Below are 243,223 nucleotides of genomic sequence, written 5' to 3'. Positions count from 1 at the left end.
TACTCCATCAAGGAGGAAAATACTACTGCTAGGCATCCTATAAATATAATGTATATTCAAATTATATATGGAAATATGTCCCAAACATCACTCTTATTTTGTCTCACAATAGGTTCCATTTTACTGGACTGGGCCCCACCTGGGAGATACCCCTAAGTTCGGGAACCCTTGCTTTAAAAACAAAATGTCCCTGAATGTTAAGTATCCTGAGTGGATTAAACAATGCAATTTATTGTGTCAGCCAAACAACTAATGCTGGTAATAACTTTTTACACAACTATAGATGATGTTGTATGGTGTGTTTTGATTAAATGGAAATGTAAATGGCTTGATGTTAAGTAATAAGTAATGTTACAGGAATTTATTATTTGATAAGTGTTTTAATAATTCATACAGTAAGGTTACAGAAAACAGACTGCATTATGAAGAACACAACTCTTGTTGGACTGTGATCTGATGAAATCTCTAGGTTGCTTTCTTCGTCCTGCACAGCTTGTAGATTTCTTACAGCAATGCTTAGACACCCCCTTCATTTCTCTATTCTCCTTGTTACATAACATTTGGTTCACCCTAGAGGAAATAAAATTAAATAGCCTTATAAAGATTTATGGAACAGGAATCATACTGTATTATCCATTATAAACTGCATCTGTACATAAGTATAAGTTTTGGTACTAGGTGCATGGTCAATAACAGCAGCCATTCTGTAGAGAGATAGTGCTGTACATCTGTAATTATAAGGGCCAATGTTTGATGTTAATTTACACTCAGATTGCAAAGTATTTGCAAGTGACAGTTTTAATTGTCACTTAACAGCCACAGGTTTTGTAAATTAGGTTGAATAAAATTCACTGTGGCTTTGGTTAGGCTGATACATCTCATAGCAAAGAAATTTGCTTTTATCAGCAGAATGTCATAGTCTAACTGCCTATTGTAAATCCTGTGGAGAAGGGAGTTTACCCCACTTTTTGAGATTGGAGCATGTGCAGATCGGTTATGGGAAGAGGGGGAGGTCTGGTGCCTAGAGCAACACTGGATTCAAATACATCCCCACACACCGTATGTCAACCATGGGTGTCAACAGCCATGTTTCAATGCTAAGACTCCAATAAATAAGCTGATTAGGCTCTGTATTAAGGCTGAATCAGTGAGTTATAATATGTAATTCCTGTACTTACATTTTATATCGGTTGGCTGTTATGACAACCCAATTTTTTAGCTTGTGAAAGCTGCTCCTGTAAGAAAATATATTTGGCTATTAATGTGGAGATACACTGTTGAGATAATTTAAAAATCTATGGATATATGGCATAAAATGAATCAACCACTCCTAATAAAACAAGGTAAGTATGTCAGGAAATTTCAGTCTTAAGGATCTAGTCATTCAGAGCTTCCCTACACTTCTCTCTGCCTGTGGCGGAGAGAAGAGGATCTGCTCTAATACATATCACCCTGTAGCTGTATTGGCAATTACAGCTTCAATTTACATGCAGCTACACAAAGTGGAGATTGGCCCAAAAATGTGAAAGCAGGCATTTTTGGGCCAGTCTCTGCTTCTGCTCTGCTTGATGTAGCTGCACACCTACTGAAGCTGTGTCAATACAGCTACAGGTGTGTGTGACCAGGGCCTTAACATTTTGGTTTTGAAGACAAGGGAGCTGAGAAATTAAGTATGAGGAGGTATTGTATACTCAAATTGTTCTGCAGCATGTTAGCTCCTAAGTGAGAAAAAGCTTTTCTATTAGAGCTTCTATATTTAGAAGCTCTAAATATAGGAATTTTAGTAGGTATTCATTATTAAGTTTCTGAGGTTTTGTGGTTATCTAAAATCAGCAATGGAAAGTTCTAGGATTTTTTTTCAATATTTATTTTGAGTGGTTGTTAGGGTTTGAATGTCTCATTTATATTTAAATGAATATGTAGCATTCATCACTGTCTCCAGGCCTTTGGTCCAGGGTGGCACACCTGGGGATCATATCTACTTTAATAAGCACAGAACTTTTCTTGCCTACCTGCCTTACTCTATTTTACTTCATGTGCTTGAGGGTTATTATTAGGGATGTAGCGAACTGTTCGCCGGCGAACTAATTCGCGCGAACATCGGGTGTTCGCGAACGCGGAAGTTCGCGAACTTTCGGCGTATGTTCGCCATTTGGGTTCGCCTTAGCTGGCGCGAAATTTTGACCTCTCACCCCAAACCAGCAGATACATGGCAGCCAATCAGGCAGCTCTCCCTCCTGGGCCACCCCCCCCCCTTGGACCACTCCCTTCCATATATAAACCGAAGCCCAGCAGCCATTTTACATTCTGCCTGTGTGTGCTTGAAGTGTAGGGAGAGAGCTGTGATTGATTTGAGGGATAGTTTAAGTAGGTTTTCTGGCTAGTAATCTACTTTCTACTGCTCTGTATTTATGTGGGGAGAGGACTGAGGAGCTGTGTATTTATTTTGAGGCAGAGTTTAAGTAGTTTTTCTGGCTAGTAATCTACTTTCTACTGCTCTGTATTTGTGTGGGGAGAGGACTGAGGAGCTGTGTATTTATTTTGAGGCAGAGTTTAAGTAGTTTTTCTGGCTAGTAATCTACTTTCTACTGCTCTGTATATTTTGTCTAAATAACAATTTGTCTAAATAACAATAATAATTCCGTGTCCAGAAACACAACCTGAGTGACGGTTTTCCACCAGCAATAATATATTCCGTATCCACTACTGTATACGTTGCCCTTGCAGGCCTTGTTGTCCGGTGTCCTGCAACCAAGTGCCACCTAGCTGTGTGAGCTTTTTCACAATCTGTCTAAATTACAATAATAATTCCGTGTCCAGAAACACAACCTGAGTGACGGTTTTCCACCAGCAATAATATATTCCGTATCCACTACTGTATACGTTGCCCTTGCAGGCCTTGTTGCCCGGTGTCTGCAACCAAGTGCCACCTAGCTGTGTGAGCTTTTTCACAATCTGTCTAAATAACAATAATAATTCCGTGTCCAGAAACACAACCTGAGTGACGGTTTTCCACCAGCAATAATATATTCCGTATCCACTACTGTATACGTTGCCCTTGCAGGCCTTGTTGCCCGGTGTCTGCAACCAAGTGCCACCTAGCTGTGTGAGCTTTTTCACAATCTGTCTAAATTACAATAATAATTCCGTGTCCAGAAACACAACCTGAGTGACGGTTTTCCACCAGCAATAAATATTCCGTATCCACTACTGTATACGTTGCCCTTGCAGGCCTTGTTGCCCGGTGTCTGCAACCAAGTGCCACCTAGCTGTGTGAGCTTTTTCACAATCTGTCTAAATAACAATAATAATTCCGTGTCCAGAAACACAACCTGAGTGACGGTTTTCCACCAGCAATAATATATTCCGTATCCACTACTGTATACGTTGCCCTTGCAGGCCTTGTTGCCCGGTGTCTGCAACCAAGTGCCACCTAGCTGTGTGAGCTTTTTCACAATCTGTCTAAATTACAATAATAATTCCGTGTCCAGAAACACAACCTGAGTGACGGTTTTCCACCAGCAATAATATATTCCGTATCCACTACTGTATACGTTGCCCTTGCAGGCCTTGTTGCCCGGTGTCTGCAACCAAGTGCCACCTAGCTGTGTGAGCTTTTTCACAATCTGTCTAAATTACAATAATAATTCCGTGTCCAGAAACATCACCCAAGTTGTTGTTGTTTTGTAAAAATAAAAAAAATGCCAGGCAAAGGCAGGCCGCCACGCAGAGGCACTAGGGACCGTGCTGCTATGATATCCTGTGGCCCTAGGAAATTGCCCAGTTTTCCGAAGGCACTTACCCTGAACTCCCAAAATGCTGAAGAGGTAGTTGACTGGCTTACACAGCACACCCCATCCTCTACTGTTTCTAACTTTGCCACAACATCCTCATCCTCCTCTGCTATGGGCACCCCACGTACCACTTCCTCCGCCACCGCCGCCCCTTCTTCACTGGAGTCAGAGGAGTTATTTACTCATGAGTTTGTTGAACTGAGTGATGCGCAACCATTATTGCCAGAAGAAGATGAAGGAGATGCGGACGTTACACCAGATATCATAATTCAGGCAGGCAACACAACAGAGATGGACATAAGGTGTGATGAGGTCCCCGCTGCTGCTGTCTTCTGTGAGCTGTCAGAAGAAATTGATGCATCTGAGGAGAATGATGATGAGGAGAGTGATATTTTGTGGGTGCCCACAAGAAGAGAGCAAGAGGAGGATAGTTCAGATGGAGAGACGGAGAGTCAGAGAGGCAGGAGGAGAATAAGACTTAGAAGAAGCAGGGACAGCTCCCAGGGAACAGTAGGGCAACAACATGAATCGGCACCTGTGGTCAGCCAGCCAACGCACCCGCCAACTTCTACTGTTACTGCTAGAAAGCCCACATCAAAAAGGCTCAGCAGTGTGGCATTTTTTTTAATGTGTGTGCCTCTGACAAAGCGCTGTAATTTGCAATGAGTGCAGTCAGAAACTGAGTCTTGGAAGCCCAACACCCACTTAGGTACAACTGCTATGCGAAGGCACATGAACGCCAAACACAAAGCACTATGGGAGCAACACCTCAAAGGCAGCAGCCAAACGCTAAGCCACCCTCCTTCTGCTCCAGCATCTTACTGCTCTACCTCTGCTGTCCTTGACCCGTCTCAACCACCCTCCACTCCGCCTTCCAGTTCCTGCTCATCTGCCCCCAGCCAAGTTTCTGTGAGGGCCATGTTTGAGCGTAAGAAACCAATGCCTCCGAGTCATCCCCTTGCCCGGCGTCTGACAGCTGGATTGTCTGCACAACAGTGGAGTTGGTGTCACCGCCACGGGTTGCATGCGGGTCTGCCACCACCTCTACTCCTCCTTTGCTCTCTAAGTCGTCTTCTAAGTCGTCTTCTAAGTCGTCTTCTAACTTGGCTTCTTCCTCGGCTTCTTCCTCCTCTGCTGCTGTGTCCTCCTCCACACCTGTGCACCCCCAGCTCCACATAGGCTATTCGACGTGCCAGGTACGCCGTTGTCATGCTGACTTGGGCATGACGTGCCTGGAAAGTAGAAACCATACCGGATCTGTACTCCTGTCATCTCTGCACTCACAGGCCGATCGGTGGCTGACCCCACACCAACTGAAAATTGGAAAAGTGGTGTGTGACAACGGAAGCAATCTGTTGGCAGCACTGAGACTGGGCAATTTAACACATGTGCCCTGCATGGCACATGTTTTAAATTTGATAGTCCAACGGTTTGTCTCGAAGTACCCAGGATTGCAGGACATTCTCAGGCAGTCCAGGAAGGTGTCTGGCCATTTCAGACGTTCCTACACAGCCATGGCACGCCTTGCTGACATTCAGCGGCGGCACAACTTGCCAGTCAGGCGTTTAATTTGCGACAGCCAGACTCGCTGGAATTCCACACTAATGATGTTTGAACGTCTGCTGCAACAACAAAGAGCCATCAATGAATACCTATTTGAACTGGGTGGTAGGACTGGATCTGCAGAGCTGGGGATTTTTTTCCCCCGTTACTGGGTGCTTATGCGCGACGCCTGCAGGCTGATGCGCCCTTTTGACGAGGTCACAAATATGGTTAGTCGCACTGAAGGCACCATCAGCGACCTAATACCCTTTGCTTTTTTCTTGAGCGTGCCGTGCGACGAGTGACAGATGACGCTGTAGACCAGCGTGACCAAGAGCCTGATTTCTGGGCGGAATCACCAGAACGTTCCCAGGCACCTGCTGCAACGCAGGGAGAGGTGTCAGAAGCGGAGTCAGAGGAGGAAGGTGGCTTTGTGGAGGCAGAAGACCAACAGGAGCAGGCTTCCCAGGGGGCTTGTGGTCACCTTTTGTGGAAGCCCTGGTCTTGTACGTGGCTGGGGGGAGGAGACGGTGGTGGATGAGGACGAAGTCCTTGATAACGAGGAAGGGGAGATGGATACCTCTGCATCCAACCTTGTGAGAATGGGGTCTTTCATACTGTCATGCCTGTTGAAGGACCCCCGTATCAAGAGGCTTAAGGAGAAGGACCTGTACTGGGTGGCAACGCTACTAGACCCTCATTACAAGCATAAAGTGGCAGAAATGTTACCAACGTACCACAAGTCCGAAAGGATGCTGCATTTCCAAACCAGCCTGCAAAACATGTTGTACAATTCTTTTAAGGGTGATGTCACTCCACATTCCAGGGGCAGAGGTGCCGGTAATCCTCCCACGAGCACACCTGCAAGGACAATGCACTTTGGCCACTCTGTAACGTCAGACATGCAAAGTTTTTTCAGTCCAAGGCAGCGCCAGGACCCTTCTGGATCCACCCTCAGAGAACGCCTCGACCGGCAGGTAGCGGACTACCTGGCATTAACTGCAGATATTGACACTCTGAGGAGCGATGAACCCCTGGACTACTGGGTGCGCAGGCTTGATCTGTGGCCAGAGCTGTCACAATTTGCCATAAATCTGTTGTCTTGCCCTGCCTCAAGTGTCCTCTCAGAAAGGACCTTTAGTGCAGCAGGAGGGATTGTAACTGAGAAGAGAACTCGCCTAGGTCACAAAAGTGTTGATTACCTGACCTTTATTAAAATGAATGAGGCATGGATCTCGGAGGGTTACTGCACGCCGGAAGACTTGTTCTGACTGCCCATGCAGCTGTCCTTCTCTGCACGCCGCTTGACACCACACACAGCTGTCCTTTAGTGTCCTCCTCCACCACCGTACAAACTAGGGTGCAAATCCTACTGGCTTAATTGTAAGCCAAACTTTTTGGACAGGTAAATCCTGAATTTTTCTCTCTTCTACTCTTCTGTGCTTGTCACCCTATCTGAGTTCTTTGAAAGGGTTTGGCTGGGGCATGGTTATTATACCATCTAGCTTTGATGTTTTTAATGTCTTCTGTGCTTGTCACCCTATCTGAGTTCTTTGAAAGGGTTTGGCTGGGGCATGGTTATTATACCATCTAGCTTTGATGTTTTTAATGTCTTCTGTGCTTGTTGTCACCCTATCTGAGTTCTTTGAAAGGGTTTGGCTGGGGCATGGTTATTATACCATCTAGCTTTGATGTTTTTAATGTCTTCTGTGCTTGTCACCCTATCTGAGTTCTTTGAAAGGGTTTGGCTGGGGCATGGTTATTATACCATCTAGCTTTGATGTTTTTAATGTCTTCTGTGCTTGTTGTCACCCTATCTTAGTTCTTTGAAAGGGTTTGCCTGGGGCATGGTTATGATACCATATATCTAAGATATTTTTTCTGTCTTCTGTGCTTGGTACGCTATCTTCGATTTTTTAAAGGTTCTGCCTCAGGATTGGTTATGATACCATCTATGTAACATATTTTTTCTGTCCTCTGTGCTTCAGTGGCTGCAACAAAAAAAACATAATTTTTTAGGAATGTACACATTCCTGATTTTTCAGGGTTCTGCAACGGCGGCAAAATCGTATCTTTTATGGTCACCACAGGTGATCGAAAAGGTAGGACAAACCTGGGCCCACACTGCAGAATCAGTGTTTTTTGGTTCACGTCACTGTACATTGAATTACCTCTGCCTGACCATGCACGTGCGCACAAGCATGGTGACTGCTAAACACACCACTACAGAAATATTCCCACCGACGGGACGAACGTCCTAGAGGTGACAAGCAACTAGTAAAAACTAATATTCGCACACTTGACAGTATCATTAAAGCTTTTTGCGTTTTTTTTCGTTGCAGTAAACGCGGCGTTTTGTCTTTGCGTGTGAACCGGCCGTAACCTTTACACGACTTGATTGGAATGTAGATGCCGGACTTTTTAAAGCAGTTTATTACATAAGTTTAGGAATGTAGTGTGTTTTCTCCCCTTAACAGCACAAAACGCAACGCTGTGTCAACAACGTATTTTTCAGAGAAATTTTTGCCCTTGATGCCCCTCCTGCATGCCACTGTCCAGGTCGTGGCACCCTTTAAACAACTTTAAAATCAGTTTTCTGGCCAGAGATTGCTTTTCTAGGTTTTAAAGTTCGCCTTCCCATTGAAGTCTATGGGGTTCGCAAAGTTCGCGAACGTTCGCACTTTTCGGCGAACATTCGCGAACGGGTTCGCGAACATTTTTTTTTAGGTTCGCTACATCCCTAGTTATTATATCACAAATTTGTTGGATCAGCGATGAAATTTTGCCCAGGGCCCTGGTACTGTAAAGTGGCCCTGCTTTATGGTGTTTTTCTTCCTGTCTGCTTCCTGTGCCAGATAATTGGATTATCTTGGTGACTGTAAGACCTAAATCATTAGCTTTTGTTTGAGGGTGTATTCTGATACTATATATATCTCCTATTCCTAACCCATGACCCGTTGACACATGCTGCCTGCTCTGACCATTGGCCTGTCTCACAGACATTTTCTTATCTGCTACCTGCCCTGGCTTCTTGGCTTCCAAACCTATACCTGCTCCATGTTTGTGCTCTCTGTGGTCCCCCTGGCCCCTCCATGGCTGTGGGGTCTGCTTCCTATATAGTTATATCACAGCTAGGAGCTATACATGGTTGCCAAGCAGTTCACTCAAACCATCCTAGACCTAAAAGTGAATGTCTTACAAGAAAGCTGGCCTCACAGTTTCAGAAACAGAGTGTGATACCCTCATCCTCATAAACCTTAATATATGTATATGTATTGTATGTGATAATTATGTAATTATGTAAAATTCATTTATAATGCTAATAAGATCTCTTTTGTTCCACAGAGTTTATACTGTCCTATTAAATTTACAAATTATTTTCCTTGCAGCTCTGGATTTCTAGGTTTCATTCCAGCCACAGCACAACTTTTGAAGCCAGTCAGCTGAGACCCGGGAAAAAACTGGATCTTGTTACATTCAGGGTCGGACTGGGGGGTGCAGGGCCCACCGGGGCTCCCGCCCCAGGGGCCCTGCAGGTGCCCCAGCCGCATCCCCTAACCCCCCCAGGGGCCCCCCTAACCCCCCTACAGGGCCCCCACCTGACGTCCTCCCCGAACGCGTATAAATTGAACGCGTCAGGGAGGAACAGTCAGTAGGGGGAGCGCCGGCAAAGATTGGACTGGGCCGCTGGGGCCCACCGGGATTTTTCCCGGTGTCCCGGCGGCCCAGTCCGACCCTGGTTACATTGTTTTAAGTGTCAGACCCAGAGAACAGAAAAGGATAAACACACACTGCTTTGACTTGCAATTACATTTTAATAACTTTAAAACCATTGAAAATGAAGAACGAATGTGTATTGAAAAATGTCTTTGAATTACAGGTATCGGACCCCATATCTGGACTCCTCCATTTTAATGAAATAATTCACATTTTTAAAAATGGTGTCATTTTTCTCTGTAATAATAAACAGTGCCTTGTCCTTGATCCCAACTAAGATATAATTAATCCTTATTGGAACCAAAACAATCCTATTGAATTAAATTACTGTTTAAATAATTTTTTTCTACATTAGTTGCACTATTTGAATCCATAATCGCTAAAATCTACAAGGGGTGGTTTCGCATGTTTGTGTGGTTTTTCTTGGACAGAAATAGCCCAGTTCATTTTTCTCTTTGTTTTATTACCTATAAATCTAAACATAATTTGAGAATTGTACCTTAAGTTGTCTAATTTCTTCTTTAACCTCAGAAAGATGTATCTCCTCTGTTTGCTCTAAAATAGCATTTACCTGTAAAATAAAAGAAATACATCTTTAAAAATGGGAAAAATTAAGGAACTACAGATACCTGTCATGAATACAATGCTGACTGTGTTAGTCAACATTGTAAGTGGTGGAAGGCATGGGATGTACCTCCTCCCTTGCCCCTTCCCATTTCCTAACTTGCACAGCCTGCAACAAGGCCATGTCCTTATCACTTACAAGTGGTAAGGACAGGGTTGGCCTGCACCCCCCCAATACAGTCCAGTCAGGAATTAAGGTAGTACAGACTCTCCTCTAAAGACATCATGTGGACTCTGTGAATCTGCACTGGGATGCATTCTACTATTATTCAAAAACATGGGCAGATGTCACTGGTGATATAGTCCAGACAAACCAGCAGAACTAAAGAAATTTTGTATATATATTTCTTGTGATAGGATGTTAGACCAGGAGCAAAAGAACCCCCTAATTTTTTTAATAGCCTTAACCACATTTCTAGTATATTTATAATTATAGGCACAATAATTATCCAGTGTAGCATTTAATGTCCAAATAGCATATTATAGATTCTAAAAGTGTGTCAGAAAATTGCCCGTCTTATGTAGGGCTTGTTTTTTTGACAAATGGCTTATATATTCAGTAAGTAGGTTTATGGCACCTGTGTACATAAACTCTCTCTGTATTCTTCAAATGAATTGCATACTTGAGAAACTCTTTGATTCTGAAAATAGAAAAAAAACGTTAAATCAAGGAAAGATCGGTACAGTATAAAATAAAACAACAAAAACAGCAACATGAAGTCACAAAAACTTCTTGGTATTGGAACAAAATGAAATGCAACCAAATTTGAGTCTAAAGGTGCTCATATATTGACAAACTCTTCATGGAGTAAACAACCCATTGGTTAGTAGTAACCTATTGGTCAGTTGTATGGTCCCAAAACAATTGTACTATATAATTTCTGAGTTCAGTTAGATATTGATCAGGCTGGAATAACAGGTAAATATCTGCTCCTTTGTTGGACTCTTTTCAAATATAAAAACAAATGTCATCTACAGGGTTTTCTACAATGAAGCCTTAATTCTGCTATATTAATCATACAAATATTCTCTTAGTTAGGATGATGACTGTATGCAGAATGTTTAAAAGCCAGATATGTTGACTAAAAAAAAAATGTGCCTGACTGAACTAATATTCTTTATTTTCGCTGTAATACTGCAGTTCATGACCATGCAGCAGTCACATATGGTGTCTTTAGGGGATACAATTGGTGAGAGGGAGGAAGTATGTCTACTGAATTCCAGGAGGGGAATGAAATATGCCAGGTTTTATGATACTGTTACTTTTTGTATGCAATGCTGTGATGCTCTAGTAATGAAAATGTGAATGTATTTAAAGGAACAGTAACACCAAAAAATGAAAGTGCTTTAAAGTAATAAAAATATAATGCACTGTTGCCCTGCGCTGGTAAAACCGGTGTGTTTGCTACAGTAACACTACTATAATTTATATAATAAGCTGCTGTGTAGCCACGGGGGCAGCCATTCAAGCTGGAAAAAAGGAGAAAAGGCACAGGTTACATAGCAGATAACAGATAAGCTCTGTAGAATACAATAGTGTTTTATCTGTTATCTGCTATGTGCCTGTGCCTTTTCTCCTTTGAATGGCTGCCTCCATGGCTACACAGCAGCTTATTTATATAAATTATAGTAGACTTTCTGAAGTAAACACACAACTTTTACCAGTGCAGGGCAGCAGCACATTATATTTTAGTTACTTTTATACACTTTCATTTTTTGGTGTTACTGTTCCTTTAAGGAAAATCACTCAGGATCTATACAGTCATGTATCACAGTTTACCACTTTTTTTGGGAGACAGCTGAAAGAAATAAGAAATGAGGATTTGCTGCAGACCTCCCTACCATGAAAGTGTTGCATTTAACAAGCCTTTCTTTGGTGCCTTGTGAAGATTCTAGGCCCCTAAGGATTCTCAATATCTGGACTGCAACTTCAAGGGGCAGATCGTGTCCCTCCTCGCACCTGCTTAATTCGTTCCAAAAGTAAGCCTCAAATTGGATGTAAGATGGAGAGAGTGATCTTTAAACAGAAATGATTAGTTAAATGCATAGAAGTAAAGCATAATATTAATGTATTCATAGCATATTCATAGCATATTAGTAATACACTCCACTCTACAAGAGTGTATAGCAGTTATAAGTACACTCTCTCTCTCTCTGTGTGTTGCCCAAAATTTGATTAATATTTTTTCTCCCATTATGCACCCACCCTTTGAAACAGTCTCCAGTGATAAATCAGATTGTCTCCAACTAACGTCAGGATTCAAATTCAATACCTAAATGAAGGGAAAATTATACATAGAACTGAGAATTAATTATACCACCAAAACTTGAATTTACAGTGGCAACAAATGTTCTTTGCAGATTTAACCAAATAAGGCCTGTAATTGTGCTAGACCAACGCAGCACACAGTTGTCACTAACTTTCTTGGTAAAATTACCTAGTCAACAAGTCAACACTTGTATTAGTCCTCTAATCCAGGGCCGGATTTGTCTTCTGGGCGCCCCTAGGCCGCCCCCGTTGATCACCCCCCCAACACGCATGCGCGAACAAGCGAACAAACGCTCGCCCCGCCCCCCCGTGTGAGCGCGCATATGCATACATTTAAAGCCCCATGCGGAGCAGTGGGGAGAAGTTCCCACTGCTCTGTATTGAAAAAAACTTTACAAATTCCGTTGCGGCGGGGCGGCATGCCACCCCTACATTTCTGCCGCCCTAGGCCCGGGCCTTTGTGGCCTCTCCACAAATCCGGGCCTGCTCTAATCTATACATAAAATATATCAATCTGTTATATGTTACTCCTCTTCTAAAGTCTAAAATGTTTTGCTTACTTGCAGTCTTTTTCAGACTCTTCTTCGTCCTCATCCTCACTGGTATTTGCTCCAATATAGAAACAAACTAAGATAGGAAAACAGAAAATTCAATAGCGAATATACCCAATAAAACATTATTACCAACGATATCCAGCTTTGTGCTTGAGATGAACCCCCATGCATAAAAGCAGGGTGAATCTGGCATCATTGCTGTAAACATATACAGGCTTGTGTTGTATTTAACAAGCCTCGGTGTCTGGACTGCAACATCAAGGGGCAGGTTGGAGTGAAAATGGGTGAATAGAGCAGGGAAATGGGTGGAGCAGACCTGTGGTTATAAGGGGGTGATTGGCAGCAGAGAAGATGAAGGGAGGGATTCACAAGGTATTACAAATTTACATTGCTGGCAAATTTGTAATACCAGCCCCAGCCACAGTGGGTGATTTAGAGGCTATGCCAGTCAAATACTGGCTAGGCGGCAACCCTATGTGTCAAACAACATTGCTTTTTAGAGACACATTATAAGTGTAGCAGAATGTGAAAGAAAAGAAGCGTAAGTCTGGAAATCTGTAAGGTACAAAGGGTTAAGGAGGTTCCTACAGTATCAGGTGCCTAAGGGGCATGTTTACTAAGATTGGGAGTTTCACCATCACTGTTGACGGCATGATAATTAACTGTTAATTCAGCACACTGCATGGGGTTTACTTTGACCGGTCCTTCTACTTCTCTAACCATATTAATAACATTGCCAAAAACCTAGTGCTTATTCCTCTGCAATATTGCTCCCCTTTCTTTCACAAGGTACAGCTAAACACTAATCCATGCCCTTATCCCTTCCTGCTTAGATTACTCTCCCACCTCTCTCCTCTGCAATCAATCCTAAACTCTACTGCTAGGATCCTCCTGCTCTCTCCTAAGAGGGAACCTGTTCATCCCCAAGTAATCTTTCTACCCACTGCTCTCTCTGTCATCCTAAACCTTTCTATCTTGCTGCTCCTTACCTCTGGAACTCGATCCGGGCAAACCCGGGCTAGTAGGGTGGTTCCTTTTCCCAGTGTGGGCCTCCGCTAAGTGGGAGATGAATAGGTGGAGCTGAGGGTGTTGTTGAACTACAACTTGAATAGAGTGTTGTGGTGCAGTTGTAATAATGGACACCAGAAAGGTTCTTGCTGATGAACTAATAACTTGTTTATTGTCCCAGACATTGATGGAATAGTGCAAACAGGGTATTATACTCACAGACACAGCAGATTGATAGAATACAATGATAGAGTGCCTTTTAGCAGAAAGGAAGGCGTGAACCAGTCTCTCCCACCTCTTGGTAGAGTCTGGGCCAGGATATACAACCAGTGCCCACAGGAGATAGTCCGGGTGGTAGATACTCTGTACGGTTGATAACCTCTAATGAGTCCTACAGGTGAGTGGATCAGGGGTTATACTTGCCTGTCCTACTTCTACTCTGTGGCCCTGCACTGAGGCAACATTGCCGAATAGAAGAACTACTCCTGGGATCCTAATCACTCCTTTGGTGGGGCTAATGGCTGCCCTTGCTAAATAAGCTAACTGTGCTCACCTCTCCTAGAGGGTGCTATGACAAAACTTACTGTGCTGACTTATGCTCATTCACGGGGCCCTGTCCCCGACTTTAGATGGCAGATGACTCTTATTACTGGGGCCTTGTGCCTCCAGGCTCAGTGGTCTGATACCTGAGACAGAGGCAGCCAAAGAAGGAGACATTCCTCCTTGCAAGACACTATATAGTCTTCAAGGGGAGTGGTCAACCAGGGCTAAACCTATGGGGAATAGCTTCTCAACTGTAACCTGAGTATAGAGGGCTCTGCCCAATAACAGTACAGATAATGAAAGATAGGGATATGAAACCATAGGGCACTTAACCCTATGGGTCCCTACACTTATATATTGTATTTATTATAATGTGACTTGTCCTCCCTCTTTCTAAATGTTTAACTATAAAGGTGGGCTTGGATGATATATTCATTGAGGTGCTAGATCAATATAACAGACAAGCAGAGGTGCATTTAAATCACTGTGAGAAACAGCTCAGAATCAACACAATAATATTCTGAAGTCAAAGCAGGCAGTGGGAGTAGCAAAGGGTTGTGGAGGAGGAGTGAGGGGGGCATATAGTTTATCAGATAAGGAGCTTCCGTTACAAGGAACATTAGCTAACTCTCCGTTTGCTAATGTAAACATCAGAGGGAGAGGTAGTAATCTCCGCTGCATGCTGGCTAATGCGCGTAGCTTGTCGGGTAAATTAGGGGAGCTGCAGGCTATTGCATGTTTTGAAAATTATGATTTAATTGGTATCACTGAGACCTGGTGGGATGAAAAATGCGACTGGCCCGTGAATTTAAGGGCTCTGGCACATGAGGAGATTTGTCGCCTGCGTTTTTTCCCCCTGGCGCTTTGGCGACAAGTCGCCACGACAATACCCACGAAGAGATTTCATGCGAGTTGAGCTCCAGGCGATCTGCTACCCATGGTACACTCAACAGTTACCCCTCCCACATGTTTACTCAAGTCGCTCAGAAAAGGGTCTGTGTGCGATTTGAAACAGCAGTCAATTTGAAGTAGCCTTGTATGTTTTGACGCTGGCGATTTCCATTGATTTAGCATTGGCGTCTTGACGCTTGTCTTGTCGCCAAATCGCTCTTTTAAAAATCACCGGCGACAAATCTCCTCGTGTGCCAGAGCCCTAAATGGTTATACACTTTTTAGGAGGGACAGAGAGATTAAAAAGGGTGGAGGGGTTTGTCTTTATGTAAAGTCAGATTTAAAGCCATGTAATAAAGATATTACCAATGAAAACGTCGAATCTCTTTGGTAGAGATGTAGCGAACCTCACAAAAAAAGTTCGCGAACCCATTCGCGAACTTCCGCCAAAAAGTGCAAACTTTTGCGAACTTTGCGAACCCCATAGACTTCAATGGGAAGGCGAACTTTAAAACCTAGAAAAGCCATTTCTGGCCAGAAAGCTGATTTTAAAGTTGTTTAAAGGGTGCCACGACCTGGACAGTGGCATGCAGGAGGGGGATCAATGGCAAAAATTTATCTGAAAAATACGTTGTTGACAATTACGTTGAAAAATTATGTTGTAATCAGAAAATAAAAGCAGTCCTTTCAAGGACTATTGGGTTACAGCAGATGAGATGAGCAGGACAGCTGTCCCCAGCAGCTACTTACAGAGCAGTAGAAAGTAGATTACTAGTCAGAAAAGCTACCTAAACTGTCCCTCAAATCCCTGCACAGCTCTCTCCCTATGCTAACTCATCAAGCACACACAGGCAGAATGTAAAATGGCTGCTGGGCTTCGGTTTATATATGGAAAGGAGTGGTCCGGGGGGGGGGGTGGTCCAGGAGGTAGAGCTGCCTGATTGGCTGCCATGTATCTGCTGGCTCTGGGGTGAGAGGTCAAAATTTTGCTCCAGCTAAGGCGAACCCAAAATTGCGAACATCGCTAAAAGTTTGCGAACTTGCGAACACCCGACTTTAATTACTTTAATTATCCGGACATTGACTGGAGTAATGGGGTGGCTAAGTCAGAAAAAGCTAGTAAGTTTGTAAATATGCTAAATGACAACTTTTTATTTCAGGCGGTTCAAGAACCTACTAGGAATGACTCTATTTCGGACCTGGTGATATCTAATAATAATGAACTCATCTCTAACATTTATGTGGGTGAGCATTTGGGGAACAGTGATCACAACATGGTCTCCTTTGAGATAATGCTGCAGAGACAGCGCTATAAGGGAGTCACTAAAACACTCAATTTTAGATGTGCAGACTTTGCCAGTATAAGGGGATCTCTGCAATGTGTCAATTGGCTTTTCATGGGGTTAGACACAGAAGGAAAATGGAACATCTTTAAAACATTGCTTTGCAGGTATACACAACAGTATATCCCCCTTGTAAGCAAGGAGAGGCATCGCAAAGCAAAACCTTTATGGCTGAATAAAAGTGTTAGTGTCGAGGTTGGTAAGAAAAGACGTACTTTTAGGGACAGCTGGGACAGCAGAAAATTTCATCAGGTACAAGGAAGTAAATAAAGCATGCAAAAAAGCTATCAAGCAAGCTAAAATAGAGATGGAAAGGGATATTGCAGCTAGGAGTAAAAAGAATCCAAAATTATTTTTTAATTATGTGAATAGTTGGTAAGTTGGTTGATGAGAACAGGGAAAAAGCAGAAATTTTGAACTCTTATTTTTCATCTGTCTATACATCTGAGGAGCCAGCTAATGAAGGCTTCCCTTTTAATATGCCCAGTTCTAGTAATTTAGCTACTGACGCATGGGTCACTCGGGAGGGAATTCAAAAGAGACTTGAACATGTAAAGGTAAACAAAGGTCCAGGGCCGGATGGGATTCATCCCAGGGTATTAAATGAGCTGAGCACTGTGATTGCCAAGCCTCTTCACATAATTTTTCAGGATTCGTTGAGGTCTGGCATGGTTCCGAGAGACTGGCGGATTGCTAATGTGGTGCCGTTATTTAAAAAGGGATCCCGTTCTCAGCCTGAAAACTATAGGCCTGTTAGTCTGACATCAGTAGTAGGAAAACTTTTGGAAGGGGTAATAAGGGATAGGGTACTTGAATACATTGCAGTTCACAATAGTATAGGTTTGTGCCAGCATGGTTTTATGCATCACAGATCTTGCCAGACTAATTTAGTCGCCTTTTATGAGGAGGTGAGTAGGAACCTCGATGCTGGAATGGCAGTTGATGTCATCTACTTGGACTTTTCTAAAGCGTTTGATACAGTATCTCACAGAAGGTTAATGATAAAATTGAGGAATATTGGCCTAGAACATAATATTTGTAATTGGATAAAGAACTGGCTGGAGGATAGATTACAAAGAGTGGTGGTAAGTGGAACATTTTCTAATTGGACCAGTGTGGTTAGTGGAGTACCGCAGGGGTCAGTCCTTGGTCCTTTGCTTTTTAACTTGTTTATTAATGACCTGGAGGTGGGCATAGACAGTACTGTTTCTATTTTTGCTGATGACACCAAATTGTGCAAAACTATAAGTTCCATGCAGGATGCTGCCGCTTTGCAGAGCGATTTGAAAAAATCTAGGCAGCAAACTGGAAAATGAGGTTCAATGTTGATAAATGCAAAGTTATGCACTTTGGTAGAAATAATATAAACGCAAACTATCTACTGAATGGTAGTGTGTTGGGGGTATCCTTAATGGAGAAGGATCTAGGGGTTTTTGTAGATCACAAGTTGACTAATTCCAGGCAGTGTCATTCTGTGGCTACTAAAGCAAATAAAGTGCTGTCTTGTATAAAAAAGGGCATTGACTCAAGGGATGAGAACATAATTTTGCCCCTTTATAGGTCCCTGGTAAGGCCTCACCTTGAGTATGCAGTGCAGTTTTGGGCTCCAGTCCTTAAGAAGGATATTAATGAGCTGGAGAGAGTGCAGAGATCTGCAACTAAACTGGTTAAGGGGATGGAAGATTTAAACTATGAGGTGAGACTGTCGAGGTTGGGGTTGTTTTCTCTGGAAAAGAGGCGCTTGCGAGGGGACATGATTACTCTGTACAAGTACATTAGAGGGGATTATAGGCAGATGGGGGATGTTCTTTTTTCCCATAAAAACAATCAACGCACCAGAGGTCACCCCTTTAGATTAGAGGAACGGAGCTTCCATTTGAAGCAGCGTAGGTGGTTTTTCACGGGGAGGGCAGTGAGGTTGTGGAATGCCCTTCCTAGTGATGTGGTATTGGCAGATTCTGTTAATGCCTTTAAGAGGGGCCTGGATGAGTTCTTGATCAATCAGAATATCCAAGGCTATTGTGATACTAATATCTACAGTTAGTATTAGTGGTTGTATACAGTGGAGGAAATAATTATTTGACCCCTCACTGATTTTGTAAGTTTGTCCAATGACAAAGAAATGAAAAGTCTCAGAACAGTATCATTTCAATGGTAGGTTTATTTTAACAGTGGCAGATAGCACATCAAAAGGAAAATCGAAAAAATAACTTTAAATAAAAGATAGCAACTGATTTGCATTTCATTGAGTGAAATAAGTTTTTGAACCCTCTAACAAAAAAAGACTTAATACTTAGTGGAAAAACCCTTGTTTGCAAGCACAGAGGTCAAACGTTTCTTGTAATTGATGACCAAGTTTGCGCACATTTTAGGAGGAATGTTGGTCCACTCCTCTTTGCAGATCATCTCTAAATCCCTAAGGTTTCGAGGCTGTCTCTGTGCAACTCTGAGCTTGAGCTCCCTCCATAGGTTTTCTATTGGATTAAGGTCCGGAGACTGACTAGGCCACTCCATGACCTTAATGTGCTTCATCTTGAGCCACTCCTTTGTTGCCTTTGCTGTATGTTTTGGGTCATTGTCGTGCTGGAACACCCATCCACGACCCATTTTCAGTTTCCTGGCAGAGGGAAGGAGGTTGTCGTTCAGGATTTCACGATACATGGCTCCGTCCATTTTCCCGTTAATGCGAATAAGTTGTCCTGTGCGCTTAGCAGAAAAACACCCCCAAAGCAAAATGTTTCCACCCCCATGCTTGACGGTGGGGACGGTGTTTTGGGGGTCATAGGCAGCATTTTTCTTCCTCCAAACACAGCGAGTTGAGTTAATGCCAAAGAGCTCTATTTTGGTCTCATCAGACCACAGCACCTTCTCCCAGTCACTCACAGAATCATTCAGGTGTTCATTGGCAAACTTCAGACGGGCCTGCACATGTGCCTTCTTGAGCAGGGGGACCTTGCGAGCCCTGCAGGATTTTAATCCATTGCGGTGTAATGAGTTTCCAATGGTTTTCTTGGTGACTGTGGTCCCTGCTAATTTGAGGTCATTAACTAACTCCTCCCGTGTAGTTCTAGGATGCTTTTTCACCTTTCTCAGAATCATTGACACCCCACGAGGTGAGATCTTGCGTGGAGCCCCAGAGCGAGGTCGATTGATGGTCATTTTGTGCTCCTTCCATTTTCGAACAATCGCACCAACAGTTGTCACCTTCTCTCCCAGCTTCTTGCTAATGGTTTTGTAGCCCATTCCAGCCTTGTGCAGGTCTACAATTTTGTCTCTGACATCCTTGGACAGCTCTTTGGTCTTTCCCATGTTGGAGAGTTTGGAGTCTGCTTGATTGATTGATTCTGTGGACAGGTGTCTTTTATACAGGTGACTAGTTAAGACAGGTGTCCTTAATGAGGTTGACTAATTGAGTAGAAGTGTCTAACCACTCTGTGGGAGCCAGAACTCTTAATGGTTGGTAGGGGTTCAAAAACTTATTTCACTCAATGAAATGCAAATCAGTTGCTATCTTTTATTTAAAGTTATTTTTTCGATTTTCCTTTTGATGTGCTATCTGCCACTGTTAAAATAAACCTACAATGATACTGTTCTGAGACTTTTCATTTCTTTGTCATTGGATAAACTTACAAAATCAGTGAGGGGTCAAATAATTATTTCCTCCACTGTATATAGTTTATGTATGTGAGTGTATAGATTGGTAGGTGTGGGTTGTGTGTGCTGGGTTTACTTGGATGGGTTGAACTTGATGGACTTGATGGGTCTTTTTTCAACCCTATTTAACTATGTAACTATGTTAAACATGGCACAGGACACAGACAGTTAAACTCAATGGCTGCCCACTGTCCATGCATGTATCACCACACTAAGGACCATACTCAAAATCACATCTATTTGTAAATAGGTGTACCTCATTTACAACATAAGAGGGCTCTTTTAGTATACAGGTGTTGCAATTTTAACTCACAATGCAAGACAGTGAGAAAATGTTGAGAAGGTAGCACTATAACTCCATTTACTTGTGGTGTATACTCAGCACTTTTTCAATGAATGTTAACAGATAGCAGTACTAATTAAGTAACCATATGGGCAAGGGTCTTTTAAAGTTTGCAGTAGTGTAGGGGAATATTCTCTCTATTCCCCTACAGAATAATCCTACCCAGTAGGTCCAGGTTGGCCTTGCCTGCAGGATAGATCTGTCATATCTCTCCTTGGAGGTAAGAGGCAGATAGGTTAGTTTGCAAGAGCAGTTGCCATGGCAAATATCACAAGGCAGGGAATCATAAATTAGTCCCAGGAACCTAAGGAGCAGCCAGTGGATAAACGATGTGTCATGTACACATCAGAGACACTGAGGTAATTTTTATCCCCAACTCTCACAATTTCTGCAGTGATCTTACTGGCATGTCTGGGTTTTTTTAAAGGTTTTGTTTTTTTATGGATTTTTTTTTGTTCATGGTATTTGAGGGGGTGTTCTTAAAATTGCAGCAACACTATGCTTTCTGGTTTTCAAATGTTGAGAGGTATGTGGCATGACTACAGGCAACTATACAGTGAGGTTGAACTACAAGTCTTACTGTAATGGGAAATGCTGCATGCCGCCCCTAAAATCATGCCACAAATGTCTGAACTTTTATTTAAGCACCTGTTATAAGGACAGACCTACTAACAAACATCATATCCAAACTAGGTGAGAAAAGTTATGTAATGAAAGAAACCTTGAGAAATATGGTACAGCTGTAAAACTCAACTTTACATGTATACTTTATTACCTTTACTTGTACTGCCTGAATCATCTGTCGACATATTGAACTGCCGTAAAGAAAAGAAATAGGATGCTTTTATTATGAAACTCATAATATTTAACATTAAAGTGAAAACATCTTGTTATAGCAGAGCTGGACCTGCTTGACATGGCCCCCTCCCAGCCTGGTACCTCACTGTATCCCCAGACCATCAGAATTGTTCCCTGTCCCCCTGATGGTGCCCTATATGACTTTGACATGGTATCCCAGACATTTGCAGAACTTTGCAGATTAAGCTATATATGGGAAGTTAGTTTACTCCTGAACACACATCTGAGAAACAACTCTTTCAAATACAAATACTGGTATGGGATCTATTTTTACCACCAATATGGAATCATGCAGCTTATGTATTATTATATGGAAAAGAAAACTATTAATGCTTAAAAATAATTCAGTAATTCAGAGTTTTCTGAATGACTGGTTTCTGTATAGACATAAAATATATGTGACACACAACCAGGGGCAGAACTAAAATGGTGGAGCCTAAAGCTATTAGCATCTACAGCAGAGTTGCAGTTTAGCAACACCTAGAGGCTTGTAAGGTGCCAACAGGCTGGAAATTATTTGTGTCAGTATTAAAAATATGTAACAATTAACATTTTATATAAAAGCTATTTATCTAGGGTCATTTAAGATGAAAAATATTTCATATTCAAGGTTGTTGAAAGACACAGCCATTCTATTTTATAAGCTAACAAACTATTTTGTTCAAACAAAACATTAAAAAAAACATATTTTGGTTTGGAGCTCTATTCACAAAGCAAAAAAAATATATAAAAATATAAACATTCAAGAGCAGTCCATGGCACAGCTGGGGGCACAGGAGGTATAGGAGACTCTGGGGGGGCAGTAACTTCTTAAGTTTTACAATAAGGTGCTAAAATAATTTTGCTGTGATGGCCAGTAACTTTGATGGTACAGGTATGGGATCACCTGTTATCCAGCAAGCTCCAAATTACAGGAAGGCCCTCTCCTATGGTCTCCATTTTAATCAAATAATTCCCTTTTTCACTGTAATAATAAAACAGTATCTTGTACTTGATCCCAACCAAGATATAACTTATCCATTATTGGAGACAAAACAATCCTATTGGGTTTATTTAATGTTTAAAGGATTTTTCAATAGACTTAAGGTATGGAGATCCAAATTACACAAATAGCTCCTGAGCATTTTGGATAACAGGTCCCATATCTGTACTGCTATTTGGCAACCTTTATCCATAATGGAATACTTTCTGTACAAGCGCTTTTTAATTGTAGAACCACTAGCCAGATATGGCCCTCTCAGAGATTGTTATGGCCCAAGTACTGATCAATGTTCGCTGAATTTCTTGCATGATACCAGTTTAATATACTATAGTCCTAAAATATCTGACATTTGAGACTTCAGGTAACCCCCCCATCACCACCCTTACAGCTCTGCAAAAACAGCTTATTCCCTGTCTATTAGCATACATACATACATACATTTTGTATTTTAACATACATACAATATTTCAAAGCAAATTAATAAATTATCATTACCTTTTTTGATGTGCAGGCAGGAGAAGGTATCAGGAATGCAACAGAGATGGGTTTAAGAAATCAGGTAGGAGAAAAAGCAGTGCTGAGTTGTGATGGCATATTGTACTTTTTCCTATCAGTTCTTGGCCAGTCAGAAGCTCCCAACCAAGAGCTGCTGTCCTGCTACCCAATAAGATCGCTCCTTATTTTCCATGTGAACTTTGCATTTAAAACTATGTCTCATTTTAATACTTTTGAGAAGGAACAGACAATTTTGTTAGACTTTGGCCTTACTTGGTCTGGTCAATAAACAGAGTGGCAGTTAGCAACTACGCCCTTATTTGTCTTTCTCTTTCAGAAGTGATTTACACAGGTCATTTTCTTCTCAGACATTGTTTAAAGGTAAACCTCTCTAAAAATAAAAGGAAACATACATTATATGTTTAAATTTGTGATTTATTTGTTTACATGTTTTAGGAAAAAAGGCTTTAAAGGAGACATATTGGATAAATGGGGGGCAACGCTAATTTTGTAGGCAATTATGAATAATATCCGGTGCTGGTTTCCCTTTGGGCTAAACATTAACCCTATCTGTAACAATGGCCCCTTTATTGGAGCTCCCTATAGATCCTCTCAGGTCCCTGTCTGGGTTTCACATGAGGGGTGGGCGTGTCCTAACGGTCCCTGCCAGAAGCACAGTAGGAGGGGGAGAGCCAATCACAGCCCTGCACTCACACAAGCACAGACAGGCTTCAGTTCCCTATCAGGTCAGCCTAGCTGCTGATTGGTTCCTATCCTACAGTGCAGGGTACGGAGGGCCGCCGGCTCCCCAGCTCATCCAGAGAATTCAGCCAGCAGGAAGTGGCACAGATGGGCGGGGCTAGTGGGGTTTTGTGCGAATTTCTCAATAAATCAGTCTGATACACAACTTTTTAAGCACAATCCTTCTATATCTAGAGGAGTATAATTCATTGGTACATTCATAATTTTTATAGGATATGTCTCCTTTAAAGGAGTTCTATTTGTATTATTGAGTTTTATATATTCACCAACTATCCACTTTGGAATTTTAGCAGCTATATGGTTGAGATGGTCCAAATTATCTTAGCAACCAGGAAGTGGAAGGAGACACTATGAAAAGAAGTGAGCCTGAATAGACGGATAAGTTAGAAAAGTAACAAAAACACAATGAAACTGCAGCCTCAAGAGTAACAATTTTTGGCTGCTGGGGGTCAAAGCTGGACACCGTACGCAACCTACCTGGCTCTCTCCCCTACTCACCCCCTCCCCGGGGGTGAATTTTGTCCTTTTACTGATCTAAACGTGGAGCTGCTACTCCATCCATCTTATCCTACATCTTTCTTTTCTATTGGAATACTGGATTGCATCTCTAGAATGTAGGCTCTTGTGAGCAGGATCCTCTCTACCACTGGAACTAGGGTTTCATTTTATTACTTGTATTTTACCCAGCAGTAACTTAAGAACATCACCGTGCTGAGCTGTCACTGTAGCTCCTGTTAAAATTTACACAAAATCATATATTTCAGTCAAAGTTACTAGAATGAAAATCACTGAAGGCTAGTAATTAGGATTAAAAACTGTCAAAGTTAGTGCAAGTGAATTGTAAGAGCCTTACATAAATCTACTAACTAGGCTAGATTTTAAGTTTGCTAGACTTTTGTGATTAGAGCATATTTTCTCACACCATATACATAATACACTGTTTTAGGTAGAGCTTAGCTGTATAGACATGCCCTTTAGTATCAGCAAACTGCACGTGAGTATAAGGTAGTGTGTTAAGGGTGATTGTAACTGTGCAAGTGGATAAGGTTTCTAAATACAGAAGTTTGTTTATACAAAGAGATGCATGTGAGTGCTCAACTGAACATGACTTCTGTGTATTAGTGCAGAGGTAAGCTTTTGCAGAAATAATGGCTAATTTATGAGCACGAGAGCACTGTGCACAGTAAGTAAAAAATAGAATTTCGGTCACATTGCCATATTTTTACCTGCAATGCAGAGCTTTTTTCAACAGTTGGTGGTGGTGATGCTCTTGACACTAACGGGGCAAATACTCTAAAATGTGAGCAGTTGTGCATGCACTTCAGCACAAACAACAATCAATTGCACTAAAAATCTTTAGTGTTCGGTTGCTGTATTTGATGAGTCAATTTGATGCCTGTGACTGATTCTTTAGGAACAAGTTATCTGCATAATTGATGCAGGCCCCTTATGGGAACTCTTGAACTACCACCTTCTGCCTTTGGGTTGGGGGTAGGGCCATGGTTCCCCTGCATCAGTAGGTATGCTAGTTGCATGAGGAGGCAGGATGGAAACATCAGTGCCAAGCACAACTATGCAGAAGAGTAAGAAGTGACATTAGGTGCAAGTAGCTTTATAGAATGGTGTCAGTTCAAGTGATGATTGCGGCAAACTTTGCCTAGTTAGGTTTATTTATGTTTATCTATATTCAGTGTAGCATCCAGAGCCGAAACTAGGGGTAGACAGAAGAGACACGTGCCTAGGGTGCAAAAGCTGAGCCAGGCACAAACCTTTTCTGTCCCAACTCTAAGTTCCGGCTCTTCTGTCCTGTCTGTAACTTCCGCTACTTCCCTGGCCCCAATCCTCACTCGTTAAGTAGCATCAGTAGGGAGGATAGCGCAGCACTGTTAGAGAGGAGAAGCAGGAGGTAAGATGACAAACTAGTAACATTATCTGCACAGAACACTGTATTCATCTGCCTTTATGTGTTACGATATGGAATCTTTATATTGTATTTTTTTCTATGAGAAATGCATTCTCTAAGGACATATTGTCAGTGGGGGTGCTAATGTTAATTAGGTAAATTTTTTTCTATGGTCTGGTGAAGCTATACCCAAACAGGAGCACCGTCCTGCCACAAGCATATTAACGGCAGAGATGCCAGTATAATTACTGCAGAAAATGAATAATAAGCATATTTACCTAAAAATGCCAGTATAATTACTAAATAATAGGCATATTAACTCTAGACATGCCTGTATAATTAGTACAGAAAATGAATAATGGGCATATTAACCCCAGACGTGCCTGTATAATTACTATAGAAAATGAATAATGAGCATATTAACCCCAGACATGCCAGTATAATTACTACAGAAAATACCATGACGCACTCCAATCAGGGCCGGACTGGACTGGCGGGACACTGGGAAACCCCTGATGGCCTAGCCCAGTCCCTCCCACTCTGGATGTCCAGAACTCTGTGTGTAGTCTGGCAGTCCAGAACCATGTGTACGGGGGAGATGGGGCGGTATGAGGCGTGGGGGGGGGGTGTAGCTGGTGCTTGCGACTAGGGTGGGGGCCTCAGGCGGCAGCTCTGGTGGGCCCTGACAACCCAGTCTGACACTGACTCCATTAACCCCAGAGAAGCCACTAAGATTAATGAAGAAATAGATAGATTTAAAGCATTACCTTACATAAACTTGCACAAGCAGAATACTAATACCAAAGCTTTCTTTTTTCCTAGTTCTACCACATTGCATGTCTCTTTGTCTGCATGCTTTTGCCAGGCTTAAATTCCATTAAAAATTTCAAGATGGCTGTGCATTCCACAGTGGAATGACATATTGGAGTTTTTTTTCTTGAGGAGCAGGGAGGAGAGTGCTGGCCAGGAAGAAACCAAGATGATCGGGTAACGTGGGACATTTAATCTACAACCCAGGATAGTGGAACAGTTAGGAAATATGTGACTGTGCTGCCATCTGCAATGTTCCCTGAATTTTTATTTTTTTTAACTTTTTAACAGACTGCAGGAGCCCCAAGCACAGCTGGTTAGTGCATGGACCCTAAGGGATGGGGGCAATGGTAAATGAGGTCTAATGTTTCTTTATCCAGTTCCACCCCATCATTTGCAGACTTATTGTATGACTAGGGTAATAGGGTGTGAGACATTTTTGTGAATTCCACCTTAGTGTCACTGCATGCCGTGTGCCGCAGGGTTAATTTTATTTGAGTTTAGCTTCAATCAGACCAGTCACATTTTTGTTGACTTCTTTGAAAGTTCCACAATATTGTTCCACTGTTATTCCACACAGAACAATTTCACCCACAGAGTATTTTGCTTAACTTTCCAAAAATGATTTCCTGCTACTTCACAGAAGAATCCTTCCCTCACTCTCTCTTTTCTGTATGCAAGCTTCTGTGGTCATAAGTTCATAAGTGGTAATAAGTTCATTTTTTTTCTTTGTTTATTTCTGTGTTCCGCACTATGCCCGCAACTTTGTGGCCACAAATCAGGTAACACAGTGTCTAAACCCAATCCAAACCCTGAAAATCACATGACCTTAGGCCAAACAGTTGAAGGGGTTGTTCACCTTTACCACCTTAGTATGTTATAGAATACCCTATTTCTAGCAACTTTGCAATTGGTCTTCATTATGTATTTGGTATAGATTTTGAATTATTTGCCTTTCTGTTCTGCCTCTTAACAGCTTTCAAATGGGACTCACTGACCCCGGCAGCCAAAAACCATTGCTCTGTGAGGCTACAATTCTACTGTTATTGTTACTTTTTATTACTTATCTTTCTATGCAGGCCCTCTACTACTCATATTCTTATTTCTTGTTCAAACAACTGCTTGGTTACTAGGGTAAGTAAGACCCTAGCAAACAGATAGCTGCTGACATTCCAAACTGGAGAGCTGCTGAACAAAAAGCTATATAAGTGAAAAACCATAAAAAAAAAAAATGAAAACCAATTAATAAATTGTCTCAGAATATCAATGCCTACATTATAATAAAAGTTAATTTAAAGGAGAACTACTCGTTTAAGGAATTTCCTCCCTTCTTCTCCCTTCTGTACACACAAGTTGCATATGCAAAGTCAGATTCAGTTCAGGATTTGGCCAAGATTCGTAAAAAATGGACTTGGTGCTTCCCTAATTCTGTTAAATATTTTGCTTTACTAAACAAGGAGTTCCAAATGAACGGTAAGTATTGCCCAGATTTACCAACTGTTAGGCACTGCTGTCAGTGGAAGTGCTGTTTTTATCTGCCTAACTAATTCTAAATAATTTCTTAGCAAATTGTTCACCATAAATGTTATTTATTTATTTTTTAATTGTGACATATCTTAAAAAGCTGACCAATTCAAAATAAATTGTGAATGAACCTATTAAATATAATACATGAATAAAATGCAAAAAACTGAGAGAATGAGACAGCACATTCAGCACTAATGAGCTCATAAAGGCTCCTGGTTTGTGTGAGATTCAACAAGAGAATGTAAAACTTCAGCTATCTGCTCATTTATATGCAAAGTGAATGGCAAAACAGGTTGTGTCACAAAAAATGCAAAACTGCAGCCTTACACTCACTTCTTGCCAGTACAATATTCCATTCAGCCACTACACTACTCCATTCCTACTCATACACTTGTCTTGCATATCCATTCTATAAGGAATAACTGGTACTTAGCTAAATGAATCATCTGAAAAGCTGAAACATTTTAACAACACAAAGGATTCACAGCCAAGAAAGACTCGTAAGAGACCATACTCCTACCATGCAAGGGGATTGCCATCTTGGGTGCTGCAACTTCATTTCAGTATGGATTCATCAGTTGATTCTTAATAATGTTTCAGAGCTGAAGATCCTAGTTAGCATTTCTGGTCCTCTGGTAAGTCACTGGCAAATTGTATTGTATTAATGCACTGCAAGTGATATCTTTATTTTAATTTAATATACACACATGTATTATAGGATTATGTGTTCCGTACTGCAATTTAGTCTATTACTAGTGACAATATTCTTATATAAAGGTCATGAAACTTCATAGTGGTTTCTATTATCATTTTAAACATTAGTATATAGTATCATTGTTATTATGTAATAGAGCTGATAGGCACCGCTATGGGTGTGCTAAGAGGGCAGGGCTATTAGCAGGACTTTCAGGCTTTGCAATGACCACTTATTGAAATCAGAGCCCATAACAGTGTCTGTCAGTGCTGATAGCACTTTAGATCATTAGTAGATTCTGTCAACAGAACATTCTCTTTATAAAGACTGGTTAACTGTAAAATGCTTATTAAATACATTATATATAAATGTCAGGAGTTGTCCCATGGTAATAGTATTTTTTGGCCATGGATGTTTATTTTAAAAGACAAAATAACTGCATTATTGTTAACAATAGTCATGTGGTAACCAATTTTATTCACTGGGGAAAAAGGTTTCTCTCTAGCCTTTATATTGTTCTATGCGTTTCCCTAAATGAGATTTTGGTTTCCACCTGGACTTCTAAAAGTTTTTCTGTCTGCTTTTCTTGTTGATTCTTTTCTTTTCTCATGTTGTTTTTGGTAAGTACAGAAAGCAGTCACATGGTACATAAATGAAATCCTATTATCAATTGTCATTCATGACTATAGGGCTCATACCAGTTGCTTTGATTTTCTGGTTACTCCTGTTTCCATACTGGAGTCACACAACAAGAATTTTTCCCACAAGGGCTTAAACATTGATCACTATGAAGTTTAGGATGTCACATTTATTTCCTTTAACAGAATGAATTTCTCAACTGAAGTCAATAATATTAGCAATACTAATTAAAAGCAGACACTGTGGGGCACATTTACTAACCCATGAACGGGCCGAATGCGTCCGATTGCGTTTTTTTCGTAATGATCGGTAATTTTGCGATTTTTTTCGGCGTCTTTACGATTTTTGCGTAAAAACGCAAGTTTTTCGGCGTCTTTACGATTTTTGCGTAAAAACGCGAGTTTTTCGGCGTCTTTACGATTTTTGCGTAAAAACGCGAGTTTTTCGTAGCCATTACGAAAGTTGCGCAAAGTCGCAATTTTTTCGTAGCGTTAAAACTTGCACGAAACGTCGCGCCTTTTAAGTTTTAACACTACGAAAAAGGCGCGACTTTGCGCGCAAGTGTTAACGCTACGAAAAAATCGCGACTTTGCGCAACTTTCGGAATGGCTCCGAAAAACTCGCGTTTTTACGCAAAAAACGTAAAGACGCCGAAAAACTCGCGTTTTTACGCAAAAATCGTAAAGACGCCAAAAAAATCGCAAAAAATACGCAAAAAGTCGCAAAATGTTCGTTTCCAATCGGAATTTTTCCAATTCGGATTCGAAATCGTGTCTTAGTAAATCAGCCCCTGTATGTTGGGTTATGATGTTCATTCTAAAATTGAAGCTGGGTCCATTCAGTTTAAATTGTGCTCAGTTTGAACTGCATTGTTTGAAACAGTATTTGTCAAACTATGAGACTGTCCTCACCTGAAATTTGTTGAGACCTGAATTGGCTCCATGGACCTCATGGTCACTAAGCCTAATATAAAATATTAGTCTCTCTTTGTGCTGCACTGTAATAGAACATATCCCAAGAATTTTACTACATTATTGGGTCCTGAAAATGTATTTTCTATTTCTCAATTTCTTAATGTGGCTTCTGTAACTGAGACTGAAATAAAGTGGTTCATGCTTACCTAAATAACCTAACCATTTTTGTTATAAGTTTGGTGCCATGAAATAAATGAACTAGTTTACTATGGTTTTATCCTTTGAAGGAGAACTAAAGCCTGACTATAAAACTAAAAAAGTTGGGCAGAAATGTTGAACATCTTCTGTACCAGCCCAAAGCAACCCCAGCCTTTTAGCAGGGAAGATCTGTGCCTCCAAAAATGCCCCAGTAGCTCCCCATCTACTTTTCTGCTACTTCACTGCACATGCTCTGTGCTGCTATCAGTTACTAAGATCTGTGCCCCCAAAGATGCCCCCAGTAGCTCCCCATCTTCTTTTCTGCTTATTCCCTGCACATGGTCTGTGCTGCTGTCAGTTACTATGTTTAGGGATCGACTCACCATATATTGCATATATAGAATATTAACTTTTATGACAGGCAAGCCTAATGTTCTACTTGATGATTTGTGATGACCCATAAGCTTAGCTTCCCAACAGCTACTCAGAGCCCACTAAGCATGTGAGTGTCACTGAAAGTTAATAGAGAGTATTGAAAGAACCTGATTACTAGTTCCTACTTCCATGAACAGGGTTAGAGCATTTTGTACAACACCAATATCTATTTTACTACCACAACCTAAACAGTGATGGTTAACAATTTATGTTAGTGCTATTCTGCAGTCCCTCTGTTTTTAAAGTTTCTATGTTAATGAAATACCCTAAAAATTGATTTTCACCCACTGCAATGGTAGATGTTGAGCAAATCCCATCTACAGAAGAACAGTGGTGTAGCTAGCTATTGCATATCCCTTGGTACATGTGTATGTGTGCAAGTTGCACTTTGTATAGCAAAGTGTGCAGTTCAGTGCAAAAAGTGCATATATACTCAACTTTGGCACATTGGTTCAGGTGGGTAGAAGGTCTGTTGGGGTGACTCTGGACTTCCTATTTTTTAGCATACACGTTGCTTAAGTTTCCCAAAGTCACCCGAAGTTGCCTCACAAGGAAAAAAAACATGTTTTTTTTGTCTCACAATATGACGCGTCTGAGCCTATGTTGCACAACTGTGCCCAATTTGATGTGGGCGTGTGTTTTTGTTGCCGCGCAGCTCTTTTTTTTGCAAACACTTTGAGGTCAACGTTTATTAGCGAGATATGTCTTTAGCTGTCACAGTTAGAATGGATACCATTTGCATATGCTGCGTGGGGGGTGATGTGAGTATATTAATTTTTATGTTAAAATAAGTAGGTTGGATGCAGGAGTAACATGGTTCTAGCTTTAACACAAATATATTACATACATATTATCCCTGATCATTTGTCCAGTGAGCATCTATGGAAGCATGTCCAAATGCCATTGAGATGCAACATCTGTGACGGCTAAGTATCATGACTTGTGCTTCTATCTTTGACATGTGATGTGCACACTTGAAATAATGATGGTTCTGGAGGCCATATTAATATAAGGTGTGGCTCTGCGTTATGATGAAATTTCCATGCCTATTTGTATTTGTACTTGGATAGAAAACTGTCTGAAGAAAAGATTACAAAGAGTGGTGGAAATTGGAACATTTTCTAATTGGACCAGTGTGGTTAGTGGAGTACCGCAGGGGTCAGTCCTTGGTCCTTTGCTTTTTAACTCGTTTATTAATGATATGGAGGAGGGCATAGAAAGTACTGTTTCTATATTTGCTGATGACACAAAATTGTGCAAAACTATAAGTTCCATGCAGGATGCTGCCACTTTTTGGATTGGAAAACTGGGCAGCAAAATGGAAAATGAGGTTCAATGTTGAAGTTATGCACTTTAGTAGAAATAATATAAATGCAAGTTATACACTAAATGGTAGTGTGTTGAGGGATCCTTAAAGGTGACCATACACAGGCCAATTGTAGCAGAATTAGTTGTTTGTTAAAAAACGCAAAAATTGCCAGAGACAATACAGATCTTTTGACATGCAAGAGGATTACCATTCTGGCGTTGGCAATTATGGACAATGTTCAAGAGTTTAAAATACTATTATTATTTCTGAACCTACGGTAAGTGAATAACAGTATTTCATTAAATGATGTTTGAAGGCTAATTCCATGCAGCATTTTAATTTCTAGCAAATGGTCCTTATAAGTTTATGTCATATTTTACCTACTATAAGCTGGTTTTTAAATGGTATTACATACAAATGAACTAAGCCTAAAATAGGTACTGGTGGGAATAGATTCAGGAGGACATTAAATTGAAAGATATGTAGTAGTATTCAAATATATTTAAGTACTTATTGCATTTTTTGGGGCATTTTCATATTCAAGAGATCATTTACTAAAGTAGGACAAAATGCAATTTTTTCGACAAACAATGCCATATTTCATGCGCATACATTTGCTCAGATTAGTGAATGGCATGCATTTGGATGTAAGTAGTGCCTGTGATGTAAGGGGTTGTAAGAGCCCTCCTTATACAATCAGTGGGCTCGAGGGCTCATTGTGCATAGCAAATAATGGATAAGATATTTGTTTTTTAAGTACTTAAGTGGTTCACTACACCTAGGAGAAGAACGGCTCTATACAAACAGGGCATCTTATGATAAGAAAGAAATTAATATGAAATACATGAAGTTATAAAATAATTTCAAATGTATTGCCCATAAATTAGATATGGCACTGTTGCTGAGGCCTGAAGACAGGATTGGAAATTATGTGGTGAACCTTTCATTAATAAGTTAGGTTAAGTAGGGGACAGGTTCTTAAAGAAGATATAAAACCATAGGTGGAGGGTAATTTTTTTGTTTTGGAATGCTAACAAACATGAAAACAACAAACTAACTTGCTCATTTTAAGTAATGGAATATGCCATATTTCTCGGCCTAATAGTTCATGTGTTTTTGTCTGAAGGTGGAAGATTTGATCCAATTTGAAAAAATTTTGTTATAAATATTGCTGAAATGTATTTTGCTGTTTAAGCAACATGTAACAAGTGTCACAGATCTTTCAGAAACTATAATATTTAACAATTACTTTTTATTTCCTAGGTTCTAACATATCTTTTAGATGTGGCACCTATACTAATAACAACTGTTTTCTGTGGACACCTGGGAAAGTCAGAGCTCGATGCATTTGCACTTGGCAATTCTGTAAGTACAACTGAATGCACATTTTTCAATATTCAAATGAATATTGCCTGCTTGCCTCTGTATAAGAAATGCACTGCCCTTGGGAACTTGGTTAGTGAGCACCACCGTCTCTTTTTATTTCCCAGTTTGCTTCCATACGTGGTGGGTTTATGTGCAGTACATTAGAGGGGGAATAGTACAGTATACTGAAGTTGAAGTGAAATTATCATTGGAATTGAACTGGTTTTAAAATAAGGAAATAATTTGCAAAAGCCTTTAAACCATTTTATGATTGTTACATTTTGAACTGAACACCACACAGAACACCACACAGTGAATTTAAAGTTAATAATGTTAAATTCAGAAGATGGAGTTAAACTGGCTTGCTCCAACTTTTTGGTGTGAAAACTGTTACAACATTTTGGAGGGGAGTGGAGTTAAAAATTTGGAGTTCAGAAGATTGTTACTTTGGTGTAAACAATCACTTTTGTGACTTCCCCCAAGCACTTGTTAGAATTGTTATGCTGCAGTTTTTAATAAAGTTCCCCAGCACCAGGCAGATAGTTAGCATGTTTTGATTAGTAGAGGGGCCCTATTGATTTAACCCCTAAATGGAATAATTTTTTCTTACTGTTCAGACTGATTGTCTTAAGTTTTTGTGTCTGTATAAAAACTCTGTTTTTTGTTCTTTTTTTAGATTGTAATATTGGCTGGTCAGTCCATAGGACTGGGTATATGCTCCGCTTGTGACACTTTCTTCTCCCAGGTAAGAAATGAAAAATGGATTATCCTTTTTTAATTGCTATGATGAAAGCTTAAGATAGGAGTCATAGTCATTCAGATCTCTGTTATACAAACCATGAGGCTGTTCAAACTGTGGGAGTATCTGAAAGTAGCATATTATTGTTAACAACCACATTATGGCTTTTATACACTGATGTTTTTACTGTACTGTTTTTTTCCGGCCTTTCACAAGTGAGATGTAATAAGCAGCGTTCCATCTGCATTTCGCAGGGGTCTGTCAATTCATGTATTTCTGTGCAATGGAACAAAAAAAGATCGCCTAAGTGTCCATACACAGGCAGATTTAAGCACCAATTCGACCTATTCAAACTGAGCCAGCAGCTTATCTGCCCATGTATGGGGCCCACCGATGGGCATGCCCAACTGATATATTTTCATCTGCAGTAACCTCTAAATAAAGGATTCGCCAGAAATGTTAGGGCCAATTATATTTGATATTTATTTTATACATTTTTTACCTTAACTTTTTTTGGGGAAAACTTTTTTCTAAGGGCCCTAGAACACACATAATTTACAGAATGGATCGATCTAAGGGTTTGCTCTTCTGTCCACCACAAGAATATACTTGCATGGGGGTTGGGGCCTATTGTTAATAATAACAAAACATTACTTATATTTTCTAGCTGATAGCATAGAATTAAAGAAATGTAAAAGTACTACCACAGATTTGTTAGGGGTTGATGTTGGGGCTCACCAGTTAAATCTTTGACCTGGATGCACTGTGATGCGATCCTGGCTGGCCGTTCTAGATCAGCTATTATATTTACAATACTAATTAATAAAAGTTTATGGTTTAATTTAAACAAATGGTTTTATAGGTCAGGTTTCATGGACCACGAATAGGAATACAGCTATAACTAAAATAAAATATGCCAAATAAAATTTGATTTATTTTACATTGTTTGCCTACAGTGTCACTCTAGATCGAAGCAACTAACTATTTAACAACAATGCCATCTAGTGTGACTTGGGAATAATGCAACACGAGTTAAGCCCGTATTTCATTGTATAATTGCAGTTACATTCTTTTTTTTTTCCTGTATGTTTGTATGGCTAGATGTGCATTAAAAAAACCCAAATCATTCATCTTTGTTATAGGAAAAATAATATCCATTCACTAAAAATCAATCAATTTTTTGAAAGCAGCAACTTTGACTTTCAATGCGTAATTGTACTCCTGCATATAACCAGGGTAATCAAAGTGAAAGTATTCCGTACAACCCATGCATTTTTAGTCATACTTTAGTTACACCCACTTTTAACTTTTTTCTTGCCACAGTCCTGGAGGGTTTAGTTGCACTTTTTTTTTACCCGTGCCATTGGCAGAATACGGAGGCATGAAGTACTCGGCAGAGGCTTGGTAGCTACAGGAACTCAGGGTGTGTTTTCCAGAAGGACACAATTTCACATTTACATAATGTTTTGCTAATAAAAACTGTATCTCTCTGCCCCTTTATAAGCTGCTCATTCTGACTATGATTTTGAACTAATATATATTTAGATGTTTCTTAGAATATATTTACAGACATAACTAAACTGTTATCATCAAAATGGTTAAAGCTCAGTTAGGGCTGTTGCCTTGTAATCTGTACATTTTAATAATGAACGTTTTCTTTTTATTTTCCCTTGGTTTTTCAAGGGTATTTGATAAATCTATTTTTAGATGAGAAAGAGAAGCAACATGGCTGAATTTGCTGTTGTCCAGCAATAGCTAAGTAAAGTGTAGTTGACCAGCAGTGTTTTTACATGTTGTGGGTAGTGCTTTTGCCCAGTTATTGTTAAACTCATCTTTGTTTTTACCTTTATCTCATTTCCTGTTTCTATTATGTCTTTATCCACTCTGTGCCCTTTCCTCATTTCCTCTCCTTCCTACACTTTTATCCATGAGCACCATGTCTACTTATGTCAGTTATATCATGCTCCAGGGATATTGAATATTGATTAGAGATTGTCCTGCAGAAATAGGGGTAGCTGGGAGGCCTGGTCTGAGTTTTAGGACATTTGACTGATCAGCCCACAGACATTAGGTTGGATGTAGTGCACTTTGTAGGGCAGATCTCAGGAGAGCAATGGGGTCAGAACAAAGGAGGATTGCAACTTTACCAGAAATTACATTGCCAGCAGATTTGTAATGCAGGCCCTAGCCTGAGCTGGTGATTTACCCAGGGCTGTATTTTGGATCTGTGTTACTCTAGGCACTTGACCTGCTGTGCCTGTGCTAAAAACTCAGAGAAGAGGTAAACACCCCAGTTCCACCACCAGATTGCCATCTGGGCATTAGACGAGGAATTTTTTTAGCATCTTCTTTTTCAATATATAGGCACTCAAGGGCTGCTCTCTCTAAATCTGCTTCCCTAGGCATGGGCCCTTTAAGTGTCATTACCAGCTAGTTTGAGGCAAGTCTAGTTTTTATGAGTTACTGCAACTGGACAAACAATGCCTTGTGTTACATATGGGGGTTAAAGTCATATGAATTTAAAGCTATGGAGCTATGGAAGGTGGCAATTTCATAGATGGGGTGATTTGCTCATTTATAAATATGAAAATTATGGTTTGGATTTGGTTTGGTATTTGGTCAAAACTTTTGTGGAGGGTTTGGTAATTGGCCAAATCCAAACATAATGAATTAGTAGTATCTGTAATGTTTTGGCAATTAATTGGATAGTCAAATGCACTGAAACAATGGATTGTCAAATATCAATGACTAGTGATGAAGCAATAGCTTTTCACTTGGACTCCAGTGGAAGAACAATTAAACACTAATATTAAATGTTGTGTTTTCTTCTAAGATTTATGGAGGGAAAAACCTGAAACTGATCGGTGTGGTCTTACAAAGAGGGATCCTTATCCTGTCTCTTTCCTGCTTTCCCTGTTGGGCATTCTTTGTCAACACGAAAAACATTTTATTACTTCTTGGGCAAGATCCATCAGTGGCAAGGTACAGAGATAAATATTTCTGTTTCTAATGGTCATTAAGGTGTGGGTGAAAGGAGGTCTCCCATCCAGTTAGGGTTGCCTTGGTAAGGATTCTGTAGACCATGGTGGGACAGGTGGCACAGAAATTCCTCTTAGGCCTCTTTAGTTCCAATAAGTGGAGGGGGTGTGTGGAGCCAGAAACCTAAGGTTTCGGAGAGTTTTACCCCAAAATGTAATGAACAAACTTTGCTAAGGTGCAGAAACCAATACCAGGATGTTTGCTTTAACCAGTAAATGCTACATGCTGATTGCTTGCTATAGATGATTAGATCTGTAGCAAACACTGTAGCGCCTTTTATTTCATAAATCCACTGCAGTCTTACTACAGAACGGTTCCTTTTCTCAGGGTACTCCACACCCCCTATCACAGGGCTTTGCCCAGTGGTACCAGACTTGTTAGGTGCTATTGGGTCCCTCCAAACAACCTCTTGGGCATCAGCTTGAAGAATACCAGGGTTCTTACTACACCCTAAACTACACACTTTGGCCCTAACTTGTGGGGTACCCGCCAAGGTACTAAACTCTACTTCCTCCTTGATGGGGCACATGCTGCCAATAATAACTATTCTTACCTATCTCACATCTCCTAGGATGAGCTCTCACAGAAACGAACCCTATTCTGGCTACCCTAACGCTACTCACTAGACTACTGGTGACTTCCTTCTTGCTTGCTTGCTGCTCCAGCATCCTAGGGCCCCTGTCTTGCTGCTGCAGATGTTTCAGATTGGCCATAAACAGCCACACCCTGTTATACCTGCCCTTCTAGCCACCCCCTTCTAGAATTTCCCTTCTCTCTCTCCCTTTAGTGACTAGTCACTAAAACTGCAACTAAAACTACTTAACCTAACTTAACATTACCCAATACTACCACCTAGTGGGCAAACACTGCAATTATTCAAAATAACTTTAGTTACCCCCTTACACAGTTGCTGTAAAACACAGTCCTTTACTACCCTATAGTTGCATTATGTGCCATTGCCGCATTATCCAGTCTGCTCTGAGGAATCATGCACAAGTGAGCCTACTGATACTAAGGAATCCTGGAGCTACCACCTCCCTGAACATAGGAGTAATTCCTGGGTTCCCTCAGCAGGTTGCATTGGTTGCATCAGTAGCAATGGAAGTGACTCAATACTCACTCTGAAAATGTTAGCTACAAAACAATTGCATTGGTTCTGATTTCATTGGTCTTGATTGTTTAATAATATGCACTAAATTTACAATAATCTTGTGTTTTGGACAGGTTGGCTGAATTATATGTCTTGACTTGTATCCCAGCTCTTGTAGTAAGTAGAACTGATTATATACTGCATAACTATAAACATTTATTTCCCTATTGCAGCTGCAACTTAATATAAATATATTTTTTTTGGTTTCTGCAGGGAATTAATTTTTTTAATCTCGAAATTCGGTACCTGCAAAACCAGGTAAAGTACAGCTATATAATATGTGTTTCTTTGAAGTTAACTATTAATATACAAAGGCTCATTCCTGAAGTAAATCTTTTTAAGGCCTATAACACATGAAAGCTTGGCCCATGTGGTGCTCAGGCCCGGATTTTGGGAGAGGCCCCCAAGGCCCGGGCCTAGGGCAGCAAGATGTTAGGGGCGGCAAACAAGCGCCCCTAACATCACCTGGGCACTGAGCCTGTTCTTTATTTGTGCTGGGCGGCAGGCAGCACCGCATAAAATAATTAAATAATATCTTGCCCGGCCGCCCCAACTCCCTCAGAACTGCTGTGCGCATCTACTTTCTGGTCGGTGACGTCATCACGCCATGCGAGCGTCGTTACGTCACTGTGGGCGAGGCTCCGCAGTACTTGTGTTTAGGAGTAGTGCACAGCACGCACAGAAAGGAGAGGCTGCACCACCACAAATAGCGCGAGTTCATGTGAATCTGGCGGGCTGCCTGGCTGCAACGGGTAAGCGCAGGTTGGACTTAGTTACAGTTGTGTACTTTTTTCCTCAATTCGGTTGGTAGGATAAATTCATTATAAAAATAATAATAATGCTACTGAGCTGTCTGCTAATGTAATGATGTGAACCAAACAGATTTTAAACAAAAGCTTAAACAAATTAAAAAGAAAAAAAAAAGTGAGGGGGGTTTATTTTATATTATTTAACTGTACTGTACAGTCACATATGGACCTGGTCTTTTGTCTGCTGATATAAAGCTGTTGCTGAACTTGAACAACATAAACAATCCTATGCCAGTAAATGTTAAATCTTCTAGACATATGTGGACAGTGGATGTAATGTTCTAAACAGCTATCTGTTAGTAAATCTGTGGGACCCTGGGTGCTGATTGTGAGGGTGCAAGTCTGTAAGCTGGCTCTGTAAACCCACCCACCAGTGAATTTTAGTTTTCCTTCTCCTTTAAGGACATTCAGTACACTAAAGGAGAGTTGTGAATGTGGAGATATGTGGAGAAAATATACATATACACAATAACATAATACTTTACGTTGAAAAAAAGGCATCCATCCATCACGTTCAACCATAATGCCTATATATAACCTGCCTAACTGTTGATCCAGAGGAAGGCAAAAAAACCCATCTGAAGCCTCTCTAACTTGCCCCATAGGGGAAAAAAATTCCTTCCTCACCCCAAGATGGCAATCGGACCAGTCCCTGGATCAACTTGTACTTAGAGCTATCTCCCATAACCCTGTATTCCCTCACTTGTACTGAGAGCTATCTCCCATAACCCTGTATTCCCTCACTTGTACTGAGAGCTATCTCCCATACCCCTGTATTCCCCCACTTGTACTGAGAGCTATCCCCCATAACCCTGTATTCCCTCACTTGTACTGAGAGCTATCTCCCATACCCCTGTATTCCCCCACTTGTACTGAGAGCTATCTCCCATACCCCTGTATTCCCTCACTTGTACTGAGAGCTATCCCCCATACCCCTGTATTCCCCCACTTGTACTGAGAGCTATCCCCCATAACCCTGTATTCCCTCACTTGTACTGAGAGCTATCTCCCATACCCCTGTATTCCCTCACTTGTACTGAGAGCTATCTCCCATACCCCTGTATTCCCTCACTTGTACTGAGAGCTATCTCCCATACCCCTGTATTCCCTCACTTGTACTGAGAGCTATCTCCCATACCCCTGTATTCCCTCACTTGTACTGAGAGCTATCTCCCCTACCCCTGTATTCCCTCACTTGTACTGAGAGCTATCTCCCATACCCCTGTATTCCCTCACTTGTACTGAGAGCTATCTCCCATAATCCTGTATTCCCTCACTTGTACTGAGAGCTATCTCCCATAACCCTGTATTCCCTCACTTGTACTGAGAGCTATCTCCCCTACCCCTGTATTCCCTCACTTGACTAAGAGCTATCTCCCATAACCCTGTATTCCCTCACTTGTACTGAGAGCTATCTCCTATAACCCTGTATTCCCTCACTTGTACTGAGAGCTTATCTCCCATACCCCTGTATTCCCTCACTTGTACTGAGAGCTATATCCCATAACCCTGTATTCCCTCACTTGTACTGAGAGCTATCTCCCATAACCCTGTATTCCCTCACTTGTACTGAGAGCCTATCTCCCATAACCCCTGTATTCCCTCACTTGTACTGAGAGCTATTCCCATACCCCTGTATTCCCTCACTTGTACTAGAGCTATCTCCCCTACCCCTGTATTCCCTCACTTGTACTGAGAGCTATCTCCCAAAACCCTGTATTCCCTCACTTGTACTGAGAGCTATCTCCCTTACCCTGTATTCCTCACTTGTACTGAGAGCTATCTCCCATACCCCTGTATTCCCTCACTTGTACTGAGAGCTATCTCCCATACCCCTGTATTCCCTCACTTGTACTGAGAGCTATCTCCCATAACCCTGTATTCCCTCACTTGTACTGAGAGCTATCTCCCATACCCCTGTATTCCCTCACTTGTACTCAGAGCTATCTCCCATAACCCTGTATTCCCTCACTTGTACTGAGAGCTATCTCCCCTACCCCTGTATTCCCTCACTTGTACTGAGAGCTATCTCCCATACCCCTGTATTCCCTCACTAGTACTGAGAGCTATCTCCCATAACCCTGTATTCCCTCACTTGTACTGAGAGCTATCTCCTATAACCCTGTATTCCCTCACTTGTACTGAGAGCTATCTCCCATACCCCTGTATTCCCTCACTTGTACTGAGAGCTATATCCCATAACCCTGTATTCCCTCACTTGTACTGAGAGCTATCTCCCATAACCCTGTATTCCCTCACTTGTACTGAGAGCTATCTCCCATAACCCTGTATTCCCTCACTTGTACTGAGAGCTATCTCCATACCCCTGTATTCCCTCACTTGTACTAAGAGCTATCTCCCTACCCCTGTATTCCCTCACTTGTACTGAGAGCTATCTCCCATAACCCTGTATTCCCTCACTTGTACTGAGAGCTATCTCCCATACCCCTGTATTCCCTCACTTGTACTGAGAGCTATCTCCCATACCCCTGTATTCCCTCACTTGTACTGAGAGCTATCTCCCATACCCCTGTATTCCCTCACTTGTACTGAGAGCTATCTCCCATAACCCTGTATTCCCTCACTTGTACTGAGAGCTATCTCCCATACCCCTGTATTCCCTCACTTGTACTGAGAGCTATCTCCTATAACCCTGTATTCCCTCACTTGTACTGAGAGCTATCTCCTATAACCCTGTATTCCCTCACTTGTACTGAGAGCTATCTCCCATAACCCTGTATTCCCTCACTTGTACTGAGAGCTATCTCCCATACCCCTGTATTCCCTCACTTGTACTGAGAGCTATCTCCTATACCCTGTATTCCCTCACTGTACTGAGAGCTATCTCCTATAACCTGTATTCCCTCACTTGTACTGAGAGGCTATCTCCCATACCCCTGTATTCCCTCACTTGTACTGGAGAGCTATATCCCCATAACCCTGTATTCCCTCACTTGTACTGAGAGCTATCTCCCATAACCCTGTATTCCCTCACTTGTACTGAGAGCTATCTCCCATAACCCTGTATTCCCTCACTTGTACTGAGAGCTATCTCCCATACCCCTGTATTCCCTCACTTGTACTAAGAGCTATCTCTCATAACCCTGTATTCCCTCACTTGTACTGAGAGCTATCTCCCAAACCCTGTATTCCCTCACTTGTACTGAGAGCTATCTCCCATACCCTGTATTCCCTCACTTGTACTGAGAGCTATCTCCCCTACCCCTGTATTCCCTCACTTGTACTGAGAGCTATCTCCCATAACCCTGTATTCCCTCACTTGTACTGAGAGCTATCTCCCATAACCCTGTATTCCCTCACTTGTACTGAGAGCTATCTCCCATAACCCTGTATTCCCTCACTTGTACTGAGAGCTATCTCCCATACCCCTGTATTCCCTCACTTGTACTGAGAGCTATCCCCCCTACCCCTGTATTCCCTCACTTGTACTGAGAGCTATCCCCCCTACCCCTGTATTCCCTCACTTGTACTGAGAGCTATCTCCCATAACCCTGTATTCCCTCACTTGTACTGAGAGCTATCTCCCATAACCCTGTATTCCCTCACTTGTACTGAGAGCTATCTCCCCTACCCCTGTATTCCCTCACTTGTACTGAGAGCTATCTCCCCTACCCCTGTATTCCCTCACTTGTACTGAGAGCTATCTCCCATAACCCTGTATTCCCTCACTTGTACTGAGAGCTATCTCCCATACCCCTGTATTCCCTCACTTGTACTGAGAGCTATCTCCCATACCCCTGTATTCCCTCACTTGTACTGAGAGCTATCTCCCATACCCCTGTATTCCTCACTTGTACTGAGAGCTATCTCCCATAACCCTGTATTCCCTCACTTGTACTGAGAGCTATCTCCCATAACCCTGTATTCCCTCACTTGTACTGAGAGCTATCTCCCATAACCCTGTATTCCCTCACTTGTACTGAGAGCTATCTCCCCTACCCCTGTATTCCCTCACTTGTACTGAGAGCTATCTCCCATAACCCTGTATTCCCTCACTTGTACTGAGAGCTATCCCCCCTACCCCTGTATTCCCTCACTTGTACTGAGAGCTATCTCCCCTACCCCTGTATTCCCTCACTTGTACTGAGAGCTATCTCCCATAACCCTGTATTGCCTCACTTGCTAAATACCCACCCAACCATTTTTTATCAGCCAGCACAACTGATTCAGGGGGGGATCCCACAACTTCCCAGCTCTCCCTGTAACTCCCCTTCCTTGTACCTATCTAATGTATCAGCCAGTACCACTGATTGAGGGGGGGGGGATCCCACAACTTCCCAGCCCCCCCTGTAACTCCCCTTCCTTGTACCTATCTAATGTATCAGCCAGCACCACCGATTAAGGGGGGGGATCCCAGTACCACTGATTCGGGGGGGGGGGGGGCACAGCAGCTGGGCCTAGGGGAGTATGAAAGGTAAATCCGGCCCTGGTGGTGCTCTGAGCAAGAACAGAGGTGATCAAACACAACTTGATATTTTTGAAATGCAAACATAATTTAAAGGAGAAGGAAAGGTAAAAACTAAGTAAGGTTTATCAGAAAGGTCTATGTAAATACAACCATAAGCACTTACAGTAATGCTGCACTGAGTCCTCTATCAAAAGAAACACATGATTTCTTGTCTCTTATTTTGTAAACATGATGTTCCAGTGTCTGACTTCCTCTCTCAGAAACATACTTAATTCCCGTGGCCAGAGTCTGCGCAGTTCTCTCCTCTTTCCTGTTCCCCCTCCCACCAGAATGCTAAAAACTCCCTCCCCCCTCCTTTAGGAATGTGTGATCTCAGCTATAACGGCTAGAGCTGCAGGCAGAAAGCCACTTAAAATGCCAGCTGCTATCTTAAGCAAACAGAGAAAGCTTCTAAAGCTGTTTACTCAGGTATGTTAATGCTTTCTGCAGAATAAATATATTGTTCTAGGTGGCACTAATGTGGCAAATCTGTTGGCAGTAAAATGACAAAATTACTTTCCTTCTCCTTTTAAGCAACTTTGCAATAATCATCAGTTAATTTGTAATTTGTAATGTATTAACATGGTTTGGAACAATTACCTTATCCTAGCCATGTGTTCTCCTGCTGATCTGGCTCCCTACTTTGAGACTCAAAACAAAATGTAACAGTAGTCAACTGTCCTCAGCATGCCTGATGTCAATAAGGAAAGGAACATCACAGTGCAATGCATGATCTGTAAGCTGTGAAGAAGTTGTTACAATTTGTAACATCAATGTTTTAGTCCCTCCTCCACTGCCATGATTTCAAATGATGCATTTCAGCATATTAAATCGGTATTTATTCATACCATTTCAGGGAATTACAGTGATATTAGGTATATTAGGGGTTTCTGTGTTTCGGTTCAGAAGCTGGAGTTCCCCTTTAATTTTTTGTCATCATTTGGCACTAAGAAGCATGAGATGCCAAAGCAAGCATTACAGAGCAGTGCCAGTGTCACAGGATAAGCATTTCCCATGCTTTTCTACAGGAGTTGACAGATGAATGAGGGTCTTCTAACTGCTCTGAAAACACTGTGGTTGTCAAAACATCAGTGTGGCATGAGACTAAAGGAACCCAGCTGAAATTAACAGATACCGTACCTAGGTTTTTCTTTATGATTCCATAGCTTCAGGGTGAATGCTCTATAGCCTGCTAACTAGGAGTGGCACAGTGTCTCAGTTTTTAAAAATACAGGGCGTTGAGAGATTATTTCCCTCTAACAGGGGAGGTGACATAACATCCAGACTTCTTCATAGGGAAGCATATTGGATATTTCATTTAGATACTCGGCAGCCAAAAGGTTTGAATTTAAAATTTGATGTAATGTGCTGTGTCTGACCAATAGGTGGCGCTGTTTGGCTCACTTTGGCTACATTCCCTGAAGTTTTAATGGATAATGTCAATTGTATAAATTTTGCAACATTGTATTTATTTATTATATTTGTATACATTTTGTTTAAAAAGTAGCAATAGATGCATTCCAGTATGAAATTGTTGTATCTCACTTTATATTTGTAAAACCAATGTTTTTAGGAGATCATGAAAACATCTATAAGGGGTTAATAATTAGCATATGCATTAATTGGAATGTTGATGTCATTTCCCCTTTTGTATTTTAAATAGCTGTTTGTGTTCATTTGAAATTTGTGCCTATGACTACGTATCTTTTGTATACAAAACGCGTCAGGACCTTTTTGTTTTAAGATCTCTACAATAAAGACAAGTTTTAGTGGACCAAGGAGTGCGTGCCATTTCTCTTCAAACAGTGTCTCAGTAAACCTCACAGTCTCTAGAGTATTTTGTCCTGAAATATCACCAGTGCAAAACTTACCTGAAATGTTTCCCAGAATGGTACATGAAGCTTCTGCTGCATAGTTAGAACACACAATACTAACTAGTACTAACTAGAACATCTACTGTTCAAAGATATTAGAAGAGGGTTTCGTGGAAAACTGCAGTGATCAAAACCCATGGAATCACCAGTTTCCACTTTCTAATCCAGTAAATAAGAAAAGTGCTGCGTAAAAGAAACATAAAACATGGCGTTTTCTTTTTACAGTGTCCCACAGGTAACACATTTCCTTTAAAGGGGACCTGTCACCCTAAGAAATAATTTGAAATTATTTTCTATTGTGTTTGTTAAGCAAAATAAACTTCACTTACACTATAGTGATATAAATCATGTTTCCTTCAGTCCTGGAATTACACAATCTCATCAAATAGGCAGGTGCCATTTTGTGGACACAGTTATTAAGGCAAGCTTTGTATCACCCCAAAATCTTGTGTATGTGCCAGTATGGGGGGACCTGGTGCCCATGCCCATGCACTGGCTACACAATTAGATGGTGAGGAGGGAGGGGGAAAGTGTGAGCTGAATTGAAAGTTAAAGTACTTGTCTGCCCCGCCTCTATGCCTAAGGCATAGAGGCGGGGCAGGCAATATATGATTGACAGCTGGGATTTTTAAATGCCTTTATAATGGGTTTGGATGTGTTCATATAAAAATGAATTTGGGCTTTTTGTTTAATTTGAAAAGGACTTTTATTATACAGCTTTTTATGTCTGGGTGACAGGTCCACTTTAATAAAAGAGCAGTTTTGTTTTCTTTTGCCCTTACTCTGCACAGATATAAAAATGTTTCCATGAGGTTTGCCTCTCCTCAACCCAAATCATGAAATATCTTCTCTCTATTGATTTCCTTACAGGGGATTATTTGGCCACAAGTTGTTGTGAGTTTTTTGGCATGTATAATTAATGGTATATTGAATTACGTCTTGCTGTTTGTACTGAAAATTGGAGTCATGTGAGTACACTGAGTTAAACTATTACACTACCAAAACTCTTTGCCATCTCTTGGCACGGTTGAACTGCATTGCTTGTTAGTAGTTGTAAGAAAGTAAAATACCCTGGAACTGGCTGAGTTTAGCGAAAGAAAAGGCATATTACTCAGATTTCATCTCAGAATGATAGTTATATGTTTATATGTTATATGTTTATAGGTTACATGTTTAACTTTAGAAATATATGTAACTCCACGGGGAGCAATGTTTGCAACCACTTCAAAGCTATGCAACTTAAAGGAACAGTAACACCAAAAAATGAAAGAGCTTTAAAGTAATAAAAATATAATGCACTGTTGCCCTGCACTGGTAAAACTGGTGTGTTTGCTACAGTAACACTACTATAATTTATATAATAAGCTGCTGTGTAGCCACGGGGGCAGCCATTCAAGCTGGAAAAAAGGAGAAAAGGCACAGGTTACATAGCAGATAACAGATAAGTTCTGTAGAATACAATAGTGTTTTATCTGTTATCTGCTATGTGCCTGTGCCTTTTCTCCTTTGAATGGCTGCCTCCATGGCTACATAGCAGCTTATTTATATAAATTATAGTAGACTTTCTGAAGTAAACATACAACTTTTACTAGTGCAGGGCAGGGGTCTCATGGATAAAATGATTATTAAAATAATAGCAAGAAAAAGTTCAGCATAATAGGAGCAGCACTATATGCTATTACATACATAAATGATGAAATATGCAGAAGCTGAGGGATGTTTGTAGGGTTGTGGGGAGTAGGTATGCAGTATATCTAACAAATGCTAAAGTTTAAAGTAATATTATTACATGGAACAATTATGCATTTTGAACATATTAAATATGGTTTTCCATGTGGTCTAGAACAAGGGAAATCCAACCACTGATAGTTCCCTAAAGTAGATGATCAAAAACATCATTACAGATGAAAGAGAATTCACCAATGAGAATGCTGCTTACCAGCCGTAGGTTAGTTGTCTTGCTGTTACTTTTCATTTGAGGCTTGTGTAATTTTGGCATCATGATTAATTTCACTGTAATCATCATCAGAACTTGTCATCAATGATCCACTCAAAAGATAGATACAAGTGGAGCTAAATTTAAAAAATATTATATTGTTCTGTGGTGGAAATAAAGGGCTAATGGGCATTGTCACTGGCTGGGGCTCACTAAATTATCTTCTAGTACAGGGACATGTGATAAAAACTCACCTTAACTAATCTGTATAATAGTACCCGAGCCAAAACTCTTAGACCTCCAGGTTGCAGTGTAGTTCTTGAGTCTCACACAGGAAGGAATGTACCTAGTAAGTGAAATCTCAGCATTTTTCATCATCTAAATGGGAATGTTAGATGGTACGTGAAAATTCTAAGAAACATATACGATTTATAGCAGTTTGAATGTCGTTTTCTTACAATTCATATTGTCTTGTTAATTGTATTTTTAGTTATTTTCAGCAACACGTTATCTTATAAGTCTGGATTGTTTGTAAAACCACAGTTTCATTAATGCCTTGGATAAGTTGTAGAGAAAATGTCAGATCACAGGGAAGAGTAATAGAACATAAATAGAATATTCTGTTTTTTTAATTTCAACTTCATTGATATTTAGAGATGCAATGAAATGTTGCCTTTTTCACTGGATTCATCCGTATCAAATCAGAACCTTTAAAATCACGTGACTTTAGGTCACAAGATTAAGGAAATGTCATTTTTTTTGTCCACAGTCTACATGCACATTTTTTTCACCCCTTTTTGCCCTAATTGAAATTAGGATTCCCGTTCAATAAAGAATTCAGCCAAATCTCCCAAAAAATGGATCTGAACCATCTCTATTGATATTATACTGCATGTTTTTATTTTATGTTTAGAGAACACCACAACTAGTTTCTTATTGGATCCACTCACTTTACCAAGTTTTTAAAAAAACATTTTTATTGAAATGTATTGGTACACAATCAAACTATAATGTGTTTTTTAATATTGAAATCGACAGTTTTATGAAGTGTGCAGGGTTGAACCAAGTTTATTTTAGGAATAGAATACATTTTACAGAGAAATGTACTTAAGCGTTGGTCCTATTCATTTTGATGTTTGACAATCAATGCAAGCATTTAAGGACTAAGGGTGAAAAAAAATGGGGTAATTAGGGTAATAGTCCGCTCATGCCATTATTATAGCCATTGCCGCAACAGGGTTTTTAAAAATCACGGCAACTAATCACCCGTTTGTCTTTGTTCTTTAGCTAAACTCAGCCTATAAAGCACAGCACATTTAAGATAGGTAGCAGGACTAGAAGGTAACCCTTACATCAGTTATGCCCCTGGGAGAAAAGCTTAGTCTGAAGGCCATTAAGGGTGAGCTTTGGGGTGAATATGTATTTGCATTCCTAGATATTCTTGGAAGTATGGCTGAATTCATATTTTTCTATATCTGGACCCATTTTGTGAGCTAAGGGAGGACCCTGACCATAGGTTGGATTTTACATCATAACCTCAATATAACTCAATATAATTCAGTAAAAGAATGGCTATGAGCAGATCTCAGCATCTTATACAAGGTACTCACTTACTGGCTATACTCTTATTGGGTAAATGGGTGGTCAGAGCAGTGTGTCCTACAGAACTAATCAGGGTGACAGATACTAGTGATTAGAGAATTATTTTGAAATGCTGCATACTACCTGGAAGAAAGATAAGCTGCCTTAACATATTCCTTTTTTTTTTTTTTTTTTTTTTTAAAGTGGTGCTGCGATTGCCGTGACAGTTTCTATCGTATCTAAAGTGATCATTTTGTTTTTTTATATATGGATCAGAAAAATTCATGTGGATACATGGCCAGGTATACCTTTTTATAATGTTTTGTTAGCTTCACTGTTGGAGTGACATTCTGCATTATGTATTTTCTCCTTTTCTGGTAATGATCAGGCTTTTGAGCAAGAACAGACAAAACAAAGTAAAGATGGCCATACACGTGTAGATTTAAGATACCAATTTGGCTCCTTCAGCCCGATTTACAGATTATCTACCCCTGTATGAGGCCCTCTAGTGGGCATACCCAAGTAAATTCTGGCAGAATCCAGGCAGATGTCAATCAGACAGATTTGATTTTCCCGTTGGATCAAGGAACGCATCTGCACATTGATTGCCTGCATAGCGGCACTTATGATCTGATCATTGTCCCGATGGGCCAAATGCTTGGATAAGCCATATCAGTGATGTATATGTTTGAGTATATGGCCAGCTCAAGAGTTATCATGATAGTGTCCTGTTGGCCAAGGAGGACTTTGTTTACCTTATATTTAGCAATAACAGAGATAGAAATGATACATCTGTGTTACCCCACCAAAAGCATATCTTTCACCCAGATCACAGCAGCTTCATATCCTGAATGACAGCTAATAACCCAAAAGGAGTTTTCTGATGGATTTTAAGGCAAATGCCACACAGGGGCTGATTTTAGCCTGCAGAAAGGCACAGGCAGAGAATAAGCCCCAATGTTTGCATTAGCTCTCTCAGGTGCAGGCAAAAGAAGAAAGCTTTGTTGGAAGTGTTGGGGCTGATTCTCGGCCTGCACATTTCCACAGGCTGAGATCTGCCCCGTGTGTAATATGGACTTCAACCTTGGACCCTTAAGGTGGCCATACACGAGCAGATCCGCTCGCTTGGCGATGTCGCCAAGCGAGCGGATCTTCCCCCGATATCCCCACCTACGGGGATTGCATTGCACCTTAACTCCCTAAATAACTCAATTACAAAAATTTGTATTACTATTTTGCATTCAATATGTATTCTTGCTCTTAGGCTGGACAAAAGAATGCCTAAAAGACTGGGGCAGTTTCTTTGCCCTTGCACTCCCTACCATGATTATGTTAAGTCTGAAGTGGTGGACCTTTGAAATTGCAATCATTTTATCAGGTAATTAAAAGAAACATGTTGGCAATTAACAATTTTAGTAATGACATACGACTTGTGTTATATTACATTTTCTCTCACTTTAGGCCTCATTAACTTAGTAGAACTTGGAGGACAATCAATTATGCACCAAATCATGAACCTTCTCAACAAGGTACAATCAGTACATTATTTATCAGTATAATGTGAGTACATTAGGAAACACAAAATGCCTAATGGCTTATAGAGTAATTGCTTATAGGGTGATTGCTTTCAGATTCTGTACCCTCTAATCTCTTATTGTAAACACTTTTAATTTGTATACAAGATTAATTATACTGTGCCTTTGGAAGAAATAATCAGTCTGAGAACAGGCATGGCTCATAAAGAATATGCATTCTGGAAAACAGTAACATATTTTGTATATAGGGAGTAATTATTTTCTTTTTAAGGAACAAAAGTCACGTTTAAATGATAGGGACCCTGCACATGCCTCCTCCATACCTGCATCAACCCTTTCTCCTATACCTGTGCACCAAATACAGAATTGAGCAGTGGGTTGGCAGCCAACATGTGCAGGTCCGGATTTATTGGCAGGCCACAAAGTCCCGGTCCTAGGGTGGCAAAAAATAAATTTGGGACTGGGCAGGAGATTGACAAATATTTGAATCTCCCACCCAGTCCAGCAATCGGTGGGGAGAGGAGAGGTGTGTGCGAACGGGTGGGAGTATGGGGGGGGGGGGCAAAGTTATGAGGGGCCAAGGGGCGTCCTATCTTAAGATCCGGCCCTGAATATGTGAGGCACTTACATCCTTTGGGAGGTTCTATGATGGCGTCAGTCTCCCAGCAGGAGTGATTTCCCATTCACATAGAATACTAGTACATCTTTTCTGATGTTGGGCCACCAGAACCAACTGATTGATAATACTCACTGGTTGATATTGGTGATAGTCATTGCTCATAGTTATTAACATTTTGAAAAAGGTAATAATTGTATATTGTTGCAGATCTCTTGTGCTTACCATTGTTATTTATTTCTGTTTTGCATACATGCTGGATATACCAAATTGTATTAATTACAATTTCTAATATATTTCAGATTTCACTGGCACTAAGCCTGGCTTCCTGTATTAGAGTGGGTACATATTTGGGAGCTGGAGAAACAGAGCAAGCCAAAAGATCTGCTAGGCTTAGCTTTGTCATATCAGGTATGCATTACGCAATAGGGGAGCTGTACTTAGCTTAGTAGTGAAGGGTCCTACTGCCCTCTACATAGTGCAAAGATTTGTCACAGTACATTTGCTTTACATCAAGTGTCACCAGTTTTTACATATGAGTTTATGTTATACCAGAGATTACAAGAATAATTTGTTTTAGCTTGCTACAAAAATAATTATCTCATTGTTACAGGAGAGATAAATAATACTCTTTCTTTCATACCAGCTTTTTTATTTATTATCAGTGACCTCCTTTGCCTGGGAGGAAAAAGTCAGCAAAATAATTTCTTTAAAACAATCGATTATAGATTTCTACATAGCAGAGACAAATTTATCTTTAACAAAAAACAGCCGGACCAGAGTCCAGGGCTACTTGCTAACCTGAAACTGCATGGGCCCCCCACATTTCTCTGTATCAATCTAATTAAATGGCTAGCAGCCAGATAACTGAAATTAACATGGACTACTGTCATTAAATTTGTCGTTGTGTGCCTAATACAAGACCACTTTGATGATGGGATTGCAAATTAGAACTGGATAGTTTGGACATGTAACAGTTTTCTAAAAAGCAAATTAACAATGAGCACATAACCCACAGCCTGGCCCCTAAGTACACATTTCCTTTTATTATTCTTCTTGCAGTCAACTGGAATAAGTGTAAAGTTGTAATCATGAGTTACTGCACAGAGATAGGTTTACCCAGTATTAAAATATGAGCCACAATATGTCTGTAGTTACAAAACTCCAGAAGTAATGCCCTGTTCTTGCAGGGGTACACAGAGCCTAACAACAGGAAGAAAAGAATGTAGTTAATGAATGAGAAGTAAATTCTGTAAGGTTGACATGATTGACTTATTGTCACCACTATGTATCCATTGCATAGTTTACTAAATTAACCCTTTTATATGCAAAATATTCTTTTTCAGCCTTTCCAGTTTTTTTAGGCGTCGGCTTGCTTATTGGTTTAAGGCGGGAAATTGCTAGTATTTTCACCAATGACAGGTATATGATTCTCTTTTTATACAGAGGTTTATTTTAATTCCATATACAGGTATTATCTGGAAAACCCATTATCCAGAAAGTTCCAAATTACGGAAAGGTCATCTACCATAGACTCCATTTTAATCAAATAATTCACATTTTTAAAAATGATTTCCTTTTTTTCTCTAATAATAAAACAGTACCTTGTACTTGATACCAACTAAGATATAATTAATGCTTATTGGAGCCAAAACAATCCTATTGAGTTTAATTACTGATTAAATAATGTTTTTAGCAGACTTTAGGTAAGAGATCCAAATTACGGAAAGACCCCTTGTCCAGAAAACCCCAAGTCCCGAGCATTCTGGATAATGGGTCCCATACATGTATTTGATTTTACACATAAGCATAAAATTGACACAGGTTTGGAACTCTGACATACAGCACACATAGAAGAGCAGTAATTTAATTGAAAAAAAGATTTGGAATTGAATGTGTTTTATTCATGGTGGCTCTGACAGTATTATTCTCTGAAATACTTATGTTCCTATTTGCCGTAAGTCTAGGGACACATGGGCTACAAAATTATTTGTGTATATAAAGATGAAGCAGGTTTGATTCTGATTTGAAACACATATTGTACACAATCTCTATGTATGTCATTACTGAGTCAAACACACACACGTCATTTTTTGTAGAATACCCTAAAAAAAAGCAATGAAACCCTCCTTTAATAGCCCTTGTGCCCATAACCCATAAAATGATTTTATTGTTGGCAAAAGATGAAACAGTTAAGAGGCTGTTTACTTGCATATCTAGCTATATGGAATCTAAGCATTGCAGGCTATAACATGTAGCAATATTTCCATTCATCATCATATTGTCCTTAACTCTTTAATATCTCTTATCTCTTTTAAGGGATATTATTTTAAAAATTAAAAAATAGTTTACCTGCACTACATCATTTACATCATTTTGTAAATAATTTTACATCATTTTGTAAATATGTGTCCCCTCACACACCCCTAGTTTGCCTGTCATAAAGGGGTCATTTATAAACACTGGGCAAATTTTCAACTGAGCAGTAACCCATGGCAACCAATCAGATGATTGCTTTCAGTGTTCAACCTGCAGCTTGCTAAAAAAGCACTTATTGGTTGCAAAATTGTCCAGTGTTTATTAATGAGCCCATACATTAATTCAGTACTATTTATGCTTTTGTAAAAAAATACATTTAATGAGAAATAGTTTGTGATATTACTTTATAAGTGATCTCACTTTGTATTGTGTGAAATTTTAAATTATTCCCCTTGTGAGCCCTTACTGCCATATGTTTTTTTCCTCTTCAGCTCTATACTCTTCCTGGTCTCTGACATAATGCCACTGTGTGCTGTTTTCCAAATTGTAGGCTCTGCTTGTGTAAGTAAAGTTGTGTGCCTTGTAATAAATAGCAGGAAACATATAAAAGTATGGACATTATGAAACTAAAGTATCCACAAATGTCAGTGAAAATAATGGCAAATACAATGATTTGAATAAACTGTTGGATGGCTCTTTAGACAAGCTGGGAATGCTATAGATAAAGAGAAGAATAAGTGCAAAAACACTACGCTAAGGTCACAAGCCTAAAATCAGTCTCTTAAAGTGGACCTGTCACCCAGACATAAAAAGCTCTATAATAAAAGTCCTTTTCAAATGTAAAACATGTAACCCAAAGTCATTTTTTTTATTAACACATCTATACCCATTATATAAGCATTTAAATGTCCCAGCTGTCAGTCATATATTGCCTGACCCACCTCTATGCCTTAGGCACTTTCACTTTCAATTCAGAACTTCTTAGATGTCACTGCATTTCTCACATTCCCCCTCCCTCCTCACCATCTAATTTTGTAACCAGTGCATGGATATGTGTATCAGGTCCCCCCATACTGGCACAGAAACAAGATTTTGGTAGGATGCACAGCTTGCCTTAATAACAGTGTCCAAAAATGGAGCCTGTTTTCTGCAATGGTGAATTCCAGTGCTGAAGGAAATAAGTATCAAAAAATTTATATAGTGTAATTAAAGTTTATTTTGCTTGACAAACACAATAGAAAACAATTTATAATTATTTTTTAGGGTGACAGGTCCCCTTTAAGGTGTTTGCATTATGTTGTCTGGCTCCATCATTTAGCAGTCATGATGCAGGGATAATATACTGGCAAATGCGGGGTTATTTGGTTGGGCAGCAATTCATATACAACAGATTCTGAGCAACCACAGTAAACATTAGTTAGAAATGTTTCTGTTTTTCCCATAGTAGTTTTAGGATACAAAATTACTTCTTTATATTAGTGCTGACTCATTGATATTTCATCAACCAGAATCTTTTCTATGGGATTCTCAGAGGGATTGGAATGCAGAAAGTGGGAGCTTTTGTTACTGTTGGTGGCTATCTCCTCATAGTATTCCCAATGGCTGTTCCACTCATGTTTCCAGCAAAGCTTGGAGTTAAAGGTATGAACCTGGTTAAAATGCCTAATCATTTGCTACAAACTTACAAGAGAACGTGATCTGTATTATTAGAGGTTGTGGAAATTGCTTTTCTCAAATTGTTATTGAATTCCCAACACACATATCTAGCCCATTTAGATGTGTTATCAATATTTATCAAATGATTTTGAAGATTAAATAAAGAAGATAACAAAATAAACATTGTCTTGAGTCTGCTGAGAGATTCCATGGCTCAAATTATTGTGGGGGGGGGGGGGGGGGGTTCTAAGACACTACATTTCTAAAGACTGTGGACAACGATAATAACAATTTTGATTGGCTATTCTGATCGCATTGATCAAAATTCCAGCAAACACTGAATAGACAGAAATTTTTATGGAATCCACCTGCCATTGCTGTTGCTGTGCTTTCATTTTGCTACTTAAAATACATTCAAAATGACCTTGGCATCATTCTGTAATTCTGAAGCCTTATATGCAATTTATGTGGCAAAAAGCATAGAAATGTCACTAAATATCCTTTCTAAATTTGCTCACACGAATTCTTGAAGTAAAATTCATAGGCAATGGAATTGATTAACTATTACTCTAATATTAGGGGTCATTCTTCAGTATGGTCTATACTCTATTTTCCATTAAAATTCCCACATTTATACACAGCAAAATGCACTTCTGAGTTTGTAGTTATAATAATGAAGTGTCAATGGGCAGCAACAGATCCACTTTCAGCTGCGTTGAATACCAGTACCAGTCAGCGTAGATGCATATTATATGAATCTTTTATCTAGTCTTGAAGCATGTAAATGTTCTCTAGTCCTTCTACTGTATAATTACTCTGAGAGGCAGATTTACTAAAATGAATATTTTGAATAGACTAATTTCCACGAATTTGATGCCATATAATTGATTAAAAGTGGCTCTTCTGTGTATTTAGAATATATATTATTTCTTTTAAAATCAGCTGTTCCTCAATTTTTACATAGGATTTTGGACTGGAATAAATGCTGGACTTGCTGTCATGGACATTGTTTTTGTTATTTATTTATGGAAAGCAAACTGGAAGCTGATAACAGAAAAGGTAGCTTTTCTTTCTATAGTCAGTTGCATTTTCTAAAGACTAAAGGTGGCCATACACGGGTGGATTGTAGCTGCCAATATCGGTCCCATACCTCCCAACATTTTGAAAATGAAAAGAGGGACAAAAACAAATGATGCGCACAGCAGCATTTTTTTGATCACGCCCATTTTTGCGACCTCACCCCCTAAATACCACTCCCATTTGACTAAATTTGGCAGGTTATTTAAAGTTTTCTGGGGGTTTTGGGGTCCTGTTTTATGTGTAATTACAGTTTTGCTAGAAAGGTGACATTTTAGCTGCGAGTCTGAGTTCCCCCAAGAGACCTGTTTAGCCTATTCCAGTCATATAATTCGATTATTAGCCTAAATTCCACCAATATCGCCCACCCTTAGGTGAGGATTTTGGGAGAAGATCCGCTCGCTTGGCGACCTCACCAGGCGAGCGGATCTTTACGTGTATGGCCACCTTAAGATTATAATACTTTGACTATGTTTTCTTACTTTTTTTATGGTTGTCTAATATAATTGTGTCTGTTCAAAACCTATGATGTTTTTAACCCTAAAAATAACTAAAAACAACTGTAAATGTGAATGATATAAGAAATATGGTAGATCAGCCCCAAAGATACCTGGTATATTTAGATAAGCACAGGAAAATATTTTGCTTGTACAGTTCCAGTAATACCTTCCACCAAGCCATCCCTGTTGAAGGTTTAACTGGGCAAAGAGACTGCTACCTAGGTTAATAAGTAAGAGTTCAGGATTTTCTGCAGTGGTGTAATGTTAAGGAGCTGGGCCCTCACAAAAAGGGGGACAGGAACAGCTTGCACCCTCAACTGCGCACTGGTGGAACCATACAGTAAACCCCGCATCTTGGACCCCCTCCATTACAGTTGAGGTGTCTGCTGTATGGTAGTTACACCACTGGTGGTCAGAATCTTTGGACATTACCCCAATAATTACCCCACATTACCCCAGTATTTAGATAAAGATTAACATTTTTTTACACAGCTATAAATAGGGGGGTGGTCAGTGCAGTCACTGTGTTAACCATTTAGCAGATCACACTCTGTCTTCACATAACGTCCCTAAATACTTACAGATGAAGGTGCAACACTTGAAAATAGATTTCAGTTTCCATGAGCATAACAGTTTTATGAGTATTCTTAGTATAGTATAGAGCATGACCCTTGTACAATAGTACCTTTTGTCTATTTTGTTGTGATGTACAACTAAATATCCTTTTTGTTTAAGGCTCTGGAACGAGCAGGACTGAAAGAGTTAAAAGAGAAAGGCCCTACTGCTCTAGAGGCAAATGGCATTGCTTCCTCTGGTATGTTTAGCATTTTGAACCACTACGTTTTAGGAGGGAAGATGTACACTAAGGGGCACATTTACTAATCCGCGAACGCTCCAAATGCGTTTTTTTCGTAATGATCAGTATTTTTGCGACTTTTTCGTCACCGGCGAAACTTTTTCATATCTTGCACATATTTTTTGCAACTTTTTTGCTGCGCCAAGTACGAAAGTTTCTGATTCATTCAAGCTTCGGTATCGGTATCCTTGGGCCAGGTTGAAGCTGCAGAGTGCCGGAAAGGTTTTCCCGCTGTTTAGGATCGGTCAATACGAAAAAGTCGCGGCGGTGACGAAAAAGTCACGAAAAATACGAACTGTCGCGACGGCGACTAAAAAGTCGCAATATTTTCTTTTCCAATATGAATTGTTCCCATTCGGGATTCGAATTTGTGTTTTGGTAAATCTGCCCCTAAGTAATTTGATATGATATAATTTTTCATAATAAAAATGTACATAATGAAAATAACATTGCAGAAACCCCAAAAATGAATTATCGATGGTGGTGGTGTTGGCTGGATGAAGTACCAAAGATAAAACAAATTCTCAGGAGCGAATGCCCTTTTTTAGAGTTCTGGTTGAATATATGAGCCTTACTACATAAAGGATAAGGACATGAACTCACTGAGGTTGCCAATTTGTCAAGCACCCACCAAGTACTTATTTTCCGCTCCCAGGTAGTCCTTGCACTGATTTGTGCTGGGTGCATGCCTAGTACACTGCTATACTGCATTTCCATACAGCCCAAGCCTATGCAATAGTTATCTGGGAGAGAAAAAAAATTCCAGCACAGCACTCCCTAATGAAATAACCTGGCCTAGTACATTATTTACAGAAAGGGTGCACTGGAAGAGTATCCAACACATTGGCACCCCTAGTGAGTGAAATTTGCCTTGTTCTTTAAGGCTTAAGCCACACGGGGCTGGTTTATGGCCTGTGTGTGTAAACAGAGGCCAAAAAGCAGCCTCTATGCTCTGATTAGCTTTCATGTGACTGGGTGCCTGGGTGCAGGCACATGAAGCAAATTTACTTGTGCATTTCGGCACTGAACTCTGCTCCGTGCGTCTGTGCCATGCTGATAAAGTGGCTCTGGATGCAGGTACATGGAAAGGCTGTTTGGACTTTAGAGCATAGGGGCTGATTCTTGGTTTGCTTATAACCGCAGGGTGAGAATCAGCCCTGTGTGGCCATACCCTAAGGGCTCTAAACAGGGACATATCACCTGTCACTAGACAACATTTTACCCCCAGTTTTTTAGTTATAGATGGGGTCTGGGTTATTATTGGGGTCAGGGATTATGAATTTATTGCTGACTGTGGGTAAAAAGTTTTTTGGGCAGAACACATGTAGGCCCTGTATAAAACATAATATACCAACAACATTTTCAATCATGAAATAGTTTAACTGTCATAAATGTGCCACTTTTATTAAAGAGATACTGTTATGACAAACTTACTGTTAATTTTTACACAAGCTTTAACAGTGTTCTGTTACTTTTTGTCACATTAGGGTTCAGATTCCATATACTTTTATAGTCTATAAGTCTCCATATCTGTATACATTTATTTTACCTCCACTAAGCTTCCTGTCTCTTATACTAACATACAAGTCGATATGCAAAGTGCAAAATCATTTCTGTTTTTCCTTTCAGATCACTTTGAACTGAATAATTATGATACAATGAACTCTGCCTTCATAGGGGAACAGCATCTAGAAGGACTTTTTAAACATGAAGAAAAGCAGTCAATGAAAAAGCTGATGATACGGCGAACGTTTGAAGCACTTGCTATTGTTTCTGTTTTAGGAATTGGACTAATTATTCGATTTACTATAAACAACTAGTTTCCCCTCCCCAAAAAATGCAAGAATATTTAGCTAATTTAAGAAATATTAAGTCATTTACACAAAATGACTGACAGAACCAAACAGATGATGAACTGCCTTGTATGCATTATTTTATATGATGTTCTGATATAGATGGAAGTGCAAGTCACTTTGGTCATTTTTAATTCACAGAGGAAAGGGACAAATATGAACCTCTAAAAAAATGGCATTTTGTAGCAATTTCAACCTAGGGTAAAATCATTTTTTGTTATTTATATTTGTAATTGTCTTTTTATTGAATTCGGAAATGGCCCACCTGTTGCATTTAACATTCTGCTTTGCATTGTTGTACATTTCCAATACAGTATATTCCAGTTGCCATTTCTAACAGTCTCCATGATTTTTCAAAAACAGTTAAGCAAATGTTACACTGAACTTAGCCCAATGAACATTAAACAGCAGCACCAAAAAAAATTTGGAACCAGTAATCATCCACTTACAAATACAGGTATAGGACCCATTATCCAGAATGCTCGGGACCAAGGGTATTCCGGATAAGGGGTCTTTCCGTAATTTGGATCTCAACACATTAAGTCTACTAAAAAATCAATAAAACATTAATTAAACCCAATAGGATTGTTTTGCATCCAATAAGGATTATTTATATCTTAGTTGGGATCAATTCCAAGGTACCGTTTTATTTCTACATAGAAAAAGGAAATCAGTTTTACAATTCTGAATTATTTGATTATAATGGAGTCTATGGGAGACGGGCTTTCCGTAATTCAGAGCTTTCTGGATAACGGGTTTCCGGATAAGGGGTCCGATACCTGTACTATACAGTGCCCAAAAGATGACGTGCTACAAGTGAATCATCTTTTGGACACTCCATGCTTTTATTGCTGTTCACTGTCAGGGTTCCTCTTATGTAAATGGAGACCCTTGCATATTGGGAAAAAATAATTTCCAGATTTGTGTAATATCATTACATCATTTGGGGATCTTGAACATAAAGGACAAGGGAAGGCTTAATTACTTGGGGTGCCAATTTGTTAGGAACCCCCCAGTATGGTTGCCACCTTTTCTGTAAAAAAATACCAGCCTTTCTATATTTTTATCTTTCTTCCCTGCCATCAAGCAGTGTATTTCTCTTCACTGACAATTGAACTGGCTTGGGTATTATTGTAGTAAGCATTGTACCACCATTTTGTTTTACTAGAATAGTACTAGAATAGGGCTTAGTAATTCTAGTAAAGCCCTTGTTACAGGTGTGAGCTGTGCACAAGTGCAGCAGAATGACATTAAAAAAGATAAACTTCCTCTACTGTACACAGCCTATGGAAGCAGCAAGCATACCAGGGACAGGAAACAAAATGGCGGTACAGTCCTTACTACAAAAATACCCAAGCCAGTTCAATTGTCAGTGAAGAGAAATACCAGCCCCTGATCTGGGGTTTGTGATTCAGCCTTTTCCAAAAGTTTCAGAGTGACTGGTATCCTTGTGTAAAAAGCACAGTTTAAGCCAAGCCCTGTGTTCCCCTCCACCAAAAGGTGTGCAAGAACAGCAAAATCACAAGAATATGGCTTTGAGACAGGATTTACTCCATGACATGTTTGGAGCATGTAAGGCTCTTTGTCAGTTGTTATTCTTGTACTGCTGCACCTTTCCATGTAAAATTGTTCAGAGTGCTATTCCGAACACCTCTGCAATTAAAAAATAACAAACAATATATTGAAAACCTGAAAGAATAATTAATGTATTGCAAAAATGTGCAGAAGAGCAATCTGACATTAATTTGTGTCTGTGACTTACCAATATAAAGGACTATGTACTAATAAATGTGGCATTATTCAGAATGAATGCAACATAAATATCTTTTGCTCACTATTATTATCTGCATATACATCCCGTGTTACTCAGAACTTCAGCTTTGCAAATTTTTTTTGCACTTTGCATTTGGCCTTGTAAATAAGCCCTTGTGTCTTTTATGTAATTTACATCAAATATAACAAAGCAACATTTCTTAATTTAGTACAAAGCCAGAAGAATGCTGAGAAACAAGTAAAAGGGGATATGCTTCCATCTGATTCCTAGCTTATGCATTTTGAACTTCAAGTCATTGTTTTGAGTAAAGGCATGGTTTCAACCTGTTGTACCTGTCAGGTTTACTTATGAATTTCAGTTAAAATCTTTTCAGTGCAAGACTTAAATCATCCCTTTTTTGTTTTCTAAAAGGTAATTTTAAGGACCCAGTTTGTTGTGCAAATTAATTTCCATGGTTTGTACTTTATCATGTTCCTTGTTTGAGTGTTTCAGTTCAGTGAATATCTTTTTATCGTAAACACAACATACTCTGTTGAACTGTTGCATTTTTTAATTTGGACGTGTTCTTCCAAGTTATCAACGTTAAAAATATGAGCAAATACTCTATTGCCAATGGAATGCTGAGAAATGTGTTTCAATGGTGTATGTGTACCCTTGATTTCTAGCTGGTTTCTGCAAATTTGTGTTGGTCATGTATAGGGCTCTTAAACTGGAGTGGTGTGTGTGTCATGATTCTTCAGAATTAAAGAAGACAAAGTACACCTTCTGGCCTTGATATTTCCCACTGACCAACTTGTGAGACATCCTGAAACCTCAGCCCTCAAAATCAATATTTTCTTCAGACCAAGTACTATGGGTAGGTATGGCTAACAATACAAGGTTAAATCAACAGGTAGAAGTCCACCATGCTAAACTCTTGCACAATCAAAAATGTTTTAATATTATGTAATATAAAATGGAAATAGAGAATTCTGATTATTGAACATAAATACTCTGCCACACTTTTGCCTGACATTGCTAATACAATATGTTTTGCAGTTTCTAGTATAGCCTCATAGCAACACTCTTTTCAAATATAGGACCAGTAAATATGATCACTAGACTATACTCCCTACTTCTCTCTACCATCCAGTCTCCCTTCCTCACAGCTCATACTGCTTGGTGTCAGGACTTACCGGAGCTTGACGATGAGGACTGGGAGGAAGTAACAGACAGGGCTTACAACTATCTAATTTCCACAAGAGAAAAAAAATCCAATTCAAAATCAGGCTTCATCTGACTCCCTTACAGTTACACTGCATGGGAATCCGAGATTCGTCTCATTGCTCCAAGTGTAGCACCCTCGAGGCCAACTATTTCCATCTAATATGGCTATGCCCCCAAGTATACCATTTCTGGGACCAGGTCCTAGACTATGTTCAGAATACAACATCCCTACCTAAAATACTTACGCCCAAGGTATAATTATTTGGTATTGTGGATGATATTGTTTTTGACATTGCAACACATATCCTTTTCCGAACCTTACTGTTCTACACCAGGAAGTGTATCCTCTTCCAATGGATGTCACATCCTCCCCTGACACATAACAGGTGGCTCAACCTGCTCAGAGCTCTCCCACTGATACAGCTAACCTACACAGCAAGGGGATGCCCCCAAAAATATGACAAGGTATGGGTTAGAGCTATAGACCAATATTAATATGACCCCTCCACTGTTCCCTCCACTGGGAACCCCAAACTCCCCCTATCTTTTCTAGCAGGCGGTTGAATACCAATTTGGGTAGGGAGTCTCCAACTAATTAATATTGGTGAACTTGATGTATCTTAGACACATGAATGAAACACATTTGTAGGACCAATGCTGTACTGTTAAATGTTGATTTTTATGTTATAAATGCAAAATACCAGTAAAAGAATGGCAACACATAATTTCCTAATAAGCAGCACCATGTCAAGCCATAAGGGTCAACCAAAAGTTGGCTTACAATCAATTAGGGAATAATGTATAAATCTATTTTGCAAACTGGATAAACATTAATACTTTTTATTATATAACGCCAACATATTTAACAGCAGTTTACAGAGATTATTTACATCATTCTCTGCCCCAGTGGAGTTTATAGTCAATGTCTCTATTACTTTCATATGCACTATGGTAAGTGACATAATTTAATGGCAAATTCTCTACAGTTTACTGTCATTGGCCCCCAAGATAAAAGCCAGTTAGGAATCCCATGTCAGAATGTTACCCTGAAATCTGGTGTGGCTAATGGGTAGCACAATTAGATATGTACCTGTCTATTGGAGAAGCACATGTACAGTTCTGCTAAGGGTGCACAATGCAATGCATATTAATGCACGGGGCGGGGGGGATAGGGAGCGTGAAAAACTTGTTTGAATAAAAAAATTCAAATTTGCAAGTTTACAAACTTGAAACATTCTAAATTTTGAATTGAAAATATGGCTTGACTTTGCCCTAGGACAGCTCCCATTGACTTACATAAACTTGCAAGCGTTTTAAATTTTGGGAGTTTTAGCACACAAAAATTCGAATCATGAACAAAAAATGTTAACGTTGATAAATCACCCCTATATTGCCACATAGGATAGCATTTATCATTTACAAAGACAAATGTATGTACTGCACTAACATAGGTATACAGAGCCATATCTATACATTCCAGGATTAGTGAGCCAAGTTATGGTAGTCTTTTTGTGATACACATGGTATAAACTGACAGACTGAGGCATGGCCATGTAGGTATATAGGACTTCAATACTTCATGCAGCAAACCTTGCCCATATACAGACATAAACTTTCATGGATACTTCAGAAGTCAGCCTGATTTGTCCCCACCACTAGTCCTACTTACCAAATGCCCCCCCGATCTGACAACTGATGCCACAAATCTCTCCCTTTTAGCATGACGTTACACCTTTACATCACATCACCACCCTGTAGTTGACCTACCCTGGCCAGGATTAAATGTGGAAAAATGCAGCAACTCTAGTTGCTACTGAGCAGGAAGTCCAATGGAGATATCCTATTTGACATGGGAGGCAGGTATTTGGCCCAGGCACTATGATTATTACTATGGGTATTACCTAGTTCCCTGGGAACAGAAAGGGATCCCATTGTTCTTGTGTTCTTCCTCTTTTGGATGTGCTGGAGGGCCAAAGACAGGAGGGGGATGAATGATCCATTAATAAGTGTTAAAATATATTGCCTGTAATAACATACTCAAGAAGTGCAAGTCCCCTATTTTCACACTAACCACCATGCTGACCATGAGTCAGAACGTTGGTAAGATAAATAGGTTTATCATAATCCTCATCTAAACTCCAAGCAGGGTTGCCACCCGGCATGTAAATCACCAGCCAGGGCAGGGAAATGTACTTGCCGATAACTTTGTTATGCTGTATAAATCCCAAACTTCTTTGATCTTCTCTGCTGCTAGCTTACCCCTTATAACCACAGGCCCACCTCTGCTCTACTTATTTTCTAACCCAACTCACCCCTTTTCTGCCCTGTCTGCCCATTTTCCTGCCCCTTAAAATCATCATTCTGTGAGGTCAACTCCCACCCCCTTCACCAGAATGCCAGTATTAAAGGGCAGAAAAGGTGGTAACCCTAACTCCAGGCCTTTAAGATAATAAAAGGAACTGGTATTAAAAGTAAAATGTAGATCCAGGCACTGGTAGGATTGCTGGAATGATTTCCCCATTTGAAACAAATGTTCCCCTTCCTGTGTACATAGTCTCATCTACTAGGTAACAGTGTCCTTAAATCAGTGATAAGCCCCCAAGCCCACTTATGTAAGCTTACCTCTTTACAGAATAAGGAACTTTTGCAGCACATGGTATGACATGGCAGTAAAGATTTAAATAACAGTCATGGGTGCACTGACCATGGGATTTGCTACAGTAAAAGAGACAAATTGTGAATTAATGAGTGTGTGTGACTGTAACGTGCATGTGTACCTGATTTGCTGTGAGGAGGTGTGTGTGTGTATTAGTGTAAATATCCCAATGAGGAACTTTAGTTCCTTACACCTCCCAGTCTCAGCTGAGGAGAAAGAGTCCCATGACGGCTTATATGAGCCGGTGCCTGGCCAGATAGGGAACTATTGCAGCAAGTGATTGGGTGAGCCATTTGTTGCAATAGGTGTGCGAATGGACAGTAACAAAGGTTGAAGCCTTGGCGTGGCGTATAAAAACCTAATGGTGGAATATATAATAGAAATCCAGCCTGCACTTTGTGCCATACAAATGGATTCTATGATATATCTTTTTCCACAAGCTGTGTGTTACTTAAAACTGGTGTATCTCTGTAACACAGCCACTGTGTGTCTTCAGGACTGTGTCAGTCCTACAAGCAGTGTTTAATTGCCTCCAGCAGAATATTTTAATTAACTATATGTGTCCCACACAAATATATGTTATTGCCTTTACAAATATGGTTGTCTGGCAAAAGCCACATATGGATGAATTCCCTTTCCTTATCCTACTCACAAGCACTTAAAGGAAAACTATAAAAGCCTAACCAAAGAAGTAGGCTAGAAATGTTGAACATTATGTTTTGGGTTTCTGTACCAGCCCAAGGCACTCACAGCCCTTTAGATGGGAAGATCTGTGCCCCCCAAAGATGCCCCAGTAGCCCCCCATCTTCTTTTCTGCTGATTCCCTGCACATACTCTGCGCTGCTGTCAGTTACTGAGCTTAGGGACTCACTCACAATATACTGTATATATAGGATATAAATGTCACAATATAAAGCTGATTAGTAACTAATACATACTAGTACGTAGCAGCTCAGAAACCAGTACAATTGGCCAGAATTTAATAACCAGCCTATAGCATCAGCTTATATGACAGGCAAACCTCATTTTCTGCTATATTATTTGTGACAACCCCTAAGCTTAGCCTCTCAACACGTTCCCAGAGCCCACTGAGTGTGTGAGTGTCACAGACACCTTCCAGGATGGTGACCCTCCATGACAAGTTTTAAGTCCTGGATCATTATGGCTATTGAGAATCTGAAACTTTAGGCTGGTGCAGTAAGTTCAGTAAATAAAAGATTTTTAGCGATAATAATTTTTAGGGTTTAGTTCTCCTTTAATATGTGTTCTGTCTGCAAAGTCAAAGGTGCTGTTCATGGTTGTTAAGTGATATCAGATTTATTAGCTGGCTGGGAGGGTGTGGTAAGTGATGTACTATGGCTAATTCACATAAGACTGAGTCATATCTTCGTGAATTTTCTTGTCTGGTTTCCTTGCATATCCTGCCAACCCAAATCATTATAGAAACACATGGTAACAAATTAAGCTTACCTCTCACTGTGCAATGAAATGCATTACCATCATCAAGCCACTGTAGATGGCATTCTCTCCCTTAGGATTTGCAAGGGCCTCTTGGTTGCACAATGTGCTATTTGCATACAAGTGAATCAAAATACATTTTTTCTGTTTGTCTAAGGAGAGGTCTCTCATGGTTGAATTAGTAACAGACAAATAGAGCAGAACCTCTCATATATTAGCCAAGGATTCATTCTTATTTGTTAAATGAAAGAAATAAAAGCCATGGAAGATAATAAAGGTAAAGTGAAGTAAGTGGTTGGCTTTTTATTGAACTTCCATATATCTTAAGGGGAGAGATAGGGAGATTCTCTGTAGGCAGAGGAAGGAAGAGAGAGACTGTATTACAATGTAAATGTTGTTCTACAACTGAGTAATGTGTAAAAATGTTGGTATTTTGATTAACATCAAATTGATATGATAAATCAAACAATCCAGCCTGGAAGCGTTTTACAGCAGATAATCCTGCATCCAGGGCCTGTTTACTGTACCAGTAGGATCAGGGCAAACATCTCATTGATGGGTCCTAAGCACCCCATGAAATTCTCCACTCATTTTCATTAGTTTATAGAAGAAAATCCTTTAGGAACATTTGTTCAATAAAAACGTTAAGTAAAAGCAGCAAAGACATGTATTTGGATGTGTTATAGAGCTCTCCCATTTCTGGGGGTTCTTAACCAAACATTAAAGCAGATAAAATACAATATAATAAGTCTGATGGTGGGCCTTGAACAAATGCTCCTATTGCCCATGTATTAAAATGACCCTACCTAAAAATGAAAAGCAAAACAATTAAGGCATGCACACTCAGATGATGTTTAGCAGTTTCCTCAGATGTTGGAAATATCAGATTTCAGGGATGCACCTAAACCATAAGAATTCAGGAGATTGTGAAGTGGCAAACCTCAGGTTTATTTTTTCTGTTAGTGATGTCCTACAGAAAGGGATCCCAAGCCTGCCCAACACTTTCTTGAGCAATGAGCATACCTGTCTAAATTTGATTTTAAAAGGATTATCTTTTCATACTGAAAATCGAATGTAGAAAAATCAACAGACATATTCTCGGGTCATTTATTTATTTATATATAGACGACAGCTTGGTCATCATATACATCATACACATTAGTGTATGATCTTTATGTAGTTTACTGTAGCATCACACAACACACAGGTGTACTGTATTTCATCTGGAGCTTATTCACATTTTTCATATTTTTGGAGTGTGGGAGGAAACCAGAGTACTGGGTACCTTCTGTTTACCTTCTGGTTCTGCCCCCTTGCTGCCCTCTATTAAAATCGTTTAGCAAAAAGATTTTCCCAGGGCTCTTAGGTTGTAAGGTTGGCCTTACAATAGCCAAATTCACCCACAAGGCTTGTATTTGTCACGAGAGCCAGATTAAAAATGGCGCAGATAGAGTTACATATTTATGCCCTTAGTTAATATAGGCTCCTCAGATCTGAGGCCCAAACTGAAGTGCTAAAACTGTGCCTAGATTGGAACAAAGCACCTGCTTTCACTAATCCATTGGAGGGGCTTCTTAACTAGGGGTTAGTGAGGTGCTCCACTCTACTCTACATTTCTTCATTTTAATGTCACAGTTTCACACACCCAACATGTTGTTAGAAACTTATTGGGCAAATACTTTAGCAAACACCAGAGAAGTATATTTAAATAACACGTACTATATCAGCAAACAATAGAAAGAACAGGTTTTTGCAAAGTGTCATGTTTAAAAACAAGCTTCCAGAAAAATTAGCCTTACCTCCACGTTTCATGGGTGATACTGCCTACCATTTGTATGACTATTAAAACTGCAGTGTACAAAAGAACAATATTAATGTATAGTTGTCTGTAGGTGATCTGGAAACTCTGGCAAATGCCAGAGAGGCTGCTGTAAACTGCCATAGAACCAGTGCTTTATATTGGGTCTGTTGGGGGAATTTTTTGCTGGAAATGCCAGGACCACTTTTGAATTGCAGTTTAGATACTGCAGCAGTATAAGGCTGAAACCACAACATTTATCAAAAAAGAATGTAGCTAAAAATGCTGTATTTTATATACTGAGTTTACTTACCATCCCAAAAGTTCACCGGCCCTATAACATTATTTATCAGTGCGTTCAAATTTGTCCACAGCAGGTCCCCATCTTTTCACCTTTAGATGGCTGATGGCACTGCACATGCTCAGTGTGCCTCCAAGAAATCAGTTCACATTGCACTGTAACATCAAATAGCTGCCTCAGTTTTAAATACTGTTACATTTAACTTTCACTTGTATTAAATAACAATATGACTAAAAACCATCTTGGTATATGTCTATAGTGCTCTCAACAAAAAGTACACGTGGCAACAAAATATCAATGACTTATTCATAGCCATATATTACACATAGTATTACCTCACAGAAGAAAATTAAAATGAGTTATATGTCTTCTAGTGATCACCTTGTGTATGTGAATTGTGCCAGGTAGGGGATGGGAAGGTTTTAAGTACTCTTGGGGGCAATTGGGTAGTCTTCATACCATGGTCCTGATTCACATACACATGTAGAAGACATGTAACTAAGTTTGATTTTCATCTATCTGTGAGGTTATACCATATGTAATACAGGTCCTTTTCAAAAAATTAGCATATTGTGATAAAGTTCATTATTTTCTGTAATGTATTGATAAACATTAGACTTTCATATATTTTAGATTCATTACACACAACTGAAGTAGTCCAAGCCTTTTCTTGTTTTAATATTGATGATTGTGGCATACAGCTCATGAAAACCCAAAATTCCTATCTCAAAAAATTAGCATATCATGAAAAGGTTCTCTAAACAAGCTATTAACCTAATCATCTGAATCAACTAATTAACTCTAAAAACCTTAAAAAGATTCCTGAGGCTTTTAGAAACTCCCAGCCTGGTTCATTACTCAAAACCGCAATCATGGGTAAGACTGCCAACCTGACTGCTGTCCAGAAGGCCATCATTGACACCCTCAAGCAAGAGGGTAAGACACAGAAAGAAATTTCTGAACGAATAGGCTGTTCCCAGAGTGCTGTATCAAGGCACCTCAGTGGGAAGTCTGTGGGAAGGAAAAAGTGTGGCAGAAAACACTGCACAACGAGAAGAGGTGACTGGGCCCTGAGGAAGATTGTGGAGAAGGACCGATTCCTGACCTTGGGGGACCTGCGGAAGCAGTGGACTGAGTCTGGAGTAGAAACATCCAGAGCCACCGTGTACAGGCGCGTGCAGGAAATGGGCTACAGGTGCCGCATTCCCCAGGTCAAGCCACTTTTGAACCAGAAACAGCGGCAGAAGCGCCTGACCTGGGCTACAGAGAAGCAGCACTGGACTGTTGCTCAGTGGTCCAAAGTATGTCATTCGGAAATCAAGGTGCCAGAGTCTGGAGGAAGACTGGGGAGAGGGAAATGCCAAAATGCCTGAAGTCCAGTGTCAAGTACCCACAGTCAGTGATGGTCTGGGGTGCCATGTCAGCTGCTGGTGTTGGTCCACTGTGTTTTATCAAGGGCAGGGTCAATGCAGCTAGCTATCAGGAGATTTTGGAGCACTTCATGCTTCCATCTGCTGAAAAGCTTTATGGAGATGAAGATTTCATTTTTCAGCACAACCTGGCACCTGCTCACAGTGCCAAAACCACTGGTAAATGGTTTACTGACCATGGTATTACTGTGCTCAATTGGCCTGCCAACTCCTGACCTGAACCCCATAGAGAATCTGTGGGATATTGTGAAGAGAAAGTTGAGAGACACAAGACCCAACACTCTGGATGAGCTTAAGGCCGCTATTGAAGCATCCTGGGCCTCCATAACACCTGAGCAGTGCCACAGGCTGATTGCCTCCATGCCACGCCACATTGAAGCAGTCATTTCTGCAAAAGGATTCCCGACCAAGTATTGAGTGCATAACTGAACATAATTATTTGAAGGTTGACTTTTTTTGTATTAAAAACACTTTTCTTTTATTGGTCGGATGAAATATGCTAATTTTTTGAGATATGAATTTTGGGTTTTCATGAGCTGTATGCCACAATCATCAATATTAAAACAAGAAAAGGCTTGAACTACTTCAGTTGTGTGTAATGAATCTAAAATATATGAAAGTCTAATGTTTATCAGTACATTACAGAAAATAATGAACTTTATCACAATATGCTAATTTTTTGAAAAGGACCTGTATATGGCTATGATGGCTATGAATTATACTTTGATATTGTTGCCATGTGAATGTGAATTGCACCAACTAACTAAAATCCACCATATCACTGCAGGCTATGAGGAAAGGGATAAGAAGGTCTATCTGGTTAAAGACTACCCATTTGCACCACAATGTTCTTATAACCCTCCCATCCCCTACCTGGCACAATTCACATACAAATGGTAATCAATAGAAGGCCTATAACTCATTTTGATTTTCTTCTATCTGTGGGGACTATACCATGTGTAATATATGGCTATAAATAATACATTGATATTTTTTGCCATATTGGTGATATCAATATAGACATACGAATCTGTTCCATTTCACCTCGCTGAAAAATTTGCGAAACTGCAGAAAAATTTTTGGTCATCTGCTTTGATGGAAGGGCAGTTGGACTTTGATTGAAAAGTTTAGATCTACTTTAATCTTCTTTATTTCTCCATGGGTAATAGTTTGAGTGCTCAACTTGCACAGATTTGTAGATAGAGTTATATAGCCTTCTGATCCAGTTACCTTAATAATGTTTATAGATAATGAAAGTATAAATAGAGAACATTTCCCTTGCGGTCAGATACAAACATTTCTGTGGGCAGAGTGTGAAGAGAAACCTGACTCTTAAGATTGAAAAACCAGTTTGGTCACAGAAGTTCCTGGTGTTTCATTTATTCTCCTTTTACATAAGCTACTCATTCTAGAAATGGGCTCTCCCTTAACTAACGTGATATCCAGTCTTCTGATCAGACATTTGCCCAATAGGTTTTAAATGCACAAAGTGAACAAAAAGTGGTGTAGTGAAGAGAATAGCCACAATGCCATGGAACTGCATCCCTGGTGGCTGTGGAATGATGTTGGGGACGATGAGAAAGCTCTTCCAGGATAATGTTTCAGAGCTGAAAATGCTGCTATGGTTTTCTGGACCTCTGGTAAGTAATTGATGCATGTATGCTCATGCAAGACAAGACATGTTTTGACTTTATTTACTTTTAAAATAATTTTTGTCGGTTTTTGATGGATATCTGAACTTCTAAGTCATAGAAATATATTTTTGTGTATATATTTTTATTGTATTGTGGTACTTTGCATGCAGTGCTATATATTTTTACAAGGCAGCAATAGTGCATAGACAGGGACTGCAATAAATATACAATAATTCTAGATTAAGATTAAGTGGCAAATAATAGGAGACACAAGATGAAGAAGGATCCTGCCCAGTAATCTAACAATCTAAGAAGGTAAGTAACAGACACAAATAGGAGAGTAAGCAAAAGGAGATGCTATTCACAGTTGCCGATTCTCTGGCCTACAACTGCCAAGATCAGAGCAGATTCCATGTGAGGTAGGATCTGAGTTTAGTCTGAAGAGAGTGAGGGAGAATTTCTTATGGAGAAACTAAGGGATAGAATTCTAGAGGTGAATATCAATATGTTTCAAAAAGGAAAAGTCAAAGTTACCCCAAAGCAGCATGCTGAGTCAACAGGGTTAAAAGGAGAATTCCATCAGTAGTAAATGAAATGTACACCATTAGAGGGTTCGATTTGTGTTTTATTTTAAACTGTTTGTGTGTTATACATCCAAAAGGCCAAAGGCCTTAACTATGTGTTACAGTTCTGTCTGGTACTTTGTTTTTGCATGGTAACAATGGTCAAGCTGTAAAAAAAAAACAGACCAGTTTCAATTTACAAATCATGTTCAGTGTTTGTACTCATAGTAACAGAAAGCATTTGTACCAATTCATAACGCAATGCTCGTCTCGATTAGTACATCAATGCAGCTGATATTTAATATCTTATAGAAAAGTATTGGATTATTAGTTCTGATTAACTGCTATATTTAAAATGTGCCAATTCATAAAAACACTTCCCCTAAATGTCAGAAAAAAAAATTCTGAAAGACAGTCAGGGTCAGTGAAAATCCTACCTGGTCTGCGCAACTCCATATAACTCCATAAGTTTTTTATTGCAACTAAACAGTAGTTTGTTCTCCATTCTAATATTTAGTAAGTGTAATATCTTAAGTCTAATTTACACAATATGCTCCACAGTAGTGATGAGTGAATATTTGCGTCAGGCATGGATTTGCATTGAATTTCCACATTTCGCCATAGGCGAATTGTTTTGCAAAACTTCTGTTAAAATTTGGCACGGAAAAATTTTCCACGCATCAAAAAAGGGCGTGGGTGCGTCAAATTGGGTGCGGGTGCATCAAAATTTGGGCACGGTTGCATCAAAAAAGACGCGGCGACCAAATAAAGACGAGGGTGACCAAAAAAAGCCACGGGCGACAAAAAAGACGCGGGCAACAAAAAAATCATGCAACAAATGCATTTCGCAATTTTTTTGACCTTTTGCGAATTTTATGGTGAAGCGAAACAGGACAGATTTGCTCATCACTACTCCACAGGTAAGATAGCTGATTGAGGTTCAGATATGTAGATATTTCCTTATTCATTGGAATCGTGAAGTTATGTATTTTTGTTTGTATTACCAGTTTGAGGAAATGTTACATTTTATTACAAACAAGGCAACATGATGTGATGTATAGGTCGAACAGGCACTGAACTGTTACTGACTTTTCCAAAAAAAGAGGTATGAGGAACAAGAACTGTGGAATGGAGGACATAAAATAAAAGAACTGATAAATTCTCAGCCCCAGATTTTGCATTTTATCAGATGAGAGTAACATGAGTCTAACAACTGACTGCTTTCTATATCACACACAGAAATATACCAGATTTGGTGAGACTAAGGGGAGAATTTTCAAAAATGTAGTTAAGATGAATTTGGAGTTCAGTTGGAATAAACTGTTTTTTATTCCTGAAAATCTCAAATTTTACAGTAGTCAAAAGTCCATTTTTTATACTCCACTTGATTCTAAAATGTTTTTTCCACAAAGTTTCTCCATGTGCAATACCATGTGTTGGCTGGAATGGTCCCCATTGGGCTCCAGAGCAACTGAGACCTTTCCTTTCTAGTGTAAAATTGCTTTTCCCCATTTGTCAATCTGAAAGGATCACTACCAGCTGGAAATTTTAAGGCTGATGGTAAAGTCTGAGAAAGGAAGAATTATGATCTGGGGTTTCTGAGGGAGCACACAGCCCATCACTAAATGATGGATCAAGGGAAAGGATGTAAAAGGGCAATGATTACTGATATATATATTCCAGTTTGGCAAGATTCTTTAATAGGTCACTTAACATAATAAAGAGTTGCCACCAACAGTTATATACTATAACTGTGGGTTAAGTATTCATTCTGGGGGTATAGTTTTCCTTTAAGGCAAAAGAGTGCAATAACAATCTTAACAATTTTGTGCTTTACTTTGTGGCAAAAGCTGAAAAAAGTTGAATAGCTGTTTTTCAACACCAACCACATTTGCTACTGCACAAACTTGGATAAAGGAACGGGCATCATTCATTAAGTACTTGCAGACAAAGCTGCTCCTCAAACCTGGTCACATGCAAGTGCCACCATTGGTGGTAATTTCAAGGTTCCTTCTGTGAGCTAAGCCAATAGGCGCAGCAGACTTTTGATGACATTTTGACTTTCAAGAAATTAAGCAATTCAGAGTTCAAAAATGGCTGTGAATTGGAGGACAGTTTTGAATACTTATCTTCCAGCTGAAATATGCTAGTAAAGAAAATGTCCTGTGTCATCTGCTTTACAGTGATTTATGGGATTTGCAGTGTGGAAGATATACAGGCCCAATATTTATGGCTCAACTTTTGTTCTCTCTAAAGTGTAGTTTGTTTGAAATATGTTTACTTGTGTCTCTTACTTTTCTCATCATCATCATCATCATCATCATCATCATCATCATCATCATCATCATTTATTTATATAGTGCTAGCCAATTACGCAGTGCTTTACAATAAATGTAAACAAACAGGGGTATACAGAGTAACAATAGGATCAGAGGGCCTTGCTTGCAAGAGCTTACAATCTACAGGGGTTGAGGGTACATTGAAACAAAAGGAATGGGGATACTGATTGATAATTTATGATACATATATAAATGTCTGATCAGTTTAGATACATTGAATATGCTTCCCTATACAGATAGGTCTTTAGGGAGCATTTCAAAGTTTTTTTCCTAAAAATAAATGTTATTCGAAAATGCTAATTTAATATAAATAATTTTATTTTAGATCATCACCAATTTTCTGGACTATGCACCAATTATTGTAACTACTGTTTTCTGTGGACACATTGGAAAGATGGAACTAGATGCAATAATGCTTGCTAATGCTGTAAGTAAAAGAAATACGATATGTAAAGTTTAACCACACAAAAAAAATATAAGTGCTGTGCAAGTAGTTTGCTGAGGTGGCAACTCTTATTCAAAACTTGATACAATCAATGACAAACAATCAATGAAAGACAATGACAGATAGACAATGACAGACAAACAATGACAGACAATGATAATGACAGAAAGACAATGACAGACAATGAAAGACTGACAATGAGAGGCAATAACAATGACAGACAATGACAGACAATGAAAGACAGACAATGAGAGAAAATGAAAGACAATGACAATGACAGACAGAAAATAACAGACAATAAGAGAGAATGAAAGACAATGACAGACAATGAAAATGGCAGCCAATGACAATGACAAACAATGACAGACAATGAAAAACAATGAATGACAAACAATGACAGACAGGCAATGACAGACAATAACAGACAATGAAAGACAATGATAATGACAGACAATAAAAGACTACGACAGACAAAGAATAACAATGACAGACAATGAAAGACAAGACAATGACAGTGACAGACTATGACAGACAGAGAATGACAATGACAGACAATGACAAACAGACAATAACAGACAATGACAGAAAACGACAGACAATAACATACAATGAAAGACAATAACAGATAATGACAATGACAGACTATGACAGACAATGACAATAACAGACAATGACAATGAAAGACAGATATTGACAGACAACAACAATGACAGACAATGGAAAACAATGACAGACAAACAATGACAGGAAATCAATGTATGACAATGACAGACAGACAGTGACAATGACAGACATAGACAGACAACAACAATGAAAGACAGTGACAGACAATAGAAGACAATAAATGTCTTTCAAAAAAAAAAATGACAGTCAATGAAAGACAATGATAGACAGAGAATGACAATGACAAACAGACAATAACAGACAAAGGTAATGACAGACAATGACAGGACAGGTAATGAAAGACAATGACAGACAATGGAAGGCAATGACAGACAATGACAATGTCAATGAAAGACAATGACAAACAGACAATGAAACAAAATGACAGACATTGACAGGTAATGAAAGACTATGACAGACAAAGAATGACCATGAAAGACAATGACAAACAATGACAGACAGAAAATAACAGACAATGACAGACAATGAAAATGGCAGCCAATGACAATGACAAACAATGACAGACAATGAAAAACAATGAATGACAAACAATGATAGACAATAACAGACAATGAAAGACAATGATAATGACAGACAATAAAAGACTATGACAGACAAAGAATAACAATGACAGACAATGAAAGACAAGACAATGACAGTGACAGACTATGACAGACAGAGAATGACAATGACAGACAATGACAAACAGACAATAACAGAAAACGACAGACAATAACAGACAATGAAAGACAATGACAGACCATAAAAGGCAATAAAACACAATGACATAAATGACAGACAATGTAAGACAATAAAAGACAATGACATACAGACAATGACAATCACAGACAATGAAAGACAGTGACAGACAATGACAAAAACAATGACAGACAGACAATGACAATGACAGAAATTGACAGACAGACAATGAAAGACAATGACAGACATACAATGAGACATACAATCAATGACAGACAATCAATAAAGCACAATGACAGGCAGACAATGACAGACACAAAATGACAATGACAGACGATGATAATGACAGAAAGACAATGACAGACAGACAATGAACGACAATGACACAATGAAAGACTGACAATGAGAGGCAATGACAGCCAATGAAAGACAGACAGACAATGACAGAAAATCAATGAAAGACAATGACAAACAGAAAATGACAAACAGACAATGACAGACAATAAAAGACAATGACAAACAATGACAATGAATGACAATGGCAGACAATGACAGACAAAGAATGACAGGAAATCAATGTATGACAATAAAATACATTGACAGACAACAACAATGACAAACAATGACAGACAATTGAAGACAATGACAGACAGTCAATGAAAGACAATGACAGAAAGAGAATGGCAAACAGACAATGACAGACAGACAATAACAGACAAAGATAATGACAGACAATGACAGGACAATTACAAACAATACCAATGACAGACAAACAATGACAGACAATGGAAGACAATGACAGACAATCAATAAAAGACAATGACAGACAGAGAATGATAATGACAAACAGACAATGAAAGACAATGACAATAACAGACAATAAAAGACAATGACAATGACAGACTATGACAATGAGAGACAATGACAGACTATTACAGACAGAGAATAAAAATGACAATGACAGACAATGACAGCAGACAATGATAGACAGACAATGACAGCAGACAATGATAGACAGACAATGACAGCAGACAATGATAGACAGACAATGACAGCAGACAATGATAGACAGACAATGACAGCAGACAATGATAGACAGACAATGATAATGACAGAAAGACAATGACAGACAATGAAAGACTGACAATGAGAGGCTTATTGCCAGACAATGACAGACAATGACAATGACAGACAATGAAAGACAATAACATACAATGAAAGACAATGAGAGACAATGACAGACAGACAATGACAGACAATAAATGAAAGACAATGACAGACAGAAAATGACAAACAATGACAGACAATGAAAGACAATGACAGACAATAACAGATAATGACAACGAAAGACAAGACAATGACAATAACATACAATGAAAATGAAAGACAGATATTGACAGACAACAACAATGACAGACAATGGAAGACAATGACAAACAAGCAATGACAGGAAATCAATGTATGACAATGACAGACAGACAGTGACAAACAATGACAGACATAGACAACAACGACAAACAATGAAAGACAATGACAGTCAATGAAAGACAATGACAGGCAGAGAATAACAATGGCAAACAGACAATGACAGACAAAGATAATGTCAGACAATGACAATTAAAGACAATGATAGACATTAGCAGACAACAACAATGACAGACAATGGAAGACAATGACAGACAATGAATGAAAGACAATGACAGACAGAGAATGACAATGACAAACAGACAATGAAAGAAAATGACAGACAATGACAGGCAAAGACAGACAATGACAATGTCAGACAATGACAATAACAGACAGACAATGACAGATAATGACAGACAGACATTGCCAATGACAATGAGACAGACAATGACAGACAATCAATGAAAGACAATGACAATGACAGACAATGACAGTTAATGATATATAATGAGAATGACAAACAATGACAATGACAGACAATGAAAGACAATAACATACAATGAAAGACAATGAGAGACAATGACAGACAGACAATGACAGACAATAAATGAAAGACAATGACAGAAAGAAAATGACAGAAAGAAAATGACAAACAATGACAGACAATGAACGACAATGACAGACAATAACAGATAATGACAACGAAAGACAAGACAATGACAATAACAGACAATGACAATGAAAGACAGATATTGACAGACAACAACAATGACAGACAATGGAAGACAATGACAGACAAGCAATGACAGGAAATCAATGTATGACAATGACAGACAGACAGTGACAAACAATGACAGACATAGACAACAATGACAAACAATGAAAGACAATGACAGTCAATGAAAGACAATGACAGGAAGAGAATAACAATGGCAAACAGACAATGACAGACAAAGATAATGTCAGACAATGACAATTAAAGACAATGATAGACATTAGCAGACAACAACAATGACAGACAATGGAAGACAATGACAGACAATGAATGAAAGACAATGACAGACAGAGAATGACAATGACAAACAGACAATGAAAGAAAATGACAGGCAAAGACAGACAATGACAATGTCAGACAATGACAATAACAGACAGACAATGACAGATAATGACAGACAGACATTGCCAATGACAATGAGACAGACAATGACAGACAATCAATGAAAGACAATGACAATGACAGACAATGACAGTCAATGACAGACAATAACAGACAATATCAATGACAGAAAAAGAAAAACAATGACAGACAATGGCAGAAAATGACACACAGACAATAAAAGACAAAGATAGACAATAACAATGAAAGACAATGAAAAAAATAATAATGACAGACAATGAAAGAAAATGACAGACATTGACAATGAGAGACAATGATAGTAAGACAATGAAAGACAATGGCAGACAATGACAATAACAGACAGAAAATGACAGACAGACAATAACTGACAATGACAATGACAAAGACAGACATTGACAGACAAACAATGACAGAGACAGAAAATCAATGAAAGACGATGATAGACAATGATAGGCAATGACAGACAATGAAAGACAACGACAGTGGCAGAGAATGACAGTGATAGACTATGACAGACAATGAGAGAAATGAAAGACAATAAAAGACAATGACAAACAATGACAGACAGTTAATGAGAGACAATGAAAGACAATGACAGACAGACAATGACAGACAATAACAGATAATGAAAGACAATGACAGACAGGCAAAGACAGCCAATAACAGACAATGACAGACAATAGACTATGACAGACAGAGAATAACAATGAAAGACAATGACAGACAATGACAGGCAATGACAATGACAGACTATGACAGAAAGAGAATAACAATGTCAGTGAGACAATGAAATACAATGAAAGACAATGACAGACAGTGACATTAAATGACAGTCAATGACAGACAATAACAATGACAGAAAAAGAAAAACAATGACAGAAAATGACAGACAGACAATAAAAGACAATGATAGACAGTAACAGACAGTCACAGGCAGATAATAACAGGCAATGAAAGACAATGACAGACAATAAAAGGCTATGAAACACAATGATAGAAATGACAGACAATGAAAGACAATGAAAGACAATGACAGACAATGAAAGACAATTTCAAAGACAAACAATTACAGACAGACAATGACAATGACAGACAGACAATGCCAGACAATGAAAGACAATGACAATGAAAGACAATGAAAAAAATAATAATGACAGACAATGAAAGACAATGACAAACAATGACAGACAAACAATGAGACACACAGTATAATGGCTCATCCAATCTTGGTGTGGATGTACTTTCAGGATTCCACTAGTGGGTTGCATCAAAAGCCTCTCCTGACAAGCAAATTGCACATTAATGCTTTGTGCATTGGCACCCGAAAAGATACAACATCCCTGCTCTGCTTAAGCTAACTGCAACTTGTGCCTCATTCAAGGAAACACATGCTGGATGTGGCTCAACGCACAGCTGCAGTGACACTGGAATTCTGTGAAAAACATGTAGATTCGAAAGTTCACTTGCATTCACTACATTTGCTGCATTCATAAATTAGCTTTATATTCTGTTAGAGCCATTTTATCCTCCTAATAACAGAGGGGTAAATTGGCTTTTTTCTTTTTGGTATCCCATAAATTATATATAGAAACCTTGGGTAGATTGTTGGTCTGTTCAAAGCATCTGCCACAAAGTACTCAAAAACGTGTTTTTCTCCGATTTTTTAAAAAGGAAAAGAAAAATTGTTAAGTAATATGATTGGGATCTACAGTTGTTTCCATGAGCAGGTGCTCATTTTTAAATCTCTGGCTTGGAGGCAAGTTTTGGTTGAATAAAAACCAAGTGTACTGCCAAACAGAGCCCACTGTATTTCATGTTTGTGCTCCCTATATATGTTTACATTTGAATGTGGCTCATGGAAAAACAACATTGGGGATCCCTGCATTAAGCAGAGTATTCCTACTTCCCTATGTGTGAATACAGTGTAATATACAGTGAATGACACAATCATCTCCAGATAACAACAAAATGACTGAGAAGCATTTTCATTATCAAATTCTCTTGCATTTGTAATTTAGTCATCAATCCTAGAGATCTGGGGGTACAGTGTGACAGTTTTATGAAAGGTTACAATCCCCTTTAAGGCTCATTCCCTAGGCCAAAAGCAAAATAATATTTCCCTGACATTGGTATGTTTTAACTGTATTTGCACTTTGTCAGTTTGCAGCAGTCACTGGGATGTCTGTAGGACTGGGCTTGTGTGGTGCATGTGATACCCTTCTCTCACAGGTAGGAACAAAATGTAACATATAGACAATTTTCAGCCTGAGCTATATCCTACATACCTCTTAGTTAAACAGTTTTTTGTCAAGTGAGCAAATCTTTTTTTATGTTCTTTAGTATGAGTAAAACATTTACTGCTTATTGTCTTGTGTAATGCCAACAAACTTTTTAAACGTAATGGCTGATTATACAACATATTTGTTAGTTGGATTTGATTAAAATCATGATGCTTATCTGTGTAACCCATGAGAGGGTTGGGGCCATAAAGTGCTCTGAAGCACCACATTCATTGCACACTCCTCTTTGCACAACCCTGAGAAAGGGAGCTGGTTTCATTTTGTTGATTTAAGATTATATAGTATAACAAAGATTACATTGAGATTATATAATGTTACTAAAACCTCAAACACTGCTACCAGTTTTTTGGCAGAACACAGTATTTGATTTAATAGGTTATTTGATATGAGGAGTGAAGGACAGGACAGAATTAAGAATAACCCACAAGGCACCAGGCCTGAGGAGATGGGGTGATAATTGATTTGTTATTTGTGATAGAACTCTTGGGGTGATATGGGTGCTGAATGGGAGAAAGAGAACAATTTCGAGATATTTAATTTAAGGCTGTGTTGAGACAACCAGGTAGAGATAGAAGGCAAGAAAAGACCCAAGTTAAGAGCTCTGGTTTGAGATCAGAACAGGAGAGATAGATTTGAATATCATCAGCATAGATGTGATATTGAAAGCAATATGAATTGATAAGTTTGCCAAGAGAAAAAGTATAGAAAGGAAATGATAAGGTGCACATGACAGAGCCTTGTGGAACCCTGATAGGGATAAAAGGGAAAAGATGAGACTCCATTGTTAAAGACACCGAAAAAGTGATTTGAGAAGTAGAATAAATACCAGGAAAGGGCAGAGCCACAAAGGCCAAGAGAATGGAGGGACAGGAGTAGAGAGTAATCAACAGGGTTAAAAGCAGCTGAAAGATCTAGGAGTATTAATAGTGAGAAGTGGTTTATGGCTTTAGCTGATAACAGATCATTAGTTAGCGAGGTTTAATTGGATTCTGTGGAGTGTTGTGGCCTAAAGTCATTGAAGGGGGTTTGTAGGAATAGAGCTTTTGCCCTGAGTGGATCACCTTACATATCAGTCCTTTACATTTCTGAAAGTACCCAGCTCAAACAGGTCTTGGTGTGTACTACCAATGTTGGGACAAAAGTTTTTACCTAATTTGATTTCAGCTGGCCATACATGAGCAGTTCTTTTTTTACATTTGAATGCTGATGGGTGAAAATTGTGAAGTGGACCATCTGATTATATGACTTGTTGTCGGGGGCCTGGTCAAAATTTGACCCATGGTTAGCATGGCTGGATAGTTCAAAATTGTGTAACATACCTAGAAATCTATGTAGTGTATTAAGCAAAGACAGCAGCTTGACAAGGGCAGGCAGGTATAAAGGGTTTAAACTTAAGGCAAACTCCACTGACCACCAATGAGTAAAAAAACTTAAGGCAAATTTCACTGACAGGCAATGAATTGACTGACTTATTAGCACATTACTTATATATGAACTACTTATTACAGAGTAATATCAACTGTTTATATTGAGGTCTATTTACTGAATCATATGAGCTATTACCTACATGATAATTTAGTTCAACTTCAAGCAAATGATGCCCTATGCCAACTGGGCAGTAGTATGGAATAAATTTATTAGCACTTTTGCTTACTATTTGTATATACATAGATCCCATTAGGCAAATAAATATGCATGTTTTTTTCTTTTAAGATATATGGAGGGAAAAACCTGAAACTGATTGGAATTGTTTTACAGCGTGCCATCGTCATTCTGTCTCTAGCTTGCTTCCCATGCTGGGCATTATATATCAACACAAAAAACATTTTTGTGTTACTTGGACAAAATCCAGAAGTGGCAAGGTACAGTATGGGGGGATTTACTAAAATATATTTTTTTCATATTTTTATTTGTTTGAAACCACTGATAAATGAATTTCCACCAATCAAAAGATCTTAACTGACGTGTCACACAATAAGTGTGACATAATATTGTCATACAAGAGCCAGTGTAATAAAACTACAGGTTCTCAACAGGTTTTAGAATACATATTTTCAGATTTGGACTTGTTGCAGTTTTGTCGCTTAATAACATTTTGTAAATAAAACTGCTCTTTTTTTTTTGCAACTTTTTCTGATTTTTGTGCCAAAAAAGCTGAACCCAAAAAAGTTGTGGTTTAGTAAATGCCCCCCAAGTATGATGATAATTCTTAATTAAATACAGTACCCTGTATATTATATTTCCAGTTCCTTCATTTTTAAAAAAAATGTTTAAGTTGTTTGAGTTGTCTGGGAGGAACAGGAGCAATATCTTGCTTGCATATTCATGCTGGTTTGTACATATGTTTGGTATGCTGATTTGTACTATATGGAGCCTGCAATGGGGGTTTAATGGATGGTTGATTAATGGTAGTTGAATGTAAAATGGTTTATGAATATATTAACCATTATATTGCTGGTAGGTTGGCTGAATTATGCATGTTGGTGAATATTCCAGCTTTACCTGTAAGTATCCCAAGCTGTTTCTCATGTATCCTTTAACATTTCAAAGTACTTTTAGGAGGCTCCAGGCTTCTACATATTTTGCCAACCTAAAAAAGTAAAGTTTTCCTATTTTAAACCATTTGAAGACTATGCCACTGCCAAAGGCCCAAATAGCACTAAAGTAAGAATAGTTTGAACAACCATTGTAGAATCAGAACTGTATCTGCTTTATATAGTTACATAACTACATAGGGTTGAAAAAAGACCCATCAAGAGTCCCAAAAGAGTCCATCAAGTTCAACCCTTCCAAGTAAACCCAGCAGACACAAACCTATACTGACCTATCTATACACTCACATACATAAACCATATATACCAACATCAGTACTAACTGTAGATATTAGTATCACAATAGCCTTGGATATTCTGCTTGTTCAAGAACTCATCCAGGTTCCTCTTAAAGGCATTAACAGAATCTGCCATCACTCGGAAGGGCATTCCACAACCTCACTGCCCTCACTGTGAAAAACCACCTACGCAGCTTCAAATGAAAGTTCCGTTCCTCTAATCTAAAGGGGGGGACTCTGGTGCTCTGATGGTTTTTATGGGAAAAAAACACCCCCTATCTGTCTATAATCCCCTCTAATGTACTTGTACAGAGTAATCATGTCCCCTCGCAAGCACCTTTTTTCCAGAGAAAACAACCCCAACCTTTACCATTTAGTTGCTAGTTGCACATCTCTGCACTCTCTCCAGCTCACCAGCTCATTAATATCCTTTTACGAACTAGACCCCAAAACTGCACTGCATACTCAAGGTGAGGCCTTACCAAAGACCTGGTACCTGGGTTTTCATCCCTTGAGTCCATGCCATTTTTTATACAAGACAGCACTTTATTTGCTTTAGTAGCCATTGAATGACCCTGCCTGGAATTAGACAACTTTTTATCTACAAAAACCTCCGGATCCTTCTCAATTAAGGATCCCCCCAACACACTACAATTTAGTATATAACTCAAGTTTATATTATTTCTACCAAAGTGCAAACTTTACATTTCCAATTTTGTCAAATCGCTCTGCAAAGCGGCAGCATCCTGCATGGAACTTATAGTTTTGCACAATTTAGTGTCTATTCCCACCAGTACCTATTTTAGGCTTAGTTCATTTGTATGTAATACCATTTAAAAACCAGCTTATAGTAGGTAAAATATGACATAAACTTATAAGGACCATTTGCTAGAAATTAAAATGCTGCATGGAATTAGCCTTCAAACATCATTTAATGAAATACTGTTATTCACTTACCGTAGGTTCAGAAATAATAATAGTATTTTAAACTCTTGAACATTGTCCATAATTGCCAACGCCAGAATGGTAATCCTCTTGCATGTCAAAAGATCTGTATTGTCTCTGGCAATTTTTGCGTTTTTTAACAAACAACTAATTCTGCTACAATTGGCCTGTGTATGGTCACCTTTAAGGATCCCTCAACACACTACCATTTAGTGTATAACTTGCATTTATATTATTTCTACTAAAGTGCATAACTTCAACATTGAACCTCATTTTCCATTTTGCTGCCCAGTTTTCCAATCCAAAAAGTGGCAGCATCCTGCATGGAACTTATAGTTTTGCACAATTTAGTGTCATCAGCAAAAATAGAAACAGTACTCTCTATGCCCACCTCCAGGTCATTAATAAACACGTTAAAAACCAAAGGACCAAGGACTGACCCCTGCGGTACTCCACTAACCACACTGGCCCAATTAGAAAATGTTCCATTTACCACCTGACCAAATGCTGGACATCAAACTTGAAAATTCTAAAAGCTACTGATCTAGAGGGATATTATGTTTTTTTTAATAACATGTAACAGTAATATTTTGGTTTTGATCACAGGCATTTTGCTTTTTCCAACTTGGACTTCGATACTTACAAAATCAGGTACAGTATATTAATATCATATAACTTTTCTAAGGTTTTAGTTATAGAGAATAAAACAGTATTAACAGCAGAGTAAAATTGTTGCATTGCTGGTGCACCTAGCCCTTGGATTCTTTTATCTTTTAGTTTAGAACTGCAATACAAAGGAGAAATATCTCAAACCCACATGCTGACATAGTGGAACATGGATGGAAAAAAGATTGGGATTAAGGAACTGTCAGTCCCTTGGGATATTTGGGGCAAATTTACTAAAACTCTGACATTACTAATTCTTTTAATTTTAAATTCAAATAAACTCATTTCCACGAATGTTTGGCATTTATTTAAAAATCTGAAATTAAAAAGCATGTGCTGAAAAAGTCACCAAAAAGTTGCGAAAATTCTGAATTTTCCAGCTTGTCGCATTGAAACTGTGGCTTCTTTGAATTTCCACACAAAAAAACAGTGTAAAAAATCCAAAACCTCAAAAGTTTTGAAGCAAATGACATGATCTCTGCAAGTTTTAGCTGCCAAATTGTTTGATCCGGATTTTTAGCCATTTTGACATATAGTAAATGTCAAAAAAGGCACAACTTTTTTTGGCAACTTCCATTTTGGGAAAAAAAATGGTTATTAATGGTTATTAAAAATGGTTATATGTCACCCTAAGAAATAACTCCAAATTATTTTCTATATTGTTAGTTGAGCAAAATAAACTTTACTTACTCTATATAAATAATATAAATCTTGTTTCCTTCCGTCTTGGAATTGCTCAATCAAAGCAAGCAGGCAGGCACCATTTTGTGGACACTGTTATGAAGGCAAGCTGTGTATCATGCCAAAATCTTGTTTATGTGCCAGAATGGGGGGACCAGATGCCCATACTCTTGCACTGGCTACACAATTAGATGAGGAGGAGGGAGGGGGAAAGATATGCAGTGACATCTAGGTGGTGCTGAACGGAAAGCTAAAGTTATTGCCTAAGGCATAGAGACGGGGCAAGCAATATATGATTGACAGCTGTGATTTTTAAATGCCTTTATAATGGGTTTGGATGTGTTAATATAAAAATGAATTTGGGTTTCATGTTTAATTTGAAAAGGACTTTTATTATACAGATTTTCATGCCTGGGTGACAGGTCCACTTTAAATGGCCCCATAGACATAAATGGAAAAAAAGGCACCAGCAGCAAAAGTTATCTGGGTCCAAAGATATACACCCATATGTCAGTTCCAGCTGGTATAATTTGTATCTTGCACTAAATGAGCACTACATTCTTAAACAGCTATCATTATTATGCATTTTATATTCCTTAGTAGCAAGATTACATAAGAATAATAACCCTGTCTTGTACTCCTTGCTGGGTATCATGCTATACCGTGAGTCTCCAAACTTTTTTTCCAGTGAGCCATATTCAAATGTAAAAAGAGTTAGGGAGAAAGACAACCATGAAAAAGGGTAATTGGTAGCCCCTAGATAGACTGGCAGCATACCTGAGCTTTGTTTGGCAGTACATTTTATGTAAAATTTGCCTCCAAGTCAGGAATAAAAAATAATAAGCACCTGCTTTGATGCCGGTGCAGTTTTCTGCTAACAGGAGCACCAGTCCAGGGGAATCAGGTAAGTGATTACATTTGGCACCCCCCAATAATTGCTCCTTTCCTTCTCCTTTAAAACAACATTCATGCACAATCCCCTGCTATGCCTACTGGAAGTTAAAGTAGGATAAGGAAAAATATCAGAGAGCGGTATTTTATTAACATTTGAGACAAACATCACTGGTGATGTTTCCCATAGAAAACAATCAGCAATTGGATTTGAACGGTCACCTAGAAAAAAAAAGCAAAGATCTGATTGTGATGTTTGTCTCCAATGTTAGTAAATACACCTTTTAGTATTCTGAATGTTGGCAAGAAGAGGCTGTAGAATGCAGTACTGCAAGTGTTCCTAAATAAGCCTTATGTCTGCACATACAACGCCACCAACATGCAGCCATTGTTTATTTCCTTTTTTTCTTTTTTTGTTCTAGGGAATTATTTGGCCGCAGAATTTCATTAGTTTTGTTGCACTTATTGTTAACACAATCGTCAATTACATAATGCTGTTTGTACTAAAAACAGGGGTGATGTAAGTATATACTTTTAATGGCCTGTCTTCTTTTTTGTAGTTTCACTTAAAAAACATTCAATCCTCTTACTGTATACATAGTGTGGGACACTTCGTCTTTAAGTCTGAAGATGGCCATACATGGCCAAATTAACAGCTTATAAAGACTGGGCGGCAGGAACACAAGTAAAGTTTATTACTGGAGCATTCCTTCTCCAAAAGTGAAAGCATAGCTCAAAATAACCTTAAAGATAAACTGTAAATATTTCAACCGAGTACCTTTCTAACACATTTGCATAACCATCCTCCCACCCACAGTTTAATCTATTAACTCTTCAGTATTCACAGTCCAAGTCCCAAGTTATAACATTAGAAGTCCTGTTTTAAATAATGGGTTGGTCCATGACCAAGGCTTTCCTTAAGTCCGCTGCTGCCTAGTCCTAGACCCTGTCAATGGACAGAAGTCACACAAGGGACCCAGTGGCCTTTTCCCAGCAGGTTCCTGCCTGCTGCAAGTTGCAGTTTGTTTCATTCCTGAATAGCAATAAGTACGGTACCTTGCAGTGTCTTGTTCCCCTGAGCACACAGCACCTGTTAATTCAGTGTCTTAGGAAATGCACAGACAAGGTACTGTATAGATAGATTGAACTGAATGATATTTCATGTAAACTTAATTTGTTATCAAGGATTTGCTCCTTTCTCTACCACAAACATGTAAGTGCATAGTAGTCTTGAGTGGCAATAGTTCAGAGTAATAAAATAATAAGAAAAAGAGTAGTAAACATAATACTGATTTATTCACACGTGCCAGTTGATAACTGCATGATCTCAAAGATTTAGGTTATACTATGCAAACCAGAATGGGGTGAGAATATATGTATATTTGTGTGTGTGATAGAATACCTAGAATAACCAAAGTACAGTATCACTGAACAAAGCAATAATCCACATTACTTCCTTACTTTCAGTGGGGCTGCTGTAGCCCTAACAATTGGGTCACTTTTTGAATGTACAGTGTTGTATCTCTATATCTGGCTCAAAAAGATTCATGTGGAAACATGGCCAGGTAAGGTGTATTTAGAACTCCAAACTAATCATAATGCAACTGTTTTTGTAAGACTCATGGGGAAAAAAATATAAAAAGCCAGAAAACATTCACAGAACAGTATATGAATCCTGCCATGATTATAGGGTGGCACATCTGGGTCTGCTCCTGAGGGGGTAGTATGCCTAGTTAGGCAGAATTTCGGTTGGCAAAACTAGAAATTTGGCTTTTTGCCACCCCTGGAAAAGTGCTGGCCAAGTCAGCACCATATTTTACCAGGTCAAGGTTAAAACTTCCAAATGGCTGCCCCTTTATTGCCTGCCAATAGGAATTACATGTACAAATAACTTTAAAGTCATTAAAAAAGTTTTATCCAATGTATTCCGCCACTATGTTTGTGCCGCCCTAGGCCTGGATCTTTGTGGCCTCGCCACAAATCCGGGTTCCTTAGAATACAATCCTTAGTATTCAAAAAATTGTTTTTGGGTGGACATTTCCTTTAAAATTCATTTATATGTTTGTCTTGTACATTACTACTTTCAGGGTTCTTCCTGTTCATATGATCATATAGATAGTTTACTGTCCTTTTTTATGTAAGTAAAAATTTCTGTATTTTGATATATAGGCTGGTCTACTGAATGTCTGAAGGAATGGAGAGTTTTTTTGGCCCTCGGAATACCCAATATGCTGATGACAGGCATAGAATCATGGGCATATGAGATATCAATCATATTAACAGGTTACTTAGACAAATCCTAATAATCTTCATTAAATATGACTGTATCATTAATTACTGTGTAACTCTACTGCCTGTAAATGGCAGCATTATTTTATCATTATTATTATTATTATTACCGTATTATTATTATACATTATTATTATTACCTTTGTTTCTTGTAAAAAGGCCTATATATTCTCAAAAAAGTTAACTATTAATAAAATCCCAATATGAGTGCAGCTAAGTTCCACTTGTCTTATTGCTTAGTAAAAGTATAATTGATATTGTATAGCCTTTTTTCTTTTTAAATAAAATCACATTTTTCAAAATTTGCTACAATTCAGGAAACCCTTGTTACTTTGACAACAGTATACTGTACCTCTGAGACCCACTACCTGAAGACAGCTTAGATTGCACTGCAGTGTTTTAACAACAAAAGAGGTGACCAGCTTAAGTGTTTCAGATTCAATATAGCTGTATGCTTTGCTGGTGGTACTAGCCAGTGATACGCTTCTAGAAGCATGCGAATGGGGAACCCCGTAAAATGTATTACCTGATGCCAAGATTAATACAAAAGTATCATTTTAGACAGACTACCGTTACACTAGAATGTAATCTTTAATCTACAGATGTGTAGGTTTAATATATATATCTATATCTATATCAGAGAAACATTATCTACTTACATCTACTAACATCATGTGTTTTTGTTTTGTTTAGGCCTCATTAGCTTGGCGGAGCTGGGAGCCCAGACAATCCTGTATCAGCTGATTACCTTTATCCACAAGGTTACTGTATCTGAAAAAGTGCTACATTTATTTCTTTGCTTTTTCTGGCATTTATTTCAATGTATTTCTATTTATCATTTCTCCATAACAGATTCCTTTTGCCCTAAGCATGGCTGTTAGCATTAGAGTTGGTACTTTCCTGGGTGCCGGCGAGATTAAGCAAGCCATAAAATCTGCAAAACTGAGCTTTATTTTAACAGGTAGGAAAGCAAGGAGAGATTACATATGAATTAGCATGATTATGATTATAGCCAAGCGTGTAACAGGGAGAATGGCAACAATGCAAATCAAATGAAAATGCAAAAGAAATTGTTGATTACTAATGCATATTTACATTATTATCTAGGGCAGTGGTGCCTAACTGGTGGTCCATAGGCTGAATATTGCATTCCAACACATTAACATAGGCCCCAGAATTCCTTAGCTTTACACTGACTTCTTTGAAGAATAATATGTTTTAATTACGGTATCTCACTTTCTGATTTTTCAACTACATGGAAAAAGCTGGACAGCACATACCTATTGTATATTGTCTCCTTACTGCGTTTTGAACAGTTATTGGATTTTACCCAAGATTTCTCTGACTGTTTGCGGGTATGAAGCGTGTGCTTTAATTTATACAAATGGTAGATATAGGTTTTTGGTTACCCAAAGGGTTTTTGACTACCTTAGTTACCCCAACCCCTTTACTCCTCTATACTCCTCAAAGCCCCCTCTAACCCTTAATTCCCCCTCTACACACATGTACACACACTGATACAAGATAATATAAATCAATTTCTTATTATTCTTCATCAACTAAACAGTAGGGTATAGGTTGTTCTTTAAACAGATGGGTCAGGCTTAATTCAAGCATCTTGTGAAAACATTCATCCCACTTAATTAGTGGGCTGTGTATATTGATATAAAATATTCTTTCTCACCATAAGACAAACTTTTTGTACATTTGTATCTTACAGCAATACCTACATTAGTCAATCTCTTTATACTGATTGGACTAAGGAGACCTATTGCAAGCATTTTCACTAATGACAAGTAAGTTCTTTATTCTGTATCAACTTAGTGATTGAAACACAGACGTACATGTATCCACTATGGTTTAAAGAAGCATTGCGATATATTTGAAAACTGCTTTTTCATTCATGCCAAAATCCAACAGGGTTACTTTAATGTCATTTTTTTGACAAATGTTGTACTGGATGCTGTGCTGGAAAATATGCACTGAAACCGACAGAGAAGTTCCTAAAAAAATTTGAACCTGGGATAGGGTTACAAAAGTTGCACTACATCTAGTAACACTGAGCAACTAATCAGATATTTGCTTTCTTTACCAACTGATTGGTTGCTATGGTCTGCTATACTTTGCAGTCATTGTCAGTTGATCACTTGACCCCTTTGTCCTATTCTTGTGGCACCTCTCTGTTGTCCATTTTCCCCTGCTACTCCTATTATTGGTCTATGGCTATCATCCTGTCTAATTTCCACTGCTCTCCAAGGCACAGTTACCATAACACACAGTGCTGTGCCTTTTTTAATTCCAACATATTTGTTTCTTTTTATTTTTGTATATTGCATATTTGAATATTTAACAGGTGCAGTGGTTAGCTTTGATACCTTGCAGCAATGGGGCCCTGGAGTCCAACCACTCATGTTAGTGTGGTTTATTTTCTTTTTCCTAGTGGAATACTGTCACTGGTTATTGATGTAATGCCAGTTTGTGCCCTGTTTCATATCTTGGATTCACCAGCAGTAAGTATACAAACTATTTATAAAAATAGTGCACTAAAATAGTGCATACTTATCAATAGGGGAAAGTTATGATTTGTCCATGATTTGGTAAATATGCTTCTAAAAATCCCATTGGAATAAATAGAAGGTGGGTTTTTGTGGTGAGCTCTAATCTCACATTTTGATAATTCTGCCCCTTTAAATACAAGTTAGGCTCTTGTTCACTATGAATTTATAACAGGGATATTCAACTTCCAGAGCTTTAGCTGTTATTTTCCTACAGACACTAATCTGATCTCATCCTGCAAGCAATTTTACTGGGAAGGGTAACTTAAAGAGTACCTGTCACCCAAATTAAAAACTGTATAATGAAAGCCTGTTTCCAATTAAACATAAACCCAAATAGTTTTTTTAAATTCTTCCCCGTTATAAACATATTTGAGTATCTCAGCTGTCAGTTATACATTATATTGTCTGTTTGCCTCTATGCTACTTGCATAGCAATCACTTCCCATACTGCACCTTGCTTCCTCTCCTTACATCCCTTCTTCCCCTTCATGGTCTGCATTCTTGTGATTTCAGGCACTCCTTTCTGGTGAATACATGAGGTTTAGGAATAATGCAAAGCTCTCTTTGACAGGATGAGGGTGGGCCCAGGGCAAAATTGAATTGGGCCCCCACTGCCCCAAGAAATTTATGTTAGAATAACCCTTTAAGCGTATGAAGTTGTAGATTGTAAGCTCTCTTGGGCAGGGGTCTCTTCACCTCTTGTATCGGTTATTGATTGCTTTATATGTGTAGCCCACTTTTGGCTTACTTCTGGCGCTAACAGGAATCCTGAGCCCCTGCTTACTATGGGGGTAACAGGGAGTCTTCACTCTTATTGGTGTGCCTCCACCCAGGGGGATGCTGTGGGACTATAACTCCCACCCTGCGAACTTGCTATTACACTGTAACAGGGCCTCCACACAACTCCCGGTACCTTGCCCCTCCCTTGGGGTAGTTTCTTACCGGCCAGTAGGTGATCCCTGGTGCAGGAAAGAGTCAGACACATAGGATGTGATGAACCAGATGAGTGTCTTTATTTGGGCAGAACCTCTCCAGGAGTGGCATACATTAGTCAGGGCACATACTCCTTAGCTTCACCTTAAGAGTACCTCACTCCTGTTGGGTAACCTACGGTTCTCCTGCCAAGTGATCCCCGGTACTCTCGCTGAGAGACCCTCTCTTAGGGCTCTCCCCGGTACACCCGCCAGGCTGACCCACCTCAAGGACTCACTTAGCGGCGGCTTGATCCACCTACCTAGACACTTTGGGCGCTGCTCTCCAGCAGATGTATTGCTGGGGGGGTCTTAACCCCACCCATTCTAACTCAATGACCTACATATCTCTCCTGGCAGTCCCAGGACTAAGACCTCACAGCACATGGCTGCATCCCTTTATATAACCTTACACACCACCCTGTGGCTGTAACCTGAACTGCAGGGATACTCCCTGTTAACTACTGACATCCAAGACCATACCAAGTGTCCCATTAATCAGTACCACCCTGGGGCCTGTACTAGGGGTGTCCATCCTACGGCGCCCATTTTTGTCAAACCCCTACATATGTTACTCTGTATGTCCAATGTATGAAACCCACTTATTGTACAGTGCTGCGGAATATGTTGGCGCGTTATAAATAAATGATAATAATAATAATAATAATAAAAACTAGAAAGGGAAGTTTGAGAACAAACTTCATGTTGGGTTGAAAAACGTGAAGGCACTGAATGAAATCTGATCTGTTGTTGGCTCTGCCCACTTTTTCTTAACTTGGAGCACAGTTATATAGTAAAAACCACTGTGCAAAATTTGGGGACCCTGGTTTTAATAGTGTCTGAATGGCAGCAATTTAGATTTCCCCACTGAAAGTCAACAAGTGACATCTGATTGGCGGTTGGTGGCTCCGCCCATGTTTTTTATCCTGGAACTGCAGTTACCCAGTGACTAACTCTACAAAGTTTAGGGACCCTAGGATTAATAGTTAAAGAACGGCAGCAGTTTAAAGTTAAACCAATAAAAGTCAAATGGTAAATTGTGATTGGTGGTTGGTGGGTGTGCCCACTTTTGACAAACAGTGGGCACCCTGGCAAAAATAGTGTGAGAATGGCAGCATTTTAAATTTAAACCAATAAAATTCAATGGATGAAATCTGATTGGCTGTTAGTGGCCCAACCCACTTTTCCTATTTTTTAACTGGACTCCCCCAGTGACCAACTTTGCAAAGTTTGGTGACTCAGGCATAAAAATTGTGAGAGCATTTTACACTTTAGCATTGAAAGTAAATAGGTGAAATGTGATTGGCTGTTGGTGGCTCCGCCTACTTTTTCAAAACTAAAACCGCAGTTACCTGGTGCCTTACTGCAAAGTTTTGGGAACCTGGTGTTATTACTGTGAGAATGGCAGCAGGTTGGAGCAGGCCAAGTCAATAGGTAAAACCTGATTGGCTGTTCACTGCCCCGCCCACTTTTGGGCATCCAAGAGTCATCATATTTTTATTCAGGCTGACCCCATGACTATGTGATTCAAGTTTGGGGAGTGTAGCCTCAAAGCTGTAAGATTGGCAGCAGTTTCAATTTCCCATAAAAGTCAATGGATGAAATATGATTGGCTGTTGTTGGCCCCTCCCACTTTGGGGTCATCCAACAAATGTCGCTGTTTCATTCAGAGTGACCCCACTATTATGTTATTGAAGTTTGGGGGGTGTAGCTACAAAGCTGTAAGTGTGGCAGCAGTTTGAAAATCTTCCCTGTCAAAGTCAATGGGAAAATTGGGGTGTTCGGAGCGGCGCCACAAAAAGATGGGGGTCCGGATCGCTTAGAATAGCACAAGCAACCTGCTCCGCTATAGGGCGAAGAAGTGTGGGGAGTTTGGGTGTTGTACCCCTAAAACTGTAGGAGGAGTAGCGTTTAGAAAACGGGGGCGCTAAGAATAAGAAGCAGCGGAAGAATAAGCTAAAGTCGAAGAACAGTATGTTGGGGTTTTCAACCCAACATAATGAAGTTAAATATAGTAAGGTAGGCAGTGAAGACATTGCCTGCGCTTACTGAAGGAAATATTTGTCTAATTTGTAAAGTGAAAGTTTGACTGACATGACAGAAGAGGATTTGGAATTTTTTCACAGGGCAGACTGTTATAGGGCACTCATTTTGAATTGAAGATATGGTGGATGTGGCAAGCTAACTACAAGTGCCATGAGAATTATTTGCAGATGCAGGCTATGTATAGCATATTATGCAAAGTTACTCTCTGCAAGACCCTTATGGGCAATGGACGTAACATTTTGCAATTATTTTAGTGAAAATGTCAGGGTGTAAGTGCATGTCACAGATTTTCAGGCAAATGTAAGACTCCAAAGCAGATTTCAGAATCCGTACTGGGGCTTCACAATATCAACCTGACTAAACTAACTGTATTCAGTGATCAGGAACAGTTTATACATCAATTATTTGTCAACATTTCCCCTTTTTTATAGATTGTTTTTATTGGACTTGCTAGAGGAGTTGGGAAGCCAGAGATTGGAGCTGCCATTTTTGCATTAACTTACTGCCTAATAACATTTCCCATTGCTGCACCTCTCATGTTTACTGCAAAACTTGGACTGAAAGGTATTCTTTTAAGTCTGTCAACAAAAAAACATTCAATTTACTTTTTTTAAGGGTATTTACCAGGCAAAGTTTTTCCTTTGGGTGATTGTATACAATTACAGTTTTTTATGCCAGAAATCACTTGCCTCCTGAATTTTTTGCCCTGACATTAATGGTCTGAAATGGTGTAAAATAACGGTGTAAAATAATGGTGTAAATGGCAAATGGGCAGCATTAAAGAAAACAAACGCCTTTAAAATATATTTTTATTTTACATCATTTTTCTAGCATACATCATTTTGATAAAAAGGACTCTAAAACTCTAATGGGCTGATTTACTAATCAACGAATCCGAATAGGAAAAATTCAGATTGGAAACGAACATTTTGCGACTTTTTCGTATTTTTTGCGTTTTTTTCGTCGCCGTTACGTTTTTTCATAGCTGTTACGACTTGCGCGAATTGTCGCGACTTTTTCGTAACCGTTACGATTTGCTCGTATATTGTCGCAACTTTTTCGTATTGAGCGCTCGTAAACGGTGGGCAAACCTTTCCGACTTTGCATGATTTTGGAAGCCTCCCATAGGACTCAATGGCACTCTGCAGCTCCAACCTGGCCCAAGAAAAGTCACGATACTGAAGCTTGAATGAATCCGAAACTTTCGTACTCGGCTACGAAAAAGTCGCGATAATTTGCGCAAGTCGTAACGCTGCGAAAAAGTTGCGACAATTTACGAAAAAGTCGTACCGGCTACGAAAAAGTCGCAACAATTTACGAAAAAATCACAAAATACCGATCATTATGAAAAAAACGCATTCGGACGCTATTTGAACGTTCGTGGATTAGTAAATGTGCCCCTAAATGTATCTATTATATAAGAAAAAAACATACCATTTTATTTCTTTCCTACAACTTCTATTTGGTGTAAACAAATCAAACAGCATTACACACAGTATTTAACCCTAAGGAATACAATGAAAACTATACAGCATTATTCAATGAAATGTGGATTTTTCATGTAAGATTTTATTTAATTTAATTTACTTGTTCTAAAATATAAATGTATTCTTGGTCCCAATAAATTTCCCATTTCCCCAAAATGTTCCAGTCTCTGTCACTGAGCCATAAATCACTATTTAATGAAAGAATTGCAATGCCAATGTGACTTTGTGTTTTCCTTATTTTGGCAGGATTCTGGATTGGAATAATTGCTGGATTTGCTGTAATAAATATGTATTTTATTATCTATTTCTGGAGAGCAAATTGGCAACATATAGCTGAAAAGGTATCTGATTAGTTATTGTAAGATCCATGTCATTCTATGAAATGAGTCTTTACAAAAGAGCAGGGTACAATATGATTCCTATTAAAAATAGGTATGCATAACATATATATTTTGTACAGAAAATACCATTATAAAGTAAATAATTTTAGGTCCTGTTGTGTTTTCATATGTGGATTTTTTTTTACATTAGACCAAACTTGGCATCTTACCTAATGAGGAACTGCCAATAAGACAAAAAAATTGACTAAAACTTGTGGATCAGTTCTTTAGATATCTGCAGTTTCGTCATGCCTTTATGACACAATTGCATCCTTGCAAATAGTCTTGCAAATATCACCAGTATTCGAGGAGGTTGTCTGGGACCCCCAGAAACCTAAACTGGTTTTCAGGCTGTATAAATCTCTGTTCATTTATTCGCCTCCACCACTTGATCGGCCCTTCAGTAAATGGCAAACTGCTATTTCTTGACTCCCAGATGAGCACTGGGAGAAGTGTATGGACAATATGCTAAATTTTCTCCAGGGAGAGGTTGATTCAATTTAAGGCCACTCACTATTTCTGGATATTACTCCCATCCTGCACACCTGGACTGGCCATGTCTTCCAAATAAGCACACTTAGATGTTCACTTTCTCCACAATATGGGACTGCCTCCTGTCAGCAACAGCACCCACTGTTTCCCGATGGCTACAAGTGCTCAACAAACATCTCCATACCTCTGAACTGTCCCACTTTACGAGGGACAGTCCCTCTTTCGACAGCTCAACCCCCAGTCCCGGATTCTAACTAAAAAGTCCTTCTTTTCCCTTTGATCTTCTGCTTCACCTGCACTTAGATACATTATTTCTCAAATCTAATTAAAAAATAGCTTTTGGCAGAGAGCCCAGAAATCTTATCGAGCTGCACCTGCACTTAGAAACACTTTTTCTCAGACTTAATTAAATATGTAGCTTTTGGCAGAGAGCCCAGAAAGTTAACAAGCCACACCTGCACTTAGATACAATGATAACTAATAAGCTAAACAGATCTCTTGGGGGAACTGAGATTTGCAGCTTAAAGGGCAATTTCAACTTTTTTAAAAAAAACTGTAATAACACATAAAACAAGACCCCAAAACCCCCAGAAATGTGTTCAAACTCTAAATAACCTGCCAAATTTAGTCAAATGGGAGTGGTATTTAGGGGGTGTGGTCGCAAAAATGGGCATGGTCAAAAAATTTCACCATGCTGCGTACGCCATTTATTTTTGCCCCTCTTTCTATTTTCAAAATGTTGGGAGGTATGCATCTCCCACTCATTAACCTTATGAAAGCAATGCTTACCTCACTAAATCTGACATAATATGATTTCCCTGTCTAGACTGTAATCTATAAGTTCCTGTATAACCAGGGTCAGACTGGCTCAGCAGAACAACAAGAAAAAACCTGGTGGGCCCCAGTAACCTAGGCCTGCTTCCTGTGGCACTGTGGACACTTCCCTACCCCCTATTACAGGAAGTAGGGGGCCACTGAAGTCATAGCCTCAGTAGACCCTGGACACCCAAGTACCTGTGTATAAATGTCTAGGAATTGTAAGCGTGAAATTACTATCTAGATTTACTGTACTTGATTTCAAGCTACTTCATAACTACATTTAAAATTTAGTAGATGTTTGTTTCACAAATAGTTATATAAACTAACTTTATTTAAAAAAAAATATATATATATATATGTGTGTGTGTGTGTTACTGCTTTTTATTACCGTTAGGCACAGGAACTTATAGGCTTTGAGAAGAACATAAAAAGAGAAGGTGCCATATTTGATGAAGATATGATCAGCACCCCAGGTAAGTGCTTCTATAAAAGGCAGATAACTCTACTCCCAGGTTAATGTTCTCATAAACATGTGCAGGTTTGTTACCAGTATGTTGTGATTCAGTGAAAGTAAAATCAAAAGTTTGAAAATCACAAACTGAATGCAAAAGGTATGTTGAGTATCCTGCAATTTGGACTATTGGCCTATGCAAATCACACTGAGGACACTGTCCCTTCACTGAGCTGATACCATTATTTATCTGTTAAAGAGGACTAAAGCTTAACTAAAGAAATAGACCCCCCACCCCATCTTCTTTTCTGCTGATTCCCTGCACATGCTCTGTGCTGCTTTCAGTTACTGAGCTTAGGGACTGACTCACAATATACTGTATATTAAAATGTAATATTCAGCCCTGTAGCATCAGCTTATATGGCATTTGAACCTCATTTTTTCTGCTTCATGATTTGTGATGACCCCTAAGCTTAGCTTCCCAACAGCCCATTGAGCATGTGAGTATCACTGACACTCAACAAAATCCAAGATGGGAGCTCCTGTGCACAACTGTAAAGACCTGGATCATTACTACTATAGAAAGGCTGAAACTTTAGGCTGGTGCAGTATGTTCAATATATACAATATGGCACACACCACATGAACAAGCAGAACCTAAAAACCTGCCTTTACGTGGGATAACATAAAAATCTCTGCAAAAGCTGGCAGCTTTTTTATTACAAATATTCCTTAAAAGAGAATGCAAGTCAAAATGTAAAAAGCATACTTCCCAATATTCCTCCTATTGTTTAGTAAAAACGCCACACTTTTGGCTCACCTAATCAAATATTTACTCAGTCACACTTACTTCACATTTTCTAGAACAGGCAGCCATCTCTAAAAAGGTATTCTCCCTTCCTTTCCCTCCTTGCTTCATACTGCACATGTGTTTCATTCCCTCCCCCCCCTCCCCTCTGTCAGATCCGCTTCTGATTGGCTGGTGGGCATGTGTAGCTCAGAACAGGAGACAGGATCAAGTTACACACATGCTCAGGGAATAGGAAGGCTGCCGCTGGCACCTACAGGAAGGACAGAGAGATTTCAGTGATGTCACTGTAGTCTTCACACTGCTGTAGGCTGCCAGCACCATATCTCAGAGAAGCAAGCAGGGATCTGGGAATTTAGATATGCAGTAAGTACTTAAAAAGAATGCCTTTAGACTTAAGGTCCCCATACACTATAAGATCCGCTCGCTTGGCGATGTCGCCAAGCGAGCGGATCTTCACCCGATATCCCCACCTACGGGTGGGCAATATCGGGTAGCAAGTGGCTTTAAAAAAAAATAATCTGAGGGCCAAACGATCGGATTACATTTGCGGCCATGGGGCAGTCGGTTCGGGGACCGCATCAACGAGCCGATGCGGTCCCCGATCCGACTGGATTTTCTAGCCTGGCCGATCGGTACAAGGGACCGATATCGGCAGCTTCTATCGGCCCGTGTATGGGGGCTTTTACTCTTAATTTATATTAACCTTTCATTGTCCTTTAAGAATATCTACCTATGTAAAGAAGCAGCTTTTGTCTTCATTTAAATATGAAGATCGAGTTGCATACTTGTCTTGGTTTAATATAATCAGAATATTGGGCCCGATTCACTAAAGTCCGAAATAAGGAGTGCTATTTATAGCATGCATTAAAAATCTTATCACTTCTTATTTTTCGCTCGATTCACTAAAAGGACACTTGTCATAATTAAGAAGCGATGTTCTTGGCGTTATTTATCTTGCGACGACATATTTTCAAGCAATATATTACGCAGCGCACAACATATTACGCAGCACGTTGTTTGATAATATGTCGTCGCAAGATAAATAATGCCAAGAACATCGCTTCTTAATTATGACAAGTGTCCTTTTAGTGAATCGAGCGAAAAATAAGAAGTGATAAGATTTTTAATGCATGCTATAAATAGCACTCCTTATTTCGGACTTTAGTGAATCGGGCCCATTGTGTGTTGGGGTACTCAAATACTGGTTTACCCTGCTTTTTGAGAGTGTTTGGGAGAGGTGTGTTTTATACAATCACAATACAATACTACCTTGTATATGACTTTGTGCTTCCCAGGCTTCAGTTTAATATGGTACTACACATGTAATTCTTCTTTTGGTCACTGCAGATAATTTGGAATTGAAGAATTATGCTGCCCTGGACTCAGTAAGCAGTGAGAGTGTACAACACGAAGACCAGCTGACTGAGCATTCGACAGAGCAAGACAAACACTTGCAGAAGAAGCTCATTATTCGAAAGGCACTTGAATCGCTGGCTGTTGTGTCTCTTTTGTTCATTGGACTCATTATTCGTCTCACTGTTAATTCCCAGTAGTAACATCCCTTGAAAAAAGGCTTCACACAATGATATGTTTCGTTTGGACTGCAACATTCAGTCAAATGCCATTTGTTGTTAATGTTTAAACTGGTCAGTGTTAAATTATATCAATGTATATAAAACTACATAGTTTCTCCTTTAATAGGTTATCATGTGGAATTACTGGGATTTTTTATAGGGTACATATGTTTTAGGAAAGTAATTAACTACCAGCTTTGCCTGAAAAAGCAATGATATGCAGCCTCAAAGATGAGACAACATTCACCTGCAAAAAATGTTGCAGTGTTTCGTCAAAAGAAAGTATTAATGGATTACCGTTTTGTGAAACCAGGAGAAAATTTCAAGTGTCTGCTTTACTTTCTATAGGAATTCAAAAGAAGTAGCCGTTACCGTAAAACATAGTGCCTGTTCATCTGCATCCAATAAATAGGGTAATTATTTCCCCTTTTCCTATTTGTTGGAAATTAATCATAGCGATAGTAAGAATTTTTCTGGCATTATTACAAAGTCTGAATGCAAATGTCTCTACACTTGCATAATCTAGGATACTGCTCTGAAGTAATTTAGGACTGGTTTGCATAACTAAACAGGGTATAACTAGTTTCACTTATTATACCTATATCAGCATACAAACAAAAAAATCATGATAATAACTCCAATCTGCTGAGTGCTATCAACACACTTGGAGAGTGCCCTCACTAAACTAAGCCCTTTAAAGGAATACTATACCCCCAAACAGCGTATCTGTTGGTTAAGTATTTATTCTGGGGGTATAGTTTTCCATTTAAGGACTGCCAGCAAAGCACATCTAAATGTTTGAGGTCACTCAAACATTACTCCACAAATAAATTCTTTAGGGCAGTGCTGTTCAACTTCTGTGGCACTGAGGGCCCTTTTTAAAACCACACCCACTTGAAACCACACTCATGTTATCGCATGACCATAGCCATATTAATGGTGGTTGTACAGCAAAAACCTGCCATACTCTGCCTTCCCTACCCTGCCTGTGTGTGCCATACTCTGCCTTCCCTACCCTGCCTGTGTGTGCCAAACTCTGCCTTCCCTACCCTGCCTGTGTGTGCCATACTCTGCCTTCCCTACCCTGCCTGTGTGTGCCATACTCTGCCTTCCCTACCCTGCCTGTGTGTGCCATACTCTGCCTTCCCTACCCTGCCTGTGTGTGTGCCATACTCTGCCTTCCCTACCCTGCCTGTGTGTGCCATACTCTGCCTTCCCTACCCTGCCTGTGTGTGCCATACTCTGCCTACCCTGCCTTTGTTTGCCATACTCTGCGTTCCCTACCCTGCCTGTGTGTGCCATACTCTGCCTTCCCTACCCTGCCTGTGTGTGCCATACTATGTCTGCCCTATGCTGCCTGTGTGTGCCATGCTCTGCCTTCCCTACCCTGTCTGTGTGTGCCATACTCTGCCTTCCCTACCCTGCCTGTGTGTGCCATACTCTGCCTTCCCTACCCTGCCTGTGTGTGCCATACTCTGCCTTCCCTACCCTGCCTGTGTGTATGGCACACACAGGCAGCCTACAGTGACACAATGCTGCCACTGCTGCTACAGTCTGCACAATAACTATATACTATATATTAAAAAACTTTTTAATTGCAGTACCACCTCAGTATATGTTTATTTTTATAGTGTGCAGGGTTTATTTTTGGGTTTCTACTGCTCCTACAGTCTGTCTGAGGTGTGAACAGGGGAACAATGTGGGTGATTACAGCCTGAACCTGAGGTGTGAATAATGCCGTGGATGAACAATGTAGTGATTAAAAGGTGTGAACAACACAGAGGATTACATTTTTAAACAATACAGGGGGTTTACAGCCTGAATCTGAGGTGTTAACCATGCAGGGGGCCAGTACTGATACCATTTAAAGCTTACACAAAGGTAAGTTATCAAAGCAGCCAGACAGGTGGGGTGCCACAGAGAGGGGGGTTGCGGGCTGCCAGTTGGACAGCACTGGTTTAGGGTATTGCCCCTTCTATTTAAACTTATTCTCTAAGTGGAAGATTTGTCACCTGCAATAAATATGCCCTACCCACAGTTTCCTTCATTATTGGGTGTAAAGATAATTCAGGTGATTGGTCAGCCTGCAAATCTCCTGCAGGTGCCAAACCACCCCGTGTGCCATCACCCTTTGACTCTCCCTCTGCCCCTTGCAGTGGCAGACAGAACCCATATTCTGACTGGAAATTCCTTCCAGACAGGTAGCCTATCTGCTCTGTGTCCTGTTCATAGAGATCTTCCCAACATTCTAATTCCAAACAAATACCTTGCCTCATTACAATCTTTCTGGGGAAAGTCTGCTCTCATGTGTAAACTGGACCAATTTACATCTTATTGGTTGCCATGGGTTACTGCTACTGGGAAAAATTAGTTCCTTTTTTTTTTTTTTTTTAAACATATGGGGGTTAATGTTATCTGCTGGAGATATTTACCAACCCTGATAAGATGCAGGCTCAGGCTAAGTTCTTACTTTGAAATACCCCAAAATTTGTAAAACATTAACATACTGTATGCTGACCATGAGTTCTGTACTTATTGATTACAAAAACTGTCTTCCTTTATAGATATTTTATTAGGATTACAACAAATATGTTTGGTAAATCTGTTAAATACTGCAGATAAAATGGATCCACCAATTGGTGGAATGGGAAGAAAACTGACTACAGAATAGGAATAGAATGCTGTGATGACATATAGTAAACTGTGTGAAGAGACAAGTGACGAATGAAGTGTTGATTTCTTTTATTCTAACAACTTTACAACGACTGGTAAATCTATATTCCTGGTGCCATAAAAAGTGGACTTCTAAACACAGTAACCAAAACCATATAGACAGTTTCTGCTTAATAATTATAGCTTCTAGTAACAGTGGAAACTATGACAGTAAAAGATTTGGACCATCAGTGTTGGGTGAACTTTACAATGGAAACACCATAATATCTGCATACATAATTTTATCCAGTGACCAAATGAAGTTTCTCCATCTATCTGGTGTTGCTTTGGAAACTAAAATGTTGAATCCTTTCAGTTGGGTCAATGGAGCACTTTACTATGCAGCTATGTATTAGAAGTCCATCTGATTGGCGGCATGTTACTTGGGGCATGTTGAGCTCTGTATTAAAAATAACTTGAGCAGCTTGTTTTCTGATGGCCTTTTGTTGGCTTTATAGGAAGAAGGGGATGCTCACAGCTGTAGATGTACAGCAGCTGAAGTGGCAAATAGCAGCCTCTCTCCAACAAGGCAAATGTGTCAACTGCATAACTTACAGTTATTACAAAGTACAGTTATTTTTCAAAGAGATGACAACCAGATGTATTCCATAATAAGCATGATAAGAGGTATTGTATTAAATTACACAGGGGAGTTTTTTGAGAATTTTGATGAATCCTAGATGATGGACAAGGTACTTTGCCACATTTATCCTAGCTCTTACAGTACAAAAGAAGAATGCATTTAAAAATGAAAAAGATATATTTTAATGCAGTTTACATTAAACAATCAGTGGTACCCTCTCTAGAATTAGTATATCAACAATTTACATAAATGAACAGCATACTGTTGCATAGTTTCACTTTTCCTGTCTTAGATTACTCTGTTTATGTTTACTTGAAAATAGTGCAAAGAGAATTCATATCTATGTAATGATCTGATGTATAGCATAAATTACAGGCGTTTCTATATGTTAAGCAGTGAACATTTTTAAAAGAAAAATAATATCTGAATGCTCTAGTCAGAAGGGTTAAAAATTAGTGATAAGAATAGTTTATATGTTTAACATAAGGCTTTGTAGTTACACTTTAGTGTGAAATATGGGAGAAATTATAACTTCTAACTTCTTTATGATAAGAAAAACTATAATTCACAATATGAAGCATTCAGCTAATTATACAGCAGCTTAATATGGCAAACACAATGGAATCCGCTGTTAAAGCTTCCTGCGTTGCTTTTTCAGTTCTCAGTTTTAGAATAGCTGCAAAACAGAACAAAAGAAAATATATATGAAAACAGATTTGAAAACACCTGTCATATTTGTTCCTAAACACCCTAAAAAAGCACTGTGAGCGTCTGCCTGAAACCCAACTCCATCAGTAACCAGAGCGAGATTCAAAGTGCGACAGAAGAATTCCTTCGTACTCTCAAACTTGGAGACTTATTCACTAATTATAGCACTTACAATTCCAATATTAAACTGACACTTGCTCACTCTTAAATTCTAAACACACATATATATATTCTGTACATGCACTCACATTCTCAATCATATGCTCATCCACCCTCACCAATCTTCATTCAACTTTGCACACACACACACACACACACACACACACACACAACAAATGTATTTTTTTTTTTTGCTGTAATATTGGTGTATAGGCAGCTGTAATATTGGTGCATTGTGCCTGATTCTGAGCTTTTAGAAGGAGCCAAGCTAGAACTGCTTTCAGGTAAACTATTGTTTCGCCTCCTTTTTACTATTGATAGCTACCATATATACTCGAGTATAAGCCGAGGTACCTAATTTTAAGAAAACTGGAAAAACGTAATGACTCGAGTATAAGCCTAGGGTGGGAAATGCAGCCGCTACTGCTAAGTTTCAATAATCAAATTATTTAATAAAAGGACACTCACAAGTGCTTACATGACTACCATATTAATAAACACAAGGTGTGGGCTGGAAAATGAGGCGCATCCAACATAAGATAACCACATGCAAGGTTGTACAGGTTAATATCTCATTTAATTTTTGTAGTGTCTAGGTAATGATAGTCCTGCACAGTTTTGCCCTGTTAGGATATGTTGCCATAACTGTATGTTATGCCATACCCACTGGAGTAATAATGCTGCAGAATGCATAACAGCAGTGTGCTACACTTGGGCCACCACGGGTGTAGTAGTTAAGTATTTATCTCTCTATGATTACTGCTTCTCCTGCCACACTGCTATAAAATAAGGGCTGCACTGCCAACACATTACTAACGTGGAAATTGCGCACCCCCGACCTGCACATCCATTGTCAGAGCATGAACAAAGGTTATGCGGCGCCCCCCCCCCTCCGTGCGCACCCCGACCTGCACATCCGCTGTCAGAGCATGAACGAAGGTTGTGCGTGCGCGACATGCTTGCACGCTCGGACGCCGCACGAGGGGTGGGGGGGGTTTGTGTGCGCAGCGTTCATGCTCTGCCGACGGATGTGCAGGGAGGACAAGTAAACCAGCTTGACTCGAGTATAAGCCAAGGATAACTTTTTTAGCACATTGAGTGCTGGAAAACTCGGCTTATACTCGAGTATATACGGTATTCTGATATCTACCACTTTTAGCAATACAGGTGCCAGGGAGCTGCTATCTTGCTACCTTCCCATGAAAAATCCAAAACAGTAAATGTAATAATTAACAAACAAAAGAAATAATGAAGATCCCATGAAAATTAAAGGTTAATTTGTGAAGGTTCATTTGACCTTTAAATAATACCAACACTTATTATGTTAAGCAGAAGATTCTTGAAAGCCAAAATACCTTCTACTCCTAATAAAAGAAAATATAAAACCTAGCTGAAACTAGAAATGTACCATTTACAATGCAAAATAAATTAATAAAGCTCATATTCCACGCTATACTATTTAAATAAGTTTGCTAGTAAATGACACATACAAATGACAAATACAATATAATGCATTAGCAAAGAAGATGATGACAAAACTAAAATAATATTGCATTAGAACACACCCTGTTTATTTATACAGCTCAACATCCACCTGTTGCCTTATATAGACAGTAATGTATGGGGATACTAGGCCCTCACTGTACAAAGTAATTATGGATTTTCCATGATGGTGATAAGACAAAGACTTCATTTGCTTCCACTCACGGTCTGAAGGACATAACCTCCACCGTTTGCATACCTCACTGAACAAATGTGATCCTTGCTGCTCTCTGTACCCAGTTACTCAGTCTCGCTTATACCACATCCTCTGAAATGCCAGCATTAGTTGCATCCCTCTGCCTGCAAGCTCCCACCGATATCTCTGAGAAAACCCAAAACGAGTCAGCATTAAGGCCAGACACCTAAATGTGTGCTCTTAATGCATAGTAAATAAAGGGAAAAAACACATGCAGACTACAGCGGGGGTACGTACTGTCAATATATATATGTGAATTTTCACCAGGTATCAAAGCCATTTTAGTATTTTAGGTTGTTTGGATTTATGCGTACTGTTGTTTAAAAAAGTATTTTAGATGTATTTTAGTAGTACCCAGATAATGTAGCAATCAGTGACAGTATATTACTGTACAAGGCAAGGTAGAATGCTGATTGGCCCAACTAACTAACTTATAATGCAAGGTGAAAAAAATCATCCCTTTTACAGGCTTAACTGCTTTTGCAATACAAACAACAATTTGGCTAAACAGAAAAGGTAATTAAGCCAAACCCAGCAATCTGTTATGAAATGCAATATAAACTGAAAATCCAAAAGAAAAACCTGTTTAGCAAGAAGCACCTCACTGGAACCCAAATTGAATAAATTTGTATTTTCAATATACTGTGTATTAAAAAAAAAAAAGGTAGACAATTTGCCAAAGGTAGTTTTTTACTGCCACACCGATAAATTTTGTGAACAATGCAAAAATGAAGAAAAGTCGCACTAAATCAAAGTAGAAATTCAGGTTCCTCATTACTACTCCAGGTAAGGAAGCTGTTAATAAACATATCAGTCAAGTTAACAGTAAGGGCGGGCGACTAATCTCCCTGAAATGCCATCCCACCGGCGAAAATGTAAATCGCGGGTGGGATGGCATACGCGGTGGCACGATTTCAGTGAAATCGCAGAAGTTGCCTTCAGAGGAAATTACATTTACATTTTCGCCGGTGGGATGGCATTTCAGGAAAATTAGTCGCCCGCGAACAGGGAGACTTGTCACGGGCGACTAATCTCCCCGTGTGCCAGAGCCCTAAGGATTAAGTAAAACACGTTCTAGCAACCAACAGTAAGTTAATCTTAGAGAAAATAACAATATGCATGTAACCTCACTGCACATTTGAACTGGTGTGACAAACAATCAGTCATGCAACCCCAAAAAAAGACATGGCTGGCTGGCCTAAGACAACTGACTTTTCCAATTCTTGAAGCTGTAAGAACAAACAGGCATGCAAGCAAATAACCACTTACTGAAACAGTTCTTACCTTCATAATTACAGTTGCCAGTATAGCAAACATGGGTACGAGCACCAGAGCAAGCTTCTTTTTACTCAGCTTAGTTGTTAAAAGAAATTTGGCCCATTCCACCTTTTTCATACTGTAAGGGGGATACCTGATCTTATTCACACCTTCCATAGCAAGAGACTTAATAAGGCATGCACGCTTATGTGAAAAAGTATCAAAGGTGTGCTTCCCATGATAGGCTCCCATTCCACTGTGACCTACAAGCAAACAAAATAAATTGTTGACACATATTTCCTTAAGAAACAAACAGTTTTCTATGATTTTTTTAGTTTAGTTTTAATCTAAGTGAACTGCAGATATTTACCCGTCATCGTGCTGGGGGGAAATGCAACATATTCATACTTTGTAGTGTCTTTTTTTATTGGCACTGACTATAGAAACAGTTCCTGGGTGTCAAGCTTGGTAATGGTCAAACTGAAAGTTATTGTACACTGGCAATAAAGACCCAATAGCAGTGTACAGCAGGACTGCAGAGCAAAATGACAGAAAAAAAAGACACCAATCCGCACAGAACATCAATGAATGCTATTCTGTTGTGATTGGTGTATATAGTCAAGCTCTAAGCACAGGTTACTATAGCAACCACTATAAGTAGTTGTGATTGATTGGCATCTTAGAGAGGAGGGACTAAGCAGAGGGAATGTATGCAAGTGATCCTGTTCGCAATGGAGAAAGTATGCACAAGAAGAAGGATTGTCTGCGTAGGCGCCTACTGGGAAAGCTATCATGTGCGCATACGTGGTCTTGGTCTTGCATCAGGAACGATACTAAGCGGTTTTGGGGAAACTAAGGATTTTGATCTACTAAAGGGCTAAAAGTTGGCTGAAAGAGGCGCACTATAAGTATTAAGGTATGCTTTGCCATAGACCAATTATAGTGTTTAGACTTTCCTTGTCCTTTAAGATCACAAAAGACTTTCATAAATTACATACCGACCCCTCCAAATGGTAATTCTGTAACTGTGAAGTGCATGATGACATCATTTGCAGTGACACCACCACTAGAAGTCTCAGAAATCATTCTTTTAATCACCTGAAAACATAAAAGTACAATATGTCAACAAGTCTTAAATTTGGTCTTCTTCCAAAAAAATACTCACACCGTACCAAATGCCTTTCTTGCATACCCTGGTGCTCCAGGATGAGAAGCTCGGTGCACAGTGCTAGAGGGATCGGCACCCACACAAGTAGCCACAAGTAATAAGAAGCAATGGCTCTCAGAGCGATTACAAGCAGGGCAAGACCATGCAATTAGTAAAATGCTGGCAATTTGGTCCTCCACTGAATGCACCTCACCCTGAGGAAGTCTAGACCCTATAAGGATTCATGTGCTAGAGGTGAAATTTAAGGTGTCCCAGGCACAATTTGAATTACAGGAAAACTTGTATTTACAAGTAATCTACCTTTCCCAAAACCAAGTCCTCCAAAGTCTGTTTGGAAATTTTAAATATATGGTTAAGGAGAACAAGAGAATTTCCTTAAGACTGAGGCATTGCTGCCAAATGGAATACCCCAAGCCTCAAATATTTTCACACTTGGAAAAACCTGTTAACAATTCTTTTACACTATGTGATCTCACAAACCTAAGCAGCAGCTGCCCAGACTAATTTAAAAGGAATTTAGGTTTTATGGACGGTTTTAACAAATTACGTTTGCTCCTAACAAGACACAGACATGCGAAGATTGCTTGTACTGTATAGGTGTTTATGAATGTATAACAGAATCTGAGCCTTTAGGAAATCTGAAACTGAACCAGTATTTGACTTGCCTGTTTATCTTTAGAGAAAACATAGAGAGCAAGAGGTTTCTCTCTCTGATTTATAAACTGAATGGCTTCATCTAAATTTCTCACTGATACAATGGGAAGCACTGGTCCGAAAATCTCTTCTTGCATAACTTTGGATTCTGGATTCACATCTGCCAAGACAGTTGGTTCTGCAATATAGGAAAAGGTAGCTGCTCAAAACAAATATAAGTAAAATTTAATAATAGAATGAACAATTATGATAAATTCAAATGTAATGTGAGACTTCCTTGACCCTAACTAAGTTTTCTAGCTACTATGAAGCAGAGCACATTTACACTATGACACTATTTTTCAGTTGGGCCCTTGAGGTGGTATATGGAAGAAGTGAGTGGTGTTGCTAAACTAAACCTCTCATGCTGAAAATCTGAATTTTAAAATGCCAAACAAAGGTTAACACGCAGGGTTTGTACTTACATAATATAGAAGTGTAGTAATAGAAGTAATATTTATATTAGTTAAGCAGAGTACAATAACACTACTGTAGAGACAGAATTTGTAGATTTTAAGTTTACCTTGTGCAGATACCCCTCATCTGAGACCCCAGAGAGAAGCTTCTAGCTTGAGTCAGTTTCCATACTATGGTCCCTTTACTTTCAGGCACAGTATCACCTGGGAGAGCTACCTTTAATCTATCAGGACGTATTGGAATTTAGTGTTACTCTTTCTAGCTATCCTGTGTTACACTCTTATTGCATACCATTACAAAGGCATTTTCTATTACTATCTAGAAACCTTGTTCACAGGATCCCTGCTCCCCAACTTTAATTAGGTGCTTGGTTCCCTTAAAGGAGAAAGAAAGGCAAAGTCACTTGGGGGTGCCAAAATGTTAGGCACCACCAAGTGACTTAAATCGCCTACCTTTTACCCCGGGTTGGTGCCCCTGTTCGGAGAGAACAGCACCAGCCCGGGGTACCTGCAGCGCTTCCTGCTTCCTCTTTCTCTTGCTCGCGCATGCGCAGTAGAGTGAAAAGCCGAACTTTAACAGAAAAGTCGGCTTTTCACTCTACTGTGCATGCACCGACCGCTGGCATTTTAGGAAGGAAAAAGGAAGCAGGAAGGAGGAAGCACTCCGCTACAGGTACCCCGGGCTGGTGCTGTTTTCTCCGAACAGGGGCACCAGCCCGGGGTACAAGGTAAGCGATTAAAGTCACTTGGGGGTGCCTAACATTTTGGCAAATTGTGGCATTTCAAAACTTGTGCAACTGAACTCATGTTTTAGCATGAATTGGACACAAATGCACTGTTACTTGTCAGGATGCTGTCATTTTGGGCACTTGGCATAAAAAAAATTTCACCTGCACCTGATTTGTTAGGAGCAAGCGCTCATTGATGCTGGCCACTGTAGGACCGTGTAACTATCTCCAGCCTGAAGGTGGTGGTAGCTCCAGTGTTCCCATGTATCAATAAACCCACTTGCCCACTACTAAGGACAGGAGATTTGGTGCAACTATACGGAACTTCAAGGAGCAAGTTTCACTGCATGAACCCTTTACTCCCCAAGTCACATCAAGATATGTTTTTTCTTACTTTTTACTTAATATTGAGCAAATATAAAGTGTATTTAGCTTTGAAAACAAAAACTTTCTATAGCAGCACATGGTGAATCAGAAAGCATAAACAGTACCTATATAACAAGTTTTTTCATCATAACTGCCTCCATGAACTATTTGCTGTCCTTCCATCAGTTCAAGAATGCGCTTAAAATGTCGTTTGTTTATAATCCTTTCATAATCTGGAGACTTCTTGACATCTTCGCCATAGAACTCCTTAAAGTGAAAACTCATTAAAAAGATGAACATTTGATAACATAGATAGATTAAACTTGCATTGTGAATTGCATTTACAGATGCTAAGATATTAAAGTCAGAATATACTATCAATACTTTATATCTGTCACATACCTTAAGTGTTTCCTTAATCTTTTCAACTACTTTATCCTGGATCGACTTGTCACATAGAATGTAATCAGGAGCTATGCAAGTCTGACCACAATTAACAAACTTTCCCCATGTAACACGTCTAAAAAAAAAAAATGAAAAATACCTGTTAATAAAGTTTAAAAGGTAATGGCAAATAATCTGCAAAATATCTGGCGATCAAGAGTTTAGCATTATGAACAGCCATAATGTAATTACTAGCTTGACAAATTGAATCAAAATACCCTAACACAGCACAATTTATCACATGATGAACACTGGCAAGTCCGCAGGCTTCTCAGTCACACTAGGCTGGCTGCCTTCCAAATGACATACACTTATCAATAAGATTTGCCCAGACAGCGTCTGCAAGAAAGTGACAATTGGCGACTATTTGGGATAATGGTAAAGCTGCCCATTATGACATTAGTTTTAATGTGGGGTCACTTAAGAGATTTTAGCTAAAAAGTATAAACTGCATCAGCGGTCAGCTCATGTAAGTCTAGCAATGTAATTTGACAGGCATGGTTGGACTGCATGCCTTTTAAAATATGTGAGGCAGGCATTAAAAAAGAATTTAAAGAAACTAAGCAACTTAGTGCTCCAGGACAAACTAACAAATACTGTAAATCAGCTCTGCAGGGGAGATTTTTGTCATAAGCACAAAAGATTAAAACAGAATTTTTATTATTTCGTTTTAAAATAAGCACACTGTAATGCTACAATAGTTACTCTATCTAAACTTAATATGTTAGTACATAACATTTTTCCTTTTTTACTGCAGTAAGTAGAGCAAAGGACAGCATGTTTATTGATTTTAATCTACTTTCCACAGTCAGTCAGTACTACTCACCTACTAGCTATGTCAATATCACAGTTTTTATCTATATAACATGGACTCTTCCCTCCTAGTTCAAGGGTGACTGGGGTTAGGAACTTGGCTGCAGCTGACATTATTATTTTGCCAACACCGGTACTGCCCGTATAGAAGATGTGGTCAAATCTTTGTTCAAGCAGCTGAGTAGTCTCCGGAATCCCACCATTTACTATTGGGTACAGCTCCTGCAAGGAAAAAGTGACAACTGCAGTAATTAACAACAGTTTTTCAAAATAATACACTTTTATTATCAAACAGATAAGTGTTTTGCTGGAAATCTGTAAAATTGTAAGCAGTCTTGTCTTAAAAAAATCAAAAAACCCTGACTGGTAAATTAAAATATTAAGAATTGTTACATGTTTTTGTTGACAAAAAACTTAGAGAGTTTGTCAGTAAAAGCATAGCATGCCACAAATAGCCAGAGATGCCTATATTTTTGAATAACCTAAAATAAAACTGTATTTTCTATGGATTTCGCCTCAATATTTACTGAAGTCACTATTTGGAACAAGACAATTGATTGGTTGTCATATGGACTACTTGATAAGTGTTTTTTTTAACTTGGGTTTGCCTAGCAGGCTATTAGTTTAAAAGTCAAGATCCTACTCTCATCATTAAATAAGACAAGAAATGTATGTGATGTTCAGCTCTATTCTACTGTTCACTTATCAGTGCTGTCCAACTTATTACATATATTGGGCCAATAATATCTTATACACCATGTTCAAGGGCCAGATTAGATTAAAATTATGATGTCATACAGTGGAGCCTTTAAGCGAACTGGGGGCCATAAAAATCCAATGCAGGGTCACATTACTCTTAAATTATATTTAAATACAAAAAAATATTTTGTTTTAATTTTGGTTATAGTTTTCCTTAAAAATTAAACCGTCACGTAATATAAATAATTATATAACCTTATCCAAATAGCGAGGGATGAGTCTTTCCAAAAGCTTGGCAGTGTTCTCACTGACTTCTGAAGGCTTTATCACCACAGCATTGCCTTTTGGGCATAACCAAGAAAACACAACATTAAAAAATAACATTAAAATGTTATGCAAATTGCAGGAGAAGCAATTTTAACTTAAAATAAACTTTAAGTATGATGTATTTTGTATTTGATCTACAACTGGTCTTCATTTTTTAATTCTCATGTTTATTTTTCTAAATGATTCAGCTTTTAGTTTATCAGCTATCTGGTTGCAGTGAAAAGATGATAAAATAAAAATAGGACATTAAATAACATACTATCTGTGTATTCCTCATCATGGACTAATTTGTCCTATTTTGCATTGCTTGCTTTGGTAAGTAACACGCCTATATAATAGTATATTTTAGCATTATTGTGTGGGTATTGGGATTGGTGACATGCCACATACACTTAGCGAGATACATGCCACTTAAACTATAACAATGCTATTCCCATTGCAGATTCATATTTAGCAATGGCCGACGGCAGCTTAGTTTTCTAACAAAAACAATGGAGTATAACTTGTGGATGATGCCTGCAATGTTGACAAAGTTTGTTAGTTAAAATAACAAAGTGGACTATAAGCACAATGCTGTTTCTAGAGCCAAGTTAATGACAAGGTAAAAAGCTGGGAGCACTTCCAAAATAATGACACAGCAAGCATATCATAACACCCAAGAATGTAGGAGAAAGTTCAACCCAGCCCAAGGACAATAAGATACAGAGTTCAGTTTTTTATTATTATTATATACATATATATATATATATATATATATATATATATATATATATATATATATATATATATACACACACACACATAACATATACTTATTTATAATACTTGTAAACATTTTTATATCCCATTGGAAATCTTTTAATAAAAAAATACTTGCAACAAAGAAAAGATTTACACATTAGCAATAGGAAACTATATTTGATGTGACTAATATAAAGCTATATGATGAAACTACTTTACCTGCTGCTATAGCGCCCACTACAGGTTGCAAAAGGACAACCACAGGATAGTTCCAAGCTCCAATGACCAGGACGACGCCAAGAGGTTCATATTTAATATACACTTCATCACGCATAGTCATTATGTTCTTTTTAACGTGCTTAGGCTCTGTCCACTTCGTTAGATTGTCAATGGCCAAGTGAATTTCACCCAGCAATCCCATAATCTCATAGCTGTAAGCAGTGCATTCATTCTACAAAAAGACATCACAAAAAAGAGAAATTAACATTATGATACACCTATAAGATTCAAAAAGTTAGTTTTACTACAGTCTATCAGTTATCATCAATAAGCGCCTCTAATTTGTTTCTATTAATTGAATTGATTGCATTTTTTCATTGCATTTAACAGTTCTAAAAAAAATGATTTAAATATAGGGATGACCAACTGGAGGCCTATGGGCTGAATATAATCCCCTAAAAGATTTTTATAGTATCCAGCCTACCTGACAGTTGACTTCGTACAATATCATGATTTTAATATAATCTGCCTTGTGAGCATGGGGTAAACCCAGTAAGCAGCACTGAACGATAACATTTTAGAGACTTACGATTACTGAAACACAAATGCAGCATGGAATCATTATATAAATAATTGTACAAAAGAGTGAAAGATAATTAAACTAGGAAGACAAACCCATATTTTTCTTTAGAAAATAGCATCAAATTTAGGACAAAACTATAAAGAAATGCAACCTTTGGCATTTTAGTTGTCACAAAAATATAACCAGAATTTTCTACAGCAGCTCACCTGATGAAAGATGTTACTGCTCACGTTTCCCTACATGGATAACTGTGCAAGGCACATTAAGGGTGAATTCTATAACAGGACACCTTTAAGCATGGTAGAGATATTGAAGACAATTATCTTATGTGAAGGAAAAAAATAACCTTGTGCAAGTCTGCTTTCAGTGCTTCAACAAAGCCAGCTTCATTTTCAGTGAGCATTCTTTCCATGGCTTGCAGTTGCTGTATTCTGAAGTCTATAGACTGCGTCTTCCCTGTAAGAAAGGCTTTCCTTGCTTTGTCCACTATTTGCTTCATGTTGCTCATTTCTGAGGCTGTCAAGCAGAACAAACAATCCAGAGAAATCCCTAGAATGATACACCGTATATGTAAATATGCTGAGATACACACACAATTTTAGAATACTGGCCATAATACTTACCATTAACCTTAGATCACCTTTTTATAAAAAGGAGGTGCTAGTTTTGGGCAGGGTAGGAGTAGTATCCAGACACTAGTATTGCTGAACCTGCTGCCTTAGCCCTTACCCTTTAGTGACATCAGTGGTGGGAACCCAATTGCTAAGTCATCACTAGCTGAGTCAGTACACAAGTAAAGCAAAAGGATTAGGGCTTGTGGGTCAACATTTTTCTGACTACATTCTCAAAAAATCTGCTGTTTCTGCAACTCTCTCAAATTATCCACTATGTTGCTGTAGATCCTCATTTGTTTGATCTATTTCATTCAAGTCCTCTCTTTTCCTATATCTACCTTACTGCTATTACCCCACCCCAGAAAATCTGATCCGTTCCCACGTCACCATCCCTCACTAACAATCAGGTGCACCCACTGGACACACAAGCAAAGTATTTGGCAATGAGATTGTGAGCAAACCAGAAAGTGGGAACTCAGATCTATGATTCTTGATGGTTGTTGCTATTTTTTAGCAAAAGTTTTTTGTTTTTCTATTTTTTTTTCCCTTGGTATTTCTTTTAACCCCTTACCTCTTAAGGAGTCTGCAAAAATATAAAATGCTGTTATATCAGTAGCTAAACTTAAGGCCAAAGAATATCTAGGAAAACAAATTGATTGAAAATGATGACCACAAAACATGTAAAAATGATCGTTTGTGAATCTGGTTGTGATGTGGTGGTGCATCTTAACTGGTGTTTAAAGGCTAATTCCTACCACACTCAACTGTAAATTCCTGCTATGTGCATCTAACGTCCTGTTTTGGCATAATAGTCGGTAATCTATTATTCGCCTTAGTAGCAGTGACCACTCTATAACGCATAATTCCGTCTGCATGACCCTGTACCTGTTACCTGCTGTGTAAGTAGAGTCCAAATGCCAATGAACCCTGCCCCTCAGATCAGGAAGCACAAAATAGTGACAGCAGGCAGCACCAAACACATAACCCAGAGCTGCCTTCCGCCCCGCCCCCTGCAGAACACGTGACGCGGAGCGACAGCAAGCGCTAAAGTTCATTGTTTGCGCGTACAGTGTTTATTTGAACGTCTGTCTGAAAATATTAAATGCGTCCCCCTCTAAAACCTCTGTTAAGAAATCCTTACAAAAACTTACTTTGTGCGGACCGATCCCGCCCGTCCAATTCACCCTACTAAGTCAGTTACGCAATCGGCTCAGCTCTTAATTTGTGATGGCAGGTCCCAGCTTTCCCATACATTCTCCTCCCTGTTACGTCATGCCTCGGTCTTCCTCCATCTTTCTTATGGGCTCTAGAAATAATGATCCTCTATCCACCCTGTTTTCTCATCTCAGTCCCTTTTCCCGAGGCCCTCCTGCCCCTTTGCTTCATGAATGGAGCAGGGCCATGGATGACATGGAGGAAGATAACAGAGAGGGAGGACCTGTCAGCACAAAGTAAGGGCTAAGCTACATGGGAGAATTTGATCACATTTTGTGAGTCAGACTTTATATGACCCACAAAATAATGTCATGCAACAGCATGAAAAAACACTAGATTTTGTGGGATGCTACAAAATCTGATCCCCACAGCTGTAATGCAGAGCTGTCACCCTCAAACGCCTAGGGTTACGTTCATTAAACCACAAATTTTTTTTTTTTAAAAAATCGTATTTTTCTAATTTATATAACTATATAAGATCCACGATAATTTTGTTAAAATTCCACAACTTTTTCGTGGTTTTCGTTAACTTCCACGAAAAAGTCGTATTTTTCGCAAAGACTACGACCATTTCAGAATTCATTCAAGCTTTGGTATTGTGACTTTTGCCCAGGTTGGATCTGTAGAGTGCCATTTAGTCCTATGGAAGGCTTCCAAAATCATACATTGACGTTTCAAAGCCAGAAAGGTTTCTGCGCCGTTTACGAATATTCGGATTCGGAAATTTCATGACTTTAGGAACGCAACCACAATATTTTCGTATGACCGATAAAAGACATTTTGGAACATAGAAATGATTGTGGTTACTCCGAATTTTTTCCAATTGTGATTTTTTTTTTTTATTTCAATATTTTTTATTTCAAATAAAAGTAGTAAAAGACATACAGACTGCTTTTCAAGTATCACAATGTATACAAACATAAAATAAAAACAGTAGATTACTGGAGCCTTAGGGTAGGATGAAAATTGTGAACATTATGAAATGTATAGTCTGGGACTTTACCATTAGGGGCCAGGGGAATCCTTGCCATGGGTCACCCTGGGTCCCTTTCTTTTGTATTCTTTTAGAACAAAATAACAGTAACTATATACAAAGGACGGGATATATTTATAAAGATTACACTTGGGGGTGGCGACCAAACAGGGCATATATTGTGTTTCTGTAGTCCATGGCCATGGTAAAGGTTACAGTGAAAGGAGAGGGGTAAGGTAAGCCTCTCCATATCTATAAACAAGCCATGGTTCACAAATTTTAATAAACTGTTTATGCGAGTCAGATAGGATGCTAGACATTTTTACATCAACTTGATTTTTAAGAGCCTCGAATGGAATTTGTTTTGATTTCCATGCTTTTGCGATTATACGTTTAGCTACTGTCGTAATAACTGTTACGAGTTTAAATTGTTTTGCTGTGAGTGCCTCAGGTTTTTGACATAATATAGCAATATCTGGGCGTTTAGGGACTGAGACCCCAAATATAGAGTGAACTATGGTGAATACTCTTATCCAGAATCTCTGAGCTTTAGGGCAAGACCACCATATATGAAACATTGTACCGGTTTGGTCGCATCCCCGAAAACATCTTGGGTCGGCTGTGGGCACAAATTTAGCTATGCGAGCTGGAACTAGGTACCACCTAAGGAGCACTTTATAGTTCGCCTCTAGAAGGGAAACATTACGTGAAAAACCTTTAACCGCTAACCATATGGCTTCCCATTCTTCAAGTGTTAGGTTACGTTGTAAATCCGTATGCCATGCTGAAACATATGGAAGGCCTGTGGCTATTTCATCTGGAAAAAAGGCACTATACAACAGGGAAACTGATTTCCTATGTTTAGGGTTCTTCAGACACCAGTTCTCAAAGAAAGTCTCAGTTTTGTCAAATTGGTTGTGTAAACACCATTGCGATTGGGCAAAATGTAAAAGTTGTCTCGTACAGAACCATTCAGATAAAGGAACCTTGTAGGTATCTAAAAACGTTTGCAGTGGAAGAGGACCAGACCTGATGCCCAATTGCCCATTTGTTATTGGCAATCCACCATGCAAATAGAGTGGAGCTGAGACTCGGGGTGAACTTGGGGTTACCCAAAAACGGAGCAGCTGGAGTATGGGGTGAATCGAGAGATAAAGACTTAGCTGTAGAATCCCAGATTTTCAAATTTAACCGTGAACAAGGGCTACATAAGGGAGGCCTAAGCACTTTTGGGCACCATATCAACCCAGTTGGAGAGAAAGGGTGTGAGAAATAGGACTCCAAGGAGACCCAGTGAGGGGTATCCACTTGGGTATGCTATGGGGGGATTTGGGCCAATTGCGCTGCTTTATAATAATACAGTAGGTTTGGTAGGCCAAGTCCACCTTTTGTTCGAGGGCGATAAAGTGTCCTCCTGTTAACTCTTGGAGGTTTCTTATTCCATATGAATTTTATAACCTGTGCTTCAAGTCTAGCTAAGTCTCCATTCTGTATAGGGATGGGGAGAGTACAAAATAGGTAAAGAAGCTTAGGCAATAGGGTCCTTTTAATAGAATTTATACGACCTATCCAGGATATGTTATGGGAACCCCACCCTTCTAAAAGAGACACTAAAGATTTGAACATTGCCAGATAGTTAAATTATAAAGAGAATCATATGATTTAGTTAACTTAATGCCTAAAATAGAGATATAGTGGTGCTGCCAGTGGAAATCAAAGTTCAGTTTTAAAAGCTTCACGGCTGGTTCTGATAGGTTAATATTGAGAGCTTCAGTTTTATTATGGTTAATGTATAACCCAGAGATGGTTCCAAAAGCCTGTAGAATGTTATATAGGTTAGGGAGAGACGTTAAGGGTCTGGAGACAATCAAAGTCAGATCGTCTGCAAAAAGGCTAACTTTGTGGTGAGTCTCGCCTACTTCCAAGCCCATAATGTTTGGTTTGGCTCTGACCGCTGCTGCTAAGGCTTCAATGGCCAGATCGAACAATATCGGTGAAAGGGGGCAACCCTGTCTGGTCCCACGGCATATAGGAAAGATAGCGGAGGAAAATCCTAATATATTTACCAAAGCAGTAGGGGCCCTGTATAACGCTTTAACCCACGAGATCAAGTTTATTCCAAAGCCACATTTGTTTAACATATAGTATAGGTAGTCCCATGATAGAGAATCAAAAGCTTTCCTAATGTCCAATTTTAGGAGCATAGATGGAACCGACGTTTGGGTAGCATAATGGGATAGTAAAGTGAGTCGTCTGATTGCATCGGAGGCTTGTCTCCCTGGTATAAACCCCACTTGATCCTTATGGATCAGTGGGGGAGAAAGGTGTTAATTCTGTGCGCTATTATTTTCCCAAGTAGTTTAATGTCTGTGTTCAAGACTGAGATAGGTCTGTAATTCTTGACATCAGATAAATCTGAGTTTTGGTATAGCTGAAATTTTTGCTTGAAGGGACTCCTGTCTTAGTATGCCACCGACCCTAAGACTATTTAACATTGCTGTAAGATGTGGGGAGCAGTACCTGATTTAAGATTCCTTATAGCATTGATTACTTCTTCAGCAGAAATCTCTTGTTCTGTTAAATCAAGCTGGTCTTGGGAAAGTTTAGGGAGATTAAAATCCTTTGAGGGTTCCCTGTATGGGACCCTTGAGCTGTACGTATGCGGTGGATAGAGGGGGAAGAATCCTGGTTGTTTAGTTTGCGTGCTAAAGATCTACCTGGTTTGTCTAGTGAGTAAAATAGTTTATGTTTGGCCCATCTAAGTTTCTTTTCCGCTGCAGTGGTTAACAGCAAATCTAGCTCTTTCTGGAGTTGGGATATTTGGGGTTTAAAGTCAACAGAAGGGTCCAACAATTGTTTGAGGATCATTTGGTCTAAGGATTGGGTAAGGACCTGGATCGCTTTGTGTCTCGCCCTTTTCCGCTGTGAACCTATCTGAATGAATTGCCCCCGGATCACTGGTTTGTGCGCCTCCCCCGTGGGGCCAGACTGGGAATTTTCGGAAAAGTCCAATTGTGATTTTAACCACCAAAAAATTGTGGTTTAATGAATGGGCCCCTTAGGGTCTGTCCAGGGGATCTGCAGCTTGTGTCCATCGAAAATGTTTTGCACTAGCTTGAAGTGATTTCAGTATGTGCATATATGCTTACAGAGGTGACATCACGCGCATGTGCAATTGACCGCTAAAGCCAAAGAATAGCTGCTTGCACATGCACAAATGCTCAAAATGTTGTCGGCGAATGCTAAGTGCACTTGCGCATCTGGAGAACTTCAGGAGATGGAAATAAAATTGGCAGAATGCTATCAACGGACGGGAGACTGGGGGGAGAGAAGGCCAAATTGCATAACTCCGGAAAAAATAGGGGGGTTGATAGCTCTAGTAAGGCAAGTGAGATGATGTGTTCAGCAATATGAAGAATTAAAAGGGGGAGGATGGCTGGACGCACTTGAATGTGGACACGAGTAATGTTTTTTTTTTTTATAAGAACATGGGTTTATTGCATAAAACAGGAACAAAAATCAATGTCATGTTGAGGCAGTTCGGCCAAGCATATAAAGGGTTAAGTTTTAAATTTAGAAGCCTGTTTGGAATCCACATATGAGGGAAACCCTTCACAGTAGGGAGTAATTCACAAATACCCCCTAAAAGACAGTCTGGCTAGGGAGGTGTGAAGAGCCAGACAGGGCCAAATGAATCAACAAGATAACTAAATTATCATACCTGTGCTATAGTAGGGTGGTCTATCTCAAGGAAGATTCTTAGCTAATATTTATTTGGGCCCATAAAATAAATATCTTTTACTAAAGATAAAAATCATGGCACCCAGCCATTAGCTTGTAGCTAGAGCTCCCCACAGATTCCAAACACTCCCGTGTTATGATGATCCATTTCGGGATTATCCAATATTCAGGTAAAACCAGAATAATGTGTGTTAGGCCTGGTGTGTTTGGTGTCTATGAAAAGAGAATTCCATTTCCCACATAATGCTCATGGGTTCCATAATTTTGTCGTATATCCCTAAGTATTGGAGGCTAGCTGGAAAATAAAAATGTCACCAGAACTGCCAGTTAACAAATGGTGACCCGCCCTCACCCTTCTCATTGGATGGGGGAGTGACCCACTTTGTAACCTGTATATCAATGGCCCAGACATCTGGAAAGATATATGCCTTTGGGGACCGAGCTGCTTGGGAGGTATATGTCGCTATTTCTCCGCCCCCCTGGAAACAGGAATTACATAGGACCATTCTATTGGTGATGTATGTAGGTTTCTGCTTTTTTATCCCTTTTTATTTTATAACTGTTTTGCAACTTGTGTGTCATTTTTGTAACCTTAACTGTTTTTATATAATATATGCACTGCCCACTTTGGATTATTAAATATAAAATTTAATAAGTTTTTCTTTGTGCTCTAAATAAACCTTTATGCCTTCCCCAGAGAATGTATGTCAAATGTGTTTTAACCTCTTGCTAGTTATAAGGAAAGTGTGTCTGCTTAACCCTTTGTTTGCTGGCAGGAAAGTTGTGTAATGTCTGTAGACTAACTTGCATTGTCTGTTGGAGTGTCTGCTGGAGTGCTCAGTTAGAAAGTCTAGGGTGATTTGCCTCTGTGAAGCGTCAGTGTGCAATAGAACATCTAGACCTAGGTGCTGGCGGCCCTCTAAACGCGGTGGTGGCAGTTATTAAGTTTTGGTGGACTGGGGCTGTTTAGGGTTTGATTGCATGAGTTAGCGAGAAACTGTTTATTTGATGTGTTAACCCTTACAGCCGCCCGCCTGGTCACGTATGTCTGTGGTGGCGTGACAATCAAATTTCCTAATGTGTGCCAAAGAACCTGGTTGTGTAAGGGATATAAAGTGCTATTGTAAATAAAGTGAATTTGTATATGTCAATAAATTCTTTGGAAAACACTTCTAATGTACCGTACACTGCTAGCGCAACACAGCTGGTATCCTCAGTGTACCATATTTATGAAACCGAGTTAATATGAATTGAGCCAAACAGTAAAAATGGCATAACATCAGCAGCAATCAACACCATTTTAGCATGGTTAACATTCCTATTTACACCACAGTTTTACACCTTTGTCAAAATTTTATTTCACAAAGCTACCTATTTATCAAACTTTAGTTTGTTAAGGCCCTGTTACTCCTCCCAGCCCATGTAGGAAAGAAGACAGCAGGCTGGCTTCCTCACAAGTCAGTGAGAGTCAGTATGCATATGCTTCAGCAGATACTGTTTCAGACATTGCAAGGCTGAGACCCTACAGCAGTCCAGTCCAAACCTGGGCAGAATTGCCATCCCATATATATAGGGGTTCAAATGTATAGCTGATGTGCTGGGGTTTAAAGGTATAGCTGATGTCCTGACATGATAGGAGTTGGGAGTAAGTTGGAAGTAACAAGGTAGGTGGCAGCAACAAATCTTAAATCAGGGCCCATAGGCCTATTGTTATACACAGTGACGTACCTTGGTCTGATCAGGCCTCCCCTGAAAAAGAACTTTGTGGGGGCACGGTGTCCAGTTTTAAAGAAACAATCTGACAACTTTGTCCCTTTGAAATAATGGGCTACTTATAAAATCCACATACATGGGCCAATTAGTAATCCACAGGTTGTGCATTGTGTGGCTGCATTAGTGTTGTCAAGGGCTTTAAGGCCAAGAAAAGTTATATTCACTGTGTTTTATACAGAAGGGCGCAGTTTTATTAATTGGGGGATGCTTAATAAATTGGTATCCGTGAATATGACATTCTTTGTCTTTTAACTGCAACCTGCTGTCAAAATTTGTCACCCTAGACTGAATGTAATGAAAAAATGGCCTCTTTATTGAGATTCCCTATAGATCTGCTGCTGTCCCTGTCCCTTTTTCAAATGAGGAGTGGGCATGTGCCAACAGTCCCTGCCAGAAGGGCAGTAAATAGGGACAGAAAGCCAAATAAAGCCCTGCATTTACAAAAGCAAAGTTCTCTGTCAGGTCCACCTAGCTACTAATTGGTTTAATAAATCAGCCTGAAATATCTTTTCTTAGCACATTTCTTCTATATAATGCACTGGCATATTCTTGTTTTTTTTACACAAAATGTCCCCTTTAAGGGGTACTGTAAGGCAGTTCTGACTATTTGAAGGAATTTCCACCGTAATTCTATCAATTCTTGCAATAAAATTTGATTTATGTGCATTATAACTATACAATTTAATTGTTTTAAAATGTATCTCAGCATTGCAGAACCAAAGCACCAAGCTATACACACCCACAGCGTAGCTACATCTGCACAGCAGCCAAATTCTATCTCCAAGAAAATCAAAAGGAAATGACCCACAGTTTGAGGTTTTCTGTTGGTTTTATTTATTCTTAATGTACATTTATACAAGCCATAATAAAAAGGCTACTTTGCAACAGTTCAGTGAGTTATTACCTAGCTTTAAGAATAATGCATGCAGTTTACAAACAGGAGGTAGAAACATGGTATTAAAGACCTAGAAATGCATACATATGCATTTGTGTAGATATATATATATATATATATATATATATATATATATATATATAACAAGCAAGTATATAAATAAACACTTCGAAAATTAATTGGCAGAATCCTTGATAAATAACATAAAAATGTCAAGTATATTAAAACCACATTCTAAACATTAAAATGAAATTATTAATGCTTTGCAGCTGTGTAACTGTGTTATTGTTTCCTTGCCAATTGTGGCAGTAGTATGGAAGATGGGATTAAAACCAGATTTCTGAGAGAAAAAAAGTTGGCGTTCAAGTATTTAATATGTAAGAAACAAATACAAAAATGCATGACAAAATGTAAAAAACAAATGAGCTATTTCAGATATGTGCTGTTGTCACTTATGAGCTTCCAGATGAAAAAGTGTCCTTTTTTCTTACTCAAAAGCCAAAATACAGCAAGGGCCTTCTGGATTATTTGCTAGTACAAGATTAGAGAAGTCAGATACTAAGAAAGTAATTATTTTACCTGTTATTTACTATTTTACTGTCTAACAGTAAGTAATCATTTTTAATTAAAATAGCAGGTACACGGAGCTGAGCAGAGGTCAGCTGGAAAAACTTGAAAGCTGGCGTTTTCAGGCTGCCCTCCGCTCCGTGTAACTGCATACTTTTTAATGCAGGTACACGGAGCTGCATAAGCTGATCAAATCTCTTAGCCTGAAGAAAAAAAACATGCTGAGAGAAGCAGACCAAACACTCGGTGTGCCCAGGCCCTTAGGCTGGTACATTATAGGATGGATAAATCAGTAGTCACTAGAACTGCTGCCATTTGCTCTTCTGCTCTCTTTCTAGTCTCCTGCCAGCAGGCAATCTTAACCCTGATACAGAAATTGTGGTACAGTACAAAACCACCCAACAGCAGGCAACCCTCATCACTTCTGAACTAATGTACAAAATCCAGTAACATCCCTAACTGCAGGAAACCTTTGTTTCTCCGGATGTTGGATTTGCAAAGTACAAAATCCAGCATGTCTCAGCCAGCTCTGGCAGTAGAAGTAATACAGGTTGGCTATGACTGTTGATAACATTTTCACCTATTTAACACCTTGTATGATATTTGAAATACACACACATGTTCCTAACAAAGATAGCAGTGATAGTTGAGTGACACAATGTAGAAAGGCTGCTAAAAGTTTATGGGAGACAAAAGCTGATCGCTGATTGTGTTGCACTAGCAACTTAAGTTTAAAATGATTAATTACACCAAAAAAGCATGTTTAAAGCTATACTCGAAGAGTCACAGGGCAAAGCAAAGTATATCACAAAACACATGATGCAGGTAAGTAGCACCACTGTTTTTTATTTTTATAAATACTCCTTTCTAAAATATGGCATCCGAGCAGCCAGGTTTTCTGCTGTTGCATGTAACATGACAGCTATGACCCCCTTGCATCCAAACAGCATATCTTGTACTATATGCTGTATGTTGTTCATCCAAGTGAGCAGGCCTTCAGTCTATTGCAAATGTAGATCAGTCGTATAACAGAAGTTATAATTGGCTAACACCTATTGCACTATGTTAGTAGAACCACAAACAAACTGACGGTACAGTTTTCCTCCTATAACACTGTCCATGAAATACATTTACAATTAGCTGTTAGTAACACCCAGAAGAGTTTAAAGGAGCACATGCACAACACACTACTTGTATAGAAAGCAATAAACAGCAAAACAATAACATCAAATAAATGTCAGAGAAAACTAAGAGTGATGTAATCAGGTATTAGTAAAATGGGTATAAAAAGGGTAGCAGGTTCATTTCTTTGTAGTCTGTGGAGTTTTAGGAAGCTACATATTACATTTCAAAGATGATTTTAATGCATATAATACAATAACGTCTTTGTTATGTCCATTGTGCCTTTTTTTTAATATGGATAAGATTATAATTTACAGTTGTAAGAAATTAGTGCAAAATAAATTGTTTTGAAAGTAGAACATTGTGAAGCCATGTTAGAAATGACTGTAAAATAAATGAAACGAGTCACATGGCTGTTGGATTGTTTTTTCCCGTTCCTACTCAAAATAAAGTGCTTTTTCTCCATTCTGTTCATATTGATAACATGGATGCTTCTTTGGGATTCACACTTTACTGTGAAAACCTTTCAGAAAAAATGTAATTTAAAGAAACATAAATCTGCCTGTGTCTCACTGGTTTGCCAAAAGTCACTGCTTGCCAAAAGGTTTGCTATTGGGAGCATGCACTCTTGCTCCTTATTGTCTCAATGTTAAAAAGAGCCTTGCAAGATATCCATGTTAGTTCATTTCTGTACATGTTTCCTTCCATCTTATTTTTATTCTGAAGGCATATATTCTTCCTGCAAGAACAGATGAGGAGTGTCTAGTATAAGGCATGGGTATGTTGCACAATGGTGACCTTCACTACTCTGCATTATTTTCCTTGAGAAGTCTCCAGTGTGGTGGCCTGGTTCCTTTGGACGTCATCTCAGAATGTGCAACTAGAAGTAGCAGTACAGTATGACAAAGTGGTCCCTTGTTTTACTTGTAGTCCCGTGGTCCAAAGTATATTGTTACTACTCATACACAGCTACAGTCCCATAGCAGAGTGCAGACAGACGGCTTTCCACATTGGCTTTATCTGTAAGAGCAATAGGAAATTTAAGCATTCTGTTCAGAAAATAAACTTTTCGTTTTTTACATACAGAGAAATACGAAAGAAAGGAGGGATTTCCAAAAAAAAGCAACCTTTACATATTTTGTGCATCCCTCTACTGTTTCAGCATCATTAAAAATTATGTTTTTTACGTGTATTACAACATCCTTTCTTTACAAGTGATACTTTCTTCTATGGCAATTCAGGACCTCAACAGTAGTTCCAGGATGAGAAAAGGGTTTAAAAACAGCCCACTAGAGTTTTTATTGCCATCTATGTTTTTCCCCACAGCGCAGCTTACCTTCCCTGATTTCTAGTGTAATTGCACCCACCACAACCAGGTGCAAAATGTTGCAGAAGATACCACAAAAGATACACACAAGATACAATAAAAGGCAAAGAGCCACCTATTTTTATTCTAAAAATGCGTGCTGTTGCATTCTGAAACAAATTACTTTTCTTTGTGTTAAACTGCTGCAGGAAAGTCAGTCTCTGTAGTTCAACCCTAACAGTAAATTATGATTAAGTGTTTAGAAATCCCTGTCATGAAAATATGATATACCTCATATATGTACAGTAATTACTTTTGCAGGATTAGTAAAGATATTTGTTAGATAAAATCTGCCTATACTCACATTTGTGCACATTTTCTATGTCTGCCGGGCTCTGCAGGACTTTTGTTAAGCCTTCCAAAAGCAGCGCTGCTTTGTGATATCGATATGCAATATCTTCTGTTTGATGAAACATCTCATCCAGTGCAGCAGTTTGTACCTAAAAACAATGGCAGTTAAATAATAAGGTATCACATGGCAGTATTTCAAGTAAGAAAAATATATTTCTGGCTCTGGATCCAGTCCTATGCTGTAATTCAAAAAGAAAACTAACAGATTAAAACATGATTAAAGGGGTTGTTCACCATACCCATACCTTTTAGTTAAGTAGAGAGTGCTATTCTAAGAAATGTAAATTGTAGCCTCTCAGAGCAATAGGTTTTTGGCTTCCGGGCTCAGTTACCACCATAATTTAAAAAATAGAAAAAAGAAACAATTAAAAAAAAGTTGCTTTGAATAAGCCATTCTAAAACTTACTAAAAGTTAACTTAAAGGTGAACAACCACTTTAAGATGGCTTGCAGTATTACTTTCTAATTGAATCCAGTGGAAGCCAATACACTGGGTCATGATAATGTATGGAAAGAAAAAGTGGTTTCTCCAAGTAATTAATTGTCCTCCCAAATGCTGACAGGATCCAATAATGCAAAACAAGGGCACTAATCAGTCTGAGCCAAAGGAAGACCATTCCTTACCTCAGACTCTCAATAGCAACCTTTCGATCAGAACAAATTATTCTGATCGACATATTATTATTGTGCTTTATTTATAAAATGCCCTCATATTCCACTTTGCATTATGGAATAATAGAACTTAGAATCCAAGATCGCAGTCAAATTCCCTCTCGCACACTATGTTTAATTGTATTAGGAGCCAACTGACCATATTGTTTTTGATTAATGGAAGGAAACCAGTGTACCTGGAGGAAACCCAGACAAGCACAGGGAGAACAAACCCCTTGCAGATAGTGCTTTGAGTTGAATCAAACCTTAGACCTATTGCTTCAAAGCAGCAATTCAGAGTCAATAAGCTAAGCAGACCTTTAGTTGTGCTCAATAAACTTTGGAGACACAAAGAAGCTCTTGTGCCAGACCCAGCCACCCAGATAGCCACTGATCCTGTGGGGGGAGGGGTGTTCGACAAAAGGGGGTGGCCTTTGGGCGTCCCGAACTCAAATCCGGCTCTGGCAATTTCTTTTAGTACATTTACTTTAATTTTGCTGAAAAGGTTACAACCGCTAATTAACATCAGTTAGTAGTATAAGGTTTAAATGTTGACAGTAATATACTATGCCATGATATGAGAAATTAAAAGACTATATTTTTAATTCACACTCTACAGTAGTCTTAGCATGTTAATGTAGCAAAATGTATGGTCAAGCATGTAGGCCTGGGATCACAATCTAAACATACAAATTTTAGTTATTTCAGTAGTAGGCCAGTCAGTACCTTATGTGGACAAATGGATTGTAATAATGACATATATGCTGGACACACTACAAATGAACTTTAATGGAACTTGGACACAAAAAATCTATGATTAAAGCACTTTTTTAGCAGCCAGTACTGTATCCATGGCTTCAATGGCAATAGTATTTACACTTAAGGTAGAGGGATTCACTGAGATAGAGAGCTGAAGCACTAACCACCACACAGCACAGTCACCCTCACCAATATCTGTACATACACAGATGAACAGTATCTCTAATGTATACTGAGCTGGCTTAAATATATTAATAAATGTTTTATTCAAACATACAGATAAATCGGGTGGCTGTCGTGACTATTGATTACAGTGGAAGTTACTGATGCGGGGAATTATCAAATTCCCATTTGTCTGTTGTTATATGAATGATTCAGTCTCACCATATCCACCGCACAGCTGTAGATCAGTTTCTCTGCTGTGACACTGTTAATCTCATCCACAAATCTCTGTTTGTCTGAGAAGAAGCGGTTCAGCTGCTCGGTCATCTTCTTGCACATGCTGATGCAAAATTTATACCGTTCATTCATACTCTTCACAACTGCAAAAAAAGAACAATATAATGATTTAGAAGAATAACCACAAAATGTGAAATTAATTTCATTTAGCACATTCATTTCATTTTCATGTTAGAAATCCTTAGGGACATCTACTTAAACATATAGAACTGTTAATATCAACAAAAATAATGGGATTTTGGGCAGTGTTCTCTCTATTTGCATTATACCAAAGTGTAACCTAAACAGCCATATGTAAAGGCAAGTTGTTAATGTGCTGGATTTACTGATGTGTGCCACTGTGTGGTCGTATGGTGGGGCAAATAATACACTACTACACTACAGTCGTGCACTTACCTTAAGGTAACACGTGAAGCCTAACTAATGAACACTGTGCAAAGCACAGGAGGGGGCAACAATGATGCACATTGTTGCTACTGACAGGAGTACTTATAGTACAATTGTACTATTACATGCTCGTAACAACTTCAGAGGGAACCCTGAAACTACTGCCAGCATTCCCCTATTGGGTTGTGTCAATAGCTGTTGGTGAATCAGAATGCTTAAGCCGCTATTAATGGCGAGTGCCAAAATTGACACGCTGAAAATGTTTGTCACAACTTGCTTGAACTTCATGAAATACATCTGATTTTTTGATAGAATTCTGAAAAACACTGCAGTGTGTGTATTATACAGGTCCTTTTCAAAAAATTAGCATATTGTGATAAAGTTCATTATTTTCTGTAATGTATTGATAAACATTAGACTTTCATATATTTTAGATTCATTACACACAACTGAAGTAGTTCAAGCCTTTTCTTGTTTTAATATTGATGATTGTGGCATACAGCTCATGAAAACCCAAAATTCATATCTCAAAAAATTAGCATGTTTCATCCGACCAATAAAAGAAAAGTGTTTTTAATACAAAAAAAGTCAACCTTCAAATAATTATGTTCAGTTATGCACTCAATACTTGGTCGGGAATCCTTTTGCAGAAATGACTGCTTCAATGTGGCGTGGCATGGAGGCAATCAGCCTGTGGCACTGCTCAGGTGTTATGGAGGCCCAGGATGCTTCAATAGCGGCCTTAAGCTCATCCAGAGTGTTGGGTCTTGTGTCTCTCAACTTTCTCTTCACAATATCCCACAGATTCTCTATGGGGTTCAGGTCAGGAGTTGGCAGGCCAATTGAGCACAGTAATACCATGGTCAGTAAACCATTTACCAGTGGTTTTGGCACTGTGAGCAGGTGCCAGGTTGTGCTGAAAAATGAAATCTTCATCTCCATAAAGCTTTTCAGCAGATGGAAGCATGAAGTGCTCCAAAATCTCCTGATAGCTAGCTGCATTGACCCTGCCCTTGATAAAACACAGTGGACCAACACCAGCAGCTGACATGGCACCCCAGACCATCACTGACTGTGGGTACTTGACACTGGACTTCAGGCATTTTGGCATTTCCCTCTCCCCAGTCTTCCTCCAGACTCTGGCACCTTGATTTCCGAATGACATACTTTGGACCACTGAGCAACAGTCCAGTGCTGCTTCTCTGTAGCCCAGGTCAGGCGCTTCTGCCGCTGTTTCTGGTTCAAAAGTGGCTTGACCTGGGGAATGCGGCACCTGTAGCCCATTTCCTGCACGCGCCTGTACACGGTGGCTCTGGATGTTTCTACTCCAGACTCAGTCCACTGCTTCCGCAGGTCCCCCAAGGTCAGGAATCGGTCCTTCTCCACAATCTTCCTCAGGGCCCAGTCACCTCTTCTCGTTGTGCAGTGTTTTCTGCCACACTTTTTCCTTCCCACAGACTTCCCACTGAGGTGCCTTGATACAGCACTCTGGGAACAGCCTATTCGTTCAGAAATTTCTTTCTGTGTCTTACCCTCTTGCTTGAGGGTGTCAATGATGGCCTTCTGGACAGCAGTCAGGTTGGCAGTCTTACCCATGATTGCGGTTTTGAGTAATGAACCAGGCTGGGAGTTTCTAAAAGCCTCAGGAATCTTTTTAAGGTTTTTAGAGTTAATTAGTTGATTCAGATGATTAGGTTAATAGCTTGTTTAGAGAACCTTTTCATGATATGCTAATTTTTTGAGATAGGAATTTTGGGTTTTCATGAGCTGTATGCCACAATCATCAATATTAAAACAAGAAAAGGCTTGAACTACTTCAGTTGTGTGTAATGAATCTAAAATATATGAAAGTCTAATGTTTATCAGTACATTACAGAAAATAATGAACTTTATCACAATATGCTAATTTTTTGAAAAGGACCTGTACACAGCAACCATAGGTAGTTGCAATGTACTTTTGGTACAAATTAGAAAACAGCTACAACAAACTACAGGTACTAAGATATTCCTTTAATACAATTTGATCTCACCAACCTTGTTTTACAGTGCTAGATGGAGTCAGCTTTCCAGCTCTTATTTGGGATTTGGCAAGTTGTAGAGATGATGCTAAGAACTGCGCAGCTTTCATATATAGCACCAACTGCTCCACTTGTCTGTTAGAGAAAAGTGAAAAATAAACACATTAATTATTGTGCCTAAAAGTATAGATTTATAGTATTTCAAGCAATATGCAAGGTATGAGTTGTCTGCTGAGATGATAATCACAAATGTTGCTCCACATGAGAAGACAAAAATGTCCTAACAGAAAATGGTTTGGGATCGACTGGACTGTAATCAGTCAGCCTGGTAAAATCTGCATCAGCAGTACTGAGACATTTGTCTCTTCGGGAAAAGAGACAGTTCAGTTCACAAATCTGTGCATTCCTCTGCTAGCAGAACCATATGTGTGTGGGATCACAGGCCAGCTAGGAAAATAATTGGGCCATAAAGTTGATTAGATGCTTCTAAGAACTGACTGTGTGTGGCTGTCTTGATAAAAACATATCAGATTTAATAATATGGCTTCACTTGTGTTCAAATAGGTTAACTATTAAAAAAGTCACAGCAAAATGCATGACACCTCCTCCCCCCACCCAAATGTGCTATACAGTGTACATTCAGGTGGTCAAGTCAATATTGAATGATAAGGCCTACCAATCATATTTTTCCATATATTCTACTGCAAAGAAATGAAAATGATGGTACACAGTCCATTTTAACTACACAAATACTAGCATGAACAGTCATATAGAGATAAATATAATATCATTTATAAGTTGCTTTCTATTTAAAATGTAGATACCAAAAAAACTGTATTTTCCTCTGCCTTTGGACTTACCCCCATTCTTTACTCAGCTGACTTATTTGATCAACCACAACACTCTCCTGAATCTGATAAAGGGACACAGCAGAGGCACAAAGCTCAGGATTCCCTCCCCTGGTTGCTGTCAGTTCTAGAACGCATTCTGTAAACATCAGCATGAGGTTGAGGTGGCGGAGTGTGTCTGTATGTTCTCTCTTGAAGAGACAAATTGAAATCATATTAAATTAACACCTTATTGGGGTTTTTTTTTTTTTACAATGCAGGTTTTATTTTCCTGACTTATCATAATCTTTTTAAACAAATTCCAAGAATCGTAAGGTTAGGCTAGTGCCTAAATTGTGTTATGCAAAGGCTAGATACTAATTCCCTAATATGGTGGATGGCATACATATAAAATTAAGGAAAGGAGGGTTTATAATCCCAATAAAATGGGTTTCAAACCAGAGAAAAGTTTGGCACCAATTCAGTTACGAGTTCAAACAGACTGTAAGCCTTTCTTGTAAGAAATTGCATTTAAAGATATGATTACTAAGCAAAATAACTAATTACTGATCCAGGGAACTGCCATTTTTTATTTTTTTAGGTATCTTCCCCCTCTGTGGAAATTAAAACATTTGTCTGAACAGTATTTCTTAAAGCCGGCACTTGATAAACTGCATCACATTTACAGGAACAAAATTCTTTATAAAATATATGCTAACTGGAGTCCAGGTTTAACAGTATATTTATTCATTTTGGTACAGCTATTACCTCCATTAAAGTTTCTTCAGGAAGTTCTGGGGCCTCAAAAGTGATAAAGTCTTCCAAGCTGGGCGGTGATGTGCCATAGGACATGTATTTTAGACTTGGAGCTGCATCTGCTCCAGGGGGAGAAGAGCCCATATTGAAAGTAGATGGAGACCCCATTAGCACACGGCCACTTGTGGAACAAAGAGAGCCTCCTGAGCTGTTTGATCCAACTACATAATACAACAAAAAATAAATTTTTTAAAATAATTATTAATATATTTACTTAAATGATGTACAAATATACAATTTGAACAGCATAGTGAAAAATGTTAATTCATAAAGCTGCAGCTTACCACAAAGCACATCTACTACAAGATGGCAGGTGACAGCAGTTAATAACATGAGATTAGGGAAAGACACAAATTCTTATTGGCACACCTGTGTTTATTAAATAAAAACAAATCTTTTATTAGATCAATTAAAAATACTTATTGTTAAAACGTAAAGAAAAGTTAGAAAAAGTAGGAAAAAATAAAAACAAATCTCTATTTAATGGGTCAATAATAAGAGTTGTTTTGACAGTTTCAACTCTTTATGTCTGCAACTCTTAACATTGTTGCAGATCGTTGTCTCGCTACAATTATGTGTTGCACCGGCAAGGATTTGCACATGTATTACACAATTGCTTAAGTGTTTCTATCTTCCTCATTCCATTGGGGACGACTTGTCAGTAAAGTTTTATACCTCAATCAGTCTGTCCCCACCAAATTCAAGCGGCAGACAACTTTACCACAGCATCAATTCAAAGGTAAGTATAACACCTCTAATGGATAAATGTACTATTAATAAAGTTATATAATAAACGTATGGTGTCTGTCTTGTCTCGACTTCACGCATTCCAGTGTTCCAATCCCATTATTATTACTAATTACGCTGCAACTTCTAAGTGATAATAAACTTAGGATTTGAGGAGAGCCATTCCGCACCTATTTTCTTTATGATAATGATAAGATTCGCTGTAGGCATAAATCCAAATCCCTTAAGTATTAGTAAATAAACAGTATTTTGGGACAGATTGCTATGGGTGCTTCATTCTATTCCCACATAGCATGCAGTTCATGGATGACGGCGCCTGGGGCTTAGCTATACTGCAGTGCAGTTAGCAATTCACAAATACAGGTGTCTTATACCCCAAAATTTTAGCCCCATTCTCCAAGAGGTATACAATGAGGAGTAATCATAGGATGAAGGAAAGGGGATTAAACAGCTATTGGGGGGTATCTTAGGTTTCTTATTAGGGAATAAGGTGAGTATACAAATATAATACAAAATACCTCATCCTCTCTTCCCTGGTGGGAGACTAACTGACCAAACTAAACGGCGCACCGGCACAGATCCACTTAAATTCTCCGTGTATAATTCTCCGTGCCCATAGTAGCACACAGGGCATGGAGAATAATACACGGAGAATTTAAGTGGATCTGTGCCGGTGTAATACATGTGTAAATCCTTTCCGGTGCAACACATAATTGTAGCGAGACAACGATCTGCAACAATGTTAAGAGTTGCAGACATAAAGAGTTGAAACTGTCAAAACAACTCTTATTATTGACCCATTAAATAGAGATTTGTTTTTATTTTTTCCTACTTTACCTAACTTTTCTTTACATTTTAACAATAAGTATTTTTAATTGATCTAGTAAAAGATTTGTTTTTATTTAATAAACACAGGTGTGCCAATAAGAATTTGTGTCTTTCCCTAATCTCTTGTTCATTAATCAATACAATGTGCACCCTGAGACTATAGTGCAGGGTCTCATCCTCTTACTTGTTCAAGCAGTTAATAACATAACATTTTTACATAGTATCGCTCAGTGCAAATTAATTTGACCATTCCCATAGATATAGTATATTTTCTTTCATTACTTTTTTAAAATTTTTCTATGTGTATCAGTTTTTGGGTTTGTTGCCTCTTAATCCATGGCATTTCTAGTTCCTTGCAATTACTTAAAGTATAAATGTATAAAGCCATTCCATGTTTTGTACTGCATGTGGCTTTATCAATAATATATGGCAAATTGTGCATCTAACATTACCCATAGTTCTTAAATGATCTATGTTAAAATAACTAGTTTAATGGCACAATCTACTACAGGTCAATGTAATTTATTCTATAAATTGATGGTGGTGACCAACTGTGACCAAGGCAGACTTGATTGCTAAACAAGCACAGATCAAAAGTGAATGCTCATTGCAAGTTTCAGCAAATAAGAATTACTTACCTGAAGTAGTTCTTGTCCTCATCATCATGTGAGTGCAAGTTGGAGGGGTGGCACTATTAGGGGGGGATCCCACAGTGAACATGACTCCTCTGTTTCCAACTAAGGGCACAGTCAATGCAGCTCCACAGGCACCTGCAGGAACTAGAAAAGAAATAAAACATAAAGGACAGGATAGCATAAAGGATAGCATTTTATGTGCTACATTGACTTAAACAGATAATGGTTTTGTATATGGGCACCATCTCATTTCCCAGTAAAATTTACTGTTCTCCATATGCAGCAACAACTTATTCTATTTAGAACCCCTAGATGGTGCTATAGCTGCATCTGGGTAAGCCATGGAAACAAGAAGCTGAGATTTATTTTACAGAAAAGAGCTAACAACAAATATTTTGGTTAAATTTGAATGTATGTGTGATCACAAGGCATCTATCGTACTATGTACAGTAAGTCCAGTGGTACACTTCTTCCACAATACGTAAAAATTGTATGGAGAATTATTACTATTTATTATTAGTCTGTGACAAGTAGCTGCTACTAAGTAGCTTTGTGGGTCTTTGTACTGAAGGTTGCTGAACCTGTATAAAAGTAATTACAATATAATTATGTTGATCTGCACTAGTATAACTGGTATGTTTGCTTCAGAAAGACTGCTATAATTTATATAAATAGTATTTATATAAATATATTTATATAAGTTGTGTTGTAGCCATGGGGCAGCTGTTCAAAGGAGAAAAGACACAGGTTACATAGCAGATAACAAATAAAACACCATTGTATTCTAAAGAGCTTATCTGGTAACTGCTATGTAACCTGTGCCTTTTCTCAAATAGTACTCTTTCTGTAACAAACACACAACTTTTACCAGTGCAGGGCAATAGTACATTATATTTTAATTACATTAAAGCACTTTCATTTTTTGATGTTATTGTCCCTTTGACAAAAGCAAGAACCTCTATCTTTCTGCTGGGATCTGTCAGTACAGTAGCCACTGTACATCTTGATACATTATGCAAATTCTTACCAAATCATTGCTATCACTCATTACTTAAAACACATCACTTAGTTTGTACCTTTGATTTGCACTGTGGTTTATAATTCTAATTTCTGTTTTCTAATATAGCACTGTGAATAGATGATAAATATATAAATATGTACCTGTATCCATTGGGCGTTCTGAGTTGAGACTGTCAGTGCTGCCCTGGTAATGCTGCCCTCCAAGAGTAGCTCTCCCAGTCTGGTCTGAAAGCCTCCCAGCACTTACAGATCTGTACAACATGGAATTAAATGATTATACTATTAACTGGGCTTGTTCATGACCTATGTTGTGCCATGTTTATGTATTGCAAATATAAGGCCATATTGCACTGAAAGCAAGATCTTACCTTCCAAATGTGGCTTTGCCATGTTCAAGTGGGTTCTGCTTTTCTGTTCCATAAGTGCAGACAAACTGGGAGAACTCTCTTGCTTCTAAGGTATCTTTTGCTGGCACAGAAGTGTCTACGGGACCCTGACGATTAACCAGTGCAAGCAGATTTGAAGATGCTTGGGTTTTAGGAATCTTGAATGGAGCAGTTGCCTGAAAATGTAATTTAACTGTAAGCAAAGCAGTTTTTTTTTACAATTCAGTCCATCTGGAAATAGCTACAGATGGTACTGCTGGCAGAAGGCCACTTCTTTGCAAATGCCACAATCCAAGCCAAAGATAACACACTAAAACTGTAGTGAAAATAAAAAGTACTACATCGTTGCAGCTATCCCCAAAACAAAAGCAAACTAAACAATAATCACCAACTTATCTCACACTGAGTTACATACAGTATTGCATATCAGCAAGGATGTGGGAAGCAAAAGGAAAGATGCAGTGATAAATGTCCACCAGATGTAATTTAGATATATAGCAACATAATTGCATTGGGTTTCTCATATTTTGTACCAGCCCTTTCAGTTTTCAGCTAACAGGATGACTGTCCTGGGGTCTCAAGAAAGCTATTAAAATCACTGGGGGTGCCTTCCACGTTTTAAACAGGTGTCTAGTGAATGCTGTCTGCTGGTTGGTTGCTACAAGTGACTGCACTTTTTATTATATAACCTATATACATTGGAGGTAGTGAGAGAAAAGTCAGTCATTTGAGATATATAGAACAAAGCCAAGGAATAAATCAGTATTATCCAAGAAACAGACTGAAAGGGAACAGGTTAAAAGTATGAGTTGTACTAGGAGAGAGCTTTATCATGTGAGCATTAATAGAATGTTTAAAAGAAATTGAGTTCAAAGGCAACAAAAAGCTTAAGAGAAAAACATGTTTAATAGACTGGCCTAACAGTAGGTCATTAGAGGCTTCAGTAAGTGCAGTTTAGCAGAATGTAGAACATGGAAACAAACTGAAGTGGGTTAAGGAGAGAATTACAAAAATGAAAGTGGATCAAGCGGTCAACATAAGGCCATGGGTAAAAAAAAGAACTTGTGTCACTAAGTCAGTTTACTTTAAGGCAAACATCTTAGAGAATTGATTTGTTTACTTAATTTTGCCAGGTGTATTTCTATACACATCTATGAATTTGTGACATTAAATTTATAAGTACAGTATATGAACACCATGCTGTTCTAGGTATGTTTGTGTTTACCTCATTAAGCCTATAGTTATCTACATAGGTTAATGTCTGCATTTGGCTCTTTTATGTTGAATATGCCATTAGCAGAAGCAGTGAAGATTCTTTGGCAACACCTTTTGGTATTTGACAGATTCCATTTAAGTTAAATTAACATTTTGAACTGTAGAAAAACAGTGTATTCTAAATACCTAATATACCTAGATACACAGGGATATCTGATGTGAATGGCTAAACAACACTTCATGCAGTTCTGAGTGTCAGTTCCTTTACAAAGCTGGTGAATGAGGTCATCAGTCAGCAAGTTTATTAGATTTTGTAGGATCATGCAAAGTGTCAGCTTATGATGGTAATTTAAAGTTTCAGATTTATTTATATGAAGATTTTAATTTGATTGCATAACCAACCTTGGTTGGCGATCCAATAATTGTAGGTAATGGAGTTTTGTACAACCATTCTGAGCTCCTCGGTGACGATCCCATGTGCTTTGTAGGGGAAGCCCCAAGACTGACAGGCCGAGCAGGCTGAGGAGAGTGGCCAAAGCCTTGTCCAGCGTAGGAAGGACACACAGGATCTGAATGTTGTTTGCGCAGTTTCTGTTTATTCTGGTAGATGTCAGTAAGGGTGGGGGCACTCTGCAGCCTGGCTCCCAACAAAGGTTGCGTTGACTGTGACTGTGGTACTGGAGAACCTGCACAAATGCAGAAAACCTTAAAAAATGGCACTCTCACCTGGCACATTTAACTTCCAAGAACATATAGTACAGCGCTATTTTGATTTTCCCCATACAAGGGCCTTGGATTCAGATATGCAGTTTTTCATTGTCTATATATTTTCTATCTGATACACATCAAATAATATCAGTGAATCAAGAATACACACCCCATTTATAAGTAGAGAGTTGCCTTTTATTTATTTTCCCTTAAATATACATTAAGGGCTTACTGCCCAAACAGGAAAAATTGTTTCTGCTTTCCATTATATAAATCAGTGGGGCTTTTATATCAATATCCCCCAGTGATATTTATTATAGATAGCTACAGTAAGACTATGACAATGTGCTCTCCAATTTTATAAAATGCCTCACAGATGATCAACTGGTTATAATGATGTTTGAGAAATACTGTATACTAAGCAATACTTGAACTGATAAAATGTGGAATCCATCTTACCCCCAGAAGAATTTCTGCTTCTAGATTCATGTCCTTGAGCATATCCACAACAGCAATGCCCAAGCTGCTCTGGAATAGTCCCAACTGTCCAAAAAAAAAAGCAAGAATTGGTTAATTATTTTTACCCACCCCTTGAAAGCTACTTAGTATAGTGTTTCTGAATCAAAAGGAGAGCAACATAGGAGGAGAGTAACTGTTATTCCATTGCATGAGGCAAACTTTTTAAAGCAGCAGAAACTCCTCTTCCCCTCCCCCTTACTCCTTTTACTTGAGTGATACTGCAGACAATACATGAACTTCTAGTCTAAATGCTGGTCAAACCTGACACTGGAGCAGTAAACACAATGCTCTACGTGGGCATATGTAACAGAAAAAGCAAAACAAGCAAAGCGTCTGGGGAATGTAAGAAACAAGGGAAAATGCAGTTCTGATGATTTGTTACCCCCAGCAGTGATTTGTTAAACATATGTGGGCCAAAATTCTTTCACTTCTACATTACAGGAAAATTTATTTTGAGTTAAGGAGCTGACAAACGAGCAGACATACAGGTTAAGCAGACTGAGGTGGCTACATGCTTTTCCCCTCCAAGATGACTAATGTCCAATGTGTGCTAATTGCATTAATAAAATCTGTCTTGTCTGAAGATGTTACTGATTGTTTACCTAGCGGTGAAGGAGAGTATGGCCGTGAGGATCCAGTGGATAAGCGGCGTCCAACAGCTTGTACCATGTCAGCAGAGCTGGGTGACCCAGATCCAACCTTTAAAAAGCCCAAGGGGCTAGTATTAGACCGCCGTACTGCTCCCGATCTACATGAACAAACAAACAAACAGGTGAGCAAAAATGAATTCATGTTAAACATAATGTTTTCATTGCAGTACACAGTAAACACAGTACACGTGAGACTGATCCTTCCCTGAAAAATATCACCTCTTTGGTGACAGTACTGCTATTCAAGACAACAGAAAGTCTTGCTTTTTCAGCAGTAAGTCTGTACTGGGCTAACCTAAATGCATTTTTTTAAAGGAACTCATCAAGCATGATGTGCCTTTCCTGATTAATTTGAATGAATGCAGTGGGTGGTGCTGGAGTGGGAAGTGTTAGGATCACATTATAGAATTACTGTCATTATATTTTAATAAATGTGCATCCATTTCTTATGATTAATGGCGTTAATAATTTTATTGTATATAAAATAACATTAAAATGGTACATTATAAAATTAGAATCAGAACACTGTTTTATTTGGGATTTTATAATAGTCAACCAATAGCAGTGGCAATTGGAATATCACCTCTTGCATTACATTATATTTTCCTGATCAGCTAATAAACGTATAAAGCATTGAGAATACCAGTATACAAAATAATGTTATGGCAGGTATGTTACAAAAAAGGCAATGACTACAAAGAGTTACACTTAGAGGTTATTCATTGTGAGATAAATACTACTTATTACTAATTTTATGTTTTAAAGACAAAGGTAAACTGTACCTTGGTGATCCATGAGGGTTAGATGTTGGGCTGGCAGTAGTGGTAAGATTTTGCTCAATGCGCTGGTAGTTCCGTAACTGTGTTGGCACAGGAATGGGAGCAGTTTCACTGCGAGGCGATACTTGCGGCTGACCTTGTCTGCATTCAAAAGGAACAAAGTAGGGAAATACATTTCTGTTGACAGATCTCTTTGTTATCTGAACCATTTGCAAAGCTGGATGCTCTATGTCTAATAAATAGTTCCCGTGTAAGTCTATCTTATGTGGTGGTAGAAATATATTTCTCCTACTAAGAATTACAAAAACACATTTAGCTACAGCTACAAAAGTTCCGTGTTGTTGATTTCAAAGTCTCAATGCAGCTAAGGTTATTGCTTCATTCACTAGGATCAGAAAATCAGCGGGACTAAGTCCCTCCCTGCAGGACTGCACCACATACTGCTTGGAAAAACAACGTAATTCTAGGAAACTCTGCTGCCTGCAAGAACAGGAAGTTCACGGTAAGTTTAGAACAACTGTACTGTTTACATAAAACCTATGTGTGCACAGTTGGTAAAATACAAAAATACATTATGTAAGCACACAACTGGATTACAAACAATTCCATCATTAAGAACAGTTTGTTCTAAGGACCTTAGTTAATAACTCAACTACCACCTTAGTATTTGTTCACTGAATTTTTCTCATTATTATCTTATCTTCAAAATTGGTAAACCCATGCTTAATGACAGCTTTCAGACAGAAAACATTCAGAGAAGAGGGTTTTGTGCGTGAAGCCAAAAAGTAACTGAAAAGAACTATGTAGTAAACACCAAAAACACAGCAAACTTATAGAGGTAGCCAGAAACAGAAACAGAAGAAGTTCAGTCATCTATCAAACATTAAAAATAAGAAACTAAAAAGCTACAAAAAACATGGATGTTAACAGTGCTATGAACCAAAGTTTGGCTTCTTGGACCATTCATATGTAACCTTTTACCCAACAGAATAATGGTGACTTACTCACAATTATTAGGGCAGATATTTTAAGATTTTTTGCCCCCCTTTGAAGACCAAATCTGAGCAGGTTCCCCTTTATTTGTTGTATCAAACATTCACTCATACTTAACTATGGCAATATATAGGAGTTTACTCTAAATCCTATTCTATTTGGGCTTCTTATAAATATCTAGTAGAGCAGCTAGGCATTCTCCCCAAATTTCACCCTAAATATGGGGCTCTACCTTATATACCTATATATCCATGGTTATGTGCATATTTTAATACATGGATACATTGCCTGAATAGGCAAAGGGGTTCACAGAAATGTATAAACAAAAGAAGCAGCATTCATATACCTGTTAATTCCTTATTATGAATAGACTAAGCATTCTATTTTAGTCACATGAATGCTGCATTAATATTAATGCTAGACCTACACACAGAGGTTTACTGTAAATGCTTTACACTACCAGATGGTTTTTAGCATAACTTACACATTTTAAAAGAAAGTCTTATGATATTTATGGAATGTGGTTTCAAACTTGAGGTTGTAACACGCCCCCTCAACCAAAAATCAATTTTAAAAAACCACCGATATTATATGCTGGCATATAACATAATCCAGCTCATGATTACCTGCAGAGACATACACCTGACATTTATATTGTAATGCCTTAAAACAAGATCATAAGATCACAAGATAAGCAAGATATTTAAGCTCACACTGAATACATCTGGCTACAAAAACATGAGTAAAGAAAAACACACCTGGCGGTCACAGATGAAGAACCACAACGTAAGGCGTTAACTGTAGGTTTTTGCACAATTCCCATGCTTCCTGAAGTGTTCAGTGGTGACTGTCTGTAAAGACACAGTAATTAAAACATAACTATATTAACAAATAAGTATCAAGGCTTGTATTTACAGACATCTCAGCTCCATTTTTAAAGCTGCCCACACAGAGGCCAATATAAGCTGCTGACTTGAGTGTCAATGAGTGTCAGTAGGCCCTCAGTATTAGTAGGTGGCCACATTGAGCAAAGGTTCACTTTTTTGACAACCTCAACTAACAAGCGGATCTCAAGGTATATGGCCAGCTTAAGTGTGCCAGCTGTGTGCCATACTGAATTGCCATTCAACAGTAGCTGTAAATAAAGAGACTATTGGTCCTTATCCAACAGAGGTTGACAGGGGGCACAAGGGGGTCACACCAATTACCCACATGCAGATATGTTATTGGATTATTTTTTTCCCAATAAATACATGACCAAATATAATATTTTTTGTTTTGTTTGTTTAACTAGGTTTTCTTCATCTACTTTTAGGACTTGTTTGAAAATCAGATGATGTTTTAGGTCACATTCATATAAAAATATAGAAAATTTTAAAGGGTTGGCAAACTTTCAAGCACCACTGTACACACAGTGCTATACAGCATGCAAAGACCACTCCAAACGAAACTGTTACATTAAAGTTTAGTTTAAAATTTAGCAGATAATAATAACTAACCCTCCACTCATCAGAAACTCGCTTGATGACGTTCTTCGCCCAGCTGCTGCTGTAGTCATATCATCTGCAATATGTAAATAACATTTAAGACAGAGCAGTCAAACTTTTCAATGGGATCCTTATAATACAGAGTGAATAGAGTGAAAGATATATTTTTTTTCCTTTTTTGGGGAGGAGACAGAGAAACCAAAATGATTACCTTTCCAAACAATATTGAACAATTTTTAGGGTTTATTCTGATATTCTGAGGGTTGCATGACTTTAAAGTAGCCCAAAGTAGCTCCCTTGGGTATTCAAACCGGGCAGAGATACTCATTTGGAGACTTGGACAGAGGGCTTTTGATGTGTATGGCCCTCTAAATATGGCCATTACTAAATAAATGCACTTTGGTGCATTTGCACCAGGCAATTCATTGGAAACATTTTCTGTCATTTAATAAACAAGCACAACCTTACCTTTAACTAAACAGGATTGGCATGGGTGTATGATATAATGTATTAATTATATATAATATTAATAATATATAATAATGGCCTCATTCACATTAAAAAAGTACATAGAGAATGAGTTAAGAAGCCCATATAGTATGAGATAAGCACTTAACAGCTTAATTTATAACAGCAATACAATTCTTTAAAGAAGCAGTATACCCCCATACTAGCATTAGGTTTGGGTTGAACATACTTTTTGCCTATTGTTTTAATTAGGAAATATCTATCTATCTATCAATCAATCAATCAATCTAGTTTTTGTAATTGCTTGCATTAAACAGGGCAAAATCTGAAAATGAAAAGTAAAGTCACATTTTATTTTCTGTCCCCATGGGCAGGTCGATAGAATCAACAGTCTACTAAGAAAACACTGTGTAATATAAAAGCATAAAAACTAGATTTTTTGTGGTTCATTTAAAGGTAAATAGTTGAGCACACACTGATGTGCTACCTGTATGAGAAATGTTATTAAACTTAGATAAATTAATCCTAAGACTTCCCACTGTTTGTTTCCAAGGCACATTCAATTATTCAAAACAACAATGACATGATAGAGTGGTGAACAATACATCTTGCACTTAATCTAATGCACTTGCCTGCAAGGCATTTCTATTAAGAACTGTAATACTGTTAAAATAAAATCCTTACAGAAGTGGTCAGAAGGCAGGTTGTGGGGAACCAGGACAAAGTCATCCGTATCACAAGAAGAGTTCTTGCTGCTAGTGCTGGCAGAGTCTTTAGACACCTGCAAGTAGTTTGGTGGACCCAGTGGTGGGGAAGACAGATTTTCTTCCTGGATATGTTGCATGTCTGGCAGAGACTAAGATTAAAGACAGTAATGATTTCTATGGATTCATTCCTTAAAATATAACAGCATGAGTTTACTGAATATTATATTATCTAGGCCTGTTGGAATAACTAGTTCACATAACAAAATGACTTCCACTAGATCAAGAAACCTGATGTCCAAATTACAGGAAGCCCATCACCCATAGACTCTATTTTAAGCAAATTATTCACATTTTAAAAAAGTATTTCCTTTTTTTCTGTACGAATAAAACTGCATCTTTATCAATACTTGCACCAAACTAAGATATCATTGATCAATTCTGGTGGTAAAACTGTAATGTAATAATGTAATTTAATTTGTTATTTAAATTATACTTACAGGTGGTGATGCAAATCGGCAAGATGGTGAGCTTCCACAGGAGCTTCCTGATATACTGGACCCAGAAGAGGTAGGCACCGGGACTGGACAGGCTGGGAACAGAACATGAGGAACATACCTTTGCATGATTTATTTTATTGGGAGATGTGATTTTATAGTACAGCGTGTGTTACATTCAATCTACATACTGAATCAACTGAAATTCTCAGGATAGTTAGTATTACATTTGACCTATAACCGTATATCTATTAACAGGAAACCAGTGCAAACTGCACCAGAATTGAATAATTAGCCCTGTAGCATCAGTTTACATGCAGTTTATTCTGCTTGATAATTTGCGATGACCCCTAAGCTTAGCTTCTCAACAGCTGCTCAAAGCAAACTGAGCATATGCACTGTCCCAGACAGTTCTAACAGAATCCAAGATGAGAAGCTCCTGTGACAACTGTAAAGACCTATATCATTACTACTATAGAGATGCTAAAACTTTAAGCAAGTGCAGTCAGTTTATTATCTAAAACATGGCATTTCTAGCCATATCCATTTTTAGGGTTTAGTTCTCCTACACTGTATCTTGCTTTACTAATAAGAAAAATAAGTTTGCAGTGTAGCACACACAATACTTCAATCTAATATTGATTATGAGTCTACTTACACTTTTTGACTGTAGACACTTGATCGAGAAAAGGATGGTTAAAAAATCCCTCTGCAAGAGAACACAAAAGTTTAAAGTTATAAAAAAATGCGGGCATATAAGCTATTCATGGCATGGAAGAGGTCTTACAAAGCTCCCTGAAAAATCAGCTAGACATCCAGAAATTGCAGCTGAAGTGACACTAACTCAGTGTAAATTACAAATTAAGCAATCAAGCATCAGCAATAGCAATAGGTGCCATTAAGCAAGAGTTGCTAGATTCCCCTAATGTTGTATGTGTGGGGGAAAGAGGGTTGGTGCACTGGGCATATACCACTGACTTAAAGAGATACTGCCACTAGAGATTTTTTACAACTTTCATAACATTGTTTTTTGCATGAGCGTTATAATTTCAGCGTTATAGTATTTGCCCAATGCTTTTTCATTACCTGTCTGATCCCCAATGTTCCTCTAAAAGGGGGCTGCCATATTTGCGCAGCAGTAGCTCGTTAGCTTTAGAAGATATAACCGACAGGTTGAAAAGGGACAGTCAGGTTGGCAAAACAGTCAGGTTTAGGAACTTCAAGTGACAATTACTTACAAAAGCAGCCCTATCAGCTAAAAACTATAAACATGAGCTATAGATAACTTTTAATTTGCATTCATATTTTGAAGAGCAGTTTTTTAGTGTCAGCATCACTTTAAGACTTAAGACTGGGCATATACCACTGAATTAAGTAAAAGGTCAGCTAAAAACATTTAAAAATCCTGCTAAAAATGTTTGCAAAGCTGTTGCTGCTAGGATAAAACTGACAATCTGTGGATTTTGGCAAATGCCATAGACCAGTGGTTCCCAACCTTCCTAATGCCGCGACCCTTTAATACAGTTCCTCATGTTGTGGTGACCCCCAGCCATAAAATTATTCCTAAGACCATCGGAAATATGTGTTTTCCGATTGTCTTAGGCGACCCCTGTGAAAGGGCGGTTTGACCCCCAAAGGGGTCCCGACTCACAGGTTGAGAACCGCTGCCATAGACCTTATTAATTATTGGGCTTGTGGGGGGGCTGTCTGGGCCTCTGTATAACTGAAATGCCAGGGTCTATGTTGAATCACTGTTAAGAATAGGTTGCTGGCGTTTAGAACATGACACTACAAACTAAATAGGATCTCACTTAAATACATATACAAGGTGATAACAAAATAGGCAATCAATATTTTTTTTACGACAAAAAAACTGACTTCAAGTCAGGGCCAGTAGAAATGATGCTTGATTTCAATGTTGTTATTAGGAAAAAAAGGTAAAATATGTATTTTAGGGTGGTAACCTTATCTTCAGGACAATATGAATTTAAATATAAAAATGAGTAAGAATTGAAAAGAATACCAACCCTACTCACTCAATCAAAATACCAACCCTACTCACTGCAAAAGCGTGACATTTTATACATTTATATATAACACAAATAGTCTAGTGGTAAAATGCAGGAGAAAGCACTGTGTATAGTTTTCTGCAAACATATTCATATGATTGAATTAGTTTTCCTTTAATATCAAAGCACATATTGCCCAGAGCTCATATCTTGAATGCACGCCAAACAGCCTAATAATTAACTTTATAAAAAGCAGCCAAGACAAGGTGTGGGCTTCTGAAAGCTTGTACCACTCTGCTTTGTTGTCAGGAAAAAGGGAATTGCAAAACCAACTATGTTCTTTCTCCCATCTCTTCATATAACAATAAAGACTCGGGGACAGAGTGTTCTCATGAGCATTAACACTTCTACTTAAAAAACCATGGAAATGTGTCAATAAAAAGTCTTATTCAACAAAATGAATTTAGATTATACTCTAGAAAACACCTAAAACCACTACCAAAAGAGATTCCCAGGGACTTGGATTAATGCTTAAAAATTGTCTGAATAACCAAGCAATTCAACCAAGCAAAATAATACAAAATACTTTATTACATGAGCACATTAGCAAAGGTATTTTTTTCAAATAAAGATACACAAAAAAGACCTCCATTCTGCTGCCACTTGAAGTGGATGCTGGGAATAAACACAGTAGTTCCAAGGACATTGTAAGTGAATTGTTTTCAATGTTCAAGTATAGTGCACTCCCACAGTTAATGTCCCTGTCAGTCATTAAAAAGTATCCACTTGTAAGCAATAATAGCATCATTCTGTCCAAGAACAATACTTTATACATTAGTACAGCTAGGTTAACAGCCTGCAGCATCTACAATACGAATAAATATAAGTTCCTGTATTACAAACATACACATAAGCGAAGCCTTCGTGTAAGCTTTTGTCAGATTGCAGTGATAAAGCTGAAAACCATGGGTGCTTTGTTTAACAGAATTTTGTTTTCTGGGAATTATGCTACTTGTTCTTAGTAAAATCTCAAGCAGACTATGTCAAATTCACTGCAGTAGGATAATGATAGCCAAGTCTTTCAAAATATTGTAAATATAGTATAGTATAGTATACATTCAGAAGGGAATAAAGGACCTCAGAACATGCATGAGAGCAAACCCCATACCAAGTTGAATGAAATGGAACCTAATCTCATCCGCAGCTCTATAATGAAAGATAGATATGTCCAAGCAACTCGGTTCATTATGTTCCTTTTGCACAAAGAACTCCAGGGACTGCAACTTTGCCATCTGTAGATACAAAATTGACCGTGTCCTACCTCCATATTTAGTTGCCTTAACCCAGAACTGCTTATTAATCATACTGCATCTATACTCCTAAATCAGGCTGCCATATTAAATGAAGTAAATTGCTTTTGACATAGTAGATCACTAGTTTTTCTGATATTTCATATAGGTTTCTTGGGTGAGTAGAAGAAGAGCACTTCCCATACTAAAACATGTTTCACTCTAATTTGGCTAGAGTCTTATCCCAGTGAAAAAAACCCAAACATTTATTTACATAAACAGATATAGTTGCTGCAAATATTCCAACAATTAAGCTCAAAACATATGGCCCATTAACCACAACAACAAAATACAAGAGCAGCCTGGTCATATATAATTCGTTTCAGCAGACGCCCAGGCTGATGGCAGACTCAGGAATAAAGAGGGCCCTATTTGTTTCTTGCAACTTCACTATGCACTATATTGGCAAAAGTATTTGTGCACCCTACTAGTTACTGCAATTTAGTATTTAAGCCACAACCACCATTGCCGACCCAAGAATCACTACATCAAATTATGACATTCTTGACAATTCTGTGCTTCTAACTTTTCCACAGGCCCTGATTCTGTCCAACCATGTCCCCTATGCACAGGTATCCAATCTAAAAACAAACGCACAACAAAAAATAAGCTATGCACCACTGAGAGGATTTTCTTTAATATTCCCTCCATTCTGCACTTGCTCTTTAATGTAGAATAATTACTGTTTATTTTGGCAGCAGAAGTGACGGGTAATTCTACAGCCATGGCTACACCTAAAATATGTCATGGGTGGAGGAAAAACATCCTGCTACACAGAAAAATATAAACAAAGGTAATGAGTGATGAAAATAAAATCCACACAGATATTTAATAAAATATCTTGCCATAAAAACATTAGCAGGAGCGAGACTGTAGGAGTACTTGAAAATAAAGCTGCACTTGTCAGATTTCTGATTAAACAAAATCCCCAGAAATAAACTCTAGGTATATTTTTAAAATTCCCTCATTTGTAATGGTGTATAAGGAAACAAAATGGTTAAGTAAGCAAACTGTACTGTTTTGAGGTGATTAATTTACCCCTCTTGACTGATTCCAAACAATATAAAGAGTTGTGCTGAAACTTCTTTGAATAATAGGTTTCTGTATAGGTCAGGAAGCATTTCATGTATGGGTGCCAAGCTCTAAAAAATTATTTGGACTAACCACTGGCTGCCTGATTAGACAATGGACTGATACAGCCTAATAGCTGAAACCACTATGATAGGTTACCTTTTTGTAAATCTTTCTACACTGTATTTGTATTATGAGCGCATTATTAATTAATATTATCAAGCACCCAGGCATATGCAAGCAAGTTGTAATGACCGTGTGCCCTTTGGACTCTCTGATCCTTGGACACTATCTCTGCATAGGCGGAGGATGACTTTTTTGTTTGGGGAGGCTAAAGATGGTCCATACACAGACTGACCTACAGCTAATGTGACACTTAGTGGATTCACTGCTGGTGTAAAAAATTAACCTCCCAACTACCTCTGGCAGTTCCCACTGACTCCCAGGGATACTGTGCAAAAGTGCGGATGGGGGGGATTTTTTTAACCCTAAAATGCTTAGGATGTAAAAGCATTCATACGTGCACTTCTGTTAGGGGTTCTCTATACATTTGTGTTCAGTTAGGTTAAAGGGGTAGTTCACCTTTAAATTAACTTTTAATATGATGTAGACACTGATATTCTGAGACAATTTGCAATTGGTCCTCTTTTATTTTTAATGGTTTTTCGGTTATTTAGCTTTTTGTTCAGCAGCTCTCCATTTGGTATTTCAGCAGCTATCTGGTTGCTAGGGTCTTATATACCAGGTAGTGGTTTAAACAAGAGATGGGAATATGAATAGTTAAGGGGCCTGCATGGAAAAATAAAACTGTAGCTTCACAGAGCAATACTTTTTGGTCAGTGACCCTCATTTGAAAGCTGGAAAGAGGCAGAAGCAAAAGGCAAATTGTTCAAGAACTATATAAAATTAACTAGGAAGACCAATTGCAAAGTTGCTAGGAATAGGCCATTCTATAATATACTACAAGTTAACTTAAAAGTGAACCTCCCCATTAGATGTGTTTAAGTTAGCTTTATAGAAAGTGAGGCAGCAGGTACTGACATCCTAGGCACGTTATATACAGTGAGACACAGTCTTTATATACAAAACCAGCACATTATATGCCATGAGAAGCAGTGGGTACAGATGGCAGATATTCAGGCCCTGGCACTATAACACTGGCACTGATACACAGCATTGGCCCCACTGTAACTTACTATAAATGAAAAAAACAATGACAAAAGTAAAAAAAAAATAGAATGTGCAAAAAACCATAACAAATATATAAAAGCACAATGAGCTTTGTCAGGGGGAAAAATTAACTTACCCTCCATCTGTTAGGGTAGGGGATATTATAAATGTCAGATGACAAAAAACAATTTAATTCCAGCTAGTGGGTCAGCCTTTAGAACATATACAGTATAGTACCTGTGGGATGAAAACTGCAGCAAAGTTCAAAGCTGGTTCATGGGTAAACTTACAGTCTGCAGATTCTTCTTTTTTAAGTCTTCATTTCTGCAGTTTGCAAAATTTCCCGATCCCTGTCTGCATCTGTGTCTTGATTGGTCAATTTTACTGTCTGTCAAGAAAGCTGTGCTCTGATTGGAGAATATACAAGAAGAAAGATCCAATCAGAGCACAGCTGATTAGAGCAGAACCCGGAGCTTGCAGGGACAGGAGAAGATTTGCAGGACAGCGCAGAAACAGAGCCAGGTTTTTTTATTTTATTTTTTTATTTTTAGGGTGCCAGAGCAGGTTTGGGGAGGCTTAGCCTCCCCTAGCCTTACTGAAAATCCGCCTATGTATCTCTGTCTATCTGTCTATCTATCTATCTATCTATCTGTCATCTGTCTGTTGGTGTGTGTATCTATCGATCTATTTATCTATCTATCATCTACAGCAGTGCTGTCCAACTTCTGCGGTGCCGAGGGCCGGAATTTCTCTCACATACATGGTGGAGGGCCGCTAATGGAAGCCAGTTTTGGCCACTCCCCCATATTAAACCACACCCATTTTATCACAATGGTCGCTGCAGGGATATCACCCATCATTCATATGTTAAAGAATTATATTATGTCATATTAAGACATACCCTTAAATCCGTATGCCTCCTCCCCTGTGGATAGCACAGCAAGGTTCACCTCCCACAGGCAGCATAGGGTAGGCAGAGTATGACACACACAGGCAGCCCTCTGCCTGTCCTATGCTGTCTGTGTGTGCCATACTCTGCCTGTCCTATGCTGCCTGTGTGTGCCATACCCTCCCTGCCCTATGCTGCCAATGTGCCATACTCTGCCTACCCTATGCTGCCTATACACAGGCAGCATAGCCCAGGCAGTACATACAATGTCTGAGGTGTGAAGAGGTGAACAATGTGGGTGATTACAACCTGAGCCTGGGCTGTGAACACCGCAGGGGGTGAACAATGCAGAGATTAAAAGGTGTGAACAACACAGGGGATTACATGTTTAAACAATACAGGGGGATTACAGCCTGAATCTGAGGTGAGAACCATGCAGGGGGCCATTTAATCTCAGTACTGAAACCATTTAAAGTTTACACAAAGGTAAGTCATCAAAGCAGCCAGACAGGTGGGGGGCCACACAGAGGGGGGTTGAGGGCCGCCAGTTGGACAGCACTGATCTACAGAGACCAGGTAACTGGTTATAGGTTTAGTTTAATCGTGCTGGGGTGTTAAAAAATGTACTCTGTATATACTGTATTTACATATCATGCAAGTTACATGAATATAACATATACATATGTTATATACATATAATAGCACAAGGCAGGGGATTTTAGGGAAATGCCCATGTGCCACTGCATGGGGCAATGTAAATGAGTTCTATTGACTTCGCCAATTCATCTACAGATCAGCCTAGGTAACAAATAATAAAGATTCCCTTGGCTATATGATATCTGATTATTCAAATATCAACCAGACCAGGTAAAAAAGAATGTTGGCCAATGACAGCATGGAGCAGTATATGTAGTCCATGACCTATGAAACTTAATGGTCCCTGGCATGTTCAGATTGTTGGCCCAAGAGCCAAGATTGTAGAATAATACAAACAAAGATCTGTTTGCTTGTCTAGATGCCTGGAACTTTACACGTTTGGCCAGGAAGAGCTGCTCGGTATAAGACAGGGGCTATGACAAATAGCAAAAAGCAAAAGAAAGGATATAACCCACAAGACATTATTATAGTAATGAACCATCAAAGGCATGGTTGGAGTTTTAAGTAAAAGGTGCATTCACACAAAAGTTAGATGGTTATCGATGGTTAGATAACTAGGCCTAAATTATGCAATGGGACTCTTTGGCACCCTAGTTATGATCCTGTTCTCATTAATAAGGCCTACTACATATCTAATTAAGAAATAAGCAGTTGCTGTAATTTATAAGTATAATTTTTACGGTGCTAAGCCAATCTAAAGGTATCTAAGCATTACATTAATTTTCTGTTGCATTACAGATGTACAGTAATTATTTACAGTTAGTAATTCCCAACAATGTGGCCCTGCAATTCTTAAATTTTATAAAGTTGCAATATGTAAAAAAAAAAAAATATTTTAAAGCCTGCTTTTACAGCATTCTTTCAAAGTTATTGGCAGTCTGGAAGTTTACTTGATAGCTCTGTGTGTATTTCAAGCCAGGTATTTTGTACATTGGAAGCTATCTTTTAGAAACATTAGTGCTTTTTCCAGAAATACACAAACAATGACAAATGTGCTTCAGAAGGCTACACTTCTCACACCAACAGAGATAACCTGCCAAGTCAAGATAGCTTGAAAGCGCTGCAAATCAGAACAAAATGTTCTTTCCGTGCTGATTACTCACTGAACATCAGTAAAGGACATAACACACAGAATGCAGAATATATTCACCATAAAATGGTTGCCTAAAAATAGCACCAATTAAAAAATATGTACATAAAATGAAATTCTTTAGGTTCAATTTCATTTTCAGTACCCAGGTTCACAAACTAAGAATCTACTGAACTTTGTATGGATACACTGATTAAAAGAAAATTTAGCATTTTTAAAAAGACTACATCACTGTACACTGACTGTGGAGTGGTGTTGTGCCTATTAGTACACAGAAATGTTTAGACAGAAGGGAGTGGATTGGAATTTTCTCCCCGTCATAAATACGCTGGTGGAGAAGACGCCTGGTGTCACATGGCCCTCAGAGTGGGAGGGCCAAATTTTGTAGGGATTACATACAATCCTGCTATAACATCACTGTTTAGTACATACACCACCTTTTGGATCTCAATCGCGCTCACATATACCTTTTAGGCACCTTGCCCTTTATTTCAAGCCACAGTTTGACTTGTGTAGTCATGTAACCACAATGCATGTGTGCATTTCAATAGAAAAAGTAATCCAGTAATCCAGTCTCCAAAATACACAGGACCCTTACGGTTTATAGGTGTTTTAAAAGATTTATTGTAGATTCCAACATCCATATTTATTACCACTTGTGTGAACAGACTATTCTGAAAAACTGTGTCCACAGACACAAGGGAGCCCCAGAATTAACACATGCATTGAGGAAGTAATACATCCAGGTTGCCTGGGAAAAACTCTGCATTGTGGGCATAAACATGGCACTCCATACCATCACTATATTTTATAATATGATACATTAAAGCTGAGTACTGATATGTGCCCATTCAGTAACCCATAAATAGCCATTAAACAGAAAAATGAAACAGTGCATGTTTATTTTTTTTGTTACATAAACTGATGTTTTTGAGAAAGTGACACATACCGAAATCAAGTCTGTCTTTTTGATTTCTCTGAAGCAATGCCAAAAGCAGGTCAGACAGATAAGCAGATGTTTCTCTTGGTATGCTGTAAATTGAAGGCATGTTGAACAAGCAAGTTAGGGATGGTAGAAAGAAATAGGTTGGTGGTTGTAAGGAATATAAATCAAGTTTATATTTATATATATTTATAAAAAAAAGTTACAAAGCAAGACTGTATTTCCATTTTGAATTATAAATCGTGTCTCCAGGTGGCAAGTGAATATTTCTACATATTGATACATTCTGAGATTTATATGATATATATGATCCCACCTGCCTGACCGACTACACTAAGGCCCAAAATGTTGTTTGCTTGTCTTAGTTTTTAATCAAGCCTGGATTTACTTTTTATTCCGTGCTAGACTTCTAAGACATATATTGTAAATAAAGCTGTCTGTGCATAGAATTAACATTTAGATGGCTGACCTATCACAGTACACAGGTTTCTAATAGCGAGGAGCAGGCATGCACCGCAAGCTGTTTCATATTTGTTGCTGAGTATAGCAGTTAGCTGACCTGCCAACACTGTCTGTTTGGAGTCCCTCAAAAGCAAAGCCAGCAGCTGCATAGTAGAGTGTAAATTTCAGTGAGCAGACAGTAATAAGGTCAGGAGTCCCAGACCAGCTGGTGCTGACTCTAATTTTCATTTAGTGTGATTCAGTGGAGGTAGAAGCCCATGTATAACAATGTAGATCATACAAATCTGTCTACCTATATGCTGAGTCTATTTATATCCTGAGATACCAGTATATATTCCATCATACAACTTTTTAGCACTGACAGATATATACTATACTCCATTAAAAATACCTCACATTTGAATTTGTCTGTTTGCAGATGAATATGTTGAAAGTAAAATGCCAACGTTGTGGATGAAATAACAAATGAACCACCTTTCAGTTCCTCAAATGGTTTATAAAGCATTTCCCAGTAAATGACTGTAAGGAACAAGGTGTGGTAGTGTAATGGTAATGGTGAAGGATCAGAAATAAGAAGGTACCAGGCCAGACAGATATTAAAAGAACAGTAATGTTAATAGCTACGGGTTAGAATAAAGAATATGCTGGCACAAGATGCAGAAAAACAAGTAAATTAGATGTGAAAAGGTTTGAACTTGCTAAGTAATTAAGCAAAAAAAGAAGAGAAATGCTTGAAAAAAATAAGAAGGGCTATATGTATCAAAATACAAATGCACACAGCTTCAGTTAAAATTATTAACTATGACTTTTGATTTATGGCAGTGGGGCAAATGGGATTTTCCTTCTGTGACCTTGTGACATGTTGGGTGTCCCTATAGTGATTGGTTTGTGCGATGAAAATCTTATTCAACCATATGGCTCAATATGGCACTATGACATACAATGTGCTGTCTGGCACTAGGAATAGTTTTTGGCAGACTTGAACACAGGCCTTCTGCTTTGAGAGTATTTTTGACCTTGTCACTAGTTAACAGAGAGAGGCTTTATGCTCCTGGGTTTAGTGTACTGAAGCTTTGCCAATTCGGTCAATGTCCCAGGTTCCATTAATTATACTCAGCCGCACTCCACTCTGTCTGCCTTTATATTTCCCATTCCTGTACTTTGCTTTGACCAGAGAGATAGGGGGGAATTCACAAAAGTGGAGGTAGCCCTTTTTTGGAGTAAAAGTGGTGGAAAAACTAGCGGAAAACACTTTCTCCAGATTCACAAACAGAAATCCGCCTAAATTCCGACTCAACCGCCACTTTTCTGTTTTTGGTGGAAGAAAGACAGTTTACAGACACTTTTGTGAATTTGTCGTTGAAACGTCATTTATACGACGTTTTAACAACATTTTTTCCCGACATTTTCAAAATGGAGTAAAGCTCAGTGTAACTCTGTCAGACAAATTCTAAGCTCTTCTGTTTTGTTTTGTTTCCCCCAGTCTCCATTTCACACCTAAGGTAGGGGCCCCATTGGGGGTCATTAACATATTAATGGGGATTAGCAGCCTATTGTTAGGGGACAAGTTTCTGTCTAACCCTAGAACAATAGGTGCAAAAAGCCTCATTAACATTTTATAAACAAGTAAAACAATGATTAAAAAAAGTTTAATTTATATCTTATATATAAAAGGTTTTTACCTCACATTTGCATTGCTACGCTAGTTTTAGCTTAATCAATGAGGCAATAATAAAATTGTGTGTGAATATATTGTAAACATTTTTATTAAAAGGAAAAGTAAAGCCTCCCAGGCAAATTTTTAGTTTTAGCAGCAGTGCCCCCTCTTTAATCACTTCACTGACATTTGCCCCAACTTATCTGTGCCCCATAGCATGTCCAGAACTACAGAGCTGCCCGACAGCATTAGTCGCCACCTGTTCCCAGCAGCCATCTTGGTGGCATATACACACTGGCACCCAAACTGGGATATTGGGGTACAGGGTTGGACTGGCCCAACAGGGCACTGGATAAAAACCCAGTGGGCCCTAGTCCTGTTGGACCTCTATTCACCGGGCATGTTGGTGTGGGGGTCGGATTGCTGCTGCCCAGTAATGAGTAGGGGCGAGAGAAGACGGTATTTAGACCCTTAAATCTTGTTACAGGAGTGGAATTACACAGAAATATAGAAAACATTAGAAAGCCCAGATTGTCCTGAAAAAATGATGTATAGTTTCCCTGGGCAAACTAAAATTATCCCCCAGGAAATGCCCCAAAGTGAAATGACAAATGGCATATGAAATGCAAAATCCTGCTGGTATAATTCGTATCCCAAGGCTCCTGTAGCTGTGGGACTGGGTTTGATGGCACCGACAGATTTACTAACAGCTTAAGGCAAATTCATAAAAAAAATGTCGGGAAAATTACAAAATCTGAAAACTGTCTGTTTAAAAGACAAATTCACAAAAGTGGAGAGAGATGTTTGTGAATTAGGTGGAAAATCCGACAAATCTATCTCCACTTTTATTGTGTCGGAATATCACCACTTTTGTGAATTCCCCCCAAAGAGTTGTTTTTTCGGAGTTCCTGGATGTGCTTGTATCCTAAATCTGTCCAAGGACCAGGATCTGTGTCTATCCGTGAATCATGTTATTATTTTTTCTCCTGGTCCTTGTATGTTGCTCCTATTGCTAGTCTAGGTATCTCTTCCTTGTTTCTAATCTCTACCTGCTTCTTTGCTCTCCGCTTAAACTTTTCACCTGCCCCTTATGCAATTTGGACTTCTGCATTTAAACTTAGTCTGTTTGTGACTTTTTTCTTGTTAAACCCATGTCTGTATTGCATATAGTAACTTAAACTTCAGTGCCTCCCTGCACATACATCTAGCATTCTAATTTGCCTTTGAGGGTCATCCTAAGTAAAATATAGAGATTACAGAAAGAGGAGAAAGTCTGTGCCAGATCCTGAGCTTCCCCTGGGTTTTAGATAACCCTACCCAATACTGTTTTTTTGAAGAACGAAAATATAAGAATGTCGATGGTTGTAAACTTGCGAATGCAGATAACCTTATCCGCGCTTAAGCTAATATTAGTACCCAATGTAATATTCAACCAGTGACACCCCACCAATAAAGTGAAATTAAGATAACCTAACGTGAACAGCTGCCTTCCTCCAAACTAATCCTCTAGCAAAGAAAAAAACTGTCTCAAAACAGAGTTGGCGCTCTCACAAAACAAATCACCATGTGATGTGAATTAATTCAAATAATTTATTAGTGAATCATAATAAAAACAAATACACATAATTAATTCTAACAATAAAAAATCTAAATAAAATACATCAGTATACAGGAAGATCCAAGATTCAATAGAGGAACTATAATAAATACATGATAAAAGACCTAATAATTCATAGTATTTCACTTAGAATGATTCAAGGATTCAATTTAGAGACACAATGAATTTAACAATAAATTAAGTAGAGAGGATGTAAAAATACAAAATAAAGGGATAAAAAATTGCACATATGCCCTATCCAAAATTACAAGGTGAAAACAACTACAGCAGCATCTACTCAACAAATACTGCACATATGGACAAACCTGTCCCTGAGGAGAACTAACTTCCCTATTAATACCCAAGACGGGGAAAAAAGTATTTCAGAAAACGGTAAGACGTTTAGTTCAGCACGCAGCTTAAAACATGTGAAGTTGCATTTAGCACAAGTGATTGTATTGCTATGTATACTAATAGCGCTTAGGAGTTAGTTAGGAGTTAGCGCTATTAGTATACATAGCAATACAATCACTTGTGCTAAATGCAACTTCACATGTTTTAAGCTGCGTGCTGAACTAAACGTCTTACCGTTTTCTGAAATACTTTTTTCCCCGTCTTGGGTATTAATAGGGAAGTTAGTTCTCCTCAGGGACAGTTTTGTCCATATGTGCAGTATTTGTTGAGTAGATGCTGCTGTAGTTGTTTTCACCTTGTAATTTTGGATAGGGCATATGTGCAATTTTTTATCCCTTTATTTTGTATTTTTACATCCTCTCTACTTAATTTATTGTTAAATTCATTGTGTCTCTAAATTGAATCCTTGAATCATTCTAAGTGAAATACTATGAATTATTAGGTCTTTTATCATGTATTTATTATAGTTCCTCTATTGAATCTTGGATCTTCCTGTATACTGATGTATTTTATTTAGATTTTTTATTGTTAGAATTAATTATGTGTATTTGTTTTTATTATGATTCACTAATAAATTATTTGAATTAATTCACATCACATGGTGATTTGTTTTGTGAGAGCGCCAACTCTGTTTTGAGACAGAGATGGTTGTAAACTTATTGGTAAATGTAAGCAATTGTTTGTATATCACTTTGTCTTCCCTGGACCTGCCTCTTAAGGGCTCTGGTACATGGGGAGATTAGTCGCCCGCGACAAATCTCCCTTGTCACGGGCGACTAATCTCCCCAAACTACCATCCCACCGGCGAAAATGTAAGTCACCGGTGGGATGGCACACGCTGCGCAGGCGATTTCGGCAAATCGCCGAAGTTGCCTCGCAAGGCATTTTTGCCAATTTGCCGAAATCGCCTGTGCAGCGTGTGCCATCCCACCGGCGACTTACATTTTCGCCGGCGGGATGGTAGTTCGGGGAGGCAACTTCGGTGATTTGCCGCAATCGCCTGCGCAGCGTGTGCCATCCCACCGGTGACTTACATTTTCGCCGGTGGGATGGTAGTTTGGGGAGATTAGTCGCCCGTGACAAGGGAGATTTGTCGCGGGCGACTAATCTCCCCATGTACCAGAGCCCTTAAGAGGCAGGTCCAGGGAAGACAAAGTGATATACAAACACTTTTCGGGGAGTTCGGGGAGATTAGTCGCCCGTGACAAGGGAGATTTTTCACGGGCGACTATTCTCCCCGTGTGCCAGAGCCCTAAAACAATGCAAGAAAAGTCATTTTTTTTACAGGTCAGCCAGCTTGCAACATTGTTTTAGGAGTAAGTGCTAGGAGTGCAGAGAAAGTACAGCTACAAATACATACTGTTCTTAATAGCAATTCATTTTCAAACAACTTCAAACCATTTAAATGTTGTAATTTGTTGCTCAGAATTTCATTTTATGCAAAACTAGCTTGTGGTTGTAGAAATTAGGTAATATTCAGCATAGTGTACTCCCAACTGAATATCAAGGAGGGTTATATCTGCAGTCACTCATAATGCTTTCAGTATTAGTTGCAAGGCACCCTATTTTCTTGCTCAAGTAGTACTTCCATGTGTAGAGTAATACAAGGTAATTAAACAAAAGGCTGCTTAACTTGCAAAAGCTATATAAACAAATTATGATGCAGGGGAAAAGTATATGGTAACATCATGATATTAAAAGATAATTTTGTACTAACCTAGGGACAAGATTTTTATTTTTCTCATAAAACAGTCTCAAATCTTGTGGGCTATTAGCCTGTAAAAAAAAACCAAAAGTTATGGTACTGAGTTAAAGAATGCACTACAGCTGTGAAGCAAATATAAGGGGATGACAGTAGAGATTTAACTGTGGGCGACAAATCTTACCATTGTCCTTAAAGCTCAGCGCTTTGTAAGTCTTTTTTACCAAGTAGTATCCATTAGTTAATAAATAAATAATTAGCCCATACAGCTAGAGACATAGGCCTACTGAAAAATACCTCAGAGAGCAGCATTGCATTTAAAATATTGCATTTGTTTATCTGTATTCATGTTATAAGAAAAGGTGGTGACCATATTTTGGACCAAGTTGGGCTACAAAATTAAGGTTTGAACCCTAATATATATACGCATGTTTTCTAAAGCGTAAGCGCATCATTACAATTTATATCTTAGGGGTTCAGCTACTTAAAATTACATATTCTTTTATTTTAGTAAAAAAAAAATTGGGGTTGAGATGCCTTTTAAGTGAGACTAAAACTGTATTTGCATTCTTCTCTATGTATTGTGATGGATTATCTGCAGGGCAAGTTACCCTCCCATATAGATTGTACTTTGTATTTATCTATTATTATCTTAATAATCCCCTGTTTGTATTAATGTATTCTACTGTACAGCGCTGCATACACAAGTAGCGCTTTATAAATAAAGATATACATACATACATAGGGCAGATTTCAATCTTATTTCAGTGATGTTTCAATGTAGTGTGTGCTATTTATCCTGTAAACAACACACACATTTAAATAATGACAAACCTTTCCAAATGACAAAGTGCAATGGTCCTTGCTTTATAGTACTAGAGATATTTTAATTTTTAAGCTCCAGGCACACCATGTAAATAAGATGTGTCTTTAATTAGAATAATAGACTTTAGGGCTTCAAGTTCTTCTATCAATAAATAATTTTAAGATGGAAGGACACATGCAGCAATGTAACACACAGTGTTACCTGAAAGGGTGGTTTGCCAACAAGACATTGATAAATGACTGTTCCAATGCTCCACAGGTCTGCTTTTGCATCATAATGCTGTGACATTATAACTTCTGGAGCCTAGAAACAAAAATAGATTAAACAATCAATACTGAAATCCATGGTACTAAAACATCAGCTAATTAGTCATTAAGAAGCATGAATTCACTGCAGTAATTCAGCTATGTGTCTGAAAATTGCCAGCTGTGCAACACAACTAAATGATATGCTCAACATAGAGCAGAGTTACCAAAAATCCTGATATATGTCAAGACAATCATAACAATGTGCTAACAAAGGGTAAATGCTTAATACTGATTATTTTTAGCTGAAGATATACATCAAGTTATACAATTCTGGAAATATTGTACACTATTAATATCACAGTACGACCTATGTTCTGTGACCCTATGCAACTGGTATGTTTTCATAAATGAAAAAATACAATTCTACCTTTTCTTTGTAATCATGGTCTTTTCAAATTCTAACAAAATAAGAAGCCACTGTAACCTTTATGATTCTGGCAATGCAACATTTGTATGAGACACCTAATTATATAAACTGTCACAGGCCATGGAGACCCCAAAAGCTCACAGCAAAACTGTGTCTTTCTATCAGTTTTCTTTTCTATCTGGCATTTGTCACAGTGTACCACCACCTAGGTCTGCTTTGGGCAACCAATATATTTCCAAATTTGTATTTATGGTTGCAATATACTGGAATATTTAAATAATTATGCAGATACAGTAGGTTACAAGATACAATCTTGCTTTTAGAATCTTTTTGCAATTCTACAAACTGCAAGTTCATTTGAATCACAGCAAAGGTGTTAGAATGCATACATGTTTAATTTCTGCTCCAATTTTTTTTTAAATTTTTTAGATGTTAATAAAAAAACAAGATCTCCATTTGCTACAAAAATGTCTGACATTTTATATAACTGTGCACATGTTAATGCTACAAAAATGTCAGCATTATATTGATAACAAGAGAAAATGATATATGTGTAACTTACCATGTACATTGGGGATCCACATAATGTAGCAGCCATCATATTGCTCTGCAGATAACGGGCAAAGCCAAAGTCCGCTAAGACATAAGATATAGAATAAACATAAAATTCCTTGAGCAATAAACAGTAGTGTGCAGTTATCTACAAAACATAGAATTATCAACAGTGCTTATAATGATATGATCACATAAAAAAATGTTTTGATAAATGATGTATGCATATTTAATGTCCCCTGTAATATATCTGTTAATCAAGCTCCTACATTGTTAAACACTAAATGGATGTCATTCTGTGTATTTCAAGGTGACATAAGGAGAATAATTTTCAATATGTTGCCAAGCATAAATGAAATAATTAAAAGGTTTTGGATGTAATGGGGAAAAAACATATATAGGTTTTTCTTAGTAGTGACTTTGTTGCATCTAATGTGAGTTTACAATATCTTTGTTGCATTTTTTGTTGCATTTTTAATAAAAAACTTGCTATGGGTCCACAAAGTCTATACTATAAAAATGGGTGCAGTAAGTTTCAGACAGTTGTTGCAGCTCCAATCAACAGTATGAACCACCCCACTGACAATAAAGATATGTAAACATCATAGGTAAAGTAGTTAGTATTATAACATATATGGTTACATAGTAATCTGCTATACAGCTCCATAAAAAGAGCTGCCACCTTACTGCCAAAGCAAGACTTTGTACAACAGTTTGCAATCCCTGGTCTATGCCATTCCACTGAGGCTTTGCAAACAAAGTATTGAAGGTAATAATTTCTGAGTATGAGAAGTTCCGACTAACAGATCTTTTATTATTTCCTTTGGTGTAGACATGTCTAATAATTTAGGCTTACCAATTTTGATCCGGATACCACTGAAGGTAGCTTTTTTCCGGGACGCATAAGATAGAAGAATATTCTGTGGTTTTAGGTCCCGGTGGATAATGCCCTTGCTGTGTAGAACTCGCATGGCAGCAGCAATTTGCTGTAGAAAAATTCGGATGGTGTCTTCACTCAGTGTCCCTTTAGCTGCTCGTGTAAAATCAGATGATGAATATAATTAATAATACATTGATAAATACAACATTTACAGGAATTGTTTGTTTGGTTTTGAATGGTATTGTCTGTATGGTATTTGTTACACTGTGTAAGAAACACATTTAATATTACAAAACAGAGGCCTAGAACACATGAAATAAAGGTGCATTAAGTCTGTTCACTTTAAATTAACTTTTAGTATACTGTTGACAGTGGTATTCCAAGGCAAGTGTTCTTCTTTAAAGGCCCCCATACACGTTGAGATCCGCTCGCTTTATCTTCACCCGATATCCCCACCTACGGGTGAGCGATATCGGGGGTCGTGTAGGTTAAAAAAAAAAAATCATTCGATCGTTTGGCCCTGGGACCAAACAATCTAATTATATTAGTGTCAATGGGGCAGTCGGTTCGGGGACCACATCAACGAGCTGATGCGGTCCCCGATCCTACTGAATTTTCTAACCTGGCTGACCGATATCTGGCCAATTTTAGGCCAGATATCGGTCAGGCAAGCCCCTTGTTTCTGCCCCTACACTGGCTGATAAGCTGCCGAATCGGTCCAAGGGACCGATATCGGCAGCTACTATCGGCCCGTGTATGGGGACCTTTAGTTCTTGTGGGTTTCAAATTATAATAGTTTTTTTTTGTTTTATATCTCTCTAGCTTGAAATCTAAACAAACTGATTGCTAGAGTGTAGGTAATTACCCTTTGACGCAGTTTGGTTGCCGGGGTTAATGACTTTAACCACCACTGGGTATTTATTGGTTGTGTGCTAGAAATAAACTAATAATAATAATAAAATAAAAGACTGGTTAAAAAGTTTTTTTATAATAGGCATCTCTATAACACACTAAAAGTTAGTTTAAAGGTTAACTTCCTTTTTAAGATGCTATATTATTATACAGTGTACATAAAATCTGCATTACTACATATAGTTGTGTATAGACATGTATCTGCAATTTATGCAATTCACTATTTCCCTATATAGGTTTACTCAAGTTTAATTTAGGTATTATTATATTTATATATTTTGTTTTTATATATTTATATTTGGTTGTAAATGCAGCTCTAATTACAATCTGTATTTGGATTCTCACTCAACTGGCCCCATCAATATGGCATACTGGTCTAGTTTCCATGCCTGCTTTTTGTAGCCCAAATGTAAAATACAATATAACAATAACACTATATTGAAGAATAATCTTAGAAAAGTCTTTTTCATCCTGGAAGATTTGAAAGGATCTTGAGAGGTTAATTTTACTCTAGGAGCCATTATATTCTGAAGGTGGGCAAGTCCTATGTATAATGAAATTAACTTTGTAGCGGAATATATACTTAAAAGTCACAAGTGTTCAAAACAAAATGACAAAGTAAAGTTTAAAGATCAAACATTTTACAACAATATTTTTTTCAAATGTCCTGACTATTTTCCTAAAGTGTCTTTGACCATTGTTATATGCCAACGTCGAACTAGAAGTATTACAATTTTTGCATAATATTTATATAATAAAGTTTACCTAATATACAATGCAAATAGAAATAGGCAAACTTGTCAGGTGTTATGTGTATAAAAAATAGGGATGCACCACATGCAGGATTCTGTTTGGGATTCATCAGAATCCCAGCACTTTTTAAGTATTCAGATTGGAATGAATGTGCTGAATTCTAACTGTTCAGACAATCTGTATCCAAAACCTTAATGTAATATGACTTTACAGCTCAGGACAAGTAAACATGTTGCTTTTTTTTTTACAGTTGATTACTTTTTTCTGTTCATAAATGAATATGCAAATTAGGGTTTGGATTTTGTTTATATTAGCCCAAATATCTTGTGAAGGATTTAGTAATTGGCCAAATCCCAAAAGTATGGATTTGGTGCATAATTTAGACACAAATAATCTGCCAAGCATAAAGCAGTTCTGCAAGTAAGATGACTGTGATCATCAGTATAGTTTTTCATTTGTTTGAAGGCCCTATTGCAAACAGCAGGGCAAGGCAGTGATATAGCCAGCACCAAAGCTAAACTACACAAGCACATTTTTTGCTTAAAAAAGAGGTTTTGCTCCCTCGGTTATTGTATGCTACATTAAGACATGTTCAGTAAAAAAAAACAAAAAAACAAATGTTTATCTATTGAGCAGTGAGATAAGCCAGGTGCTAGATTTCTCCCTGCCAATGTCTAGACAGTAAGAAAACAATGAAGCAATATTTAACACCACATGCACTGACGCAAGCACACTTGTAATAAAATGTTGTGATGCTACATCAAATGATGCAGATATAATTTATCTGGAGAATAAAAAGTCCCCAAGCAAAACTACAGAACAAGGCAGGCAATAAACAGAAAAATCCGTGGTAAAGGAAAGTTTTTCTTTCCATAGTTTCCCCACCTTCAAAATAACAACAAAATAATTACTTTAGAACTAAGTTTAAAAATTGACAAAACTAGGTGCCGGTGTATTGGGGAGAAAGTATCGCAATGTTCAGACTGTAATATCACACGCAGACAGCAAAACATTCAAATTTGCCTCTTTCATAGTAAATCATCAGTAAGTGTTTCGAAGAAGTAATGGCTTAAACCGCAGGTACACCAGTAGGGCTGGTGTAGAGCTATTACCATGTAGGTCTCTGAAAAGTTATATTTAAGTGTTTTGTGGACAGCAAAATGCTTTACACTGCACTATATGCAATAGCTATCAGAACTGACACATATAAAATGCATAACATAAGACAGCAGTAGAGGCGTATTACAACATGAAACAAGTACATGATGCTCTAATTACTACTAAGGCTATGAACAAACATGGGGGAAGCAGGATTTCAAATATATTTTTTGATTATTTAAAGATTTCGTAGACAATATTGCAAATCACATGTTTTCTAATGACCAAAAGCTCCCCTACCAAAATGTCACATTACATTCACCAAAAAAAGCCATAAAAACTGCAGAAGATGTATATTGAAAATATAGAGTAAATACAGAGTAAATTAATTAGTAATGCATCCTTGTTTTTGATCTTATAACATCTTAGTTTTAGTAGTGATACCAAACTAAGGGATTGCCAGCTGCAGAGAAATCAACTGATCTGCTTAAAGCCCTATATAAATCAAAGACTCTGTAGACTTATTAAATTAGCCAGCCATGTCTTACAAAGCTCAAGGTATATTTAGCTAATGAATATAGCAGTGTTGTTAAATAAAGCATAACTAGAGCATTTGGCTAGTTTACATTATAACCTGTTGCTATCATTAAGGTACAGCAGTAGCTTCAATAACCAAACATAAGCCACCATAGCAATGGCATCTGTAATTTTGAGGCAATCTACAAACATAACCAACCAAAATCATGGCTAAATATAAAAACAATGGTATTGCAAATTGTTCCCTGGGGTTATCGGCATGAATGAGACAAATTACTTTACTTTCATACAAACTGATCATCTACACCTAATATCTGAGGTAATAAATAAATAAAAGCTTAGTTAGACTTATTGGAACACTGCCAAGCTACTCTTTAGTCAATGTGTCTGGCCTTCTTCCATGAGGTAAATATGCTGCCTAAAAGATCTTGATTATGAAATACTTTGGAATAGGTCCAGGCATCAGTGGGTCCCTTGGTAAGAATCATCGAACTCGAGTGTTTCACATTAAATTAAAAAGAAGGCTAAAAAAGCAGTAGCACCTAACCTGTAATGCTAGCAGAATATGGTCATAACTGGCTTGCTGAAAAAGCAGACCTGTGGCGTATTTTAACACTCACTGATGCCTAAATTGGCTGATAATAACCTATTTGGATAAAAACAAAAAAAATTGGGTTGATGGGACCATTTGCTGTGACCATCTGCGGTTAAGGGGACTGTACAGGCACAAAGTAAGTGAGTTTGCTCTGTTTTTAACAATCTTTTCCCCTCTACTATTTCTTAAAAATCCATTTAAGTTTATCCCTTTTATAGTGAACCTGGTATGCAAGCACTCAAAGGGGGTTATGTAATAAAAGGCACTAATTTTGCCCAGGAGCAGTAACCCATATCAACTAATAAGCTGGTAGAATTTACTGGTCACCTGTTCATAAGCAAACATCTTATTGGTTGCTATGGGTTACTGCTCCTGGGCATACTTAGTGCCTTTTATTACAAAGGATGTCAGGATATGTTAAGTATACATGCTGGGAGATAGCAAGTTAAACTATAGGGAAAGATATATAATTTTCAAGATTTTTCCAACATAACATTTCTATAAAAGAAACATTTAAGTAATTTTTTTAATGTCTAAAATGGTGTGTAATCATTGAAACATACTGAAGGGGTGCATAATTTGTAAATTTACCTAGTATCCCATTTAAAAATCCCTTTAAAGGAGAAGGAAACTCATTTTGGCATTTTATTACCAATAGATTAGTCACAATAGTGCAAGATAGAATGCTATATTTATTTTGCAGACTGCTTTACCATAATAAACAGCCATAGAATCTCCCTCTGTTTGTTTAAGATAGCAGCTGCCATTTTAGCTTGGTCTACTTTCCAGGTAGCATCTTTCAGGCTTTCAGCTCAGATTACAGAGATGGGTTGGGGAAAAGCGGAAGGGAGGGGGAGAGATATGATCTTCAAGATCATTCATGTAATGTTTAAATATATATGTAAGCTCTAAAAGTGTCAGTTCCTGTAAACCATGCATGTTGTATCATTTGTAAGACTTTTGCACAATCTGGCTCCACAGAACACAATCAATTACAATTCATTGCCTAGTGTAGCAAACAATATATACTTGATCTATAATTAAAAATTTGATAATATTTATTTCCAAACTATCATCAGAATTCATGATGATGGTGGATGTGAGATCACAATAAAAACATTGAGAAATTGAAATTTAATGGACACATTAAGGTTAAACATTCAGTGAAAAAACAGAAAGTATGTCTGGAAGGCAGAACAGAGGCAATTATGCCATCCTGCCCACATTGGCCATAACTGGGAGATGTGTTTTGTGTTACTTTTGCCAATGCATTCCCCTGTATGTTAATCTACCTACAATGGATGATGTACTTTTGGAAAGTGAAGGAAGAATATAATTAACATGAAAAAACATTTGACATCTTCAGGATCCATATTGTCAAATAATGTTTATTTCTTAACTAAAGCTTTAAGTCATGTGATGGCCATGCTATGAGGAGTTACCTAAGTTATTCTTGATGCAATGTAATTTCACCAGAAAAAGCCATGAGTGCAGCAAACAGTGTTGAGGTACAGACTAACAGTTGTGGATTCCTTGTATTTGACTTTTTAAAAAAATGTTTTTGTGATGGACTTTTTCACAAACAATGTGTTCCTGAATAGGATTGGTGGTGCTTAATTAGCCTGTCAATCACTCACCTACTGATTAGGGGTGGGGTTTCATTACTGTTTTAAGCTTTGTTTTTTCACTCTGTGGTTATCCTGACGAAGGGAGGGAGTTCCCCCCCGAAACTTTGATTTTTTTTGGTGGTACATTGGCATTATAAATGGGGTAAGCTCCCCAGCTGAAATTTTGCTTGAGTGCAGTCTCTATTTCTGCTTTGTTCTATTCCTAGTATAAGGAACTGCTAGCCATCTCTATTGATGAATGTGCCACCAAAGATCAAAAACAGTAGAACTGAATCAGCATATAGCTGATAATTCAAATGGTTTATTGGCTGACTGCACTAGCATTTGGCACAGGTAGTGTTTCAATTTAATGAATAGGGGCTGCCATCTAGCTATTAATTACAAATCTCAGTTGTCTTACATTTATCTGTAAATGTAATTGTTACTAAATGCAGTATCTCTCTGATAGCTGCAGAACTGCAGGTTACCAGTCCGCAAGAAATAGCAAACATACCCAAGTGATATAATTAGCCTGTTGCCTAATATTTTTCCCTTCAAAGTCATCTGTAATCCAGACAGTGTTTCCACTAGTGCAAAATCTCTATGACATGTGATGGCACTGAAGAAACATTGTCTTAACAACAACCTAACTGACCTTTGTTTGTTTAATAATTGCATCATGGGTTGTTTCTGCCTTTTTCCGCCATATTTATCCACATGTATCCTTATCTTCTCCCAACACCACCACTAAAGCACCAAAGTTTGCTAACAGTCTCTTGAGGCAACTTCGTTGATTTCCACAAATCGCGGTGCCGAGTATGCCATCCCACCGGCGATTTACATTTTCGCCGGTGGGATGTCATTTCGGGGAGATTAGTCGCCCGCGAACAGGGAGATTTGTCGCGGGCGACTAATCTCCCCGTGTGCCAGAGCCCTAAAACAAAGGTTAGCATACGACTGAATCATAATGCAGGCCTATGCAGCCCCATTAAAAGAGGGCCACATTATTGGGTTGATGCAGTTCTCCCCAAAGGATTTTTCTTGCCTGCCCATTTGCCAATAGATATCTGTATGATTTTGTTAGAAATGGGTCAGGCCCCATGCACAGGACAACAGAATGGAGCAGGCCCCATGCACAGACTGATCTTGGTCTGGAGGTGCCAGGTCCCATGCCTGCTGCACTATTTACTTTAGAAGAGTGTTAAGCTATACATGTTCCATACACATTGCCAAGTAAAAGTTCTCCAAAGGGAATATACTGACCTCATCAGCACAGTACAATATATTAATCGGCCAGTAATGTCTTAGAGTGAAAATAAATTTCCTTATATTTAAAGTTTTTGTTATTCACAACCAATTTCTTAGGACAAATGTCCTATTTAATATAAAAAAGGTTTTCAGTCTGTATTTCTGTATAAGCCATGAATTGCATTTGACCTTTTTATTATCTTGTATTCTACACAGCTGATCTGCTATCCACTATGTAACCTGTGGCTTTTTTGCCCTACTGCCCCCATAGCTATAGCATAGCTTGCATATAATGTTAATATACATTATAGTAGTGTGTCTAAAGCAAACACACCATTTTTACCTGTGCAGGGCAGCAGTATGTTATATTTTAATTACTTTTAACCATTCACATTTTTTGGTATTACTGTTCCATTAAAATGCAATATTTCTAAAGAAATATAATTTATAAAAAAATAATCGTTTTTGGGCCTCTTTTTAAAGCATTTAATGTAATGTACCATTTCTAATTATTTCTATTTTGATTTTTAAAGGACAAATGCAGGATGCTGTATTAAAATATGGGCAGCAGGCTATGTACTGTATTAAATGTAGAATGTGCCCTGTGGCTTTAACAAAAGCAGCACAACAGCCAAGACAATGAAACTGTGAAAACAACAGGATCCAGTTACCAGCCTCTCAAAACTAAATGTCGTTGCATGTGTAATATGTGGATTAAAAAAGGGAGAATTTGCCAGCAAGTATTAGCAAGTTAGCTGTGTGGGAGCCAGACAGACTTACCTTGTAAATAATCAGCCAAGTCTCCACCATTGCAAAACTGTTAAAAACAGAACACAATTTACTTTCATTATGCACAAATATTGATGGACATTGCTGTTAAAAAATGTCATTACAATTACACTTTATTCCAATTCCCATTTGTATTTATTAAATGAAAACATTAAAAAAAAACAACTAAATGCACATCAGCTACAACATAGCTGCAGCAGTCATAGGTGAAGAAAGTGTTGCTGAACATTAGGTAACAGGGGAGCTTAGAAGAGGCATGGTATTACATTTTCTACTTTAGATTACTATAAGAAACCTTCTTAGTACAACAAACACTTTCCTATAAAAACCAAGACAGTAAGAAAACTAAACTAAACATCATTTAGTTTCAGACTGGCTGGTTGGCTTGCTACAGCCTTCCATATCACCTCCCTTAGCACTCCAACTGTGTTATAATCCCCTCCAAGAAGCCAACAAAAGGCAAAGTATGATGTAATTGTAGTTGAAAGTAGATGAAAATTGAATTATGCATCTTACTGCAAGTAAATGTAACCCTCTGAAAGTAAAGAGTAAAACTATTAACGGACAAGGAAAGGCTAAGTAACTTGGGGGTGCAAAAATGTTAGGCCCCCCCCAAGTGACTTTAAACACTTACCTTGTACCCCAGGCTGGTGCCCCTGTTAGGAGAAAACAGCACCAGCCCAAGGTACCTGTAGCGGAGCGCTTCCTCCTTCCGGCTTCGTTTGCAAGGACTACACGACAGGCGCAGTAGAGTGAAAAGGCGACTTCTCTGTTAAAGTTCGGCTTTTCACTCTACTGCGCATGTGCGAGCAAAGATGGAAGGATGAAGCACTGTTCTCTCCCTGTTAGGAGAGAACAGCACCAGCCCAGGGTAAAAAGTAGGCGATTTAAGTCACTTGGGGGTGCCTAACATTTTGGCACCCCCAAGTGACTTTGCCTTTCCTTCTCCTTTAAGGTCTGTCAGCATAGCCATTTTTTTCGTTAAAACAAACCTGCCAGCCTATAATTCCTCATCCTTTTCTATCAAGTTACTCCAGCAAAATAAACTTTACTGACACTGTATAAAGTATTTAAATCTTGTTTCCTTCAGTCTTGAAATTCACAACCACAGCAAGCAGGTAGATGCCATTTTGTGGACAATGTTATTAAGACAAGCTTTGTATCATCCCAAAATCTTGTTTATGTCCCAGAATGGGGGACTCGATGCCCCCACCCATTCCCATGAATAGGCTACACAATTATAGGCAGTGAGGATGAAGGAGTAATGTGAGGAGTGCAGTGATATCTAGAAAGTGCAGAATGGAAAATAAAAGTCTGCCCTGCATCTATGTCTGAGGCATAAAGGTGTGGCAGTCAATACATGACTGACAGCTGATATTTTTAAATACTATAATAACAGGTATGTATGTTATAATAAAAAAATAGGTTGATGTTAAATTTTTAATGGGCTTTTATTATAAAGCTTTTTATAATAACAGTGACAGTTCCACTCTAACTGTAAATTAATTGTAATGTAAAAACAGTATTACAAAACTAATTAAAAAATAAATAAAAAATGCTTACCTCCATAACCAAGAAAACAGAATTGGGCATTTCCTAAAAAAAACATGAATACAGATAATGAGTTCTATGGATAAAATACAACACTGACACGATTACAAAAATTTCAAGATCACCATCAGGATTTCATTCAATTATTTTTTTTTTGGTATAAAAAAATGGTAACTTATAGCAAAATATTGTCTACAAGAAAATAACACAACTTGATGTTATATAAGATAGACAAATATAAAGCTAATAATTTGAGTTTGATTTTTTTAGCAACATAAGTGTTTACTTGGCTTTTAAATTCTAACTTAAAACTGAAAAAGTTGCCGTATTTGCTCAGGGAGGCATAGTTTTGATTCTTGCTGGGGTGTACCAAATCCATATTTAGTTCAGGATATGGCCAAACCCTGGCCCTTTTTTTCCAGGAATCCAATTAGGAACCAAAAGATTTTGGAACTGACTCGAATCTGAACCTGTACTGGCTTTATTAAAGGAACAGTAACACCAAAAACTGTATATATTTTAAAGACATTAAACTATAATGGACTGCTGCCCTGCACTGGTAAAAAATGTGTATTTGCTTCAGAAACATTACTAGAGTTTATATAAACCCTGGTGTGTAGCCATGGGGGCAGCCATTCAAAAGAAAAAAAGGCACAGGTTATATAGCAGCTAACAGATAAACTCTGTAGAATACAATGGTGTCTTATCTGTTATCTGCTATGTAACCTGTGCCTTTTCTCCTTTTTTCCAGCTTGAATGGCTGCCCCCATGGCTACACAGCAGCATATTTATATAAACTATAGTAGTGTTCCTGAAGCAAACACCCCAGTTTTAACATTGCAGGGCAACAGTACGTTATGTTTCAATTACTTTAAAACACTTTCATTTTTTGGTGTTACTGTTCCTTTAAGCAATCACAAGACTGGCAGGGTCAGAGCGTAACTTGTGGAGTAGTATTAATTCCTTGGAAAATATACTTCCCAATGATATGGCTAACTAAGAAAAGGCAACAAACAACAGCTACATGTGGACTGCTATTTGTACACACTTTCTAAGCACATTTTGAGACATAAAGCAGTTCAAATATAAACGCCCAGATTCCTCAGCTATGCTTGAATTCCTAGAAAAACATCTTCTAAGAAAAAGCAATCTTTCTGAAGGAAGTGGAAAAGAAAAAGTGCAGCCTTTGAAAGCAGCTGTTAGGGTAGCAGGCACTTCAGAATATAAAAGGGCTTGTTCAGTGCAGCTTATACACTGGCTACAGTTCTAGTTACTGTTCTGGCTTAAAGTGTTTGAAAACAGTCCAGCAAGTGTCTAGATCCTAAGAAGTAGGTATCTATCATGTATGGAAAAAAAGAGGTGCAGTGAACCAACCAGTCATATGATACAGACCTACAAAGAAGCAGGCGTCACAAGCAAGAATTTATGGCGATGTAACATTGCATGAATAGATTACACTCATAAATAACTAAAAATAACTTTGGTCATTCTTAGAATATTTTTTAATTAGCTGACATGGAGATTTTAAGATAATAACTACTTCGACTGTGAATCCAGCAAGTCGTACTGAAACTCAATAAACCTAGATATCAATCTAAACCCAATGACCATTCAATGAAGTTTTGCAGCTGTCAGAAAGTTAATAAAATACATCCAGAAAAATTTTATTTACCTTTTCCCCTAATAAATAAGCCTTTTCCATTAAATTTCTGACAAGCAACATAGCTTTTGATGTTCAGCAGTAAGGCCCATAAAATACTTGGATACTCTTTAATGAAACACTGGGGCCAGTGACTTCAGTGAAGTCACTGAAAAACGTAGAGATACTGACACCAGAAATTAAACCTTTTTTGCAACAATCTTAAAATTGTCTTTGCACAAAATTTATCATTTAGACATAAAAGTATTTGCCTGGTGCTTTTATATTACCTTTCTGATCCCCGTGTTCTTCAAGGAGGGGGCTGCCATATTTGTGCAGCAGTAGTGTTAGCACTGGCAGCTATAACTGACAGGTTGAGAAGGGGCAGTAAAGTTGGCAAAACAGGTTTAGAAACTTCAGTCAACAATTACTTACAAAAAAGCAGCTCAATTGGAGAAAAATTATCAACATGACCTATAGGTAACTTTTAGGGACACATTTAAGAATTTTAGATGTTTAAAGGTACAATTAGCAAAAATTCAGAGTAAATACGATAATTTCTGATGTGTGTTAATTGAGCGAAGCTTTGTGTCGTGGCCGTACAAAAATATTGTGGTGTGATCCGAAAGTTGCTAAATTTTCGCATCCGAATGAGCGTTAACGTCGCGAAAACCTTTCTAACTTTGAACCTTCAATGCATGATTTTGGAAGCCTCCCATAGGACTCAATGGCACTCTGCAGCTCCAACCTGGCCAAAGAAAGTCAAGATACCGAAGCTTGAATGAATTCCGAAACTTTTGTAGTCGCTGCGACAAATACGATTTTGTCACAACGACTTGGTGCAGAGCACAAAAAAGTTGCGTAATTTAACCAAAATATCGTAGAAAATACGCAAAGTTCTAAAAGTTAGAAAAAATTTATTTTTTTCTCATTCATACTCATTTGGACTTTGATGAATATTTTGAAGTCTAGTTTTTTAGTGTCAGTATCACTTTAAATATATCAAATGCTGGTGCCACTGTGTCATAAAATGCTGGAGTGACTAAATCACATGTTGCTGGGCCCAATCAGTTATATATTGCAGAAGACATTGCATCATAAAAACGCTGGGACACTGTTATGAAACAATGGGACACTCTGTTATAAAATGCTGGGTCCACTCTGTTGGAAAAAAGATATGCTGGGGTCACTGCATCATATCCAGAATTCTCTGTCCCCACTGTCCTAAAATGTTTCTTATTTCTCAGGCAGATATATCTCTGCCCTTGTTTTAGTAACATAGGATTAAAACTCAAGAATCATGCTGCAATTAATATTTATTTATTTATTTTTATTTGTGTTGCAGCACCTTTCAGTGTGCAGCCCTTTCACAAATGAAGCAGGGCCTGTAGCCCTAAATGTGTAGTGACATACTTTATATAAATACATAATGCAGTGTAGATTCTGCAGTGTCAGGCATACTCCACTCTTCAGTTGGTCACTGCAACATATATTTCTAAGCCTTTACATGTTGCTGGGGCCACTGTGTCATGAAATGGTGCAGTCAATGTGTCAAAAATGCTGTATTCACTGTCATCTAATGTCTGTGCCACTACCATATATTTCTGGGCCAACAGTGGAGCTTAACATGTAATATATTATTAGGGCCATGGCTTCACAAAATACTGGGCTCACTTTACCATAAATCACAAGGACAATTGTGTCATACAATGCAGTGGTCACTGTGCCACTCACTGTATCATATATTGTTACAGAACTAGTATAGCTGAAGGTGTAGGAGCTAAGGTAGTAATCCCTGTAGGATATTTAGGGCTTTAGGTCTATAGTCAGCCTTAAAGATACCTACACTGGATGTTCTGGAAATTTAGGAAGCTTTTCTGTCCAGCATGGCTTCTTAAAGGGACCTTGAACATTTGGTACCTTTATACTTCACCTTTGAGGCCAACTTTTCAATACTATTCATGTAAACTAACAAGTTTTTATGAACAGAGATATGGAGTGAAGAAATGATTTTGTGACTTAATAAAGAAAGAAACAGAGTGCTTGAAGGGTAAGGTAGATGTATTATTCTAATGAAATACAAATGTAACCAATGGTCAGTGACAGACATGTTGAAAGGGCTAGTTTAGAAATTCCATTATGCCAGTTTATATAAATTACAAAGCAACATGAATCTAATACACAGTTGTCACTACATACTTTCCATTATGACCAAATTGTTGTCAGGCCTAGAAAATAAGTAGACTTTTTTTATTTACAGTGCTCTGCGAATAAGAGCAGCTTTGTTAAGGGGTAGTTGAGGGTTACACAAGAGGGACTTAGAGAATGTTCTGTTATCATTATAAAGAGAACCAAAACTAGATTTTAGATGTCTTCCCTTTTTTATGGGCTTCAAGTTGCAGAAGAGCCTAGTAATGGGACTAGTGATTATGGTGTCCTTTAAAAACCACTGCCTATAGCCTTTTATGGGATGTGACAGCTTTTTTTGGTAAGGCTTTAACAATGATAAATAGCAGTGTTGATATTTAGTAGATTAACTGAACTGATCTAGTGAATTGATCCACTAGTTAGATTGATTCTAAAAAATTCAGCCCCATTGAAAGTAAATGCACATTACGCAAATCCTGGAACTGGTTATCATTGTTTTTTCTTTTACTTCAGTGTACTTAGATCTTTGTGATGTTTACATCATACACATCATACAGATAAAACACAGGGTTCCTTTAACAGTTCACTTGACTCAGCATTAAAGAAACTGTTTAAATCAAATTCCTGTAACTTTTTTTATGCACAGGGCTGTTGTACAGATTCCTTAACAAAGCAACTTTTTCACTGAAAAAATGGGTACAATTTGTATTCTGATATTTAATCCTCTTTGGTCAGAGTTCAAACTATACCTGTTAATACAAATTTTCTTGCTGCTTCACAAAAAAAAAGTATTACACAAGCAATTTAAAGCAATAAAACCAATGAAATTTCCTGGTAATTATTACACTTAAATGGAAATGTTTATTGTGACAAACTGAAGGTCACACTGTGCACGATGCCAAACACAAAACATTATTTATTTCAAGTGATATTTGCATTGGATATAATCAATGACAGCTGAACCTTTATCAGTACAATACCTGAAATCTATTAACTATTAACTGTCAACAACAATAAATCTATTATGATGTTACATTTCCTGGCTTCTTTATATCTGAACTCTAAAATCAAATGATCATATATCAGCCCCTTATTAGGTAAGGCAGCTCCAATGGGGGGACAGTAGCCAAAGGTGGGTGGATTTTGGGAGGATGTGTGCCATGGTCTTGCTAGCAATGGCCATGCCAGATCGAGGGCATGGCCTGTGTTGAGTATGGGGTAAATGGTAAGATGTATTCAAATATTGAAAATAACAAATTACAGTGTCCTGTGAATCTAGTAATACCCAATGGTGTAGAAGTTAAAATAATGAAGAAAAAAACATGAGAAAGAGGATAAATATAGATGTTAAGGAGATTGGTATATGGTGTGGTAAACGAAAAGGTGTAGACTGTTACATGTTTGGAGAATGGAGGGGTGATGGCCTAGAGCAGGGATCCCCAACCTTTTTTTACCTGTGAGCAACATTTCAATGAAAAAAGGGTGGGGAGCAACACAAGCACAAAACCTTTCCAAGTAGGTGACCAATAAGGACTTAGATTGGTCAATTAGTAGCCCAATGTGGACTGGCAGACTACTAGAGGTACTGTTTAGCAGTACAGATGGCCTTTATGCCTCCGAAACATGCCTCCAAATAAGAAATTCAAAAATGGGCACCAACTTTGAGGCCACTGGGAGCAACATCAAAGGGGTTGGGGAGCAACATGTTGTTCAGGAGCCACTGGTTGGGGATCACTGGCCTAGAGGCTAGGTGTTGAGTAGAATTTTGCTTTTGTGAGCTTTTTCACTACTAAAGTTTGAAAAAGCACACCTTTAAAGTAGTCAAAGAAGGAGTATTGCTGCTTCTTTGAAATCTGTATTCATTAAAAGAGTCAAGACAGCTTTAGATAACAGATTTTTCAATTTATAATAAAGGGGTTATAAACCCATATATACAATTTTGGGCTGAAAGATGTTTAAACAACATTAACATTTCCTCAGATGTAAGAGAAAAGGATGGTATATTAATAAGCAAACCAAATTAATTCTCTACTGTCTCATTCTTTGGGAATATTGATACCTGCTTTTAGGGTATTGTTCCACCAGTCAGTCTGTTCCCCCACTTTTTCCTTTTTTGCCAGAATAGTTTCCATTAATGTGAGTGACTCCCAATACTGGCTTTTTACAATGGTTTCCTGCTCTAAACTGCATCTACTGTACTTTCATCACTGCTATTCTCAATTCTCCCAGCTTTGCTTGTGAGCGTTCTGTGGCCACGCCCATTAGATAAAGGCTGCACTTGTTCATTAGCTCATAGCAGAATTGCACAAGCATCAGGTAACCAAACACACAGATTCAGAATGATACCAAACAATCATCTCCTAGTATTCTTTTAAGCTTCCCATATTAAATCAGGGAACTCTGATGGAGCCATGTGTCCAGTCCCCACAATGCCATGTACACTTAAATTTACAGCCCTGATAAGAAGGTGCAACACAAATAAATGCAATGCATTGAGTGAACAGGAGTCATGGCTGAAGTGAGCCGACTACTGCAACATATTATTGTAACAATGCAGTGCAAGGAATAGCAAGGAGACAGAAAGATTGCTTTTAATAGCCGTTACAAATAACTTTAAAATTACAGGTATGGGACCTGTTATCCAGAATTCTCAGGACCTGGGGAAAATGGGTCTAAAGCGTAATTCAGATCTCCTACCTTAAGTCTACTAAAAAAATTATTTTAACAGTAATTAAACCCAATAGTATTGTTTTAAGGAGAAAAAGGAAAAATTTGAATTTTTCCGTAATCTGGATAATGGGTTTCTAGATAAGGGGTCCAATACCTGTACTGCAAATGTGTAACTGATGTCTATTTGGAAGTCACTTACAACTAAATTTACTTTTAAAATGCAAAATTCAAAAGCTGGCTCCAAGTGGGGTTTAAATCAAAAGTTTGATAAACCTCAGGTTTATGGATTCAAGTAAATATATGCTGAGGACTTTAATCTGTTAATTTACAATATAATTGTAAGACTAATACTACGAAAGTTTAAAAAATAAGTAAAGAGTATTTTAAAACACAGATAGATAGATTGAAGATGGAAAGTGGGTTATCCATAATGATTCAGTATCATACTGATTTAATATAAGGTTACATAACACAAGGAGACTTTTTCCAGCAGTAAGCACAGGTTAAAATATCTTTCTGTTTCCACCGTCTGAAAATAGGACCCTGATCCTATGAGAGGTCCCATGACAAACATGAACAACTTGGCATGTGCCCAAATCTGAGCAGGAGTACGTGTGCTAATGCTTACTATATACTGAGATAGTGGAAACAGCTAAGTGACTTGCAGGTGCAGATATACAGTTTCAATCAATTAACTCAAACATTCTGAAGGTCAGCTTGTTGTTGTCAGCAAATTCAACAATTACACAGGGGGATTATATAAGAAGAACTTAACAAACAACATACACGACATTTGAAACAACTTGGTATACAATAAAGATAAATAACTAAACTACATGTATGAAATTTGTTTCCCCCCCCCCCAGTTATTAAGAAAACTCCTAATTACGGGATGGCCACCTTCCATAAACTCTATTTTAATTAAATACTTTAAATATTTTAAAAATTATTTTCTTTTTCTCTGTAAAAATAAAACAGTAGCTTGCACTTGATCCCAACTAAGATATAATTTATCCATTGGTAGCAAAACAATTGTACTGGGTTTATTTAATGATTAAATATTTTTTTTAGGAGACTTAAGGTATGCAGATCCAAATTAAGGAAAGACTCTTTATCTGAAAAACCCCAGGTCCCAAGCATTCTGGATAGCAGCTTCCATACCTGTATTCTAATTTTGCTTTAGGGTCGTGACACACTGGGAGATTAGTCACTCCGCGACAAATCTCCCTTGCATGGGCGACTAAACTTCCCGCAATGCCATCCCACTGGCTAGAATGTAAATTGCCAGTGGGATGGCATATGCGGCACTGCGATTTGCCGAAGTTGCCTTGAGAGGAAACTTTGTCGACTTTGGCAAATCGTGCTGCCACGTATGCCATTCCACTGGCGATTTACATTCTAGCCGGTGGGATGGCATTGCAGGGAGATTAGTCGCGGCGCGACTAATTTCCCGTGTGTCACAGCCCTTAAGGGCACCCAGATGTGGTAAAGAAAGAACTTTAATATGTGTGTTGTTAAACAGTGTTTTTAATGCTTCACCCGAACATAGGTGTGTAGGTGTAGAAGTTACTCTAAATAAAGAAAGGTGAAAGCTTATTTTGATTTTTCAAAAGTGTAAATACAGTGTATTGAGAACATCAAACAAAATGTGGTCATAAATATGTGCATTCCACATTCTTTACTTAGAATTTTCTCAACTAAAATTTTAAGTTGAACTGACAAAAAAAAAAAAGCATGAAATGACAAACTAAACACATAAAAGAGAACAAAATACAAGAAAAACTTTAGTGTTCCCCAGCAAGGGAGTATGCTTCCAAATCTGAAGTACAACATATATCAATCTTCTACATATACAGGACCTGGCTATTAAAGCCCTGTTTCTCCTTCACTTGTCTGTCCTTGGTCTAGCCCTTTATATGCAAATATGCAGAGGAGCTCCTACTATTAAAAGCCTTACAGTATATGGGTTTTCAGAGAACACTGCTTTGAGAGGCATCACAAGTAATGGAATCAAGAAGTAGAGAGATGGAGGGCTCATGCTGTTGAAACTATAGCACCATGCAACCTTGAAAAAATCAATTTTAAAGGGGGCCTGTCACTGTCACAGTAATTATCATGTTAGCTGAGTTAAATAAACTTTACTTATACTACATATATTATATAAATCTTGTTTCCCATGGATGCCCATTTATGTACAGGATACATAAATACAATGACATCTAGAAATTGCTGACTGGAAAGTAAAAGTAACTGCCTGCCCTGCCTCTATGGCTGAGGCATAGAGACAATATATAATTTGGGTTTCATGTTAAATTTGCAATGTACTTTTTTATCCAGCTTTTTATGTCAGGGTGATATGTCATTCCAAAAAATAATTTTCCTAATAAAATATTATTCTAATAAACTTTGCAATATACATGAATTACAAATTTGTAAAGGTTTTTAAGTTATTTGTATATATAATTGCCATTAAAAGCAGAGTTTGTCTGTCCTTTTTTGTTCTTTGCTCTGGTGGCTCTGAATGTCGAAACAATGTAATACAAGGCAGCTGACTAACAGACCTGTCCTTCTTTGCAACAATGTTTAAAAAGTCATAACCAGGAGTTAAGCAAATGCTGCTTTCAATAGTAATTACATTTACAAATAACTTTTCTTGTATTAGGCAAAACATTTTTTTGGGGTTGACATTGCAGAAAATAGGCAGGCTCCATTTTGTGGACACTTATTAAGGTAAGCTGTACATCCAAGCTGTACACGGGGGGACCTGATACCCATATCCATGCACTGGTTACAAAATTAGATGGTGAGGAGGGAGGGGGAATGTGAGAAGTGCAGTGACATCTAAGAAGTTCTGAGCTGAAAGTGAAAGTAACTGTCTGCCCCACCCCTATGCCTAAAGGTGGCCATACACGGACCGATTTTTTACTTACAAACGACCGATTCCCGAACGATCCGATGCTATCGTTAAGTTATCGTATAGTTGGTGGTGTACGAACGATCGTCGGCCCACTAAACGAGCCGACATTATCGTCCCCAAAATCGATCGGCCAGGTTTAAAAATTTTGGTTGTTTAACGATAAAATCTGCCAGTTGGTGTGAGTGTCAGACATTTGTCTTTCAACGATTGTTCTCTGCGCATGTCACGATTGCCAGCAACGACATCGATCGTACGTAGATGTACGATCGTAGGTATTTTACGATAATGATGCAACAAAATCTTTCCCGAATTATCGTTGCCCGTGGATGGCATATCGTATGGGAACTCGATCGCCATACGATCGTTTGACGATATAATCGTTCATCGCACAACGAGCGAAATCGCCTCGTGTATGGCCACCTTTAGGCATAGAGGCGGGTCAGGCAATATATGATTGGCAGCTGGGACTTTTAAATGCTTATATAATGGGTATAGATGTGTTAATAAAAAAATAACTTTGGGTTACATGTTAAATTTGAAAAGGGCTTTTACTATACAGCTTTTTATGTCTGGGTGACAAGTCCACTTTAAGTGCAAAAAACCTAATTACTCGGATTTAAAATTTCGCCATATAAAAGTTTGTGAGTTTCTATAGAAGTTTGGATTTGGAGTTATCCTAGGCAAAGTCAAGCCATATTTTGAATTTGAGTTTTCAAGTTTTATTTGATTATTGATTGATTATTTGTTTGTAAACTTGAAAAATCAAGGTATTCAAGTTTTTTTTATTCTAACAACTTTATCACATTAATAAATAAGCGAGCATTCAATATGCATTTTTGATTCATGTGACACATGGGGAGATTAGTCACGCCGCAACAAATCTCCCCAAATGCCATCCTACCAGCTAGAATGTAAATCGCGGTGGGATGGCATACGTGGCAGCACAATTTGCCATCGTCGAAATTGCCTTAAAGAGGAAACTTCGTGACTTTGGCAAATCGCGTCGCCGCGTAATCTCCCTGAGTGTCACAGCCCTTAGAAAAAAAACCTTGAATTCACAAACTCGAAAACTGATAAATAAGCCTATTAATGTTATGATTAGAAATCAGTTAAGCCTTACTGCTATAAAATGAGCAGCTTTGTTTTGCTGCCTATCCCCTTTCACAGTTTACATGTGCAGAAATTCTAGAGAGATGGTGTGAAACCTGCATGCAACATAGGTTATATGGTACATAAAAAATATTTCATTTAAATATAAACATATGGGGGAAGCACATTTTTAAAATCTGATGGAGTGTTTGGGCAGGGACCATTAAATGTACAGAGCGTTTGGGGAAGGACCATGTATATCAGGCTTTACTGAAAACTCCAGGAATGTAGGAGAAAGATATAGAGAATGTGAGTAATTCCTACTGTACATAGATTTAAAAAAAACACTATTGCAATCTAATATATCTTTTGAACAAAATACGGAATACTAAAGCACATTGCAAAAATAGTTAACAATGGGAAAACAGTATTTTTGCACCTTTTTTTACTCTTTACATCGACCTTGTCAATTTCTTAATTGTGAATTAAGCCGATATGACTATTTTAATAGATCTAAATTACCTGGACATCGTAAAGGGCCACAATGTTTTCATGCTGCAACTCCTAAAAAACAATGAAAATGCTGTTATTAGTCTGTATTTATTTAGCACGTAACAGAACTTATACATCATTCACATCAGTCCCTAATACATTTACAGAAGGGAGTGGGAGGAAATATTTCATATTCAAGGCTCTAAATATTATATATTATATATTAGTATATTATGATTGTGTACAAGCCAAACCAGCCCGTTTGTTATAAAGATCTTTAGCCTCAAAGATGCTTCAAATAGGTCCTTGTCATCTTTTCTGCCAATTTACTAGTTTTACTTGACAGTAAGTTTGTAGTCAATTTTTCTGACTCTGGCTCATCAATTTCTATGCTGGATCTTACCCCAGCAGCACAAAATATCTCTGTTTCACATTCCACCCTCAGTTATGCTAAGGTTGTTGTGTTTTTTTTATTATATAACACTGAACATAGTTTTTAATACAAATTCATAATGCATTGCAGCACAGACATTACATTCTATATTAAAAATTACATTACATTACAAAACAGCCCTGTAGCATCAGTCCCTATGACTAGTAACTTCATTTCTGCTAATAATTTCCAGTTACCTGTAACTTACATTTAACCAGCTGTCCAAAGCAAGTTTAACATGTGCAGTATCTCTAGCTGTCTAACAAGATACAAAAAGATCTATTTCATCACTATTACATTTTATAGATTTATACATTATACATTTTTACAGAGCTGCTGAACCTCTGACCTGGTACACAAGTTTAGGACAGAAAATACAGCATTCAAGCCATACGTTTAGGATGCTTATACTTTCTTAGTTAACTGATCTACCAGTCCTATAAAATGTCCTCTACAGCCCAAGGACACTCATATAAATCACTCAGGTTAAGTTACTTATTAGCATAGAGGCTATTCTCTGCGCTTTCAGTTGAAGCATTTACATCTAGATTGCTGGAATCCAGCATGTTCCTTCCTGTCTTTTTTAGCATTAGAGAGAAAAGAGAATTTACAATGCCAAGATGATGCTTACCCAAGAAGTTAGCAACAAGATGATTCCCTGCAGTACAAGTTGATTCCCTACAGTACAGATTGTATGCCTAGTTTATGGAGCCCCAAAATACATTATACAGTACAAGTTGATTCCCTACAGTACAGATTGTGTGCCTTGTTTATGGAGCCCCAATATACATTATATTGCTGTATTCAGGACATTTATGTAAAATGGCCTTAGATATGGAAGGTTTCTGCACAGCTTATATGTATGTTTGTGTGCGTGTGAATATTTAACTTGGATTTGGTGTATGTGTACTGTACTTTCTGTGCCCTGTACACATTTATAGCACAAGAGGGTGTGTAAGTTGAACAGTAAATAAAGGTCATACAGAAATAACTACAAACCTACACCACAGAATAGAATACATTTCATATATTAATATAATATAGATTTAATTAATAGAAAACATTTCTTTGGATTTCTTTTGACAGTATAACTTATTGCCATTATTAATGTTAATCAATGGCATTTAAATTATGGACCAGCTTCTTTACTTTTAATCTTAGGGCCAAATTATAGCTACACCCCTGTTTGAATATGATCACCTCCAGTCCCTAGAAACATTTTCTCAATTGGTGCTAATTTTGTAAAATAATCAGCTTTTAAGATAATTACAAGTAGAGTACATTGCTGATGTTTCTTGTGTTCCCTGGTCTGCTCTGAAACTGTTGATTTATTGTTCCTCTTTTTTTTGTTCCATGCTCTCTGCATTTTCCTTCTATTCAAGCCCTTATTGTAGATCACTTAACTTCTCTCTCTTCTCCACTTTTTCTCTCTTTCCATATTTTCTTTTATTTACAACCCTTTCTATTCCCTCATATTCTGTTCAGTTTCCTTTTTATCTTGTCTCCTCCGCATTTTGTTCTATTTTCAGGTATCCTTTTTGCTAATACTCCCTTCTTTACTTCTTTTCTGTATCCTCCACACCATCTTCTGTCCTCTCTTTTTTAACCCTTTATTTATTTTACACTTTTCTTTAGGTCATCTCTTCCTTTTTACCATTTTTTGATGCTCTCATCACCCTCCATAATTCCATTTTTCCCTCCTCCAACATCCATGTTGTGTTTTCCTGCCCTATCATATCATTCACCAGTCATCTGCTATTAACGTTAACCCCCATTTCCCCTGATTTTTTCTTTTATTCTTAGACCCATTTTGTTTCATTCTGAGCCTCCCCCCACAGAATCAGAATTGCACCACAGGACAATCGTGACATAAAATGGCTACTATGAACATACAATACAATTACAGCGCAATCCTGATCCTGTGGAGAAAGCAAAAGATCACTTTTTTTTTTAAAAAAAAAGTTAACATGAAGCCCAGTATTGGAAAGTAGCTGTTTTAAAAAAGTAGCAGGATAGCATCCCACCCAATACCTCAAGCACTGGTTTTGTGGATTTATGGGAGAAATGCCATACAAAGAGTCTTAGAGAGTCTTATAGAGAAAGGAAACCATCCTCTTTATGTTTCGGGGAAATACTATGCAACTCTTTATTTACTCTCTTGTTTGGCAGTTAGAAAAGTTAAAATGTTTATATTTAGAGAATACAGTAACTGTTTTTTCATAGCAACCTGACCAAGTTGTCACAATTTAACAGGATGTCACTAAACACCTCAGGCATAGTTTAGAAGGTAGCAATTCAAAAATGCTTTTTAAAGGATTCTTCTTGATTTTTTTGGCTCATATGAAATATAGAAATTTACAGAAATATGGCCAGACTGAGATTCTCTTAAAGCTTCTACATTGACCATGTCAATAATTTTAGATTTTCTATATACCTAAAATAAAATCTGCATTTTGCCTAGAGCATTGCACTGTCAGGGGTGAAGAGAGTTCATGCATTGCCATGGCAACACAAGAAGGGGTTGGCACTGAAGCAAAGTGAAGTACGAGAGAGAAAGCAAACCAAATTATGGAGTATTATGCAGACGTGTATAAGAGACTTGTATATTTATGCAGTCCTGTACTTATTTATAGAGCACCACAAATGAATGCAGTTCATTACAAGGCATAAACACAAATTGGTTTAGTTAAGAGACACATTTAGTAAATATCAAAAGATTTTTGATACTGTATTTGGAATTTATACTATTCAAAGCTGGTAGGCATAACAGTATTCCTCAAGGAGACAAATGTGTTGCAGTAAATTCCCCAAAAAGTTAAGCTTGTGCTTGATTTATTTTAAAAATTGTAGCAACCAGTTGCTACAAGCTGCAAGCTTAAGGGCTCTGGCACATGGGGAGATTAGTCGCCCGCGACAAATCTCCCTTGTCACGGGCGACTAATCTTCCCGAACTACCATCCCACCGGCGAACATGTAAGTCGCCGGTGGGATGGCACACGCTGCGCAGGCGATTTCGGCAAATCGCCAAAGTTGCCTCACAAGGCATTTTCAGCGATTTGCCGAAATCGTGCCGCCGCATGTGCCATCCCACCGGTGACTTACATTTTTGCCGGTGGGATGGCAACTGATGGCAACTCGGGGAGATTAGTCGCCCGCGAACAGGGAGTTTTGTCGCGGGTGACTAATCTCCCCGTGTGCCAGAGCCCTTAGACCATTTCTCAGCTACCCTTATCTATTAACACATTTAATATCTATTGTACTTTCCCATCTATTTTGTATATTTGCATGTAATTAGTCTCTCTGATATACCTAAATTGCACTTGCTATTTTGCTGGTGTATTTTGGTGCATTGTAAAACCTTCACGTTATGTCCTCTTGGTTGCTATATTCTAGCCCTTTGGTGATGGTTGGGGCAGATTTATCAAAGCATTAGATATTAGAGCTCGCCGCAGAAAAATTCACCAAACTTCTATTCAATCCTATGGGATTTTAAGAAGTGTATTTATCAATGGGTGTAAGTTGGAGTTCACCATTTGATAAATATGTGCCTAAAAATCCCACAGGATTAAACAGAGAGTGTGTGAATTTTTCTCTGTTTAGCTCTAATCTCACATTTTGATAAATCTGTCCCTAAATAGCCAGGATAAAAACCAGCCTATTATCCTACAGTGAACCAGCCAGGCCCGGATTTGTGGAAAGGCCACAAAGGCCCGGGCCTAGGGCGGCAGAAGTTTAGGGTCGGCATGCCGCCCCGCCGGAAGGAAAATTTTTAAATTTGGCTCCCATACGGAGCAGTCGGGACCTCTCACCACTGCTCCGTATGGGAGTTTAAAGGAGCGTTCACGCATGCGCAATGGGGAGATGGCGCGTTGCGCATGCGCACTGGGGGCGCGTTCGTGCATGTGCACTGGGGGCGCATTCGCGCATGCGCACGGGGGGACACCTACAGGGGCGGCCTCGAGGCGCCCAGGATAGAAATCCGGCCCTGGAACCAGCCTCAAACACATTATATATCTTGGGGATTTTAGAAGCATTAACATAAATTCCTTTGCTAAAAGCAAGAAAGCTCAGTTTGCAAAGTATATAATATAGTGTAATATAAATTAATGCAATACAACAAGCCACTGTTTTAGTGATGAGGTGATCTGGTTTGAGAATAAAGTCATCCTTTGCAAAAACTTAATGCAGAAATTGACCAAAAATATGTTTAAATGGATATATTTCCAGCTCAAATATCTCTTACATGGATTTTCAAGTTCTGGGTGTGTCTACTATAACTTGATATTCTTGATATGCTTATGACTACTTCCTCTAATCGTGCCCTTTCCGCTCTCTCCCTCTCCTGATGTTAATAGCTTTTAAATATATTAAGATGCATTTTAAATGGGAATTAGTTTTAATTCGGGTACAAAATATTGAGAGTAAGCAGGTGGGGAGGCAAAACTAGCCCCTATGAGGTGACATGTCTGTTATTATTGTAGAGATGCCACAGTGTGTCCTGTACATACATTAAACCCATATATTTTAGAAAAGAATCTGCAGGATTTTAAATAAGCCCCTTACCTTTAAAATCTTTATCTCTTTACCGAGCAGGATCTGAGATTTTGACAAGTTTTTTTTATTGATGCTTTTAATTGCCACCTCCCAGTCGGTTTTCTGAAGAAAGTTAAAGAAAAATAAATTACAAAATTGTTCAGAATCACTACATTTGTTACTAATTAAGCAATTAACAAAAATATGGAATTACTATTGTTACACCATATTTCACTCACACACCATAAACACACACACCCATTCTGCACCCTTACTCAGTGTAGGATTTTATATGTTCTGTAATGTTTTTTCCTGAAAATTGGCAACCCTAGCCCTTATGTAGAATTTCTGCATTTGCCCAGGGCAGCACTAAAAAAGAGGGCCCAGTCACCCAAGTTTAGGTTGGATGAATTTTTTGTTTTCTTACTTAACCCAAAGTCATTGCTAGGGGGGAACTTTTCATAGTTTGTCCCAATCTGCTACTTAATAGGTAAATAGGGCACAGGTATAAGCCTGTCTGAGACAGCTGTAACTGGGGATCCTGAGGGAGCTGATTAGATTCCGGCTTGATGGTGATCCGTCACATATATTTTTCCCCTGAATGCAAGCATAATGCCACCCTGGCCAGTCCCTTTCACTTCATTTATGGTCACTTATGTCACTTCACTTCATGGGCGTCCACAGAAGGGGGCAAGAGGGGGCACTTGCCCCCCCCTGGAAAAGTAGCAAGAAAAACAAAAACCTTACTCCCATGGGCGTCCACAGAAGGGGGCAAGAGGGGGCACTTGCCCCCCCCTGGAAAAGTAGCAAGAAAAACAAAAACCTTACTCCGTTTCTGCACTTTCCCCTCAAGCCCGTTTTTGCTGTGCTCCGATTGGATCTTTCTTCTTGTGGATTCACCAATCAGAGCACAGCTTCCTTGACAGACAGTAAAATTGACCAATCAGAGCACAGATGCACACAGGGATCGGGAGATTTTGCAAACTGGAAACAGAAATAAAGACTGAAAAGATGAATCTGCAGCTGTAACTTTACCTGAGAACCAACTCTCAACTTTTGCTGCAGTTTTCATCCCACAGGTACTATACACAGGTACTATACCCAGGCACTATACACAGGTACTATACACAGGCACTATACAGTTCTAAAGAATCACTAGCTGACATTAAATTGTTTAATTTATAATCTATCCCCTACCCTAACACATGGAGGGTAAGTTAACTCTTTCCCTCTGAAAAAGCTCATTGTGTGTTTATATATGTGTTGTTGTTTTTTGCACTTACTATTTTTTTTTTTTTTTGTCATTGTTTTGTTCATTTATAGTAAGTTACAGTGGGGCCAATGTTGTGTATCAGTGCCAGTGTTATAGTGCCAGGGCCTGAATATCTGCCATCTGTACCCACTGCTCCTCACTGTATATAATGTGCTGGGTTTGTAAATACGGACTGCATCTCACTGTATATAATGGGGAGTCAGTACCCACTGCCTTTCTTGCTATAAAACTAACCTAAACACATCTAAAGGGGTGGTTCACTTTTAAGTTAACCTTTAGTATGTTATAAAATGGCCTATTCCTAGCAACTTTGCAATTGGTCTTCCTAATTAATTTTTTTGAATAATTTGCCTTTCTCTTCTGCCTCTATACAGATTTCAAATGGGGGCCAAAAAATATTGCTCTGCGAGGCTACAATTTTATTATTATTATAATTTTGTATTACTTATTTTTCCAAGTAGGCCCCTTAACTATTCATATTCCCATCTCTTGTTTAAATCACTACCTGGTTGCTAGGGTAAATAAGACCCTAGCAACCAGATAGCTGCTGAAATACCAAATGGAGAGCTGCTGAACAAAAAGCTAAATAACTGAAAAACCATTAAAAATAAAAGTGAATTCGAATGCGAACTACCCCTTTAAGCTAACTGATCCCAAACACAAATGTTTGCAGATCCCCTAACAGAAGTGCGCGTATGAATACTTTTACTACTAATACTAAACATTTTAGGGTAAAAAAAAAAAGCACCCCCACCCGCACTTTTGTACAGTATCCCTGGGAGTCAGTGGGAACGGCAAGAGGTAGTTGGGAGGTTAACTTTTTACGTCAGCAGTGAATCCACTAAGTGTCACATTAGCTGTAGGTCAGTCTGTGTATGGGCCATATTTAGCCTCCCCTAGTATCATCCTGCAAAAAAAAAAAAATATATATATATATTTATCTGTTGCAGGATGATGCTAGCTTACTTGCCCCCCCTTGGAAAATTTTCTGCGGACGCCCATGCTTCACTTAATTGTGCCATGACCATGCCGAGTGATCCTGCGACTTTTTGATTCAAAGGAAAGTATATCTGCTAACATTGTTATGATATCAGTGCTTTCAAGCTTAATTTGCTAGAATACTCTTAAAATAATGGCTTCGACAAACCAGTCACACATCAATTTTTTTTTCACATAAGCAACATGGCTTCTATTACAAGAGACAAGACAAACATTACTAAAGCTATATTATTATTAACATTTATTTATAAAGCGCCAACATATTCCGCAATAAGTGGGTTTCATACATTGGACATACAGAGTAACATATAAATCAATCAATAAATAACTGATACAAGAGGTGAAGAGAGCCCTGCCCAAAAGAGCTTATAATCTATATCATTGTTTATTAAAAATACAGACAGCAAACAAGAAGGTTTTTATTTGTTTACATTTCAAATGTTACAGAAATATTGCTCTAATGTCAGGGGAGTTATATCAGTAATAGGACTGTCTCATGAAGAACTGCACTTGGAATTTTATTTAAAGGAGGAAAAAAAGGTAAAAACTAAGTAAGCTTTATCAGAAAGGTCTATATAAATACAGCCATAAGCACTCACAGAAAAGCTGCACTGAGTTCTCTTTCAAAAGAAACAGGATTTCTTATCTCTGTGTTTTCCTGTGCCATAGTCTGTGTGGCTCTCTCCTCTCTCCCCCTCCCTCAAGAATGCTAAGAACTTACCCCCCCTTAGGATTGTGTGATCTGAGTCAATCAGAAGAAAGCTTCCTCATAGTCTTACAAACTGCGCATGTACTCCGGTCTTGGTGCAGGAGCGAGGCATTATGGGAATTTTCTTTACAGAGCTCAGTGTTTTGTTTTTTTTTCTATGAGGCTTCTGATCATCTGAACTGAAGAAAAATGGGCTTAAGGGCACTATTGAGACAACTGAAGGTATGCCTGCAGCTTGAGATAAACTCTTTATTAGCCTTTCCTTCTCCTTTAAACAGGCTTATACGGTGTTAGTGTTTCCAACTATTATTACACTGTTACCGCCAAGTACTAACCACAACTTTAGCATTCCAACAATGCAAGATTTAAACAATTTGCTCAAATGCATGCCTAAGACCTCCTTCACAATTAAATGTCTCTCAATTAATGTCAGTGAACAAAATTCCCCTTTACAAAATGTCCAAACTTTGGAATGAAGCCCGTATACAAAAACCCAATTTAATATGGGTACAAGAAACCAACTTCAGGAAAGGGAAAAAAATGTGCCTTCAGAACTCCAACTATACAATTGTGAGAGTGGCTTCAACCACAATCAAAACAGCTGGTGTTGCTATAATTAATTGCTAAATATGACCTTAACTTAAGTATTATAGATGGTGTGGTGTGATGGTGAGACTGAAACAGGAGAGCAATTATTTTGTGTATATACTCTAGTGAATATATATGCCCCCAATGAAAACCCAATGGTTTTGGTAGGAGGGGACTTTAATCTACTTCCAGACCCCACAGTAAACACAACAAGATAGGTTTATCTCACAGAAACAGCCAAACCATATTACAAATGCAAATTAGTTAAAGCAGTGACCTCCATAGTTACAATTTCCAAAAATGGCTCTTTATCAACAATTCAGCAGCTATTGTGGACACTATCATGGGTTACTATGCATGCCTGTATAATTTAAAAGATGCTGCCACCATTCCCCAACCCACCCACGATGCTATAGATAAGTTTTTAGACTCTATAAGACTGCCACAGTTGAGGCAAGACCAACAAGCTCTTCTGAATGCACACCTAACCCTATTAGAAGTCCAAGAAGTGTAAAGGCACTACGCCCCCATAAGACACCAGGACCCGAGGGGTTCCCCAATATATGCCACAAAGAATTCTCAGCAATGTCGCCACATTGTCTTTCTGTGTTTCAGGAAGTGCAAGACAGAATTTTTCCACTCCGAAATCCTGGAAGCCAAGATAGCAACAATCACCAACAAAGGTAAACCCCCTGACCCGAGCTACAGACATATAGCACTGTTAAACATCATCATTAATATCTATGCAAAACTCTTGGCTATGAGGCTGCAAACTGTTCTCCCTTTCCTAGTGAACCCGATTAAAGAGGGTTTCAGTTAAAATCAGGCTCCTGACGCCACAAGACGAATGATTAATCTCATCCAAGTAGCCCAAATAATATGGACATGCTGTTAATACTCTCATTGGTCACTGAAAAAAAGGATTTGATGAGGTTTACTGGGTTATGATCGAGAAGACCTTAAGCAAATTCAATTTAGGGCTCAACCTTATTAAGGCAGTCCTGGCACTATATTCCAACCCAACAGCATGTGTAAGCACCTCAGTCTTCCTCTCTCATAAGTTTAGACTCACAAATAGCACTAGGCAGGGGTCTCCCCATCACCACTCATCTTTGATCTGACTATAGATGTCCTGGCCCAAAGGATTAGACAGGCAAAAGGTATACAAGGGTTAAGGGTCATTGACACAGATCATGTAATAGTTCTCTACATGGACAGCGTCATCTTTATCTCCATTTCAGATACTCCAGATACAGGTATCGGACCCCTTATCCGGAAACCCGTTATCCAGAAAGCTCCGAATTATGGAATGCCCTTCTTCCATAGACTCCATTTTAATCAAATAATTCAGAATTTTAAAACTGATTTCCTTTTTCTATGTAGAAATAATACAGAACCTTGTAATTGATTCCAACTAAGATATAATTAATCCTTATTGGATGCAAAACAATTCTATTGGGTTTAATTAATGTTTTATTGATTTTTTAGTAGACTTAAGGTATTGAGATCCAAATTACGGAAAGACCCCTTATCCGGAATACCCTTGGTCCCGAGCATTCTGGATAATGGGTCCTATACCTGTACTACACAAATTTGGCACTTTTATTTACTACAAGGTGAATTCTGACAAAACACCTCCCCATTGGTATTAGCCCACCTGTGTTGTACACTCTTAAACAACAGTATGACCTTGACTGAAGATTAGACTTCATAACCTACCATGACACCAAACTAACCAAAACAGTTCACTGCCTGTACAAATGTAACCACCACAAGCTTATCGGGTAATTAACTACTTAACTGCATTGCAGATTGCTGTATGTCTTTTTGTTTGGCTGATAGCACTAGTCCAGATGCAGCTCCTGCCCAAAATTGTGTATGTACTGTGCCCAGTTACCATAATACCCCTAGATGTTTTATTTATCTTGATCCAGGCATTCCAACAGGTCCCCTGTCTGTCCTTACATAGTAGGTTGGGAGCAGAACCAGTAAGTACACTTTTGATAAATAACCAAATACGTACAGTTGGCGAATTAGTCAGACAATACTCCATACCTTATACCAATCACTATATTAAATATGTAAATAGTAAAAAAATTAAGCAAGAAGGGGTCTTATTATCCTTATTATCACAGTGGGGTTATTTGGTTTATGAACACAGGAAGAAAGCAGAAATTCTGAAGTGTTATTTTTGGTCTGTCTACAAAACAACCAGCAAATAAAGGCTTCCTTTTTAATAGACTCAATTCTAGTAATATAAATAGTGAAGCAGGAAAATTCACTCAGGAGGAAATTCAAATGAGTAAAGGTAAACACAGCTCCAGGACTGGATGGTATTCCTCCCAGGGTACTAAACGGGCCTAGATCTGACTTAATTTTTTAGGATTCATTGAGGTTTGGCATGGTGCTAAGGTGGTGCACTATTCAAAAAGGGATCCCTTTCCTAGCCTGAAAATTATAGAGCTGTTAGTCTAACATCAGTGGTAGGAAAGCTTTTGGAAGGGGCAAGAAGTGATACAATACTTGAATACATTGCAAATCACAATACTATGTGTTTGTGTCAGCATGGTGTATGCGTAACAGATCTTGCCAGACTAATTTAATTGCCTTATATAAGGAGGTGAGCAGGAACCTTGACTCGATGGCATTGGATATCATCTACTTGGACTTCGCTAAAGCATTTTAATTGTTAGAATATGGAAATCCCATATACCACCTACTACAATGCAAGTCATCAAAGCGGCAAAAACAACCCTGGGTGGAAAACCCATAACACAGCACTCTGGATTTTATAGGCGAGCACAACTGCTTGAACTATGTTGAGATATGCTGCCCCCACCAGAAATCTAGATAAGACTCAGCAACATGTTTAGTAAGACTTATAGTTGGGTTATATTAGTGACTCCACAATATGAGCAAATCAGAGTTAACCCTTGCTGCTCCCTGTTTGCCCCTACTAACACTACCCCTCTCTCCCACCCTAACCTGTGTTTTGGAACAACTAAAGGGTTATATTGAGATTGTGATTTTTGCAAACTATATTCCTGCTTGGTTTTTTTTTTATAAAAATCAATAAAAGCTATTTTTATAAAAAATAATGTTGCCCCTACTGTAAAATAGTCTGCCTTCCTGTAGTCATCAAACTCCTTAAAGGACAAGGAAAGGCAAAGTCACTTGGGGGTGCCAAAATGTTAGGCACCCCCAAGTGACTTTAATTGCTTACCTTGTACCCCGGGCTGGTGCCCCTGTTAGGAGAAAACCCGGGGGTACCCGGGGAACCTGTAGCGAGCACTTCCTCCTTCCTATTCGCACTGCTGCTGATTGTCCGGGACAGGTGCATGCACAGTAGAGTGAAAAGCCGACTTCTCTGTTAAAGTTCGGCATTTCACTCTACTGCGCATGCAGTGTCCCAGGAATGAGGAAGCGATCGCTGCTACCCCGGGTTGGTGCTGTTCTCTCTGAACAGGGGCACCAGCCCGGGGTAAAAGGTAGGCTATTGAAGTCACTTGGGGTTGCCTAACATTTTGGCACCCCCAAGTGACTTTGACTTTCCTTCTCCTTTAATGACTTATAATATTCTTATATTTTACAATATGAGGTACCTTATGCCAGTTTATCTTAATTTTTTTTCTTAAATGGAGTAGGGATGCACCAAACCCAGGATTTGGTTCGGAATTTGGCCAAGATTCTGCCTTTTTCAGCAGGATTTGGATTCAGACGAATCCACACTCCTGGCCAAACTAAATCCAAATCTTTAAAATCAAGTGACTTTTTGTCACATAAACACTGAAGTTAAAAATTTTTACACATTATTTTACAAATGCAAATTAGGATTCGGTTCGGTATTCGGCCGAATCGTTTATGAAGAATTTGGGGTTCGTCCGAATCCAAAAATAGTGGATTCGGTGCATCACTAAAATGAAGCCATAAAGTATGGGTAATTTACAATAGACCAGAGTAAGAAGTGCAAATCCCTAAAGGGTGCAAGACTGCACCCCTTTGTGCTCATTCGGCAAGCACTTCAGACAAGAGGTTCAGACTACAGCATCAGGGGGTGCAGACCAGACAAGGGCCTATTTTTAACTTCCTCTTTTGGTGCTTCCTAACTTGCATGTCTGAAACATTAGTACCCAACCTTTAACATATGAACAAAGCAAACAATGTTTCAACAACTAGTGGAAGCCTTCCCAGAAGAGCGAAGGGTAAAGTGTGTTTTAGCAGCAAAGAGGGGATTAAAGGAACAGTAACACCAAAAAATTAAAGAGCTTTAAAGTAATTAAAATATAATGTACAGTTGCCCTGCACTGGTAAAACTGGTAAGTTTGCAACAGAAACGCTACTATAGTTTATATAAATGAGCTGCTATGTCAACACGGGGGCAGCCATTGAAGCTGGGAAAACGGAGAAAAGGCACAGGCACATAGCAGATAACAGATAAGCTTTGTAGAATATAATGGGGTTTTATCTGTTATCTGCTAAGTAACCTGTGCCTTTTCTCCTGTAAATGGCTGCCCCCGTGGCTACACAGCAGCTTTATTATATAAACTATAGTAGTGTTTCTGAGGCAAACACACCAGTTGTACCAGTGCAGCATTACATTATATAGTAATTACTTTTATACACTTTCATTTTTTGGTGTTACTGCCCCTTTAACATCATGTTAATATTTCAGGTCAGTATGTGTGTAAAGCTGATTTTTGCATTCTGATAAATGTTAATAAACATTAAACAAAATCCTTCCTTGAAAATCCTGCCTCTTAGTAGAGTCTTGAGAACTCAGAATGGGTTCCATTAGAACAGCAACATTAATTTAAGAGGTTCAAAAAAGGTATGGCATTTGTGGTTTTAAGCAGGCAGGAAAGCAAATTAGTATTGCAACATCAGCCCAGCTGCATCGCCTTGTCTCAAAACAAAGGCAGGAGGGAAAGACTGCTTGATCAAGCAAACTGAAAAGAATAGAAAGCCAAGTCTTAACCTTTCCTGGACTTGAGGAATTGAGGGATACTGTTGGCTACATAAGCTGTTGATATTAACACTTAAATGTGTTAGTATGATAAAATGCTAACAAATTATTATTCTTTAGTTATATAACATATTCTACAGCACTTTACAAAGACTGCATATTGTTCACATTAGTCCTTTCACCTGTGGAGATTAGAATCAAAAATCTCTATCACACTTAATCTGGCCATAAACGCACTGTTCATTGGAAGAAGGCTAAAACCTGAATGTGTATGGCCATGTTTACACAATCTATGATCAGTTTTATGAGGAGCCAATTAACCTTCTTATTTGCTTTAAAGTGTGGGAGGAATCACCGAGATTAGAATTTAGACAGAAGTCATCTTGCATTAAGTAAAGCCTATTGTCTGCAAATATGCCGTTAATAATATAGATATGAGCCAGCTGTTGTGACAAAGGTCAAGAGTTTTCTAAACAAGTTACCCGTGAGAGCATTATACACAAGTCAAACATCTGGCTTCCTACAATCTCCTCTACAGTATACCTTAGAGGAGGAGGAGGAGGAGTCTAAACCACCAAATGTTAGGCCCCCACAGTGTTTGTAATTGCTTACCTGATACACTGGGCCTGTGCTCCTGTTAGCGAAAACTTCATTGGCCAGGTTTTGCTGTTCTAAATATTGTAACCTTAACTGTCCAGTCTAAAGATCAGTTAGATGAGCTTAGAGATAAATCTAATTTTGCTCTTCTAAATGTTCAGACTGAGAGCTAGGTAGGATTTAAGGTGAACACTTATTTTATTCTTCCAGATATTCTTGACAGTCTAACCAAGGCCAGTGAGGAAGAGTTTTAGGGAAAGTGTTACCCCCCAAGGTCCAACTCTTAAAATATTAGCAGAATTAATTACACAACAATGTTTTCATATAGCTGTAACTTAGTTATGAGTTAAGGTGGCACAAACTATGAAGAAGTTTGATCCAGTCTGTAACCCACTGTTATAAGGCATTTATGGTCTACGGTCCTTTAAAGATACATAGTCACTGTATATAAATGCAACATAGATATGTTGCCTAAATCTGGAGGGTCATGCTCCAGACACACAGCCACACAACATAATACCTATTTTTCTGTTTTAACAGTTGTGCAAAAATGCAAACAAAATAATATTAAGGTGGTAACCAGCCAATATATGTACCATAATTGGAAAATTAAAATGCAAAATACATTTTACAACATCCTTACCTTTCTGTGGCGCCCTTTAAATACCACAGCAAATGCCCCATGGCCAATAAGATCCTTTCTGCTGTACTCAAAATCTCCCACCACCTCCATCCTTCAGGTTGCAGGCACAGAGAAGCTCATTCAGGGTTCCGATCTACAGTTTATTCTGTGGCAATTTTGCTCCTTCCACAACGCCAAAATTAACTGTGATGTTTCTTTCTTAAAACTGTATATTTTGTCCAGAAATGTTAGTGCTACCATTCTGTGCATCCCCTCTAATTTGCTGTGCTTAAGTCAATGGATTTTTTGGGACGATCATTAAAAACCAAAAGCACAAATGGGACGGTGAGATTTGTAATGCCTCAAGTCATCAACATGATGGACCATCTATCTATAAATCCACGGTCAGAAATGTATCAGGAATCTCTTAGTGTCCCAGCACAATGAGCATGTAAACGGTGCAAAATTGATTTTCATAATTTTTTTACTTACTCATAAGTCAGGATTTGTTGGAAAATGTCAAGGAAAAATGCTGTATGCTTCAGAATTTAGAACAGTGTTTATTTATTTTTGCACAGAGCCCCCAGGAAGATACTACTGGCAATCCTGAGATGGGCTTGGTCCCAGGCAAGTGCTGGTGTTCCTGCTGCAAGATGCTGGTGTAAGTTTCCTGACTCGATGACCAGATAGGATTTCATACTCTTCCTGTCATCTCATGCCTCTGGTAAAACACATGGATACACAATACATAGGTGCAATTGTCTTTGTGACACAATGTAGAAGTCAAAACATGTTGTGCAGATTGTAATGTGACAGCCAGTGTCTCCACCCTTTCACAGACACACTGGGAGGGGAGCAGCTGTAACATTAGGGGGCTGAATCTATTGTAACCCTGTGTTTTGAGGGATTCTTCAGGGTAATGCTTGATGACAGTTTCTCCAGCTGTACATGCTTTGGGCTCGCTGCAAAGCTAAATGGTAACAAATAATCATAATATATCTTGACAGCAGGGAGTCGTCTTGTTTCTTTGTATTTCTCGCCCGGCAGCTTGTACCACAAATAACAATACGGACACAAGATAGTGCAAAGAATAAGAAAGTTTTACAGCTGGTTACATTTATTATTTGATGATTGATGTATAGCTCCAAGTTGTTTTTAATCCAGGGCTGCTGGTAATACACCTTGTAAACAGATGGGCTGTGTTCCTTCCGCCTCTCCGTCCTCTCCCTCAGTAAGCCTCAGTTCTCACTAACGTCAGAAGCGCTGCGACACTGCATTAATAGGACGCACAGCAACCCCTGTTTCGTATCATTCCGCTCAACAAAAAGAGTGCGCAATTCTTTCATGGGATTTTCAGGAGGAAACTGGTTGTTTCACGATAGCTTGACATTAGTAAGACAAATTAGACGCAATGTATCCAACCTATACATTTGACTAGGTAATTGATGAATCTTTGGGCTACTGACCTACTTTTTTTTTTTTGACAGGCTCTTTTGCGATGAAAAGACTTGAATGAATCCAGGCGGAGGGATAGCACGCCCTTGCATGTTCTTATTTTCCCACTGACTTCATTTCCGCTCTGTGTCAGGCAAGGACAGTGACAGGGTGGGTGATCCGTAGCTGCTCTGTGACAGGCTGTGTGCCGTGGGTACTGGCACATTACTGTTGCTAGGGCTGAGCCGATGTGTTTCTGGTTATCGTGCAATAGTGCGCTTAGGCGCATGTAAACAATAGACTTTTAACAGTGCTACTGATAGTCACAGGGAGTTTGGTGATGTACAGTTAGCCTAAATGTCCCAACTGAATAGTATCTAATAAAACTGAACTTTTATGTGAAAAGTGAGTCTGATATGATGTTATTACCATGCGTTCTGTTTATACTAATGGGTGGTGATATAAATTATTTAAGTTGCACACAAAAAAATGTATTACCATTTTTGGAATGTAGAAGTGATTCCTTTCAAAACATCTTTTCACCTGGGGTGTTTTCTTTATAGTGTTTGAAATGTCATGGAGGACCACCTGAGAAGTCAAGGGACCTACAGTATATTAAGAGTGATATATATTCATTTGTAGGAAAATGAATTTCCACCATTTAATAAATACACCTCTAAAAATCCTATAGAAATATAGAACAGCAAAATTTCACTCTGGTGCGTCCTAATTTCACTCTTTAATAAGCATTTCCCCAAGTCTGAAGTATGTAGATGATTTTTCAGTCAGTTACACCAACTGGTAACAAAGAGCCAAAAGCTGAACAGGATTTTTCCTACTCTGTGTCTGTAGGACCCCAAAATCATAATACTAGGACAGTATGGTACTGAACATACTGCAAAAAAGCATCTCTTTAAATTATTTCTCCTATTTGTACGTAAAATTGCTCTTAAGATATACTGGGATTTTAGGCTAGTGCCCAGGGCCGAAACTAGGGGTAGACAGAAGGGGCACAGTGGCAACTGTGAGGGGGGCTCTGCAGGTTGATAAGCCCTAGTCCTGGATCTCTTACCTCCACTGCTGATTTCCTGGCGCTCCCCCCCCCTGCATGGCGTCTGTGAACCTTGGGCTCCCACTTCTACAATATTCCTGTGCACATGTGCATGTTCGTGTATGAGCGATGGGGAAGAGAGGTGGAAGGCCGGGTTTCCTAGGGTGCCTGGCCAGCTTGGCCAGGAGCGGATTCCTAGCCTGCCTTTATTAGGCCAAGAATCCACCCCATGCTTAAAAAATCTGATAGTTGTGGCTGAGCCTGAAACCACTGCGTCGGCCCAGGTACAGCCAACAATTCATTATAAGAAGCATCAATTCCTTAAAGATAAGAAAGATTTGACTCAAGTAGATTGTTAAAATATATAAAACAATTCTTCATTCTAGGGTCTGAATGTGACTAAATTACAAAAGTGACCTGAATAGTGCCCCGACTGAAACAGCACTTTAATATCTATAAAAAAAAAACATGTTTTACACAGTGTAAATGTCTCACAGTCTGAAAGCAAATCGTCAGAAATGCTACACCTTTTTCCAGTGTAAATGTTTTTAAAACACAGACGTATGACTTTTAACAGACTGTGACTGTTTAAAGATCATTTCTGTTCCAAGTCACACTTATGTGTTTTAAAAACATTTAAACTGGAAAAAGGTGTAGTATTTCTGATGATTTGCATTCAGACTGTGAGGCTTGTACTACTCACAATAACACAGGAGACATTGATGTAAACTTTAATGAAAATGTCAGTACAACATTATCATTTAAATTTGAAAGGAACATGACAAGTGTGGCTTACCACTGGCAGAGCAAGACCATATCGGCAACAGCTGAAGGATAGCAAAACCTGATATTGCTTGTGTCTGTACTGACTTAATTAAATCACACTCTGTACACCTTGTTTCTACAAGTGACCACACGTATAAGTAGTTGCTATTGTTAAAGGAACAGTAACACCAAAAACTGAAAGTGTTTTTAAAGTAATTAAAATATAATGTACAGTTGCCCTGCGCTGGTAAAACTGGTAAGTTTGCAACAGAAACGCTACTATAGTTTATATAAATGAGCTGCTATGTCAACACGGGGGCAGCCATTGAAGCTGGGAAAAAGGAGAAAAGGCACAGGCACATAGCAGATAACAGATAAGCTTTGTAGAATATAATGGGGTTTTATCTGTTATCTGCTAAGTAACCTGTGCCTTTTCTCCTGTAAATGGCTGCCCCCGTGGCTACACAGAAGCTTTATTATATAAACTATAGTAGTCTTTCTGAGGAAAACACACCAGTTGTACCAGTACAGAGCAGCATTACATTATATAGTAATTACTTTTATACGCTTTCATTTTTTGGTGTTACTGTCCCTTTAAGACACATTGCCTGAAAACAAACTGCAAAACATGGATTTTAAACCAGGCAGAACCTTAACAGTTTGCGTCTCACATCCACCTTTGTACCAAGGGTATTCCGGATAAGGAGTTTTTCTGTAATTTGGATCTCCATACGTTAAGTCTATTAAAAAAATCAATAAAACATTAATTAAACCCAATATGATTGTTTTGCATCCAATAAGGATTATTTATATCTTAGTTGGGATCAGTTACAAGGTACTATTTTATTACTACAAAGAAAAAAGGAATCAGTTTTAAAATTCAAAATAACTGATTAAAATGGAGTCTATGGGGACGGGCTTTCCGTAATTTGGAGCTTTCTGGATAAGGGTTTCCGGATAAGGGTTTCCGGATAAGGGATCCCATACCTGTACCAGCTTATTAAATCTATATATGTCCAAAATGGAAGAAAGGGAAAGAGAAAAAAAATATTGGAACTATGACGTGGTAAAACATCATTATGTGTATAAGAAAGTTCAACACTTAAAGAAATGCTTTATTAATAACCTGAAAAGGATTCCATGTTTTTCTGTCATTGCTTTGGTTTTCTTTGGTTACATAAAACATACTTCCCTCACCCCTTCTCTTGCAATCATGTCACATTAGCATGTTATAGTTACTTACTGTATTAAACTGGATACGGCAAAAACAACCTAATTTAAAACTTCTGCCTAATAGAGAAACCTTATAGTCCTTAAAGTTTGCACCCTGCCTCTATTTTGCTAGCAATAAAATACAGTACAAACTTAGAATAGACTTTTACACTTCTTTGCAGCATGTGACATTAGAGAGGAACAAAATGCCATAAGGCAGGATACACATGCACAGCCAATTGATATCAGATGAAAGTATAATGTAATGTAAAATAACTGTCGGAAATGTGCTCACACTATAACAATCATCTACAAAACATTATCTTCCTCACTGCAGCATTGCATGTAGTGATGGATGTTGTGCGGTATAGCCACAATAATTCTCCAACATACCCATTTGACAGTAAACTGCCAAACCTTGATACAAAGAGATACAATTCATAGAGGAAAATGAAACAGTTTACAATGAAAACATTGAAAAGAACCACAGCTTTAAATTAGACAGAAGAAAGGGGCGGGTCTATAATTTATCAGGAGATGAAAATAAACATAATTTCTTGTTTTATAATTAACATATTAACAATATTCAAATAAAACATATCCTATACATATTTCAACATATCCCAAAGGACAAAGTAGACATTTTATGAGCTTAACCAGAGCTAAAGTTGCCATTTGATGTGGAAACCTTGGTTGCTCAGTTTAGTAGCGTATTGGCCTTTGTTTTGTCAAACAGTGTTTCTTATCCTGATCAATAACTCAGCAGGACTCATTTACTTATCAGTTATACAAAAGACCTTCCGTGTGATCATATTGTTGACCGATGGGCCAGATATACTGCTTTCTGATTTGGCCCACCTGCTCCTGTGAATGGCTAGGCCACAACTTAATCAAATAAAATCGACAAGGGCAAGGAAACCATTATATGCATCACAACAGTGCAATTAACCTATTTTGATTAATAGACAGCATGGTAACAAAATACTAAAGTGAAAAACTACAAATTCACTAATGCCCATTGGAACACTTAAGCCATTTCACTAGTTAGTGAAATGACAAATGTGACTCAGTCTGGCTAAATGACAGGTAAGTGAAACTACACAGAAATAGGCAGGGGCATATTTTCTATATCAGTCCATAAACTTGGCTTAAGATATATGGACCTGTTTAGAAGGACAGTAATATGAAGTGAAATTTTTAAAAAAAAAAAAGAATTAAAAAGTTTGCAGTTCTTCTTAGAACTGATTTGCCTGAAAGAGGACCTTATACAACTGTAAATATATATATACATATATACTGGGACTCCATGCTACACCTAACCGACGTAACAGATTCAATCTCCCCTGATGCCCCGTTGTGGGGAAATAGTAATCTAATACACTTTGCATCCTTTCCGGAAGCAGGATCATGGGCTAGATTGGGGATAAAACGTATAGACCATCTCTACTCGAGTGGAGAACTACACACGCTACCCCAGTTGCAACAATTTGCCTCTCGACCCGGCCTGTCAGACCTCAGATTTGTGCAGATTAAACACCTATGTGAAAAGCAGTTCCAACAACCACCACAAACGCAACACTCAGACCTAGAACATCTGACAATGCAACCAACCAAAACCAAATTGCTTTCAAACGCATATAAGCTCCTAATAAGTAAAAGATATGACCCACGGCCTAGGGTAAAGCTTAAGTGGGAAACCTCAGGGATACAACTGAACCCAGACGACTGGGAAGAAATCATAGACAACCTATACCAACCCCCGATAAGCACAAGAGACAAACTGATACAATTTAAAATTATTCATCAGACATACCTTACCCCACAAAAACTACACAATATGGGAAAGTTAGACTCTTCTAGCTGTCCAAGATGCAAAGCCCATATGGCCAATTTCTTACACTTAATCTGGGACTGCCCTGAAACACAAACATTTTGGCATAAAGTCATGGAATTTATGGAAACAGAACTGGAACTACCGCAAGTACTCAACCCAGCCACCTGCATACTGGGCACCCTGGACACACTGATACCCAGAAGGAATACAAAATTACTAATGAGACTGCTGTTTTTCTATGGTTGAACTTGATTTTATGGTTGAACTTGATGGACGTATGTCTTTTTTCAACCCAACTTACTATGTTACTATGTTACTATGTATGCCAAAAAAACTATCGCTCTGCATTGGATGGGCCCAACACCTCCATCCCTTCGCAAATGGATCAATCTGGTCAACTCGCAATTGGAACTGTATAAACTTGTCTACCTCGCTAGAGGCTGCCCGGCTAAATTTGAACAAATCTGGTCTCCTTGGATAGACTCTCCAGCCACCATGGCACAATAACTGTCTGCTCTCCAATCCCTCTCTTTCTTCCCTTCTTCTCCTTTCCTTCTACTCAATTTTATTGTTATAAAAACTAATAAAAATCAACCTTTAAAAAAAATATATATATACAAGAATAATGATGACATTTGTTTGACTTTTCTTTCCTAGAAAGCGCGGGTGACAAAAGGATATCACACACTGAGGTCAAAGTATGCACATTTTGCAATTAGCCCACAAACATTTTGTTTGCTTTTTGGGTTCATACGCTTTACTCATTTTCTCAGCTTCCTATACAAATATGGCAATAGATGGGAATGTGCTCTAAAACTATAAACTGCATTCTGTAATCAAACAGTTCCATCTAAATAAATAAAAGAACAATATTATTTGTATTAGCTGACAGAAACTGTGTTTATACCTCAGCCAGGTTTCACCGAGAAAATGCACCCATAATGGGTGCAAAAAAATGTTGCACAGTAGCCATGAAAAACGCCTATTGACTTCAATGTGTTTCACAAATTTTTCACCAAAGCGAAACAGGACAGATTCGCTCATCATTACCTACTATATTAACTGAATCATATGCAAATTGTGTGTATTTAAGTGATGAGATGCATAGCAAATAAAAAGTACAGTTGCATTAAAGATTCCACAGAGCTAAGTGACAAAGAGGATGGAAGTCCCTGCCCTGTAGAGCTTACAGTTGTAAGAGAGAAACCCTAAACTAAAAACCTAATGAGTTAGTATGAAGATTTATTTTAGGTCCAATAATTCAGTGTTGGATATGTTCATTAGAATCTGTTCAGTAGATTACAATTTAGTTGTGAATGTCTCTAAGTTAAAGGAACAGTAACACCAAAAAATTCAAGTGTATAAAAGAAATTCCAATATAATATACTGCTGCCCTGCACTGGTACAACTGGTGTGTTTGCCTTAGAAACACTACTATGGTTTATATAAAGAATGCAGCTGTGTAGCCATGGGGGCAGCCATTCAAAGGAGAAAAGGCACAGGCACTTAGCAGATAACAGATAAAACACTATTGTATTCTACAGAGCTTATTAGTTATCTGCTATGTAACCTGTGCCTTTTCTCCTTTTTTCCAGCTTGAATGGCTGCTACACAGCAGCTTATTATATATAAACTATAGGAGTTACTGTAGCAAACACACAACTTTTACCAGTGCAGGGCACTAGTATATTATATTTTTTTACTTTAAAACTCTTTCATTTTTTGGTGTTACTGTTCCTTTAACAAGATTTTACATGCATTTAAGTAAGCTTTTGTCTCAGCACTCCACCTACTGTTGGTTCTAGGAATTCATTCTTTTGTAGCTGTTTTTGTCTTGCTGCAGTGCTCCCAGAACTGATTGGAAACTTCATTATAATGATACTCTGACAATGCTATATAAAACTACCATTAGGATCTGTGTGTGCCTCCTGGCCCATAATTACCTAAAACAGTGCATAAAAAAGTATTCTACTCTTTACAGCAGTAATATATTATGCAAACCTGAATCCAATGGGGATGATCTTAAGATATATGCAAGTGGGTTAAGGGGAGGAGGTCATTTGAAAATAAAGAAGTTTGTATACCGAGATGGGATAACAAAATATACAAAAGAGAGCTGGAGAGGTGGGGTACATAGACCAAGAGGGGCAACAAATAAAAAGCCAAAAAAGGGAGAGTAGAATATTTGAAAGGGTATACTCTCAGGGCTGCATTTATAAATAGTGGAACCCTTTACTATTTGTACCTAACATGGCTCTTCTCCCAGTGACTCTCGTTCTATTAGCCCACTACCTGCTTTCCAAGAAGAATGAAACTCCATGTATAGTGCACACTTAACCATGCCCTGTATGCCACATTGTCCACCCAAATCAGACCCACTTCCAGAGCTATGGTCAGACATAGGTACTATGATGGTTATTTATAGGGGACTGCTGTAGACAAATTCACGGGTTTGTATTACAGCGGTCGCTAAAGAAAGTGTGAAAGAGTGAAGCTGTACCATTTATATCCTAAAATAAAATCAATAAGATACAAATAGCAACTTCCTTGTGTAACCCACTCACAATATATGCTTTAGCAATTATAGATAACAGTATTTTAGGCAGAACCTGCTAAATGAAATGTCACAAACCAAAACTCTTAGGCTATGAGCACTCAAGCCACATGGTCCAGGTTTTATTTGCAGGTGGAGAGAAGCGGATCAGCCCCTCTGTGGAGCTCCACTGACAGGAACAGGGTCTGCCTGAGTGCAGCTACGCAAAGGGGATACCAGCAAATTGTAAGTTGAACCTTTTGTAGACAATAAATACATTTAATTGGTGTTTAAAAAAAAAAGAAAGAAAAAAGGGGCAGTCCCTTTTAAAAAAGAAATACACATTAGATTGAAATGGGTGAGGGACTGCACTATGCAGAGCTTGGATTTTTTCTATTAGGACATATTGATTTCATATCATTGGAACACTGCCAAATCTGTACAGAGACAGCATGTTTAGGGAAAGTTAATGAAGTTTGATCTGCACTCATTCAGTCAGCAAAAATTTTACCCAGGAAGGGCTGAACTGAAAGCTAGGCTTATTTTTCTCAGTATCAATGAATGAATAGATGAAAAGATGTGGTGCATATAGAATAGAACTAACTCTTGTAAAAATGTGGTAGAGAGAAGAGGAACTGAGGAATAAAGTGCACTCAGAAGGGAAGGGAAATATACATCAATGGGATTCAACATGATAGCAGAAATAGGCAAGACATATTTGGGCTAGAAGTTGGGAGGTTTTGCATAGTACTTGCGCATACATACCTGCATTAGAATATGATGCCAGCACTAAAAATACAAGATGGATTTAGTTTCTCTAAGAGCAGTAGGGAACCTTTTTGGGAAGAAGTACATTCTTTATTGAAGACAGAGCACCATTTTAAATAGTAAAATATGCATATTGATAGTTACCAAATGTAACAGATATTTACATTTTATCTCACACTTGAGAAAGGGCACTAAGCAGTTCAAAACATATTGTGTGCAGTGGACTGAATAAAGCAGTAAATGAAGCAATAAATCTGCATGATGGTGCTCTCCTTTTCATTTACACATGCAACTGATATTTGCCAGGCATTCAACAATAAATGTGATACAACTGCATAGAAATTATGTCTGCTTACTTCTTGATGTATTCATTTGTTGTTTCAATTTTCAGACATACAAAACAGCACAAGGTGTGGTTGGAGAAATGCTAATGAATGGTATTTATGTACACGGAGAGCTTCTATGAGGGTCTGGAAATGGTTAAAACTGATGTGAAAGTGGTATTGCAATTAATGAACTATTTTTAATTACTTTTGAGTGTTACATCTGATGTAAATAGCAGGTCCCTCCTTTTTAACAACATACTTTATTATTTGCCAAGTCTTAACTTCCTGTTGACTTACAGCAGTCCTATTATATTAAATTGCAATGCATTCAAACTTGCTCTTTATGCTCCATATAAATCTTAAATGTATGCCTTCCTGGTATTACTAAGTGTATTACTTTTTAGCATTCACATCAGCCCCTGACCCAGTGTTACAGGTCTCTATTAGTCACACACTTTGGGGAAATGGTGCCCTAACAAAGCGTGTCTGGGACCAAATGAAGGTTAGTTTGTGGAAGCTTTGAGGTAAATGTCTATTTGATCTTCTAGAGACACCTGAAAGCCCATCCTGTAGGTCAATTAAGATAAAATATAGTGCAATTGCTCATGCATGGTCTTAGATATTCTTGAAACTGGCCTTATGGGGTTTTTTTTCCCAGTAATACAAACTAAGCTTTGGGCTGTTTTAGTATTACTGGAGTGCTACTAATCTGACAAAATTCAGGAAAACAAGATGCAGTACATATGAAGCTTGTCAGTGTACATTCATATCCAAGCTCACGTGTTTGGCAGGGGCATTTCAGGCTATTTTGCCACCTGAGACAACAGACCTGATTTAAACCCCTCTACCTCCACCCCCATCTCTCCTGTGCACCAGAAAATGGGCCAGAGCCTCTAGTGTAGAGTGCACTATTGCACTTTGCCATACTACAAGAACTACATTTCCAGAAATTCTTTTGCAAATGTTAGTAGTGTCATTTTTTGTCACCTCTGGTAAAGGGCCTCTGAGGCAAGGTTCTCACCTGGCTTCATAGTAAAAGCATCTTTACTGTCTTTGTGACTAGAAATGAACATCATATGAACCCACTTTCCCTAGCTTCATGTACTATGTTCTAATTAAAAAACACTGTCCAAATCTATGAGCCATAATTGTTAAACCAACCTACAGCAAGCATTTGAGTAAACTCAAAATCAGTGGATGATGGGTTTGTAGTTTTAATTTCTTGGAACCCATTAGGTAGAAGCACTACATAAATAAATTCCAGACTTCTCACTCTTTTGTCACAAATACCCCAGTATTAGCCAATGTAATGGCAGTACAGCTTCTTTCTGAGAAAATCATTTGTTATTCTTTCTAAGGAAAAAAAAAATGCTTTTCTTTGCCCACAAAGGTTTAAGAGCAGTCAGTATTCAATTACAAATGTTTTAGATATGATCATGACGGATTGTGTGTCAGCAGAGCTGCATTGCAGAGAAGCTTAACATTCACTTGCCTCATTCCTTTTGCTGCCCCTTAAATACAAAGCACATGACACAGAGGTGAACGAACTTATTTGTGAAGACCAGAGCTCAGCAGAATGATATGGAGGTAAATGGGTTCATTTGCTTTCCTTCTCTAGCACTGTCTCAGTTTGAGAACCAGTTTGTCAAAAATATGTACAAAACTGCAGCTTGCTGTGTGATTCTGCATATGGTCTGTTTCTCTTTTATTGACTACCATGAGTGAGACATTTGTTAGACATGCCATGAATTCAGTTATTATTATATCTTACTAACATATCAGATTTGCATCAATCTCAAACTTGAAAGTAAAATAAAGGTGTAATGTATTTTTTACAAAAAATGTAAATGTAGCTGTTACATTTACCAGGGTGGCTTTCAAATCGTTCTTTCATGTAGTTAGTGCAATTAGCCATATTTTTATGCAGTTTTTTTTTTTTTCTAAATTCCAGCATAATAGCAGCTACAAAATAGTGTAGCATCAGTACTTCTGCGTAATTTGCCACTGCAAGTGCAATTAATGGTCAGTCGGAGTAAATCACAAGATCTTTTTTTTTTTTTTAGTCTGTGAGAGCAAAATGTATAATTTCTAGTACAGTGTTGGTCGTGACACCTGAAACATGTAAAAAAAAATGCGTAAAATTCAAACACTATGGGGCCCCATTCATTAAAGCACAAATTTCAGATCGTTAAAAGTACGATTGGAAAAGATTCGGAGTAACCACGATAATTTCTGATGTTCGAAAACGTCATAAAAAATTCATTTCTTGGACGTACAAAAATACTGTGGTTACAATCTGAAAGTTATTCAATTTTCATATCCAAATGATCGTAAACGATGCAAAAACCTTTCTGACTTTATAACTTTAATGCATGATTTTGGAAGCTTTCCATAGGACTCAATGGCACTCTGCAGCTCCAACCTGGCAAAAAGATAGTCATGATACCAAAGCTTGAATGAATAACGAAAGCTTTGTAGTCGTTGCAAAAAGTATGACTTTTTCGCTGAATAACGAATGTATCATGAAAAAGTCGTACATATATTACAATATTATCGTTAACAGTAGGAAAAGTACGAAAATATGAATTTTTTCTAATCGTGGTCATCGTGCTTTAATGGGCCCCTTGGAGTAACAATTCCACAACCCTGGGCTTCCTTGTATTTGTGTGCCTTGCACTTTGCATCTTCTCAGGAAATGGCAAGTAACAGGCATTTTGGTACAAGCAGGGTCGGACTGGGCCACTGGGACAAGACCCGACCTCTGCCAGTGCTCCCCTGACTGATCATTCCTCCCCTGACGTGTTGGCCAGTGGGGGCACCTGCAGGGCCCATGGGGCGGCAGCCCCGGTGGTCTCTGCACCCCTGAGTCTAACCCTGGGTACAAGGTGTAATTATTCATGCAAGTAACACAACTTCCCCAGTATAAAGTATAAAATAGGGCAGGCCAATTTCTGTCTTATATACTGCTAATACCAATTACTATGCCCCTCAAAACAGTAAGTAAAAGAGGAGACGACACCCAAACTACACAATATAATTACATAATAGTTTCAAAATTAAATGAGATTAAATGAAGGATATATTAAAATAGATAATAGTATTTAAGCTATTAATCAATGGCTGGGGAGGTAAAAATACATTTTGGGGGGCCCCAGATTCAAAGAAAATGCAGATTTATCCCAGTTGGTCATTATTGTAAAAGAATGTTCCCCCTTATTAAATATAAAGGTTAAAATATATGACTCTTAAATACACTAAGCTTAAAGCAAATTGTAGAACAATGTACTGAATAGTGTTATTAAGGAAAAACCTCCTTTCTCTGTATTACTAACACATTCTCTCTCAACACTTTTCTTCTCTGCTCAACTACACATCTATTTTCTAAGAAAATATATCTACAACTTCATAAAAAAGGGTTGTTTTTTTCCATATTTGGGTGAAGGAATATATTAATTAAGATATATTAGTTTTGGGTATGGCTAATGCTGTGAAGGATCCCACTGTTACAGGAATTAATTTACAATTATGCTTCAATGGGCACAGTTAAACCATCTCTACAGAAAGCTTTTCAGTTAAAGAGGAAATTTAAATTAGAGTGCCATAAAGTGACCTATCCTTAGCAACCCTTAATTTGTTCTTCAATTTCTTTTTTTATTTTTAATTATTATCATTCGAAAATTCCAATTTTCATCTTGCAATTAAAAACACTACCTGGCTGTTGAGGTTCAACAACATTTTATTGCTTAGTATGAAAGATAAGCAGGATAGGCCCTCTGACTTCTGCGGCCTGATTTCTAAAGTTACTAGGGCCCTAGCAACCAGCCATAGAAATTCCAAACTGGACAGCTGCAGAACAAAATAAATAAACCAAAAATCAAGAAATACAACTAAACTTTACAGTAACTATACCTTATACTTTTCCTTTGCCTTTAAAGGACAAGGAAAGGCTAAGTCACTTGGGGGTGCCAAAATGTTAGGCACCCCCAAGTGACTTTAATCCCTTACCTTGTACCCTGGGCTGGTGCCCCTGTTAGGAGAAAACAGCACCAGCCAGGGGTACCTGCGAGTGAGCGCTTCCTCCTTCATTTTGCCGGGGCCCCACGACAGGCACATGGGCAGTAGAGTGAAAAGCCGACTTCTCTGTTAAATTTCATCTTTTTCACTCTACTGCGCATGCACGTGCGAGCGAACAGGAAGGAGGAGGCGCTGCAGCTACCCCGGGCTGGTGCTGTTCTCTCCGAACAGGGGAACCAGTCCGGGGTAAAAGGTAGGCGATTTAAGTCACTTGGGGGTGCCTAATATTTTGACACCCCCAAGTGACTTTGCCTTTCCTTCTCCTTTAAGGCTTTGCATATTTTTGTTAGGAAAAAATGTGTATTAAATTGTCAGTGAAATGTATGGTTTTATTGTTCATAAGTCCACCTTTTTCAAAAGAGCCCATTATATAAATAAAATATATTTTTTACACACATACTGCAGGTAACGGACATCTTAGATCTTGCTAAATTGGCCTGCAAGGGTAAAATATAAAATGGTATGTATTTATGAAAATATAGTTTTTTTGGGTCGTGTTGGAATGGACCATGCACAGGATCCGCCAACCTCATACAGTATGGGAACAGTGAATCTGTGGCGTCTGTGGAATCTGTGTACTTCTGGTGATATTTTCTTGTTGCTTCCTCACTTCCTCCATCTGTACAGGAAAGAAAATATAATCCAATAATGCTAATTGCTTAATTCATATTTGTGCAATTGAATACAGAAATCTAAATTATGCAGACAGTAAATTATGGTATTAAGAGTGTCTATAGTATGTCACAGTTTTGTAGTAGGAAAACTTACATCCTTAGGCACTTATCCTTTCCTCCACTGGCTACTCTCTGTCCATCAGGGCTCCAGTCAACAGAATATACCTACAAATAAGAGCATATTTAATAAAGACTAAATTTTAATAAACTAAAATAGAGGAGTGCTAAAATACTAAACCTTGCTATACAGAGGATAACTTTCAGGATATTTAAATGACCAAAACTTGTAAATGATTAGTTAGATATTTGTAAAGTAGTGAGCCCCACAAAAATACCAATAATAAAGTTTGGAAAATGTGGCCTGCCAATGCCCCCTTGTGTTGTGTCTAAAATTATTACCAGTACATTGCATGGGTCATTTTGTTCTTTTGGGTACCAGTGCTGACACTGGTAAATCTTTCACAGTCACCAATAAACACAGCCGTAGGCTGAAACGGAGGGTTTTTTTCTCCACTCCAAAGCATGCAAGGGTCTAGCTTATCTGTGCATTTTCATTCTAGAATATTACAATGTTTATACTGTTTGGGGATCTTTCTGTTTAGAATATTTTTACATGAATTAGTAACTGTAATTTAAGATCTATTGTATTATTTGTGTATGATGAAAAGATATTTCTTATAATTAAATTTTGCCTTAACAAAATATAAAAAAAAACTAAGAATTTACATATTTAATAACATATTTTAATATATTGAAATGTACTCTAATGAAATCAATATAAAAATGTAATAACTACTGCTTTAGACAATGCAAAAAAGCCTGCAAATGCTTTTTAATGTAGGGTTGTATAGTGATTTTTAGGAAATACTTTATATGGTATGGTTATGTGGGTCAGGGAATTCGGTCTGTACTGAAGAAAAAACAGTTTTAGGATTAGGAGAGAAACTCAGCAGCACGCACTAACATTCTTAGGGGCTCATTCATCAATGTACGATTGAGTTCGAATACTAAAAATTTTTATTTTTTTTTTTTTTTTTTTTTTTTAGAACTGTGCGTAGCGATATTTTCGTTAATTTGCACGACAAAATCGTATTTGTCGCAACAAGTACAAAACTCTTGGAATTCATTCAAGCTTCGGTATCGTGACTTTCCTTGGGCCAGGTTGGAGCTGCAGAGTGCCATTGAGTCTTATGGGAGGCTTCCAAAATCATGCACTGAAGGATCAAAGTCAGAAATTTTTATCACGCCGTTTCAGATTGTTCAGATACGAAAATTTTGGAACTTTTGGATAGTATCACGATATTTTCATATGACCACGGTGCAATCCGAAATTTTTTTTGGATCCAATACAATTTTTTCCCACTCGTACTTTTTAAAGTCTGAAATTCAATTACTCCGGCTGTTCCATCTCTACCTTAATTATAAGTCTTTAAATTGAGATTATGGGGATGCGATTTTGCACATTTGATTTATTGCTCCTGAGGAAGCGTGTAGTTAAACACGTGAAACGCGTTGAGCTTTGGAGGACACTCCGATTGTTTTTACTTATACACTACTGCTGTACTGTAAGTAGCCTGCAGAGCGCAGGGCTTTTTACTTATTAAATAGTTTTACACTATATTTGCCTCATTTTCTATTCTATATACAACGTGGAATTGGATCTCACTTCAATCAAAAGCCCAGTGGGGGTTTTGTTTACATGCGTTCTGATACGTTATTCTGGTGAGCAGTTTGTACATATATAGAGCTTGGGTCACATTTAAGGTGGTGTTCAACTAAAGCTCTCACCCGATTTATCGATACTTTCTGTTTTTACTCGTTTGCACTATATATTGTTTTTATTTTTACATGCGCTTCTATCAACATTCTGTACACATATTTTGAGGCTCATCCGAAGGGGAGCTCTTTATCAAGAGGAAGCAGCACAAGTTCACATTTTTCATCGCATTGGAGACTTTATTTAATTGACTATTACCAATAAGCGCTGAGTTTTGAGTGTTATTTCACTCTTCAAGGACGATTTTTTGCACTGGTAATTGCCCCTTAGCATTCATGCAATTACCAGTGTATATATGAAACCAGAACTTGCTTAAAGGGGACCTGTCACTCATATAAAGCTGTATAATAAAAGTTCTTTTTAAATTTAACATGAAACCCAAATTCCTTTTTTTTATTAACATATCCATACCCATTTTAAAAGGCATTTAAAAATCTCATCTGTCATTCATATATTGCCTGCTCTGCCTCTATGACTTATCATTAGACTTGCCAAACATGCTTCATGAAATTTAAAAAAAAAAATAAAAATAAGCATACCTCATCTGCATGGCCTGGGAGGTCTACCAAAAGTTTCTTGGTCTTTGAATCCCAAACTTTAAGTGTACTATCACTGCTTCCGCTGACCAACAGTCTGCTGTCTGCCGACCAGGCAATCTGATAAACTGCTGAGACATGGCCTCGCAAGGATGCCAAGAATCTAGAAAGCAGGGAAAAAAAATGTTATTAACGAGTAATAAAACTTTTGGCTTCATATTTTTAGTCAAATATATGCTTAAAAAATCAGTTGTAATATATATTAATACAAGCTGGCGTCCTCAAGTCTGAAACAGTAAATACATAAAATGGGTGATGATACAATTACAGAAACCTGAATCTGAACAAAGGAATTTAAAATTGACTGCATATACCTTATGACATGGAATCCTATGGCTAATTTCCCCAAATATTTCCATCTTAGCAAACCTATGGCCTCCACCTTTGCAGACTTTTACTTATTATGTTAGGATAATAATAACAATAATTCTGGATGGTTCAGTTGGGATGAGTCGAAGGAGGCTGTTTTTCTAAAAACCAACCAAAAATTTTAAAAGTAGCATGCTCAAAGGAAGTCAGGGGAGGGGGTAATGTATGTATTTGTATATGTTTTATGTTACTTTAGACCAGTGGTTCTCAACCTTCCTAATGGCGTGACACTTTAATACAGTTCCTTATGTTGTGGTGACCCCAACCATAAAATTATTCCTAAGACCATCGAAAATATGTGTATTCCAATGGTCTTAGGCGACCCCTGTGAATGGGTCGTTCGAGCCCCAAAGGGGTCCCGACCCACAGGTTGAGAACTGCTGCTTTAGACTTTTTAACCCTTATATTTTCCTGTAGAGAAAACAGTAACTCCATAGTCCAAAATAAAAAAATAATTATTGCTTTCTATTCAGATCTTAACCTGTTGCTAGAAAAGGTGTAAATTTATACAACACATACATTTATCACTTAAGTTATGGTCTGATGAAGATTAGAAATTACCAGTCTAATACAACTGTTTGGATTGTGTGATACATTTACTTTGGACTGTAAATAACACTAACTGTTTACAGCAGTAAGGAGCAATTATTTATAGTAAGAGTATAGTTCAAAATCTATTAATTTCTGAAATATATTAAATATACCACAGCTCTATTATTGCATAAATTATTGACTTACTTTCCAGTCTTACCATCCCAAAGCTTAACCGATTTGTCAAAAGATGCACTTGCAATGATTCTTGTGTCAGGAGAAAAGAGAACTTCATTGATCAGGGCTTGATGTCCTGTCATCCTCTGTAAGGGTTTTTTTTCCTCTGCTGGGGCCCAAAGAAACAGCGTGAAGTCATCAGATCCTGACACCAGTCTCTCAGGACCTTGGCCCTGTGTAAGAAAAGTGAAGCTTTATTAGTAACTGAAATTCCAGATAAAAGAAATCCTTTAAAATTAAATAAAAGACCAAGGCAGACTTTTGAACCTGATGTTTAACAGTAACAGATCAACTGGATCATCAGAATGTGACATTTTCTCCATATCAGAAATATACCCCCTGTTGTACCTTGTGAGGATAACCCCCATAACCTGTATGAAAGAATTTTGTCACAGAATTCCTCTGTGACATAGATGGTACATAACTTTCTTTTAATTGATTATATGTTTTACGAAACAGAAAAAAAAAAGATAATGTACTCCACAAATGTAAGTGTCATGCTTAGCCATGTAAAGTATTATTTACATTTAGGTATAAATTTTAGGACTAAAATGCCATGTAGTTAACCTTCACTAATAGACACAGCATCATTATATAATTCATATATAATGAAAATCATATAGATCAAGAGATAGATCAATAGACCCCCTTTTTCTGCAAAAAAGTATAAAAGTCACAATACACACAAGTAATTATTTCAGATTCTGGTTAAATGGCAGCTAAGAAACCTGTTAAATTTGCATCAGGAGTAATTCATCAGCCCTGTAGCATCAGATGAACCTATTACAATTTAATAGTACTCATAAACACCAGATTCACATTTCATAATCAAGAACAGTTTGCATGATTAGTAAGCATTAGTATGGTACTGAGATACTAATTATGTAAACACATTCTGGCTTCTGAACATATCAGGGAGCATTCTCATAATGTTTTTCCCTTTCTCTTCACTGAGGAATATCCAGTCAAATCAATAATATTATTCCATTCCATTTTCATAATTAGACATGGTAATGATCGGGCTCATAACTGGCATTACATTGTTTCAGGCTGGCTGTGCCGCACATATGGAAATCACTCTCCTATTCAGGGAATGTGTGTGTTCATGACAAGTTATGACCAGCCAGGAGTGAAGGGTTGCCAGAAACCGATATACAAATGAATATGTGCCTGACTTGTCAATTAGTACTTGCAAAAGCATAGGGAAGAGGATGTAGTAGCATGCTATTAACTAGGTATGCACCACAACTGTATTTTATGTTGATTTCTTTGGCTAGATTGAAATTTGGACTATACCTTAGGACTCGAAAAAGAAATTCAGAACCTTCCTGTTATGAGCTTTCTCGTGTAACATATGCTGTAGATTTAATCTTTTGTAGAACAGAAAATGATGTCTCATATTAGTATTTGATGCAACCCTTGCGTCATATGACAAGGCTCTCTAGCTAACTATGTATTCCAAAACAAAATGTTTTATTTTTTGTTGTTAGGTCAAGCAAAGCTTGTGCATAAACGTACTAAAATCTCTAGTGCCGCTTAGTTAATTCCTTCAGTCCCTTTTGAAGACTACTGCCACACTACATTGTCTACCTTTCTGGACTATACTTCCGTTCCATTGTCCTATTTTGTAGATTTGATAAAAGAAGTGCAAGACAAAGGAAGGACTAAGCAAAAAAGAAGTAACAGGGTTGTGGACTATATATATACTACTCCTTATACAATGTGTTTATATGGTTCATATTTACCCAGTCATATAGTCACGCTAAAAAACTGATGGGAAAATATAAAAAGGGTACAGAGCTTGATGCTAGGTTAATCAGCAGGCAGCATTTACTAGTCAATACATTATTTGTTAGCACACCAGGGCAAACCTAATCTATTTTATGCATATGGGATAAAAAATAATCATCACCATACAGTTACAGCATCTAGCAATGAAGTAATCTGGGGTGGAAGAACTCATTTATACTAAGCTGGGATGCACAAGGACAGTATCCAATAGCAACTCTGGGCACATTAGCCCTTTGTTAGTAAATACTACTTTATAACTCTTTATTTTGAATCCAATTGTATCCAGCACTTAGAGAGGAATGCAAAAGGCAGTTAATTAATATCATTACCTACAGTGCATTATCCATCAGCAATCCAGTAATCCACTTCAAAGCAGTACAGTATGTTCTAATAATCAAAGCTTCTCAGATCACTTAATCCTATCCAAGCAAATAGCAAAGTATACAGACAAACAGCTAAGTATTTGAAAACACATGTATACAGAAATCATTTAGCAAAAAATTACCAATTAGTGGGCATATTTATCAAAAGGTAAACAGGCAGTTTGCCAGAGAATCCTATATGATTGAATAGAGCTTTTGTGTAAAGGTGGCCATACACGTGGCGATCTGACGATGTTTCGTACGACCATCGGTCGCACGAAACATCGTAAGATCCGCCACACACCATTCAGGGCTGAATCGGCAGGTAAGGAGGTAGAAACAATAGGATTTATACCTCCTTCTGCCGATTCAGCTCTGAAGGGAGAATTTTGGTCAGGCGCCTTCTATGGCGCCCGATCAAAATTTTCAAACTGGTCCGATCGGCCTGCGATATCGGTCGACTCGCCGACATGCCATACACGCACCGATTATCGTACGAAACGAGGTTTCGTACGATAATATCGGTGCGTGTATGGCCACCTTTACTCTCCTATGAACTGCCTCTTAACTCTCTGCAAAATGCATCCCTTGTTTTTTACTTTACAATTATGTTGGCCAGTGATGAAACTTGGTCTTTGACAACTCATTCTATGGGGCCTAATTATTTAAGTACGATTGAGTCCGAAATTAATATTTTTTCTGCAACTTTTTCGTGCTTTGTGACAATTTGTGCGACAAAATCATATTGTCGCAACAAGTACAAAAGTTTCGGAATTCATTCAAGCTTCAGTATCGTGACTTTCCTTTGGCCAGGTTGGAGCTGCAGACTGCCATTGAGTCCTATGAGAGGTTTTCGAAAACATGCACCGTAGGCTCAAAGTCAGAAAGTTTTTCGCACCGTTTACAATCGTTCGGATACGAAAATTTCGTAACAGTCAGATCGTACCACAATATTTTCGTACGACCACGATGCAATCCGAAATTTCGCATTTAATACAAATTTTTCCAACTTGTAGTTCTTGAAGTCCGAAATTCGTTTGTTTTAATCACAAAAAAGCTATAGTTTTTTCTTGAGCTAAACAAGGTAAACATCCATATTTAGTCCCTGCAAGGTAGATAACTGTGTTTAATTCAAGAAATAGCAATGCCATAGATTTTTCATTATTAGAACAAAAGGCAAAAAAAAGTGTATAGCATTAGCCATATTCATACCACGCATATTTAAGAAAGGGGTATACTGTCCCTTTAAAGTTTCAATAACATTAAATATTACTGCACATTTTTTTAAGGTCTATAAGTTATCATTAAAATAACAGCACCCTAAAGAATTGTGCATTTAAATATAAGGCAAGTGCACTAAGCTGTGCTGGTCACTTAATGAAATGCATCCATTAAAATTTAGCCTAGGAGTTTAATACACAAGCATTAGGAAATTTGTAAAAAAATGCATGTGAGTTTTTTTTTTTTTTAACATTTAAATACAATTTCCCTCCACACGGTCAAAGGAAGGGATATGTATTGTTGTGTAACGTGCTCCTCCAGACAGAGGACTATTTTAAGTATATTTAACCACCTTCAGTGAAGTAGGATTTCATCTAGAAATGATCAGAAAATTCTAGTCTAATACTCTTTAATACATTCAACAGCTTACTTTGCATATCTGAAAACACAGACATTTGTGTTTTGGGGCAATTATTGTTTATGTGTGTCATAAGCAGAGAACAGACCATAGATTTTTCTTAAATTAAATTCTCATGGTTGGGGAGATAAATTGCCCTTGTGTTACGACTCAAATCCTTAAGGGTTCAACAACGAATTATTCCATTCTTAAAGGAACAGTAACACCAAAAAATGAAAGAGCTTTAAAGTAATAAAAATTTAATGCACTGTTGCCCTGCCCTGGTAAAACTGGTGTGTTTGCTACAGTAACACTACTATAATTTATATAATAAGCTGCTGTGTAGCCATGGGGGCAGCCATTCAAGCTGGAAAAAAGGAGAAAAGGCACAGGTTACATAGCAGATAACAGATAAGTTCTGTAGAATACAATAGTGCTTTATCTGTTATCTGCTATGTGACTGTGCCTTTTCTCCTTTGAATGGCTGCCTCCATGGCTACATAGCAGCTTATTTATATAAATTATAGTGGACTTTTTGAGGCAAACACACAACTTTTACCAGTGCAGGGCAGCAGCACATTATATTTTAGTTACTTTTATACACTTTCATTTTTTGGTGTTACTGTTCCTTTAATGTTGGCTCCTACAGTTTCTCATTTGCTAGAACAGTGGCATGTTTGTTTGTTTTAGACCAAAACAAGCAAAATTTAAGTAACAAGACAGAGCTGTTTTACTGTTTAACGTGGTAGTTACCTCTGTATTATGTATAGGTTTGAATTTAGCCATGACAACTGCCTTTGACGTTTGTCTTTATAGAAAAACATTTACTCAAGAGCCCTTTAGCACAAAGGGTAAAGTAAAGCTATTTGCTGATTAGAGACTTACCCGGACTTCATTGTATCTTTTCAAGGCTTTCTCCTTCAAATCTTCCACTTATATTGGAAAACACAGAGAAAAAAAGTTTAAAGATAAAATAAACCTTTTAATACAACTAGTTTACCCATCTATCTATTGTACAGTTCAAAATATATTGAAATAAACCATGCAAAGATAACACATGAACAGTTCTCACAAGCAGTGTGTAGATTTGTTATTGTTTCAGTACTTTTCTATAACTGCTGCCTTTTTGGTTTTCCTAGAAGATGGGTTAAAAATGCATCTCCTTGCCCCTTTTTCCTTTTCTGAACAGGTTTCTGGGAAAATGTGTAGTATAAAAAAATCTATAAAAATAGCAGGGGGTTGTAAAGCCAACTACATTTTGTATAAGCAAATTTCATTGTTAAGAAACTTTTCTTTACACGTTAAAATCAATAAAATGTTCTATTTGGAAATGTAATTGCTATTTAAAGCAGTATCTTGCACTCCTTTGCAATTCTCTGCACTGCCGGTGCTGACTATATGGACTACTGAAAAAATGCTGCAGTGGTCAGCTCCTCTCCAGTCAAGACTGCAATTTCCAAAATTTCTCTGAAAAATGTGTAATTAATGTATTAAATGTTCATATTAAATTTTATATTTGGGATTATTACATCTCATTTAAGCATTTATATTGGCATGCATACATTTTGTAATTTCCTTGATAATTCTTACATATATTTGCAACCATTAAAACACTTATTTGAATATTTTGTTATTATTAGTGGATGAGAGTTGTTAGGAATATGCTCAAACAGATTGACTAGCCTTCCCCACCCATGTAGAATAGCACCTGTAAGGATATCCTGAAAATAACCCCTGTTTTTGAGTTCTGGAGATGAAAGCTTTACCATCTTTGTCAAAGAGACCATGAGTAAACAAAATAAGGTCAAAGAGAAAGTCTTACAGGTCTGAATCAAGAGTCAAAATCTCAAATTTTTTACAACAAAAGGAGATTTTATTGTTTTGTTGATCATGGGTAAAACAGGTTGCGCTGGAAGTACTTACGGGAACCACTCATGTCCTGGGGATTTACAGAAGCATCAGCTGGATTAAAAGCCCCTGTGCGGAGAACATAGTCTGTACTGAGTGCCATTGTATTAACCCAGTGTGCGTGGCCTTGCAATGTTCTGCAAAGGACTCCCTGCAATAAAAAGATATATTTATGCAGCAGTTACAGAAAGAGATATATTTAATGTGGATTGATTTTAGAGTTGTACAATCTTTCTTGTGACCATTGGTACTTCCTTATGCCATACTTGTGCAACAGTAGGCCATTAGCATTAGAAGCTATAACTGACAGGCTGAGAAGGGACAGTCAGGTTGGCAGAACAGTCAGGTTTAGGAACCTCAAGAAACAATTACTTACAAAAGCAGCCCTATCTATGAAAAATGATCAACATGACCTATAGGTAACTTTTTATGTACATTAATATTTTGAAAAGTATTTTTTTGTGTCAGTATCACTTTAAGAGCTGAATCACAAGATATGCAAGTAGAAACAATTTGAACGATTTCTTATGTTAAGATGCAATCAAAATTTTCCGGCCTGCCAATCGTCAAGACAACCATTATCAAAGGCTTTTGCCAATATTGGTGTGTGCATGGCCACCTTAATTTGAGGGGTTTATGTCTGACTATGTGCTTGTTATTTCAAGAAAACCATCCAGCCACATGACTCATCTGCTGGATCTCAGCTACAGTCTTAAAGAGAGCAAGCCCAGATTATTTCTATTAGTAACAATTTGTGGCAGAGTCCTCATAATTGTTATAAATGAGACAACAAAGGCACTGTGTGCGCTGAGAAGATTAAGAGGTTAGAAGAGTTGCAGTGCTCAATGTTAAATATAGTAGTGCTATATATGGTAAGTAAAGTTATACATATATGACAGAGGCTAGAAAAGTGAATGGTACAGAGATGAACTATAAGGAAACCTAGACTTCTAACAGAAGAAATTTAAGTAATTTAACTGCATAGGATTATTATTAAAAGAAGCAAACAGTGTAAACAGAGTCTTGCACAGTATTTAGCCTGGGGATCTCTGACATTTGTATTAACCCACAATGCGGTAGTCCCCGAACAGATGTATCAAAGCAACTATTTTTCATATACCTGTAACTTTGTTCTAAGTTATGTGAGGGGTTTGGGGGGTATAAAACACACTTTCTGGCAAACTTACATCCTGGGCTCTCCAGGCTTTTATTGTTCTGTCCTGTGAGGAAGAATAAAGGAGTCCATCACCACCCCATTTTACTGCTGTAACTGACTGAGTGTGGCTGGTAAGGATCTTCTGACATTGGCCCATAACAGTATCCCAGATACGGATAGTACAGTCTTTGGAGGCACTCGCAAGGTACCGGCACTCTGGGTTCCTAGAAAGAAAGGCCGAGAAACAATATAATAATTTAAAAACCAGCAACAAACTTAGTAATATGCCTTCATAGTCCTCCTCTTTAACATACCCCAGAGAGAACATTCTCCACCCCAGCAGTTTAGACCTAGTTGTGATTTACAACTATAAAGACAGCTATAAACACATACTAAAGTTATTATTTGCGCAAAACATAGCCAATGGAGAAATATCAGAAAACAATTATTTTCACATTGTACAGGTATAGGATCCATTATCCAGAATGCTCTGGACCAAGGGTATTCTGGATAAGGGGTCTTTCCGTAATTTGGACCTCCATACCTAAAGTCTACTAAAAAATCAATAAAACATTAATTAAACCCAATAGGATTGTTTTGCATCCAATAAGGATTAATTATATCTTAGTTGGGATCAATTACAAGGTACTGTTTTATTACTACAAAGAAAAAGGAAATCAGCTTTAAAATTCTGAATTATTTGATTAAAATGGAGTCAATGGGAGATGGGCTTTCCGTAATTCGGAGCTTTCTGGATAATGGGTTTCCGGATAAGGGATCCCATACCTGTATTAGTTATACTTAATTAATTCACTAATACTACATTTATAAGTATCATTCTTCCCTAGTGCAACACTCAAATTAATTTGACTGGAGCAGATGGAATCAGGATCAAGGCTGTCAAGACACATGGCATAATTTTCTCCAGATTTTTCATAAAAGCAGCAGAGCCATCACTTTTAAATAATACAATCTTGATCTGATGAATGCTATTTGACAATCCATAAATTTGAGCAGATGTACAAATATCTGCCCAACTGAATAGGAATACAAACAGTAGAAACTTACAGGTGGAGAGGTTCCCAACACAGCCATGTAATCCACTTTGAGTGCCCCGTTAATGGCTTGCCAATCTGCTTCCCTGTGTTTGGGTCCCAAATGAAGATCTTAAAAACAAAAAAATAATAATAATAATAAACACAATTTGTCTTATAATAAAAATAGATAATATTTCTATTAACAGTAACACACACACAAGGAAAACAGGGCCTGGGTGCAGTCAAATTTCATATAAACAGTGGTCACATCAAAAGGAATAAATGTGCTTGTGTTTCATACATAAACACAGGAACAAACACCAGCCTGCTCCGCCCCAAACCATGCAGTAATATAGCAAAATAGGAATAAACAAACCTGACTATTTTTACATCCTGAGGCAAGTTTTCTGCCATCTGGAGACCAAGCAATACTGAGAATCCAGTGTGTGTGCCCTGTGGTTTAAAAGGAAAAAAATGCAACATATCAAAGAAAATGCTAGACACTTTATAAATAAAATAATAACAAATGTGATTTTTGTTTAATTAGCAGTGCACCAAATAAAGGTTTTGGTTTAGTTAAAACTTAGCACATTTAGTAGGATTCAATTGAAGCCAAATCCTAAGTTCCCTGTTACCCTCATATTTCATAAAAGGCATACATATCTCTATTATTTTAAAGCCCATTTGAAGGGAAAGTTACAAAAACTAAAATTAGAAAATCCATTCTCCTTAAATATATTTTAGAGACTCTGCAATGCCTGGCAAAGCCATTTTTTAAAGCCCTTTTTTAATACACAAGTTCTTTTCTCCCCTCTGCTCATTCATGCAGTTTTTGCTAGACAGCAGGCTGCACCAGTCAGGATAAAGTTTAGTGCCACATATTCTGCTGCCACGTGTTTGGTTACTTGGCACAACAGGGTTTAAACCCTGCAATATAATGTAGAAAAAAATATATGCTGTTACATAAATGTTTTTTTTTTTCTAAACATACCCATTCAAATCTATTAGAAAAGGTCATACCAAGAACTAAAAAAAAATAATACAAATGTAAATTATGTTTTGTAGCAACAGTATTTTCACTTTTGACACAGGTTACTAAATTGGAAGAATATTTACAACAGTAAATGCAACTTTATGAGATTAAATTATTTTACGTTTTCTTGCCACTGTTTTTCTTACGTGATATAAAAAAGCATTAACTGCTGTATTTAGGCAACAAGTCAGCATTACTATGGCCATCGTGTCTTGGGTTCCAGTTTGCATTGTGGCACAAATCTGCAAAGAGCTGTAACAAAGTGAAGACAGCTCAGTTCGGCCTAGATCAGGTATTCCATACTACCAACAATGCCTATATCACCTAGGGGCACATTTACTAACCCACGAACGGGCCGAATGCGTCCAATTGCGTTTTTTTCGTAATGATCGGTAATTTTGCGAATTTTTCGGTGTCTTTACGATTTTTGCGTAAAAACGCGAGTTTTTCGTAGCCATTACGAAAGTTGCGCAAAGTCGCGATTTTTTCGTAGCATTAAAACTTGCGCGAAACGTCTCGCCTTTTAAGTTTTAACGCTACGAAAAAGGCGCGACTTTGCGCGCAAGTGTTAACGCTACGAAAAAATCACGACTTTGCACAACTTTCGTAATGGCTACGAAAAACTCGCGTTTTTACGCAAAAATCGTACAAAATTACCAAAAAAGTCGCAAAATGTTAGTTTCCAATCGGAATTTTTCCAATTCGGATTCGAAATCGTGTCTTAGTAAATCAGCCCCCTAGACTCAGAAAAAATGAAGACCAATATATCATCTTGGTGTCCTTCACCTTTAGATGTGAAATGTGGAGTTTCTGTGTTGAGATCCCAAAAGCGGACTGTTGTGTCCCCAGAACCACTTGCCAAGTACCTGTCATAAAGAAAAAGAAATTTACTCACCTATGGCCTACAGCACATTTAGCTTTTGATTATACTGTTGTCATGAAATTAGTGTCTCTGCTGGTTTCTTCACACTGAAATATGCAAATAATAAAGCGCTATGGCAAACTAAACTAAATGGTAACAAAAAGCTCATTTAAAAAAATAATATCTTGGGTATTAACACAGTTCTCTCCAAATCATTACATTTTAACTACTTAGTAACTTCTTAGCTGCACTAAGCTGTAAAACTTTGACATTCTTGTGGGCTAAAATCATACCTTTATCAGCAATCTTAGATGCATTTAATATGGCAGATGATGTTTAGACTTGTCCTAGATTTCCGACAACATCTTGTGTTAAATGTGGTAATTTGTTAAAACATTTTTCTGACTTAAAGTGTTAATGAACGAGGGAAGTACGGAACTGCTGGGAATACACCTGTTCTATAGTTTCAAATCTCTCCATTATTACTGTCATTACTGCTATGATACTGCGGTGATGAAAATGCCGTGGAACTATTGGTTGCTTCCCACTGAAGGTAATCATAAATGTCACTTGCTGTTAAAGAATGCACACCTTTGTATCTAGACCCCCATTTAAGTGGTTAAAATTAAGCCTGACCCACCACTTAGTAGTGTTTGCACAAACTTGTCTTTAGAATGAAGATGCAATATGCACAGTACTAGAGGTAACATTGGTATAGATTTGTGCGTAGAACCACATTTTCTTTACAACATAAAGCACTACATGTAAGTAGGTCAGTTTTTGCAGATAGAGTATAGCAATTTCTTGTCCTACACCACAAAGGAGCAGTGCCTCAAAACCTATAGATAGCAACCACTGTTTAAAGGTAGCATAATCTGCCTGTAAAATGATAACGCAAAATAAAATTTAAAATATGAAAGTGATTTATGATTTATGGATTTAAATATGCTTTCCATGGCAAAATAAAAGCAACAAACAGAAAAACAAACATTCAAACAAAAATATAAAGTACATATTCAGTACAGGCACCCTGACAAAGGTTGCTTCTTCATTGTGCTTGGCTCACGATTGTTTAATTTTTAATGCAGACAATCCTATAAACACCAAACATTTGGCTACAAACTCTATCTATGGTTAAAATGAAAATGATGTTCAATCAACTATTTATATAAGCATAACTGAGTTTACAAAACATAAAAAGGATTTATTTCTGTAAGTCACCATACCTTTTTCTGTGGATCAAGATACATTAAGTTTAATTTAAAAAAATTAAACATTATATAAACTTAATAGGATTGTTGAGCCACCTATATGAATTTATGCAGTGTAGGAACTATCAAGTACAAGACTCTGCTTTACTACTAAAGAGAAAAATGAAATTGTTTTATTAGCATAAAACAGACTATGAGAGATTGCTTTCCAGTATTTCAGAGCTTTCTGGATACTGGGTTTCCAGCTAAGAGATGCCATACCAAATATGCCAAATGCCTATGACGATATCCTGAAGATGTGCACTGTAAGGGGCAGATTTACTAATCCACGAAGGGACCGAAAGCGTCCAAACGCGTTTTTTTCGTAATGATCGGTATTTTTGCAACTTTTTCGTCGCCGTTGCAATTTTTTCGTATATTTTCTGCGACTTTTTCGTCGACGTCGCAAAAAAAATCAGATTGTTTTTCCGCCGTTTACTATCGCTCAATACGAAAAAGTCGTGCAACATACGATAAAGTCGCGATGGCGACGAAAAATTCGCAAAATTTTCGTTTCCAATACGATTTTTTCCCTTTGGGGATTCGGATTCATGGATTAGTAAATCTGCCCCTAAGAGTTGCTGAGTACAATATTAATTGATTTCAGGACCTTAAAAGCACATGAAAGATTAGGGTAACTAGAACTGTAATATTCAGGTGAAGATAATTATTTATTGTTTTGATGCCAAATCAATTAATTTGGCTAGCTGTCACCTACAACAAGATAACCACATTTATAGCATGGACAATAAGCTTACTTTCCAGTTGGGCTGAAGGCTACTGAAATGACAGCCTCAGTGTGTCCCTCCAATGAGCTGGTGCATCGTGTAACAGCACGAACTTTGAATACAGCTTGCGGCTGATAGATTATGTCTATCACCTTTTCAGTTTCAACTGATTGTTTCTCCAATGTCTTATCCAGTGAAGTTACTATTTCCAAATCATGGACAAAAAAGGCCAAAGGCACAGGCTCCTCCTAATAACAAAATTAAAAAGCATGCAATAGTTTAATTATAAAATATTAACCTATATTAAAGCGATTATTCACATTTAAATTAACTTTTAGCATAATGATATACTAAGACAATACAATTATTTTTGTGGCTTGAATTATTCAGCTCTTTATCCAGCAGCTTTGCAGTTTAAAATTTCAGGTTGTGATTGTTCAATCAACCCTAGCAATTAGGCAGGTGTTAAAGGAGAAGGAAAGGCAAAGTCACTTGGGGGTGCCAAAATGTTAGGCACCCCCAAGTGACTTTAATCGCTTACCTTCTACCCCGGGCTGGTGCCCCTGTACAGAGAAAACAGCACCAGCCCGGGGTAGCAGCAATCGCTTCCTCCTTCCTGATCGATCGCGCGCGCATGCACAGTAGAGTGAAAAGCCGAACTTTAACAGAGAAGTCGTCTTTTCACTCTACTGCGCATGCATTTGTCCGGGACAATTGGCTGCAGCATGAGTAGGAAGGAGAAAGCGCTCTCGACAGGTACCCCGGGCTGGTGCTGTTTTCTCCTATTAGGGGCACCAGCCCGGGGTACAAGGTAAGCGATTTAAGTCACTTGGGGGTGCCTAACATTTTGGCACCCCCAAGTGACTTAGCCTTTCCTTGTCCTTTAAAATAGGAGACTGTAATATGAAAAAGAGTGCCCCTGAATAGAAAGACAAGTGATAACAATTGACAATAACAATACAATTGTAGTCTTGCAGAGGCTACTTGAATGCTTGAAAGAGGCAAAAGAAGGCAGCAAATAATTAAAAAACAAAATAAAAATGAAGACCAATTGAAATGCTGCTAATAATAGGACATTCTATAACATAGTGGCAATCACTGCCAGGTAGGAATATGAGCACTTATGTTGTCTAGCCAAGGAGCTAGAATCTGGATCTGACACAGCTGAAGATGGCATCTGCTCTCTTGCAAAGTGCAGGGGGACAGGAGCTTTTAGGGGTGGCAATAAGTTAAAAACAAAGGGTGGTGTTGTGTCACCCTTTTACATTAAAGTATGTTATAGAAGGCCCTTTTAAAGCTAATTTTCAATTGGTCTTCATTACATACTTTGTATTATTTTTCATTATTAGAAATTCTATTTGTAAACCAAAAAGTGATCTAGTTGTTGGGGCCACTGACCCTGAAAACTTGAAACAGATTGACCACAAGGGTTATATTTTATCTGTATTTTTATTTCTAATTGCTTATCTTTCTTTTCAGGACATACCTATTGATCTTTTATTCTGACTTTTAAAGGTGCCATGGCAACTACTTAAAAAAAAAGTAACAAAATAAGTTATTGTACAGTGTCTTATTATACTGATGTCAACATCATATTAAAAAATATTTAATATAAGTTTTTAATGACAACTAACAGTAAAAATTTCTCAAAATGGTATTTTTGCACCATTTATAAGATGTTGACCAAAAGGCAAAATCAAAAGGCTACATGTTAAAATTCATAACTTACATGTTAAACCGAAAAGGAAAATGTACAATTATCTTTCCATATGAATTGTGGTTGCTCAAGTCCTTACCACAGTATCCAAGGAATAATCTAAATATCAGTATAATTTGCTTTCAGGTCCTTTGGTGTGACTGGCCCTGGAAACTAGTTATCATTTTAAATGTAAGGCTAGAGACAAGCAAACTGTCTTAAAATATCAGTATCTACATACTTCTAAGATTTAATATAGTAGTGAACATTCCACCTAAATGCTGTTTTCAGTGCATGAGCACCACATCTCTCCATTATTATACTTCACTAATAAACTAAACACAACCTGTGATGCAGTTCACTTAGGCAATACTAAATACACACACTGAGATTTTCTCTTTAGTTAAATGAAGAGTGTATTTTACACAGTATAAACAAAAACAAAAAATAATTTAACAACAAAACTACCTCCTGTAAAAGGGCATTGCACACTAACTGCAGTTTATCTGATGTTATATCCACAGGAACATCAAAGGGGGATCCCAAAACCTCTCCATTTTCATCTTTAAATTGAATTAAAAGTCTCCCCACGTCCTCATTCATTTCTGCAATAAAAAAAAGTAATACATTTTAAATAAATTAATATTCTGATATTGCCCACACTAAGACAAACCGACACATGCTCAATGAGTTTTATTTTATAATATAATGATGGAAATTAGGTACAAATTGACTATTTCTAGCCAAAAATATCCTACTACAAGATGGCAATTGGACCAGTCCCTGAATCAACACAATAACCCTGTATTTTCTCTGTTGCTGAAAAGGTACCCAAACCCTTTCTGAAACTATATAAAATAATAATCCCCATCTGTGCAATTAGGATCCAGAATACTCTTTCAATAAAACTTGCAGTGTTAATAAATGTTATAAAATAGCTACAAAAAAATTACCAGGGCAAGACTATATACCAAATTAAAAAGTATTGATTGGTTGGTACCAGTGAAAAGAGTATACTCTTGTCATTAGGGTTGAAGGGCTGATTTTATTCTTAGGTAGCAGTGCCATAAAGCTTATGAATGATATGTAGATTTCCTTATTAGAAGTCTTGTCAGTTACCCAGAGCTGTCAACCAACCCCATTTCATGATGGAGATAATGATTCACTCCCAGGCCTTTTCGAGACCTTATTTCATGTCATCCTTTAGTGTGAAGAGAAATTCATCCCTATGAAAACCAGACCAGGGTTCCACAACCAAAAGCAGCAGGTGAATAAAAAATACGCTATTAAAAAATGTAACATAATGTCATACAAGATGTCCAATAAAAATCAAATAATTTTTTGCCTTTTACTCTTTCGCTACCAGATGTAACTTGATGCATCATATATAATCCTAACTTTAGAAACAGCCAAGATGAACAGACTTCAGTCTTTTGCATTGCTTTGTTACACAAATAGCGCATGCAGTATTGCAGCATTTCAGCACACACTTGCCTGTGTGTCCGGTCCTGGCACTACGTTCAGAAAGGCAGTCTTACTCCAGTCGCAAAAAAAAAATGCCGACATGTGTTTACAGCAGGCACATGTGCGGAAGTGGATGACATCATCATTCTGCGCGATACTCTGCATACAGCCAATAGGCCTTTCCAGTTAGCCTTACCGCTTGTGGATGCACGCATGCGTAACATTCCTCTTGTGCCTGATTTGAGGCAGCCTGTGCTTCCCTGTGTATTCTCCCATTGTGGCACGCACAGTTCTGTACCGTTTATATTATTTATTTCACCGAACTGCCTCCCTTGGAACGCAGTGTGCTAACCTAGTACGGTCTTTTTGTGACTGTAGATGGCCACGTTGCTTATATTTATACCATATGATGCCGTTTGCTGCACATGTATCTATCTGCATTTACTCACGCTAATAATTTGCACATAAATACTGTAAATAGTACATGTATTTACTACCTAAATTGCCTGTTGGGTAGTGACACAAAAAAACCTAAACTGCTATATAAGTCTTCTTTACTTGCGTTAAAATGAGATAGGATGGTATTGTATACTGGAGTATTTTTTAACATTTGTAAAAATAGTAAATTTGTATGGCTTTGTGCAGAGATCCCCAACCTTTTTTACCCGTGAGCAACATTCAAATGTAAAAAGAGTTGGGGAGCAACACAAGCATGAAAAAGGTACCTGAACAAGCCAAATAAGGGCTATGATTGGCTAATTGGTAGCCCCTATGTAGACTGGCAGCCTATCGAAGGCTCTGTTTGGCTTTACACTGGGTTTTATGCAACCAAAACTTGCATTCAAGCCAGGAATTCAAAAATAAGCACCTGCTTTGAGGCCACTGGGAGCAACATCCAAGGGGCTGGGGAGCAACATGTTGCTCACGAGCTACTGGTTGGGGATCACTTGCTTTGTGTATGGCTGTTATATTTGAAGGTTGTTTAAATAAAGGATCATTGCCGAACCAGCAGTACGGTTTCTAGTATATATCAAAACTATTCTGGCATGGAAGTGTGGTAACCCCCTCCGTGATCACCAACCAATGTCTGGAGCAACATGATGGTCACCCCCCCACTTCCTTTGACGTTGCTCCCAGTGGCCGAAAAGTAGGTGCCCAAGCAGAGCCTCCCTTCTGCAGGCCACACGGGGCTACCAAATAGCCAATCACAGCCTTTATTTGGCATCCCCAAAGAACTTTTTCATGCTTGTGTGGCTTCCTAACACTTTTTACATCTAAAGGTGGCCATACACGAGCAGATCCGCTCGCTTGGCGATGTCGCCAAGCGAGCGGATCTTCCCACGATATCCCCACCTACGGGTGGTCGATATCGGGGAGCATGTAGGTAAAAAAAAAATAATCCGATCGTTTGGCCCTGGGGCCAAATGATCGGATTATGTGGGCGGCAATGGGGCAGTCGGATCGGGGACCGCATCAACGAGCCGATGCGGTCCCCGATCCGACTGGATTTTCTAACCTGGCTGATCGAGATCTGGCCAATTTCAGGCCAGATATCGGTCGGCCAGGCCGCTCTGCTCTCCCCATACACAGGCCGATTAGCTGCCGAATCGGCAGCTATAGTCGGCCCGTGTATGGGGACCTTTAGTGTGGCTCATAAGTAAAAAAGGTTGGGGATTCCTGCTCTAGGAGTGTTCCAAGCTGCAGCATGAAAAATAAAGATCTTATTGAAAGCTCTGCTTACTTTACACATGCATATGCATATCATTATCAGAGGCTGGTGCCAAGGAAAGCTGCAAGCAGTTACAGGACACTGGATATTGTACAAGTCTGTACTTGGCATGGCAAAGAACTAATAAAATGTTGCTTTAGTTCTTAACAAAAGAATTAGGCACAATACTACTGCTGTGGAAAGAAAGATTTTCATTGCAAATACTGGTGTCACTTTTTTCATTTTTTTTAATACAGCTTATAGCAGCCCTCAGCTGCTCATGCACAAGTGTGAAAGGGATAAGACAGGCAAAGAATCAAAGAATTTTAAATAATTTAAAAATGTAATATATTGTTTTATGTTAAAATTTATGCAATTTACTAATGTAGGAAAAAAGGGTAAACATCCATATACAGTGGTTGTTTTTAAAAATGATGAATACCTAGCCAGTGTTAGGTAAATACATTACACAAAGGTCAATGTTGGTTTAAAATGTTTAAGCCGATTAAAGACTTGTTTAAAGCAGCATTATTTAGCCTCACTGGAAAAAAATACATTCCCACATTGGAAGAAGAAATATGCTTTGTTTTAATTGTACAGTTAAGCTGCTTTTTCCAGGAAAAAATGAAAATGTAAATTAGAGTTCACTTTTTTAAAGGTTTCTTATAGCACAGGAAAGGTAAATGGTTTACTTGGGGTCCACCCAGGAACTGGGGTTCTACCCAGGAAAAAGATATTTTGATGGGAAATAATTGACCTGGGTGAGGGGAAAAAATAAATATGTGCCTCCTAACCTTTCCAATTGTAAAATGATGAAATAGTCCTGCCAACATCTGTAAGAAAATTTCTAGTGAGCACACAGTGTGGGGGCCAGAGCCAGACAGGAGTGGAAAACTGCTGGGGGATGCACCCAGCTAAAAGAACCTGCATTGTATATGTGGGCAGTTGGTGGGCGCCCTTATCTGTACTCCCTAGTACTGTGACAACAGGTATTTAACCAGAACCTTCTGATGGGCTTCTCAGTATTTGCTGGTTGGTAGCTTCAAAAAAAGGTGTGATCCTGAGACTAGCTTATGGGTCTAGGATATGAGGGCTATATAAGTATTTCCTGTGTAGAGAAGAGCAGTAGCAACAGCTGGTGGAGATCCCACTAGGGAGGATTTAGTGGGTAACTAACCAGACAAAGTAGGGCTGTGAGTAAAAAGTGTAAAGGGTATTGCAGTCCTGTGGTGTAACGGTTATACACAGGACTCTCTGAAGGTATTTGTTACGGAATAGTGAATTTGGACTGTGATTGGTTATGTTTTGCCTCAAAGCAGAGCTTTGCTGATTTTCTTGATACGGCATTAGTATAGGCTGCCTTTAGCTTTTGCTACTGACTGGAAAGATTTTGTTATACAGCTACAACTACTATGGTTCCAGTAAATTATTCACTCCCAAATCTCAACCTAATGTACTGCATTGCCCCCCCATTAATTCACAGGTGTATCCTTTTAACAAATTATCCTTTACTTTCATTCTAAAGGTGGTTATACATATGCATATTGTCTAGTACCTTGCCAATCAGCTTGTGGGTTGAACAGATAGATACTGTACAAATGGCTATACATAATATGACAACACCTTCTATTGTTTCATTCATTTGGGTTGACAGTCCAAGTGGTTGCACCAGCAGAAAGTGAAGAGGAGATCTTCATCTGCCAGTGGTCCATGCACTGCCCATGCACTGTTTCATCGGCATATAAACAATATTTTGACATATACAAATTTCCAACCTCTCTTATCAAACAAAATGTTATTAGTACATGTATGTGCAACTTTAGTGGCCTTTAGACCCAGCATTCCCTTTTACTGTTTAGATCATGTTTTGGGATGACCTCACAGTTTAGTAACCTATGTCTTAAATAGATACTGCTGTCCTGAAAATGGGATTATTTTTTTATACAGACATGTATATATCTTACTGGACACTGTGCTTTGGTGGTAGGGTCAGGTAAATCCAAAAAGTGGGAGTGTTTTAATGAACGTATTCACTTTCCTAAGTGTCTGCCCCATTCCACTATATAAAAGCCATAGGCAAAAGTGTAGTCCCATTAAAAAGATTAATCCAGATTAGAGCTGCCAGCATTCAACACCCAACATGAAATTCCTCTCCTTGGATTTCCTTCTTCTTCTGCACTCTGTAAGGGTGGTACTGGTGGAAGGTAAGAAGGGCTGTTTTTACCCTGTATTAATATTCTCTTTTAGTTGCTTTCAAGGCATGTTTAGCGATACAACTCAGCTGCCTTGTTGATAAGGCATTGATCATTCAATCGTTCTCTCTGGAATTATGTAAAACTGTGGCTATCAATATTGAAGATTAGATAAATTGTTTGAAAACTCACAGTATAAAGTTCATTGATAAATAGAAATTGTTCCATAACATTTTAGAAATGCCTGTGCTAGCATACAAAAGGTTTTGTTTTTGACTGAAAACAATATGATTTATTGAATAAGAGTAGTACTGGGAAAAAGTAATTGTTTTGTAACAAGTTACTGCCATTTTTTTTTTTTTTTGATATGTTAGTCATGGCCCTCCCTGCTATCAGTGTTGTGATTTTTTTCATGCTTTAAAAAAAAAGCAGTGGTCCAAAATTCCTTTCTTTTGTTATATTACATCCTGCAGCTTTATAATCTGACTGCAGTATACTGTGCACTATAGACTTGCTTTCACTATATGCATGTGTACTCACTTTATACTGGATAACATTTCAATATATTTATAAAATATGATGATTACATATTAGTAGCTTTTAAATTGCATTTATTATGTGCATCTTTGTTAGTCGCTCAGATTGGGTTGTGTGTTTGATTTTATGATTATTCCCCCCTACTTTTTCATTAATGATTTGTTTACACAAGAAAAGGGGGGATAATAATAAAAACAAATACTGTACTTATGTTATGTATAGTAGTCTGAATTCCTATTCAGAGGACATTTCTATTCAGAAGACATTTCTAATTTTTCTTGCAGAATCACATTGGTGTTATGAAGCTCAAGTATGTTCAATGGGTTGTAAAGGTAAAAAAAAATATTTGAGGTTTGTTCGCTCTGATTTATTTAGATGTGCAAACCCATAGCTTACCATGTGTATGTGGTAAACTTCAACAGCCAAAGGCCAAACTAACAAGTTCTTCACTTATTGGGTATGCTGCTGTTAGAGAGGCATCAGGCATACGCACATCATATTATTATGTAAAGTGATGCTATTCCAGATCGGCAAATCACATTGGGGCAGATTTATCAAAATTGGAGATTAGAGCTCACCATAGAAAAACTCACCCACTTTCTGTTAATTCCTATAGGAGTTTTATGGCTGTGACACATGGGGAGATTAGTCGCGCCGCAACAAATCTCCCTTGCCGTAGGCAACTAATCTCCCTGAAATGCCATCCCACTTGCGAGAATGTAAATCGCTGGTGGGATGGCATACACTGCAGCGGCGTGACTAATCTCTCCTTAGAACTGTATTTATCAAATGGTGAACCCATTAATAAATAAGCTTCTAAAAATCCCATAGTAATAAACAGAAAGTGAGTGAGTTTTTCTGTGGTGAGCTCTAATCTCACATTCTGATAAATCTACCCCATAATGTTTGTGTACTAAGGGAAACTCCAACGCTGTGCTGGAGGCCTTGAGGTTACAATTACACACTTAAAGCATTAAGCTGTGGGTCTGCACTCTTACTGCAGCTTTGTCCTCCATAGATTAATTACATTTGCAATAATGTCCTGATCTAATAAAAAGTGAGAGGGTGCAGCAGCAATATACTTACAAATACAGTATATATATATATATATATATATACAGTATATATATGCTTCATGAAACCAGCAGGTGTCAGCATCTGCTCACAAACTTAGATACACATCTCCAACAGATGTATTACATACATGATCGTGATGCTTAATAAATAGAGCTTGTGCAGTGTCTGTCAGTGCTTAAAAGGTGAGCTGCTTTTGTTCCATTTTAAGTTATGCAAGCAGTGTTGCATACAGAGTTAGACAGCTTTTTGTTTAGCTTTTTGCTTGAAAATTTACATGTTCTCGTTTGTAGCACTGTTTTTGTAAATGATCCTTTATTTTTCTTAATTTTTCTTTGTTTTACAGGCACACAGTCATTATGTTATGTATCAAACAATAAGCCAAAGTTAAGCAGAACTTACATTCTATATATATATATATATATACAGTCCCAAAATCGGCACTCACCAAAATAGCGAATTAGAACCGGGTGCTAACCATAACTAAACATATTCTCCTTCAGAAAGCACTCACGGTATTTGCAAAAACAGCAAGTATTTATTTACACAAAAATGTCTACGCGTTTCGATCCATATAGGATCGTCATCAGGACAAAGACAGGAAGTGAGGTGCATGATTAAATGTGAACATGGTCCAATCAGTGTATCCGTGTCATTAAACTCATTTAACCCATAATGTGCCTATAAAAGACCATATACTGTGTCACTATTATAACAAATACATGAATAAATATTTAAATATGTACAAAAGGCTCACTAATGTGCAGCTAACACATCTAATTCATTTAAAACATTCAATATATATATACATCCTTATTATAAATATATCCCCGCTAGAAAGTGAAGTGAAGGGGAATAGTATAGACACAAGTAAGACATGCCCATATATAGACCTTTGCTTAACAGGGTGCCTCAGAACCCCAAGTATATTAGAGAAAGGGCATGGCAAGTAGAGGGCCAGTCCTTACTCACAAATTATCATCATATTACAGGACCTATAGATATGAGTGTGTAACGCCTGACCACCACCCCTTATTCTTATTATAGAAACATGAGCACCACATTGGCTCACATATAGGGCCATATTAGTACCTAGCAGTTCATAAAGGGCAAGAAGAATGGAGAAGCACATTTAGAAGTTTTTACTTCACTTTCTAGCGGGGATATATTTATTATAAGGATGTATATATATATTGAATGTTTTAAATGAATTAGATGTGTTAGCTGCACATTAGTGAGCCTTTTGTACATATTTAAATATTTATTCATGTATTTGTTATAATAGTGACACAGTATATGGTCTTTTATAGGCACATTATGGGTTAAATGAGTTTAATGACACGGATACACTGATTGGACCATGTTCACATTTAATCATGCACCTCACTTCCTGTCTTTGTCCTGATGACGATCCTATATGGATCGAAACGCGTAGACATTTTTGTGTAAATAAATACTTGCTGTTTTTGCAAATACCGTGAGTGCTTTCTGAAGGAGAATATATATATATATATATATATATATATATATCCAAAAAATACAGCTCATCCCATGAATCAATCAAAACTAATTGGGTGCACGTAGGTGAGTGGCTTGTATTATATACTATACACATTACCCCAGCACTCCATTATATAGCTTCAAGAGAAAATTAAAAAAACACTTTTGCTCACACTGAAGGAAAAATGTCTGCATTTTAGTGAAAAGAGACACGTTTAGTTACACGGTTTGTACAACGTATGCATAAGCTGACGCGCCCCATCAAGGCAGTGTCCTTGCGTCAGTCCTAACCTAGCGAAAAAGAGAATATATTTTCTTTGGTGGGAGAAAGACCATACCTGCTTTTCTCTTTATTTGGCATGACCTATTCCAAAGAAACCATTCAGCGATTGAGCTTATATACACCTTTTTAACTCCAAGGCTATCCTTAAAGGGGCGGGGTTGGGAGAGCAAGCATTCAATTAGGGAATAACCATTTCCCCTTACCATACAAATATATCCAAAAAATGCAGCTCATCCCATGGTTCAATCAAAAATCAGCTGCTCTACTTGGTCTTTCCTGACATTTATTTAGTCGCATCCCACAGCAAAAGCCATGGTCCCCAGAGAGCTTCCAAAGCATCAGAGGGATCTCAGTGTTAAAAGATATTAGTCAGGAGAAGGGTACAAAAGAATTTCCAAGGCATTAGATATACCATGGAACACAGTGGAGACAGTCATCATCAAGTGGAGAAAATATGGCACAACAGTGACATTACCAAGTACTGGACGTCCCTCCAAAATTGATGAAAAGACGAGAAGAAAACTGGTCAGGGAGGCTACCAAGAGGCCTACAGCAACATTAAAGAAGCTGCAGGAATATCTGGCAAGTACTGGCTGTGTGGTACATGTGACAACAATCTCTCGTATTCTTCATATGTCTGGGCTATGGGGTAGAGTGGCAACACGAAAGCCTTTTCTTATAAAGAAAAACATCCAAACCAGGCTACATTTTGCAAAAACACATCTGAAGTCTCCCAAAAAGCATGTGGGAAAAGGTGTTATGGTCTGATGAAACCAAGGTTGAACCTTTTGGCTATAATTCCAAAAAATATGTTTGGCACAAAAACAATACTGCACATCACCAAAAGAACACCATGCCCACAGTGAAGCATGGTGGTGGCAGCATCATGCTTTGGGGCTGTTTTTCTTCAGCTGGAACTGGGGCCTTAGTTAAGATAAAGGGAATTATGAACAGTTCCAAATACCAGTCAATATTGGCACAAAACCTTCAGGCTTCTGCTAGAAAGCTGAACATGAGGAGGAACTTCATCTTTCAGCATGACAACGACCCAAAGCATACATCCAAATCAACAACGGAATGGCTTCACCGGAAGAAGATTAAAGTTTTGGAATGGCCCAGCCAGAGCCCAGACCTGAATCCGATTGAAAATCTGTGGGGTGATCTGAAGAGGGCTGTGCCCAAGAGATGCCCTCGCAATCTGACAGATTTGGAGTGTTTCTGCAAAGAAGAGTGGGCAAATCTTGCAAAGTCAAAATGGGCCATGCTGATAGACTCATACCCAAAAAGACTGAGTTCTGTAATAAAATCAAAAGGTGCTTCAACAAAGTATTAGTGTAAGGGTGTGCACACTTATGCAACCACATTATTTTAGTTTTTTTGGTTTTCTTCCCTCCACCTAAAAGATTTCAGTTTGTTTTTCAATTGAGTGGTACAGTTTATAGGTCACATTAAAGGTGGAAAAAGTTCTGAAATGATTTATCTGTGTCTCGTTTTTGTACAGCACAGGAACCTGACATTTTATCAGGGGTATGTAGACTTTTTATATCCACTGTAGCTTCAAGAGAAACCAATTTTGCACACACTGAAGGAAAAAATGTCTGCATTTTAGTGAAAAGAGACACGTTTAGTTACACGTTTTGTACAAAGTATGCATAAGCTGACGCGCCCTGTCAAGGCAGTGTCCTTGCGTCAGTCCTAACCTAGTGAAAAAGAGAATATATTTTCTTTGGTTGGAGAAAGACCATACCTGCTTTTCTCTTTATATGAGGATAGCCTTGCAGTTAAGAAGGTATTTATAAGCTTAATCGCTGAATGGTTTGTTTGGAATAGGTCATGCCATATAAAGAGAAAAGCAGGTATGGTCTTTCTCCCACCAAAGAAAATATATTCTCTTTTTCGCTAGGTTAGGACTGACGCAAGGACACTGCCTTGATGGAGCACGTCAGCTTATGCATACGTTGTACAAAACGTGTAACTAAACGTGTCTCTTTTCACTAAAATGCAGACATTTTTCCTTCAGTGTGTGCAAAATTGTTTTTTAATTTTCTCTTGAAGCTATATAATTGAGTGCTAGGGTAATGTGTATAATATATATATATATATATATATATATATATATATATATATATATATATACTTGGCATCCCTTAGGGAAACCCGTTTTCCATAAAGTTCCAAATTATGGGAGGGTCATTTTCCATAGACTCCATGTTAATCAAATAATTTACAGTTTAAAAAATTATTTCCTTTTCCTTTGTAATAATAAAACAGTTTCTTGTAGGTGATCCCAACTAAGATATAATTAATCCTTATTGGAGGAAAAACAATCCTATTTATAAATACAGCCCTGTTCCAGCAGGAAATTGTTAGGCTGATATCCTTTTCTTTTTTTTATAATATATAAGGTCTTCAGACAAACAGCCCTATAAAAAATGTTAAGTCATACTGTGCCAATTTTATGATAGGTCATTATTCAAGTACAGTTGCACAACCAACTGTGTTCTACTGATGTGAATTTCTGTGTTATTAATTCGAGGTTGTGTTTTATTTGTTTTACAGGCCCCAGAAACTGGAAACATATTTATTCTGAATGTGATGGGTTGCAGCAATCTCCAGTTAACATTAAAACAAAGAATACAACATATAATTCTTTGCTTAGGCCATTTCAGTTTAAAGGCTACAATGTGACACACACCTTGCCCATTACAAATAACGGACATTCGGGTAAGGGTGTTTTTTTTTTAATAGATCTAATGTATAATTTCACTGACTTAAATAGATCAAGTAAAGAAACAGAAAAGTATTGTAGGTGCTGCATTAGAGGTATGTAGAAAATTCTACTTCGAGCTGAATATATCTCAATCAGCTGCTGCCATTTAGGCAAAATACTTCTCTCCCCATATTTTCTTTTGATTTACTTCAGTTTTACATTTACCTCATCATTTTTGTAAACACCCAGCCCCCAGAGGATTTTCTAGAGCCACTACCATAGTTGTTATCATAGATGTTGGAACTCCAAGAGCCAGGAGTGAGCTTGGGCTTTTATCCCAAGTTCATATGTATGTAGTATGTAAGCCAACATCAACGGTGTTGTTGGCTTACATACTATAATAAATCTGCCCCATATTGTAAACCCATGAATTGCTCACAGATGCCATTTTGCATCTGAGCAGCAGAAATTACACAATCCCACACCAAAATTTTATAGTACATGTAGTGCATTTCAGCTCATTTTGCCACACTGGACACAAATTCATAAGACACATCTCCCCAAAAATACTGCACTGTGAGTAAAAAATAAATAAATTGTGGCAAAAATAGCACTTTTCACCAACAATGTAAATGACCCTTGTACATTTTTTTTTATTCTTGAGCACTATCATATTTGAAGAGAACTCGGACAGAATAGTCACAGTCTAATTTTGTAGTGAAAAAAATTGCATTGCACATGATTCCATTCATTTTCAATAAAGCTGAAAATCTTTAATGTTTTGCTAAACTAAGAAAATGTAAATACATTATCTTTCTTGCTTAGTTTCTTTAAGTCAATTTTAATGCTTCTTTTTTTAGTAAATCAGAACTATTTGACTTTGTATTTGCTTTTGTATTTGTTTTTTCCCTGCATTTTTCTCGAATCGTGGAAATACACAAACACAGATATTGATATATCTTTCCCTTAGAGATCTGTGATCTTTATAAGAAGTACTTGGCATGTGACTTTAAGGCTTTATTAGCATTTGAAATTAGTTGGTTGCTACCAAGATCCTTTTAATATACAGCAGGGGTTATATTATTCCCAGAATAACCTACATTAGCAAATAAATGACATTTTTATAAATTCAGATCTTTCCATTCCTTTATGTTCTTCAACTCCAGTGCAGGTCGATCTACCAACACAGGCTCACATTTCAGGAGGTGGACTTTCAGGAGTTTACAAAGCTAAACAGCTCCACTTTCACTGGGGCAGTGCAGGTGTTGCTGGATCTGAGCACACAGTTGATGGTGAAAGATACCTAATGGAGGTAATGTTTTCATTATAATACCTCTTTGAATGAAGAAACCTTCTGCGCAGTTGACAGATTTTTTTCAGTTGTAGTTCTTTTAGCATATTTTATGTTCCTGTGAAGAAACACATAGGACAAATATTTCTGCATGACATATTCATGTCATGTAATCTTTCCACATGACACACTTATGTTATTTTACCTTCTGAATTTCTTGCTTTTTTAATGCTTTCTCTTTATAAATGCTATTATCTCATGAGGGCTTTGGATTTGTGCCTGGAGCGTCACTTGATCCCCTTGGTATGCTGTGTTTAACTTCTGATTTAGCAATGAGGAGGTTCTGCTGAGCATCTATACTGTTATTCTCCTTCCACAAACAGGTTTTTTTATTGTATACTTTTGCCATTGTAATGTACTGCCACCAAGAAAAGTAAGGGGGTGAGGTCCCCTATGTAAGGTAACATTTTGGTAGTCCTACCCATCTTGCCAAAAGATCAGGCACAGATCATCCCCACCCCCATCCCGCAAAAAGATTAAAATAGCTTTTGCCCTTTGGTAAAGAGAGACAAAAGTTTGTAAACTATTGATCCTGCATTTTTTTCTGTAATTCTGCCCACAGGACAGAGGCAGAGGAAGTCCTATGGACTACTTCAAGTTAACCTTTATTTTCCAGTAGTGTTGGGGCCCAAAGCTTCATAGGGCCATCTGGGCCTGAGATTATGTGCATGTGTGTGTGGGGGGGGTGGGGTGTTGTGTTTTCCAAAGGAGGGAAGAGAGAGGCTGCAGAA

General features: G+C 38.2%; 5 protein-coding genes across 10 annotated transcripts; 2 read left to right on the top strand and 3 right to left on the bottom strand.

The window, feature by feature from the left end:
• Positions 1-27,926: 27,926 nt before the first annotated feature.
• Positions 27,927-59,455, top strand: LOC100489305 (multidrug and toxin extrusion protein 2). The gene is made up of 17 exons (XM_002933834.5): positions 27,927-28,254; positions 33,072-33,173; positions 33,850-33,918; positions 36,746-36,894; positions 38,176-38,218; positions 38,315-38,359; positions 46,123-46,220; positions 48,974-49,071; positions 50,034-50,147; positions 50,231-50,298; positions 51,223-51,331; positions 52,267-52,342; positions 53,671-53,740; positions 54,688-54,820; positions 55,800-55,894; positions 57,148-57,226; positions 58,898-59,455. Exons 1-17 carry the CDS (start codon positions 28,141-28,143, stop codon positions 59,086-59,088), a joined length of 1,653 nt encoding a protein of 550 aa, XP_002933880.3. The 5' UTR covers positions 27,927-28,140; the 3' UTR covers positions 59,089-59,455.
• Positions 59,456-71,146: 11,691 nt separating this feature from the next.
• Positions 71,147-100,947, top strand: LOC100489463 (multidrug and toxin extrusion protein 2-like). Its single transcript, XM_031896953.1, has 17 exons — positions 71,147-71,384; positions 74,606-74,707; positions 80,793-80,861; positions 82,646-82,794; positions 83,394-83,436; positions 85,314-85,358; positions 87,368-87,465; positions 88,413-88,510; positions 89,115-89,228; positions 89,928-89,995; positions 90,087-90,195; positions 90,955-91,030; positions 91,675-91,744; positions 95,241-95,373; positions 96,543-96,637; positions 98,382-98,460; positions 100,597-100,947. The coding sequence occupies exons 1-17, from the start codon at positions 71,271-71,273 to the stop codon at positions 100,800-100,802; spliced, it is 1,668 nt and encodes a 555-aa protein (XP_031752813.1). The 5' UTR covers positions 71,147-71,270; the 3' UTR covers positions 100,803-100,947.
• Positions 100,948-104,276: 3,329 nt separating this feature from the next.
• aldh3a2 (aldehyde dehydrogenase 3 family member A2) lies at positions 104,277-117,043 on the bottom strand. Of its 5 annotated transcripts, none has more exons than XM_012956979.3 (12): positions 116,943-117,043; positions 115,524-115,726; positions 114,595-114,826; positions 113,563-113,648; positions 112,622-112,830; positions 111,754-111,871; positions 111,477-111,618; positions 109,814-109,980; positions 108,979-109,078; positions 108,008-108,243; positions 106,727-106,849; positions 104,277-104,794 (listed from the first exon to the last, which is right to left on the bottom strand). In XM_012956979.3, the coding sequence occupies exons 2-11, from the start codon at positions 115,683-115,685 to the stop codon at positions 106,772-106,774; spliced, it is 1,530 nt and encodes a 509-aa protein (XP_012812433.1). In that variant the 5' UTR covers positions 115,686-115,726; positions 116,943-117,043; the 3' UTR covers positions 104,277-104,794; positions 106,727-106,771.
• A 7,260-nt stretch (positions 117,044-124,303) lies between these two features.
• Positions 124,304-199,501, bottom strand: ulk2 (unc-51 like autophagy activating kinase 2). Its single transcript, XM_004911627.4, has 28 exons — positions 198,073-199,501; positions 188,331-188,423; positions 183,365-183,406; positions 172,392-172,424; positions 170,820-170,856; positions 163,266-163,439; positions 162,420-162,493; positions 161,384-161,485; positions 160,372-160,430; positions 154,531-154,613; positions 146,005-146,055; positions 145,350-145,441; positions 144,830-145,001; positions 143,690-143,753; positions 142,949-143,041; positions 141,201-141,338; positions 140,371-140,516; positions 139,709-139,792; positions 138,944-139,227; positions 137,309-137,502; positions 137,082-137,191; positions 135,924-136,064; positions 133,663-133,871; positions 132,928-133,106; positions 132,084-132,202; positions 129,588-129,745; positions 127,748-127,883; positions 124,304-127,097 (listed from the first exon to the last, which is right to left on the bottom strand). The coding sequence occupies exons 1-28, from the start codon at positions 198,160-198,162 to the stop codon at positions 127,033-127,035; spliced, it is 3,222 nt and encodes a 1,073-aa protein (XP_004911684.1). The 5' UTR covers positions 198,163-199,501; the 3' UTR covers positions 124,304-127,032.
• A 12,191-nt stretch (positions 199,502-211,692) lies between these two features.
• nle1 (notchless homolog 1) lies at positions 211,693-231,300 on the bottom strand. Of its 2 annotated transcripts, none has more exons than XM_031896121.1 (13): positions 231,164-231,300; positions 230,142-230,278; positions 228,008-228,225; positions 225,924-226,003; positions 224,481-224,557; positions 224,136-224,233; positions 223,099-223,291; positions 221,927-222,062; positions 220,889-220,935; positions 216,203-216,405; positions 215,039-215,198; positions 212,817-212,887; positions 211,693-212,667 (listed from the first exon to the last, which is right to left on the bottom strand). In XM_031896121.1, the coding sequence occupies exons 1-13, from the start codon at positions 231,237-231,239 to the stop codon at positions 212,655-212,657; spliced, it is 1,509 nt and encodes a 502-aa protein (XP_031751981.1). In that variant the 5' UTR covers positions 231,240-231,300; the 3' UTR covers positions 211,693-212,654.
• Positions 231,301-243,223: the final 11,923 nt, after the last annotated feature.

The sequence above is a fragment of the Xenopus tropicalis genome, chromosome 2, assembly GCF_000004195.4.
Source record: "Xenopus tropicalis strain Nigerian chromosome 2, UCB_Xtro_10.0, whole genome shotgun sequence".
NCBI classification, from domain to species: Eukaryota; Metazoa; Chordata; class Amphibia; order Anura; family Pipidae; genus Xenopus; species Xenopus tropicalis.
The sequence above is the reverse complement of the archived record's forward strand: the minus strand, read 5'-3'. Positions and strand labels throughout refer to the sequence as shown.

Excerpts from the sequence above, each read along its gene's own strand:
- LOC100489305 (XM_002933834.5), top strand. The coding sequence starts at position 28,141 with ATGCAAGGGGATTGCCATCTTGGGTGCTGCAACTTCATTTCAGTATGG. Across the intron at positions 49,072-50,033 it reads TCATGTGGATACATGGCCAG|GCTGGACAAAAGAATGCCTA; the intron begins GTATACCTTTTT and ends TCTTGCTCTTAG. Across the intron at positions 53,741-54,687 it reads AAATTGTAGGCTCTGCTTGT|AATCTTTTCTATGGGATTCT; the intron begins GTAAGTAAAGTT and ends TTCATCAACCAG.
- LOC100489463 (XM_031896953.1), top strand. The coding sequence starts at position 71,271 with ATGCCATGGAACTGCATCCCTGGTGGCTGTGGAATGATGTTGGGGACG. Across the intron at positions 71,385-74,605 it reads TATGGTTTTCTGGACCTCTG|ATCATCACCAATTTTCTGGA; the intron begins GTAAGTAATTGA and ends ATTTTATTTTAG. Across the intron at positions 83,437-85,313 it reads TGAATATTCCAGCTTTACCT|GCATTTTGCTTTTTCCAACT; the intron begins GTAAGTATCCCA and ends TTTTGATCACAG.
- aldh3a2 (XM_012956979.3), bottom strand. The coding sequence starts at position 115,685 with ATGAGCAACATGAAGCAAATAGTGGACAAAGCAAGGAAAGCCTTTCTT. Across the intron at positions 112,831-113,562 it reads TCCCTCGCTATTTGGATAAG|GAGCTGTACCCAATAGTAAA; the intron begins GTTATATAATTA and ends TTTTCCTTGCAG. Across the intron at positions 111,872-112,621 it reads GATATTGACATAGCTAGTAG|ACGTGTTACATGGGGAAAGT; the intron begins GTGAGTAGTACT and ends TTTTTTTTTTAG.
- ulk2 (XM_004911627.4), bottom strand. The coding sequence starts at position 198,162 with ATGGAGGTGGTGGGAGATTTTGAGTACAGCAGAAAGGATCTTATTGGC. Across the intron at positions 133,872-135,923 it reads GAGGACAAGAACTACTTCAG|TTGGATCAAACAGCTCAGGA; the intron begins GTAAGTAATTCT and ends TGTATTATGTAG. Across the intron at positions 129,746-132,083 it reads ATCTAGCACTGTAAAACAAG|TTGTGAAGAGTATGAATGAA; the intron begins GTTGGTGAGATC and ends CTTTTTTTGCAG.
- nle1 (XM_031896121.1), bottom strand. The coding sequence starts at position 231,239 with ATGTCGGCATTTTTTTTTTGCGACTGGAGTAAGACTGCCTTTCTGAAC. Across the intron at positions 226,004-228,007 it reads GCCTTCAGCCCAACTGGAAA|GTACTTGGCAAGTGGTTCTG; the intron begins GTAAGCTTATTG and ends TCTTTATGACAG. Across the intron at positions 222,063-223,098 it reads AAGCCTGGAGAGCCCAGGAT|GGAGTCCTTTGCAGAACATT; the intron begins GTAAGTTTGCCA and ends TTTTTATTGCAG.